This window comes from Pteropus medius, unplaced genomic scaffold, assembly GCF_902729225.1.
Source record: "Pteropus medius unplaced genomic scaffold, Ma_sr-lr_union100, whole genome shotgun sequence".
Taxonomy (NCBI): Eukaryota; Metazoa; Chordata; class Mammalia; order Chiroptera; family Pteropodidae; genus Pteropus; species Pteropus medius.
This window is the reverse complement of record NW_024353789.1, coordinates 524084-812441: the sequence shown is the minus strand read 5'-3', so window position 1 is coordinate 812441 and position 288358 is coordinate 524084. Positions and strand designations below refer to the sequence as shown.

The window sequence follows — 288358 nt, the reverse complement described above, 5'->3', positions numbered from 1 at the left end:
CTTGTTCACTCTGTTCCTGAGTACAGCGCACCTGTGGCCTTGTGTGGTGTGCAGTGTCCTCCTCCCCAGGGCTGTGAGTACGACTGGTAAACTGCTCTTGATCTGAGTTGTTCAGTGTTGGTGGGTGTTACCTATTCAACCATTTGCAGAACCCTAGGGCAAGAATCTTTCCTTCATCAATGAGGTGAAGGTAAGGCAATCAAAACAAAACATCATGAAGTTTTCCCATCTTTGGAGTAGCTGCGATCTGGAGAATGTTGTCTGTTACATATTAAAAAACAGTAGGGCTGTGACTAGTTTTGTACTTGGCAGAGAAGCACATTTCTGTGAAACCCGTAGACTTATTTTCCAGAGGAATTGAATTCAGGGCAGTGTATAAAGTTATCCTTGAAGATGGACTCTGAATTATGGCAAATTGTAAATTGTCATTGATCAGTTTCCTTTACTGAATCTTTCTTAATACCTGTCGTTGGTAGAAAGGATTTCATCATTCAAACACCTTCATACTATTTTACAAAGATGATTCAAGGTGGCTTTATTTGCCTAAAGTTGACAAAAGTATCTTTGAGGTCATGATGCCTTCCCTTTTGTGTGTTTTAGACGAATCTAGAACATGATGTTTATGAAAGACTCACCAACCTACAGGAAGGGATTATCCCAAAGAAAAAAGCAGCAACTGATGATGATCTACACCGAATAAATGAACTAATACAGGTTTGAATGAACCCTTTCCCATTGATCTTCCACTTTATGGAGTTGTTTACTGTAAAGTCTTACTTTTCCCTTGCCCTCTCTCATCCACTAATATCCACTATAGCAAAAACCTATTATTTACTTCAGCCTACATTACCAAGAAACACTAAAACATTTTTCTATGAAAGCATCAAAATGGCCTCAATCTAAAGATGAGAAGTTCTTTACAAGCCAGATTGTCCTCAAAATTACTGATTGATGATGTCATGTCTTTTGTTTCAGGGAAATATGCAGAGGTGTAAACTTGTGATGGATCAAATCAGTGAGGCCAGAGACTCCATGCTTAAAGTTTTAGATCATAAAGACCGAGTCCTGAAGCTTCTGAATAAGAACGGGACTGTCAAGAAGGTATCAAAATTGAAGCGAAAGGAAAAAGTCTAGATCCGGAAGAATCAGGACTTTGGAAAGAGAATTTATGAAGAATGATGGTGGGGGTGGGGGGAGGGTTTGGGTTATTTTCAAAGTGGAACATTGAAATAAAGGAAGTATTCCTTAATTCATATGTGAAAGCAGAGGGACCCATGGCACCCAGTGTCAAGATCAGAGCTGATTTAACACAGTGAATTCCATTCTTTCAGGCATATCCCTCTTAAACTTACTGTGTCATAAATTACTCCTGATACATCAGTGTCTACCAGTTGGAATCAGTAACAAATGATGGCTGGCATTTTTCAGCTTTCCGGTTTATAAACTATTTATCTGATGGATTCCTGTAGGACCCATACTGAGCCTGGACTGAAAGTATCCACTTGGACCATCTGTTATCTACACTGAAAGTCAAACCTCTCCCCTCATCCTGGTCAGCTATTATTCTGTCTAACCTTCAAATGCCCGAGCTGGCCTTTTACAGCAGTGCCATGGTACCCAGAGACCTGCCACATCTCACACTCTAAAGGGTTTGAACTATCAATTATTGTCATTTTTTAAGTACCATTTCAAAGTGAAATTATTATATTGTCTGTCCTGCGTGTGTCAGAGTTGGGTTTTTGTGGAGGTTCAGAGCAAACACCATAAATTTCTCTGATATTCTTGTTCTGAAGTACATCTTGGTTATCTGTACTTCTGTTGCTGGTGTGATGCTGTTAATCGTATGTGCCGCACATCTCCAAATGTTAATAAAGGACTCAAAGAGGTTTTGTACATGAGCAGTTTGTATCTTTTTATAAAATTAATATTATATCGAATGTCACTTGAGTGTTGACGCTACTGGAGTTTCTTAACACATTTGAAAGTCTACTCTGTTAAAGTTTGGTTATTCCACATAAAGAGTTCCACTTGTGTTGGTATTTTGAAGATGTCCTAATGGTGAAGTCTGTTAGCTCTTGGTTATCTTAAATACAAGACTATATTGTATCCCATTGCAGATATAAACTGGTCAAATTATAGGACAACTGAGGTTGCAGTTACAGGGGTCAGGTTCTCAGGAGGGTGGGTTTTCTTCACAGGGTCACTGTTGCTTCCTGTTAACTTCTGTTAAGGAGTGGTAAAGTAGCCCAGACTTACTTCCTTTGGGCCCAAGTGACCATATCTATCCCTTCTAGCTAGATATTCTCCTTCCAGCTTGACATGTATTTCCAGTTGCCAACTTAGGGCTGGAGTTCTTCTCTTTGCCGTGACCTGAACAGGTTTGAGACAGGGCGTCTGCTAATTCTGTCAGGGTCTTTGGAACCAATGCTCTGGCTCACCTGAGATAGCATTCCTCAAACTGGAATGGTAAATTATCTGGTATAGGATTGGAGGAGAAAGAAGCAAAGCAGGCTTTTGGCCTTCCTCTGGTTAGGACCCAGGCCTGCATAGCTTAGGCTAAAGAAGTCCTTGGAACAGTCGAGCTTCTTCACTATAGTGTTCCCTTGGCATATGGAGCCAATTTCTGATGTTTTACTAGTAAGGCACCAGTATAGTGTGACTGCTAGAATAGTGTTCCTTTGCCTCAGTTTCATCTGCGCATGTTGCCCCAGTGATCTCTTGGTGTACTGGTTAGTGAAGGACAGGATTCAGGTGTTTGGGATCCTGCATTACAGACCTGTTCTCTCTAAAAGTATCCCCTCTATTTAAACAAAACTTAAGTAATCCTGGTCAAAGGAACTTTGTCAGTGCAGGGTAGAATAATAGTGTTTTCAGTTGTCCTTCACCTTATGAGGACAGTACTATTAGAAGCTGGAGGAGGCAGAGGGAGATGGGTCTTGCCTACATGTACAGTGTTATTAAAAATAATTTTATTGAAAACTGGCACAATAAACATTTTAAACTACACAATTTGATAAGATTTGATATATACCCATGAAGCCATCACCACAATCAAGATAGTGAACGTATCAGACCCAAGTCTTTTTTTGGCTCTGTGATTTCTTATCTCACACCTTTCTTTACCTGCCTCCTTATCTCCAAGCAAATCTGCCCGTCATTCCAGCTTGCATGTTCTGTAATTTTATTTGAATGAAATCATTCAGTATATTCTTGAAGGGAAGGAATCTTGCTGCTTTTACTCAATGTAATGGAAATTTATGCTGAGATATATTCATGTTGCTTTTTTCAATAATTCATTGCTTTTTTATTGCTGATTAGCAGACATTCCATTGTGTGGATATTCCACAAGTTCATTCACCTGTAAAAAAGGCATTCTAGTTGTTAGTAGTTGGGGTTATTACAGAAACAACTGTTTTGCATGTTCCTTTGTATGGACGTATGCTTGCATGCAACTTTTTAATTTGGTTTTGTGCTTCGCAGTTCAGATACTGACTGGTCATTGGTTCAGAAAACTATCACATACTTAAGGATTAGAAAGAATTGAAAATCTATTTGAGGTAATACTTGGATTGTTTTCTGTTCTTTACAGTGAAAATAAACGGGAGGTGGTGTGGGGGGGAGGCGGCATGCAGGAAGTGTTAACCCATCTGCTTGGTCTAGAAAATCACATTATTTAAACTGATATTTCAAATATCACTAAATAGAAAATGCCTTATAGTATTTGTCAAAGTAATAAAATCACAATAACTTTTAGACTTTACAAGTTATTTAGAGGTTTTGTAGTCCAATCCACTCTGTGATGAAATGGGGTATTTTTCGTACTTTTTTTGTCAAATACAGGACAGATACACAAAATTACATGAACCAAATGTAGCTTCATAAATTTTTAAAATAACAACCTTGAAATTACCTCTCAGGGTAGGAAAAAGATCTTGGATGATGTCAACCAAAGATTGTCATTGCCAAGTCAATGTCAACAGGAGTCCCCAGTTTAGGGTGCAGTAATGGGGGAGACTTTATTCTGTGTAAATAACTCAATTGTGAAACAGCTCATGTGAGGAGGTTCTGGTGTCACAACTCAGCTCCAGCGAGACAGCCCCACTCACTCCGCTCCAGTGTTAACAGCTCCATTTAGGGAAATGGGGTCCAAAGGAAACTGACAGAGCACTCCATTGAGGCTGAGGTGAAGCTGGTTTATATAGAGAAGAGTGCCCACCAAGAGTCCTTGATCCCATTTCTACGCAAATGAGGACTATAGATCCTCAGCAGTGTTTAGCCCAAATAGCACCATCCTGATTGGTTGGAATGGAGCTGCTCTGATTGGTTGGCAACTATGCAAATGAGGATGTAGCTGCACAGCTCCAATTGCATAGGAAAGTCTCGGTCCTCTTGGTCAAATTCTGATCGTAGGAGCTCTCTTGTAAGGGTCAGCTCAGAGGGCAGGAGCACAGCGCAGGAAGCTTCGCAGCCCAGTCTGGGTTTTCCCTGAAGAGCAGCGTGTGTGAGGGACCTCAGCAAACAACATCTACTGGACTCTAGTTGTGAATTTGAGCCCAGTTATCCACAAAGTTTCCTTTTTGTCAAGTATATTCTTGGGGCCAACACTAGTAACCTCAGAAGCCCCACACCTGTTCCATCCCAATTACAACCCTCTACATCCCTCCAAAATAATCACTATCTTGAATTTAAAAATAATAATAACCAATTTGTTATAGTATAATTACATAAAGTAAAATACCCAAATCTTAATATAAAGTTTTGTAGAGACTCATGGACATGGACAACAGTTTAGTGGTTACCAGAAAGAAGTTGCGGGGAGAGGGAGTAGAAAAAGATAAAGGGGGTCAAATACATGGTAATGGAAGGAAATTTAGGTGGTGAACACACAATGCAATATAGAGATGATGTATTATGGAATTGTACATTCAAAACAATTTTAATAACCAATGTCAGCCCAATAAATTTATTTAAAAATAGATTTTAAAAAACATGCAGTTTTATGTGTTTCAACAAATATATACACCAATAGGTAACAACTGAATAAAGGTATTATAACCCCAGCAAGAATGCTCTTTTGTAGTCAGTACACCTCTGCCCCATACACCCTCAAGAGTAAACACTGATCTACTACTGTCTATTATCATAGATTTGTTTTGTGTGTTCTTGAACTTCATGTAAATGGAATCAATCATCCATACTTATTTGTGTGTGGCTTTTTTGCTCTACATAATTTGAAATTCATCCATTTGTTGTATATATCATAAGTTGTTTCTTTTTACTGGTATTCTGTGAATATGCGACTGTGTTTATCCATTTCCCAATTAAAAGACATTTTGCTTCCTTTTTTTTTTTTTACTATTATGAATAAAGCTGTTATAAACTTTGCATGCAAGTTGTTGTGTGGGAATAAATTTTAAAATCAGCTGGGTAAGAACCTAGGAGTGTGATTGCTGAATAATAAGGTAAAACTACGTTTAGATTTGTAAGAAACTGCCAAACTGTCTTCCAAGATGGCTGCAACACTTTACATTTCCTCCAGCAATGAATGAGAGTTCCTCTTGTTCCACATCCTCACCAGCATTTAGTATTGTCATTATTTTGTATTTAATTCATTCTAATAGATACGCAGTGTTATTTTATTGCTTTCATTGCAGTTCCCTAATATAACGTTAAGCATTTTTTCATATGCTCATTTGCTAATGTACTGTTTTTGATGAGGTATCTGTTCAGGTATTTGCCCAGGTTTTATTTTATTTTCTGATATGTATTTTGGAAATTTTTTTCACAGTCTGTGGCTTATCTTTCCATTTACTTAATAGTGGTTTTTGAAAAGCAGAAGTTTTTAACTTTAATAAAGTACATCAGTTTTTTCTTTCATGGATTGTGCTTTTGGATTATATCTAATGACACCTCACCAAACCTAAGATCTAGATTTTCTCATATGTGTCGTTATCTGAATTTTATTGTTTTGTATTTTACATTTAGGTCTATGATGATCCATTGTGAGGTAATTTTTGTGAAAGTTGTAAAACGTACGTAAAGATTTTTTTTTTTTGCATATGGATGTCCAGTTTCAGCACCATTTGTTTAAAAGACTATCCTTTCTCCATTAAATCGCCTTTGCTCCTTTGTCAGATCAGTTTTCTGTATTTGCGTGTCTCTATTTCTGGGCTCTCAATTCTGTTCTATTGATCAACTTATTTATTCGTTTGCCAGTACCACTCTGTTTTGATTACTGTAGATTTATAGCTAAGTCTTGAAGTTGAGTAGTATAAGTTCTCCAACTTAGTTCTTCACTATCATATTGGTTATCCTGGGTCTTCTGTCTTTTCATATTTCATATAACAGATTCATAATAGAATCTGTTAATATCTCCAAAATAGATCACTAGGATTTTGATTAGGATTACATAGAATGTATAGATCAAGTTGGGAAATAATTGACATCTTAATAATGTTGAGTGTTATAGTCCATGAACATGAACTATCTATTTAGTTCTTTGATGATTTTTTTGATCAGAGCTTTGTTCTTTTCCTTATATATATCTTGTACATATTTTATTAGATTTATACCTAAGTATTTCATGTTTTTGTTCTTTTGTAAATGGTACTGTGTTTTCAATTCAAATTTTAATTTTTCACTGATGGTACATGCGAAAGCAATAAATATATTCTGTTAACCTTATATGATGGGATGTTGCTATATTCACAGAAGTTTTTTGTTGTTGATTCTCTGGGGCTTTCTACATAAACACCTATGCCATCTGTTAACAAATACAGCTTTATTCCTTCTTTCCCTATCTGTATGGGATTTATTTCTTTTTCCTGTCTTACTGCACTGGCTAGAACTTCCAGTAAGATGTTGAATAGGAGTGGTAAAAGAACATACCCTTTCCTTGTTCCCCATCTTAGGGGTAAAGTATCCAGCTTCTCACCATTAAGTATGAGGTTAGCCATAGGGGATTTTGTAGATGTCCTTTATCAAGTCGAAGGTCTTCGCTATGTCTAGTTTGATCACAGAATGGATGGTGGATTTTGTCATATGCTTTTTCTGAATTACTGCTATGATCATGTGAGTTAAATTCTTTAGCTTGTTAATATGGCAGAATTCATTTATTATTATTATTATTATTATTATTATTATTATTATTATTATACCAGCTAGTCAAAACATACCTGGAATAAATCCCACTTGGTTACGGTATATTGTTATTTTTACACATTGTTAAATTCAATTTGCCAATATTCAGCTGCATGTATGTTTATGAGCAATATTGGTCCATGATTTCTTTTTTGTACTTGTCTGGTTTCACAGAATGAGTTAAGAAGTGTTCTCTGCTTCTATTTTCTGCAAGGAATTGTAGAGAATTGATATAATTTCTTCCTTAAATGTTTGGTCAAATTCAGCAGTGAAACATTTGGACCTGTTACTTCCTTTTTTGGAAATTTTTAAATTATTGACTCAATTTTTAAAATAGATATAGGCCTACTCAGATTGTCTATCTCTCCTTGTGTGAGCTTTCCTCTAAGTTATTAAATTTGTGTGCATGGAATTGTTTATAGTATTCCTTTATTATCCTTTTCATGTCCATAGATCAGTAGTAATAACCTTTCATTTATAAAAATATGTATTGAAATATAATTTAGATAAGATACAATTCACCTACTTGTACAATTCAATGACTTTCACTATATTCACAGAGTAATACATCTGTCACCACAGCCAATTTTAGAACATTTTCATTGCCCCCCAAACAAGCCCTGCACCCTGTAACTTTAGCTCCCAATTAGATATTTAATCCATTTTGAGTTAATTTTTGCATATTATATGTACTAGGGGGTCCAACTTTAAACTTACATATGGCTAGCCAGTTTTCTCAGGACAATGGAATATTATTCCAAAAAATTTCATTTTTTGCTCATTTCTAACTTCTAATTGCTTAATTTCATTTTTTGTTTCTGATATATTTCATTAATAATTTTTTTAATTGTAGTAAAAAATATATAACATAAAATGTGCCGTTTTGACCATGTTAAGTATACAATTTGGTGGCATCAATTACATTCACAATATTATGCAAGCATCACCATTATCTATTTCCAAAATGTTTTCATTACTTTTTTGTAACCATTGAGCAATAACTCATTCTCCCTACTCTAACCCCTGGTAAACTCATTTTCTATCTCTATGGATTTGCCTATTTTAGATACCTCATATAAATTGAACCAAGCATATTTGTCCTTTTATGTCTGGATTATCCTTTCACTTTGCATAAGCTTTCTAAGGTTCATCTAGGTTGTAGCATACATCAGAACTCCATTCCCTTTTATGTCTGAATAATATTCCATTGTCTGTATATATCACATTTTATTTTATCCCTTAATCAATGGACACTTGGATTGTTTTTATCTTTTGGCTATTGTAAATAATGCAGTAAAAAACAAACTGACATGCAGGTATCTGTTCAAGTTCCTGATTTCAGTTCCTTTGGATATATATCTAGGAGTGGAATTTCTAAGTGATGTAATAATTCTGTATTTAACTTTCTGAGGAATCATCATGCTATTACACTTGGCAGCTGTACAATTTTACATTGCTAAATATTTTATTATTTTCAAGGCTATTGTAAATGGAATTGTTTTTAAAATTTGCTTTTGACTTGTTAATTATAAATGTATAGAAATACAACTGAGTTCCTTGTAATGATTTTGTATCCTGCAGATTTGCTGAATTTACAAGCTTACTAGATTTTTTGTGGAATCATGGGCTTTTATACATATCAGATCATGTCATCTGTATACAAAGATAACTTCTTTCTTTCCAGTTTGTATGCCTCATTTCATGCCTAATCACTCTGGTTAGAACTATGTTGAATAGAAATGGTGAAAGCTAGCATTGTTGCCTTATCTCTGATCTTAGAGAAAAGCTTTCAGTCTTTCACCATTGAGTATGATGTTAACTGTGGGTTTTTTATATATGCTTTTTATCATGTTGAGGAATTTCCCTACTATTCCTGGCTTATTGAGTGTTTTTTTGTTTTTGTTTTTTTAAATGCCTACAGCACCTGGTATTCCAACGTGGTCTCCCATCCAAGTACTAACCAGGCCCATCCCTGCTTAGCTTCCAAGATCAGGTGAGATCGGGCACGTTTAGGGTGGCATGGCCATAGACTATTGAGTGTTTTTATGTCAACTTTTTTTTTCATGTGGAAGTATGCTCAATTTCATTCACAAGTGAAGAAATTCTAAGCAAACAATGAAATAGTCTTTTCATTTTTCAGATTGATAAAAATGCATATGTTTTCTAATATCCAGTGTAGGTAATACTGTGGGGAAATGTGATAAAACACATTAGGTGGAAATATAAAATTGAATGAGAGTTTTGGAGGAAGTTTGGCAATATTTATCAAAGTTTTCAATTTATATATATTTTGATTCAACAACTCTATCGCTAGAAAGTTACTTTTTAAATTTATTTTTTAAGGTAGCTGTATACATATTTTTATGTTGTTTTTTTCAAATGAGTTTTCTACATCAATTAGGATGATCATATAGTTTTATTCTTTCTATTGATATGATTTATTACATTGATTAATTTTAGTATGTTAAACCATTCTTCCATTCTAGGAATATATCACACTTGGTCATGTTATAGTCCTTTTGATATACTGCTCAATTTGGTTTGCTAGTATTTCACTGAGTATTTGCATCTATACATAAAGGACTTTATAGTTTCTTTCTTGTAGTACCTTTGTATAGATTTGTTATCAGGGTAATGTTGGCCTCATAGAGTGAGTTAGGAAGTCTTGCCTCTTCAGTTCATTGGAAGAGCTTGGGAATAATTGGTATGGATTCTTCTTTAAATGTTTGGTAGAATTCGCCTATGAATTCATCTGATTCTGTGATATTCTTTGTTATGAGGTTTTTCATTACTAATTCAATCTCCTTACCAATTATAGGTTATCTTAATTCAGGCTGCTATAACAATACAATAGACTGGGTGGCTTAAACAACAAACATTTATTTCTCACAGTTCTGGAGGCTGAGAAGTCCAAGATCAAGGTGCCAACATATCAATATCTGGTAAAACCATACTTCCTGGTTTTCAGATGACTGTCTTTTGTTGTATCCTCAGATAGGGGAGAGCAGAAAGAGAGAGCAAGCTCCTTTGTGTCTCTTCTTATAAGACACTAATCTCATTCATGACAATTCTTCCCTCATGACCTAATTACCTCTCAAATGAGCCACCTCCTAACACCATCACATTAAAGATTAGAATTTTAACATGAATTTGGGAGGGACATAAACATCCAGGTAATAGAATAAGTCTATTTAGATTTTCTTTTTGTGTGTGTGTCTTATTTTAATTAATCTTATTTGAAGGTCCTTATTTTGGAGCACTGCAAGGAATTTTATTATCTTTTTCTATTCCTTAAAGGTTTCCGCAAGTTTTGGCAAATTACATTATCCTCATGAATATGTTTCAGATTGACTCCAGATGCATCAGCAGATTCATCATCAATCCACCTCACCAGCACTTTATCTTTCTACAATATGTCGAAGCCAATAGCACACTGCAACTTGAGTAAATAGACAGGCCAAGGTTTAGAGGGCAGCTATTGGCTCATTCCAAATGATTGGAGTCTTGCATTAGGCATGCAAGCCCCTAACAATGTTGCAATCCAAATACATGTTCAATCTTGTAGGTTAAAATTTTACAAGATTGAAGTAGCAAAATATTAGCTATTTCAGGAATATAATAGTTATCAGAAATTGAATAGTCACTTAAAGACGTTTTCTAGAGCTTCTTCACTTTGTATTTGTGAACTATAAAAATCATTGTCGTTCCTGGCAAAGCTGAATATTCTCACACCATCTGTCAGCGCCAAGCTGATCAAGAAGGGAAGGCTTCGGTGGTGAGATGCCCAGTTGAAAGAATGCACGAGGAACCGACATGAGAATGAAACAATGGGCACCAACTTTATTGCAGGGAGTGCGTGCTTCTGTGCTAGGAGACCGCATGGGTTTTATATATGTCAGAGAACAATAGTGGTATTCTGCCACACATGTGTAATAAACAATAAACTGAGTCATACTTGTATTAAGTTAGGCTCAGGCGCCTTACTACATTAATGTAACATTTTAAAGCCGGAGTTCTGTCCCTAGCCACGAGCCTGGATCGTAGCCAGACCTGGGACCCACGCTCCATCCCTATAGGATTGTGGCACAGGATCTGGCCCAGAGGGCACTACTCAGGATCTACAAAAACAATATAAAGAACAACAGGGGGTGGTTCCATAGTGTAGTGGTTAGCACCTCTGCTTTACATGCAGAAGGTCCTGGGTTCGCAGCCCAGGTAGAGCCACAGACCATACCCCAGGTGCGCCAGGCCCCAGGTGCATGCTGCAAGCATGTGGGAGGAGATGCCCCACCTTCAGAGATCCAGTTCTTAAAAGGGAGATGGCAACATCCGTAGGTCAGGGGTGGAAGTGGGGGCGGGGTTGGGATTAAAGAGAGGGAAAAAAATAGAACAACAAAATACTACCAGGCTACAGGCTACAGGCTACAAGGGCTAGGACGGCTACAGTCCACCGCCAGGAGAACCCCAAGGAATTCCACCAAGTTGTCAAGGGGTCTTCTCCCAGGGCATGGGTGGCTTGGACTTGAACATCCATTTCCTGGAGAGCTGCCTATGCCTGCTTGGCATGATCAGGAATGTAGACACAGCATTCTACATGGAGTAGGGCACAGGTGCCGCCCTGGGCAGTAGTTAGGAGGTCAAGGACCATGTGGTTTTGCAGAATTACTTTCTGCATTTGTGTGGTTTCATCCATTAAAAGAGTTATAGCCTGACGTGTAGCATTCAATGCCTGTGCGGTGTGCTGGGCTAAAGCTTCTACCTGCAATTCTACATCTATTGATCCCCCCACCACCACCAAATGAATAAAGCCAGAGAGTAGAACCACCATGCTGCCCGTTTCTGCCAGTGCCAGCGATGATATATGGGATCCGAATTATAAGGCAATTGGGGAAAGGTAGATAAAATGCATCCAGCTAAATAGGGACGTCCCCAGGTACAATGGCTGGTCCAATAAGTGGGTAAGTAGGGCCAGCCATAGTGCCTGCAGACCCAGAGATACCCTGCAGGTAGCTAGCTGGTAGGCTCTATACCAGCATAACGTCGCCCAACCCATTGGACCTTGGAAATATTAGCAAGGGTGGTGTTAGCATACAGCTCGGAGGTAGACACCCCATGATACGGTTGGGCACAGATCTTACTTGCTCTATGCAGTGAGGGGCCTGCTCTTGCAATTCCACATGTTCTCCTGCCAGCCATTCCCACCCACTGGAAATGGCATAGCCTATGAAGGGTAGGGAGTTGCGACGATCACAGTGGAGCAGCGCTTCCACAGCCCACCATTGTTGGTTCCATTCAGGTGTGGTATTCCAGATGCTCAGTCATGTCCAGTTCTCAGCTGTAGCCGGAGTAATGTGCCACAGCAGTCCCTCTGCCACTTCCACTGGTAGTTCAGGACACACCCAGCAGCGGGAAACATTGTGGACAGCAGCAAACACGTGAGCCCAGGACATGACACTATTCCTGTTGTCAGCCTGGGCGATAGGATAGAGCAGACAAAGGGACCATTAGGGGCAAGTTCCGTCCTTCCAGGAGGATGCAGGCCACCTGCCCATCTTGAGATAGAAGGGTGGCCGAGAGAGAAGCTGCCCCTGGCCTATGGTACAAGACAGTTTCTCCGGGGGTAGCGGGCCAGAGGGTCTCCATTGGCATCACAGAATAGAGAGGAATGGGCCAGAGGCTAAGGACAAAACTCCCCATTAACAATGAACCCTCCGCCATCATCGGGAGTGACACAAGGGCGTGGGCCAAATGCAAATCCAGGGTTGTACCCGCAACCCATTGTGTAAGCCCTGTCCCCAGGTCTCCACCAGAGCCACTCACGGCTTCTGTTACCTGTATAATACAGGGCCACGACCAGGTGGCCTGTTTACCTGCTGCCAAAGGTTCTGGGACTGGCAGGAGCAGAACTCCCTGGTAGGCTCAGGGCAAGAACTGTTTAGCAGTGGTGCCCGGGCACACTTTGATAGCCCACAGCAAGCCTGCTACATCCCTGTCAAGGGAAGACAACCCCGTTCACCTGGGCTGCTCATTCAGAAGGTGTATAGCCTGTAGTGGGTTAGTGTACCAGTGGCAGCAGCCCAGACCCAAGGCGCATAGTTTTTTCCTTCAGCAAGCTGTTGAATTGTTCTACCATTCCAGCTGCCTGTGGGCGATAAGGAACATGTAATTGTCACCACACATCATTGGTGTGAGCCCAGGTCTGCACCTCTTGTCCAGTAAAATGAGTGCCTCTGTCAGTGGCGATTAATAAGGATCGGCCATAGGTTGCCGCGAGGTGCTCCAAAGAGGTCATAGTATGACGTTGATCAGTAGGTGCCACCAGCCATGCAAACCCTAGGCCGGTAGCAGTGTCCACACCTGTGAACTCATAGCGGTATCCCCGGTCTATGGGCAAAAGCCCTATGTAGTCCTCTTGCCATTCCTGGAGTGGCTTAGCCCCACGGGGCACTACTCCCAGGGTTCTTTTTACCTGCCATCTCTCTGGGTGCTGCTCAGCACACCAGGGGCATTGTGACACCGCAACTGGTGCTCGTGCACCAGGTCAGTGATAGCCCCATATCTTCGCTTACCTGTTCCATGGTACGGCCCTTACATGCCCCAGTTTCCATGGAGCCAGGGGCCAATGTCCACTGGAACCAGTGGTACATGGGCGGAGCGAACTCGTGCCAGCTCATCGACTGCATCATTGCCCAGGGCCTGTAAACAGCCGATGGCCAGGGACATGGTATATAGTGGCCCCCTGTTAAAGACCCCACTTCCAGAGGTCTTCCCACAACCCCTGGCCCCACAGGGGACGGTAGCCTATCATCCACTCCTGGGCAGCCCACCGAGGCAGCCACAGAGTTAGACCTCGAAACACAGCCCAGCTGTCAGTGCAGATGTGCATTGTGCCAGTTTCATTAATGAGGACCAACCACACAGTGCGAAGCTCCACCCATTGACTGCAGTGGCCAGCACTAGTCTCATACCAAAAGGTTTCTGTGGTTGGCTGTAACACCACGGCAGCCCATGTTGGGAGCTGCCCGTGGCATGAGCCATCTGTATACCAGGCATCTTCAGGGATGGGAGCCCGACCCTCTACAGAGGGACTCGGTACATCTCCTGTCTCAGCAGGTTCCACCAAGAGCTCTGCTTGAAACTGCACTGGTCTCAGTAGGGGGTGCAGTTGACCTGACAGGGGACTTGCAGAGAATTGTGCCCACTGCTCCAGGTACACCCCCCACTTGGTCAGTGTAGGGGTTTGTGCAATTCCCATATGGGGGTCTTCACTCAATACTGCAGCCACCCCTCCACAGGGTAAGTGGATTGCACAGTAATGGGATTGGGGCCAGTGATGGCCTCACTGGCAAGAAGGGTTGTATATATGGCAGTCAGTTGCTTCTCTATCAGAGAATACCGCGCTTCTACGCCTTTCCATAACTGGGACCAGAAGCCTGTCAGCACCTTCTGGGAAATGTGCTTCTGCCACAACCTCCATCCAAACCCTGCATCATTCAGCTGCACCATAAGCAGGAATGGGAGGGCTGAATCTACTACACATAGAGTCTGGGCTTGTGCTACAGCTTGCTTTGTAGCTTTAAAGGCCTCTTCTATCTCTGCGGTCCAATCCTATTGGGCACTCCATCGCACTAGACAGTGCAGGGTTTGCATCAAGGAGACTAAATGAGGAATTAACACTCTCCAAAACCCCAGCAGTCCCAAACAGGTTTGGAGCTGCTTCACGGTTTCGATTTGAGGATATGCCTGTATCTTATCAATCACTGCCTCTGACATTACTTTTGTCTTACCCAACCAGACAACACCCAAGAATTTGACAGAGAACCCAGGTCTCTGGATCTTGTCCTTGTTGACTGCCCAACCCCAGTTGGCTAGAGCTTCTCGCAAGATGATTGCTGCTGCTCTGGTTCTGTAATAGAATCAGAGGTTAGCATCATACCATTGATATAATGATACAAGTACATTGTGGGTGGTCGTTTCCATGTGGCTAAATCTCGAGCCATAAGACCATGCCACAAGGTACGGCTGTGCAGATAGCCTTGGGGAAGGACGAGAAATGTCCACTGTCGCCCTTCCCAGGTGAAGGCAAACTGTTCTTGACTTTCTGGGGCTATGGCAATAGAGAAAAAAGTCATTTGCCAAGTCCATCACATAAATGGTATCATCCAAGTTCATGTTACAACCAGTCAATGATGTCCGTGACATTCAGTCCTGCGGCATGCAGGGGCAGTGTAACCTTATTCAGCTCCCGATAGTCAACTGTCATGCACCAGGAGCCATCAAGCTTCTTCACTGGCCACAAGGGGGAGTTGTATGGGCTATGAGTAGAACGAATTACACCGGCTTCTTCCAGCTTCAGAATGGTGTGTCCTATTTCCTCATGGCCGCCTGGCAGGGGGTATTGCCTTGTATTCACTACCCAGCTAGCCTGGGGCAACACCAACGGGGAATAGCGTGGACGTCCTCAGAAAATAGTTTTCACCACCTGGATATGAAAGCAAAATTTACCAGCAGTGGTATTTACAGTCAAGCCTTGCAAAACATCAATTCCCAAAATGTACTCCTGTTTGGGAGATATGTACACTTGGTATGTCAGAGGAGGCAATCTGCCACTACCCAATGTCATAAAGATCTGCTATATGCGAATGATTTGGCCCCCATAGCCTTCTATGATTTCAGTGGGCCTGGAAAACTTGTCTGGAGTCCCATAAAGCAGGATGTTGTCAGCACCAGTGTCCACGAGGGCTAATATCCTCTGCACATTGCGAGGGGAACAATGTATAGTAAGTTCCACATGCCTCATCAGGTCAACCAGCTCCCCCACCAACCGGGTGTCCCCACCAAATCCCTAATCAGGTTGATAATCAGCCAGCCGCACCTCACGGGTTGTGGCTTTCCCAGGAATAAGAGTGAACTGCTGGTTACGGTGCAGCTGATTCCACAGTGCCACCAGCACTTCATTGGGTTGCTGCTCAATCTTTTCTGCAGAGACCCCTGCTGCAAGGAGATCAAACACATTTGCCAGGGGCTCGCTTTCACAGCTGATTGGGCATGGCACTGCCCCGCCCCCTCTTTGTGGCCACGCCTCCATCCATGCCTAGCTGGTTTGGGAGTGCAGGGAGTGGTATAGCACACACTTGGGTGGAAGGCTCCTTGCATTTCACTTCCACATCCCCGAGCTTTGCCATGGAAGACATTACCTTGTTGATCCGCCTATCCACGTAAGGGGCCAGCAGTGCTGCCATGGTGACAAAGGTACCTGATAGGCCAGAGGTCAAGATCAAGTCTTTCATAGGGTTGTAAATACCTCCTCATCGGGGCTAGTGTACTGGGCCCAAAACATCATCTATCGCATGCCCATTTCCCGAATTATCTGGACCAGCTCTAAGTACATGGTCCATCTGCTCACTGTCTCTAGCAGCTCCCCTTGGTGGCCCATACTGTCTGTGCAGCAGACATGAGCCAGTTAATGAGGGAGTGGTTGCCCTGTGCCGTCCCTGCCACATTCTGGAAGCGCTGCCTGAGGGTCAGTATCACCGTTATGGAGGCCAGCTGAGCCATCTCTTCCAGAGATAATTCAGTTCCTTCAGCCTCATCATCCCACAGCCACAGCAGCCACCCCGGAACTGTCTCCTGGGCTCTGCTGTACCTATTTCGTCAGGTCCTAGAGTTTGGCGGGGTGTCCTGGATCAAGGTGGTATGCTTTTTAGCTTAGGGGGTGCTGCCAGTTTGCCCTCCCTAGGGCCAACAGCTGCTCTACTTCAACCTGCTGCCATATCAACTGCCGTACCTGCCACGGTATCATTGGCAGGCTCTTAGACCGGGACAATGGCAGTGACCCTTCAGGGCCCTGCAGCATGCGTTCTGCTGCAGCCAGCCACCTTTCCAGCACTTCTTTCTGATGCTGCAATTGTTGCACCCGCAGAGCCTGGCCTGAACCTCCAGGATGGCCTGCCGCAGCACCGCCAGAAACATCCAGGCCACCCGACACACTGCCTCCCGGTGAGCATTGAGACATTCAACTCTAGCAACTCTAGGGCTTTCCGCATGTCCTCCAGACGTGGCTTCACTCCATCCCAATCCTCCGGGTTGCCCACGTAGCCAGATACTTGACCTTGGGATACCTCTAGGAGGCGGGGGCCACATGTCCTCCAACTGGGTATCCTCTGCCCGTGGACGGACCAGAGCGCTTGGGGCTGTACTCACCTCATCCTGCTGGGTACTCCACATGTCACCATGGAGCTTATCAAGAAGGGAAGGCTTCTGTGGTGAGACACAGTTGAAAGAATGCACGAGGAGCCGACATGAGAATGAAACAATGGGCACCAACTTTATTGCGGGGAGTGTGGAGAGTGTGCTTCTGCACTAGGGGACTGCATGGGCTTTATATATGTCAGAGAACAATAGTGGCATTCTGCCACACATGCATAATAAACAATAAGCTGAGTCATACTTGCATAAGTTGGGCGCAGGCGCCTTACTACATTAAAGTAACATTTTATATCCAGAGTTCTATTCCTAGCTGCAAGCCTGGATCACAGCCAGACCTGGGACCCACACTCCACCCCTACAGGGTTGCGGCACAGGATCTGGCCCGGAAGGCACTACCTGGGACCCACAGGTCAAAGAGATCTGTCCAAAGAAGAAATTCCAGGAGTATCTTGAGTAAAGATAATCATCGTTAATCCCACAACACGGAATATATCTTCAGGTTTCTTTTTTAAAAACTTCATGTTGTGCCCTGCATGACTTTGTAGATTTTCTGTGTTATTATTGACTCTAAAGATACACCTGTTGCAGAAACAGGAAGCAGTTCTAAGAGTTTTACTGTTAAGACACAGAAAAATACTTCATTGCAATCTTTATGCCATTTAATATGTTCTTCACTGAGAACTCCCATGTTCCCTAGAGATCCAGTATACACCAATGGACTTTATATTAAACACTGCATTTCTCTAGGGAAGGTGTCTTTCTGTGAGGAACATTGAAAAATTATTCAAAGTCTTTGGGACCCTCATGGTGGAAAGTGATCTAGTCTGATTGAAAATGCAAGGTAATGAGTCCAAAAAGATCACTATCTGGCTGGAAAGATTCATTCATCAAATGTTGTTCCCCAGCATCTAAGTTTTCACACTATTACACAAGTGCTGTGTTCTTTGAGATGAAAGCTGTTTTTAGTTTCTGTTCAGAGAGTCATACAGTTTGATCCTTACAGAGGAAGTTTCCTGTTGAAGAACAGGAATGTGTGGGCCTGGCCATAGCATTGTGTGAAATGCCTTCACTTGCCCCCACCCCAACGGCCTCAAAGCCACTCACTCACCTCCCATGGTAGCCTTTTCAATCCTCTATTTCTTTCTGAGTCAGTTATGGTAGAATATGTTTCTAAGAATTTGTCCATTTTATCTATATTAGGTTATCCAATTTTTTGGTGTACAACTATTCATAGTGTTACCTTATTCTCCTTTTTATTTCTGTAAAATTAGTAGTAATGTCCCTACATTCATTTCAGATTTTAGTAATTTGAACCTTCTCTCTTTTCTTCTTAGCCAACCTAGATAGATGTCAATTTTGTTGATCTTTTCAAAAAAACAACTCTTAATTTTGTTGATTTTTCTTTTTCTATTCTATTTCTCTCTCTCTCTGCTCTACTGTTATTATTTCCTTCTGCTAGCTTTTGGCTCAGTTTGCTTTTCATTTAGTCCCATAGATATACAATTAGGTTACTGATTTGAGGTGTTTTTTTCTTTTTTCAATATACACATATACAGCTATAAATTTCTTCATAATCACTGCTTTTGCTTTATCCCATAAGTTTTGCTGTGTTGTGTATTCCTTTTCATTTGTCTCAAAGTACTTTTTAATTTCCCTTGTTATTCTTCAATGACCCATTGTTGGTTAAGAATGTGTGTTTAATTTCCAAATATTTGAAAGTTTTTCAGTTTTCTTTCTGTTATTTCGTTTCATTCCATTGTGACTTAAAAAGATACTGGGCATGATTTTAATCTGTTTACATTTATTGAAATTTGTTTTGTGGACTAACACGTGGTCTATTCCAGAGACTGTTTCATAGGTACTCGAGAAGAATGTGCATTTTCCCGTTGATGATAAGTATTCTGTTTATGTCTGTTAGGTTTAATTTGTTCATAGTGTTGTTCAAGTTCTCCATTTCCTTATTCATCTTCTGTCTGGTTGTTCTCTATTGACAGTGGGTTACTGATGTCTGCAACTATTATCATAGAACTGCATATTTTTCCCATTGATTCTGTCAATTTCTGTTTCATATATTTTGGAGCTCTTTAGGTACAAATGTATTTATAATTGTTATATCTTCTTGCTGTATTGAAAGTGTGATCAGTATGAAATTTCCTTCTTTGTTTCTCCTAATCTTTTTTGTTTATTTAAAGTCTATGTCTGACAATAATATAGAAACCCCAGCTCTCTTTTGATTACTGTCTGCATCGAATATCTTTTTCCATCCTCTTACTTTCAATCTCTTTGTTAATTTATATCTAAAGTTAATTTCAGATAGCATATAGATGGATTCTGGATTGTTTTTAAATCCAGTCTGCTAATCTCTATCTTTTAAGAGAAGAGTTTAATCCACTTACATTTAATGTGATTACTGATAAAGGTTTTACTTCTGTCATTTAACTATTGGTTTTCTAGGTGTCTTCTGTTTTATGTTTCTCAGTTCCTCCATTACTGCCTATTTTGTAGTTAGTTGATATTGTAGTGTACTATTTTGATTCCCTATTGTTTCCTTTTCTGTATGTTTTTAAAGTTATTTTCTTAGGAGTTACCTAGAGTATTACAATTAACATTTGTAATTTACAATAATATGTTTTGAATAATATCAACTGAGTTCCAGTTGTATATACTCTGCTCCTATTCATCTCCTCCTTATGCTATTCTTGTCACAGATTACATAATTATGCATTGTATATCTATTATCATAGATTTATAATTACTTTATGCATTATTCTTTTAAATAATATAGGAAAATTGAGACAATATAAACCAAACCAAAAGTACAATAATATTGAAAATTATATAATTGTATTAATCAATGTTAACCCAATAAACAATAAAAAAAATTTGTTTAAGGGGAGGGAGAGACCAATTGGGAAAATCATTTTATGAACAATATAGATGTCTAACCAATGTACTGTATACTTGAAGCTAATTTAAATAAATTTATTTTTAAAAATTTTTAAATGAAAAATGTTACAATAATACTAGCTTTCATATTTACCTATAAAGTTACCTTTACTAGAGTTCTTTAATATTTTCTTATGTCTTTGAGTTACTGTCAAGCCTTCTTTATTTCCGCCTGAAGAATTTGTTTTAGAATTTCTTGTAGGGCAGGTATACTAGTAATGAACTTCCTCAGCTTTTGCTTATATGGAAATGTTTTAATCTTGCCTTCATTCTTGAAGGATAGTTTTGCTAAAAATAGAATTCTTGGGTGACAATTTTTATTTCAGCATTTTAAGAATTTTATTCCAGAGGGGAAAAAAAATGGAAAAAATGATAGAGGCTCTGTTCATTCCTCTGGCGACCAAATCAAAGTTGTGACAGAAACAAGGAGCAGCAGCAAGGAAAAATCACCTGGGATATAGATGAACAAGCCATACAACTAGGGAGAAATCCAAGAAAGCAATGGCAGAAGGTAGCATGAGGTGAGGACGCGGGGCTGCCCAGTCCCAAGTGGCTGAGTGGACTGGAGGCTGCGGTAGTGGCAGACGCCTCTTAAAGGGGCCACATCCATGAGCGGATTTTTGGGTGACAGATCTGCTCACTCTGAGCATCAGTGCCCGTTGGACTGAGAGCAGGGGGCACCAGGGACTTACAGAGAGACATTGTTGGAGTGAGGGCCTAGGCGAGACTTGCTCGGTACAGAAGTAAGTACAGGCAGTATCCATTGTTCCCTGTTGAGCCCTCCCCTATACCAGTGCTCCAGACACAGCACCACCATAGCTGTGATATCATCAAACTGGATAACACAGGTTTTTCCACCCAGGAGGATTCCCTGAAACCCTGCCTACCTCAATTCAGGCCCCACCCAAGCCATATCTAGGTTTATCCTCAGCGAGTCAGGTGTTCCTTGCTAAGTAAGACCCACACTGGTAGAGGCAGCCGTCCTCGGATTCTGGTGTGGCCTTTTGAGGAAATTATAAGCACAGCATCTGTGGATTGCTTGCTGAATCTTAACAGGTGGGCCCGGAGGGGCAGAAGCTTGAGCAAAATTTGGCCTGCAACTGAACCCCTCTCAGGACTGTGCCACTGGACACTTACTTCACAAATCCACACTAATAAGACCAGGAGACTTAGGAGCTTTGCTTAGTACATAGAATCAGACATGGAAAGGCAGCCAAAATGGGAAGACAAAGAAGCAGAAACCATATGACAGAAGAGAACACAAATCCAGATATAATGGAGTCAAGTAATCTAACAGATGCAGACTTCAAAACACTGGTTATAAAGATGCTCAATGAACTTTTGGGAAGTGTAGGGAACTCCAACAAAGAGATAAAAATGGAAATGGAAATTATAAAAGAGAACCAGTCTGAAATGGAGAACACATTATCTGAGATGAGAAGTATATTAATGGAATAAACAAAGGAATAAACAAAGTGAATAAAGAAAAGGATTAAACGCCCTATCTAGAGGATGGGAAAGCCAATCAGGACACTCAATCAGAATGGCAAGAAAAAAGATGCCAAGACAAAATAATTTTAAAAGGATATGGGATATTATTAAGGTTGCAAATTGTCATCTGATTGCCATAAGAAAATCAAGATGTTGAATAGCTGTTTGAAGAAACAATGATGGAAAACTTCTCTAACTTGGTGTAGGAAATGGACATAAAATCCCAAGAAGCTCAGAGAATTCCAGAAATCAGGGATCCAAAGAGGCTCACACCAAGACACATCATAATTAAAATGCCAAAGGTAAATACGAAGAAAGAATATTAAAAGCAACAAGAGAAAAACAGATAGTTATTTATAAAGGAGCACTCATAAAGCTGGCAGCTGATTTCTCAAAAGAAATTATGCAGGACGGAAGGGCTTAGCAAAACATATTCAACAGGATGAAGACCCAGGATCTACAACCAAGAATAATTTATCCAGCAAAGCTATCATTTAGAGTTGAAGGACAGATAAAGAGCTTCTCAGACAAAAATAAGCTAAAGGAATTTATCACCACTAAGCTAGTATTACAGGAAATGTTGGAGGGACTTCTTAAAGAAGAAAAAACATGTATCAAAAGCAGGAATAAAAAAATGGTGACAACTATATTCCTGTCAGTAAGTACCTTAAATGGAAAAGAATTAAGTGCTCCTACCAAAAGACAGAGTGGCTGAAAGGATAGGAAAACAAGACCCGTACATATGAAAAGGAAGGGGATGGAAAAAGATATTGCTTTGATGGACCTAGAAGTTATTTAAGTCAGGCAGAGAAAGATGCACACTATATGATTTCACTATATGCAGAATCTAAGGAATGAAAAGAAGAAATTAATAAAAAACAGACTCATAAATATAGTGGACAGTTTGGTGACAGACAGAGAGGAGGAGGGTTTGGAGGACTGGGAGAATTGGGTGAAGGGTTGAAAAAGTATAAATTAGTAGCTGATAGATGGTTATGGGGATGGAGAGCATGGCATAGGGAATGCAATTAGCATTAATACATTGGCTAGGTGGAGGTCAGGGGAGGGAGGGAGCAATTGAGGGGATCATTTTACTAACAATATATATGTGTAACCAAGTTACTGTATACTTGAAACTAATTAAAATTTTTTTTAAAAAAGGAAAATAAAAGAATGTTATTCCACTGCCTTTGGTCTTCATGGCCTCTGTAGAAATCTGCTGTTAACCTTATTGAAGACCCTTTATACAAGAGGAGTCATATCTCTCTTGCAGCTTTCAACATTCTCTTTGTCTTTGAATTTCAACAATTTGACTATAATATATCTTGATATAGATCTCTTTAAGTTTATCCTGTTTGGAGTTCTTTGAGCTTTTGGGATATGTATATTCATGTATTTCATCATATTTGGGAAGTTTTTGGCCATTATTTCTTCAAGTATTTTTCTGGTGTCTTTTTCCTCTTCTCCTTCTGATACTCTTATAATGCCTAGGTTGGTCTGCTTGATGGTGTCCCACAGGTCCCTTAGACTTTATTCACTTTTCTTTATTCTTTTTCTTTTCTGCTCCTCAGATTGGATAATTTTTTAATATCTGATCTTTAAGTTTACTAATCTTTTCTTTTATTTGCTCAGATCAACTGTTGGTTCCCTCTAGTGAGTTTTTTTTATACATATCAGTTATTGTAACTTTCAGCTCCAGAATTTCTTTTTGGTTACTTTTTATAATTTTCATCTCCTTATTGATATCTATTGATATTTTAAGACATCATCTCATGGATTTCCTTTAGTTCTTTGTCCATGATTTTCTTCATTTCATTAAACACATTTAAGATAGTTGATGTAACATCTGTGACTGATAATTCCAATATCTGGGCTTCCCAGATATAGTTTTTGTCAAATTTTTCATTTCCTGGGAATGGACCATGGGCATTCTGAGCATCATGTTGAGGTAACTCTGGAAATTTGATTCTCCCACTCATTAAGAATTGCAGGGTTTTGTTCATTGATGGCTAGGGCCATTTTTTTGTGGATTTTCCATACTATTACTGCAAAGTGTGTATTCTTTGTTGTGTGTGTTCACTGAAGTTTTCATTCTACTTTTTCTACAGTCAGCCACCTGACAAAAATTAAATATTTGGCTCCCGAAAGATATTTTTAAAAAATACATCCTGATTGTTGAAGTTCTCTCATGTCTGGGAGGCACTTCATCCCATAGGGTTTGAAACTATAGTCAACCTCCATGCCTGCCACTCACTGACTTAAAAAAAAAAAAAAAGCAGTCAGAAACTACAACTCTGAATTTTGAAAGAAAAAGTCCTTATTGCCCACTCTGGCTTTAGCACGCTACATCAGGAATGTGGGCTGCCATACCGATAGCTGTTTGTTCTGGAGTTGGGGAATAGGGACTGGTAGACCCCAATTTCACCAAAGCTAAAACTGACAAAATTTACCAGCCTCTTCATCACTCTTCTGGATGTTGCTAGTGTTCTACTATATCCAAATTACTAAGTAGTTGCATCATACAGTTCCTGCCAATTTGATTGTTGGTTCAGTGGAGGGATGGATTCCTGGAGCTTCCTACTTTGCTGTCTTTCCTGACATCACTATAGTGGATTTTTGTATATTGATCTTGTGTCCTGCAAACTAGCTAAATTTGTTTATCAGTTCTAATAGTTTTTCAATGGATTCCTTAGGATTTTTTACATATAAGATTATGTCATATGCAAAAAGATATAGTTTTTCCTTTTTTCTTTCTAGTCTGGACAATTTTTATTTTATTTTCTTGTTTAATTGTCCTATCTGTAACTTTCAGTAAATATTGAATAAATGTGGTGAGGAAGAACTTTCTTGTCTTGTTCTTATCTTAGGGGAAAAACATTTAGTCTTTCAACATTAAGTATGGTGTTAGATGCAGGTTTTTCATAGTTGCCCTTTATGAGATGAGTAAGTTTCCTTCTGTTTCTAATTTGTTTTTTATCATGAAAAGGAGTTGTTCTATACCTACAATATCAGAGCATATTGACAGTGGGTAGCATTCTATACTGTCTCTTTTAACCCTCAATTAAGTATTCTAGAAATAACTATATATTTAATGCTTACCACTATTCCTTGTGTCAGTGTCTCTCTAGTCATTTTGGTTGTCTGAAACTTATTCTACAATGGATTCTCAAGAAGGGCTCAGAGGTACAATATTCCTTAAGCTCTAGTATGTTAGTAATGGCTTGTCTACACATTTTATAGCTGAATGTCACTTTGACTGACTTTTAATAAAATTCTTTATTCACATATAGTTAAATTTCTTCTTTTACAAGGAAGAAATGGAAACTTTTCAAGGAAAGAGTATTTTTTTTGTCCAAACTAGCACACCAGTGTTGAAAAATCTCATTTATAAATTAACTTCTACCATTTTAATAGCATGTGATTGGTATTTTTAAAGCACTGAGAAATTTGTGAGTAGCAGGTTGCTGTGATTATTGCATTTAGCATGTAAACATCCCTGCTTTTTCTTCTCATTATGTCTATATTCTCATAGTTTTCCAAGCAGCATAACAAATTACCACAAACTTGGCAGGTCGAAACAAAAATATTTATTATTTCATAGTTTCCATGCTTTGGGAGATCAGCACAGCATAGCTGCAACTCTGATCAGGGTCTCACAAGTCTGTAATCATGGTACCAGCCAGGGCTGGGATTCCATTTGAGTCCTCTTCCAGGCTCACAGGGTTTTTTGCAGAATTAATTTCCGTTGAATTCATGGCTTGCATCTTTAAGCTGTGAAGGACTGTTTTTTTTTCTGATTTCACAACACCAAAGTAGCAATCAGAATAGTCTGACTTACTATGGCATTAGCTAGTTAAGCACAGTGTTCCTAGAAGTGAAATTAATAGGAAGTCTCCTAAATAATTACTTGATCTGTAAAAGCAGAAAAGTTCTAGGTCAGGTGACTAGAAGTCTAACTCAGATCATAAAAATAGAGAGTCACAGCTTCCAATCAATTCTCAGGCTTAAGCCAGTTAATAGACCGAGAACCTCTTGAATAAAGCAGAGTCTGATTCCTCTTAAAGAAGGACTCCAGTAAACTGCCAAGAAATTATACCATTAATCTTTCTTCCAGCCTTCTCTAAAGGGATTTATGGCCTTTTACCAGGATAAACTGAGGGAAAAGGAAATAATCACACCTTCTAGGGACTCCTGGACACTGGCTGTGAACAGGCACTGATTCCAGGAGACACAAATGTCATTGTAGCCCTCTAATCAGAGTAAGGGCTTATGGAAGTCAGGTAATCAAATGGTGTTTTAGCTCAGGTCCATCTCATCATTGGTTCAATGTATTCCCAAACTCATCCTGTGGGTATTTCCCCAGTTTCAGAATGCATAATTGGAATAGACATACTTAGCTGCTGGCAGAATCCCCACAGTGGTTTTCTGACCAATGGAGCGAGGGCTGTTGTGGTTGGAAAGGCCAATGGAAATCATTAGATCTGCCTCTATCTAGGAAAATAGTAAACCAAAAGCAAAACCACATTCCTGGAGCGACTGCAAAGATCAGTGCCACTGTCAAGGACTTGAAAGACGAAGGGGTGTTGATTCCCACCAAATCCCCTTTTGACTCTCCTGTTTGGCTTGTGCAGAAAACAGATGAGTCTTGGAGAATGAGAGTGGATTATACAACCTTAACAAATGGTGACTCCAAATGGAGCTGCTGTACAGATGTGTTTTCATTGCTTGAGCAAATTAACACATCCCTAGGTACCTGGTATGCAACTACTGATCTGGCAAATGCCTTTTTCTCTATACCTGTCCGTAAGGCTCACCAGAGTAGTTTATTTTCACCTGGCAGGCCAGCAATACACCTTCAGAGCTTTACCTCAGAGGTATATCAACTCTCCAGTAGAATGGGAGCATTTGAGATCTTGCTCCCGAGCATATGTCATTAGATGGGCTCAAACTCTTAAAAAGTTCTCTACAGGTTTGGATGTTTCTTACACCAACATTTACTTCCTGTAATCAGCAGGATTCTGAAGAAGCCCACCCAAGACCACCCTGCAGACCCAGACCTGGTTCTAGGTACAAGCAAGGACCCACTGTGCCTCACCAGCTTCCCGCTTTGCATCAGGTGAAGGTGGATTAGATATTTCTCAGAATTCTAAGCCTCCTTGCTTTAAGTAGTAGGTAATGACTTTATTTGAGCTGCTCATAGAAAATCCTCAAGCTGGATAAGAGTTAAGATAACCCAGGGAAAGGGGAAAAAATGAATTGTTGATATTAATTTCAGCTTTTTAATTGGATTGTTTACTGAAAGTTAGAACAAAATCTTTGCTGGTTAAATAAGAAAATGAACTCCATTTAGCTTCAGAATCAAAAGGACACTTGCTTCCCAAACCTGAATAGTCAATAGAGTGATGACAGTTGTTCAGATCCCTGAATCCAGGGGGGTGAAGATAGACACAAGGAGTCATCAAGTTTTGTAGCACAGGCGATCCTGGAGAAGCCAGCAAGAACCCCTGGAGAGAAGGGCGAGGCACCCTGGAATGAGTTTACCCTCAAGAGAGGGGCTTGTGACTTAGATAGCATCGCAGTTCCAATGGCATCTGGTAAGCTCTCACAGGCCTTTGCTTGGGTAATCTCAAGTGACTAAGAAAAGAATCTTTGTGGAGTTGCCTAGGAAAATTTTCCTCTAAGATGTAAAGCAGTCCTAGAAGATTTACCACTTTGAGCTTATTATGAGAGGTGCACAGGAAAGGCTGTTGTCCCTAGAATTTGTTCACATCTACAGATCTCAGAATTAACATGGATAATTGTGCCTCCAGGGCCAAGGCCCACCACAGTCAGCCTCTCACTTATAACTGAGATGCTAATATGAAGATCCTTTCATACTTTTAAATTAATCTTTTGTGCACACGATAAGAAAAAGCTGGATGTAATAATAGGCAGAATGACTGGAAAAAAAAACTATTAGAGACTGCCTCAGAAATTAAAAAGGCCTTCTCCTCTAAGCTAAAATGAAACTATGTAAAAGGATTTACAAGGAAAGAGAGAGAGAAAGAGAGAGAGAGAGACTGAATTTAGATAAATGGTTCAACCTATGATGTCATTTAAGTGTCAGCCCAATTCTTTGTGGTATTAAAATGTCTGTCCTGATGAGTTTGGAGAAACATGGCAGAGTGAGAGACGTCCCCAGATCTCTCCCCTTGAAACAACAATAAGCAGAACATCTAAAACTCACAAAAAAACACTCAAATTACACACCAGCATATCTGAGTGTGGGATCTGCAAATAAGAGCTACCACAGGTTATAACTCCAGAGAGTCAGGAGATACAGTGGGAGAAACAAAGAAGTGGCCTCTAGCAGCTGGAGCTCCCTGCCAGAGCAGGGAGAGGTGAGAGGGCACAGTAAATTCCCTGAACAGACCACCTGGGAGAGCTGTGAGCTCCACACAACTGGTGGCAGAGCTCAGTAATCAGGACAGAGAGCAGAGAAGCAGGGACAACAGAGAAATAACAGTTGATTTTTACCAGCCACGACTACAAAACTGAGACTGAGCTGCAGCCCAATCCCTCAACCCAGAGGGCCCCTCCCACAATACCCTCCCAGACCGATCACTGCAGAGCCCCAGGGGAATCTGAGCAAATGTTACCGAAACTGTCGCTAACACTGACAGGGACTGAGACTGAGGGTAGTGAGCATGACTAAACATCTTTTTTTTTTTTTTAAAAAAAGGCATTATTAGACTTTATATAAAGCAGAGATCCAAGAGGCTTAGAGGCCATCTATTGGAAACCAAAAGAAAAGTACCTTCTTTGCAACAGGCTAAAGAGAGACTTTTATATAATAAATCTCCTTTCTGGAATAAAAGCAGAACACACTTCCATTAATGCCCAGGTGGAGAAATAGTCCATTAAACACCATGAACAACCAAGGTGACAAGTCATCTCAGAAAGAAAGAGAAAAATCACAAGAAAATAAGCTTACAGACAGAAATATGTTACTTAAATGACAGAGAATATAGGACGATACTTCTGAAAAAACTCAGTGAGATCCAAAATGAGTCATATCAACAATTTCAGGAATTGAAAAAATAAATAGATGAGCAGAATGAGTTCCTTAGCAAGGAGATTGAAACTCTCAAAAAGAACCAAATAGATCTTCTGGAGATAAAACACACACACACACACACACACACACACACACAAACTGCAAAATTGAAAAAATGAAAAACAGCAAGCCTGGGAAATAGTGTCGACCAAATAGAGAAAAGGATCAGTGATATCAAAGACAGAATTCTATCAGAAGAAAGAAAGACAGAAATAAATCAGAAGAAAGAAGAGAGAAACCGAAGAATGAAAAATAATGAAAGAAATACAAGAACTAGCTGATACCATCAGAAGAGGAAACATAAAAATAATGGGCATTATCAAAGGCAAGGAAAAGGAGCAGGTACTAGAAAGCATTTTTAAACATATACTGGACAAGAATTTCCCAAATCTAAGAAATGAGCTGGAGCTTGGAATTCAAGAAGCCAAGAGAACACCCAATGATCTCAACCCAAAAGGCCTTTACTAAGACACATTGTATTAAAGTTACCAAAAATCAACGAAAAAGAGAATTCTCAGGGCAGCCAGAGAGAAGAAAATGGTAACTTATAAAGGAAAACCTATTAGGTTATCATCAGACTTCTTAGCACAAACCTTACAAGCCAGAAAGAAATGGCATCAAATATGCAAACTATTAAGTGAAAGGAACTACCAACCTAGAATAATGTATCCAGCTAAGCTCTCCTTTAGATATGAAGGAGAAATTAAGACCTTTGCAGACATACAAAAATTGAGGAAATTCTCCACTACAAGGTCTGCACTACGGGAAATACTGAAAGGAGTCAGCTCACCTAAAACAAAATGACAAAAAAAAAAAAAGTACAGAATTAGGAGTAAGGTGACTATCAGGCAAATAGAAGCAGAAGAGTGCAATACTTACTAAGAAGAGGGCATTATAAGCTTAAAATAATAATAAGAGAATTGCTATAGCAATATAGTAATGAACATTCAGCATACATAGGGACAAATTGAGACAATGATGACTGAAAAGAGAGGATTCAAATATTCAAATTCGCAAAGGGGAATGGAGATAAGGCACACTCAGAAGAAAATGGATGACTGTGTATATCTATATCTATCTCTATATCTACATATATATATGAATATACATATACATATATATGTATATACATATATACATATATCTACATATATATCTATATCTATCTCTATATCTACATATATCTACATATATTTAGATATTTATCTCTATATCTACATATATATACATATATATGTAGATATAGAGATACATATGTGTATATATATACACATATGTATATATGTAGATATAGAGATAGATATAGATATATATGTAGATATATGTAGATATAGATATAGATATACAGAGATATATAGATAGATATAGATATAGATAGATATAACCTTTACATATTTGTAATGGTAACCACACACTGAAGATTCAGAAATGAACTATATAACAAAACAAAAAGGACCAGAGGGAAAACCCACAAAACTGAGCCTAAATAAACAAAACAGAAACACAAGGACAAGGAAGCAATGGAAACACCAAGCTACCAGAAAGCAAAAGAAAAAATGGCTATAAGAAGACCTCATATTTCAATTATCACCCTAAATGAGAATGGACTGAGCTCACCAATAAAAGTCACAGAGTTGAAGAATGGATCAAAAACAAAACCCAACCAATACATGCCTCCAGGAGACACGTCTCAACTCCAAGGACAAATATAGACTTAAAGTAAAAAGGTGGAAAATGATATTTCAAGCAAATGGCATTCAGAGAAAAGCAGGAGTAGTGGTACTAATATAGGATGAAATAGACTTCAAAATAAAAAAGGTAAAAAATGATATTGAGGGACACTTTATAATGATAAAGGGAATCATGCACCAAGAAGACATATGCTCCCAATCAGGGAGCCCTGAAATATGTAAAGCAATTACTAACAGAACTAAAGAGAGAAACAGACCAAAACACTATCCTAGTATGGGACCTAAATCCCCCACTGTCAGATATGGACAGATCATCAAAACAGAAAATCAATAAGGAAATAACATCCTTAAATGACACATGACACATTAGACCAACTAGACATAATTGACATGTACAGAGCCTTCCATCCCAAAACAGCGGCTTATATATTCTTCTCTAGTGCACATGGAACATCCTCAAAGATTGACATACTGAGACGCAGAGATAGCCTCACAAATATAAGAGGGTTGAAATCATACCAACCATATTCTCTGATCATAATGTTTTGAAACTAGAGACCAACTGCAAAAAGAAAGCAGGAAGAACCACAAATACATGGAAATTAAACAACATACAACTGAAGAATAACTGGGTCAGAGATGAAATAGAATGATAGATCAAGAGATACATAAAAATGAATGATAATGATGGTACAACATGTCAAAACTTTTGGGACACAGCAAAAGTGGCCTACCTCCAAAAACAAGAACGAGCCTAAATAAACAACCTAACAATTCATCTGAAAAAATAAATAAATAAATAAATAAAGGAAGAACAAATGAAGCCTAAAGTCAGCAGAAGAAAAGAAATCATCAAAATTAGAGGAGAAATAAGTGACATTGAAAACAAAACAAAACAATAGAAAAAATAAATGCAATAAAGAGCTGGTTCTTTGAGAAGGTTAATAAAATTGACAAATCCCTAGCTAGACTCACTAAAACAAAAAAGAGAAAGGACACAGATAAACAAAATGAGGGATGAAAGAGAGGAAATTACAATAGAACAGACACCGCAGAAATACAAGAGATCATACAAGAATACTATGAAAAAAGTATATAACACCAACTTTAATCACCTACAAGAAATGGACCATTACTTAGAAAAATACAACCTTCCTAGACTGAATCAAGAAGATCGGGAAAATCTAAATAGACCAATCAGCAGTATGGAAATTGAAACAATCATCAAAAACTTACCAAAAAGTAAAACTCCAGGACCAGATGGCTTCACCAGTGAATTCTACCAAACATTCAAAGATTTAATATCTATTCTCTTCAAATGCTTCCAAAAAATCGAAGAGGAGGCAATACTTCCCAACTCATTTTATGAGGTCAATATTACTCTGATGCCAAAACCTAGTAAAGATAACAGACAAAAAAAAAAAAACTACATACAGACTGATGTCTTTTATGAACACAGATGCAAAAATTCTAAATAAGATACTAGCAAACCAAATACAGCAACATATTTAAAAGATTATACACTACAATCAAGTAGGCTTCATCTCAGGGGTACAGAGATGGTTCAACATATGCAAATCAATTAATGTGATACACCACATAAACAAATTAAAAAATAAGAATCATATGATCATATCAATAGATGCAGAAAAAGCTTTTGACAAGAAACAACATCTATTTATGATCAAAACATTTAACAAAATCGGTATAGAAGGAAAGTACCTTAATATAATAAAGGCCATATGTGACAAACCCTCAGCCAACATTATACTTAATGGTGAAAAACTAAAAGCCTTCCCTCTAACAGCAGGAACAAGGTAAGGCTGTCCACTATCGCCACTGTTATTCAAAATAACATTGGAGGTCCTAGTGAGTGCAATCAGGCAAGAGAAAGATATAAAAGGCATCCAAATAGGAAACGAAGAAGTCATATTGTCACTATTTGCGGATGACATGATTCTCCATATAGAAATCCCTAAAGACTCCACAAGAACACTACTAGAAACAATAAGCAAATACAATAAGTAAAGTTTCTGGATACAAAATCAATGTTCAAAAATCCATAGCGTTCCTATACTCTAATAATGAAGTGTCAGAAAAAGAAGTAGAAAAAATAATTCCTTTTGCAATTGCAACAAAAAGAATCAAATACCTAAAAATAAATCTAATTAACCATGTGAGGGACCTGTATAATGAAAACTATAAGACCCTATTAAAAGAAATTGAAGAAAATACAAAGAAATGGAAAGATATTCTGTGTTCTTGGATTGGAAGAATCAACATACTTAAAATGACTATATTAGCTAAAGCATTGATGAGGATTTAATGCAATCCCCATCAAGATCCCATCGGCTTTTTTTAAAAAGAAATGGAACAGAAAATCATCAGATTTGTATGGAAGCACAAAAGACCCCAAATTGCCAAAGCCATCCTGAGAAAAATGAACGAGGCTGGAGGCATCACTCCGCCTGACTTCAAATTATACTACATAGCGACAGTAATCGAAACAGCATGGTATTGGCAGCAAAACAGACACACGGACCAGTGGAACAGAATCAAGAGTCCAGAAGTAAACCCATACTTATACGGACAAATAGTTTTCGATAAAAAAGCTAAAAGCATACAGTAAAGAAAGGAAAGCCTCTTCAGTAAATAGTGCTGGGAAAACTGGAAAGCCGCATGCAAAAGAATGAAACTAGACTGCTGTCTATCACCACACACCAAAATTAACTCAGAATGGATTAAGGACCCAAATATGAGACCTGAAAAAATAAAAAGCATAGAAGAAAACATAGGAACTAAACTCGAGGACCTTGGACTTAAAGATTTTATGAATTTGACCTCAAAGGCAAGGGAAGTAAAAACAAAAATAAATGCATGGGACTACATGAAACTAAAAAGCTTCTGCGCAGCAAAAGAAACTGTTAACAAGGTAAAGAGACAACCATCCGAATGGGAAAATATATTTGCAAGCAACGCCTCCGATAAGGACCTAATATCCAAAATATACAAAGAATTCATATAACTCGGTGACAACCAAAAAACAAATGACCCAATCAAAAAATGGGCCGAAGACTTGAACAGGCACTTCCCCTAGAAAACATACAAATGGCTAACAAATATTTGAAAGGATGCTCAATATCGCTACCTATTAGGGAAACGCAAATCAAAACCACAATGAGATGCTATCTCACACCTGTTAGAATAGCTATAATCAACAGGACAAGTAATAACAAATGTTGGAGTGGATGTGGAGAAAAGGAACCCTCATATACTGCTGGTGGGACTGCAAATTGGTACAGCCACTACGGAAAACAGTATGGCGGTTTCTCAAAAAACTAAGAATTGATCTACCATATGATCCAGCAATCCCTCTACTGGGTATTTACTCCAGAGACTTGAAAACCCATATTCGAAAAGATATTTGCAAACTGATGTTCATAGCACCATTATTCACAATGGCCAGGACACAGAAGCAACCAAAGTGTCCTATGATAGATGATTGGCTAAAGAAGCTGTGGTACATATATACAATGGAATATTACTCAGCCATAAGAAGAGATGAAATAATGCCATTTGCAACAACATGATATTACATGATATCACTTATATGTGGGATATAAACCTAAAAACAATAAACAAGACAAATAAACAGAGAGTTATGGACATGGACTATAGACTAGTGGTTACTAGAAGGTAAAGGGTTCAGGAAGGATGGGGAGGTAGACAGAGTAAAGGGGGTCAAATATAGGGGGGTAAGGGAAGGGTGAAATGGGTAAAGGGGATCAAATATATGGTAGCTGAAAAAAACTGGACTTTGGGTGGTAAATACACAATAGAATATACAGATGTCAAATTATAATGTACACCTGAAAATTATATAATTGTATTACCAATGTTATGCCAATACTTTAAAAATAATTTAAAAATAAATAAATAAATAAAATTAAGTGGAAGCAAACATAAAAATGTACAAATTAGTATTTACAAAATAGTCATGGAGATATAAAGTAAAGCATAAGGAATATAGTCAATAATATTATAATAACTATGTTTAGTGTCAGAGGTGTACAAGAGTTATTGGGGTGATCACTTCACGAGTTATTTAGATGTCTAATCACTGTGTTGTATACATGAAACTAATATAATATTGTATGCCAACTATAATTGAAAAGTAAAAAATATTATTAAAAAATTATAAAATAAATAAATAAACAAACAAACAAACAAATAAATCCAGGGTCTTATTCCTAGCCACGAGCCTGGATCATAGCCAGACCTGGGACCAACCAGGCCTGGGACTCACAGAATATGAGAAATAATTTCAACTAAAATTCAAGTGCCTTCTACCTCAGTGAAATTTCTCTAGGAATCCAGTGGTGTCAGGCATGTTGAGATATTCCATTTAAGGTAAAAAATAAGTTGTTACATCTGGTCCTTCCTATAACCAAGAAAGAGGAACAGTACCCAGTGGGCCTCTTTGGATTTTAGAGACAACATACTCCTCATTTGGGTGTATTACTCTGACCCATTTACCAAGTGACCCAAAAGCTGCTAGTTTTGAGTGGGGCCCAGAACAAGAGAAGGCTCCGCAACATGTATGGGCTGCTGTGTAAGCTGCTCTGCCACTTGGGCCTTATGATCCTCAGATCCAATGATTCTTGAAGTGACAGTGGCAGATAGAGATGCTGTTTGTAGACCTTGGCAAGCCCCTATAGGTGAATCACATTGCAGTCCTTTAGGATTTTGGAGCAAGGCCCTGCTGTCCTCTGCGGATAATTACTCTTCTTTCGAGAAATAGCTCTTGGCCTACTATTGGGCCTTAGTAGACTGAATGCTTGACCATGGGCCACCAAGTTACCCTGAAACCTGAGCTGCCCATCATGAACTGGGTGTTATCTCATCTATCAAGCCATAAAGTTGAGTGTGCACAGAAACACTCCATCATCAAATGGTGGTGGTATATTTGTGGTTGGGCCTGGGCAGTCCCTGAAAGTACAAGTAAGTTATATGAAGAAGTGGCCCAAGTGCCCATGGTCCCCATTCCTGATACATTGCCTTCTCTCTCCCAGCCCTTAATTATGGCTTCATGAAGAGTTTCCTGGGATCAGTTAACAGAGAAAGACTCAGGCCTGGTTTATAGATGGCTCTGCATGATATGCAGGCACCACCTAAAAGTGGATAGCACCACAGACCCTCTGTGGAGCATCCCTAAAGGACGGTGGTTAATGTAAATCTTCCCAGCGTGCAGAACCTGGGACAGTGCACCTGCTCGCTCACTTGGCCAGAAGCAGATGGCCACATGCATAATTACATGCTAGCTCGTAGCTGTGGATAGTCATTTGGTTGGATGGTCAGGGACTTGGAAGCGACACGACTGGAAAAATTAATAGCAAGGAAATTTGGGGAAGAGGTATGTGAATAGACCACTCTGGGCAAAAAACGTGAACATGTTAATGTCCTATGTGAATGCTCATCAAAGGGTGACCTCAGCAGAGGAAAGTTTTAATAATCAAGGGGATAGGATGACCCATTCTGTGGATACCAGCCAGCTTCTTTTCCCAGCCAGCCCTGTCACCACCCAGCTCATGAATAATATGGCCATGGTGGTAGAGATGAAGGTTATACATAGGCTCAGCAATGTGGACTTCCACTCATCAAGGCCAACCTGACTACAGCCACTCCTGAGTGCTGTAGCAGAGACCAGCAGCAGAGACCAGCACTAAGCCCCCAATACAGCACCATTCCTGGGGAGATCATCCAGCTACCTGGGAGCAAGGTGATTACATTAGACTGCTTCTGTGTTGAAAGGGGCAGTATTTTGTCCTAGCTGGAATAGACATTTACTCTGGGTATGGATTTTGCCTTCTGTGTACGTAATGTTTCTGCCTTCTGTGTACGTAATGTTTCTGCCAAAACTACCATCCATAGAGTTAAAGCAGAGATCCCCAACCCCCAAGCCACAGACCAGTACCAGTCTGTGGCCTGTTAGAAACCAGGATGCATAGCAGGAGGTGGGCAGTGGGCAAGTGAGTGAAGCTTCATCTGTATTTGTAGCCGCTCCCCAGCACTAGCATCGCTGCCTCAGCTTCTCTGCAGATCTTTAGGCATTAGAGTCATAGGAGCACTGGTTCCTGGTGCCAAAAAGGTGGGGGACCACTGAGTTACAGAATGTCTCATCCACTATCATGGTATTCCATACAACATTGCTTCAGATCAAAGAATTCATTTCACCACAAGAAAAGTGCAGCAATGAGCCCATACTAAAGGTATTAACTAGCCTTACCATGTCTTCTACCATCCTGAAGTAGATGGCTTGATGGAATGGTAGAATGGCTTTTTGAAGACTAAATTACAGCACCAACTAGGTGGTAACACCTTGCAGGACTGAGGTAAGGTCCTTTGGAAACTGTATATGCTCTGAATCAGTGACCAATATATGATGCTGTTTCTTCTTAGCCTGGATTCATGAGTTCAGGAATCAAGTGATGAAAATGGAAGAGGTACCACTCACTGTTATCCCTAGTGACCTACTAGCAAATTTTTGCTTCCTATTCCTGTGACTATGCTCTGCTGGCCTAAAGGTCTTAGTTCCAAAAGGATGGAATGCTTCTACCAGGAGACACAACAATGATTCTATTGAGTTGAAAATCAAGACTGCCAGCCAGCCACTTTGTGTTCCTCATGCCTGTGAGGCAAGAAAGGGTATCACTGGATCATCGATCCTGTCTACCAAGAAATTGGACCGTTACTCCATGATGGAGGTAAGAGAGAATGTGTATGGAATACAGGAGATCTTTCAGGGTATCTCAGTATTGCCATGTCTTGTGATTAAGGTCAATAGAAAACTACAACGTCCCAACCCAGGCCAGACTAGGAATGGCCCAGACCCTTCAGAAATGAATAAGTCATCCTCCTACCTGGTAAAGAACCACAACCAGCTGAGGAGCTTCCTGAAGGCAAAGGGAATACAAAATGGGCAGTAGCAGAAGGTAGTTATAAATCTCATCTACAGAAACAAAGGCTGTAATTGTCACGAGTAGTTCCTCATTTTGTTATGAATATATATATATGTACACATATATTAAGCAAATATCTTTGTTTTCTTTCCTCATTTTTTTGTCACGTAACAAGATATATTGACTTTATATCAAGATACTTAAGTATTATTAATTTTACATCATATTATTTAAATTATGGGATATCAAGAGTAAATATCACTCAGTACTTCTTTTGGGAAAGGTGTTAGTGTACTTTTGGTTGTATGCAGGATAGTTGTAGGATGAATTATGTATGATTTTTTTAGTCTTTATTTGGAGATTAAGTATGGTTTAAGGAGATGTGTATAGGTGTCAGGTTGACAAGGGGTGGATTGTCATGATTAATTTTTTGTGTCAATTTGACCAGGCTAAGGGATGCCCAGATAGCTGGTAAAATAGTATTTCTGGTTATGTCTATGAGGGTATTTCTAGAAGAAATTATACCATTTGACTGAGTAGACTCAGTAAAGAGATCTGCCCTCACCAATGTGGGTAGACATCATCCAACCCAACGAGGGCCCAAACGGGACAGAAAGATTAAAGAAAGGCAAATTTCTCTCTCTTCTTGACCTGGGACATACATCTTCTCCTGCCTTTGGACATTGGGGTTTCTAATATTCAGGCCTTTGTACTCCAGAATGTACACCAGTGGTCCCCTGGTCCTCGGGCCTTCGACCGCAGACTGAATTACACCACCAGCTTTCCTGTTTCTTCAGCTTGCAGACAGCAGACTGTGGGACTTCTTGGCCTCCATAACCATGTGAGCAAGTTCCCATAAATACATATACATACACTCATACACACACACACACACGCGCGCACGTGCACGCGTGCGCGCACACACACACACACACACACACACATCTCCTATTGGTTCTGTTTCTCCGGATAATCCTAGTACAGCAGTCTCCAACCTCTTTGGCACCAAGCACTGGTGCTCCTATGAGAATCTAATGCTTGATGATCTGAAGTGGAGTTGAGGCGGTGATGCTAGCACTGGAGAGTGGCTGCAAATACATTCGAAGCTTCCGTCACTTGTCTGCCACTCACCTCCGGCAGTGCAGCCCTGTTTTTAACAGGCTAAGGACTGGTACTGGTCCATGGTCCAGGGATTGGGGACCCCTGCTCTAGTAGACACGATTTCCATGCTTCAAGAGCTCAGCACAGAATACCTGGAAGCCTTACAAGACTGCGATTATAGTCTCAGCCAAGGCTGGCTTATCGTCTGAGTCCTCTTCCAGGCTCACATACTTCTTGGAGGAATTCATTTCCTAATGAACTCATGGTGACTTGCTTTTAGAAACTCAAAGCAGTGGTTTGAGTTTTTGGTTTCCCATCTCTCCTTTCAGGACTGGCCTTTTTTTAAAGGCTCGCCTGATTAGATCAGGACCACACAGGATGATTCCCTTTTAAATAACTTAAAGTTGACTGATTAGGGACCCTAATTACATCTGCAAAATCCCTTCATCTTTGCCATATGGTGAAAACAAATCATGAAAGTGAAATCCCATTATATTCACAAGTTCCATTCATATTCAAGGTGTGGAGATTATAAGTTATGTACACCAAGGAGCAGGAATCTTGGAGACCAACTTAGAATTCTGCCTGCTACAAGAGTATTTAAGTGATTGTTTTTTAATTGTGTAACATAATTGTATTTTAGAAAACCTGCTACTTGCTTTTCTGATATTATCATCATGATGTCTTACATTTCAGATGTGAGCAAAGCCAGGAACAAATTTGAGGACAGAACAAAGCATGGTTTATACTTTCTGGCTCTTTTATTGTCAACTGTGTACATAAAAAAGAAAGGTAGCAATAGACAGCAGTATGTGCTAAGTGGTAAATCATAAGTATAAAATCAAAATGCTTTCAGGGTTTAGAGAAGAAAATCATCACAGGTAGGAGTGACAGAATGTGGTTAACAACAGAACTAGATCATGAAATTGAACTCAACAAATATTTATTAAGCCTTCCATGATACTTTGGGGGTAGAAAGATGAATCAGGCGGACTCTGCCTTCCAGGAATGTATAGTCTGATGGGAGAAGTAAACATTGAATGAAATGAATGTGGGCAGATTTAAAAATTTTTAGATTAGAAATAGAATATATATAAAGAAATTTCATAAGTTTTAAAGGATAAATAGGAATCTACCAGAGAGATGAGGTTTAAAATATCTTTGCAGAAAAAAAGAAAGAAATGGCTAGGCTGAAGGGCAACATGCAAAGGGAAAGAACAAATGAGATTGATGACAACGAAAATGAGCGGAGACCAAGTCCTGGGGTGTTGTATGCCCTGACTCATAATTTTGGCTTAATCATAACAGTCCTGAGAATTCTTTAAGGGGCTTGGTCAAGGAAGTGGAGGGCATGAAATGCACCAAGTAGGATTTTTTTCCTCACTTATTTAAGTAAACTTAGGTAAGTTAATTAACATTTCTAAGCCTTAATTGCCACATCTGTTAAATGGGGATAGTAGTTTCTATTTCCGAGGTGCCAATGAGATGATTAAATGGGATATTCTGTGTAAAGCCTTTAAGATAGTACCAAAAGGCCAATATTCAGACAGTGATGACAATTTAGCTAGTTTGATCAGAGATGATGAATATCTAGGACAGAAATTAGTAAAGTATTGAGACATGGGGGGAAAGGGTGATGGTGGTCAAAAGGTACAAACTTCTTATAAAGCAATAATTCCTGGGGTATAATATATAGCATAGTAACTATAGTTAACAATATTACGTTATATATTTGAAAGTCACTAAGAGAAATCTTAAGTTCTCATTACAAGAGAAAAAAACGTATAACTGTGAGATGATGGATGTTAACTAAACTTATTGTGGTGATCATTTCTCTATAAATACATATATCATATCATTATGTTATGTGCCTTAAACTAATACAATTTTTATATTTCAACTATATCTCAATAAAACTAGAAAAAAAGATTAGCAAAGTGTTACATTGCAGTGATGATAAGAAACAAAATAGTACAGTTTTCCCTGAAATGAACATAACTAAACTTCATATCAAAGAGACAGCTACAAGAAAAAAGTGATAGGAAATAATTGCCATAAAGATCCTACCTGGTTAAGTTTCTGAACTTTAAGGAGAAACAATTCTTCAAATATCCAGGCATAAAAAGCAGTCTCCATGCAAAGACAATTCAATGGGAAAAGAATATTCTTTTCAACAAATGATACTAGGGCAATCCTTACTGCATACTATATGCAAAATTGGATCAAAATGGCTCAACAACTTATAAGAGCTAAAATTATAAAACTCTTAGAGGAGAACATAGTACATTAAGTTAGGAAATAATTTCTTAGCTACAACATCAAATGCAGTTTACCAAATGCTGCCCTCTCATCCTGAGTCCACACACATGGAAGACTCTTCAAGCACCCAGCCAAGGAAGCAATAGTGATGGCTTCAGTGGAGGCAGACTGGGGAAGGGAAGGGATCCTATATTTTCTGTTGGTTCTTGTTAACAAAGGGTCAACATTTCCAAAACTTAGACTGGAACAAACAAAACAAGAAAAAAGACCAAGAGACTAAGAAAAAATTTGATAAGTTAGACTTTATCAAAATTTAAGACATTTGTGCCTCAAACAACATCATTATGAAAGTGAAAAGGCAATTCACAGAATGGGAGAATTTATTTGTAAATCTTGTGTCTGTAAGGGACTTGTAACCAGAATATTAAAGAACCCTTACAACTCAACAACAAGACAACCCAATTTTTAAAAAAATTTATTTATTTAAATTAGTTTCAGGTATACAGTACATTGGTTAGACATCTATATAGTTTGTAAAACAATCTCCCCAATTACTCCCTCCCTCCCCTGACCCTCCACCTAGCCAACTTATTAATGCTAACTGTATTCCTTATGCCATGTTCCCTATCCCCGTAACCATCCATCAGCTACTAATTTCTATTCTTAATTTCCACTCCTTCAACCCTTCACTCAATTCTCCCAGACCCCCAAATCCACCTCACCTCTGTCCATCACCAAATTGTCCACTATATCTGTGAGTCTGTTTTTTATTAGTTTGTTCTTTTTATTTCCTTTGATTCCACATATAAGTGAAATCATATAGTTTTATCTTTGTCTAACTTAAGTACCTTCTAGGTCCATCAAAGCAATATCTTTTTTCATCCCCTTCCTTTTCATATGTACGGGTCTTGTTTTCTTATCCTTTCAGTCACTCTATGTTTTGGTAGGAGCACTTAATTCTTTTCCATTTAAGGTACTTGTTGATAGGAATGTAGTTGTCGCCATTTTTTATTCCTGTTTTTGATACATTTTTTTTTTTCTTAAAGAAGTCCCTCCAACATTTCCTGTAATACTAGCTTAGTGGTGATAAATTCCTTTAGCTTATTTTTGTCTAGGAAGCTCTTTATCTGTCCTTCAACTCTATATGATAGCTTTGCTGGATAAATTATTCTTGGTTGTAGATCCTGGGTCTTCATCCTGTCAAATATGTTTTGCTAAGCCCTTCTGTCCTGCATAATTTCTTTTGAGAAATCAGCTGCCAGTCTTATGAGTGTTCCCTTTTAAGTAACTATCTTGCTGCTTTTAATATTCTTTCTTTGTATTTAACCTTTGGCATTTTAATTATGATGTGTCTTGGTGTGAGCCTCTTTGGATACCTGATTTCTGGAATTCTCTAACTTCCTGAGGTTTTATGTCCATTTCCTTCACCAAGTTAGGGAAGTTTTCCATCATTATTTTTATGTTTTTTTAATTATTTATTATTATTTATGCCTATAGCACCTGGTCTTCATAGGTAGTCTCCCATCCAAGTACTAACCAGGCCCGACCCTGCTTAGTTTCTGAGATCAGACATGGGGCTTGTTCAGGGTGGCATGGCCATAGACCATGGACCGTGGCTCCACTGGGGCGTGAACCCAGGACGTTCTGCATGTAAAGCAAACATGCTAACCACTACACTATGGAACCACGTCCCCATCATTATTTCTTCAAAAGGCTGTTCAACATCTTGATTTTCTTCAGGTACGCTGATCAGACGAATATTTAGAGCCTTAATAATGTCACATATGCTCCTTAAATTATTTTTATAATCTTGCCATCTTATCTCTTGCCATTCTGATTGTGTCAGCTTTCTCGTCCTCTAGATAGAACATTTGATTCTCTTTTTTATTTACTTTGTTTATTCCTTTGTTTATTCCATTAATATACTTCTCATCTCAGATAATGTGTTCTCCATTTCAGACTGGTTCCCTTTTATAATTTCCATTTCCATTTTTATCTCTTTGTTAGAGTTCCCTACACTTCCCAAAAGTTCATTGAGCATCTTTATAACCAGTGTTTTGAAGTCTGCATCTGTTAGATTACTTGACTCCATTATATCTGGATTTGTGTTCTCTTCTGTCATATAGTTTCTGCTTCTTTGTCTTCCCATTTTGGCTGCCTTTCCATGTCTGATTCTATGTACTAAGCAAAGCTCCTAAGTCTCCCGGTCTTATTAGTGTGGATTTGTGAAGTAGGTGTCCAGTGGCACAGTCCTGAGAGGGGTTCAGTTGCAGGCCAAATTTTGCTCAAGCTTCTGCCCCTCCGGGCCCACCTGTTAAGATTCAGCAAGCAATCCACAGATGCTGTGCTTATAATTTCCTCAAAAGGCCACACCAGAAACCGAGGCCAGCTGCCTCCAGTGTGAGTCTAGGCACTGCTCAGCAAAGAGTACCTGACTTGCTGAGGATACACTTTGATGTGGTTTGGGTGAGACTGCAAGTCGGGGAAGGAGTCAGGGAATCCTCTGGGCAGAGCAACCTGTGTTATCCAGTTTGATGATATCACAGCTATGGCGGTGCTGTGTCTGGCACACTGGTATGGGGGAGGGCTCAACAGGGAACAATAGATACTGCCAACACTTCTGTACCAAGCAAGTCTTGCCTAGGCCCTCACTCCGACAATGTCTCCCTGTAAGTTCCTGGTGCCCCCTGTGTGCGGCCAAATAGACACTGGTGCTCAGAGCGAGCAGGTCTGTCACTGCGAAAATCTGCTCATGGAAAATCTGCAGCCTCTAAAGGGCGTAAGGCACCTGCTGCTGCCGCAGCCTCCATCTCACTCAGCTGCCTGGGACCAGGTAGTCCTGCGTCTTCTCCCCATCCTACCTTCTGCTATTGCAGTTTGCTTTCTTGGATTTCTCCCTTTTTGTATGGCTTATTCTTCTAGATCCCAGGCAATTTTTCCTTGCTGCTGCTCCTTATTTCCATTACAACTCTGATTTGGTCGCCAGAGGGATGAACAGAGCCTCTATCATCTATGTCATTTTTTTTTATTGTTCGACAACCCAATTTTTTAATGGTCAAAGGATTTAAATAAACATTTATTCAAAGAAGATATATAATGACCAGTAAGCACATGGAAAATGATTAACATTAGTTATGCAAAGCAACAGATAATAAGATAACAGTTCACACTCATTAGAATTACTATAATAAGATATCAATAACAAATATTCACAATGTAGAAAATTGGAACCCTGACACAATGCAGATTAGAATGTAAAATGGTATAGACACTCTGGAAAACACTCTGGCAGTTTACCAAAATGTTAAACACAGTGTTACCATATGATCCAGCAATTCCACTCATGGATATATACCCCTTACAAATGTATGAAATGAAATGTATGTCCACATAAAAACTTGTATATAAATGTTGATAATAACATTATTCATAATAGACTAAAAGTGGAAACAACCCAAATATCTTTAACTGATGAATAGGTAAATAAAATATGATATGTCCATCCATACAGTGGAATATTATTCAACCATAAAATGGGATAAAGTACTGGAAGCATTTGAGATCTTACTTTCTGGCATATGTCATCAGTTTGACTCAAATAAACTAATAAACATTTTTTTTAATGGGATGAAGTATTGATTCATACTAAAACAGAGATGAACCTTGAAAACATTATGCTAAGTGAAAGAAGCCAGCCACAAAAGTCCAAATATTGCATGATTCTGACAGGGTAGTAAGTAGTAGATATGAGCCAGAGAGAGAGGGACAATGAAGGGTTAGCAAGAGCTTAAAACCAACTCAGAAGAAGAATGTATACGACAAGGTATCTAGTGGCTTCTGGAGCCTCCCTCCTTCTCTCAAGGTCAGAAGCCAGTTAGGCAAGCAAGATAACTAGTGGCATCTTCCTCACTCCCCATTGCCCCCATGCTCCCCTGCAGTCAGTTAACTGAAGATGACCATTATATGACCTTACTTGGTGGGATGGGGGTGGGGAGCATTCTACTGGCATGTGCAAAATTAGTTAATTGGGCATGTGCCTACCTTCAAAATCCTCACATCACAGGTGTATGACTTCCCATCTACTTACAAAACTCCTCAGTCCCCAGCTTGGAGAAGGAGAGTCTGAGAGAGGAGCAGGGAATTCCCTCCATTCGAGGTAAGAGAGACAGAAGGAGAACAAAGAAAGTCCATATAAACTCTGACCCTCAATTCCTTGGCACACTCGAATTTCTATCAAGCTGCTCCCTTGGACTTACTCCCAAGTGTGCTTTACTTTGCTTGCTTCACTTAGTAAAATCACTTCTGCTTGCTACTCTTTGTCCTCTCTGTCTTTCTTCTCTGAACATCAGCTCTCCACGCAAACCTTTTGTAGGAGATCCAAGGACTGAGCCCCGGACTTACACAATGCAGCCATCTAAGCACTGGTAACAATTTCACATACATATAATATCCAGAATAGTCAGATCCATAGATCAGTGTGTTACCAGTCCAAAGTCTGAGTGCCCGATGCTTTGAAAGGCCAAAAATCAAAATGTCAATGTTTGGAGTAAGGAAAAGTTTATTTATCAAGAAAGTGCCAACCAAGAAAATGGGAGATCTTATCTTCAAATCCATCTTAAGAAACTATAGAGTTTAGGCTTCTTTTTGTCAAGGGAAGGGAAAATGGGAGAGGCTATTGTTGTAAAAACTCAAGCCCCTTGCAGAATTCCTCTAATGATTAGCATGTCTAAAGCAGGAGCTCTTACTTAGCCTGAAAGCCATGGGACTGCGGCAGACTTGAACAAGATGGAGTCAGACCAAGCATTTCACTGTGTTAAAATTTCCCTCCTTTTTTATTCATTCCTCAATCTTAAGGGAAATAAGGCAATGAGCATTTCACTCTATTACAAATGGTTGACAGGAGCTAACAGGAGGAGAGAATGGGGAGTGACTGCTCATGGATAGGACTAGGGTTATGAAAAATGTTCTAAAATTAGATTATGGTAATGGAGATGAAAACTGAATCAAGTTAAATATAGAACCAATATTAAACAACAGGGGAAATATTGTGGAACTATGATCTGAAACAGAATTTAAATATTATAAACAAAGCAAGATTTAATTCTTTTTATTTCTCAGTAATATTTTATTGTATATATATATACCACTTCTTTATCCACTCATCTATCGATGAACACCTACCTTGCTTTCGTATCTTGGCTATTCTAAATAAGGCTGCAATGAACATAGGAATGCATATATCTTTTCGAGTTAGTGTATTCATTTTTTTCAGATAAATATCCAGAAGTAGAATTGCTGGGTCATATGACAGCTCTTTTCTTAGTTTTTTTGAGGAATCTCCACACTGTTTTTCATAGTGGCTGCATCAATTTACACTCCCATTTGCATTGCCCCGTTGATTAGTGATGTTGACCATCTTTTCATATGTCTGTTGGCCATTTGTCCTCTTTGGAGAAAAGTCTCTTTATATCCTGTGCCCAGTTTTTGATCAGATTGTTTATTTCTGTTATTGAGTTACATAAGTTTCTTACATATTTTGGATATTAACCCCTTATTGTATATATCATTTGTGAATATAGTCTCCCATTCAGTGGTTTGTTTTTTCATTTTGTTAATGGTTTCCTTCATTACGTAGAAGCTTTTTGGTTTGATGTAGTCCCATTTTTTATTTTTGCTTTTGTTTCCTTTGCTTGAGGGAACATATACAAAAAGATATTACTAAGATTGATGTCATACAGTTTACTACCTATGTTATCTTCTAGGAGTTTTATGCTTTCAGGTCTTACATTTAGGTCTTTAACCTACTTTGAGTTTATTTTTGTATATGGTGTAAGAAAGTGATCCAGTTTCATTTTTCTTTTTCTTATTTTTTTTGTCAATAGTATTTTTTACTTTTTAAATTATAGATGACATACAATATTATATTAGTTTCAGGTGTACAACACAGCGATTAGACATTTATATGATTTATGAAGTGATCACCTTGAGTACCCAGTACCCATATGACACCATACAGTTATTACAATACCACTAACTATATTCTCCATGCCATACTCTATATCCCATGACTATTTTGTAACTACCAATTTGTCCTCTTAATCCCTCCTACCTTCACACACCCTCCTTCACAATCCAGCATCCGTCAAAATGCACTCTGTATCTATGAGCTGGTTTCTGTTTTGTTTGTTCATCTATCCTGTTTTCTAGATTACACACATAAGTGAAATCATATGACATTTGTCTTTCTCTGTCTGACTTACTCCACTCAGCACAATCCAGCCATATTGTTGCAGGTGGCAAGATTTCGTTTTTTTTTTTGGCAGAATAATATTCCATTGTATATATGTACCCATTTTCTATCCATTCATTCACTAATGAACACCTAGGTTGACTCCATATCTTGGCTATTGTAAATAATGCAATAAACATATGGATGCACATATCCACTCAAAGTAGTGTTTTGGGCTTTAGATAAATACCCAGAAGTGGGATTACTGGATCCTTCTTTGTTTATTGCTACACCAGCTTTTTTTGTTTGTTTCTATTTTCATGAAATATCTTTTTCCATTCCTTTACTTTAGTCTGTGTGTGTCTTTCAATCTGAAGTGAGCCTATTGTAGGCAGCATATGTAAGGGTCATGTTTTCTTATCCATTCAGCCACCCTATCTTTTGATTGGAGCATTAAATCCATTTACATTTAAAGTAATTATTGTTAGATAAGGAGTTCTTTTTATTATTCATATTTTTTATCTTTTCATCTTCTTTTCTTAAAAAAGTTCCTTTAACGTTTCATGTAATACTGGCTTGGTGGTGATGAACTCCTTTAACATTTGTTTGTTTGTTTGTTTGTTTGTTTGTTTGTTTGTTTTGTCTGGGAAGCGCTTTGTCTGCAATTCTAAATGATAGCTTTGCTGGGTAGAGTAATCTTGGTTGTAGATCCTTGCTTTTCATCACTTTGAATATTTCTTGCCAATCCTTTCTGGTCTGCAAAATTTCTGTTGAGAAATCAGCTGAAAGTCTTATGAGAGCTCCCTTGTAAGTAACTAACTGCTTTTCTCTTGCTGCTTTTAAGAGTCTCTCTTTGTCTTTAACCTCTGGCATTTTAATTATGATGAGTCTTGGTGTGGGCCTCTTTGGGTTCATCATTTTGTTTAGTACTCTCTGGGCTCGTATGTCTATTTCTCTCACCAGGTTAGGAAAGTTTTCCATCATTATTTCTTCAAATAGGTTTTCAATCCCTGCTCTCTCTCTTCCCTTTATACCTCTAAGATGCAAATGTTGGTATGCTTGATGTTGTCCCAGAGACTCCTTAAACTATCCTCAATTTTTTGGATTCTTTTTTCTTGTTGCTGTTCTGATTGGGTGTTTTCTGATACTTTATCATCTAAATCACTGACCCAATTCATTGTTTCATTTAAGCTATTGTTGATTCTTTCTAATGTATTCTATTTTTATTACAATTATTGAGGTGACATTGGTTCTCTAATGTATTCTTTATTTAGTTACTGATTTTTTTTATTTCTGACTGGTTCTTTTTCATGTTTTCTATCTACATTTTTATGTTTCCTATCTCTTTGTTGAAGTTCCCACTGAGATCATTGCGTATCCTTATAACCAGTGTTTCGAATTCTACATCTGGTAGATTGCTTGTCTCCATTTTTTAAGATCTTCTGGTGCTTTGTTCTATTCTTTTATTTGAAATATGTTTCTTGGTATTCCCATTTTGGCTGCCTCCCTGTGTTTGTTTCTATGTATTAGGTAGGGCTACTATGTCTCCCAGTTTTAGTAGAGTGGCCTTATCTGGTAGGTGTCCTGTGGGGCCCAGTAGCACAGTCTTCCATGGCCACCTGAGCCAGGTGCTCCAGGTGTGTCCCTTGTGTGGTCGTATGTGCCCTCATGTTGTAATTGAGCTTTGGTTGTTGTTGTCAGAGGGATTGACCTTCAGGCTGGTTACGACTACAGTGAAGTAGCTGTTGTTCGGAGGCCAACCTTACGAAGCAGGATTTGCTTTAGCAGGGCTCTGGTGCCTACCCTGTCTGTCTTTTGGGTGTGTCTTTTGTTGAAGTGGTTGGGTGGTGCTCTGGTGTAGTCTGAAGCTGGCCACAAGGTGTGTTGGTTCTGGGGCCTCTCAGAAGGGGCTATCTTGAAGACAAAGTTTAGCCACTGCCTGTGCCCTGCCCAGAGCCACTTGGTATAAGCTACAAAGTGATCTGCAGATGGTTGCCACTTGTGCTGGGCTTGAAAGTGCCTGGGAGAGGCTAAGCTGTGAACCAAGGCTGGCTGCTGCTAGTCCCAAGCTTGGGACTGCTTAGCAGGTGTACATGGCAGGCCAAGGCCAGCAGCTGCTTGTTTAGGGTTTATGAACATTTGAGAAATTTTAGAAAAATCCACAGCATGAGCCAAGACAGGTCTTTTGTATGCAAAAGCCACTGGAATTGGCTTGGATGGGCCCACAAGTTGAGTGGGGCAGGGTCTCCAGGAATCACCAGGACAGGGTGACAACTGTTAGCTAGGCTGATGGAGACTCTGATACAGTGGCCACCTTCGTCTGCATACTGGGTGGGGAGAAGGCTCAACAAAGGAACACTCCTCCAACCCTTGTCTGAAGCCAGACAACTCAGTTCTTTCCAGTATGTCCCTGGCACCTTTCGAGCTGTTCCTCAGTGCTGGAGCTCAGAACAAGTGAGTTCATTGGGCGAGTAATTCTACGCTTGGTCCTTTAAGAGGAACTTCTGAGACTTCAGCAGTCCTCTGTCTCACTTAGCCACAATCTCCACTGATTTTAACAGCCAGAAGTTGTGGGGAATTCTCTTCCCTGCACTGGTGCTCCAGGCTGGGGACCCTGGTGTGAAGCTAGGTCCCCTTGCTCCTCAGGGGGGACATCCACAGCTGAGATATCCTTCTTGATTCTCAACCAGCACACATGAGTGTAGGGACAGCTCATATCATGTCTCCACCCTTCCTAGTTTTGAGGTGTCTTCTGTATATCCTTAGTCATCCTTGGGACTTCTGTTCAGCTAAACTTCAGGAGATTCTCATTGATGGTTGTTCTGTAGGTTAGTTGTTATTTTGATATGGTCATGAGAGGAGAAAAACATAGCACTTACCTCTCTCATATTTATTTTTGTATCTGTCCAGTTTTTCAAACACTACTTTTCAAAGAGACAGTCATTTCTCCCTTATATATTCTTGCTTCCTTTGATCATATAGGTGAGGATTTATTATGGGTCCTCTATTCTGTTGCAGTGATCTATGTGTCTGTTTTTATGCCAGTACCATACTGCTTTGATTATTATAACTTTGTGGTATACTTTGAGATCATGGGGCACAATACCTCCAACATTGTTCTTTCTAAAGATTGCTTTGGCTATTTGTGATCTTTCATGATTCCGTATAAATTTTAGGATTATTTTTTCTAGTTCTGAGAAGAATTCCATTGATATTTTGATAGGGAATGCATTTAATCTGTAGATTGCTTTGGGTAGTATAGACACTTTAACAATATTAATCCTTCCAATTTGTGAGAACATTATATCCTTCCATTTATTTGTATCCTCTTCAATTTCTTTCTTCAGTGTCATAGTTTTCAGAGTGCAGGCCTTATGCCTCCTTAGTTACATTTATTTCTAGGTATTTTATTCTTTTAGATGCAATTGTAAATGAAATTGTTTTTTTTTTTATTTCTTCTGTTGTTCATTATTAGAGTGTAGAAATGTGACAGATTTCTGTATATTAACTTTGTATCCTGCTACTTTACTCAATCCATTTATTAATTCTAATAATTTTTGGTGTAGTTTTCAGGGTATTTTATATATAGTATGTCATCTGCAAATAGTGGCAGTTTTCCTTTTCTTTCTTTTTCTTGTCTGATTGCTGTGGCTAGGACTTTCAATTCTATATTGAATAATAGTCATGAGACTGGGCATCCTTGTCTTATTCCTGATCTTAGAGGAAAAGCCTTCAGCTCTTCACCATTGAGCATGATGTTAGCTGTGGACTTGCCACATAAGGCCTTTATTGTGTGGAGATGAATTTCTTCTATAGCTACTTTGTTGAGAGTAAAATGGATGTTGGATAGTCTAAAATGCTTTTTCTGCATCTATTGAAACGGTCATATGATTTTTATCCTCAGTTTTGTGGCCGTTATGTATCACAGTAATTGCTTTGTAGATATTGAACCATCCTTGCATCCCTGGTATAAATCCCACATTATCATGGTGTTATAATCTTTTTAATGTGTTGCTGAATTTGGTATTTTGTTGAGATTTCTTGTATCTATGTTCATCAGAGATATTGGCCTGTCTCTTTTTTTTTTTTTTTTTTTTTTTTTTTTACTGTCTTTGTCTGATTTGAGTATTGAGGTAATGCCTCATTACCTTGGCCTCGTAGAATGAGTTTGAAAGTGTTCCTTCCTCACCAGTTTTTTGGAATAGTTTGACAAGCATGGGTATTAATTCCTCTTTTGATAATTGTTAGAATTCACCTGTGAAGCCATCTAGTCCTGAGCTTTTGTTTCTTGGGATATTTTTGATTACTGCTTCAATTTCATTGCTAGTTTGTTCAGATTTTATTTCTTTCTGGTTTAGTCTTCAAAGGTTACATGTTTCTAGAAATTTACCCATTTCTTCTAGGTCGTCCAGGTCGTTGGTATATGATTGTTCATAGTACTCACTAACAAATTTTTGTATTTCTGTGGTGTTGGAGGTAATCTCTTTTCTTTCATTTCTTTTTTTTTAAATTTTGGCTCATTGTCTTTTCTTGATGAGTCTGGCTAGTGGTTTTTCAGTTTCATTTATCCTTTCAAGGCACAAGCTTTTAGTTTCACTGATCTTTTAAATTTTTTTCTATTTCATTTATTTCTACTCTGATCTACATTATTTCCTTCTTTTTGCTTACTTTGGATTTTGTTTGTTCTTTCTCTAGTTCCTTTAGGTATAAAGGTAAATTGTTTTTTGGGGATTTTTCTTGTTTCTTGAAGTAGGCCTATATAGCTATGAAGTTCCCTCTTGCAACTGCTTTTGTTGCATCCCATAAATTTGAGGGAGTTATGTTTTTATTTTTATTTGTTTCAAGGTATTTTTGGATTTCCTGTTTGATTTCCTCTTTGATTCATTGGTTGTTTAGTAGCATGGTATTTAATCTCCACATGTTTGTGTTTTTTCCAATTTTCTATTTATAGTTAACTTCTGATAATTGATAAATTTTAGATATGAGAAAAAAACTACTTTTTCTTCCCCTCCTTCTGCCTTTTGATTTCGTTTATTATAAATATATTTAAGGTAATCTAGGTTATATTGTTCTCCAGGAACAAAGAACTCAAAAATTTCAATGGCTCAACAACATGAGCTATTCCTTGCTGTGTTACATATTTAACTCTAGTCACCATGAAATCCAGACAGACAGAGGTTCACCATCCTGAAGCTTCAATAGTGGGAATACCTGCCCTTACCATTAATACCCAGGGGAATAGATTGCTGGAAGGGGTTCACACAGGCAATAAAATGCTTTATCCCAGAAATGAGACTGTCACGTGGACACCCAGCTCTTTTGACAGCCCACATGACTCACAAAACACTGCCCTGTCCTAACTGTAAGAAGACAAGAAAGCATAATTTCTAATATCCTTAGCAGAAAGGGAGGACTGAATATGGGCAAGCTTTGGAAGTGTCGACCATGGCACATGGGACCAAGCCAGTCATATCTGTTTTCTCTGGACTTGAAGTATATCACTAAGATGCAAAAGGTCAGGAACAGTAGAGAATCTTATATCTGTAGGGACTGTAAAAAGGTCTTCCCTTTTTCTGGGGCACTAGAGCCAGCAGCTCTGTGTGCATGGGCTGAGCTTTGGGATCTTGTCCTCATTAGTGACAGCCTTACTGTTGTCACAGGACCTGTGGTGAGATACAGTTTTGACTTTGGTTCTCTCTGCACAGCCTGGAAACCAAGCTGCTTCACCAGCTCTTCAAAGAAGTCTACATCTTGCCATAAATTCTGTATTTCCTTAAAACAGCTGATGTGGACTTTTGTTGTTTAAAATTAAGTGCCATTGCTGATAGGTGATGGCTATGCATAGAGCAGTTAGGACCTCTAGGAAATTTGCCTGTTCCCATTAATTTGTTGTGCTAACGGATAGACTTATAATATGATAGAAAAACCAAATATGTGGGCTGGGCATAAGAGGTTTTACTTTCAGCCCCCTGCTGGCATCTGAGAATTGCCTGTTGATGTGGGAAAGCCTCCATACACATCTTGGAATTAGGTCCAGGCAATCCTATTTGGGCCCTATTTGGGAACACAAATATTCAAAGCAACATTATTCATAATATGTAGAAAGTGAAAGCAATCCAAATGTCCATCAACTGATAAATGGATAAATACAATATAATATATTAATATAATAACTATTATTCAACCATAAAAAGGAATGAAATACTGATACATAATATGGAAAGACCTTGAAAACATTATGCTAAGTGAGAGAAGCTGATCACAAAGACTGTATGTTGTATAATTCTATTCATATGAACTGTCCACAAGAGGTAAATCCATGGAGACAGAAAGTAGCTTAGTGGTTACCTGGGTCTGGGGGAAGGAAGGACAAGATGTTGCCCCTAACGGGTATTGGGGTTTCTTTTTAAGGTGTGGAAAATGTTCTAGAATCAACTGTGGGGATAGTTGTACAATGCTAAATATACTAATAACCACTAAATAATATACTTTAAAAGAGTGAATTTTGTGGTATGTGAATTATATCTCTATAAAATTGTTATTTTTTAAAGTATGCATAAAACAAACAGCTATTTTGCTTATATTTTTCCAAGCTTTATTGAAGTATAATAGATAACTAGCAGCTCACATTTACATTGTACAATTCAATGAGTTTTTTTTTTCAATTATAGTTGGCACACAATGATATATTAGTTTCAGTTACACAGCGTAGTATTTAGAGATCTATATAATTCACAAAGTGATCACCCCACTAAATCAGGCACCCTTCTTCTCCCTTACATACTTTTACAACATTGTTGACTATTTTCTTTATGCTACACTTTATACATCCACGACTATTTCATATCTATTTGTACTTCTTAATCCCTTTGCCTTTTTTCACCATCTCTCCAAACCCCTTACCATCTAGTAGCCCTCAAAATAGTCTCTGTATCTATGAGTTTGTTTCTGTTTTTATGGCTGTCATTGTTTATTTTGTTCTTTAGATTCCACATGTACGTGAAATAATGTGCTATTTGTTTTTCTCTATCTGACTTACTTCATTCAACACAATACCCTCTAGGTCCATTAAAGCAATATCTTTTTCCATCTCCTTCCTTTTAGTCTGTGTGTGTCTTTTATTCGGAAGTGAGTCTCTTCTAGGCAGCATATGTAGGGGTCTTGTTTTCTTATCCATTTGGCTTCCCTATCTTTTAGTTGAAGCACTTAATTCTTTTCCATTTAAGGTACTTATTGATAGGAATGTAGTTGTTACCATTTTTTATTCTTGTTTTTGATACATGTTTTTTCTTCTTAAAGAAGTCCCTCCAACATTTCCTGTAATACTGGCTTAGTGCTGATGAATTCCTTTAGCTTATTTTTGTCTGGGAATCTCTTTATTTGTCCTTCGACTCTAAATGATAGCTTTGTGGGATAAAGAATTCTTGATTATAGATTCTGAGTTTTCAACACTGAATATTTTTTGCCAAGCCCTTCTGTCCTGCAAAATTTCTTTTGAGAAATTGGCTGCCAGTCTTATGGATGCTCCTTTGTAGGTAACTAACTGCTTTTCTCTTGATGCTTTTAAGATTTTTTTGTGTTTAACTTTTTAATTATGTGACTTAGTGTGGGGTTCTTTGGGTTCATTTTTGAGGAGACTCTCCGAGCTTCCTGGGATTGTATGTCTATTTCCTTCACCAGGGTAGGGAAGTTTTCCATCATAATTTATTCAAATATTTATTTAACTTCTTGTTCTCCCTCTTCTGGTACCCCTACGACATAGATGTTGGTACCCTTAATTTTGTCTCATAGGGTCCTTAAATTATATTCTTGGTTACTTTTTTCTTGCCATTCTGATTGGGTGTTCTTGGCTTCCCCATCCTCTATATCGGTGTTTCGATTCTCTTCTTTCTCCACTCTGTTGATTTCCTTTAATATACTCTTCATCTCAGATAATACGTTCTTCATTTCTGATTGGTTCCCTTTTATAATTTCTATTTCCATTGTTATATTTTTTATCTCTTTGTTGAAGTTCTCACTGAATTTATCTACACTTCTTCTGAGTTCACTGAGTGTCATTATAACCAGTGTTTTGAACTCTGCATCTATTAGATTGCTTGACTCCATTATTCCTGGATCTCTATTCTGTTCTCTCTTATGGTTTCCACTTCTTTGTCTTCCCATTTTGGCTGCCTTTCTGTGTCTCTTTCTATGTGTTAAGCAAAGCTCCTAAGTCTCGGCCTTATTAGTGCGGCTTTGTGAAGTAGGTGTCCAGCAGCATAGTCCTGAGAGGCATTCAGCTGTAGGCCAAGTTTAGCTCCAGCCTGTGGCCCTCTGGGACCACCTGTTGATTCAGCAAGCCATCCACAGATGCTGTGCTTATAGTTGCCTCAAGAAGCCATGCCAGAAACCAAGGCCAGTTGCCACCAGCGTGAGTCTTGGAGCTGCTCAGCAAGTGGCATAGGACTCACCAAGGACACAACTGGACTTGGATTGGGTAGGACCACGAGTTGAGGGAGGTGAAGTCAGGGAATCTTCTGGGTGGAGCAATCTCTATTATCCAGTTAAATGAGGTCTCAACTATGGCGGTGCTATATCCACACACTGGGAGTGGGGAAGGCTCAACAGAGGAACAATGGATACCACTGACACCTCTGCCTGGGAGAAAGTCTCACCTCCTGTCTTCGATCTAATAACTCAGTGTTCCCCTGTAAGTCCTTGGTGACCCCCAAGCAGCTGACTTGCCACTGGTGCTCAGAGCGAGCAGGTCTGTCACTATGAAAGTCCACTCGCGGACTCGCCCCTTTAAGAGGCGTCTGCAGGACATGATTCCATGGTATAGTGGTGAGCACATCTGCTTTACATGCAGAAGGTCCTGAGTTCATGCTCCAGTAGAGCCACAGTCCATGGTGTATGGTCATGCCACCCTGAACAAGCCCGATGTCTGATCTTGGAAACTAAGCAGAGTCAGGCCTGGTTAGTACTTGTGTCTTCACCACCTCCTACCTCCAACTGTTTCAGGGTGATTTCTTATTTCTCTCCCTAGTTGTGGGGCTTCTGTTCATCTAGACTGCCAGGTGACTATGTTTGCTATTTGTTCTGTGTTTCCATCTCAACTTTGATGTGGTCTCAAGAGGGGAAGAGTGAAGCTTCTATCATCTATGCCATTTTTTTCGGGAACTCATATATATTTTTTTAAGGTTTGATTAAGTTTGTTATTCTCATTTTCAAATTTTGAAGGTGGTTGAATAGGAAAAAAAGAAATCAGCCTCTTGCTAGTAAGAAGTAAAATTTTGCTTTGGGGAATAACAGATTAAATTGAGCCTAGATCCTATTAAATTTATTCAGTGCTTCCACCTAGGTCTCCATCTGCTTGTCAAAGAAGCATTTTCCAAGTGAGAGCCTAAGCATGTTTACCTACCATAATGCTGATGGGGGGAAGAGTTGGCCACCACAATATGTACCTTTTTTGGGATATTGATTTTAAGCTGGTTATTTTTAAGAAACAAAAAACTCAGAAAGAACTTTTGAACTTCTCCCTTAACTGCCTAAAAGGAATTTTGATAGAGGACCTGCTCCAGAAAGGCTGCTAGCATCACAGATAACTATAGTTTAATGTGAACTAGTGTGCGATAAATAGGGAGGAACCTAGCAAAGGCCTATTTGATCAAAGTCTTCTCTGTGTCCTATTGTTAATAATAGCCCAGCAAATATTTGTTTACAAAACATTTGCTTTTCCAACTCCATATGAATTGCCTTCTTTAAAGTCTTAAGCCACATACCCCACCCCTTCTCCTTAGCTCAAGATGTCAAATAAGCCTCTACTGCCCCCATATTCTTATGGAACCCCTATATATACATACATAATAAATTTGGTCATTTTCTCCTATTAATCTGTCCCATGTCAATTTGATCATTAGACCAACCAGAAGAACTTAGAAGAGTAGAAAGAAAATTATTTTTTCTTCTTTGCAGTGTCCGGGTTTGGGACTCAGAAGTAACCTCAAAACCCTCTCTACTAATGCCCTATGATGTAAAGCTTTACAGATAACATAGAATAGAATGACTGAACTCTAGATTCCTGTACAGATCATCTGAGATTTCCTTCCTTGTCCCACCATCTCTGCCTTTGGATTTAGGAGTTAACCTGGAGGATCTAAACTCAAATGCAGCAATGCCCCTTTAATGTAACAAAGCTCTGATCACAAAAGCTCAACATGGCCAGGATGGTGTTTGGACAGAAGGTGCTGCTTTTTAGGAATGCTTCTAATTCATCGGAGTAACTGCTGGCCTGGTTGTTCTGAGACTGTGATAGTGCTCCTGATGCGAGTAGCAACTCTTGTGGCATGGTCAGGTCACTCTGTCTTTGGGGGCCTCAATTTCCTTGTCTGTAAAATGAAAATTTTGGGCTGAATAATTTCAAACTCTCGGATTACATTTCCTCCTACAATAGATACAGGTACATGTGGTTATGGTTAATAAAACCAATATTTAAACTGTGAGTTTCTTCTGTCTTTTTAAAAATATTTCCATTTCCTTATTGTAATAAAAATTAATATATATATTTAATTTATATGTATTAATTTATACGAGTAATATTTAATTTATTCTTATTAAAGGGGTTAAACACTTTCAAAATAGCATTGGCTCACAGGTCCAGTAAGAATGAGCTCCACTTGATGTGGGGAATCAACATTTGTCCCTTCTGCCTTCCAGGCGAGTCACAGGAAAGAGAGTAAACAAGAGCCTGCTTCCCTCTCCCTCTCCCTTCCATGTCTCCTCCTTCTCTCCAGAAGAAACCACTGTTAATAGTATGTATCCTTCCCATCTTTTTTTCCATAGAGTGACATGCAGCTAGCAAAGCATTTACAGACATATCACAGTGATTTTATACTGATGAAATAGGACCATGTAGGGACCTATTTTTCACTTCACATTTTTGTGTTTTCTTTGTCAGGAATAGAACTCTAGGTTCTTTTTCCCAGCCACATGATTTTCCTTATATGAATGCACCATAGTGATGAAATCAGGTGGTAAAAATTCTTTTTGCATCATAAACAATGTTGCACATCCTTGTATTTGTGTTTTTGTGCACATATGCATAGCTAGATATAGAGCTATGACAAAAGGCTTCTCTGCTGAGGAAACTGCTAACAGTGGCTTTGTATCCTTCCAGTCCAGGTTGTGGCATGCAGATAGATAAGCATACAGAGAAATACATATATACACAGAAATATATTAAAGTGTGTGTATTATAATAAAAGCAGGACTGAGGTTGGGGTTTTTTCTTTGCCCCCCTCCCCCCCTCTTTTTTCCTGTATAGAAAAGCTTGAACTTCTGAAGAAAAGTGGTCTGGGAGAAATTTTTATTATAAAAGTGCTAAGGAACTTTAGTAGGAGCAAGGATACCTGATACTAAATTTGAAGTTACTTTTGTTATACAATCCCTCAACATTCATATGTTGAAGCCCTAGTACTGTAAAATGTGACTATATTTGGAGAAAGGGACTTGAAAAAGGTGATTAAGTTAAAATGAGACCTTTAGGGTGTCCCTAATCTAATGTGACTGATGTCCTTATGAGAAGAGGAAATGTGGACACGCAAAGACTTCAGGGATGTGCTCACACAGAGAAAAGGCCATGTGAGGACACAGTGAGAAGGTATCATCTGCAAACCTAGGAAAGAGGCCTCAGAAGAAGCCAAGCCTATTGCTACCTTCATCTTGGATTCTAGCCTCCAGAAATGTGAGAAAATGAATTTCTGTTTAAGTCATCCAGTCAGTGGTATTCTGTAAAGGCAGTCCTAGCAAACTAATACACTTACGTTTTGTGATGTAAACCTCTTTCATCGCTACAAATGTCAGTAGACTCTGCTATATTATTCACAAAAGTCTCATATGAAGTTATATATTTTGTGGGGGGAGGGTGAGATGGTGTCACAGAAGGACTAAAGAAAGAAATCTATGTTCTATGCCTAAATTAGTGAGTGCCAGAGGGAGAAGGGCTGAAAGGAGATATTGAGGTACAGAGTTCCACAAAAGCAGCACCATGGGAACACTGACATGAGGGAAACATGTCACTGTCCTGGTCTGACCTCAACACCCTCATCCCCACACACACACCTCGCTCCTACCCTGTGAGAAATGCTGGAGTTACAGGGAGAAATAAGATTTTCATAATCATGTCTTGGTGTACCCTAATCTACGTAGCCAAATACCATGTAAATCTTAAAGGGTATTAGAATGTTCATTTTTCTTCTGTTTTTTCATGGAAATAGAAAATGGCTACATGGAAGAATTGTGGAAACAGCTGAGTACTTCAGATCCAACATATCATAAAATGATAATTGTCATGTGATTAATGAATTCCATTTGTCAATTTTAAAGAGAGCAAATGTATGAGGGAGGAGGAAGATCCACCTACCTACTTGCATTGAAGAGGGCAGAAATAGCAGGTCATAGCTCCAGAGCAAGAGGAAAAGAAAACTTAATTTGACTGGGATACACATAATCTCATGTTGCTCATATGCTTAAACACCCAGAGACCATTCACTTATGCTCATTTATCTCCTATCATGTTGTTCCTTCGACATGAAATATTCTTTATTCCTTCCTGTGTGTGTTTAAATGCTAAAAATCTTTCAAGCATTAGATAAAGTGCCATTCCTCCTACAGCATTGCTAGATTACCCCCAAGTTGTATGAATTACTTTTGCCCCTCGCTTCCTCTTTATTGGCTTTATAAGTCATTTTAGCACTTAATTAAACTTTTTACATATCCATTTTACCATTAATTTGTGAAAAGTTATTTCTTCATTCTTTAACAGCATATAGGGAAACTAATGAACATAATAGATGCTGAATAAATATTTGCTGAATAAAAACTGTTTGGATGCTTCAGTAGTGAATTTAAGGAAATAAGAACCTAAAAATCAAAAACATTTTAAATCTGAGCTAAAGATTCCATTGCGAATTATCTCATTTAAGTATTAGGATCCATGTCTGTAAGGATATCTCACCTTTGCACTTGGGACTACTCTGTCATTTCATTGTCTTATGTTAGGTTACAGAAGAGGAAATGGTTACTAAGAGTTGGAAACTTACCCCAGCTTATACAATATTTTAAGATTGTAACCCAGTAGTGCTTCTAAAATTTTACTTAGAAACTAACATCAGCTACTTCTCTATGAGAGATGCCAACATTACATACATTTATCAATGATGTTTCTTTGCATGCACTTAAGTCCAGTTCAACACTTGCTTTCTCGATGTCTACTCTTTACTGCATCCAGATATGAGGGATAAAAAGAATTATAAGACATGATATGGTCATCCTCAATAAACTGATAAAGTGAGAAGATGTGTCAGAAGCATGGGAAATTTTTAGACTAGTTGTGCAAGCAAATATAATCAATTAGATAATGAAAAATAAAATAATTGATAACAATGCTCCAGAATTGAAAGTTTATATCATTAAGGCATTTTTATGAAGCAGAAACAACCACAGGTGCAGCAAAAAGTAAATCAATTCAATAACAGCACTCAGTCATTAGTTACAATTTTGCCTGAGCTTTGGGCCAATTATGAACACTTCTTAAACTGGCCTGTTCTGGATTTTTATTGCCCTTGTTTAATTTTCGTTTTTCAGTTAAAGTTGACATTCAGTGTTATTTAATATTAGTTTCAGGTGTACAGCATAGTGATTAGATATTTATATAATTTACAGAGTGAAATATATGAATACACAGAAATATATCACAGTGTATATATATTACAAAAAGCAGGACTGAAGTTGGATTTTGAGAGATGCTACCAAATTACTTTCCCAAAAGGCTACATCACCACTCCCCACTTCTCCACAACCCCTCACTCTGGAAAGTGTCAATAGTTTTACATTTTACCATTCTAATGAAAAAAATCCTAGTTTTCATTTTTCTAATTATAAGTAGGATTCTCATTGTAGTATATGTTTATTAGCCATTTGCATAACTATGATATGCATTGCTTTTCATATTATGGCCAATTTTTCTTTTAGTTTTTTTTTTTACTTTTTCTTATTAATTTGCAATTAGTTTATAATCATTTTTGGATATTAACATTTCCACTACTAAGAATGTTGCAAATATTTTTCCCAGCATAAAACTTTTTTTAAGCTTTGTTTTCCTAACTATTTTACTACTTTCCTTTTGTTTACCATCACGTTAGCAAACATTTACTAATACTTTGATCGTCTCATTTCAAAAAAAAAAAACTAAGCTCCTAATTTGCCATCTTTTTTAAACACTAAGTTCTCTTATTCATGCAAGTTAGCATGGGTCTTGAAGTTAACCAAACAAGTTATTTCCCTAAAACATTCCGGAACATTTATCCTGAACTGCATATATGCACAGCCCCAGATGCCACTTCTTCTGAGTGGTTTTCTTTCCCCCTTTTTGATCAGGTCTAAGTTTTCTTGGGGTCACCAGTCCATAGGCCCTCCTCCTTTCAAAGAGCAGATCTGCAAAGACAGAATGCAGACTCTCAGATGTCACTTTGATGCAGGCAGCAAACCAAGCCCTGCACGGAGAGGAGAGGGTTTGTCCTTTTATTGCAGGATACTTGGACGGAGAGACAGGACACCAAAGCAATAAGCAGGAAGTAGCATTTATTGATGCCACCACCAGCTCAGAGGATTCACATCCAAAGGCTGAGCCCCGATCACAGCAGGCTTTCCTTTTTATATACATCTTATACTTCCTCATAGTTACAGACTTGCATGTTCTTTCTATATAAGGAAAGTGTATTTTGAATGATTGGTGGGCCATAAGGGGAACTGAATAATATTTAACTGTCCTAGGAAGCAGTTAGCTTGGGTCTCTCTACCACATTCCCCCTTTGATGCTTGGGCCCAAGATCGGGTCAGAGAGAATCATCTTCATCCTGTTCTTGGTCTAAGGACTGATATTTCCATACTGTATGACCTGACTACCTATCCTGATTCCCTCATTTATAGTCTCAGAGTTCACACTCAAGGATGAGCTTAGGAGAAACATAAACAGAGTCCTTAGGGATATATTGGCCATCTTGGTGGAGTGTCGCCGTCCTCGGGCTTCTGCCGCATGTGGATTGGTCAGCTTCTGGTGTGACCAAAGCAGAGCCAATGTTCTTTTGATCTGCAAGTCCAGTCAACGTATTCTTTCCGAGGGTTAGTCTGAGGGGCTCTGTGGAGTCTGAAATGCACTCCCAGTCTGTGGCTGCTGGCTTAAGCCTGTTATGGTGAACCAAGGCATTATCTCGGCAACCTTTACTGCAGTGGGGGTGGACAAGATAACAGTGAATGGGCCCCTCCAAAGAGGCTATTAAGGGTTGAACATTCCATTCCTTGACCCACACAGAATCCCCTGGCCTAAAGGAATGGGCCTCAGTAGTCAGACTAACTGGCAGCCTTTCCCTAACCCAGTGGTTGAGAACCTGCTGAGTAGTACCCAGGGCTTGTAACTGCTATCTCAGAGTAAATTATCCTATTTCCTTTAGGTCTTCTCATATTCCCTTGACAAGCAGAGTTGGTTGCCCATACAGGATCTCATAGAGGGAGAACTCAGTCTTCTTGGTTGGGGCCTACCTGATTCTCAATAGTGCCATAAGAAGGACTTCGTCCCAATGTAGATGTGTCTCCTGACATAGTTTTCTCAACTGAGTCTTAAGAGTCCTGTTCATGCATTCCACCCGTCTCAAACTCTGTGGTTGATAGGCAGTATGTAATTTCCATCTAATATTCAAATTTTTGGCTAGTAGTTGCACTATTTCTGCTACAAAGCCTGGTCTATTATCTGAGCCAATGGTATTTGGTAGGCCAAATCATGGAACAATTTCTTGGAAGAGCAGTCTGGCTATTTCTTGGGCCTTCTCAGTCCGAGTAGGGTAAACCTCTACCCAACCAAAATATGAGCACACAAAGACCAAGAGGTACTTGTAGCCCCGGGATCGGGGCATCTCAGTGAAGTCTACTTCCAGGTCCTCAAAGGGTGTTCCTCCCACACTCTGGACTCCCGGAAGGGCCCATGGCCCCTGTCATGGGTTGTTTCGAGTACATACCTCACATCATTCACACACTACTCAGGAGAGCCAGGAGATGTAGGGATACTGACTCAATGTGGTTTCAAGCACTGTTTGGCTAATGTGGATCCTCTGATGGAACTGTCTGACAAAGGCCGAGGCTAGGGCCTCAGGAATTGCTATTCGCCTGACTTCAAACTTCTATAATCCACTAGAGAGGTAAACCAGGCATCCTCATGCTGTGAATAGCACATACACCAAATGTCTGAACCTTCGATTCCCCTCATACTGAGCAGGATTACCATGGCAACAACCACATCATTCCGCCTGGGCGGGATTCTGACTTAGAGGCATTCAGTCATAATTCCACAGATGGTAGTTTTGCCCCATTGACTCCTCAGCCAAGAGATAGGCCACCGGGCAATGCCAAGTTCCCAACATTTGAGTCAGGACCCCAACTACAATGCCTTCCCGTTCATATACATAAGGGTTTGGAGAAGTTGGGCTGTTCCAAACCGGGTGCACTAGTGAATGTCTTCAAGACCTTTTGTTGTTCCTATTCCCACACTAGGGGCTATCGTTCACCCCACTTTGTGGCCTCATAAAGGGGTTTTGCCAATACAGAGAAGTTGGGTATCCAAATCCTACAGAACACTGCAGCACCTAGGAACTCCCGAACCTGGTGTCGGGTAGATGGAATGGGTATCAAGCAGACACCCTGTTTTCTTTCCAGGCCGAGTTGGTGCTGTTGCTGGGATATGTGGAAGCCAAGATATTTAACTTTCTCCTGACAGATTTGGGCTTTTTTCCTGGAAATCTTACAGCTGGCAATCTAGTCCAAGTTAGCTGGCCTTTGTCTCCATTCTCAGGATTTCCCCATTGGAAGGCGAAGATCAGCTGGCTCTGAGGGGCCAGGCATAAGCAGAAAAAGGCATCCTTAAGATCTAGACATGAGAAGCAGGTTGCGTCCACGGGCATGAGTCCCAGGAGGGTGTACAGGTTGGGAATAATTGGGCGCAGGGTGACAGTAGCCTGGTTCACAGCTCGCAGGTCATGGACTGGCCAATAATCATCAGTCCCTCATTTTTGGACTGGTAGGAGAGGTGTATTCCATGGTGACTGGCACAGCCAAAGGATTCCATACTTAATGAGGCCCTCCAGATGTTTATGGATTCCAATCTGTGCCTCATGAGTGATAAAATACTGTTTCTGATGTACGGGCTCTGTTCCTGGTATGAGCTCTACCAGTACTGGGGGAATATTCTGGGCTAGTCCAGGAGATTATCTTCAGCCCATACCCCAGATATTTTGAAGGGGAGCTCAGGTCCAGGTTATGGCCTTCCTATGAGACTGTAGAGGTGCCATTCTTCTCCCTGGGGAACTGTGAGCATCATGATCCTTGCTTCTGGTTTCCTCAGGGTTAGGGCTACTTGACCATGGGAGGTGAAGGTTATTTGGGCCTGCAAGTTTCCTAAGTCAGAGAGGTATAAGACTTGTGAATGACTTCATGGCCTCCCAGATTGCATCGTCGGGGCAGCAGGAAAGGATGACGAGACCAGTTGCCCACAGCCCCCACGATGGTGGCCTGTTTCTGTGAAAGGGGGCCTACGGGTTGAGTCACAGCAGAATGTTCTGCCCCCATATCTGCCATAAAGTCAGTGGGTAGACCCGCTACAGTCATTTGAACCATAGGCTCCTACGGGCCTAACAGAATGGAGCTTGGCCTGGCTTACTCTTCTCCATAATTTCCCAGGGCAGCCAGGCCAACAAAATCATCTTCTGGGGCCTCAGGTGGTCACCATGTCGGCTGGTACCATCCTTGGAACACTTGGCCTCTTCCTCTTGGGCCTGGAGTGGGCTGGTAACTGCCTAGCCATTGGGGGCACTTGTTTTTCTAGTGACGCTTTCGATGGCAATGAGCACACTGGTCCCACCCCAACCTCATTTCTGAGTGATGTGGTTCTTCCAGTTGCCTTCTCCTCTGGCCCTGGCCCTGGCCTGTCGGGGCACCTCTCCGGGAGTGTCCTAATCGTTCTACCAGGGTGGCGGCAAGCAAATCTACTTTCCTTCTCATTTTTTGGTCTGCCTCCCATTGGGCTTCTTGGTCTTGATTGACGAACATTTTCATTACCACCTCTAACAATTGACTGGCTTTCATACAAGCAAAGCCCTCCAATTTTTGCAGTTTGTGCCGGATGTCCCCCTGGGCCTGACCGACAAAAGCTGCATTAACCATCCTCTGGTTTTCAGCCACCTCTGGGTCAAAGGGGGTGTAAAGGCAAAACACCTCACACAGCCTCTCATAGAATTGGCTTGGGCTTTCCTCAGGTCCCTGGAGTACCTCCGAGGTCTTACTTATATTCATGGCTTTCTTCTCTCCTTCTTTTAGATCACTTAGGAGGGCCTCTTGATAGCAATCAAGCATCTGAAGTCCCCTGTCCTCACTGGGGTCCCATTAGGGGTCCTCTTCAGGGAACTGGTTTTGGGCATAGGCCTGAGCGTTTAAGGTCCCTGCGGGGGCATGTTCCTCTAGCCACTTTAAAGCAGGCTGGGTGACTCGCCGGCATTCCTCTGTATTGAAGAAGGTCAGGAAGAACTGGTGGCAATCAGCCCAGATGGGCTTATGCGTCTGGATGATAGACTGAAGTAGACACAAAGGTATGTCGGCCACCCTGAATGCAGCCATCCTGGTCACAGTATATGGGGTCTCATGTTTCACACAGGGGTAATTGGAGGGCCTCTCCTCTAGAGATTGATGCTTTTGGTCAGGTTTCAATCAGGCCATAGGGGGTCAGGACAGGAGGTGGCAGAGAATCTACCAGGGACAAAGAGAAGAGGGTGTTGGTGAATTTCAGGCTATTTTCTCACTTAGAAAGATTGGTTTCTTTTCTTTAGGTCGGCATTTGAAGGTTGCACTAGCCCAAGCCAACATTACTCTGCAATTCTCTCCTATACAGGCTCTCAACCAAGGGGGTCAGGTCAGGACCACAGCCTGCCAACTATCAATACAAGGGAATTGATCTGGATGGCCGGGATTCCCTACAATGACCTGATAGACCCTGGCTATGACTGCCTTGTCCAGGGGATCCTTCTGACAGCCACCCCACATCAAATGAGGGCCAGTCTTTCTCACAAAAAGTATGAAGTTCCTGGGAGATGAGCTTCATACTATAATCTCTTGAAAAGCCCTCCTTAAAATTCTTTATTATACATCCTAAGGGGGTTTGCTTACTCTCTTGTCCACCCATATTCCACCTGTTTGGTGATGATGCACATGAGTTCAGGTACTCACTTCACCCATCTCCGGCAGCTCCCCTCACAAGGATCTTTCAGGTGCCTCTTAGCAATTGGGGGTCTGTATAAACTCCAACTTGAATCACTGGAGTAGACTCCTCACGGAGATCCATTGTTACCACCCTAAACCCACAGATAAGAGCTCAACTCTCTTTGCGACAAGGCTGCATCTCATTCACACTCAGTCACTCGTCATTCAAACATCACCCTACGCCCAAATAAACCTGAAAGGTCATGGTTTTGTTTCCCTCCAGAGACTACTCGGATGACCTCAGGAGGTGATCAGACTCCTCTTCTGCCTCTTTAGGGACAGGTCAAATACCTGGACCTGGGTTCTCACCAGTCCATCCCGCGGTGCTCCTGCGCTAGTTCTTGTGCCTCACTGGGTTCCGTTGTGCTGTTGGAGCACCACCCTGGTCCACTGGAAGAGTCATTTTCCCCTGTGGACAGCAGGTCCACTGGCACCAGGTGGAGTTGCTTCTCCCAGTGTCCTGGGGGCCAAACCCCGATGACAAGGGAGGCGAAAACTCACCATCTCCGATCCCAGACGAGCCCCAGAAATGTTTCAGGGTACTTGGACAGAGAGACAGGACACCGAGGCAATAAGCAGGAAGTAGCGTTTATTGGTGCCAGCACCAGCTTAGCAGATTCACATCCAAAGGCTGAGCCCCCATCACAGCGGGGCTTTCTCTTTTATACACATCTTATACTTCTTCATAGTTATAGGCTTGCATGTTTTTCCTATAAAAGGAAAGTGTATTTTGATTGATTGGAGGGCCATAAGGGGAAATGAAAAACTTTCAACCATCCTAGGAAGTGGTTAGCTTGGGCCTCGCTACCACACTTTGGCGGAGAGTGTAGAAAGAATTCAACACACACAAAGTTAGAGTAAAAAGCAAAATTATTAGAAAAGGGGAAACACTCCACAGAGTGTGGTCTCCTCTCAGAGGCAGAGAGTGAGAGGGACCCTGAGTGTTCAAGGAATTCAGTTTATATACCCTTCTTTAGTTCCAGTTTCTTTTGATTTGTACCTACAGCGAGAAGGGGCAAGGGGAAGACTATGTAGCCTGAAAGGTGTGCTGGCAGTTCCCAGCCTTTACTCCATAGGTTCCCCATGGTTTTAGTCATAGGGGATGACTAAATTTTATTTATGTAGTGCAGCCACTTAAAGACTCTGTTGTTTCTGTTTCCCCTTCACGGGTGTGGGGAAATAGGTTATTAGCAATCCTAGTAGAAACCTTCCTTCGTTCTGAAGGTGTCCTCCTGGCCTGCCTGCAGGGCTGATTAGCACATTGCAGTCTCTGAATGTAGCTTGATTAACATTTTAGTTCTCTTGCTTCTTCCCTACATTAACTTTCTGCACAGCACATATGTCTGTCAGCTTAGATGTTTCTACTGGTCGTTGATCTTTGATGTATATAATCTCTGAGTGTATTATATGGACCTCATATACCTAGAAAACTATGATGTGTGGCCTTTTAGCCCTTGCAGGGCCAAGGTGATGTGAGAGAGATGAGGGGCTGTGGGAGATGATGCTCTTCCTCACCTCTGGTGGTTAAGTGAGTATGGAAATTGTTGAAGTAATGTGGATATGCCTGCCATTGTGTCTGTCTGATAGCAGGGCGTGAGTGAGTTGTGGCAATTATTACTGTGCATGTTAATATACATTTAAAATTACGTTTCCAGGCATTTAGTTGTATGACTTTATCTTTTAAAATTTACAGTACAGCTAGGAGGCATTTTGATCTGCATTGATATAATTTCCTGCTGAGTTTCCTAAAATGTCCAGGCTGAGATGTAGGCAGAAGAGGCCAGAATTGGCTCTTGTTGGCAGTTAATAGACAGGAAAAGCTTCCATAAAACATAAAATTGCCATTGGCTTAATTTTTTTAAGGTCACTCAAGAAGGCTGTATTTGGCACCACTGTCTTGACACAATAATTACCAGCAATAAGCTTAATGTGAAGGCATGGCAGTTGGAACTGCAAATGACTTCCTTGAAGGAAAATTGTAAACAGCCTATCTTGGAAAGTTTAACTTTCTAGAGCAACAATGCACACTTCAGCCAATAAATGCTTAGGGGTTAATGACCATTGTAGAATTTGTATTTAAAGCTGCCCGTTGATTATGCCTGAATAGCCAATATCCAGACTGCAGGAATGTTGGGGTCTTGCCACATCAAGCCTTCTCATTCATTACCATCATGCTTACGCTTACTGAGTTCTATTCTGTGTACAGGTAAACTGCAAGGTCAAAGCCCTTATACATGTTGTTTAATCTTGGCAACTCACCTGTTGGATGGGTATAAGAAAGTTGAGGTTCAGAGAGGTTAAGAGACCTGCTCATTTAGTGGAGAAGCCTAAATGCAAACCTCAAACCTGTGCACTTTTCTCCTTGTACTATTTTAATCTTTGTCATGAACTAATTTTTTTTTCCTCCCAGTTTAGTCATTTGCATATTTGAACAGCTTTTTATCTAATGACCAGAAGAAAATTGGCAGATAACTCTAACAAGTGTGTTCTGTGTACTAAAAACTGTCAGGTGCCTTAGGTTAACTTAAAATAAAAAAAAATTAAAAATTTAAAAAAGGTCTTTCAAAGTAAGAGGCAATAAGCGATTGCTTGAGATCAATAAGAATAGCTATTAGGAATGCACTGATTCAGGCAGAAGCCCAAATAGTGTTCTGATTAGGAGACAAAGGCAATGGGTATTTGGGAAGGGGAAGGGGAACAATTACATCAACAGAAAGAAGACATTTCTATTGGTGCAGATAAGCTAACATAGTGATGTTAATTCTAAACAATGTTTTCAGTTTTCAGCAGTAGTCATAATAACTGCTTTCTTATTATCTTTGCAAACAGTTATTTGGGAAACAAGGTTATCCTAGGCCCAGTTCAAAGGTTATTTTGCCCTATTTTAACATTTTAGGGACTTGAGACATAAGATGTGTAAGGCAGTTCCCCTGACATGACACCTCTGTCTCCATTTTAAAGTGAGTGGCTCCATTTATGTATTGTTTACAAGCTTCTTCCATGTTGTAGCATGTATCAGAATTTTATTCTATTTAAGGCTGAATAATATCCTACTTCGTGTATAGCAATGATTATTAATGACTTGTGGATGCAGTCAAGTCTGGCCTTAAAGTATTCGTTATTTCCCAGTGAACACACTCAGTAAAAGCCCTCAGAGACCTCTTCTCTGCTACCTGACGATGGATATAGAAAGATCGGCTTGGTATAACTCATGTTTTGAAGACCTAGGAGAGGAAACTCAATTAAAATACAATAACCTTCACTGTGGAAAAGCAAAATTAAAAATAAACTAACAACTCTTAATTATCATTGTGGTATAATAAAAAATATATATTTGGTCTCTGTCCCTTAAAACTCTTGGGATTTCTTGGGTGGTAAAAGTTATAAGAGCACCTTTGTTATTCATAGTAAGTCCCTTTCAACCATACTTGAGATTATGCTGATAACATGACTCTAGGTTTGCCCTTAGATAGCTTCAAGATGGGGGCTGGTTGTCAAATTTCCACATTAAAAAAAAAAAACATCTAAACCTGTAGAAAATTTTAATGAGCTTATTTGACAATTGCTGAGAAGCAAAATCTCAACAGGTTAAGAAAATGTTCCAGAGAATGGCAGTTTCGTAGCTTATTTTCTACATTAGAATCAAAGGAGACGTAAGGAGGGTTACATGAAATCCATTTGTCACCGCTGGGGTGGTGTGAAATCCAGCATAGCCCCAGTGGCGTGGGGGAGAAGAAGGAAGACGGTGGCATTGTGCATTGTCCCTTGGTTCTTCCCCACCAACATAGCAAAGAATTATAGGTCTGCGAGATTTAGAAAAGGTAAGATTTATTGAAAGTACATTTTAGAAGGAGACGGGCCATACTAGGGAAGGCTGCAGCTCTGTAGATAGAATTTAGGAGGTGAAGAGATAAGATAGTACTCCTCCCAAAAGCAGGAGCAGGTTTCCAGCCAGGAGAGCTGTAACACTGTAGAAATGGGAAAGTCTGTTTCTATTTGGGCCATGATGGGCCATGATGTGGTTACCTTGACTGACAGTTGGCTGCTATATAACTTTGCCTAGTGTGCGTGTGCGTACCCAGAACTCAGTCTATTATAATTAGATTCATGAACTTCCAGGCATACTCATGATATTATAATGATGGTATAAAGAGGCTGAAGTTATAGGCAGTACTTTCTGCACATGTGTTTGTAGCTGGTTTAGCCAGCAGCTTTTATGGCCTTTATGCTCTAGGATTTGGAGTAATTTATAACCCTAAAAGGGAGGTGTTTCTGGGAGGTCCTTAAGGAAGGTCATCAAAGGAAGTTTCTATGGTTACAGAGCTGGGCCTTTGCTCCTGCCACTTCTGCCTGACTATCTAACACATTGGTGGTAGATTAAGGGAGCGGGAGAAAGCAAAGAGGGAAAATCTCTGGGACTGGATAAAAAGTAAAATGGAGGGACACATACTTCTTTTACATTGGTGGGTATGAGAGAGTTAATAATATTTACAGCACAAGGGATTACTCTGACATTCCAAGGGTGTATTATCTTAGATGCAAAAAGACAATAGACAAGCTTACTTAAGGTACAAACTGACCCTTGTCAAGAAAGCTACAGGTTTAGGATGTGACTGCCTACCATGGCCTACTTTTAGTTAGGAATTTTTATGTTCAGACCATACTACGTGGTTAATTTCAGCCTCTGAGTTTGTAGGGCCCACCATGCTGGCCTTTCGTGAGCTTGTCAGGTTTATGATGTGGCCCCTTTTTCATCCACATAGAAGAACCAACCATGTAATTAGAAAGTTGGGAGTTTCAGCCCTCCCAATCTCTAGGAAGGATAGAGGGCTGGAAATTGAATTCAATCACCAATGGCCAATGAGTTAATCAATTATGCCTATATAATGGAATCTCTATTAAAACCCCTAAACAGCAGGGCTCAGAGACCTTCCTGGTTGGTGAATACATTTAAGGACTAGAGGTGAGTAGAGCACCTTGAGAGAGAGCATGGAAGCTCCTCCCCTTGTTCCTATGCATCTCTTCTATTTGGCTATTCTTGACTTGTATCCTTTATAATAAATCAGTAAACATAAGTAAAGTGTTTTCTTGAGTTCTATGAGTCATTCTAGTGAATTATTGAAACTGAGGAGGGAGCCATAGGAACCTCTGATGATCCATCAGAAGTATGGGTGGGCCCCTAGGACTTGCAGTTGGTTTCTGGAGTGCATGTAATCCTGTGGAACTGAATTCTTACAGTTGTGGGGTCTGACTCTAACTCTAATCAATTAGTACTGGAATTGAAATGAATTGGTGGACACTCAGTGGTGTCAGAGAAAATCTAAGAGTTGGTGCCAAAACCACAATACAGGCAATCCTTTTCTCTAGTTCCAAAAGGAGACATCTGTGGGAAAGGAGCTTGGTCAGGCAGGCCTGCTCAGTGTATCTGGTGCTTATTAGGCACTCAGAACCTGAAAAAGAAATGTTTATTTAAAATAAGTATTGCTGAAATGCTTTGCAACATGGGGACATCTAGGACACTCTAGTAAAAGTTATGGGACATTTACCTAAGATTCTAATTTGAAATCGTTATCTATGCTCTTCACATTGAAGTTAGTCCCACATGACAGGAGAAGCCATTCTAAGTACAATATAAAACCTGTATTAAAAAAAAAAATGCTGTTTGCTCAATTATTTGCAACCCTCTCCAAATCAGACACAAAAATCTTCATGCAAATTGTGTAGAGATAAACGTGCTAGCCAGAGAGATGATGGATGAATAAGGAAGACAAACTGTTCAAAAAGAGGCTGTTTCAGTTTGCTGTCTTGAGACAATGGTTTTCCAGTTAGAATAGTGACTGTCATCAAGGAAACAGGTTACCAATACAAAGGACATTTTCCACCTTAGGCCTCCTTTTCAGTGTCTTCTGGACAGGATATGAAATCTGAATCAATACATTCTGCAGGGGATTCTAACACCACCAAAGTCTTAGATACCCTGGCTTCTGGTATGGACTTGTGTCCCCCCAAAAATTCATATGTTGAAGCCCTATCCCCAGTGTGACTATATTTGAAGATAGGGTCTTTAGATGACTAAGGTTAAAAAAAGATCATAGGGTGGGGCCATAATCCTATAGAACTATGCCCTTATAAGAAGACTGCTACAGATTACTCTCCCCCCTGCACCTTTACTCCCTGCACCAGGTAAGAACACACCGAGAAGGGCCTAACTACAAGCCAGGAAGGAAGGGAGCTCTCTCACCAGGAACCAAATTGGCTGGCACCTTGATCTCAGACTTCCCAGCCTCTAGAACTGTAAGAAATAAATTTATATTGTTTATACCACCCAATTTTTGTGGTACTTTGTTATAGCAGGCTGATTCAGCTAAGATAATTCATGTGTTAGCTACAGAGAAGAGACCTTCATTCCAGACATGCAATCTATGGTGTGAAAAGCCAGGTATGTAGTTATCTTTGGAGTGAAGGCTGGGATCAATGGCTGGGAGGGGGCACAAAGGAGTTTCTGAAACACTGGTAATGTGCTGTATTATGTAATGTTCTGTGTAATGATTACACAGGTGTGTTCACTTTGTGACCTTGGGCTATATACTCAGGATTTGTGTACTTAGCTGTATGTACTTGCTACTTAAAAAATAAATGACAATATTCAAATAAAAAGTTCGAAGGTGATTGATTACCTCTTAGAGCTGTGAAAATTACGATGTTATATATGTAAGATTAACAATAATACAAACAGCAAAATAACCTTTGGACTGGGCCTAAAGAAACCTTGTGTCTCAAAACACTGTTTGCAAAGATAAGAAGAAAGCAGATATTACAACTACAGTGATGCAGGATAGGGCAAATTTCCCCGAGTTGGTGGGAGGAGACCAAGCCCTGCACTGAGAGAAGAAGAGGATCCTTTGGTGGAGAGTATATAAAGACTTCAACACACACGCCAAAGTCAGAGTCAAAAGGAAAGTTTATTAGAAAAGGGATAATACTCTACAAACAGTGTGGTCTCCTCTCAGAGGCAGAGAGTGAGGGACAGTGAGAGAGACAGAGTAAAGGCATTGAGAGGAACAGTGACCATAGAGAGAGATGAAGACAGAGAGAGTAAAGGCACTGAGGGGGACAGTGACAATAGAGACTAGGGGGAGAGAGAGAGAGCGCCAAGCCTGCACACTGAGAGGGACCCTAAGTGTTCCAGGAATTAAGCTTATATGTCATTCTTTAGTTCCCATTTCCTTTGATATGGACATACAGTGAGGAAGGGGAAGAGTATGTAGCTTGAAAAGGTAAGAATATGTAGAGTGAAAGGCCTGCTGGCAGTTCTCAGCCTTTAATCCATAGGTTCCCCCATGGTTTTAGCCATAGGAAATGACTCTTGGTTCTTGTTTCCCCTTCACAGGTGTAGAGAATGGGCTGTGAGCAATTCCAGCAGAAATCTTCCTTTGTTCTGAAGGTATCCTCCTAGCCTAGCGGCAGGGCTGATCAACATATTGCAATCTCCGAATGTAGCTTGATTAACGTTTTAATTCTCTTGCCTCCTTCCTATATTAACAGGGCTGATGACTATTGGACTGAAATTTAAAAACATTTAGAATTAACATTATTGTGTTATATTATCAGCAACAATAGAAATGCTTTCCTTCTATTGATGTAATTGTTACTCTTGCCTTTCTCATAAATACCCATTGCCTTTGTCAGAGTCAAAAGGAAGCATTATTTGGGCTCCTGCTTGAATCAATGCTTGCCAATGGCTTTTTTCATTGATCTCAAATAAACACTTGTTACTTCTCACTTTGAAAAACCTTCTTATTTTATTTTTTTAGTTTCTCTTAATTTTATTCTTTTTAAAAAAATAAAACCACATCTTTTATCGATACAGGTTAGAATGTTTCTAGGGTAATGAACCAGGCACTGACATTAGATTCTCAGTTGAAGGTCATTAGCACCCAAAAAGTTCTATTTTCAAATTAAGGATATTTTGCTGTTCTCTTGGGAAAATAACCAAAGGAAGGTCATTAAGCTTCACACATGCTTCTGAATTCATGTGTATTTTCACTTGTGATGGGCAGTGTGAGACATCGGTTCATAACAAGCAGAGATAAGCACATATATCGTCCATATCGGAAATCCTGTGCTCTTTCTTCTTTGACAGGGATGCTTCTGACAATAATCCTGGTGGTTTACTCTTATTTGAAGATCACCTTGATTATTTCATTATGGCCTTGAATGAAGTCCTGTTTTATTTTTGTTATTATTTATGCCTACAGCACCTGGTCTTCCTAGGTGGTTTCCCATCTAAGTACTAACCAGGCCTGACCTTGCTTAGCTTCCGAGATCAGACATAGAGCTCGTTCAGGATGGCATGGCCGTAGACCATGGACCATGGCTCCACTGGGGCACGAACCCAGGACGTTCTGCATGTAAAGCAGACATGGTAACCACTACGCTATGAAACCACATCCAAGTCCTGTTCTTAAAAGCTGCATTTCTAAGGCCACTTCTCCCCAATGACCCTCAGGGGCCTGAAGTGGAGGTCACAACCACGCCATGGGTGGGGATCAGGACAACTAAGGGTTGGAATAGACCTAAAGAGGACAGAATTTCCACTGACCTGGTCCACACAAAATTTACTCTGAAACTCGACACACCTCAAAAAGATTCAATGATTAAAAAGTGTGGGAAGGATAGGAGAAAGGAAACATGGCAGAGTGAGAGACGTCCCCAGATCTCTCCCCTTGAAACAACAATAAGCTGAACATCTAAAACTCAACAAAATACACCCAAACTGCACATCAGCACGTCTGAGCATGAGATCTGAGCATAAGAGCTACCACAGGTCAAGACTCCAGGTGTCGAGCTGACAAGACTCCAGGTGTCGACTGAGAGAAATAAAGAAGCTGCTCTTGTAGCCCCCAGAGCTCTATGGAGGGAGAGAGAGAGGGGAGAAGATGTGGCAACTTCCCTGAACAGCCTTGCCTGGGAGAGTTTGTAAGTTCCACGCAGCCAACGGAAGGGCCCAATCATTAGGACAGAAAGCAGAGAAGCGGATGGCAGAGAAACAACAGTTATTTTTACTGGCCACGGCTGCAAAACCGAGGCTGAGCAGCAGCCCCCAGCTCCCAATCCAGAGAGCCCCTCCCCCAATATCCTCCCAGACCAATCACCGCGGAGCCCCAGGGGAATCTAAGCAAACGCTATCAAAACTGGTTTGTCTCCTCAGACATCATCCACAGGACTCTGAGAAACTGTAGGAATATGCAGGTGCAGACTCAAGGCTTGGCTTCATCTCCAACATTGTGGAAAGGGACTGTACATCATGGGGCAGAGCCCTGTGCTCCCCTATACCATGTGGACAGAGCCTGGGAACAGTGATGTTTGGGGTACCAATGAGATTTTAATGCAATTTTAATAAAACTGTATTAAATCTATATAGTTTAATATCTTTATTATGTTGAGTCTTCCAATCCATGAACATAGTACATTTTTTCTTTTTTTAGATTTTTTCAGTTTTTATCAGCTTTATAGTTTTAGTTATACAAGCCCTTACATGTTTTTTAGATTCACATCTAAGTGTTTTTTGAGCAATCATAATGGTATATAATTTCGATTTCATCCTTCATTGCTAGGATATAGAAGTATGATTGATTTTTGTGTGTTGATCTTATATCCTGTGGTCTTGCTGAACTTATTAGTTCTAGAAGTTTTTGGTAGTTTCCTTGGGATACTCTATGTAGACAATTATGTTATCTGCATATAGGGACAGTTTTTTTTCTTTTTAATCTGTACTTCTTTTATTTCCTTTTCTTGTTATAGTGCACTGGTTAGAACTTCAAGCATTGTGTTGAATACATTCTTCATTTTTAAAAAAGAGAATTTTAAAAATTATTTTTTTATTTTTCCAAGGAATATTTTTTCTCCTAAACCATCTTTAGCATGTTTTTAAAAAATGTATCTGTAAAATGTTTATTGAGCATGTATTATATTAAACCTCTATCCTGAGAGCTAAGGAGAAATAACTCTAGTTCCAGAGGGATAAACAGACAAATAAATAAATAACAGCCCTCCTAGGGAGGAACCAGCACCCATGGAGGTGAGTACATGGTCTAGGTACAAGCACAATGGCTGCTCAAAGAACCCATGTTTCCTCCCTTCCTCCTCCCTGGGGTCTGGGCTAGGGGTGGTGGGAGATGGACATGGAAAGCGTGGAGTGGTCCCAGACTTTGCTGGCACTGGGAGCAATTCTTCCTCACAAGCACTGTGGATTATGTGGTTCTGGAGATACAAAAACCTCACTTCTTCAAGGTTCAAGTTGTGTAATTAAAGGAATGAATGAATACGGAATACGGAATGAATAATGAATACGGAAAACTCAGTTCTGATGAGAAATTTTAAGTCTTCTCTCTGAATAGGCAAAAGATAGAAATATATAGACATCTTATATCTAAATTGGGCAGCTGGCAGAGCTGAGCTATTGTCTTGTCACAGTGCTGAGTCAAAAATACCTCTGTGCTTAGAAGCTAGAAAAAGCATTCATTTCTAGCCAAAACAGGGAGTAGCAGGCCCAGTAGTGCATGTGCACATGTACACATTTGTCCTCTGCTGCCTTGCCATGAGCAGAGATGCTCTGTTCCCTTTTCCCTCCTGGGTCCTCCTTGCCTTTATCCCTGTACCATCTTCTTACAATTTTGTGAAGAAAGATGATCACTAGATTTCGATGTCTGGGCTCTCTGTCTAAAAATATGTGTGCCAGGGTTTTAAGACTCTAAAGCTTAAGTTTCAAGGAATTCTTAAATTCTAAATGCATTGTTTCTTTGTAAGTTAAAATCCTGAGAAGAAAATGTTCATGGCATGATTAGCCTTTGAAATTTACTCATTCACTCTTTTAGTCAGGCACATTTGTGCCCAGAGCTGTAGCTACATGGTATTTCACATCTCGACATGTTCAACATACCAGCTGCATAGCTTCAGCTGGAAACCTTCATGGATTCTGGTGGGCAGAGAACAACAGTGGGGTCAGTGAGCAAGGGTTCTTGATGCTTTCAGGCATACTCTGCTTTTTTTGCTTTGCCTTGGTGTCACCCTCCATAACTTAATGTTTTCTACTACTCTGTGTCCGTTCATTGATCTCCATTCAACATGGTTACTCCTGTTGTCCCTATGCAAGCCCCAAGCAAATGGTAATCTTCCTCAGCACAAATCAGTATCTGTGGATTCTCTCCAGCTTGTGGATTCTCTCCAGCTCCTTCCTTCTGGGTCCCCACATCATGCCTGCCCTCCTTTTGTGGTTAAATGTTAATTGTTTATTCAGTGTCATTGTTCCCCCCATAAAGGTCTTCTAACAGAACAGGGGGCGGGGGGCAGAAAGACAGTGGTCTTAAATTTCTCTTATTTGTTTCCATCCCTGAGAAAATTAAACTCATTTATGTTAAATCCTTAAGAAAGACTCTTAGAATGTGTCCCCCTTAGCTGGGGCTAAGAAAAAGTATATCGGACCTCTAGTTCTTTCCTTCCCCTGGTGTGTACCCAATTGCTGCAACTTTAGGAGCTGAAAGTGTAGGAGCTCAGCAAGCCCTAACATGCTAGATAGTTTAGGGATGGTGACAATTTCAGCATTATTGGGAGAAACTCCAAAATTTCTAAGGTTTCAATCAAGACCCTAAAGAGTTGCTAGGGGCATATTTTCAGAAAAACCAGAGGGCATCTTCCTATAATAAATCTTGAAGTAATGGCTGTGCTGTTATTTACCTATTTATGCTCAGGCCATGCCTACTCTTCTCAATTCTGCTGTGACACCTTGAATGGGAGTCTGCAAACTACTTTCCCAGACTCCTTTGCCAGCTGATTTCAAGTTCTGTCAATGGTAGACAATGGCGGATGACTGGAAGTTGGGAGGAAAGGCCTCTCCCCATTTTCAACTACTGTGGCACTCTCCAGTAACTGAAGGAAATTCCAGCTCCTCACTATTCTGAGCATCAGCCCAAGGGCACCCCTCAAAGGGCCAAGCACCACTTGTACAGCATCCTCTTAGAGATGTACAAGTCTCTCAGTCCAGCACCAGCCTGTAGTGGCCCATCCTTCCAGTTCCTGGGTTCTGGTAATGCTAGCCCTTCCCATGTGCTCTCCCAGCCCTAGAAGTGGTAGCTATAATTGCTAATTTTGGAGTTATCTCAATATCTACGTCATTGTTTTAGACTTCTAATATCTGTGTAACCAGTTCCTTGTATTAAATGCCTTTTGTTTGAAATGCCTAGTATGGTTTCCATTTCCTGGACCCTAATTGATATAGTACTTGGCACCAAGATTAAGAGTTATTTCCCACCTCCTGGAACATGTAAGCCAAAATTAATTTTAGACTGTAATAAACAACCAAAAGCACTTATTTGAGCAAAAAGAAGCTGCAATACAGGACAGATTCTGGTAGCAACCTAAATTGTGTTCCACTGAGACAAAGGGGAGGCCACCTTTTACAGTGAAAAGTTTCCACCCAGATCTTAATTAGGCCTGTTTTATGTAAATGAGGTATAAAATTGTGCAGTTCTGATAGGTCTCAGTACATTGGTAGAAAGATGAAACCAGGGTTTCTCTGCAGTGAGTTGACCCAGAGAACATAAACAAGCAGAGCGCAGTGCAGAAAGCCGAAGGTTTAGTCTGATGTTCTCTGTATACAGAGTATGTGAGAAGCCCTTGTCAGCAAATGGCTGTTAGGCTCTTATCATTCATAAAATGTGGGCCCTCAGCTGACCATGGGAGTCCACCTCAGCAGATAAATTCCTTCTCATGGTTTGCATCAAATGAATCTTTCTTCTTGGTGTCTATATCTCCCTCTTTTGATTGAAACCTGTCAGCAGACAGCACTGATGATAGATCAGGTTTGTCTCAGATGTGTTTCATCCTATGTTGATGCCAGAGTGATTTAGCTACCTGTTCTAGATCCTTCTAGTCCCTTGGTGGGATTCCAATGGTTGGACTATAACCAACTGAGAATCTAGGGCCATTTACCTTTAAGGGGTTCCTCAGGTACCTGTTAAACCTGGAAGGTTTCTGAGACAGATTTTGCCATGAGGTGTTGAATTATCAAGACTTTAGAATTATCAAGGCTTTAGCAAGACCTCTCAACATTGTCCTGTAAAAGGCTGGAATAAAAAAATGGAGCTGAAAAATAGGAACTGGCAATAATTCTGCAAATATTGGATAAATCAAGAGCAATTGGCAAGAGACAATCAGACTTACGAGACTTAATTAGCCTGTATTTTCTTGATCCAGATGTATATTCAAGCAATTCACGTATAGCAGAAAGAATTCGAATCATTTTAAATTAAAGATAATGACTTGGTGTATCATTTCTATACTTCATGCAACCATTACTCAAATCTTTATAGTTTTTAAAATTTTTCCAAATAGTTTTTAAGAAAAACAACATGTATCAGTAGAATATGAGAGTAAGTCATAATTTTAACGTAAGATATTCATTGAAAGAAAGATCATTTCTTCTATTCGATTAATTTAAAAATGTATGGAAAGAATGCACAATTTCAAAATACTGAAATATCTGTAGATAGAGAATAAAAAATTCCATTCTTCAGATTTTTAAATTTTACTTTATTATTAGTTTCAAGTATACAGTATATTGGTTAGACATTTATATAGTTTATAAAATGACCCCCCCTAATTGCTCTTTCTCACCTCTGGCTCTCCACCTAGCCATTACATTAATCATTCTTCAGACTTTTTTGAGGTTAGGAAGTATGGCTTCTATTTCATAGAAGTTTTAAGTCATATTTTATTGACATTCTGAGATGTCTTAAAACTTCTCTGTATGTTATGTTTTGGTCTTTGCTTATCTGTGTTCTTCTCTTCAGTTATCACTTCTCTGTCCATTTTATCCTTTATGGCTTCTGAAGAGACCCATTGGGCCTTTTATGAATTAATTATCTGGTATTTTTTTAAATGATAGATAATGAACTAGAAAAAATTTTATACCAGTCCAGGCTGAAGAAAATAAATTGAGAAGTACTGAGAAGAGTCAAAAATGACAATAAAAGTGTAGAGACATGATATTGATACAGCTTTTATTCTTCAAAAATTAAATTTTGGCTAAACTGTCGCTTTGAATATTGTGTTGTCATTCTGTTTTAGAGGTATTCTAGAGAAAGAAGCAAGAATGTGTGTGTGTGTGTGTGTGTGTGTGTGAATATGAGAATTTTCAGCTTGTTTGCCTTTGCTTTACATTTAAGTACTACAATAATTGATCACTTTAACAATTATAATGGTAAATGTTCTGGAGCATCTGATTAAGCATGTGATTCTACGATTTTTAAAAAAAAATTTTAATTAAATTTAGCTTTTTCTTCTTTAGTGTACATAATAGTGCCAAACTATTTTTTTAATTTTTATTTTTTCAATTATAGTTGACATACAATATTAGTTTCAGATGTACAACACAGTGATTAGACTTTATGTAACTTATTAAGTGATCACCCTGATAAATCCAGTACCCATCTGACACCGTAGTTATTACAATACTACTGACTATATTCCTCATGCTATATGCTACATCCCCATGACTATTTTGTAATACCAATTTGTAACTCTTAATGCCCTCTCCTTCACTCATCCCTTCACCCCTCCATCTGACAACCATCAAAATGCTCTCCATATCTATGAGCTTATTTTTGTTGTTTATCCTGTTCTCTAGATTCCGCATATGACATTTGTCTTTGTCTGACTTACCCCACTCAACACAATACCCCCTAAGTCCATCCATGTTGTTGCAGATAGCAAGGTTTCATTCTTTTCAATGGCTGAGTAATATTCCAGTGTGTGTGTGTGACCTCTTCATCCATTCGTCCATTAATGGAGACCCAGGATGCCTCCATATCTTGGCCACTGTAAATAATGCTGAAATGAACACATGGATTCACATGCCACTTCAAAGTAGTGTTTTGGGTTTCTTCAGATAAATACACAGAAGTGGGATAACTGGGTCCTTCTTTGTCTCTTTTTATAGCCTTTGTTTTAAAGTCTTTTTGTCTAGTATAAGTATTGCTACCCCAGCTCTGTTTTTGTTTGTTTCCATTTTCATGAAATATCTTTCTTCATCCCTTTACTTTTAGTCTGTGTGTGTCTTTTTATCTGAAGTGAGTCTCTTGTAGGCAGCATATGCAAGGCTCTTGTTTTTTTTATCCATTCAGCCACCCAATATTCTGATCAAAGCATTTACCCATTTACATTTAAAGTGACTGTTGAAAGATATGTAGTTGTTGCTATTTTATTATTCACATTTTTAATTTTTTTCTTTTTTCTTCTTCTTAAAGAAGTCCTTCTAACATTTCCTGTAATACTCACTTGATGATGAAAAACTTTTTGCTTGTTCTTGTCTGAGAAGCACTTTTTCTGTCCTTCAATTCTAAATGATAGTTTTGCCCGGTAATCTGGGTTGTAGGTCCTTGCTTTTCTTCATGTTGAATAATTCCTGCCAATCCCTTCTGGCCTAAAAAATTTCTGTTGAGAAATCAGCTGACAGTCTTATGGGAGCTCCCTTGTAGGTAACTAACTGCTTTTCTCTTGCTGCTTTTAAGATTATCCTTGTCTTTAACCTTTGGCATTTTAATTTTGATGAGTCTTGGTGTGGGCCTCTTGGGTTCATCTTGTTTGGGACTCTCTGCACTTCCTGGACTTGTATGTTTATTTCTTTCACCAGCTTAGGGAAGTTTTCAGTCATTATTTCTTGAAACGGGTTTTCAATTCTTTGCTCTCTCTCTTCTCCTCCTGGTATCCCTATGGCCAAATGTTGGTATGCTTGATGTTGTCCCAGAGGTCCTTTAAACTATCCTCATTTGGGGGGATTCTTTTTTCTTGTATCTGTTCTGATTGGGTATTTTCTGCTACCTTATCTTCTAAATCGCTGATTCAATCCTCTGCTTCATCTAATCTACTGTTAATTCCTCCTAAGGTATTCTTCTTTTCAATTATTGTATTCTTCATTTCTGCCTGGTTCTTTTTTATGTTTTCTATCTCCACTTTTAGGTTTCTATCTCTTTATTAAAGTTCTCACTGAGTTCATCTATTCTTCCCCTAAGTTCATTGAGCATCCTTATAACTAGTGTTTTGAACTCTGCATCTAGTAATTTACTTGTCTCCATTTTGTTTAGTTCTTTTTCTGGAGCTTTAGTCTCTTCTTTCACTTGGGACATATTTCTTTGTCCCACCATTTTGGCTGCCTCCTTGTGTTCGTTTCTATGTATTAGGTAGGGCTGCTGTATCTCCCAGTCTTAGTAGAATGGCTTTATATAGTAGGTATGCTGTAGGTCCCAATGACACAGTCTTCTCTGGTCACCTGAGCTGGGTGCTCCAGGTATGTTTCTTGTATGGGTTGTGTGCCTTCCTGCTATAGCTGAGCCTTGGTTGCTGTTTACTCGTCAATGGAAGGGACTGACCCTTGTGCTGATGATGGTTGTGATGACTAGCCATGACCAGTGGATGAGTTGTTGTGCAGGGGCTGACCCTGCAGAGCAGGATTTGCTTTAGCAGGGCTCTGGTGCCTGCCCATTCTGCTCTTTGGGTGTGTGACCCTGGGTGGTGCTCCAGCTCAGTCTGAAGCTGGCTACCCAAGTGCAGGCCAGGGCCTCCTAGGAGGGGCCCTGCCTAGGGCCACTTGGCATGAACCACCAAGCAATCCACAGGGGCCAACACCCATGCCAGGCTTGGAAGTGCCTCGAGAGGCCAAGCTGAAAACCGAGGCCAGCTGACGCTGGGTCTAGGGGCTGCTCAGCAAGACATGAGGGGCACGCTGAGGCCAGATGTTGCTTGTTTAGGTTGTGAACCTTTGAGATACTTTAAGAAAATATGCAGCATGAACCAAGACGGGCCATTTGTATGGAAAATCCATTGGAAGAGGCTTGAGTGGGCCTGCAAGTTGGGAGGGGTGGGGCTCTCAGGGTGACCATGCAGGGTGACCAGTGTTAGCTACATTGATGGACACTCAGATATGGCACCCACCTGGGTCTACCAGCACTTCTGTCTGGGAGAAAGCTGCCCATCCAGCCCTCGGCCTGAAGCCAGACAACTCAGTTCTTCCCCGTATGTCCCTGGCACCTTTCGAGCTGCTGCTCCAGTGCTGGAGCTCAGAGCAAATGAGTTTGTCACTAAGTCCACGTGCAGGCCCCTTAAGAACAATGTCTGCAACTCCTTCAGCCCATTGTCTCACTCTAACATAATCTCTGCTGGTTTTCACAATCAGAAGTTGTAGGGACTTCTTTTCCTGGCACTGGAACCCTGGGTTGGGGAATTCAGTGTGGGACCTCCGCATCCAAGATTTTTCTCCCGATTCTCAACCATCACATATGGATGTGAGACCAATCTGTTTTACATCTCTGCTCCTCCTACCAGTCTCAAGGTGGACTTTTCTTAGTGCTCCCAGTTGTGAGACTTCTGTTTAGCTAGACTTCGGGTGACTCCTAACGATGGTTATTCTGGAGTTCAGTTAGAATTCAGATATGGTTGTAAGAGGAGGCAAGCACAGCATTTACCTACTCCACCATCTTTAACAGAAGCTTTATAGGGAGTTTTAAGCACCTGGTTATATGGAACGTCAAGAGCTTGACAATGAAGTACATTAAACAAATTAGAACAAAGGTGAGTAAAACAATTTGCAATCCAGACCTTAAAATAGCCCTGATCCCATAGGGGAGACAGCTGAAAATATCAGAAAATTTAAACTCTAACTGGTTAGGAGTGCTCATAACAAAAATGGAATGTCTCTTAAGAGATTTTTCGTTTAAGAAGCTTGGTCATTTCTAATTCTACCTGGAGAGATGTATTTAACCAGATATAGCAAGAGGCATTAGCTATGGCACACACTCCTCCCTAGGCTAAAAATAAATAATCTAAGGCAACTCTGTTGCCGATGATGACTCAGCCAGGGGGTCTAAAGATATTTGTTGAGTTCTAATAGCTGTCAGTGGCTGAACAGGATATTCTGTTAACTGTTTAGGTAAGGTTTTTCATCACTATATCTAATTGAGCAGTGCCAAGGCCAGTCCATAAGCCTACACTTCTAAGGAAGTGGTTATTCCTATATTAAGCTCAAAACTCTACCTGCCATCATATGGGCATGATCTAGATTCAGCTACATATAAGAAAAGTCAAAACGAATACAACTTAAGGAAATCAGGAGCAAAACAAAACAGAAACAACAAAAAACCATAGCCTTACATACTTCTATAGATGGCATTTAAAATTATACAACTGAATTTATTTGCTATATACATAAACTAGTGTTAGAATTTAAAAAGTACCACTTCCATATACAGAAGCACTAGAATTACATTCAAGTTTATAAACAGACATAAGAATCTCTTTATCACACTACTAGGTGTTTGTGAAATTTTAATGGTTAGTAGAATAAAATCCTTATGAACACAGTACTAATGTATAGCAAACTATATCAATTAATCAAATAGCTCAAATTTATGAGTAAAAACCCAATATTCTTGAATTTTTAAGTATTTATCTCAGCTAAATACTACTTCATTAGAAGAGATATTTTAAATGTTCCATTCTTCAATATCTCATCATACTTTGAGAGGTAAAAAGGGAAGAATTCAATTTCTTTACCAAATTTGCCCATTTTCATGAATCTGATACAGTGTTATTATAGCATCTAGGCTAAGGCAGATACTCTAAAGTAGCCAATGAATTGAATTTCTAGATTCCAGAATATTGCTGATATTGTACAATAAGCCTGTCTTCCAGGAAGGCATGTCTCTAGTTGAAATATATTCCTGGATCAATGATTGAGAAGTTAAGACCAACTGCCAATGGAGACAGATTCTTCCCTAATTGACAGATAATAGTTTGCTCATTCTACCAAATTAAAATTTCTTGGTAAATAGGGCCAGGTGTCAGTCATTTATTCCCTGTATCCTCTAACAGCAGTCCCCAACCTTTTTGGCACCAGGGACTGGTGCTCCTATGAGAATCTAATGCCTGATGATCTGAGGTAGAGCTAAGGTGGTGATGCTAGTACTGGGGAGCAGCTGCAAATACAGATGAAGCTTCACTCGCCCAACGCTCACCTCCAGCTGTGCAGCCCGGTTCCTGGCAGGCCATGGGCCAGTACCAGTGTGCGGCTCAGGGGTTGGGGACCCCTGCTCTATAGTACCTACTAAAGTATTGTGGTCATGAGTACTACTTGATGGATGAGATCTGAAACAGGAGTTTTTTTTCTTTCTACCTCAAAGAAAACACTGATACATCATATGGCATACTTTAACTTCAATAACACAATTTACAGAATCGTTAACTTTTAAAATTACATTAAATGATATACACATTCATAAGTTTTTAAAAATGTGAGGCTTATTCTCTCTGATGGCACTTAAAAATTCATTTCAATTTTAAACAGTGGCATGAGGTATAAGACAAGGAACTCACAAAGGAAGTAATCTTCAAAATACTGAACTCTATTCAATATAACCAGACACAAGAAAAAGTAAGAAAAGTTACAGCCTTAAGCTGATAGACTGACTACTGTTGAGATATTACCTCTCTCTGAAGGAAATTTTCTTATATTTGAAATCATTCCTTTTCTTTTCAATTTAATGTTTTTAGAAGAGGACTACACATTCTAAATTTCATAAAGATCATCTATGATAGCTTTCCATAGCCATCAATTTTATCTTACCACGTTGCTTTAAATCACCTTAATTGAAATTCAGGCCCTTTCCACTTGAATAACTAATCAAATATCAATATAGAGGTTATGAAAATCCTAGCAAAATAAAAGGAATGATTCGCATTTAAAAGAATGTAATTTTATAAACTAGCAGTGTTTCATTCAACCAGGACATTCAAATTTGGCTTTATTGACTTGTTAGAAACAAAGAAAAATGCATATAGGTCCATAACAGGTCCTTGTACAAGGGCAATGCAAGGATAAGTTCTTTACAATGTGTCAGAGGATCTCTGTAATAAGGCAAGTTTGTACATTCCCCAATCTAGTCTTATAGGTTTTCCAGTAACGATTTCAAAAGGAGACAATACATGTTTACCAAAGAGAGATCTTAGGTTAAGCAATACTGTTACATCTTTTAATCTGCCCTGGCTTAAAGCCAGGTTTAGCCAATTGAGTTTTGACTATCTCATTGGTTTGAAATATAAAGCTAGAACTAAGGATGATAAATGCAATGGAATGCTGCAAGATTGCCAAATTTTGCATACCTGGTGTAGAATTTGTCTTGTAAAGTGGGTTATCTAATTGCTACAGGGCTCTATGGGGGATTTTTCAATCAGAGAAACTCTTTTCTTGAAGTATTTTAGTAACTACTGTGGCTGTAGCTCTTTGACATGGGAATGCTTCTATCCAGTGAGAATACATGCAAATCATCACTGGTCAGTTTTATCCTTGAAAAGGGGGGCAGGTGGATTAAAAATCTACTTTCCAAATCTCAAGTAACCCCAATTAGTTTCATTCCTTCCTTTCGTAAAGAGTGATTCCCTTACTTTAGTTATCTATCTAATCATGGTAACAATTAAAGACTTTACAAGCAATCACAGAAATTTAAATGGTTAGAAGCAAAATTTAGTTCATTTAAAATTAAGATTTGGTTTACCTAAGCAATTAAAGACCTAATGATGTGGAGTACAGGAAATGATTTTAATAAAACATAAAAGTTTTACTTTTCCTTTATAGTTTCCTATTAAGAACATACCAATAATACAAGGAAAACTTTGTCTTTTTAACAGAGAAAGACTCAAACTCTAATTTTGCATCAGCCTACTTTCGATATTCAAACTCACTGAATTAAATTCATTTTAATCTTAGCTTGACAACACATAAAATTCCTTTCTCAAGATTCCTTTTCCACATACCTTCTACAGCTATCCTAGTTGCCCTTAGTTTGTCTCTTCTTACCCAGAAACAACCAACCTATCTTAGGACAATTTCCCTCTAATTCCTTCAAAAATGCAGTTCCATACCTTATACCTTCTTATACCTTTTCTTCACTAATAGCACACATTATTTCCTTCCATATTAATTAGAATTCTTAACCCTTACAATTTTTAACTTCTAATGACAACTATAAGTAGTCAGCATTCTTTAGATTGGCAAATTTTTAAATCTATTTCGTAATCTCTAGAAACATAGGTGCTTTTACACACAAATATATTTCATAATTTTAAGAAACATATGCTTCCTCAACAAAGCACAAAACATTTTCATTAACAGATTCAAATTTATCTTTTAGTTTCTCTATAATAAGAAGCCAAAAGTAGATAAATGTAGACTTATTTAGCAATTAATGTTTCAGAATTTTCTTATTTGGCAATGATTTAGATATTCAATTACTTTAATGACTCATCATTTAACTGAATTTGGCAAAATTCTAAGGTTTGAGTTACCAAAATGTTTGGAAACTATTTGCTAAAAGATTCGCTTAGAAACTCTTATATCATTTATAACTAGTTAAATCATTTTTTTAAATGAATAAGTTGAATGTCTTATTATTAAACTGTCTTGTTTTCCTGCAAGGCTGTTGCTTCACTGTATAAAAATAGCACCAGCAAATAGAGTATATTGCAAAATTAAGACAGTATCGTTTGTCACCTGACACTGTCAAAACTAACAAAGACTTCTCCACTGCTAGTTATTTCTAGTGGAAAGATCATTAAGTATTATGACCCAAATCCAGAGGCAGATGTAAGCAAGCTACAATGTTATATAAGGTTTAAGATAATAATCTTAGCCTTGAAATACATAATTTTATAACTAGATTTTACCACAGATAATTTCAGGAATTCTGAATATAATAACTGTAGCTTAGCCTAAAATTTATAGGGTGTTGTGAAAAAGTTGCATATTGTGTTTATCTGCAATCAATATAACATTAAGGGACATTTTCTTCCAGCAGCATTGTTATAGACATTTTTTCCATGGGTGTTACTAAAAGTCACTATTTTAAATCTTCTATCACCACTAATTTAACATAACTATGCTAGATTAAGTTGTTTCATACTATTTTATTTAGGGAAGGTTCCGCAGTAGATTTTATATATTTCTCATATGCTCCTTTACTCATTAGTTCAGCTAGTTCTGAGGGGTTACTCAGGTCATCTTGATCACCCAACCATCTTCATAACAAGAGTTGATGACAAGTCCTGGATTTCTGCAAGAGCTTCATTAATTTCAGTTACTTCTCCTGATGGAGCAGCATAGAGTTCACTAGCAGTTTTCACACCTTCCAAAGCACCAAAATAATTTTATTTGTTCAACTTTTACCCAACTTCAGGCAGACTACAATAAACAACATCTCTCAAAGCTTCCTGTGCAAAATTGCTGATTCCCACTGTTTCAATACCATTTTCCGTTGTTATCCATTCATGTTTCTCTGTGAATTTAAGCACGGGTAGCAGATTTGGGCCAGTGGGCAGCGAACCAACAGCACCCGCCCTCAGGCCCCAGAACCACAGCAGTCAGGGAGGTGGTGGGTGTGCAGGCTGCTAGCTGCAGCCCATGTAACTCATAGGGTCAAGTTCGCAGAAGTGCATAAAGCATTTGTTTTTAACAATCATATTTAGATTACTCCTGAAGATTTTATGAGACTTGAAAGTGATTAGCTATTATCTTTATTTTTCTTGCTGACAAATCTTGTAATGGAAAAAATATGAGCTTATTTGACAAATAAACCTAGATTAAAAAAAAGCTATATGTCTGCATTTTCAGCTTTGATAACTGAAAGATGACCAACATTAAGCTAACTTTTATTTACTAAAGGCTAATCTTAAATCATGTGCACATGAAAAGAATGTGGGTTAATTTCTGTTATTTCTCCAATTTATATGAGCACTTTTTTGCTTAAGTCAATTGAATAAGACTCCTTTTTAACCTAATTTTAAAACTACAAATAAAATTTGGCAATACTATTGAGCAGTAGAAATCACAGACAAATACAGAGATCTCATAGCTTTCATTTTAAAACTCTAGCTTTTGTGTCTTAGGCACAATACAAAACTAAAAAGAAAAACTGGACCCAAATTATGTTTCTGGCAGGTGGACTAAATTAAGGTTTCACTCAGATAGCCAAAGCTTTTTGTGTGCTGTAAAAATTCCTTTAAAGCTGTTTTTAAGACCAAAGAATACATTCTATTATCTCTGAGAGGTCTGAGATCCTCTCCTTTAAGTGTGCCCTTTAAGATGGACTTATCAACAAACACAAAGAAAAATAGAAAGCAAATGTTCACAGTAAAGTTGGAAAGCTCAGAAAGTAAGAAAGAGACTTCAGAAGGCCTGAATTTAAAAGGAGCAGATTTTCCTAGAGGAAGACAGCGCCAGGGTGGAGCCTGAGTACAAGATGGTGGCTGCCACAGGTATGGAGACAAAGATAGGGGAGGTAAGAACAAGCCTCAGATGCCATTTTAGCTGTAAATCATCCCAGGTAATTTTTGTTCAAAGACCTAGCCAATTATAACTTTAACCTGGCTTACCCATTTGCACTCACCTGATGAAGGCATCCCTTTGGGTGCACCGTAAGTGTGGCTGTCCTCACAAACATTTATGACATGGTAGACTCTGAGCCTTATGGACAAGGTCCACCACCATGTGGACCAAGCCTGAAACTGGATGATGTCTCCCTTCCCTGGTCTGAAAAAACCATTTGGACCAAGCCTTAACCCAGATGAAGTGTCCCTTCTCCGAGGTGCTACGTATAGACAAGTGGAGACGAAAAAACTAAACTTGAATTGACGCAGGACAAAGAGAGGAGGAATACCCCCTCCCGCTCCAGGATATGGCTCTGGAATTTTTTCAGACCACCCAGTTTTAGCCCCGGCAAGGGAAGATAAGTCAAAACCGGTCTTTTACAGCTCAGAAGCCATCTTCGGCTAAGGCAAGACCTTTGGCTAATTATAATATCATTATAATCTCACCCACATTGCAAATACTGTGGCTCTCTTCATGCACCTAATGCCATGACAGTTCCAGAAACACATATACGAAAGAAAAAGTGGGAAACTGAGCTCATCACTACATTTCTGGGCTCCGAACAGAAGACAGGAATTGAGACATCCTCTCCCTTTCACCCATCCCCTTTCCTTCTTCCACTCTCTCCCTCTCTCTTTCCCCCTTTCTTTCTTCCTCTTTCCCTTCCTATCTCTCTCAAGCCCACACTCCCCACTTGAGTGTGTAATAAACCTTGCACTTTCCTGCTTGCTATTCTTCTTGCCCTTGAATTCCTTCTCACAGCATAAGACAAGAACCTGATCACCAGAGCTCTGAACTCTTCAGTAACATCTTCTCCAACTTGAAAACAAAAGGAGACAGAAATCTTTGAATCTAAGTCTCCCATTCAGATGAGTGAAAGCCAGCAAACAGAAGGAAAGAAGGAAAGAAAAGAAAAAGAAAAGAAAAGAAAAGAAAAGAAAAGAAAAGAAAAGAAAAGAAAAGAAAAAAAGAAAGAAAGAGAAAGAGAGAGAGAGAGAAAGAAAGAAAGAAAGAAAAAGAGAGAAAAGAAAGAAAGAAAATGAATGTTCAAATAAAGTCCAGAACCTCAACCAAGGAAGGAGGTTTGGATATGGGGGGACTAACCACAACAAACCAGACCTGCTGGAGTAGACGATAGGGAACAATGGTGTCTTACTGGTACCTTGCATGAATCCATGGTGGTGCCAGGGATCAGAAGACAGTCACTCTGGAATCCCATTGCTGCCATCATTACTATAAACCAAAATTAATTTTAGACTGTAATAAACAACAAAAATCATTTATTTGAGCAAAAAGGAGCTGCAGCCCAAGAGACAAAGATTCAGGTAGCATCCTAAATTGTTTTCCACTGAGACAAAGAAGAGGCTGCCTTTTATAGAGAAAGTTCCCACCCAGGTTCTCAATTAGGTCTATTTTATGTAAATGAGGTATCTAAATTGTACAGTTCTGATTGGACGGTGCAGGTCTCGATCCATTGGTAGAAAGATGAAACCAGGGTTTCCCTACAGTGGTTGACCAGCTGGCATAAACCAGTGGGACATAATGGGAGAAGCCAAGAGTTCAGTCTGAGGTTCTTCTTGATATACAGTGTACATGAGCAAATGGCTGCTAGGCTCTTATTATTCATAAAATGTGGGCCTTTGGCTGACAATGAGGAGTCCATCTCAGCAAATAATTCCTTCTTGTAGTTCACATCAAATGAATCTTTCTTCTTGGGGTCCACAAACACATGTGACTTTCTAATGCATCTAAGGTACTTGCCTTCTTCCTGCTCATTAAGTCCATTCAGTAAGATGTCACCAATGTAATGGATCAGTGCCATGTTCTGTGGAATGTCAGGAAGATTAAGTTCCCTGCAGGCAAGATTATGGCAGAGAGAAGGATAGATGAAATAACCCTGAGTGTAGACAAGTGAAGATGTATTGTTATCTCTGAAATATCTCCTTCCTGACTGAATCCTAACACAATAGCCATTTAAACCATTGCAATTTGAAGATGAACTAAACTGAGGTTGCAAAAAAATATGAGCTCTTGTAAAAAAAAAATCTTAAATCTCTTGACTCAGAAAAAGAAACAAGATTGTTTTAAAATAATGTTGGATAGACAAATTGTGGCATATTCATTCAATATGTATTGAATGGCATAGTAGTCTGTATAGTAAAGAAAAAAAATAAACTATAGCCACACATAATCAAAGAGATCAATTTCTGAGACATGATATTGAACAAAGAAACCATATTCAAAAGAATACATATTATATGACTCCATTTTTATGACATTCAAGAACAAGCAAAGATATTTCATGGTAACAGAAGTCAGAATAATGGTTATCTTTTGAAGGGGGATTAGTACCTGGGTGGAGGCACAAAGGGAGCTTTATGGTCTGCTGGAAATTTCTACATCCTAATTTGGACGGTGATTACATGTGTATACTAATGTAAGAATTCGTCAAGCTTAAGAATTGTGCTTTCTACATGTGTATGTTAAATGAAAAAGCAATACAAAATTCTTGGTACAGACTAGACATTAGGAGTATCTATAGAACAAAGGGATGTGTGACTTGAACTTTCCAACTTGGTTTCATTTATTTCACTGGTAATACTAGTAGAAGTTTAGAAACTTTTTTATATTTGTGCGAAAAGAACTGACTTCATCTAGAGCTAACCCATCATCTTAACTTCTGAGTGAATGAACCTGGACTTTGAACTCCTTCCCTTCCCCAGGGTGGACTCTGGAGTGTGTACAGAGCCTTCTGGCTAATGATGGAATTTCTAGAGGTACCTTGATGTTAGCTATCTTTTAGCTTACCTGGCACCAAAGCCCCCCAGTAACTGGTCCCTTTGCTTCTGCTAACCACCCACGCATTGCTTTACTAGCACTTAGGTTCATCTCTAAGGGAGAATAAAAGTGGGTTGTTTAGGTGGTGAAAGATGCAGATATCCAAATGTCCTGCTGCTGCTGGAGCGCCCTGTAGGAGGAGGGGGAGGGGAGAAGGTGCAGCGAGATCCCTGAACAGCCCTGCTTTGGAGGGCTGTGAACTCCACATGGCTGGCAACAGTGCCCAGTCATTAGCGCATAAAGCAGAAAAGCGGGAATGGCAGAGAAACAACACTTGATTTTTACCAGCCGAGGTTGCAAAACCGAGGCTAAGCCACAGGCCCCATCTCCTAACCCAGAGGGCTACTCCCCGCATACCCTCAGAAACCAAACACCGCAGAGCCCCAGGGGAATCTGAGCAAACGCTACCAAAACTGTCCCTAACACTGACAGAAACTGAGACTGAGGTTAGCGAGCGTGATTAAACATCAATAAGGGGAAAAAAAGACATTACTAATATTTTATATAAATCAGGGATCCAAAAGGCTTAGGTTTCCACCTACTGGAAACCAAAACAAAAACACCTTCTTTGCAACAAGCTAGGGACCATTACATAATAAATTTTTCTGGAAAAAAAAAAAATCAGAATACACTACCATTAATGCCCAGGCAGAGAAATAGTCCATTAAACACCAGGAACAACAAAGGTGACATGGCATCTCAGAAAGAAAGAGAAAAATTTCCAGAAAATAAGCTTACAGACATAGAAATATGCAACTTAAATGACAAAGAATTCAACATGGTACCTCTGAAAAAACTCAATGAATTTCAAAATTTCAGAAACTGGAAAAATAACTAGATGAGCAGAATGAGTTACTTAGCAAGGAGACTGAAACCCTCAAAAAGAACAGAAAAGAACTTCTGGAGATAAAAAAAAAACACACTGCAAGAGTTGAAAATGAAATATCAAGCTTGGGAAATAGAGTCGACCAAATGGAGGAAAGGATCAATGATATTGAAGACAGAAGTCTAAAAATAAATCAGAAAGAAGAAGAGAGACACTGAAGAATGAAAAATAATGAAAGAGAAATACAAGAACTAGCTGATACCATCAGAAGAGGAAACATAAGAATAATGGGCATTAATAAAGGTGAGGAAAAGGAGCAGAGACTAGAAAGCATTTTTAGACAAATAGTGGACAAGAATTTCCCAAATCTAAGGAATAAGCTGGAGCCTGGAATTCAAGAAGTCAACAGAACACCCAATGATCTCAACCCAAAAAGACCTTTACCAGGAAACATTGTATTAAAATTATCAAAAATCAACGACAAAGACAGAATTCTCAGGACAGCCAGGGAAAAGAAGACAGTACCCTATGAAGAAAAATCCATTAGATTATCATTGGACTTCTCAGCACAAACCTTACAAGCCAGAAAAGAGTGGAATCAAATATTTAAATGAAAGCAACTACCAGCCAAGAATAATGTATCCAGCTAAGCTCTACTTTTGATATGAATGAAAAATAAAAACCTTTACAGACATATAAAAATTGAGAGAATTCTCCATTATAAGGCCTGCACTATAGGAAATATCGAAAAGAGTCAGCACACCTAAAACAAAAAGACAAAAAAAAATACATAATTAGGAGTAATGTGACTAGCAGACTGATAGAAGCAGAGGAGGTGCAACCCATACTAGGAACAGAGCATTATAAGCTTAGACAATAAGAAGAGATTTGCTATAGCAAGATACTAATGAATGTTCAGCCTACATAGGGACAAATTGAGACAACAATGACTGAAAAGGGAAGGATTCAAAGAATCGAATTCGCAAAAGGGAATGGAGAAAATGAAGAAAATGGCCAACTGTCTATATGTAACTATCCTTAACATATTCATAATGGTAACCACACACAGAAGATTCAGAACCGTAGTATATAACATAAAACAAGAAGGACCAGAGGGAAAATCCACAAAAGCCAACCAAAATAAAGAAAACAGAAACACAAGGACAAGGAAGCAATGGCAACACCGAACTACAGGAAAGCAAAAGAAAAATGGCTATAAGAAGACCTCATACTTCAACAATCACTCTAAATGTAAATGGACTGAACTCACCAAGAAAAAGGCACAGAGTTGAAGAACGGATCAAAAAACAAAACCCAACCATATGCTGCCTCCAGGAGACACATCTCAGCTCCAAAGACAAATATAGACTCAAAGTGAAATGGTGGAAAATGATATTTTGAGCAAATGGCATTCAGAGAAAAGTGGGAGTAATGGTACTAATGTCAGATGAAATAGACTTCAAAATAAAAAAGGTAAAGAAAGATACTGAGGGATGCTTCATAATGATAAAGGGAATCATGCACCAGCAATACATAACACTTATTAATATCTACACTCCCAAACGGGGAGCCCTAAAATATGTAAAGCAATTACTAACAGAACTAAAGGGAAAAACAGACTGAAACACTATCGTTGTAGGAGACCTAATTACCCGACTGTCGGATATGGACAGATCATCCAAACTGAAAATCAATAAGGAAATAACATCCTTGATGACACATTAGACCAACTGGACATATTGACATATGCAAAGCCTTCCATTCCAAAACAGCTGCTTATACATTCTTCTCTAGTGCACATGGAACATTTTCAAGAATCAACCATGTACTGGGACACAGATAGAGCCTCAACAAATATAAGAGGGTTGAAATCATACTAACCATATTCTCTGATCATAATGCTTTGAAACTAGAGATCAACTGCAAAAGGAAATCAGGAAGAACCATAAATACACGGAGATTAAATAACATGCTACTGAAGAATAACTGGGTCAGGGAAGAAATGAAAAGAGAGATCAAGAGATACATAGAAAGGAATGATAACAATAATACAACATATCAAAACTTTTGAGACACGGCAAAAGCAGTCATAAGAGGAAAGTTCATATCATTACGGGGCTATCTCCAAAAACAAGAATGAGCCCAAATAAACAACCTAACGCTTCATCCAAAAAAGAAAACTAGAAAAGGAAGAACAAATGAGGCCCAAAGTCAGCAAACGGAAAGAAATAATCAAAATTAGAGCAGAAATAAATGAAATTGAAAACAAACAAACAAAAGAAAAAATAAATACAAAAAAGAGCTGGTTCTTTGAGAAGGTTAATAAAATTGACAAATCCCTGGCTAGACACACTAAAGAAAAAAGAGAAAGGACACAGACAAACAAAATGAGGGATGAAAGAGGGGAAATTATGACTGACATCGCAGAAATACAAAGGATCATACAAGAATACTATGAAAAAGTATACAATAACAAACTTACTAACCTAGAAGAAGTGGATTAGTACTTAGAAAAATACAACCTTCATAGACAGAATCAAGATCTAGAAAACCTAAATACACTGATCAGCAGTATGGAAATTGAAACAATCATCAAAAACCTACCAAAAGGTAAAACTCCAGGACCAGATGGCTTCACCAGTGAATTCTACCAAACATTCAAAAAAAGGTTTAATTCCTGTTCTCCTCAAATTCTTCCAAAAAATCGAAGAGGAGTCAATACTTCTCAACCCATTTAATGAAGCCAATATTATTCTGATGCCAAAACCTGGTAAAGACAACACAAAAAAAAGAAAACTACATACGGACCGATATCTCTCATGAACACAGATGCAAACATTCTAAATAAGATACTAGCAAACCAAATACACCAACGTATTAAAAAGATTGTACACCACGATCAAGTGGGCTTCATCCCAGGGGCACAGGGATGGTTCAACATACATGAATCAACTAATGGGATACACCACATAAACAAATTAAAAAATAAGAATCATGTGATCATATCAATAGATGCAGAAAAAGCCTTCAACAAGATACAGCACCCATTGATGATAAAAACACTTAACAAAATCAGCATAGAAGGAAAGTACCTTAACATAGTAAAGGCCATCAATGACAAACCTTCAGCCAACATTATACTTAATGGTGAAAAACTAAAAACCTTCCCTCTAACAGCAGGAACAAGGCAAGGCTGTCCACTATCGCCACTGTTATTCAATATACCAGTGGAGGTCCTAGCAAGTGCAATCAGACAAAAGAAAGATATAAAAGGCATCCAAATAGGAAACGAAGAAGTCAAACTATCACTATTTGTGAATGACATGATTCTCTATATAGAAAACCCTAAAGACTCCACAAGAACACTACTAGAAACAATAAGCATATACAATAAAGTTTCTGGATACAAAATCAACGTTCAAAAATCCATAGCATCCCTACACTCTAACAATGAAGTGTCAAAATAAGAAGTGAAAAGAATAATTCCTTTTGCAATTGCAACAAAAAGAATCAAATACCTAGGAATAAATCTAACGAAACATGTGAAGGACCTATATAATGAAAACTAGAAGACCTTATTAAAAGAAATCAAAAAAGATACAAAGAAATGGAAAGATATTTCTTTCCATTTGGATTGTTCTTGGATTAGAGGAATCAACATAGTTAAAATGACCATATTACCTAAAGCATTATAAAGATTTAATGCAATCCCCATCAAAATCCCATCAGCATTTTTTTAAAGAAATAGAATGAAAAATCATCAGATTTGTATGGAAGCACAAAAGACCCCGAATTGCCAAAGCCATCCTGAGAAAAAAGAATGAAGCTGGAAGCATCACTCTGCCTGACTTCAAATTATACTACAAAGTGACAGTAATCAAAATGGCATGGTATGGGCAGCAAAACAGACACACGAACTAGTGGAGCAGAATCAAAAGACCAGAAGTAAACCCATACTCATATGGGCAAATAATTTTTGATAAAAAAAAGCCAAAAACATACAGTGGAGAAAGGAAAGCCTCTTCAATAAATGGCGCTGGGAAAATTGGAAGGCCACCTGCAAAAGAATGAAACTAGACTGTTGTCTATCACCACACACCAAAATTAACTGAAAATGGATTAAAGACCTTAATATAAGACCAGAATCAATAAAATGCACAGAAGAAAACATAGGAACTAAACTCAAGGACCTTGGATTTAAAGAGGATTTTATGAATTTGACCTCAAAGGCAAGAGAAGTAAAAGCAAAAATAAATGCATGGGACTACTTGAAACTAAAAAGCTTCTGCACAGCAAAAGAAACTGTCAACAAGGTAAAGAGACAACCATCCAAATGGGAAAATGTATTTGCAAGCAATGCCTCTGATAAGGGCCTAATATTCAAAATATACAAAGAACTTATACAATTCAATAACACCAAAAAAGCAAACGATCCAATCAAAAAATAGGCAGAGGACCTGAACACACACTTCTCCCTAGAAGACATATAAATGGCCAACGTATATATGCGAAGATGCTCAATATCACTAGATGTTATAGAAATGCAAATTAAAACCAGAAGGATACCATCTCACACCTGTTAGAATAGCTATAATCAACAGGACAAATGCTGGAGAGGATGCAGAGAAAAAGGAACCCTCATACACTGCTGGTGGGCCTGCAAATTGGTACAGCCACTATGGAAAACAGTGTGGGGTTCCTCAAAAAATTAAGAATTGATCTACCATATGATCTAGCAATCCCTCTACTGGGTGTTTACCCCCAAAGACTTGAAAACCCATATCCAAAGGATATTTACACACCAATGTTCATAGCAGCATTATTCACAGTGGCCAGGACATGGAAGCAATCGAGTTGTATGTATGTACCACAGCTTCTTTAGCCAATCATCTATCCTACAAAGAAGGATAAAGAAGCTGTGGTACATATATACAATGGAATATTACTCAGCCATAAGAAGAGATGAAATACTGCCATTTGCAACAACATAGATGGACCTTGAAATAATCATGCTAAGCGAAATAAGCCAGGCAGAAAAAGTTGAAAATCACAAGTGAGATATAAATCTAAAAGCAACAAATGAACAGGACAAACAGAGACTCATGGACATAGATAATGAACTAGTATTTACCAGAGATGGAGGGGGGAGGTGGAAGGGGGGAGGTAGACGGGGAAAATAAATTTTAAATTATTTCTTCTTTTAAAAACAATAAATAATAAATAAATTAATTAAATGTCCTATTGCCCCTGGGGACCACATTTCTGTATGTAAATTCCCTATTAAACTCATTAACCAACATACTGGACTTGTCTGCCTCATTCTTGGTCTCTTGGCTCTTTCAGCATTTGGGGGCCACTTTACATATACGGCCCTTTCACCCAACGATGTTAAATTGTGTACCAAAGTGACATACACAGTTTAAAAACATATCTCAGAGTAATATAGTTTAACTCTACCATAAAAAAAATACTGAGTCTTATCAGTTTATTTAAACTACTTCATATTTCTGAAATATTCAACCCATGTACACATTTGTATATTCAGATAAAGATTTGTTTTATCAGATAAGTATTCATCATCCCTTTTAAGTACCCAACTGAACTTATTCTGTAGAGGATACAAAGGAGATAGGCACTACCTCTGGAGCTTAGAGTCTCTCTTTCTCTCCCTTCTGTGGAGACCAGAGCACAGATTCAGACTCTATCTCCTACCAAGACCAGACTCATGTCAATCTGGGAAGTGGGACAGATAAAATCTATTACCCATCAATATCTTCTTCTATGAAACCAATATATTAATATAGGTTGGCAAATGCCTTTATCATATCAATGCATTGCTTATCTGAGGTGCAAATCCAAAAGAATGTGTATGTCTGGTGTGCAGGCTAATTTCGCACTTAAAACTATACCCTAAAATTAATGAGGTTCACAGATATTGAGCATTTTTGACATGCTAATCCTATAACATTATATGTATACATTCATTTAAATTGTAACAATGCTGAGTTAGATACTGCTACAATGCTGAGTTAGATGATAAATTGAGTCATCGTCCTAGGTTCACAGATATTCAGAGTCAGGGCTAGAATTTAAACCCATGCAGTCTGATTCCAGAGTGCACTTTCTGGTGGGAATAATTAAGATCTAGTCTCTTACATTACACTGCTTGCTGACTTTCTTCTTCACTTACTCATTCAGGCTTCAAATAATTATTGTATGCCTACTATGTACCAGGTTCTGTATTATGTGTAGGAAATGAGAACATAAATAAGACGTAGCCTCTTCCATATTTATGGCATATATTGCCCTCAGTTTCTTCCTCCGATTCATGATTTCATTGTTTTATCTTTACATCAGTTCAGACTGTTGCTTGATGTTAAATGTGTCCAAATAACTTTCTAAAAATCCTGATCCTTTGCCTTTCAATATTAAATAAAAGCAGCAGCATCTAGGTCCTACTTCTTAATAAAATGCCTTTTTGATAGCACAAAGCAAGGTTTCTTTTTGTTTTAATTTGAGAGTGTTTCAAGTCCAACTTAGTTCCATCATTTATCTCCTGGCAGCTTGATAACCAGGGACCAATAACTCTCTTATCTGTGGGCTGTTTAATGATGATATAGTACTACCCTGGGAACAATAGACTAAGGCCCTTTTCCAGATGCCATGTTTTAATACTTTCGGCTGGAAAGAACTTCACTATGTGAAATTTATTATTTTAAGTCAGGATTCGGTCTTATTCAGAAAAAAAAAAAAAAATTGACCTCTGGAGTGCGGCCTCCTGCCTTTCTGGCACTAGGCCAGATAACCATCGAATTTGTAGTTTTTCAGACAGAAAGAAGTTAGAAATGGACACATATGGCTTCAAGAGCAGATAAGTGTGTCAAGATTGAGAGGAATTATAAAAACTGCAATAGAAATCGCTTTAAAAAAAAAAAGTCACCTCCTGTTGTACAAAGCACCCCAATCTCTTCCTTTCTCTGGTGTCCTTTGCCAGGTTCTCTTTGACAGCCCCAGGTCCAAGAGGCACCAGACACCAAGCACCTCTGGGTTTTGTGGGTTTGCCGCCTACAGGTAATTATGCTAAAAGTCTCCATAGGTAATTACGCTACAAGTCTGTAGTATTGATCTTATACTTTAGTACATTTTGCATTTTATATTAGATATTTTTCTTTGCTCCTTGAGGACAAACATGTTAAAGATTCCTTTGTGTATAAACAGAATAGCAAAACATAAAGCAGTCTGTGGGCTGGAGTCTGTGTTAACGAGACGGGCATAGCTTTAAACACAGCATGCACACGCTGCAAGGCCTACAGTTTGAAGTGGTTAGGGTGACAGAGCAGGGTGCAAAGAAGACTTAGTGCAACTTCATCCGTAATTAAAAATAAAAATGCTAAATCATCAACTCAAATTAAATAGCAAGTATGTAAAATTAAAATAATTTACTCTTAATTTTAGAAAATGTTTTGTTCTTTTTGAGGCCTTTGCTCTGCTAGCTCTGAGGACTGTGCTTAGTAGGTGTACTGAGTTATCCTCTACCGTGTGTAATTCCACTTAAGTCACTTCCAACCTAGGGATTCAAGGGGGTCAGGACAGAGAGGTGGACTAAGGATACCACCCAAAACTGGGTGTAATTTGCCCTTCCCGGTCCACGAAGCTGGCACTGTGGTTGGAAACCTGTGGGCCTGGCCGTGCTAGTGGGTCGGCTTAATTTAAAGGTGCTCTGAGCCGCCCTTTCCTGCTTTGGAAGGCTGTGGCTAGATCAGGTGAGGCAACGTGAGCCTGGGCGCTTGTGGAGAAAAGCCGTGAGCAGCTAAAGGTTGGCCCCTAACGTGGGACAGAACCAAGCAGCGAGGACCGGCATTTCGGTGGCCGCCGGCTTTGGGCGCCCTGGCCGCGTAGCGGACAACGCCGCCCGCCCACTCGGGCACGAACTACAACTCCCGGCGTGCACTGCACCGGCTGGCCTGACAGCGAGCGCCGTGCTCGACCCTCTCAGCCGCTTGCGGGCCCGCCAGCTTCTTATCGACCCTCGCTGCGCATCTCTCTCTATTCCGACTACCGGGGACTCGCCTCCACCAAAGCAAAGAAGCTTGCCAAATTCAATCCAGCGGTTCCAGCCAATAAAGTGTGCGGACTCAAGCCACGTGACAGTAGCGGGGCGGTGCTCGGGCGGTGCCCTGATCTCTATGGTTTTCGCGGCTTGCTTAGAGGGCGTGTGGTCCACTGGAGGACTCACTCTATCCTTCCATTACCTCACTGCCTCTGGTGGCTGCTGGGATACCGGAGGACTCGGGCCCCGGCTCGACTCAGTCCTCCAGCTGCTAGCGGAATACCTCCAGTTCTTCCTGCCACCGCCTGTCGCTTCCTCCTCCGTCCGCCCAGCCGGCCTTCCTCGCCTCGCCCCGCCCCGCCTTGCCCGCGCATCTGGCCTGCTCGCGGGCCCGCTTCTCTCGAGAGCCCCCACCCAGGCGCATGGCTCCATGAAGCAGGAGGAGAAGGCAGAGCGCGAGAGGTCCCGTCCGCCCCGGCTGCGCCTGGGCCAGGAGAGAAGGTGAGAAACTCAGGATGCACCTCCTCCGCCGGGCCCAACTCCCTCGGGCCGCCACCGCCGGGCCCACCGGGCCCCCTCTGCGGGTCGAGCGGAGCAGCCGGGGCGCGTACCCCTGGGGTCCGGGCAGCGTGGGGGAGGGGCTCCCGGGCGTCGGTGGGAGGAGGCGGCGGGCGGGCAAGGCCTGCGGGCCGCGTGTCCCAGCTGAGTGCGGAGGTTGGGAGGTGCTGCTGGGGAGGGAGCGGGCGGACGCCCGTGCCCTGGCCACTAGGCGAGGCTCCCGCTCCTTTCCGCACGCCCGCCACGAAACAGTCTCGGGTCCGCATAAAGTTTGGTGGTCTCCGGCGCCGCCTGGCGGCCCTTCCCCCGCCCCCTCCCCCGCCGGGTGTCTGGATTCCACCCCCGCGGCTTGGCCCTCGCTGCCCTACCCGTCGCTGGGTCGTGTCCCCAACTCCTCCCAGCTCTTCGTACTCTCCTTCCCACTCCTTTTTTTCTTACCTTTCCCTTTTCTTTTGGCCTACTTTTCCCGGCCTTTCCTTTCCCCACTCTGTCTTGTCCTTCTCTTGCTTCTCTTTTCACACGCACGCTTTCTTTTCCTCTGTTCTTTTTTGCCAACCTCAGCCTCCTTTCTTATCCACCTATTGCCTCAGTTTTCATTGTCTCTCCACCTTATACTCTTAGGATTTTATGCCTCTCTGCTTCCAGTCTGTGGAGTTTGCCCTTCATTCGCTGCCCTTTTCCATTCCGTGTCCTGATCTGAACTTCTCACTTTACCACACTCCTTTCCTCTTATCCCTGTGGGCCTATCCTCTTTCACTGCCCTCTTCTTGGATAGAGTGGGTGGGGCCTGGAGTCTCCTGTTTACTTCTTTGGGAATAGGTCAATTCTCTACTACTGGGGAGAGTGAGGAGAGTTAGCGAGAGATTATGAAGAGATTTGTGCAAGACTAAGAATAAAGATGAATTTACCAACAGTTATCTCCATCTGGAGTAACAGGATGGCCTGTCCTCAGGACCTTGGCCTGCTGTCCAGTAGTTCTTCAGCACCATCTTTGCAGAGAATTTGGGAATATGTTTGTATTCTGAAACCAGTGCAGAGTCTCGAAATGGTATATCTTGGCCTGAGAGCAAGTTTTGATCTAAAGTTGTGGTAGAGGAAGTTTTAATGTCTGTCTCATGTTCAGGTTCAATAAAACCTTTGATCCTCAGTGTCCTCTCTTGTAATGACGGCAAGGATGAGGTGATTCAGTGCGTGGGACTGCCATTGCCACCTTACATTTAGATTTTGAAGTAAGGAGAGCCTTTTCCTTAGCTTTTTTTTTTTTTTTTTTAAGAAATTGCTCTGTTGAGTTGTAGTTTTTCAAAAACCATCTCTTACCTCTGCACTACCTTGATTTTGTTCATTCACTGCACCTGCATTTCCATCTTAGGTACAGGAAGAAGGAATGGAATCGGAAGGAAGAAAATTCATTTCAGAGACAAAATAGCTCCCCTCCTCTGTTATAGCTGTTCCCCTGGCAGTACAAACTTTCTGCTTTCAGTGAGTATTAACTTGGACATACTTAGAATAGAATTTTGTTGCTTTTTTTTTTTTTTTTTTTTTTTGTCTTAGGCCTCTGTTAGGACTTTAAAATGTAGGTTTACTTTGTTGACATATATTTTTCTACTTCTATGAGGGGGTCCTAATGTTGATGAAGTTCCTTCCACTTGCTTCTAAAATAATTTAAATATGTGAAGATAATTTATTGTTTATAATCCCATTAGAGTGATGTAGATGGTGGTACAGCATTATACTTGCCCTCTATGTTTTAATACATAAGTCCGGCTCTGCCCTCTTCCCAAATTCTTTTTTTTAAGACAAACAAAGATCATAACTCAAAGGTTAATGCAGTTCCTATCAAAGTCAGTTATTGGGTCTCTTCCATGCAGTTATAATCTTCAGAGATTTTTGGAACATTTCGCCCTAAATCTGCTATGGTGATACTGTCATCTTGGAAATTGTTAACAAAGTTCTGGAAAATTTTTTACTACTGTTGTGTCCCTTGAGTTTATTAATAACACTCGTAAGAGAGTTTTTCAGAGTGCTTCACATCTTAATGGAGCCTCACAAACCCTTTGTGAGGGAGGCAGAGAACAAATATTTTCATTTTACAAATGGAAGAACTGAGGCCTAAAACAATCTGGCCCCTTGCCATAGGTCACATTAAGGGAGGGGATCTGAAAACAAAACAACGTTTGACTTCTATATTCATTTTTTCTTAAGTTGAAGTGAAAATGTATAGTCCTGTGCATTTTTCTAAAACTTTTTAAAAAGTAGTTATATGGGTATGTATCTATTTTTCAGAGAAAAATTTCACCTAGCAAGTGTTTTTGGGTATGTGTATGATGTATATGATGAGGTTTCAAAAATATAGAAATGATTATTTGAAATGATTATCAGAATGTTTGTGGGTTTTTCACCTGACTATTTTTAGAATAGTTCCATAGTAGGCCAGAATTACAGTTCAGGTGCAATTTCTCTACTCATATAATACAATAATTAAATTGAATTTTAGTTTAACTCTGTCACAAAGGAAACAATATGTTCTCTTCTTTATAAAGCTTGAATGGAATGGACATCCGGACACTAAGGAAATAAGAGAAGGAAATTCAGAGACCCTATTTTTCTTTGTCTCTTTCCTACCTCACAAATCTGTTTTCTTTGTTATAAGGTCATGCCCCATAAAAAACTGTTTTGAGACTTGTCTTAATAAAGTGAATCTAGATTTTTTTTAATATGGTTATTGTTTGAAAACAAACTACTTTGATACAGTAGTTCTGTTAATGCTAAGTATATATCAAGATTTCTATAATAGCATATTCAGTAAATTTGGCTTTTTAGTGTAAGCTTAAAAGAAGACCACGGTAGAATAGAACTGTAAACTCTAAGACAACCCAGTATTTTTTGGGGAGTGGGAGGGCATCCACAATGAAAAGAACAGTGGATTATTTGTTAGAAGCCATTGTTTTCAAAAGAGGAAAAGCGTTAAGGTCATTGAAGTAATAATCCCATGTTGTTAATATGATCTTTTAGACTACAAAGTAGTTCTTAATAGAATTTTATTACAAAGTCATTTATTTCTCTAGAAATGGTAAGAACTTAGAGGCATGTGCATTAAGGTCATTGAAGTAATAATCTCATGTTGTTAATATGATCTTTTAGACTACAAAGTAGTTCTTAATAGAATTTTATTACAAAGTCATTTATTTCTCTAGAAATGGTAAGAACTTAGAGGCATATGCATTAAGGTCATTGAAGTAATAATCCCATGTTGTTAGTATGATCTTTTAGACTACAAAGTAGTTCTTAATAGAATTTTATTACAAAGTCATTTATTTCTCTAGAAATGGTAAGAACTTAGAGGCATGTCATTTTTAGAAGCAACCCTACATTTATTAGTAGAGGTAATGGTAGTATTGGTAATAGCAGATGCTTTAATAAATAATAGTCACTAGATGCTTTTTATGTCTTAGTCATTGAATACTCACAAATAACCGTACATGGTAGCAGGAGCCCAAGTCCACAGAGATGTGACAGCCTGCATGAGTTTGCAAAGCCAATATGTGGCAAGTCAGAGTTGGGATTTGAGCCTAGGCTGCAATCCCAGAGCCTAGGCAAATCCCTCAGAAGATGGGAGCTGCTCTGGGAAGCTTGTTGTTTTCAGTGGAATTAGGAGCCTTGGAAGAGATCTCTCCCAGCGAAGGAAGAAGGTCCTCTGCCCAGTCAGCTACTTCAGTCAGGGCATCCTCACATCCTCCCTTCAATACCGGTCTCCATACTTTGTTTATAAATATCAGCAGTTTACAAGACATCATTTGTATTAACTCTTGAAATGATCAGTTGCCATCCAAGCACATAATGCTTCAGTGGGTAGTAGCTCTTAAAGTGCTCCATCACTTGAAAGAAAAAAATTTTTCTCAAATCAGTTGAGAAACTAGATATGGCTTGTTAAAGGAAAGCCTTGAGCAACCTAAAGTTAAATAGCACCTGAGGCAAAGTTCAGGACTTACCAGTTACTGGTGTGTTTTAGCAAAGGAGACAGCTACCAGCGTAAATCAAACCAAGAAGTTAATGAAGGGGATATTTGACCTAATTTTTTAGTGAATTGTCCACACTGGCTATCCATTTTGCTATGAATTAAACCATTCCCAGGTTTAGGCTGAACAGAGTTGACATAAGAGTAGATACATATAATTTACTTCAGCTTCTGACACTCCAAGGTTAGCACCTCACGATGGAACCGAATGTGCAAAGATTAGATTGTGCTGTAAACATTCTTTTTGTTAAAAAAAAAAAAAAAAAAAGGCAAACTTAAATGAAATTACTAGGAGATTTGCAGATAAGATTGTTAGTGTGTATATTATGTGCAAGGCACCGTGTTAGCTGTTGTGAAAGATAAAACACAAATGTGACACGATCTCTGAGACTAAAGGTGAGGATGATTTCATTGCTGGCTAGAATTTAAGTGGCAATGGAACATTGCTCAGCTTACCCCAGAAAGGGAGGAAGAGTTGCCATCTGGCCTTTGTTGAAGACCCTAAGGAATAATATTACATGTCAGGTAAAGGTGTAATTTTCAACACCAAGAACATACTTTATTTGACACTTGATAGGTTAGGAAGTCTAAAGTAAAGAGGTAAAACAGTAATTCCTTTTATTTCCTCCAGCTTTTTGTAGAAGTATGGCTTTGGCTCCATCTGGTGGAAATCCAGTTTTAACTAATTCATCCTCATTGATCTCAAGTGGACAGACAGCAGGAAAATGAGATCATTTCTGCTGGCTCTTAAAGTGGCCCTTGAGTTTACCTTTGAAAGAGTAACTAGCTGAAGGCTTTAGAGGGTCTCGGTGATATATGTGTCTATAAAACAAGGGTTTTTACACCTGACTTCCAGTTATTTTAGATAAACCAGCTTCACAGTAACCATTCAGTTACTTCTACTATGATCAGAGTATAATTGCTGGTAGTTTTTATGAGGTGTTGGGGGAGGGTGAGAAAAATTCCCACACCATTTTAGAAGACGTGTTGAGTATATCATTAGGAATATTTGTTTTTTGTTCGTCAGACAATAGGTGAGTCTTGTATTGAAATGCTGTTATCCTGAGGTGTCTTACACTGCGCTCTCAGCCAAGCTATTGGAGAAACAAGTGTCTCTGGCTGTTGTAAGCCAGTCCTGGAAGCAGAGTCTGAGACCACTTCCTTGTGAGATGCTGCTTTATTCTAATAGGGTTAGAAGAGTCTCTAACCTAAAGAAAGTTTTGATGAAAGTGGTGGATAGTGGTTGATGTTGTAAATAAAAAGTATTTACTACCAGCCTCATGATTTACTTCACATTCTTTACTGTTGTTCACTTAATATTTGCTTTATGCTGACAGATAAGTAAAATATCAGCCCCCTTCGAAATAATTCAGTGGAGGAGGGGAGATGGAGTGAGTAGGTAGGCTAGAGATGAAATAAGATTGCCCGTATGTTGAAAATTGTTAAAGCTGGGTATTGGGTTCATTATACTATTTCACTTTGTTTATGTTTGAAATTTTCCATCGACTTAAATTCATAGAATAAAGTTTTAAAGAAGTGCCTTCTAATATTTTTGGTGCGGAAAGTCTCTAACTCTGCCTTTGGTCACTAATTGAGAGTATTGATTGAATTGTTTGCATGGGATGGCCTCCCAAGAAATGCTTGGGCCTAAGGAGCCACAAGATTTGGGTTGGTTCTGTTGATTTCAAATCATAGTTTGGGAGGCTGGGGGGTAATTGTTAAATGTAATCAGTTGTGATCATCCCACTGCAGATCAGTGATTGTACGAGGTGTGAAGGCAGAATATGCAGACTTGACTTCTGCCTTGGCATGGTTTGAAAAACCCTTCTATTGCTCTGTTGTGGATTGTTTCACTGTCAGGTAGTTGATAACATTTGCTAAGGAACACCTGAATTACCACCATTATAATGTTTAGCTTTCCTTCAGGTATACTTTAGTGTAATGAGAATGAGGAAAGATTTTTTTTTTTAACCTTTGTGTTTCATCCCCTCTCCTTGTTTCTTTGAATTTTGGGGCTCTCCAGAGGCAGAGATTCCGGGTCCTGTTAAAACTCTAGCTCTCTAGAGATAGTTCTGCTGCTTCATTCAACATGTGTCCTAAACCCCCTGCCCAAAGTTATGTACAAGATAGAAAGTCAAAAGCTCAGGGGCCAGTGACATCCATTGTGAACTAAAATGATAATGTCAGGGTTACTGGTAATTGTTAGGGTGATGCCTGAGATTCTGGCTTTGAACTTAGGTTTTGATTTTTTTTTTTTTCTCCTCTATTTTTGTTGGCAAGATTCTGTAAACTATTAGGCTTGTTCTTAGTATACCCTTGAATGTAATTTGTTTTTCATCATGCACTTAGGAAAGGGACTGAATCCAATGGCTATTATTGGCAGGCCTTACTCTTCTTCGTGGCTTAGTGGGAAAACCCAGGCCTTGTACTCTGATGGATAGATTACAGTCCCAATCCTAACTCTGCCACTGAGTGGCAGTCTGGCTTTTGGCAGGTTATCTGGCTTATTAATATTAAGCCAGAGGTCCTGCCTCTGTAAAATGATGGTAACATCGTCTGCCTTGCTGAGTGGTTTTGAGGATTCTTTGAAACCCTACTTAGCACCTGTTCAGTGCAAGCAGTACTCTAAGCCCTGATTGAACAGTGAAGTCTTGGCCCTTGGGGAGTTCCATCCTAATGGGAGCAGTCAAGGCCCAAATATTGAGAGCATCTAAGTAAATTGACACTTACTATGCCAGACACTTTATTAAGCACTTTACATTTATTAAAAAAGTCATTTAATTCCAACAACCACATAAGGAAAGTCCTGTAGTTCTTGTGAAGAAACTGAGTCAGAGAGGTAATCCTTAAGCAGTCAGAATTTGAACCCAGGCCATTTGGCTCTGGAGGCAATATTTTCAACCAAGACATTCTGCTCCCTCTCTTAACAGTCTAAATAAGACACGTACATGCTCAGAAACATTCTAGTTTTTGGAGATTTTAATGTATCAAGTGCATAAGCCTTTCTCAAAAAGAAGCCCATGTTTCAAGCGAGACATTGAAGTGTACAAGCTACTATTTCTTGGCAACTGACAACTTTCATCTCACTAAGAATTGCCCCTACATACAAAACTGTGTATTTTGTTATGGATCAGCATATATCAAGAAGGTAAACAAATAGTATTTGATTTTTTTGTATTTCATTCAACTTAAAGTGACAGGTTGTTTTGTAGAAATAATGGCATCGCAAGCGGGTATATAAATATCTAATTTGATTTAAAGAGTTGTAGAATTTACAGCCAAAACTCTATGTTGTAGAGCAATGCCTAAAAAGGCAGTTATGTGCTGTGTGTTCAAATCATAGAGAAAATTTTAGGTAGGATAATACATATATAATTGAGGGAGAGGGCTAAAATTAGCCTGTCATGACGAGGAAAACAGTATACTTTTTGAAGTCAACAGAATTTTACAAACTTTACAATCGAATTTTACAATCAACTTTGAAATAATGGATCTAGATCTGATTCTGTTGATTATTGACACAGCAGAGAAAGGATTTTGGTAATGTTATAGCTATACATTTTTACCTTAGGCTTTTTAAGAAAAAAATTTTAGTAAAGATCCTTCCTCTCCTTCACATCATCGGATATGGGACACTGGTTTCCTGGCCCATCTGATGCCGCATTTTCTTAAACTGAGTGGCTCTGCATATGTCTGCTTTGCTAGGACAGAAATGGCTACCTCACAAAAGGACTGTGAAGCTTGGGTCATTTGTGTGAATAAAGGTTTCTACTAGGTTGTAGCATATCTTGAACGAGGTCTTGAAAAGATAGATGTATAGATATTGGAGTGATTTCAGAGAACCAAAGAAAATGAGTAAGGCATTGGAGAATGAGAGCAGTGACGGCAGGAAGGTGAGAGCCTTATGTTAGAAGGTGTGCTCTTTTCAGAATGGCAGCTAACTGCTTTTCATCTTCAGTAAGATCTGGGGCTGAAATTACAGAGATTTAGGTTAGCGATGAGGAAAATACAGAAAGAATGTGTTTAACAAGGAAAACGTAAAAGTTCTTCTGGGGTCCTTTAAAAATAGAGCAGTTCAATTTAGAGCCTCTAAAAGGGTAGAGAAAGCAACCTGATGAAGAGTCTGACAGGTCAGGTGGACTCTTCTAGTCAGTCTTGAAATGTCCTCATCAAGCTTTACAACGGCTGCCATTCCACCCTGTGTTCTGCCTGAGAGTCTTGGGCAAGAGAGAACGGTATTACCTGCCTCCATCCATGGTGATCATAGCTTTATGGAAAATAAATTATTCCCCTTTGGGAAAAGGTTGGGAGTTCTGCTCTGGAACTCAGGATCTCCTCTATCCCTGTTGGTCTGTGCCCCTTTGTGACCATGTGACCTGGATGAGCAAGAGAACTGATGACTTTTATCTCTCCATATAGACTCTTTGATTTTTGTTTTCTCCTTTTAACCAACTATTTGAATCAATGCTTACCTATTCATTCTCTTTTTGGTTAGGGTTCTGTAGCATTCCAGACCTCGAGCACTGAATCAGGATGGGAAAAAGACGTTGTGTTCCTCCACTCGAGCCCAAGTTGGCAGCAGGCTGTTGTGGGGTCAAGAAGCCCAAGTTATCTGGAAGTGGAACGCACACTCACGGGAACCAGTCCACAACTGTCCCCGGCTCTAGTTCAGGACCTCTTCAAAACCACCAGCATGTGGATGGCAGCAGTGGTCGGGAGAATGTGTCGGACTTAACTCTGGGACCTGGAAACTCTCCCATTACACGAATGAATCCCGCATCGGGAGCGCTGAGCCCTCTCCCCCGACCCAATGGAACTGCCAACACCACCAAGAATCTGGTGGTGACTGCAGAGATGTGCTGCTACTGCTTCGACGTTCTCTACTGTCACCTCTATGGCTTCCCACAGCCACGACTTCCTAGATTCACCAATGACCCCTAGTGAGTAAATCCTTCAGGATGGGAGAGTGAGAAAGGCATGATGGCATCGTTCCAGGGTCATTCTCCTCAGAGAGAGTGCTCCTTGTAAAAGCTTTAATGTGATTTGGGCAAAAGGTAATGGGAGTAGGATGATGAGAAATGTCCAACAATATCTAGAACGTTCACTGGATTCAGTAATGGAAGGGGGTTAGGTAATATTTGGAGGAGGTATAGGCTTGTGGTTAATTTTCTAGAAATTAAGAAAATTTTATCTTCGGCTCTTCTCTTGGTTTGTATGGGCATGAATAGGTCATTTAACCTCTCAAGTGTGGAGGTTACACCACCATCACACCATTGTAGACCCCAACAGTGTTGACGTCCAAGTGAATTGGGAGTTTTGAGGGCTAGGCTGGAGACTAAGAGCTTATTTAGTGGGAGCTGTGATGCTCTTAACAAGGGTGTTTTCACTTTGATCCTCAGCAGACCCGTGGTAATCCCCTAGGGCCACTGGCTGCCCATCAGAAATGTCAGAATGTGCCTTACTGTTTTTAGTTCAAGACTTTGTTGTTTGTCCCAAGCCCTCTCACGTGTCAGTGATATAAACAGGGAACATACATAAAGCATAAAGTAAAGAAACTCATGCCAGTGTTTGCTTCTTTCTCAGAATTGGAGGAAACTTAGAGCTCACTTTAAAGCGCACTGCTGCTTTTTGATTTTCGTTTTTAGGAATGCTTTTGGAGCACTCGTTGACCTAAGATTATTTATTCCCTAGCTGTTAATGCCACACTGGGGCATCGCATAGTCCCACTGGGCAGGGAATGGAGGGGCATGAAGGAAAAGTCTTTGCTCTTGAGAGACTTGTTGCATTGGCATATCACACCCACAAAGCTAAATAACGTGTGTGGCACACTGGACAGAAGTAGAGGGGAGGTTACTCCTGTGTGATTGTGTCAGGAGGAAATGTGGAGAAAATGTGCTAACTTTTCAGGGAAGTGTTGCCATGGGATACCATGGTCAGAAGAATCCTGACTGAGCAGATGGAGATTCTGAGCCTTGGTTGGAGTAGGATCAGGTGTGTCCCATAAAGGGAGAGGGACACAGGTTTGGAAGAGTGGGTGGTGGCCACAGCATTATCGGGAATGGGCTATATTTCCATCCTGCAGACAGTGGAATTCTTGAAGGGTTTTTAAGTAGGTGTTGAGACAGTAACTTTGGCTGGTGCTGTTCAGGTGTTTTGGTGCAAGGAAATGATAGGTGGGAGATCTGCTTTGTAACAATGATCCAAGAAGTACCTTTATCAATTAAGGTGCTTTTTAGAAGTGTTTAGCTCAGGGATCTAAGAGATAAGGACATAGGAGTATGGAGGAATCTCAGGAAGAGAGAACAGACTTGTAACCTAAAAAATCTGTCACTATCAATCTGATGTAGCCTAATGAAGCATTATTTTGGCATAGAAACAAAGTGGCAACATCTGCTAATAAGCAGCCCTCTTCAGTAGACGTTGTTTTTCTTTTTTGAACATTTATGAGCAGAAGGTATTTGAAGTTGCCAGGGGCAGAAATAATTAGGGGGAAAATGTGAGATTGTAGGGAATGCTTGCAGATAAGGAAGAGAAGGGTATACAGGCTCAATGTGTCTTCCTGAAGGATGGAACTAGGAAACTTGGACATTCAAAATGGAATAAAGAAGAAGAGAAAGATATGGAGAAATAAAAGGAAAAGTTCTGGGCAGAGGAGGAATATAGCACATACATGTGGTGCCTAAGCTTGTCAGTAAGGCACATAGGCAAGGCTACCCTGAGAGCCTTTCTTCATGCTGCCTTGTTGAGCTGTCCTCTCCATTTCCCTCCAGAGACTCCACCACTCCCCAAAAGGTACCTGGCAATTCAGAAAATCTTTTTGGGGAATAACGGAAATGAACAGGAAAAAAGCCAAGCTTTTGTTCTTATCCATGGTTGATTTGGGGCTAGAGCGTGCTTTGTGTTTTGCTTTTTAGTCCGCTCTTTGTGACATGGAAGACAGGGCGGGACAAGCGGCTTCGTGGCTGCATTGGGACCTTCTCAGCCATGAATCTTCATTCAGGACTCAGGGAATACACGTTAACCAGGTAATTAAACCAAGCATAAGATCTATATATAAATTGCCAATCGAATTTATCTACAGAATTGAAAACAGCTGCCTGACTTTGGCTCTTCTAAGTGATAAAGAATGAGTGTTCTCTTTTTGGTGATCGGGAAATGTGGGGGCTTTAATGTGGTGAGTCACTTATCAGTTCAGCTACAGACAGTTAATATCAAGTTTTTTAGCACATTAGTATTGACGGATAATAGATGTTCTCTGCATAGCTCAAGGATCATAAATATTTGGGCATATGATGTTGACTCCTAATTACTCCAGAGAGCCCCACTTATGTTTTCTTTCCCCTTCCAGTGCACTTAAGGACAGCCGATTTCCCCCACTGACCCGAGAGGAGCTGCCTAAACTTTCCTGCTCTGTCTCCCTCCTTACTAACTTTGAGGATGCCAGTGATTACCTGGACTGGGAGGTGAGAACAGCTGCATTTGGAACTCTGCGTCTCTCGTTGCATTTGGGTTCGGGTTAGTACATGGTAATGTATCTCCTTCATTGAGAGGGCATAAGAATGTGAAAGCTGAGTTTGGAAGCAGTTGTGGGCAACATAGGTGACAGAAAAGGTGCTGCAATATTATAAGCAGAAAATTGTGAAGGCTTTTTTTCCATTTTTTCTCAGTCCACTCTGGTCTACATCCTTCTTCCATGTCCAATAAATAATAGGATAAAGCAGAATATTCTAGATCCCTCTTGGTAAGCCCTTGAGTAAAAGTTGTTACTTAGAGTCATTTGTGAAGGGTTGTAAACCCAGATCAAACCCATGGCATGTTCATTTAATGGAATAGATTAAAGGTGGAATATTCAGGTTATCAGATGAACTGTTAAAAGAATTTATATAACCTTCATACTCTCTGAACTGGCGACATGTCGAATCACACCTTCCCTCAAGCTAAAGTTTCTTTGGCTTCTATACCTGAGAGAGAGTGTTAGTCGTGGAAAGCAAAAGGTTCTCCTTTTCTCAGACCTGGGTCAAGCCGGTCAGGGTACAATATCAGTTTATATGTGGATGGCTTAAGTTCCCTTAGAATGAGTAAATGCCATTTATTTGGTTGTGTTTTTCTGTAGGTAGGGGTCCATGGGATTCGAATTGAATTCATCAATGAAAAAGGCGTCAAACGTACAGCCACATATTTACCTGAGGTTGCTAAGGAACAAGGTGAGTTTGACAAATGGAATTGCAGTGAACTATACTGTTCACAGTGTTGCCAGTTAAAGAAAAGAAAAAGGAGTGTGTTGTCTTTCAGCCCAAAGGCAACTAAGAATGAGTGCCTTTCTTCTTCTTAATACCTATCAGAGTCTTATTCAATGATAAACTTCCCCAAAAGATGCAGAAGCTGGGGGGAAAAAAGGGTTAAAGATTTCTCTTACCTGCTTGTTATACTTACTTTCAGTGAATAGTTTTATTTCTTGGCCCCCAAAACTACAGTGATAATTGTAGCAAAATTTCACCAATTTACTTGACAATATTATGGAGTTCATTGTAAAGGAAAGTTGCCCATATCAATGGGTTTTGAACTTTTGGTCATGAATTATTAAACAGTGTTATATTTGAGAAAAGGCGAAACATAATTTCTCCTGTTTTTTAAAGAACTTTGTAGTTTAGAATGCTACATTAAAGGTAAGAAATGGGTCAAGCAGATTTTCTCTTTAAAAGAATATTTAAAAGAATACCTTTAAATGTTGCTTTTGCGTTTAACCCGATTTTTGTCTTTCTTGGAATTAGTCTTTTTTAAATTAATATGTGGAACACAGTATTTTTGGGGTGTGAACGTAGAATAAAGAGTAAAGTCCAGTTCAATATGTCAGCGAACTAATTATGTGGAGAGCTGCCTTATTGGTTTCCATCGTGGTTGTGCTTAAACCTTTTCAAAAGCAGTGTGGATGTAACATAAAAAGGAAGCCTTTTATCCATCTCTTTGAGATTACAAAGGTAACATTTCTGTGCAGGGTGGCACACCATAAGTATTTTCTAATACTGAAATGTTACAATAACTTAGGTAATCAGATTACTTTTGCTATTTGAAAATTGGTTAGGAAAATTTAAAAATTGGCACATACTGTAGTAATTTAGGGGCTTTTCTTTGGTTTTCAATATGATAATATTAGGTTTTATCTGTTAAAAATGCAAAAACAGCAGAACTATATGTGTGAACAACTTTCCCATCCTTCCTAAAGGAATAGCTTCATTCCCTACTATTATTTCTCTGTAATAGGACACAAGACTCCTAGAAATAATCAAAATGAAGAAAGGTCACACAAAGGAATGCAAGCTGCAGAATTTGAATTTTCTCTTCCCACAGACCAGCCCTGGTTAACAGCACTAGGCCAATAGGCCAGTCTAAGTTGGGACTGTGCTTGTTCTAGATTCTTATACTGGGATCACATCTGATAGGAAAGATGCCTATCAGGGGTGCCCAGGGACACAGCCATTATGGTGTGTCAGGCCATAATCTCATGTCTTCAAGATTTTCCTTGGACTTTCAGTAAGACTGACAACTCAGCACCCAGGGCTTCCTCTGCCCCTCCCTAACAGATTTAGCTACTTCTCTCACCATGTTAGAGTGTGTCCCACTATGTCATTGTACACTGACCTCAGTGTGTCTCTCTTCTCCTCAGACTGGGATCAGATCCAGACAATAGACTCCTTGCTCAGGAAAGGTGGCTTTAAGGCTCCGATTACCAGTGAATTCAGAAAAACGATCAAACTCACTAGGTAAGCCACTGTCTCATTTTCCTTGTCATTTTAATTTAGTCGGGGTTGGATAGAGGATACTTCCAATGCAAAGGGGAAGAAAAAAAATTACTACTGTTTCTAAACCACAGAAGTATGATGAGGTCGAGGCTCTGAGGAGACAATGGCAGCAAAGGCAGACTCCTCAGCATCCTGAGTGTCTTAACAGCTGAGCTGATAGCAGAGTAGGAGCAGGGCTTAGGCCACTAAGCAAGTCATGGGTGTCTGTGCTTGTTGGGAAGCTAAGGGGCAAGATTGAAGTCAGGAAAGAAGGCTCTTAGTGCAGAAGGCCAGAGTCAGTTGAAGCCACATGACATCAGGTGGCAGAGATACAAGTGGCATGTTAAAGGAATAGTCAGAAAATGCTTTTTAAAAAGAGTTACAAGGTAATACCTCTGCCTGTTTGGGGTGAATGCTTTGGGGAGGTTGCCTAGTGTGGTAGAATGCACATGGATTTGGGGTCTGAAACCCAGCTCCACCACCTTGCTGCATGACCTGGGTCAGTTATTCTGCCTCTCTGAGTGGAAAAAAAAATTTTCTTGTCTGTAAGAAATGAATGATAATGCCTTGGGGTTTTTGTAGGATGTGGTATGTTAATGTATAAGGAATTTCTAGACCAGGGTCAGGCAGTATTTTAGGTGGTCGGTAAACGTCAGTTCTCTTCCCATCCCTACTGAAATCAGAAACACTGAGAGGTTTAGTTTCTGTGGGCTTTTGTGGGCCTCTGGCCCCCTCATCTGTAAAATGCTGAATAATCATATAGTAACGTCACAGGTTTATTTGGAAGGTAACCCAGTGTTTTTGAAATGCTTTGGATTCCAAAAAATAATCTTCAAATACAAAGCATTATTATTATTATTATTATTATAATTTATTTGAACAGCCATTTCCCTGTCAAAATTCAGGAATAATCACCTTGCAGTGGAGGAGTGATTACAGTGGGAAAGAGATGGCTCTGGGTAAGGATTGTCACACCCAGCTCCTGTGGTCTGTAGTAGGCTCCATAGGTTTGTAACACCACATGCTTTGCATCGACTTGTGGCTCTTTCCAGAGCAAAGCCAAAGTGCTATGAATTCTGTTTCGATGACCCTGTGATACAATATGGCATATTCATCCAGGAATTAAGACCCATCCTATGTAGTCCCAGGATCCTTTAACCTGCTTCATGAGAATTTGAGCCAGAATTAGGTATCTGTGCCCTTTTGGTTATAAATAACTTGTTTATAGCTTTTTGCAAATTGAGGTTGTATTGCATTTCTGTCAATTTATCACATTTTAACCTGAAAGTAGATACGCAGTTTACCCTGGACATTGGAGCAGTCATCTTCCGATCTGCTACCCATGTAATTTGACCTTGAAATTCTTCATCCAGACCCCAGTAGCAGATGGCTTAAGAGCAGCCTGATGATAAGCATATGTAGTGTTTAAAGGTGGGATGTGCAGAAAATACATTCTCAGGGGTGATTGTGATTGTGCTTTTTCATCTTGTTCATTTGTAATAACAACATTGTTTCCTTGTGCTGTCTTTCATTTTCTGTAAGTAAGGTTGTTCTTGTTCTTCCATTTTATTCTTTCAAAAATGTGGAATAAGCTTTTGGTTTTCTCTGCTGAGTGACTTTACTAAATGAAGTGTTTGGAGTTTCTAATACTCTTCCCTGTTTCCTTACACAGGTACCGAAGTGAGAAGGTGACAATCAGTTATGCAGAATATATTGCTTCTCGACAACACTGTTTCCAGAATGGCACTCTTCATGCCCCGCCCCTCTACAATCATTACTCCTGACACACGGCTGCATGACCAGTCTCACCCCCCTGTGGCCACCAATGGCTATGACATCATTGGAGCAGATGCCTCCTCTTCCTGGTCCAGTTACTTCTATTACTGCACCATTTTATGATGCTAGCTTCCGTTGCCAAGTCTGCCTCCAGCTGACTTGAGGGGTGGGGGGGCACGGGGTTATACTGAATGAAACAGAACTTGAGGTGCCCAAGCCTTATCTCAGCCTTTCCTCGTCATGGGGTTCCGTTGGATTGGGGCTCCTCCATGACTGGTGAGAATTACTGTGTGAGTGCAGAAGACCTTTGGCATGCAGGTGTCACTGGTGATTTGCTGCCTGTGTGTTGGCCACACAGTGGAAGCTGGAATTGATGATTCCTGAAGGCTTACCCCACATACACCTCTGCAGCCTCCCCAGATCAAGTAGGTGTATTCCCCTGGCAGTCTGGGCAACGGAGACCAACAAGAAACATTTTTAGGTTGTTTTAAATTCCTTTTTTTAAACTTCCAGTTTATTGCATACCAAGAATTGATTACAACCTCCATGTTTCATAAGTGGACGCCATGTTAGGGGTGAACATGGGCACCGTGAGTCCTCTGAGGCTCCTGGACAGAGACCCACATCAAGACCGAAAGCCCTTTGGATGGCGTTGCAGATCTCATTGCTCAATTAGCTTTGACGGTTTTAATTCTCATTTCACTGTCAGTTGGATTTTTTGGCACTCTTCTTACATTGAGTCTCCTGGTATTGAACAGAGCTCTGTGGTGTAACCTGCTGAGGAATGAACTGGGATGTCCACAGGAGGTCCTGATGCCATCACTGCATGCAGTGTGAAAGGAGAGACCTCTTCCTTACCACCCGGCTACCTCACTCCTCTACTGGTAGCAGTGCCTATAGCTGGATCTAGGATCTCAGAAGACAGATGTTCGTGCAAGCACCTGGGCTGGGCTTTAAAAAGACATTGCCATAGAGAATTCAGGGTCTTCAAGCTGTTTTTCTTTTCAGGCATACATCCTAAGGGACCTTTAAGCAGAGGAGTTCCCTTTTTCTAGTTTGCCTATAAAGTGGGAAAACAGTTGATGATTCAGTCCTTTACAGGACTTTAGAACAAAGCGGTGTAAGTAATCAAGGTGAATCTTTATCTTGCCTAATATGCTGGGACTCTTCACCCCGCCAGGGCAAAGTTCCAAATAGCTCATGTTATTCTAGGTCATTCAGACTTTCATGTGGCATATTTCCCCTTCTCATGGTCGCTGACTCCAAACAGCTGTCAGCAAGTGTCTCCTCCCTCTTGCCTTTTCTTCACTCATTTGGTGGCAAAGTTCATAACAGTTGGGGACTTGGAAGATGCTTTGGAAACACTGTCACAGAGGCACTGCTGAAAGTATTAACAGGAAGAGGTGGCCAGTTGGAAGAAAAGATCCTAAGGGTGATATACTGGTTTTCAACAACATGCTTAGAGAACTCAAAGTGGATTGGGTGTCAATCTGGTGAATGCAATGTTTTGATTTAATTTATTTTTAAAAGTTTATGTGGTGATAGTGTGGCTTTCTAGAGTGGGCAAATATTCAAGTCAAAAGATCTTTTGAGTTTTCTGCCAAGAATGGGGGAGGGTGAAGCAGAGACACAGTCTAAGAAATGGCACATGTGCTGTTATAGGCACTGCTGTCTTGTTTCTTGGACAAGATGTCTAAGGGTGAGCAGATTTGCATGGCACCATCCTCTGTTCATGAGGATGTGGAATGTGGAAGGGAAATACGGGGCTCACATTCGGATGCCCAGGCCAGGCTGCATCACTCCATCTTATTTTGTGCTGCATTCTCACATCCTGCCACTTTTCCCTTGCAAAGTTAATGAGAAAAGCTATTGAAGATGAAGGGATTATTTCATGATTTCCTGCTGCTGAGAATAATGTCTTGTTACAAACGTGACGACAGTTACTCTTAGGTGCCATGGATTGATGTCAGGGTGGTCAGCTCTGGAAAACCACCCACCTTTAATTTGTACAACAGTATTGATACATAGGGCTACTCTCATTACTGTTCAAGTGTTCTATGTTAAAAGTTGTGTTTAATTTCTAAAGATTAAAAACAGCAAAAAAAATGGTGCTAAACTTTCACCCCTGAGCACGCTCAGTGAGACTGGTCATACAAGCATTTACAGTGCCATGCTCTTCAAGCCTATTTTTTCTTGTAGAAATGTTGCCCTGTTTGTCTTCCCCAATGTATAGTATGTTTTTTATTTTATTTTATTGAGGGTGGGATAGGATACCTGCCATTTAAGAAAATGAACAGGAAAATTAAAACCCACAAAATGGGGGGAAATAATCAGTGCACAAGAATTGGGCTGGTTGAGCCCGGCACCACACTGAAGTGGGCTCAGTGGTTTTGGAGTGAAGAAGCCTTACTCCCTGCACATTCCCTCATGCTCCCATATAAGTCCAGCAGTGGAGATGTTCATGGTCCTCTTGTCACGGGGACTCAGGAATCGACCAAGGAAAGTTATTTGCCTTGGTTGTGTAAGAAGTGGCACTGTTAGTGTCCATCCTAAATGGGTCTAGTCAGGAAGCAGTCAAATTGTATAGTCATGGTCACCTCGTGAAGATGTGTGGCGGGTGGCTCTCAGGAAAAATACTGTCTGGATCATGCGTGTGGCAGCTTTGCATAAGGAGATGACGGCTCCGAACTGGAACTGAACTTCCTTCCACGCACTTGACCAGTGCAGTGATGAGGGTGGCCAGTAAATCTGTGAGTGGCAGGTTTAAAGAGAGGGAATGTTTTCTGGTTGGTGTTCTTTGTCTTTGGGCTGCTCAAGCTGAACAGTAGGTGACCACTGTTTTCAAGGGGCCAGCCCAATTTGGCTGGTTTGGTTCAGAGTTTGTTTCATCCCTAGCTGTGAGTGCCTTTTGGTCTGGAAAGTTGGCTTGTCTCATAATTACCACAGCTAGGACATTCTCTGTAATTATGAATTGTCCTTGTTTTACATTAACTAAAAGAGAATGTCTTTGATCACTAGAATTTGTTGGTGTTGGATTGTTTCCACTGTGAGGTTCTTAAACTTTTTCACTTCATAATATTAAAGCAACTCATGTTAGAGACCCTTTCAACATGAAAGGTTTGTAGTTGAGACATAACGTATATTTTATTGTTCATAATAAAAATCATCTATACAAAAGTCCCAAGTGTTAATTTTAATATTTGCACAAGATCTGTTTTCCATGATGTGTTAATACCTACAATTTCACTAACTGTTGGTGTTATTTTCTTTTGAGATTCTGGAGCCTAAGGAGCTTGTGTTTTTGTTTGTTCGTTTATTTTATTCTTCCCTGAAGCAAGAGACTTTGTATGGCCTTCAGTGCAAAGACTTCAGACCAATTCTTCATATTACACTTGGTTGCCTCTTGGCTATATAACTTCTGAGTGCAAATCATTGAACTCTTTAACGAAGTATTGTAGAGAATAAATCATAATGGGTAAACAATGTTCTTTGTCCTGCCTTTTTTTTTTTTTTTTTGGAATAGTGGTATCTGTCATCTTATTTTTGAAGACAGCCCACTGGACTCTTCAGTCAGCCTGCATGTTTTGTGTGGTGTTCATGATCTCCAATAACCTTGCACTTTTGTAGTTGGTAGCAATGCCACTGGTTTTTAGAGCCAAGTTTCCTAAACCAGCTTCATGAACTCTTTAAAATTTGGACTTTTCTAGGAAGAAGGTTCATAGATCTCAGCTTTTCCAATGAAATTGGTCTTGCCCCAAAAGCTACAAACTAAAGAGAGAAGAAATGCTCAAATTTAAGATACTTGATGGCATTAATCCAACCAAACAAAGACTCTGGGACATTGGTGTGTTCTGACCTCAAAGAAAATGTTTATTGCTTTTGGGTGGCCCAGAAAGATGAGATGTGTTTGAAGAAAATGACAAGTAGTTTTTTAAACAAACATATTCTGGGATTGTCTTCAGTTTAAATTTTTATTCACAAGGATGTAATTTCTTAAGATACCAAGTTCTGAGGCCCTTACACTTGGCAGAACTCAAGCATATGGCCACAGATATACATGGCTTTCAGGGCTAGATGATAACTTTGGAAATTAACTATAAAAACTGGTTAAGCATACACTTCGGTGGTAATGGATGTGTAAGAGGAATTTTCTTAAAGAGAAATTAAGGTTCTAGAGTTTACTATCCCATGTTACCTGGTAATACCATCTGTTAGTATAGAATTCATACCACTGTTGGCAGGGGGTGGTAGTGGTGATACACTGTAACAAAATTTGCCATATTAACCATCCCTATATGAAATGTGAACTAAGCCATCAGGATAGAGATCAGTGATGCTAATTCCTGTGGGAGTGGGGGTGAAGAAGGTGCTGTAAAGCTGCTTCCAGATCAATCTGGATTGAATATCTGGCTTTTAAATAACTATTCACTGAGCTGGTTGAAGGACTTGACTCTAAACCAATACTGTACAAAGAATCCACAGTAGCTTCCTGAAGAAAGTAAAGCAAGTCCTGTCTTTTCTGAGTCCTTATTCTAAAATGAAGCTCTGACAAGGATTCTAGGGTCTCTCTCTTCTTGTTGCTTGTTTGATCTATTTCTATGTAGATTCTGTATGCTACAGCAAACTGAAAAACAAGTGACCCTTCCAGTTTCAAAACTTAGCTATTGATGGTGGACAGGGGGAAAATGAGAGAGGTCTCAAGCTCACCAAGTCAGTCACTCAAGTTCCTGTTGCCAGTCAAACCCCAACACCCTACCCCCAGTATGGCCATTCTGGTCCTCAACCAAAGAAGTAACCCAGGGTGCTGACATTTGAACCTTCATAGGCTGGTAGTCTGACAGGCTTGAGCTTAAATCTTGGTCCTGCCACTTATGAACCAGACAGGTAGTTATTACTCTGAGCTGAATTTCCTGCTTTGTGACAGGGCTGAATCTCCAAGGCAGCATGGTGAAAATGCTTTGCCCAGGCCCCAGCACATGTTGCAATGGCTGGATGGCTGTGACTATCTAGACTGTCATCAAGTGCTAGGTGTAGATGGGAACAACTGGGCCAGTGTGAACCCTCCAGAACCCTAAGCTACTCTGGGCACAGAAAAGAGATGGCATAATTGGTGTGCTCAGCCCCTCAAGTCAGGACAGGTTTCCTAAAAGAGGTGCGTGCTGAAGTAAGCTCAGCTTGACCTCAAGAAAGGAGGGCTTGTCAGAATCAGAGTAACATCACAGCACAATAGGGTGGATGAGCCCTCTCATGGCTCACTGCCTCATCACATTAGCATAGGCAGACAAGACTTAAAATCCAAGTCCAGGACTCCCAGGACAGCCTTCTGAAGGCTTTTGTACCCGAAGCTAAGGTTTGTTTGCAGAATCTCACACACACACACCCCCCATATACCCCATTCCTTTGTATCTCTAGAGACTATTAATAGGAAAAGGGAGAAAGTTACATATTTATCCCTTTGGTTTTATAGCACTTACCAGCAGATTCTAGCAGGTGGTGCCAAAGACTTTTAATTTGAGAGAATAGCTTAAATTGGAGATTCTGTACATTAACCTTGAGTATGTGGAAAACTGGGAAACATGTCATCATTCTATTTTAGAGGCAAAACACCTGGGTCCAGGTAGAAAACATGAGTGATTCAGCCTACTAGGGATTCTTTGAGAAGCACTCAAAAAGGTTATAAAAGGTAGAAATTCTTTTGACTGAAAAATGATATAGCAACATTAATGAAAAATATAGCAAACATTCTGTGTTTGTATAAGGTCTACGTAATTATTGTGACATTTAAGGAAGTTGAAATATGAATTTACCTTAAAGAGTGAATATTCTGCTTATGTACCCGACAATTTTGTTCATGTTACCCCTCTCCCATCTCTGACTACATATGAAGGAGCAGATTCCATGCTAGCCCCTGCACCTCAGAACCTCTTGTGACTCACCACCAACCAGAAGTGACCTCTTTCTATATTTTTCTATAGCACTTTCTTTGGACTTTCTCTCATACCACTTGGCATTTCTGTCTTTTATTATGGAAAATAGGTCTAGATCTTGCATCAACTACTTTCGGTGAGCTCCCAGTGTGGACAGGTCAACGACTGACTCTTTTTAATCCCAGAGCATTACACATAAGTGTTCACATTGGTTTCCTGAATGAAAATGTTGTGGACAAACCAACTTGTGAAATATCACCGCATGTATTATTTGTTATTCTCCTTTCTTCTCTATTCACCTATTGTCTACTGCTGTGTGTGCAGGAGATACCAAGTGTTGGATATCCAGCTAGCCCTTAGGCCAGCACACGGTAAGGTCCAGTAAGTAGCAGGTGCTCTTTAAAGGTCTGTTAGATAGATAGATGGAAGAAAGAGGTCTACACTGAGTTCCAAGGCCATTTCCCACACCCAGATTCCTTCCTCATTAGTACATCTGTCCATAGTTCTAATGAACTGTGTAGGAAAGCACTTTGAAACAGTAATAAACTCTGCCAGTACTATATAACATACTATTATTTTACCTGTGGACCAAACAGGGGCCGCATACTAAACCTGACAAGCTCAAGAGAGGCTGGCATGGTGGACCTTACAAACCCGAGAGACCAAAAGTAACCACACAGGATGGTCTAAACATAAAACTTCCTAACTCAAAGCAGGTCATGGTGGGTAGTCACATCCTACACCTGTAGCTTAACAAAGGTCAGTCTTTACTTTTGAAATTGTCCAGTCTTTGTGCATCTAAGATAACATATCTTTGAAACAGCAGAGTAATTTTCTTTTCCAGACCCCTCAAAGGCACTACCAAGGGCACTAGAGCACGAAACCACATTGTTACCACATGGTATGCCCATATACCATATGTACTATAAATGTTCACTATCCCAAACCAAGTAATGTAAAAGAAGTATGCTTCTGTTTTGCTTGTTATTCAATCCCAGAGATTTCTCCACTTTGCTTTCTCTCACTCTCTTAATCTACCACCAATGGATTTCATGTAACCCACCTTATTTCTATTCTTTTGATTCTAATGTATTAAGTAAGCTGTAAAACTGCCGTTCTCTGGAGCATTTTCTCAATTTGTTGAGATTCTCCTTTCTGGAAATTGTCTGACTCAAATAAACTTTTTTTAATATGAGCACCTGAACCCATTATACAGTACAATTCATACATGATATAAGGTGACAGCTGCTAGCAGATTACATTGGCATTCCTTTAGAGAAGATAATTGCTCAACAGATGTCTATCTGAATCAATTAATCAATCCAAATCAATTAATTGAGCCACAGCTCAGCTATAATGCTGTGACATTCTGACACCAGGAAAAAGGAACTACTTGAGCATTCTGTGCCATATCTTTGCCCATGCAGTTTTACATTGCTGAGTTTATCAAGGTCATTAGGTTCTTGACAGTAATCTTATCCAACACCCTTGGCCTCCCACAATGGATTTGAGAAAAGTTGGCTCTTTCCCTCTCATTTTTGTCTGATAGAGTGGGTGTAGTGAAATTAAAAATACATGTATTTCTGTGATATGAAATTAATTGAATAAGGGTATAGTAATTCATGAAAAGTATAAAATCTACTGCTGTGATTATGACCTTGGGGAATTAGGATATATTAATTAGCTATGAAAGCTGCCTTAAGAGTCTCAGAAAAATGGGATTTGAAAATGTATATAGGAATAAAGAAATATTTTAGAGATGGTGGTAGGGAATTACAGTAAAGGACGTAGACCTGAGTCTTCATAAATCATATGTGTCTAACCATTGAGCTGTACACCTGAAACTAATACAAAATTTAAAAAATAAATAAAAAGACACTGGATCTGAAAATAACATAAAAGAGAAGAAAAATCCATTGAACTAGAAATCAAATAAATTCATAAGACTTTTTCTGAGGTTGGATTTTTTTCATCAGCATACTCAATACATTTCCTCTGGAAATACACAAAGCAAAATAATTTTGTAAAAGTTATATTTATAAAACAAAGGAATACGAGGTACATATTCTTGTCTGGTAATATCTTAACTCATTTTTTAATGTGATACCAAAACATTGTTCCCTACTGAGCCAAGTAGTACACTATGATTTACTTTATAACCATCTGCTTTCCCTGAAATTGAAAATAGCATCAGTTTTTCTTTTTAGGCGAGGTAACCCTTGGTTGGCCTCACAGATTGCAAGGACCCTGTCAGTTTATAATCCCTTATTTTTTATTTTTTACACCTACAGGACCTGGTCTTCCTAGGTGGTCCCCCATCCAAGTACTAACCAGGCCCGACCCTACTTAGCTTCCGAGATCAAACGGATCGGGCTTGTTCAGGGTGGCGTGGCCTTAGATGTATCAGCTTTTCATTTGCTTACTTTTCTATGTATCATCCAAATGTTCCAACAGATGTGTTAAAGGCCTCCAATATCACTGTCCACGTGCTCAGTAGGTTCAGAATAATACACTACAAATCAATCAAAGTTTTTAAATGCTTAAGGCATTGGAAGAAATTCCACAGTGTTTTCGGAGTTACCTACCCATCAAGGGGAGTTCCCTGGTTTCTGTATCTCACCTGGTTCTTTCCTCCACCCTAGGATCAGGTGTCCTTATCCACAGTTCACAGGTGAGAAGGCTGAGGCTCAGAAAAGCCAAGTTACTGGCCCCAGGATTCGTGGCAAAGGGAGTAGTGGGGAAGAGCACGATTTCTCCCTAGCTGGTCGCAGCCTTCTCAGCCCGCTACAACGCTAGGCCCCGCCTACCCCGACGCTAGGCCCTTTCCCGAGCAGCATCCCGCGGCCCTGCGCTTCCGCTTCCGGTGTTCTGGATGGCCGTGCGGCTCCCTGCGATGGCGGCAGGCGGTAGCGACCTGCGGGCTGGCGACGTAGAGGAGGATGCCTCACAGCTCATCTTTCCCAAAGGTGGGGTCTGGGGCTGCCAGACGGTGCCGCCATTTTGCGTAGTCACCACAGGCCCGGCGTCGCACCGCGCCTCGTTTAAGGCCCGGCAGGCCCTCGGCGCCGCGGGAATCAGGGAGGAGGGCCTGCAGACCTGGGAGGGACCGGGCCGCTCCAGCTCCGTGCACGGAAAAGGGTGCTTGGCGCCCTCGCCGCACTGCCCTTGCGCGGCGCTGTCTCCCTGCTTCAGTAGTTTATTTTCTCTGAGAGACTGCGAAGTGCTGGAGAGATGGGTCAGAGATAAGCAAAGCGGCCACTAACGTGGTCAGTAAAATACTGATATAATAGAGAAAAGCGTCTAGCGTGGACTGAACTCAGCTTCCATTTGTGTAGAAGTGGCTGGGCGTTTTAAAGGAATAGGGAGGGGTGGTGAGCGGGCCTTAGAAGGATGTGAACAATTACAAAAAGTGGTAATGTGGGTGGGTCCATTTGAAACCCATTTGGGTGTATCGCCTGTAGCTTATGGAAGTTAGGTTCCTAACCTCCCTTAACCCGCCCTCTGTTGACTGGAACGAACAGTAAAATGTTTTGGCAGCTTTCAGTTTTCACAGGCAGGCGCTTTGAAAGAGCTAGGGTCATCCTAGGATTGCAGTCTTAAGCTGTTAGAAATCATGTTGGTGTTTTATTCAAGTTTTTATGGGCCAAAGTTGAGGCCTAGTCGAGAAGGGAGCTCAGAGGAGCCTGGCTAGAGTTTGCTTAAGGAGAGAATCTTTGTCAGATGGCCTCAACTAAAGCACATTTTCTGTCAGGGAATTTCCTCTGTGCAGTGTGATGTCCTTTATTTGTAATTTATAAACTCAAAATAAGCAGAAAGTTTAAGATCTTAAAATACCGTATCTTAGAGGTACTGAAAAACAAAGTAAATGGAAACCTTAACGATACTCTCCTGATTTAAAAATTATATCCACAATAAAGAGTGAAACTTCACACCCTTGCATCCAGTGGAAACTACTGTAAACAGTTTAATGCCTATCCTTCCAAACTAATTTTCTGCTTATTCATATATATATATACATATACACATATACTTTTTCTTTGCAAAAATGGAATTATGCTATAGAAATCACACAGCTTTTAAAAATTCTGATGCTATATTGTATAGAAATGTGCTATTTTAAAGGACTAGATAGTACTTAATGGTCCTACCATAATATAGTTTATATATTGATAGACATACAGGTTGCTTCCAGTTTTTTATTTCCTAGACTCAAATGCAAATATTTCACTGGATAACTTCACAGAAGTTTTTGGCATAATGGAAATATACATTTGTTTCTTTTTTAAGGTGTAATAACTAAGAAGGAGATGGTTTTTTTAATTTTATGATAAATTGAGTTCGTTTTTTGTATTTGGGTTTTGTCTAGGTACTACTTTTTATTTAGTTTTTTTTTTTTTACACTCCAAAAATACTTGTTTTGATAAAATCAGGCAACATCTGGTCTACATGAAAATTTGAGTCAGGTATAAGTAGATCGTAGATCCTATCAACTGATAGTGTGTCAGAGTTCTGAACATCTGTTATCTTTAACTTCTCAGCTCATGTAGGCATATAAAGTGTTATGTATTTTAGAATATATGTAGATCTATAGAAACAACAGTAAGTGCTTAAAAGATATGAAAAGCGTTCTCTGTAGAATGGACAGTAAACAAACATAATATTAATTGCAGGACTGAAAGAATGGAGACCACTGAAAGCTTTTGAGTACTTTTAGTGGTAATTTTCACAAGCATATTTGCTCACGTTGTCTTCATCTTGTGTTATAATTAATAGCAACTCTTGAAGAAATTAGTTACCTTTCTTCTCTAAAAAGGATTATATAATCCCAGTCACTCCCTTCCTCAACTAAAGAAATCCCCTAAATCATTTTGTACTAGAGAGAATAATGTACAGTATAAGAAAAGTACCTGAAATTGTCACTCATCATAAAACACCTACTAGTGGTTGCAGTTAAGAATCCTCAAGGAAATTCCTTGATAAAGTACTGGTCAAGGAATTGTTTTCCTTCTTACAGGAACAGGGATTAGTAAATTGTGGCAGTTGCTCTTAAAATACCTGCACAGAGGGAGAATAACCTGTAGATTCCCTAATCTATTTCCTTTTATTTTCTAAATAAATTATGTGTGTGTGTGTGTGTGTGAGAGAGAGAGAGATTACACTTAAAAAAGGTTGTGGTTAGCCATGAGGAAGAGTTCTTGGGTCCCTCTTCTCCATAGTTATAAAAAAAAAAAGAAGTGTTTGAAGTACCTCTTCCCTCCCCATCGATTGATTCTAAATCCTGGAAGTGCCTCCCCAGAGCTCTGTGATAGGTTGCAGGCACCACTCTCCTAGGTCCTCCAAGTCACAGTTTGGCTGCCCTGACTGTTCATTGGTTGAAAAGAGTGAGGGTGATGTGTAAATAGTACTTGGGCATTGCCCTCATTGGGGAATAGAGATGAGTGACTAGTCTCCTGGTGTCCTGAGTTCCATCTTATTATATTTCACAGGTAAATTTGTTTAGTACAGAATGGGAGGCATCTCTAACTTTTGGCAATTTTCTGGAAGCCTTAAAATCAACAAACTTGGAGGTGAACGTTATTAGTAACTCTTGTTTAGCCTCTTAATTTCCATTTTCTAAGGCTATATTAATGATGCAGCCTCAGAAGCTGAGACTGACCCACTGTTTAGCTGTTGATGCCTCCCCTGCCCCTATGTCACTTGTTGCTCTCACTTGATATTTGGGGTTATATGTCCTGATATTTAATGCTTTCTCCACTCTTTGCTCTGAGGCAGTAGTTTCTTTACCTGTACACTACTTTAGAGGTTTGGTTGGAATTAACTCTGAGGTTCATCTTGTTCAAACTGTGCTGACCTCAGGTAGAAAATAACTTTTGGTTGCCTATTATATTCAGTAATAGTGAGAACCTTTCAAATAAAAAGTTTCTTCCTACCCACTCCCTACACACTCGCTACACACACACACACACACACACACACACACACACACACACACACACACACACACACACACACACACACACACACACACACACACACACACACACACTCTGTTGTAAAAAGAGAGTGAAGCTCTCGCCACCTGGCCTGAGAAATACAAGGCATTTCTCTGATGGAGGTGTCTGTGATTTCCCCAATAGTAAACACAAACGTAAATGCCAAATTGCAAGTAATTTTGTTTTTTTCTCACTATTGCCTCTCTTCATCAATGTGGAATTAAACATGAATTCATGTTTATGAATGGTTTCTGCTCTGAGGGAACTCACTGATAAGGGAAAGGCAGATTAAAACCAACTCTAATACTTAGTATAAAGTATTAGGAACATAGACTCCTATAGGACTATGAAGGAGATATTGATTTTCCCAAGGAGATAATGGCATTTTTAACAATGTTATCCTAAAAGTATAGGGAAAGGCTGCCATATATTATGGAAAAGAGCCAAGGGTTTCTTTTTCTCTTTTAAACTTACTTTTTAAAAGTTGCTTATAAGTATTCTTTCTAGTCAAGAGGATTATTTTAAATGTATCAAGGGCAAGAGATTTGCATCATGGTAAATATTTGAATTAGGTTTAATCGATAAACTACCTTCGACTGTGAAATCTAGAGGGTAGGGGCTTCTAGATGCAAACCCAGTTCCTAGTACATAATAGGCAGTGACCTGGTGAATGAGTAAATAATAGATTTGTGCAGGTACAAAAATAGAACTTGGGGTACATTATTACTATGTGTTTCCAAACACTTGGCCCTCTCCAATATTAATAATTGTTAAAATTGAGAGTATATTCACAAATAATATATCCGATAAGGGGTTGATATGCAAAATATATAAGGAAAACATATAACTCAATAACAAGACAATAAACAAGCCTATCAAAAAATGAGTGGAAGACATGAAAAGACATTTCTCCAAAGAAGGTACACACAGATGGCCAACAGACATGAAAAGATGATCAACATCACTAATCAGGGAAATGCAAATCAAAATTACAATGAGTTATCACCTCACACCTATCAGAATGGCTATTATCAGTCAACAAATAACAGTTGTTGGCAAGGATGTTGAGAAAAGGAAACCCTTGTGCACTGTTGGTTGGAATGCAAATTGGTGCAGCCACGATGGAAAATAGTATGGAGGTTCCTCAAAAAACTAAAACGATCTACCATACGACTCAGCAATTCCAATTCTGGGTATTTATCTGAAGAAAGCAAAAACATTAATTCGAAAAGACATGTGCACCCCTGTGTTCACTACAGCGCGATTTACAATAGCCAAGATCTGGAAGCAACCTAGGTGTCTATCAATAAATGAATAAAGAAGATGTGGTGTGTGTGTATATGTGCATACACACAAGGGAATATTATGCAGCAATAAAGTGAAATCTTGCCATTTGCAATAACGTGGATAGGTCTAGAGGGCATTATGCTACGTGAAATAAAGACAAATACCATTTGATTTCACTTATGTGTGGAATCTAATAAACAAATGAACAAACAAAAACAGACTCAGAAACAAAGACCAAAGAGATGGTTGCCAGAGGGAAGAGGGATGGGGGGTTAAGTGAAAAGGATGAAGGGGAGTATAGTCAATATTACAGTAAGTTTGCACAGTGACCGATGACTATTAGAATTAGTGGATGATCACATTGTATAAAAATGTTGAATTCCTATATTGTATACCTGAAACTAATATAACTAATATTGTATACCAACTAGAAGTTTTTAAAAAGTCAAAAGAAATTGAGAGTATAGTATTAGTATTATGGAAGTAAAAGATTATTAGCTTATATGAGCGAGGGAAAAATAATTGTTTGTTATGTTCCATTTTGAAATGGAACATAATTAGGATAATGATGTGTCATTATTTAATAGCATGTCTACGTCAGGTTCTTTGATGTCAGAAACTCTAGCCCAAATGAACTAAATTTTAGAATCTCAAGAACTCTACTGTGACTTGTGATACACAAGTCTGGGTGAAGGTAAAGTGGGATATGAAGCCCCTGGATTTCTTCAGGGACAGAGACTTGCTGTTAGTCTCAAAGGCAAAAATCAACATTTAGCAGTTGACTTATGAAGGAATATTTTCATCTGACATTTATGCTTCTCATAAATAGAGTTTGAAACAGCTGAGACACTTCTAAATTCAGAAGTTCATATGCTTCTGGAGCATCGAAAGCAGCAGAATGAAAGTGCAGAGGATGAACAGGAACTTTCTGAGGTCTTCATGAAAACTTTAAACTACACAGCCCGTTTCAGTCGTTTCAAAAACAGAGAGACCATTGCAAGTGTGCGTAGGTGAGTGCTAAAAGAAAGTTTTTATTTATTCATATTATTGGACATCTTTGGGCAGAATGTTGTTTCCTCCCTGTCCCCCATATCTTCTATAGGATTATTGTATGTACAATAATTTTTTGGGTCAAAAATCTAAAAATTTAAAAGGCCAGTTTTCTTTCTAGTTGCCTTCTCTCATACCCCAAAACCCAGTTAGCTCCTTGCAAAGTAACTACTCTTAGCAGTTTATTGTTATCCCTTCACATCTTTTCTACTCATTCATTCACAAATATATTCATCCCTATAAAAAACACATAGCATTGTTTTGTAGATTTTTTAAAAATAAAGTGGGCTTATTTATGAATTATTCACCTGAAATGCCTTAGAGATCTTTATAAATTAATAAATACATTTCAAAGGAGACTGGGCAAAATGAAGTAGATGATAAAAGCTTCATTCTTCCAACCAAATGAAAGTTGAGATGGAAACACGGAGCAAACAGCAAGCAGGGTTGCCTTGGATCTAGATGAACAGAAGCCCTACAGCTAGGGAGAGAAATAAGAAATCACCCTGCAACAATTGAAGGTAGGAGGGGGTAAAGATGCGAGGCTACAGGTTCCCGAGCAGCTGAATAGGACAGAGGCTATGGCAGCTACAGACTCTAGTTAAAGGGGCCTTGTCTGCGACCAAACTTTCCTGGTGACTGACTTGCTCTCTCTGAGTACCAGCACTGGGTTGGCTGCTTGGGCGACACCAAGGACTTACAGGGGGATGCTGAGTTGTCAGAGTGAGGGGCAGAGGCAAGACTTTCTCCCAGGTGGTATCCATTGTTCCCTGTTGAGCCCTCCCCGCTCCCAGTGTGCGAATGCAGCACCACCATTGCAGAGATGTCGTCAAACTGGATGACAGAAGTTGCTCTATCCAGAAGATTCCCTGAAACTCCACCTCTTCCAACTTGTGGTCCTACCCAATTCACATCCACTTGTTCCTCGGTGAGTCCTGTACCACTTGCTGAGCAGCTCTAAGACTCATGCTGGTGGCAGCTGACCTCGGTTTCTGGCGTGGCTTCTTGAGGCAACTGTAAGCACAGTATCTGTGGATTGCATGCTGAATCTAACAGGTGGTCCCAGAGCGGCACAGCCTGGGGCTAAACTTGGCCTGCAGAAGAACCCCTCTCAGGATGGTGCTGTTGGACACTTAATACACAAAGCCATGCTAATAAGACCAGGAGACTTAGGAACTTTGCTGAGCACACAGAAACAGACACAGAAAGGCAGCCAAAATGGGAAGACAGAGAAGTAGAGACCATATAAAAGAACAGAACATAATAACATAGATCAAGGAAAAATGGAGTCATGAATCTCACAGATGCAGAGTTTAAAACACTGGTTATAAAGATGCTCAATGAAATTATGAGAAGTGTAGATGAACTCAGAACTTTAAAAAAGAGATTGAAAACATAAAAATGGAAATGGAAATTATAAAAGAGAACCAGTCAGAAATGAAGAATACATTATCAGAGATGAAGAGTATATTAGAAGGAGTCAACAGAATGGATGAAGAAGAGAATCAACCACCAATACAGAGGATGGGGAAATCAAGGACACCCAATCAGAATGTCAAGAAAAAAGAAGCCAAGACTATAATAATAATTTAAGGAGCCTATGGGACAAAATTAAGTGTAACAACATCTGTGTCATAGGAGTACCTGAAGAGGGAGAACAAGAAGTTGAAAATACATTTAAAGAAATAATGATGGAAAACTTCCCTAACCTGGTGAAGGAAATAGACATACAACCCCAGGAAGTTCAGAGAGTCCCCCAAAAAATGAACCGAAAGAGGCCCACACCAAGACATATAATTAAAATGCCAAAGGTTAAATACAAAGAGAGAACCTTAAAAGCAGCAACAGAAAAGCAGTTACCTACAAAGGAGCATCCATAAGACTGCCAGCTAATTTCTCAAAAGAAAGTTTGCAGGACAGAAGTGCTTTGTCACAAAATATTCAAAGTGTTGAAAACTCGGGATCTACAACCAAGAATACTTTTTCCAGCAAACCTATCATTTAGAGTTAAAGAACACATAAAGAGCTTCCCAGACAAAAATAAGCTCAATAACAACAACAAAAAACCGATCCAATAAAAAAAAAATGATCAGAGAACCTGAATAGACACTTCTCCCAAGAACACATACAAATAGCCAACAAACATGAAAAGATGCTCAACATCTGAAAACCACTTTGAGATACCATCTCACACCTGTTAGAATAGCTATAATGAACAGGTCAAGTAATAAATGTTGGAGAGGATGCAGAGAAAAAGGAACCCTCATACACTGCTGGCATGCAAATTGGCACAGCCATTATGGAAAACAATATGGAAGTTCCTCAAAAAATTAAGAATTGATGGACCATATGATCCAGCAATCCCTCTACTGGGTATTTACCCAAAGGACTTAAACTCATATCCTAAAAGATATTTGCACACCGATGTTCATAGCATTATTCACAGTGGCCAGGACATGGAACAACCGAAGTGTCCTACAATAGGTGATTGGATAAAGAAGCAGTGATACATATATACAATGGAATATTACTCAGCCATAAGAAGAGATGAAATACTGCCATTTGTGACAACATGGATGGACCTTGAGATAATCATGCTAAGTGAAATAAGCCTGACAGAAAAAGTTGAAAATCACATGATATCACTTCTATGTGGAATATAAACCCATATGTAAACAAACATGACAAACAAACAGAGACTCATGGACATGGATAATAGACTAGTGGTTACCAGAAGGTAGTGGGGGAGGGATGAGGAGGGAGGTAGATGGGGTAAAAGGAGTCAAATAAGTGGTGCCAGAAAGAAATCTAACTATGGGAGGTGAATGCAAAATGCAATATATATAAGCCTTACTGTTAAGTTATATACCTGAAATATATGGGATTTCGTTAACCAATGTCACCATTAAAAATAAATGAATGGAGTTTTTCGGAAAACATGGCAGAGTGAGAGATGTCCTCAGATCTCTCCCCTTGAAACAACAATAAGTTGAACATCTAAAACTGAACAAAAAACACCCAAACTGCACACCAGCACGTCTGAGCATGGGATCTGTGCATAAAAACTACCAAAGGTCAGAACCCCAGGTGTCGGGGGTAGACTGAGAGAAATAAAGAAGCTGCCTCCCACAGCTGCCAGAGCTCCCTGCAGGAGGAGGGGCTGGGGAAGAGGTGTGGAGACTTCCCTGAACAACCCTGCCTGGAAGTGCTGGGACTTCTTCGCAGACGGCAGCAGAGTCCAGTCATCAGGGCAGAAAGCAGAGAAACGGGACGGAGCTGCAGAGAAACAACAGTTGATTTTTATCGGCCACAGTTGCAAAACTGAGGTAGAGCCACAGCCCCCAGCTCCCAACCCAGAGGGCCCCTCCCCCCATTCCCTCCAAGACTAATCACCGCAGAGCCCCAGGGGAATCTAAGCAAATGTTACCAAAACCGATTGCTAACACTGACAGGAACTGAAACTGAGAGTAGCTAGTATGATTAAATTTCTAAAAGAAAATAAAAGAAAAAAAATTATTTAGGCTTTATATAAAGCAAGGATCCAAGAAATTTAGACGCCACCTACTGGAAACAAGAAAAGCGCCTTCTTTGTAGCAGGCTAAAGAGAGACCTTTATGTAATATCTTTCTGGAAAAACAGCAGAATACACTTCCATTAATGCCCAGATGGAGATAGTCCATTAAACACCATGAACAACCAAGGTGACAAGGCATCTGAGAAAGAGAGAGAAAAATCTCCAGAAAATAGGCTTACAGACATAGCAATATGCAACTTAAATGACAGAGAATTCAGGATGGTACTTCTGAAAAAACTCAATGAGATCCTATGTGAGTCATATCAACAATTTCAGGAATTGAAAAAACAACTAGATGAGCAGAGCAAATAGATTGAAACCCTCAAGAATGGATCTTCAGGAGATAACACACTGCAAGAGATGAAAAATGAAATAGCAAGCTTGGGAAATACAGTAGACCAAATGAAGGAAAAGATCAGTGATATCGAAGACAGAAATCTAGAAATGCATCAGAAGGAAGAAGAGAGAAACTGAAGAATGAAAAATAATGAAAGAGAAATACAAGAACTAGCTGATACCATCAGGAGAGGAAACATAAGAATAATAGGCATTATCAAAGGTGAGTGAAAGGAACAGGGACTAGAAGCATTTTCAGACAAATAGTGGACAAGAATTTCCTAAATCTAAGGAATGAGCTGGAGCTTGGAATTCAAGAAGCAAAAAGAACACCCAATGATCTCAACCCAAAAGGCCTTTACTAAGACACATTGTATTAAAGTTATCAAAAATCAGTGACAAAGATAGAATTCTCAAGGCAGCCAGGGAGAAGAAAACAGTAACTGATAAAGGAAAACCCATTAGATTATCATTGGACTTCTCAGCGCAAAACTTACAAGTCAGAAAGGAATGGAATCAAATATTTAAACTATTAAGTGAAAGAAACTACCAGCCTAGAATAATTTATCCAGTTAAGCTCCCCTTTAGATACAAAAGAGAAATAAAGACGGTTACAGACATGCAAAAATTGAGGGAATTCTCCACTAAAGACTTGCACTACAGGAAATGCTGAAGCTGACGGTCAGCTCACCTAAAACCAAATAACAACAACAAAAAAATACACGATTAGGAGTAAAGTGACTATCCAGGAAATAGAAGCAGAGGAGTGCAATCTTTACTAAGAATAGGGCATTACAAGCTTAAATAATAAGAGATCTGCTATAGCAATACTAATGAACATTCAGCATACATAAGAACAAATTGAAACAACAATGACAGAAAAGGGGAGGATTCAAAGATGCAAATTCGCAAAGGGGAATGGAGATAAGTCACGCGCAGAAGAAAATGTACGACTATATGTGTATATATAACTATCCTTTTCATATTCATAATGGTAACCACATACCAAAGATTCAGAGCTGAAGTATATAACATAAAACGAGAACTAGAGGCAAAACCCACAAAAGCCAACCAAAATAAAGGAAACAAAAACAAAAAGACAAAGAAGCAATGGCAACACCAAGCTACCAGAAAGCAAAAGAAAAATGACTATAAGACCTTACATTTTAATAATCACTCTCAATGGAAATGGACTGAACTCACCAATAAAAAGGCACAGAGTTACAGAATGGATCAGAAAACAAAACCCAACCAAGCGCTGCCTCCAGGAGACACATCTCAATTCCGAAGACAAATATAGACTCAAAGTGAAAGGATGGAAAATGATTTTTCAAGCAAATGGCATTCAGAGAAAAGCAGGAGTAATGGTATTAATGTCAGATGAAATAGACTTCAAAATAAAAAAGGTAAAGATACTGAGGGACACTTCATAACGATAAAGGGAATCATGCACCAGCAATACATAACACTTATTAATATCTATGCTCCCAAATGGGGAGCCCTAAAATATGTAAAGCAATTACTAACAGAACTAAAGGGAAAACAGACTGAAACACTTAATTACCTGACTGTCAGATATGGACAGATCATCCAAACTGAAAATCAATAAGAAAATAACATCCCTGATGACACATTAGACCAACTGGACGTATTGACATATGCAAAGCCTTCCATTCCAAAACAGCTGCTTATACATTCTTCTCTAGTGCACATGGAACATTTTCAAGAATCAGCCATGTACTGGGACACAGATAGAGGCTCAACAAATATAAGAGGGTTGAAATCATACTAACCATATTCTCTGATCATAATGCTTTGAAACTAGAGATCAACTGCAAAAGGAAATCAGGAAGAACCACAAATACATGGAGATTAAATAACATGCTACTGAAGAATAATTGGGTCAGGGAAGAAATGAAAAGAGAGATCAAGAGATACATAGAAACGAATGATAACGATAATACAACATATCAAAACTTTTGGGACACGGCAAAAGCAGTCATAAGAGGAAAGTTCATATCATTACGGGGCTATCTCCAAAAACAAGAATGAGCCCAAATAAATAACCTAACGCTTCATCCAAAAAAAACTAGAAAAGGAAGAACAAATGAGGCCCAAAGTCAGCAAACGGAAAGAAATAATCAAAATTAGAGCAGAAATAAATGAAATTGAAAACAAACAAAAGAAAAAATAAATACAAAAAAGAGCTGGTTCTTTGAGAAGGTTAATAAAATTGACAAATCCCTGGCTAGACACACTAAAGAAAAAAGAGAAAGGACACAGACAAACAAAATGAGGGATGAAAGAGGGGAAATTATGACTGACATCGCAGAAATACAAAGGATCATACAAGAATACTATGAAAAAGTATACAATAACAAACTTACTAACCTAGAAGAAGTGGATTAGTACTTAGAAAAATACAACCTTCATAGACAGAATCAAGAAGATCTGGGAAATGTAAATACACTGATCAGCAGTATGGAAATCGAAACAATCATCAAAAACCTACCAAAAAGTAAAACTCCAGGACCAGATGGCTTCACCAGTGAATTCTACCAAACATTCAAAAAAAGGTTTAATTCTGTTCTCCTCAAATTCTTCCAAAAAATCAAAGAGGAGTCAATACTTCCCAACTCATTTTATGAAGCCAATATTAATCTGATGCCCAAACCTGGTAAAGATAACACAAAAAATAGAAAACTACATACAGACCAGTATCTCTCATTCTAAATAAGATACTAGCGAACCAATTACACCAACGTATTAAAAAGATTGTACACCACGATCAAGTGGACTTCATCGTAGGGTCACAGGGATAGTTCAACATACGCAAATCAATTAATGTGATACACCACATAAACAAATTAAAAAATAAGAATCGTGATCATATCAATAGATGCAGAAAAAGCCTTCAACAAGATATAGCACCCATTGATAATAAAAAACACTTAATAAAATCAGCATAGAAGGAAAGTACTTTAACATAGTAAAGGCCATCAATGACAAACCCTCAGCCAACATTATACTTAATGGTGAAAAACTAAAATCCTTCCCTCTAACAGCAGGAACAAGGCAAGGCTGTCCACTATCGCCACTGTTATTCAATATACCAGTGGAGGTCCTAGCAAGTGCAATCAGACAAGAGAAAGATATAAAAGGCATCCAAATAGGAAACGAAGAAGTCGTACTGTCACTATTTGCAGATGACATGATTCTCTATATAGAAAACTCTAAAAACTCCACAAGAACACTGCTAGAAACAATAAGCAAATACAGTAAAGTTTCTGGATACAAAATCAACGTTCAAAAATCCATAGCGTCCCTACACTCTAACAATGAAGTGTCAAAATAAGAAGTGGAAAAAATAATTCCTTTTGCAATTGCCGCAAAAAGAATCAAATACCTAGGAATAAATCTAATGAAACATGTGAAGGACCTATATAATGAAAACTAGACCCTATTAAAAGAAATCGAAGAAGATACAAAGAATGGATCAGAAGAATCAACATAGTTAAAATGACCATATTACCTAAAGCATTATAGAGATTTAATGCAATCCCCATCAAAATCCCATTGGCATTTTTAAAGAAAATAGAACAAAAAAATCGTCAGATTTGTATGGAAGCACCAAAGACCTTGAAGTGCCAAAGCCATCCTGAGAAAAAAGAATGAGGCTGGAGGCATCTCTCTGCCTGACTTCAAATTATACTACAAAGCAGCAGTAATCAAAATGGCATGGTATTGGCAGCAAAACAGACACATGGACCAGTGGAACAGAATCAAAAGACCAGAAGTAAACTCATATTTATATGGGCAAGTAATTTTCAACAAAAAAGCCAAAACATTCAGTGGAGAAAGGAAAACCTCTTCAATAAATGGTGCTGGGAAAACAGGAAGGCCACCTGCAAAAGAATGAAACTAGACTGTTGTCTATCACCACACACCAAAATTAACTGAAAATGGATTAAAGACCTGAATATAAGACCAGAATCAATAAAATGTGTAGAAGAAAACATAGGAATGAAACTCAAGAACCTTGGACTTAAAGGGGATTTTATGAATTTGACCTCAAAAGCAAGGGAAGTAAACACAAAAATAAATGAATGGGACTACATCAAACTAAAAAGCTTCTGCACAGCAAAAGAAACTGTCGCAAGGTAAAGAGACAGCCATCCGAATGGGAATATATATTTGCAAGCAATGCGTCAGATAAGGGCCTAATATTGAAAATATACAAAGAACTCATATGACTCAATAACAACAAAAAAACAAATGATCCAATAAAAAATGGGCAGAGGATCTGCACAGACACTTCTTTCTAGAGGACATACAGATGTCAGATGTCCAACAAATATATAAAAAGATGCTCAACCTTGCTAGCTATTAGGGAAATGCAAATCAAAACCACAATGAGATACCATCTCATACCTGTTAGAATAGCTATAATCAACAGGACATGTAATAACAAATCTTGTAGATGATGCGGAGAAAAAGTAACCCTCATACACTACTGGTGGGACCACAAATTTGTACAGCCACTATGGAAAACAGTATGGAGGTTCCTCAAAAAACTAAGAATTGAGCTACCATATGATCCAGCAATCTCTCTACTGGGTATTTACCCCAAGGACTTAAACACATATCCGAAAAGTGATTTGCACACCAATGTTTAAAGCAGCATTGTTCACAGTGGCCAGAAAGCAACCAAAGTGTCCTAAGGTAGATGATTGGCTAAAGAAGCTGTGATACATATATACAATGGAATATTACTCAGCCATAAGAATAGATGAAATACTGCCATTTGCAACAATGTGGACAGACCTCAAGATAATCATGCTAAGTAAAATAAGCCAGACAGAAAATGTTGAAACTACATGCTATCACTTATATGTGGGATATAAACCTAAAAGCACCAAATGAACAGGACAAACAAAGAGAGACTCAGGGACATGGAGAATGGACTAGTGGTTACCAGAGAGTAGAGGGTCGGGGAGGAGGTGAGCAGTAGATGGGGTAAAGGGAGTCAAATATAGGAGGTAAGGGTAGTGTGGAGTGGATAAAGGGGATCAAACATATGGTAGCTGAAGGAAATTGGACTTTAGGTGGTAATTACACAATAGAATATATAGATGTCAAATTATAATGTACAATTGAAAATTATGTAAATATTAACCAATGATACCCCAATAAACTTAATTTAAAAAAACCTTTTTTTAAATAAAGAAGTCCCTCCATTTCCTGTAAAAAAAAATGATAATTAAAATCAATGAATGAATGAATAAAGAATGGAAATAACTAATCTATCAACAAGTACCTCAAATGGAAAAGAATTAAGTGCTCTAACCAAAAGATAGGGAGGCTGAATGGATAAGAAAAAAAGACCCCTACATATGCTTACAATAGACTCACTTCAGATTAAAAGACACACACAGACTACAAGGAAGGGGATGGAAAAAGATACTGCCTTGATGGGCCTAGAGGGTGTTGCACTGAATGAAATGGGTTGGATAGAGAAAGACAAATACCGCATGATTTCACATGTGGAATTTAAATAATAACAAAAATGGAAGCAGACTTATAGATACAGAGAATATTTCGAGGGCTACTAGACAAAAGGGAGGGTTAGGGGTATGGTGGAAAAGGGCAAAAGGATTAAGAAGTACAAATGGATAGATACAAAATAGTCATAGAGATAGAAAGTGTGGCATAAGAAAAATAGTCAACAGTGTTGTAAAAAATATGTAAGGGGAAAGGGGTACTAGATTTAGTGGAGTGATCACTTTGTGAGTTGTGTGATCTCTGATCACTATGCTGTACAACTGAAACTAATATATTGTATGCCAACTATAATTGCAAAAAACCTCATTGAATTGTACAATGTAAATATGAACGGCATATATCGAACATTTATTCTGGATCTTTATTTTACCTTTCAAAATCAAAAGGTGACTAGCTTTTAGCATTTTTTTCTAAGACTGCTTCTCAAACTGGGTTGGATGTAACCTGGGAAACCGTGACATGCTGGGGCATAGAGGAGGCCACAGCAAAAACAGCACATCTTCCTGAGTATTAATTTTACTTGATGGTAGGTGATTTAAAACGTTTCAACATTAAAGCAAATAGATACCAGCATATTATGGAATAAAACAAAAAATATATATGAATTCTTGAATTAAATTATGAGACTTAAAACCTTGCAGTTGCAGAAAGTCATTTGAGCCTATGCCCCCAAGTCATCTAGGGATACTTGTTTGCTCTACTTTGGTGAAAATGTTTGAGAAATACTGTCCTAAGGAAAAGCAGATGTTCTTCAGAGAACTATTTATTACAGCCAAAGGTAAAAAAGCAACCTGAACATTCAACAATAATTAAATACATTGCAGTGAATCCATTTGATAAACTACTATAGTGTCATTAAAATCTGTGATAGAAAATAAAACTGAAAGATGTTCACAAATGTTAAGTATGAAGAAAATGAAGATGATAAAACTATATTTGAGTATAGTGTCTGTTCTGACAAGTTTGTATGTATGCACGGAGAAAATAATGGAAGGAACTATGCAGAGCTTCCATACAAAACTAAACTATTGGACTTAAAAGATGACTTGAATAAATGAAGGTACAATTATACATTCATGAATGAAAGGTCTTTATATTATAAAAATGTCGGTTTGCCCCAAATTAATGTATACATTTATTGCCATTCTAAATCTTCAAGGGAATGGGGAGCTGAATGAAATTATCTTAAATTTGTAAGAATTGTCAGAAAGAAAATTTTAAAAGAAAAATGAGGAATTTGCCCTACAAGATGTTAAAATATATTAAAAAGTGACAGTAATTAACAGTAATTAAAATAGTAACACTTTGGCATGAGAATAGACAGTCGATCATTGGAGCAGAATAGATAATTCAGGAACAGATTCAAATACAAATTTATATAATTTTATTTGAGTCATATATAGTAAAGCTGGCACTGTAAGTTAGTAGGGAAATATTTTAAAACAAAATTGGAACTCTATATGTTATACCAAAATAAATTCCTAAGAAATTAAGGATTTGAATAAACTATGATGTATAAAAGTGCTGTGATAACATGAGTGACTATGTATATTATCTTGACCATGGTTAGCAAGACTTTAAATGTGGGGAAACTTGGTTGACTCTACTTGAATGTAAGCTTTGTGAAGGCAGGGACTTAGCCATATTCATCACTGTGTCAGTCTCATTGTAAGCACTAAATAATTAGTTGAATAAGTAAATGAATTTGTATAAATATCTTTAAACTTTCCTATATCAAATAAAATGCCATATGTAAAATGTAAATATGAATAAACTGGGAAAGGATTAATATCCTTAGATAACACCCAGTTTATAAAAATGGACTTAGTCTCTAATGGCTTGATTTGTATCAGAAATTCAAATGGCTATTTAATTTATGTGAAATAATATTCATCTTCAAGGAAGTCAAAGAAACAGTAAAATAACTAAGCAGATTTAAAAAAATTAAAAAGAATGGGAAACTTTAATGTAACAAATAGGGGAGATGGGCACTGTCATTTATTGCTGGTGGAACTATATATTGCTAAAGCCATTTTTTAATTATTTTTAAAATTGTTTATTAGATACCATTTTCCTTTTAATTTAAAACTTACTTAGTATGAATAGTTACCTTACTTTTAAATTTCATTTGCACCAAATTCAAAAATATGCAATTTGATTTGATTTATTATTACTGGGTAAAATTTTCCTCAATAATAGAGGAAACTGGGCTGGATTCCCCCAGATGTACACTGGTTATTGGGAAAAGCTGCTGAGCTGAAGTGTGTCTGCATGGAATCTGACATTGGATAGATATGTATGGTGGCCAAAACTAATCCACCCAAAAATATCTTCCATCTAAACCCTACATTGATTCTTCATGTTCTAGTAGTAACAAAAAAGTGCTAGTGCTCAAAATATAAAAATAATGAACTTCTTTCAAACACCAAAGTGAAAATTTAGCAGGACCTTTTTAAGTTAATGGCAAATAACATTGTTATATTTCTTAATTAAAACGTCTCTTTTATTTGTCTTTTATTTCTTTGGCCTCAATGTTACTTATGGCAAAAAAATGTAATTTTATAAAAATTGTATAAATATAACTTGTGGAAATTATATGCTTGGCTTAAATTTTATGATTGCTTTAAAATACTCCCAAATAAAACATTCACAGATTTCCTTGGAAATCATAGATAACAGAATGACCTCTTAATTTTACATCTTGTTTAAAGACGCTTTGAACAAGTACTTTATTAGTGCTACTCCAAGTAACTGAATTACTATAATTAGTTTTCCATTGATCTATCTAGCAATCTTGCTGAATTTATAGTTTCCATAGTTGTGTGTATATGTGCTTATGTATGTGTTGGGGGGAGGTTTATAAATCCACTTACAGTTTTCTACATAAAAGATCATGTCATTTGTGAATAAAGGCAACTTCTTCCTTCTCAGTCTGGATGCATTTTATTTCTTTTTTGGTAAAGACATTTTAGGGCATGTCTCAAAAGCCTTTCCGACAGTCATGTCTTTTGGGTAATTCTGCTTCCAGGAATTTATTTTTAGAACACAGTTATGGATCAAGTGGACAGAGAAGTATGAATTCATAATGTTGTTCAAAAAGCATTATTTAAAATGGCAAATAATTGGAAACCCTGAAATGTTTAGCAAAAGGAAATTTGATATATAAATTATGGCACAAACTTTCAGTGGAACGCGCTGTTCAAGATAGGGTTATGTGTGTACTAACATGTAAAACAGCTACTGTATTGTGGAATGAAAAAAAGCCAGTTACAGAATAATATTTGTTATGATTCTTGTTGTTTTAAAAATGTTAATATAAAGAGAGGAGAGAAGGGGATCTCCATGAAAATGTTAATACTGGTTATTTCTGGATAGGATTTCAGGTCATTGTCACCTTATTGATATGTTTTGGTATTGTTTCTAAATGAGCATGTGTTTATTTTACAAGAGTCCCTCCACATACATATATTACATTATGAACCTCTTCCCATGTAACTAGGTTTGCTTTCTTTTCTTTACAAAATGAAAATAGCTTTATTGAGTGACAAAGAGGTACAAAGCAGAATGGGTAAGTTTATATTCTAAAACATAGAAAAATGTTTGGAATGGTATACAAAGATGGTAATGTTGATTTTGTTTAGGTGGTAATATGGGTAGCTTTTTTTCTGTATTTTCTAAATTTTGTACATTAACTACTGTGCTTATAATAGGGTGATAAACAGAGTGTTTCGTTTCGGAACAGATAATTAAGATCCTCTCTGAAACCACATTTACCATAAATGAGCTCTATTTTAAGAGGCAAAGTAATGAAAATCCAAGGTATGATTTGTATTAATAGTGTTCTTTTATGCAGCTTGAACTAGAAGTACATCTAAAATAAGATGCAGTTTATACATATATTTGTATAAAGTAAGGTATGCTTGTATTTATTTATCGATTGATAAATTTAAAAGAATTTCCTCCACGTCAAATACCCAATATATTGGAACATCTAACGTCCTGTGTTTGACATAAAATTAATAGCAAAGGAAGCAAGAAAGAGTGGTAGGAAGAGCAAAGAGCAACAAAATAAATTCCTAGGGGAAACGTTGTATAGTCCTTGAGGCATATGGTGATTTTTCAAAAGTTACATTAAGGGTTCTGTGCCTGAATGTGCTCTCTTCACTTACTTTGTCTCTGCCTGATTTTGTTGTAACTTCCCATTTCCCAGCTGATTTGAAAGTGAGATTTTGCAGCCATCCTAACTATAATAGAAAGATTATAAGTGCTTTACTTTTTCTCTTCATTGCTATATTTAATCCCCTTTTTCTAGTCACTTTTTGAATTATTTGTTTTGTTTTGATTTCTTCCGTACAATCAGCTTGTTGCTTCAGAAGAAGCTTCATAAATTCGAGTTGGCCTGTTTGGCCAACCTTTGCCCAGAGACTGCTGAGGAATCCAAGGCTCTGATCCCAAGGTTAGTTACCAGTTATGTTAAGTTCTGTATGTATTGGATATATTCCTACAAGTAGAATTACTGTGTCTAAAAGATGTACGCATTTGAAATCTGCGTAGATAGCAACATTGAATGAGAGTGCCTTTTTTGACAGTGTGAAATGAAGGTTCAATAGCACAGCAACTGTTAGCAAAAATGGGGAGCAGCAGAAATTCTTATATATTGATGGTAGGGGTGCAAATTAATATAGTCACTTTGGAGAGCAATTTGGCTATATCTAGTAAAGTTAAAAATGACTATACCTCGTGACCTAAAAATCCGTTCTGGATACATGTCCTAAGAGCCACTCATAATTTAAAAGGCAACATGTATTTCAGTGTTCATTGATGCCTTGTTAGTGATAACAGAAACTGACAACAGTTTGTCAGTCAGCAGAGACTGAATAAATCATTATATGATCATATGGTGTTTATTATATAGCAGTGAAAAAATTAATGGACTAAAACAACATGGAGTAATGTTAATAAATACTGAAGTGAATTTTGAGCAAAAAAATTGCAGAAAGATACATACCACAGTGTGATGTCATTTTTTACATTGCTCCATATTGCTTTTAGATACCTATACATACAGTAAGCATAAAAATGATAAATACCCAATTTCAGATTATGGTTACTTCTGGGGAAGGGAGGGGAAGTGATTGAGATGAGGGTATATACACAGAGGCATTAATTTGTTCTTGTTATGTTTATTAAAGAAATCTAAATCAAGTAGTGATAACTGTTAGGGTTAACTTATTTTCTATACCTTTTATATGTTTAAAATACTTCATAATGTTTTTAAAAGGAAAGTCAGGAAAATGCAGTTGAAAGGTAAGAGTGTCATTGTTTAGGAATAAATGGAGAGATGGGCAAGTGGTGTTCAAATATCAGCATGTATTAAAGAAAAGTGTAGGGAACATTGTCAGTCGCTAAAACACATTTCTTTTGGTTTTCTTTTCATAGCCTGGAGGGACGGTTTGAAGATGAGGAGTTACAGCAGATTCTTGATGATATCCAGACCAAGCGCAGCTTTCAATATTAATCTCCTAACATTACTCTGCTGCTAAGAGAACCGCATCTCCAGCAGAGCACTACTGTTCCCCAGGATCTGGGGCTGACTTGAACAGAAATTCTGTTGCAGAAGACAGTTGGTCTTTTGGATACAACAGCCTAGCTTGGTCTTGGTTTAGGTTACTGTTTCAAACTTAACTGTTGGACCATGATGACCCTGTAATTTTGGAGAGGGCTCATAGGGGCCGCCTGTTGCTTCCTGAGCTTGCCTTTAGAAGAGTGAGGTGGGTTGATGTCCATGTAAGCTACGCCATTGACTACCTCATACTATGGTTCAAAAATACTTTAACAGCTAAACATTCTAGCTTTGATTTTTCTGAAAGGAAGTATGCCTGTTTTTTTCACACTTTGAGGATTTTTCTTTGGAGTACTTATTGGCTGCAAATGAATTCATGATCCAAGGAAAAGTTTGAGGAAAGAACAAAGTTGGCTTTAAAGGTCAAGATAGTTTTATATCAGCTGCTGACTAAGGCAAAAATAAAATATTCTTGTCTTTATAAATTCTTTCAGTTTCTCATATGACATGGTTTCTCAGTCACCAATATTCTTGATCAGTATTTAAAGGAGATGATAATTATTCCTCAGTTTTAAAAATTGAAGGAAATAATCTTTTCATCCTTGGGCAACTTCACTTTAAGACTCATCAGTGTTCTCAGTTGGGAAATGTGAATGATAATAGTATCTATTCCATAGGTATTTTGAGAAAATCTTATGAGAAAATGATTAAAAACAGCCTATTGGTGTCTGGCATACATTATGTCCCAATAAATGTTAGATATTATTATTAGGCTCAGTAGATGAGCACGTATACATAGGTGATAAATCAGCTTCATAGAAATTAGTGCAAGAATTTGGTAGCATATCAACTGATATTGGTATGAGACAAAACAAAAATTGCTTACTCCTTAAGTCTGCAGAATTCTTTTAAGAAAAGTAGTTACATGTGCAGGTTGGCACCAAGCAGTAGAATAGAATAGACGTGGAAGACAGACCTGAGTTATAATCCAGGTGTGTGTGCTATCTTGCAAGAGCAGTGCAGTGCCACCATCTTCACTGGTGTGCCCACCTGTACATGCCAGGAGTCTGAGCTATATGAGAGTGTGGAAGTATGTAAAGAACCTGGCATACAATTAGGCACAAATAAATGGTAGTAAGATGATTAGAAGCAGATTTTTTAAAATAACTCGTACTAGGGAATTACTTGTAAAAGCAACCTCATGCTCTGTTCTGGATTCAAAGCCTAGTGAACACATTCTGCTGGATAGCAGCTCACTGTTTAATCATCAGGAGACCCTGCAAAATCTTTAATCATCTGTGAAATATTGTTTGGCTCATTTCACTTTGCATGGCACTTAATAGGTACTTATTAGTAAATGAATTAAAACACATTTTCAGAAGGGTCAATGTGGAGCTGCAGGGAAAGCAAGAATACCTGAAATAATAAAATTGGAGGAGAGGGTTGAGGTGGTAGAGAAACAGCTCAGAAGACACCAAGGAATTTGGAAAAGACAAGGCAAAGCTGTCCAACAGAACTTTCTGCAAGGAAGAAATAATCTATATCTGGACTGTCCAATATGGTAGCTGCTAGCCACATGTAGGTATCAAGCACTTGAGGCTAGTATGACAGAGGAACTAAATTTAAAATTTTATTTTTAATTAGTCAGATATACCTAGTAACTACTATATTGGACAGCACATCTATTAGTTCCCAAGACAAATGTCCTGCAGACCATTGAAATCTAAAAGGATTTCAGCAAGATTAACAGCATTCACAAAAGCAGCAGTAATAATAGGGGACCATTAATCCAAATTTGGTCCCCAAATTTCTGAAGTCTGAAGTATATCATTTTCTATACATCATTGAGTCTAATTTTTCTAATATAAGTTCTATTTTTAAAAATGTGCCTCTTCTCTGCTGATGCTCATAGACAAAATTATGAAACCTGTTTTAAGAAAACATCTGGAAATAGCAAAAAGGTAAATACTTCATCTTTTGATAAGAACCTTGCTTAATTTTGCCTTTTCTGTAGGCTGGTAACTTTTATGTTGAATGTAAAAACCCCAAGATTTATCATCTTTTAAGGCTTCAGTATTCATATTTTGTAATTCTAATAAATGTGGTCCAGGCACAGGATATTACCAGATTAATGGACTGATGTCCTTTTAAATTCAGACTAGCCTCTATCTCCTGAGCCATATCAACACCAGCCTGTGGCCACACATCCTAAATATATTGTCTTTGTTAATAGAGAACTTAACAGTTCTCCATCTTCAAAGCAACCGAAGTTGTGAGATATTTGGAAAACAATATTTTCTAAATAGTGATGGAAGAAATAAAAAAAGATGGAAAGACTCTATTATGTAAAAATTAACTGTAGAATCACTAAAAGCAATCAACAGCCTGATAGAATTTATAGCAGAGAGCACAGGCAATAGGTGTAAATGTTTATTATATAAAGAACTTTCAAAAATATTAAGACCCCAATTTAAAAACTGTCAAAGGATACAGACATAAATTACATCCGGTTTCCAAGTTAATGGGTAAAAGTTGACCATAGTTTTCAAAGTTAATGGGTAAAAGTTGACCATAGTTTTCAAAGATTTCAAGTGAGGTGATATTTTTCTTATAAAAATTGTACAAAAAATGAGCGTGTTGCCATTTAATGAGCAATTTCTTTGTGTCAGGTGCTGTTCTGTACACATGAGGATACAGAAACAAGTCAGGATGTGAGCTGTCAAGAGTCCACCTTTCACTGAGAGGACAGCCCTTCAAGTTCCTGGCTTTATTTAGGGGCTAAGCCTCAGTGGGGCAAATAAAACATACTTCTTGTTTACCATGTTAACTGTTTCTTTTTCCAGTCTTCCACTGGAGTTGAGCAAGTATTGCCTTTGTCTTCCTTGTACTCTTTTAGAAGTGATACCTTCTATATGTTTTTAGAAGTTACCCTTAAATTTGAACACTCAATTGTCTCAATGAAGTCTTACCCTCTTAGGTAATACAAAGGACCATGGGATGCTTTAATTTTAATCAAATGTCATTCCCCCAAATCTCCCCGCCTTTCTTGCTATTTTTATCCAGGACTTTAGTTCAATTACCCTCAACAAACACATACACACGTTAGTTGTTTTATAGTCAATGCATAGATTTACCCACATTTTTACCAACTTATTTGCTCAGTGTTGCTGTCTGCACCCCTCCTTCCTCCTGGATTCAGTTTTCTTTTTCACAAAGATTTTCCTTTGGTAGTTTTTTTAATCGGGTGTAAAGGGAAACATTCTTAGCCTTTCTTTGGCCAAATATGTGTTTCACCCTCATTTTGAATAGTAATTGCAGAATTCCATATTCTACATAGGTGTTAACTTCCTAGAGTACTTTGAAAATACTATTATTCCATTGCCTTGTGACCTTTATTATTGCTGGTAAGAATTCTGACAGTCTTAATCCTGTTCCTTTGTAAATAATCTGTTGTTTCTAATTGTTTTTGTGATTTTCTTGTTTTTTGTGTTTTACAATTTCACTACAAGGTGGTGAGTGATGGATTCATTTTTATTTGGGGGGAAATTTGTGCTACTTCTGTGTGTGAATTCATGTCTATGATTTGGGACAGTTCTTAGTCATTGTCACTTTACTGCCGTTTCTTTGCCATTGTTGCTCTTCTTTATTGACTTTTATTAGATCTATAATTGACTTTCTTATTCTCTCTATATCTTCAGCTTCTCATATTTTTCATCTCTTTATCTCTCAATGCTATATTTCGAATGAGTTTCTCAAATCTATTTAATCACTAATTTCCTCTTCAGCTATGCCTAATCTGCTCTTTAATGTGTCCAGATTTTTTTCACAGCTTTATTGGGATATAATTTACATACCAAAAGTTCACTCATTTAAAGTGTACAAATTAATGGTCTTTAGTGTGTTTGCTAAATACACCATCACAACAATTTAAGTTTAGAATGTTTCATCACTCCAAAAGGAAACCTCACACCTGTTAACAGTCACTTCCCATCCCGTTTCCCTTGTTTCCATACCCCAGCCCTATCCAGTGAGTACTCCCGACCAATAACTACAGTTTTCTATTTCATGATTTTCAATTCAGTGTTTTCCAAATTAACCTTTTTTTTTTTCCCAGTATCATCATGGTTTCTTTTATAATTTTAAATATTTTTTATATTCTTTTTCATACTGGTTATCTCAACTTTTTGGTGTATGTTCTTCATTGGCTTTGTAATTATTTTGATCTTTCACAGAAATTGCTTTTACTGTGGAAATGTGCCTGCATTGTAGAATTATTTCTACAGAGAGGTTTGCATTTCTCCCAAATCTGTAGTGTCAATGGCCTGGGCCTATTTCTTATTATAATTGGTCAGCTTAGGGATTCCTACACTATATGAGCAGTGTGAATTTTAATGCAAACCCACGCATGGCACAGGTTTCAGATTTGATTTCTCAGAGGAGGTTTTTTTTTTTTTTAACTCAGAGCCATGGATAGTGACAAGCGTCCTTGTCTTCCTGGGCCTGTGAGCAGAGCCCACCTTTCACTGAGGGGACAGCCCTTCAAGTTCCTGGCTTTACTTAGGGGCTAATCACTAATTTCCTGTGTTCTCAGCCCTTGAACCCAACCTGGAGGATAAATCAAAATGCTTGCCAGACAGACCTGATATTACTACCTCTCGGACTCTAATCAAGGTTGCTGTGGCATCACTTTGAACTTGACCACTGTGGCTTTCAGTTCTCAATCTGTTTCTTGCCCCTGGAAGAAACAAATTTCCCTTGGTCTCCTGAAAGTTCAATTATACATTAGCTCTTTTTTGTTTTGGTGGTAGTGGGGTTCCCCTCCAGGCACATTGTCCAGGTTCTTGATGTCTCAAACAAAGAATTGAGCAAGACACTGAAATACAGCAGAAAAGAAAAGCTTTATTAGAAGCGATAGTACACTTGTAGATGTGGAAGCTGTCCTGAACAAGAGAAGATTGGCTCAAAGGCCTGGTAACAAAGCCTTTGGAGTTTTTATCCCTACTTGCTGTGGGTGGTTACTTTTCTTAGAGAAGTGGGCTTCCTTGGTTGACAACTAAGATTGACAGGACTCGGTGATTCATCATTTGCTTTCTGTGCATATTCATTCCCAGAATTAAGTCTTATAATTATGTTAATGAACTTCTGGGTATATGCTTCATATTACAATGCTGATAAACTGAAGGTCATTGGGGTCCTTATTGCGCAGGTGTGTGTGACTGGCTGAAACTAGTACCCAATTTTCTGCTCACTTGTTTCTATGAGTTAACTTTTAGCCCCAAAATGCCTTCTATCTTGCTTAATTATGGGCAACCCCTTCTAGAATAGGATGACCTCGATGTATTTGCAGGTGGACTTGAAACCCCTTAACTAACTTTCCTGCCTCTTTTCTAAGAGCCATAAACCCCCTTATTAGTATGGATGTTGAGGGACGGGAGGTCTCTTCTGTATCTGTTTCCTGCTGAGAATGACCTAAGTCCCTACCTATTGGGGTTTCATGGAGCTCTTTCCCTCTCTGCCTTAGTCAAGGCAGGGTCTTCAGTTTCCTGCTGAAGTGCCAGTCTCTAGACAAGGAAAGGAAGATATGAACTTGTTATTTAAATCATATATATTCTTTATTGATTTGCCTATTAAGCGAGTAAAGGAAAACAGGCTTGGTTAATATATTTCTTAAAGAATAAAAAGACCTTTGGGCTAAAAGTCCCCTCCCCTCTCAGACTCTAAGGGCCCTGACTGGCCTATAGCCATTTCTGCTAACAATGGACCAGTGATCCTTATCAGTAGCCAGAGGACTTGAAACACCAGTTTCAGGTAAATTAAGGGGATTTGAGGGAGGGCCTTTTCTCAAAGAAAGGAAGAAAGAAAGGACTCAACCAGGTTTACTAAAAAGATTAAGAACTCTGCAAGTGATGTCCTATTTCATTTCCTGCTAAAAGATTAAGAATTTTACAAGTGATGTTCCATATTGGTGGTGGCGGTGATGGTGGTAATGGTGGTAACAGGCATATTCTATCAATACAGTATTTCTAGGTTTTTGTGTCTTAAGGGGCTTCATCTGCAATGATGCTCCAGACAGCACGCTGGCATGTGAATACATACATAGTGAAATAATTTCATATCCCATCTGTCCCACAGTTCTGCCACAATGAACTTCTCGAAGTTCCTGAAACCAACCAGTGCTGCCTGTCTTGAGCAGAACATGCTGCTCTCCCTGTTTAGAATGTCCTTCCCTCTTCTCTACTTGATAGATGCTTTCTAATCCTTTGAGACTCTGCTTAGTCTTTCCTCTGTCTAAAGTTTAAACTTCCTGCAGATTTATTTCCTTATGCTCTCCACTTGTATCTCAGCTACATTCCACATGGCATTCACTAGTTGGATAAATATATACTGAATGCCTAATAGCTCTCTAAAACACTGTCCCAGGCTCCAAGGATACAGGGATGAGCAAGGCCAACAAGATCCTTTCTTTCTGGAGTTTACAGTCTAGTAAGGGGAGATAATAAAGTAAACAAGATAATTTCCAGTAAGTGATGACTGCATGAAGAAAGGTAATTAAAAAAAATTGACCAAAAGAACTACTTCAGCTTGGCTGCTCTGAGGAGATCTGAATGATGAATGAGCAACAGCCCTGTGAAGTCTGGGGTTGAACCCGCAGGGCAGAGAATGTGAAGTGTAATTTCCCTAAGGCGGGAAAGAGTTTGGGAGAAACAGAAAGGGAAAGTGGGCCCGGAGGTCTCCACTAAGCCGAGAGGTGGGCTAGGAGCAAAGACAGTGTTTTAGTAAGAAAGAAGGCAGAGAATTTGAACACAGGGCATGCATGTAGACTAGTAGATTAGGTCCTGCAAAGACAGGCGTCACTTGTCTTTAACTATAGATAGCCCTTGTGTCTAGTGGGCCTAACTGTCCTTTATCCGCAGAGCATACGCTCATTTTATCAAATATCTGTGTCACCAAGCTTTAGTATGGAACATTTCATAATCTTGACAGTGCTGTCGTAATAAACATGTTGTTACCGGAAAATGCAGTTTGAGATTAGAGAAGGTATGAAATAGTCATTTTGGAGAATGGGAGGTTGAATGAACATGGGACATGTAGTCAGATTGTCTGGAGAGGCCTGAGGCTATCTATATGAGTCTATTAAGGTGCTAGAAACCCAACAAAAGTACAGAAAGGAGGACTTATTGAAAGGGCAATGTATTCATTGAAAGAAAATTGAATTTCCAAACTTTAGGAAGGGCAGGCATGCAGGAATAATTGGAACCAGGCACTCAAATGCCATGTGTCTTTTCTTAGTCTCCACTTGTCTCTATACTAACTCATTACTGTCTACCTTCTTCCATAGAGCAATGAATAGGCTTCTGACTGCTCCTAGGTTTCATTATCTTGACATCCTGCCACCTGAGGGACTGGTGCAGGTTCTCTTTGGACCCAGATTCTGAAATTCCAGAGAAGTACTTTGAATAGTCTGGTTTGTGTCAGAAACCCGCTGTTCTGCAGGTTCAGGGTACCGAAGCTTCCAGCTGCACACTTCTGGCAGCTGGAAGAATATGCGATGAGCCGTCAGCAGATGCAACATAGCTTTATCCAGGCATAGCAAGACACAGCAAGGCACAGGCACAGCTCCAGCTCCCCACGGCCTGCACAAGTGGGGCTGTTCTTATAACAAGGTGCACAATAGTGGCTTAAGGCCAAGTACTACAATCATTCACAATCTACAGGTTGTATAGGATGCTGTATCTAAGGTCACCTGGGATGCTGTAGCTAAGGCAGCCCAGAAAACGCACAGCTTGCTGGGAGGGAACCTGACTGCATTGATTTTGTTTGTCAGTCCCCTCACCCAACACTCCACCCCTTCAGGGTTCCTCCTTTACCTAGCTGTGGGTTTTGTTGATGGCCATGACAATAGGGCCAACCCTTGTACCCACATCCCACAGCAACAGTATAGGGAGCAACAGCATGTAACCAAGACACAGGCCCTTACCCCAAGGACAGCAAGGACTCATCACCATGTCAAGGAGAGGTTGGCCTAATATGCCTGTAGAGTTAGTTGTTGGATGGGCCGTATCTCTTGGTTCAGACCTCTTAAGGCTTGGGTAATATTTTTCTTATTGTCTGGGATGTATACACAGCATTGGGTGTGGAGGATCACACAGGTTCCTCCTTGAAACTGCGTTAGGATGTCTAAAGCCATCTGGTTCTGCAGCACTACCTTTCTTATTTGGTCCTTTATTATTTCATCAGTGAGCAGACTCAAGTCAGTATGGGTCAGATTCAGAGCCCAAGCTGTGTGGGCAGCCCAAACCGTGATTTGTGTTTCAAACTACAATGTCATCTGCAGCAGGCAGGAAAATGGCCAAGGGATAAAACTAACGAGGTGTCCGCATCACGCAAGCACAGTGGGCATAATAAGCATCTCAATTGCTCGGCGGTTTGGGCAAAGTCTTCCACACTTGGGCAGGGAGATCTAGCCATCCCCAGGTACAGCGTCTGGTCCACCCAACCTATGACCACCCAAGGTTCCCACACACCCAGAGACTACTGGGGGGTAGAGGGAAAGTGGGGACCAGCCCCTGATGTTTCATTTCTGTCTACCAGTGTGTGGGGGAAGTAACAACTATTACATTGGCACACAACGGCCGAGGCAACTAGCCCAGAGGGTAAGTACCATTGGCCCTCTCAGTACAATAGGGGACCATTCCCTTTATCTCAACTCCCTCACTATTAACCACTTCCACCCAGTGTACCATCCATCATCTGGTCCATGCGTGTTCAGATTGAAGATAGCCTGTCGCATTCCCAGCTTGCGGACTGGACACCTCAGTTGCCATGGTCCTGCCGCCCCTCTTCAACATCTCCCAGGGTGGCCTTTGCCATAGTTACTTCATGGATATGCCGCCCAACATAGGGGGCCAAGATCGCTACCAAGAACCCAAAAGAAGAGGATGGTGCAGTCCCCAGGCCTAAGTCCCTCATTCCATAGGTGAACCGTCCATCATCTGGTCCATGCATGTTCAAATTGAAGATAGACTGTCGCATTCCCAGCTCGCAGACGATTTGCACCAACTGGCGTATGATTGCCATTTACTCACTGTGTCTGGTAGTTCTCCTGGGTCATCCCAGACAGTTCATATAGCAGTGGTTATCCACTCCATTAGGGTGTGATTACTCTGCCCATGGGCCAGCTGACAACTGTAGGTGTTGCCATAGGGAGGGGTATACCATAATGGAGATCAGCCTCTCCATTATATCCGGGGAGCAAACTATGCTGTCTGCCCCTTCCTCCCACAAATGCAACAGCTATGCTGGTAGAGGCTTCCCTGATCTCTGCCAGCATTGCTCCCCCAACTCCCTTAACTCAGGAAGGATGTAGGGGGTGTTGGGGGTATATTCTGTCATGGTGAGGCCTCCAGCCTGTACTCCCTCCAGTCCCAGGGGCTGTTCATGTTTCACCTTCTGGTGCATAATAGGCTGGGCTTGCACTTGCCTAGTGTCTTCTACAGGCTCCTCTTCCACCTCCAGTGTCTTGTGCTGAGTCACAGGACAGCTCATCCTCTAACTGCTACAAATGGGCCTCCAGAGCCTCCTCTTTTGTATGCAATTCATGGACCTGTGCAGCTTCTTGCAAGGCTTTGTCCATGTTGTGTTTCAGTGCAGTTAGCAACAGCCAACCTATGCGGCCAATGGCAACTCTGGCCCTTTCAGGTGGTTGTCCCTCCAGGAAGCAGAGTCCCTTCTCAATACTGGCCAGGGAGCCATCTACCTCTTCCCACTCCTCAGGGGAAGTTCAAGTCACAAGACCTGTGGCAATGGGATACCACGTACTGTGTGGGGGCCACATCCCTTCCTCCTCCTTCTCTGGGGTGGAGGATCCCCTTACCTGGCAATCCTGCCGACTATGCCAATTGTTCTGCAGGTTCAGAGTACTGAAGCTTGGGGTGTGCAGCTCTGGCAGCTGGAAGAATATGTGAGGAGCCATCAGCAGATGCAACATAGCTTTTTCCAGGCATAGCAGAATACAGCAAGGCACAGGCAAATGGGCCTCCAGAGCCTCCATTTGCCAGCCTGCATGGGCAGGGCTGTTCTTATAACAAGGTGTACGATAGTGGCTTAAGGCCAGTACTATAATCAATCACAATCTACAGGTTGTATAGGACGCTGTATCTAAGGTTACATAGGACACTGTATCTAAGGTCACCTGGGACGCTGTAGCTAAGGCCCTCCTGGAAACCACATGGCTTGCTAGGAGGGAGCCTGACTGCATCCATTTTGTTTATCAGTCCCCTCACCCAACACCCACTCCTGGAAGTGGTCATAGAGATGAGAGCTATACAAACATTGCAGCTCCTCAAGGAAGCACGTAGTTGGAGAGGCATGCAGGTGGAAGTGGTGTTCCTAGATGAGGGAAGAAGTTCTTGGCAGGATTTTATAAATGAAAGCATCCCCCTCAAATGGGTCACGTACCATAAAACCTAGTGATTCCATTTCTGAAAATTATCTTGTACACCAAATATCCTGAATACAGAAAAAGCCTTACTTCCAGAGCTGATTCTTACTCTTTTTTCAATAAAGAAATAGCGTAGTATATCATGGTCAATTGTTCATGGAATATTACTCACCTATTAAAAAGGTGAGCTTTTCTTAGGAGCTAAATGGTTTACAACCAGAATATTCTGATTAGGCTAAACCTTGAAGGCATTGTGCTAAGTGAAATAAGTTAGAAAAAGACATGATCTTTTTCTGCATGATCTCAGTTATATGTGGAATCTAAAAGAATCAAACTCCTAGAAACAGAGAACAAATTGCTGGTTATCAGAGGTGGGGAATTGAGGGAAAGGGGAAAATGGGTGAAAGTGGTCAAAAGGTACAAATTTCCAGTTATAAGTCCTGAGGGGTGTAATATACAGCATGGTGACTTTGGTTAATACTGTACTATATATTTCAAAGTTGCTAAGCAAGTAGATCTTAAAAGTTCACACCACTGGAAAAAATTATACAATGTTATATGCCAATTATATCTGGAATACATATAAAACTATATAGATTATATAAAAAATATAAACTGGAAAAATATATAAAACTTAAAATTTTTTTGATTTGACAAAGTAAAAATTAAATATTTGAATAAACAGACACACACACACACACAAAAAGAAGTAAGCATTTATACTACCTAAAGGGACATTTGAGAACTGAACTTGCCTTCTATTCCAGGTCAATTTACTTCAGTTTGGACAGAAAAGTGCCAAATACCCACCTGTCCTTCCCCTTACAGACATACGAATTCTGCATGCTCATCTCTGCTGACCAGGCTAGGGATGGGCTCCCCTGGGTAGACAGGAGCAATTGGCCTCAGTTACAGCAAAGCCTCCCAAGAAAGGGTCAGCATATTTTCAACACTTCCTCTTATGGTGCCAGACAGCTGTTGTTCCTCCAAGTTACACACTTCCCTTTTACAGCAAATTCACAGCTGGGGAAACCACAGCTCTTCCTCTAGAATTCATAGCTTTCAATATCTGTTATTTGCATTTCAGGATCAAATGAAGAGGAATGCCTCTGTGAAGGGGAAAAATGAACCCATTAGCAATATGTTCTGTTCTTGATAGATAAAAATGGTCTGGTTTAAATCATCATTATCATCATCATTGTTATCATTGCCACCATCTCTTCTTACCTCCTTATATAAGATTGCACAGAATCAGTTTTTGACAAAACTGGGATTCTTCTCAAAGAAGTCAGAACTTACTTTTTCAGAAACTTGTTTCTGCCATTTTCTAATTCTCAATAAGCAGGAGTGGTTCTCAAAACATTTAACAACATAGGGGCCATTGGCCTTAGTACTACTGTCAGGCATTAACTCTCTAATTGTCAGATCATAGTGAGGTCCTGGGGAACTATAGTGATCAGAGGTTCCTTAGGGAAATATTTCAACATTTTAGTAACTGATATGACCCGGCCCTGGGGGTACTTCCCAGCTGAATCTCTCCTCTTTCTCTTTCTCTCTCTCATACACACACACACACACACACATATACACGCACACACACAAGTGCAGGTCTTGTAACTCCCAGGTGTATTTGCATTCAAAATAGAGAAGGAGTGAGGGCAGACTGCCACTGAGCCCAGATGTTTGTGGCTAGGCACTGTTAAATGTTTTATATATCTTATTGAAACCTCACCACAACCCTTGGGAATTTTTAAAAACATTCTAAGACAGGTCCTTATGTTTTTTGCCCTCTGATGCTCTTATAACCTCAATATCTAATAATTCATTCAGCATCTTTTATTGAGTACAAGGAGAGCAACATGAAAAGGTTCTAGCTTTCTTGAAGCCTACATTCTAGTAGAGAGAGATAGAAAAGAAAAAGCAACTAAGAAGATTAACCTGAGAACATGTGCTGTATTAGATATGGCGCTTGGGGATGGCTTCTTTGAGGACCTGCTTTGTGAGCTGCCAAGGATAGGACAATCTAGGGGTAAATAAGGAGTTACAGATCACGAGAAAGGATTCTGAATGTAAAGATATGTGTGGGGTAAAGGGTATGGATAAGGAGAAAACAAGCTCAAGTGGTTATAATCTAGTAAATAGAGGGAACACTAGCAGGAGCTGAGATTGCAATGTAATTGATTTTACACTGTGAACATTGGGAAGCTAGCTGAAGGTTTTAAGTAAGACAGAAATAAAATCTGATTTTTATTTTAAATAGGTCATTGTTGGATGTAATGTAGAAAATGGATTGAAGTTGAGTGGAAGGAGAAACTGAGATGAAAAAAAGAAAGCAGAGAGAACAGTTAGGCAACTGCAATAGTTCAAGCAAACATGGCTTAGACTAGGGCAAGGGTCAACAAACTTTCTGTAAATGGTAAGAGAATATTTAAGGCTTTGTGGGTTACATATGCTCTCCATCACATACTTTTAGGGTTTTTTTTAAACAAAATCCTTAAAAATGTAAAGCTATTCTTAACTAGACTGCAGGCATAGTCTGTCTACCTCTGGACTAGAATGATAGCAGTAGAGATGAGATATGGTCTGTTTGCAATTTATTTTTAAAACTGAGCCATATTATTCCATTTTACCAAGGAATAAATTGAAACTCAAAAAAATCAATAATATGCGGTCAGTAAATTACAGAGGTAATACATAAACTCCAGAAAAGATTTGAACCCAGGACTATGTGACTAATGGGATTCCTGGTGATAGAAAAGTATTTAGGACATGAATCGGATGAAGCTTTAATAATTGGTGGCATTGGTGTACGCGCAAAGTCAGGGGCAAATCCTGGGCTGGGGACTGAATTTGTTAGGTGCCCCCAATATTCTATAAACAAGCATTTCAATGGAGACAATGGAGGCTAACATTGGTTTACCAGTGACAAAACCAGAACTTGGACCCAGGCCCATTAACATGGGTTCCTGTGTTCTTTTTTTCCCCTAGCATGTTTTGTAGGCAAATCTGTAGATGTGTACGCAGTACTCTAACTTGAGTTTGTGTTTCCTTGAAACATCAGAACTGTATATTTAAAGAAGCTATATGTATTGTTTTCTTTGATCTTTAATGCAGATACTTTAGTTGATAACTGGGTTGAGCAGGCTTGCTTTCTCTGCCTCCCAAAGATAGGGAGAACTCTGAATTATCTAGAGCCTAAAAGAACAAGATCTCTACAAAGAGTCTAATCCAGTGGGATGTGATATTTGGAGCTGTGTTTATATGTATAAAGAACAAACAAGGATGGTGTTTACAGCATGTTGCATTAGCAAAAGATTAAAAGTACCCTAAAGGCCATCAGCAGAGGACTCATTAACAAAATGATTGTTCAACCATACAACAGAAAATGGAGAAGCTGTTAAAAAGACTAAGGATATGGCTATATGTGGACTGAGAAGAAAAAGTGCCAAGATATAGTGCCATGAGAGAAGCAAGATAAGTTTCCATGGTATCCTACTTGTATAGGGAAAAGAAGTACACATATACAATAGTTTCATATATGTGTCTTTGGAAGGACACACAAGAAACTAGTAACTATAGCTGCATCCAGAGAAGTGACAGGGCAAGAGAATGATTATTTTTTCAGTTTTCCCTTTTGTAATTTGAATTTTGTGCCATTTGCATGTATTACCCATTCTCCCCAAATTCAATCTCCTATTAAAGAAAATTTCAAATATACACAAAAATAGCATAGCATTATGAACTCCCATTTACCTATCACCTAAGCAATTTGTTTCATCTATCTCCATCTTCCCTCCCTTTCCCCCTTAACGAGATTCAACCATTTTTTTCTTGAATAAGCATTCCTTAGATTGTTGAAAATTCTTAATTTCCCAAGTCCTAAAAAATGGAAAAGGTTGATTTTGACAAATTTTTGCCAGTGTTTTTTTTGCTTTTATAGAGGAGTCTTTTTGGATGTCCTTATTAACCATTAATACTGATGTCCTTGGCTGAAATCTTTTAAAGCAAATGCTAGATATTACATCATTTAACCAACAAATATTTCAGAATCTAATGGAAAAAAATTTTAATTTTAATCACATATCATTACATGTAAAAAACCATTTATTTATTTATTTATTTATTTATTTATTTATTTATTTATTTATTTAATGGTGACATTGGTTAATGAAATCTAGTAAGTTTTAGCTGTACACTTTAACAGTAAGGCATATATATTTTTACACTGTGTGTTCACCTCCCATAGTTAGATTTCTTTCTGCCACCATATATTTGACCCCCTTTACCCCATTTACGTCCCCCCTCCCCCTACCCCTACCCTCTGGTAACCACTAGTCTATTGTCCATGACATGAGTCTCTGAAAAACTGCCATTTTTATTGGGACAAAAAAAGGGGGAGGTGGGACGTAAGCAACTGTCTGTAAGCAACTAAGCCAAAGAAGGGATATATGCAGATTTTGCAGCAAAAGAAGCAAAAGAGACACAGGCAAGCTATCACTCAAAGGCCTGTCTCCCCAGGTGTCTAAGGAGTACAGATTATACAGGTCATGGAAACTAAGGGAGTTGGGTTTGTGGGTGCTATTGATTGGACGATTGGAGGAAGATGAGGTAATTGATCATTGTGTTTGGTTCTGGAATCAGCCATGGCCTCATCCTTTCTGGTTGTTCTGTCTTAATTAGCCTGAGGCTGAAACACATCTAAAGCCAAGTAAGTCACAATGTTATTAGAGAAAAAACTATATTAAAAAAAAATGAAGTTTGTGTGAGGTTACACCAATGCCTATCCCTATTTTCTCAAAAATGTCTTTCCTCCCTCCCCTTTTTTTCCCGCTTCTTTAATCCCTCTCCCCTGCTCCACTTTCACCCTTGACCCATGGATGTCACCGTATCCCCTTAAGGACTGGATCTCTGAAGTTGGGGCGTCTCCACCCACACGCTCCAGACGCACACTCAAGGCCTGGGGCACCCGGGGTATGGTCTGTGGCTCTACTTGGGGTGCGAACCCAGGACCTTCTGTGTGTAAAGCAGACTGCTAGCTACTGCACTATGGAGCCACCCACCTCTCTTCCTTTCTTCATCACTTTATCCAATTCAGGATCCAAAGAAGTGTTACCCATTGCATTTGGCTGATATGTGTCTTAAGTCTGTAATCTATAAGTTAATCTATAATGGTTCCATGCCTCTATTTCTTAATAACTTTAAAACAGTGAATCACTTGCATAAAATTTTATAGAAGTAGAATATGGCTGTTTGCATATTTGTAGTGTATCTCCTAATCAATTTAAAAAATCAGTTAAAAAAAATTTCCCTGGCAGGACCCACAAGATTAGAGGTGTAAAGAGCACATGATTAGATTGGTGATTTTGATAGGTGTATACAGTACAAAATTTTTAAGATGACATTTTATGACGATTTTGATAAGCACCTATGATTAGATTGACCCTTTAATTTAGCACATTTTAAGGATTTTCAAAGATCAAGACACTTTAATATGCTTGAATACCTTTCCTACCATTCTGAGATAGTTGTGTCTCGGAAAGGACTTCCTGCTTGTCACTTTTCTACCTTACTTTTAGAACCCAACTTAAGAGTGGATTCCTTAGGGTTACCTTCCTGACCCCACTCCCTTCTTCAGCCCATGAAAATCCTACCTGCTACCCTAGCTTTCCTTCAGGGTTCCTGCCATCCTACACTTATCACATGGACATGGAATTGTCTCATACTACAAGGAACTCCTTAAAATTTGGTTTATTCTGTGCCCAGAAGTTAGAGGAAATGAAGGGCAGTAACTATTTGTTGCATGAATAAGTTGACTGAGTTGAAGGTTCTTTCATACCATCCATCCATGCTCTTCTCAATCCCGCCTCCATCATATTCTTTTAGGGGATATACACACTCATATATCCTAGTATTAAAAACTAGACAGCAGGCACCAAATGGAGTCATGTATGCTAAGCCCCACATCACCAAACTGAGACTTAATTACAGTTTTGACTCTCCCAAAAATGAAATCATAAATGGGTCAATTAGAAATTGCCTAATCAGCACTAGTAAGGTAATTCGCTTGATAGACCCCTACTACCTTCTTAAGGATGGTGACGTTGCCATAACCAGTCTTTTTTATCTGTGTAACTTTCTTGTTCCTGCTGCCTTCTTCCTATAAAAGTCTTTCATTTTGTACAGCTCTTGGGGGAGCTCTTTTTCTATCTGCTAGATTGGATGCTGCTCAATTTATGAATCATTGAATAAAGCCAATATCTTTAAAATTTACTCAGTTGAACTTTGTGTTTTAATACTAGCCTGGAGTAAAAAAACTCTTGCTTTCTCAAATCTTTGCTTTTTGCTCCCAAGTTTATCATAATCCCTGCCTTCCGGGAATTGAGGGAATGAAGACTAAATTCCTAACATCTGAGTAGTTCAGGGTTCTAATACTTATTAATAATGCCCAGTAGCTTCCAAATCTAGTCCAAAGTGGAGAAGTGGAAAAATCTCCCAAGTGATGTGTGATGTTAAGCAATGGACAAGAAATTAGATATTGTAATTGGTAACCAAGAGACATATCTAATAATAAATAATTTAACACGCAATGTCAGTAACCTATTACTGCTTTTTAAATTTTTGTTACTGCTTAAAAAAAAACAAAACTTTTCAACTCTTGGTGATTACAAAAGCAAAACACATGTATTTGAGGAAAAGAGTCATTCTTAATCCCACCATTTTATTTATTTAGCTATTTCTCATTACATACACACGCACACATTTACATTTGTTCATATTGATGTCCCACTAAAATTAGATCATAAGCATTTCTGATGTCATCATAAAAAGTTTGTACTGTATGCTCTGTAATGTCTGTGTAGTGTTCTGTTGTATGATGTGCTATTATTTAACCATTTTCTGGTGTTGGACATTTAAGTTGCTTCCATTTATTTGCTATCATCAATACTACCTCCGTGACAGGTTTGTACACAAATCTTTTTCACCCTTTACTTAGACAATTCTTAAGGTAGATTTTTATAAGGATTAGAGTCAAAACTAATAAATATTTTTAAGAATCTTGATTCATAGTGCCAAATTACTTTCCAAAAGTTAGAAGACAACATACTTGTTTTAAAGTTGTATTCTGTACTTCACATAGATAGAATCTTTCAGCGTTCTCTTTTGTGCCTGATTTAACAATATGTGTGATAATCATCTAGGTTGTTGCATTTATCAGTAATTATTTCCTATTGCTGTGTAGAAGTTCATTGTATAACCACAATTTACCTGTACAACTACTCATGGATATTTGGATTATTGGTGTTTGGCTGCTATAAATATTCTAGTACAAACCTTTGGTGGATGTATTACTCTTGGAGTGGAATTGCTGAATCGCAAGATCAGGACAGCTCCTGTATACACTGTGGAAGTTTTCCAAAGTGGTTCTATCGTAGGGCTCTGTTCTTGGTCTCTTGACTCTTAAGTGAGGGAAGGAAATAACCTAGAGGCACGAATCACTTAGGGTAATGCGTATACTCCAACTGTGTGCTTCATTCGGCTAGGAACGTCCATTTAAATTCTCAAAATACTGTCAGGTAGGTGCCACCATTTCACGCATGAATAAATAGACTTAGTAAGGTCAACTGTCTTGTTCACAATTTGACTCTTCGTAGGCTTGATTGCATACCTTAATGTATTGCTGCACTGCCCCTAACAAATTATTAGCGCACAATGTGAAGAAAATCAGAACGGCGAAACTCCCTCCACTCATCCCGGATACCGAAGCAGAGTCGGCATCCTATCCGTGAGAACAAAGGAAGCAATCAGCTCCGCCGCGTGGGCATCCGGCCTGCTCCCTGCCCCTCACCTATGCACATGCGCAGTTTGAGCCCTCCGGAGCCTGGCGGCTCACGCTCGCGTGACGTAAAGCCGTACGGCAGTGCGTGGTGACGTAAGGGCGTGCTCGGTGGCTCACCGGGGAAGATGGCGGCTGCTCCTTTGGAGGAGCGGGATTGAGAGGGGCGGAGGGAGGAAGCCCATAGAAGAGACATTCCCGGCAGAGAAGACGAACATTTCACTCGCCATTTAGTAGGTTCTCTGCTCAGCGCCAGAGGGTGAGTGCGGTGGCCGCCCGGGACCGCTAGCTTGCAGCAGGTGACGGCACTTTCCGCCATTTTCAAGCTCGGCCGTTGCGTGCTTAGGGGGCCTGGAGGGGCGCCTGGGAACAGGATGAAAAAGCTGGGATGGGCAACGTCGGATAGGTGCTTTGAGGCAGGTTGGAGCCGTAGGAGACGGGGCTGGAGGCTTGAGGCCGACCGGGAAAGGAGAGTATGGTAGGCTTAAGTTCCTGACTTGTGACTGGAGGCGAGAAGAAGACGGTAGGCCACGGATAAGAGTGAAGTTTGGAGGAAGGAAGTGCAATAAACTGAGATTTGGAGCGAGAGTGGAAGGGGTTTGGCTAAGAGTTGAACTGAGTGGGGCTTGGAGTGGTTGGTTTAAGGGGTCACGGGAAATTAATGAGAAACCTGTGAGACAGCAGAAGGTGCAGCCTAGAAATCGCGGCTTGAAATCGGTATTTTTAACAGGAATAAGTCCATAGCTTGACAAGTAAAAACACTGTTCTTTTGGAATAGTTAAATTCCTATTTTATTTGTTTTGGATCATGCTCACTACAAGAGTCTCTTTAAAAACTCCCTCCATATCTCCGATTTCAAGTTGACTTTTGGCAACTAGATATTTAGGATCTTAAAATTGTTTTAAAAAAAGAAAAAGAAAACAAATGTTGGTACTTGGTTGTAACCCTTGTGATTAGTGGCCCATTCATAGAAAAAAGAAGGAGGCGAGTCTATAGAGAATTCCGTAATTGGGTCTGTTTAAATCAAATCAGAAATCTACGGGTTACTTACAGAAAGCCTGTCAAGAATATTTTGAAGTACTTCCTGCGTAGGTGACATTAAGTTAACTGTTCAGGGTAAAGACTGAACAAAAAAAGTCTCTGTTAAAAGGAATATCTCTTGGGAGCGCTGAATTGACTTTTAAGTACACTCTGGAGATCTAGTTGCACGCTCTATTTTTTCCTTGTGAACGTGATGCAGTGGTATATCTGTTTAATTCATAAAGAACTTTTAGAGACTGTTAGAGAAAAGAAACATTGTTCTTCTGGTGGCATTTTTCTTTCCCATATCTTAATTACATTTAACACTGATATTTTATTACCATACTTTTGCACTTTTTAATTGGTCTTGCCTAGAAGAAGGTAAAAATATTGTATCGATTTGAGTTTGTGCTTCGGGTCGAAATTCCATATTTAGCCTATTGAAACAATGTACAATTTATCTTTCTATAGTCGTGGGAACAATTTTGGTAGAAAGTTGGCTTTACATCACAGTGCTTTAGAAAAAAATAAGTCTTTAGCAATGAAGTCGATGGCTTAACTTGCATTGTTTGGTTGGTGAAAAATGTTGTTATTTTTATTTTTAATGTACAGCACCTGGTATTCATAAGTGGTCTATCCAAGTACTAACCAGGCCCGACCCTGCTTAGCTTCTGAGATCAGACGAGATGGGGCACGTTGAGGGTGGCATGGCCGTAGACTTGAAAAATATTAAAATGACAGATTTTGCCATCACAGTTTTAACTTGACCTAAGGCTTTAATAACTTTTACTAACCACTTAAGGTGCTTATTCAGAACTCTCTTTGCTAAGTAATAAGTCCACACACTTTTCACATTACTTTTGGAAAATCATTATAGGATTATTGCTAAAGTTTGAACTGTTTTGTATTTAAGAATAAGAAAGTATGGTCACAGTAAAGCTTTATAACTATAACAAATACACTGACAAAGATACTAAAGTATTTCACTTGTGAAGATATTTATGTAATTCTTTTGAGATTGCTTAGGAAAATTTAAGACTTTATGAGTGTTTTTAGAATTAGAATTAATTAGTTGGAGCCTGCAGATTAGAAATCTTCATGATCAAAGTATGTTTAATGTCAGAAACTTGTTTAAGCATTCAGTGGACAAAGCTAGGAAATATGTTTTCAGAAATGATCAGTTCGTATTGATATTTTAAATTCCAAGTGAAAGCTAACATTATCATTGGAATTTCCTACAAAGAAAATGGATTCAAATTTACAATGCCATTATTATAAACCTTAGTGAGTGCAGTTGATTTCTTTTCAGTCCTTTTTGTCCCTCCTTAGAACGTATCCCACTCAAGATGAACTGTTAGAGAATTGTGCTCAAAAGTTACTTGAAATAACAACTTTCTTTTCTGTTTGTAATCAATTTGATTACTTTTGATTATCAAGTTTGACTTTTTGTGTTCATTTCTTGGGTGCTTTTTAAATTCTTGATTTAATTTTTTAATGTTATTTTACATGGTTTAAAATTTAATTCTATATTGAAATTAAGTCTTCTTTTTGACTCTAAGCTCTTCACTCGCATTCTCACTCACCCAATGTATGTGTATGCTTACTTTTCCTTTCTTACAAAAGTGGCATAGTGTAAAAACTTGTGACCCTTTTTTTGTTAAAAATATTTTACCATCTTAACCATTTTTAAGGATACAGTTCAATAGTGCTAAGTATATTCACATAGCTGTGCCACAGATCTGAGAACTTTTTTCATCTTGCAAAACTGAAACTCATACACCTATTGAACAGCTAGCTCTCTTCCTCTCCCAGCCCTGGCAATCACTATTGTGCTTTGTTTCTATGAGTTTAAGACACCTTGTCTGATGGGAATCATGCAGTATTTGTCTTTTTTGTGACTGGCTTATTTCATGTAGCAAAAATGACCTCAAGGTTCACCCATGTTGTAGCATGAGATGAGATTTCCTTCCTTTTTACAAAAGAATGATGTTCTGTTGTATGTATGTACCACATTTTGTTGATCCATGGGTGAATGGATACTTGGATTGCTTTTACCTCTTGGCTGTTGTGAGTAGAGCTGCTGTGAATTTAGGTATGCAGATATCTCTTTGAGACCTGCTTTTAATTTTTTTTTTTTTTTTTGGATGTACACTCAGAATTGGAATTACCGGATCATAATGGTAGTTTTGTTTTTAATTTTTTGAGGAAATGTCATCCTGTTTTCCATAGTGTTTGCACCATTTTACAGTCTGGCTAACAATACAAAAGGTTTCCAGTTTCTCCACATCCTCACCAACACTTGATATTTTGTTTTTTAATAGTAGCCATTGTAATGGGTTTGAGGTGATACCTCATTGTGGTTTCAGTTTGTATTTCTCTGATGTTTAAGGATGTTGAGCATTTTTTCATGTTTGTTGCCATTTATATGTCATGTTTGGATAAATATCTATTCACATCCTTTGCCCATACCCAAATTTAGTTGGGCTATTAGGATTTTTTTTTTTTTTTGTCGTTGAGTTGTAGGAGTTTTCTTTTCGTGTGTGTGTGTGTGTGTGTGTGTGTGTGTGTGTGTGTGTGTGTGTGTTCTGGTTATTAACCCTATCGGATAATATGATTTGCAAATATTTTCTCCCCTTCTGTAGGTTGCCTTTTTACTCCGCTGATTATGTCCTTTTCTGCACAGGTTTTTAAGTTTGATGTAGTCTCATTTGTGTGTATGAGGCCCTTTTTATCCTCCTAACACTATATCCAAGGAGTCATTCAATATCAATTTAGGAACCTCCCTCCCCCGCCCCCCCAACTTGTGATAATGTGATTTGTAATAAGAAATATATATTTTTGGTCTTTGTTCTGTTTCTGGCACAGATTTCCTAAAACTCTTGACATTTCCTAAGTGATTAGAGTGATAAAGGTGCCTTGATATTCATAACAAACCCCTTGCGACCACACCTGAGTTTATGTTAATGAGATGACTTTTGAAAAGCACCTAAGGATGGGGGCTGGTTGCCAGGAAAACCAACCCTGTGATTAGGGTGTTGGAATTTTTAGTTCTACTTCTTGGACCTCCGGAGAGGAGAGGAGAGGGACCAGAGGTTGAATCAGTTGCCACTGGCCAATGATTTAATTGCTCTGGTATTGAAGGCTCCATAAAAAAACCAAAAGACAGGGTTCAGAGAGATTCTGGGTTTGTGATTGCTTGGAGATTGGGAGAGTGGTGAGCTCAGAGAATATGGAACTGCTGAGCCCCTTCCCACATACCTTGCCCTATGTATCTCTTCTATCTGGCTGTTCCTAAATTATATCCTTTTATAATAAACTGGTAATCCAGTAAGTAAATATTTGCATTATTTTCACTCTTTAGTTATTATGAATAAAGCTGCTTTGAACGTTGGTGTACAAGTTTATCTCTGGATGTAATGCTTTCAGTTCTCTTGGGAATATATGTAGGAGTGGAATTGCTAGGTATTATGGTAATTCTAGGTTTAGGACTTAAGGAAATTCCAGACTTTTCCCAAGAGACTATATCATTTTACATTTCCACCAGCAGTGTATGAGGGTTCCAGTTTCTCCACATTTTCACCAACACTTGTTATGTCCCTTTTTTTGATTATAGCCATCCTAGTGGATGTGAAGTGTTACAACTCATTGTGATTTTGATAGGCATTTTCCTAGTGACTAATGATGCTGAGCATCATTTCATGTGCTTAATGGCCATTCGTATATCTTCTTTAGAAAAATAACGATTTAAATACTTTGTCCATTTAAAGAACTGGATTGTCTTTTTATTATTGAGTTGTAAGAGGTCTTTATATATTCTACATGCAAGTCCCTTATCAGATACATGACTTGCAGAAATTTTCTTTCACTCTGTGGATGTCTTTTTACTCTCTTTATGTTATTAAAGCACAGAAGTGTCTAATTTTGATGATGTCCAGTTTATTTTTTTATTTTGTTGATTGTTTTTGATATCCTATCTTAAGAAGGCTTTGCCTAACTCAAGGCCATGAATATATATATTTGCTGTATTTAATGCAGTTAGTTGTTGGTCAAGCAATTGATTTTCCCAACCAAGAGTGTGGATTGTTGTCCATTGGTATAAATATGAATTTGAGTTTGATTTTGTGGTTAGAAATCTGTAAGCTTTATTTCATCCATGTAGCATGTGTTAAAGTTTCCTTTTTAAGGCTGCATAATACTTCATTAAATACACCACATTTTCTTTACCCATTTATCCATTGATAAACATTTGAGTTGTTCTTCATCTTTTAACTCTTGTGAATAATGTTACTATGAGCATGGATGTACAAATATCTGTTCATGTACTTGCTTTCAGTTCTTTGGATATATACCAAGAAACCTGTAGCATTTTGTACGTGCTTTTATAGTCTTTTGCCCTGTTGTGTTATAAATGTTTGTATGTCTTAAGATTTAAGCAAAGGCATGTGGTAGGGAAGCATGAGAAATAATAAAATTGATTCAGTGATTAACAGCCTTTCAAAACAGCACCAGACCCAGATGGGTTCATTGATCAATTCTATCAAACATTTCAGAAAGAAATTATACCAGTTCTCTACAATCTCTTTCAGAAAATAGAAGTAGAGGGAATACTTCCTAATTCATTCTTGAGGCCAGCATTACCCTAATACCAAAACCAGACAAAAGACATTACAGGAGGAAAACCATAGATCAATATCTCTTGAGCATAAATGCAGAAATCCTCAATAAAATTTACCAAATTTAATCTAACAATGAATAAAAAGAATTATACACATTATGACCAAGTGTGATTTATTTCAGCTATGCAGGACTGGTTCTGCATTCAATATTGAATTGATGCAATTAATCTATCACATCAACAGGCTAAAAAAATCATACAGTTGTATCAATAAATGCAAAAAAAGCATTTGAAAATTGAATATCCATTCGTGATAAAAATGCTCAGCAAACTAGACGTAGAAGGGAACTTCTCCAGGTTCATATAGAACATCTCCAGAATACCCCTACAGCTTATATACTTAATAGTGAGAAACTAAATACTGAGATCAAGAACAAGGCAGGGATGTCCATGTTCACCACTCCTTTTCAGCATTGTCCAGGGAACCATAGCTAATGCAGTAAGGCAAGAAAAGATAATAAAAGGTATATAGTTTGGGAAGGTAGAACTTAAACTGTTTTTGTTCACAGATGATGTGATTGTCTATGTAGAAAATCTCAAGAATCAAAAAACTAAAAAATTCCTTTTATTCAGATAAGTATTATTAATATCTTTAAGTGGATGGTTACTGGAGAACAGATTATTCTTGTAATTCTAAGGTATTATCCTAAGGTATTAAACATTTTAGATATACAGAAAAATTGAAAGTTTATACCATATACTTGCTTCCTAGATTGAACATTTGTTCTAATTTTGCTTTATTTTTTTTCTTTGTTTACTAGGGCTGCTATAGCAAAATAACCACACATTGAGTGGCTTAAACAAGACCTGTCTTACAATTCTAAAGGTTAGGTGTCTGAGATCAAGGTGTCAGCAGGGCTTTGTTCCCTCTAAATGCTAGGAAAGGGTCTGTTCCACGTCTCTCTTCTAGTTTCTGGTAGTTCCTTGGCGTTTGACAGCATAACCCCAATATTTACGTGTGTCCAGATTTTCCCTTTTTGTAAGGATACCAATTCTACTGAATTACGGGCCCACCCTACTCTAGTATGACTTCATCTTCACTAAAGACATCTCCAGTGATCCTATTTCCCAATAAGGTACTGCAGTTTAGGATTTAAACACATGAATTGTGAGGGGATGTAATTCAACTCAGTGTATTCTGTCTCTACATACATACATATTTTGTGGCCATTTGAGAGTAATTGCAGACGTCATGACACATAATGCTTAAGCATGCAATATCTGCATACAATATCACATCTAAGAAAATTAGTTTTCTAATATGTAATATCTAATATATAATATCTGGTCCATATTCAAACAGTCTTTGATAGCTGCTTTTTCAAACCAGGACCTATTCAAGGTTCATATGTTACATCTGATGGTTTCCTTGGTTTTACTAGAGCAGTCTTCCTGATTTTTTTTACACAAACTTCTTTCTTCTTTCTTTTTCTTTGTTGTCTGTCAGTCAGTCAGTCATTCAGTCTGTCAGTGTCTTTCACAGAAGTATCTCAGTTGTAAATCAAGCCTCTATTCTCTGCCAACCTGATGTAGGACTGGTTAAAACCACCATTTGCTTCCTCTGTCCAAGAGTCTTAATGCAGAAGACATGTCTCTTGATGGACAGTTAAGAGGACAACTGTTACATTGTCTCTGTTAATAGTTGTTCTGGAGGATGGACTGCATCTCTGTGTCTCAAGGGTTGTCCTCCCACCACAAAATGTTTATTTTGTAAATGTGACACATCGTATATTTTAAGTTAGACTATCCTGAATATACCCCTTCAATTTGGTGAAAATTCTCTTAGGTCATTTCTTGTGATACAGAAACAAAAACTATTGTGAGCAAATATTGTTTGTTGGATCTTTCCACTACATAGTTACTATTTTTCCTTTGTAGTTAGTAAGTATCTTGGAGGAGATACTTTGAAACTATATAAATATACTGTTTCTTCTCAAACTTTTACTCATTATTTAGCAGCCATTGGTGGAGCCTGTCTGCAGCAAGTACTACCTGGTGTTCATTGGTGATTTTCTGTTGGCATGTGTTTTAACAAGTTCTCTTAAAATTTTCATGTGTGCCAGGCAGTATGTAAGTCATTGGGAGTATAAAGATTTAAAACATTTAGTTCTTGCTTACAAGGAATTTATAGTATAGATGGAAAGACAGATGTAGTTTTTACCATTGTAATATACGCTTTTCTAGAATTATATATAGTATACTTTGGAAAAGCAAAGACTGCTTAATAAATTCAGCATAATAAATAAGCATAAATTTACAGAAATAATTGGTATAAGACTATGCCAACAAAGGTTGTGAAAATACAGTAATATACCACTTAATGGACAGGTAAATGTCCTGAGAAATGTGTACTTAAGCCGATTTCACCATTGCGTGAAATCATAAGAGTGCACTTACACAAACCTAGATGCTATAACCTACTATACATCTACGCTACAAACCTATACAGCATATTACTGCACAAGACATGAAATTAAATCAAGCACAAGAGAAAATGATGCAATCAAGAGACACAGTAAACACAAGATATATGGGGCTGCTGCCTGCATAACACATACTGTTGTACAGCAAACTTTGTTGTAATAAGGAGGAAGAATACACTTTAAAATAATGGTAAAAAAATGTAGAATAAGTAAATATGTAAACTAGTAACATAATCATTTATTATTATCAAGTGTTATGTACTGTACATAATTGTACAATACTTTTAGAGGACTGGCAGCTCAGTAGGTTTGTTTACACCAGCATCACCACAAACATCCGAGTAATGCATTGCACTATGTATGACGTTATGATGGCTACAGCCTCACTAGGTTGGAGGAACTTTTTAGCTCCATTATAACCTTATGAGATCACTGTCTTTATGTAGCCCAACATTGACTGAAATGTTATGCTGCACATGATTGTATTTGACAAAGCTAGAGATTTTAGAAGAATACTTTTAAAGAAAAACACCACTCATCTCTTTATAAAAGTAAACCATATCTGTTTTGGACAACTTGTAAAAATCTAAGGTATAAAGAAAACAGCAAGATTTTACCAGAATTCTTTTTATGTGTTCCTTCTCATTTTTTGGTTTGTGCTTGAAAGTATTCAGTTCTTTTAAAATAACAGTAATTTTTATTTTACAATCTGATTTTTCCACTTAACTTTAGATCATGTACAATTCGTTTAAAATAGTTCACATTTTAATGATTATATAACGTTTCATGATATAGATATGCAGAAGAAATTTAGTCATTCTCTGATTCCATATGCTTTTGAACTGAACTGAACTGAAAGATTTTTTTCAAGAAACAATTTCTTTTTATTGCCTACATAGATCTCTATTAAGTCATAGACTGTTTTTTTTTTCTGAAATTTACAAATATATAAAGGGGCTTCTGGAAATCACAGCCAGTTGTAACGTTGTTTAGAAATAGCAAAAGTTTTCTTGAATGTCAAATACAAAATTGTCATAATCATTCTTTGCTTAACAAATTTTAAGTATTGAGTGATATTAATGGTTCTTAGTCTTGTTCCTTCATTTTGGAGATTAAGCAAACAAAGACCCAGAGGTGTCAAAAATTTCTCCAAGGTAGAGAAGGAAGTTACCAGAACCCTATTCAGAGTCCTAGCTTCCCTAATTCATTGTTCTTTGCACTCTGATGATATTGTACCCTATTCCTCCAAGGTTTAGGGATTCTTTGAGGGATTATGAATAGTATTAGAGTGGTACAACTTTGCTATATGTCTTGAATTTGCTTCTTAGATGCAGGAGATTTAAAAGAGAATATCCTTACACTGTGTGTACCATCCAATTCTATTATTTTCCTTTGTGAATAGTTAGTGCTAACAACTCCAGTTTATTCTTGTTATTCATGGTAGTAATGTTCTATAAAGTTGTTGCAAACACTGAACTAGCAAATACTGAACTATTGCTCCTAGGGGAAATATAGGGTTAAATTCCTGGGAGCATCTGCAGACAATATTTGTATCAGCCAGTCAAAACATAACCTTGTTTAATCTATGTTATTGTTTAAAGATACCTTATTTAATGTCTATTAATTCATTAACAATGAGCTCATGGCCAACAGCAATAGTTGCAACTCATGCCTGAACCAATTCCTGAACCAAGCCTATCTAACCATATCTTCTCCATATGGCATTTCTAGACTTCTTGTGCTTAGGAACATTGGACAGCACTTGAACTTAACATTTGGATGCCATTTTAAGCAGCGAAATCATCAACAAAAGAACAGATATTTAAAAAACATAATAGATTGCAAAAGGACACTTGTTTACAGTGTAGGTTTGTATAGACAGTTGTTTTGTTAACTTGTTTTCTCTGTATTTGAACTGGAGCATAGTTCTAGAGACCTAACAAAATTTTAAATATTCGTGATTAAAAAATGTAATTCTCTTTGCCTGACAGGTGTAGTTTTGTTGTAAAGATTGAACTCATCAGAGCCTTTGGCATAAAAAGTTCCCATTGTATAGATTACTCCCCTTGTACTGATACCAAGGAGCCTCTAAATTATTAGTAGATTGCAATTTGGGGATAGAAAGTATTCCTTAAGCACATGTGAAAGGACAGCTTTTTTCTTTTTCTTTTTTTGAGAGTTGTCTTTTATTTCACATTAAGTTAATTTTTGTTAGACTTGCGCCTTATTTATTTTAAATAATGTAATGATGAAGCTAACGTCAGTTCTCCAGGAATATTATATTGGGTTGATTTCTCCATTTGGAGGGGCCTATCACATACACATGTGACATGTATGTTGTCTTTCAGTCTTACGGAGCTTCCAGCTAAAAACTATCCCAGGTTTTTGGTAAAAAACTTAATTCGTCATAGAATAAGCAACTGAATTTATATTTGTCTCATTTATAAATTAATACTATCTTGTCATTAAAGGAAATTGGATAGGACCCCTATTGCTCTAGAAAGATTGTACATGTACTATATACTTGAATGGAAAAATAGTCTTAAGAACAAAATTCTGAATTCTGACTTCTATTTTCCAAATCGAGTGAGGGAGAAATTTTACAATGTTTTAAGTTGAGTTTTTTTTTTTAATTGAGTTTTTAGTTATCAACTCATTAAATGTTACCTGTGGAACAAATTTAATTCGGGCATATGCATATGTGTTTATAGCATACCACTGCCCTGCTTTGTTTGTTTGTTTAATCACAACCAGGGTAACCAACCAAAGTAGTTTTATTTATTCATTTATCTTTAGATCCATAGAACTTTATATTTTCTAAGGTAAATTTCATCAAGTGAAGGCATAGCTTGGTCATTTTCATCAGTGAATTTGGAAAGTTGGAAATGGATCACACTTTTAGTATTGGTTACATCTCTTGTGAATAATTTGTAATAATATCTTAAATTGCTAACACACTTTGCAGTTGTAAAAGTTTTTTTCTGTAATAGTTATTTAGACATAAGTGTAAGTCAGTAGTGAGTTCTCAAAGATCGGAACTATTTTCATAATAATACTGAGATATTATGAGGCCTTTTTACTCTTTTTTTTTTAATTGACATTTGTGCTTATGATACAAAAGCAATAATGGATAAAACTCCTGATTCCTTAGCGTGATTCAAGGCAGTGGCACCAAACTGTACTAGTAGTAATTATATGTTTACTACCACCTCACACTTGTAGTTAAAAAAAAAGAAAAGCCAATTTCACATAAGAATGTCTTTGATGAAGCAGCAAAAATAACTAAATGTCAACCCTTGAGTATTTATATATATATATATATATATATATATATGTATATATAAAATTAAAATTTTTTTTAAAAACATAGGGTGCATCCCTGTAAAATTCATCTCTTGAATCCCTAATGTGATGAGATTTGGAGATGTAGCTTTGGGAGATAATTAGGTTTAGATGAGGTCATGAGGTGGGTCCTTGTGATAGAATTAGTGTCCTTTTAAGAATGGACACCAGAGAACTTGCTGTCTCTTTCTGCCATATGGAGACACAACAAAAAGGTGACCATCTGCAAGCCAAGAAGAGATCTTTCACTCTGTGTTGGCATTCTGATCTTAGATTTTCACCATCCAGAACTGAGAAAATAAATTTCTATTATTTGAGCCTCTTTGTTTGTGATAGTTATGGCAGCCCGAGCAGGCTAATATTTAGTGTAATGAAATGGGAGGTGTGGATGAAGCACTTTTGCTACTTACAGAAGTAGGGCAGTTCTCTTGATGGGAAATTATGTAATGATAGTATTCACTTTTTTTTCATGGAACTCATTTTTTTGAGTTGAAATGGTGACAGACTGTTCAAAGAGAGAGGTGGAAAGAGGTTAGAGAGGCAGGACCCCAAGTTAACATATCAGGAATGAAAGACGGGCTATCATTACAGATCTTACAAACATTAAAATGATAATAAAGGATACTATGAATAAGTCTATGTCCCAAAATTTGATAAGTTGAGTGAAATCGATTAATTCCTTCAAAGACACAAACTGCCAAAACTCACTTAAGAAGCAATAGATAACCTGAATAGTCCTATATCTTTTAAAGAAACCAAATTCATAGTTAAACTCCTTCCAACAAAGGAAACTTTAGGTTCTAATGGTTTCACAGGTGAATTCTGTCAAACATTTGAAGAAATGGGAAGTGTGGATAAAGCATGTTTGCTACTTATAATGTCTACCCATCCTCTTCCAGGAAGTATTAGAAGGAACATTTCCCAATTCATATGAGGCTTGATATAAAACCAGATAAAGATACTACAGGAAAACTACACCAGTATCCCTTGTGAATACAGACGTAAAAGTCACAACAAAATTTTAGTAATTCAAACTGCAATATATAAAAAGGATGACACATCATGACCAAATAGAATTTATTCTTGGAATGCATGGCTGTTCAACATTTGAAAATCAGGGTAATTAATAGACTAAGAAAAACAATGTGATTATCTATGTAGATGGAGAATAAGCATTTGACAAAATTCTTCATACTTTCATGATAAAAATTCTTATAAACCTAGGAATAGAAGAGATTTTCTTTTGCTTGATAAAGGGCATCTACAAACATCTGTAGCTAATGTCATACATAATAGTGAATACTTACTAGTGAAGGACTAAATCTTTCCTAAGGTTAAGAACAGTGCAGCAAGACAAGAACAAGAAATAAAAGGGCTTTTGGAACAGAAAGGAAGAAATAAAATGACCCCTATTTGCAGATTACATGATTGCAGAAAACCTCAAGGAATCTAGAAAGTTTCCAGAACTAGTGAGTTTAACAAGGTTGTAGGATATATGGACAATGTGTAAAAATTGTATTTCTATATACTAACCAACTGGACAACTGGAAATGGAAATCAGTAAAAAGCAGTACCATTTAGCACCAAAAATAGGTATAAATTTGTCAAAATGTATACAGGAAAGCTACAAAACACTGATGAAAAAAATCAAAGAAGGCTTATGTAATTGTAGAGAATTATCTGCTTGTGATTGTGAAGACTCGGTATTGCTTAGATGTCATGTCTCTTCAAATTGACCCACCCAGATCAGAATTTCAGCAACATTTTTTCTTGTAGATAGTGATAAACTGCTTTTTAAAATTATGAGATGACAAAGGAACAAGTTGCTAAAACACTTTTGGTAAAGAACAATATAGTTGGAGAATCTCATCTGAAATCTAGCTGATTTCAAGACTTTCTGTAAGGTTACAGTAATCAAGGTACTGAGGTAGACCCCCACAAAATATAATCAGTTGATTTTGACGAAGGTGTAAAGGTGACTCAGTAGAAAAAGTCTTTTTTTCCAACATATGGTGTCAGAATAATTGGACATCATATGAGGAAAAAAAGGAGAGAATCTCAACGTATCTATAATACTTAATGTAGAAATGAACTCAGAATACATCATATATCTAAATTTTACATGTGACACAGTAAAATTGGCAGAAGACAACACAGGAGAAAAATCTTTGTAACTTTGGCTGAGATAAGGATTTCTTAGATAAGATCAAAAACACAAATTAATAAGTAGGATTTCATTGTACTTAAAACTTCTCTTTGAAAGGTACAATGAAGAGATGGGGGTGGCTTCATTGCGTAGTGGTTAGCACATCTGCTTTACACACAGGTCCTGGGTTTGTGCCCCAAGTGGAGCTGCGGACCGTACCCTGGGTGCACCAGGCCCCCCAAGTGTGCCAGTGTTCCAGGCCCTGGGTGTACACCGCGAACATGTGGGAGGAGACATCACACCTTCAGAGATCCAGTTCTTAAGGGGAAATGGCAACCATCCATAGGTCAGGGGTGGAAATTAGGGGTGAGAATTAAAGAGTGGGGGAAAAAAGGTACAATGAAGAGAAAGAAAAGAAGTGGCAGACTGAGGGAAAATATTTGCAAATCACATATATGACAAAGAATTTGTATGTAGATTACAGAAGGACTCTCAAAACTCAACAATAAGAAAACAACCCAATAGAAAAATAGGCAAAGATTGAAAGAGAAGCTTTGCTGGAGAAAGATATATTGGTGGTAAATAAACACCTGAAAAGATTCTCTACATCGTTAGTGAAATGCAAATTAAAACCACAATGAGGTACTACCATTCACTTATTAGAATAACTAAGACACAAAACAAACAACTCTTCCTTCACTCTAGCTGACAATACCAAGTATTGGTGAGGGTGTAGAGCAACTGGAACTTTGATACTTTGCTGGTGGGAATGTAAATGGTACAGCCTTTTTGAAAAGATTGGCAATTTCCCGCTAGTTAAACTTATATGACTCAGCAGTTTCAATCCTAGATATTTATCCAAGAAAAATGAAAGCGTATGTTCACACACACAAAAACTACACATGATTATTTATAGCAGTTTTGTTCAAATTGCCAGGTACTGCAAACAATCTAAATGTCCTTGAATTGGTGAATGCATAAACAAACTAACATCCATAGAATTCATCTAAAAAAAAAAAGATTTCTTGATACTTGCAATAACATTGATGAATCTCAGAAGTATTATGCTAAATAAGAAATGCCAGAATCAAAACGATACAGAAGGTATGATTCTATACATATGGCATTCTGGAAGAGGCAAAAGCAAGAGTGATGGGAAACATTGTTACTGAACCACCCCCAAAATTCAGGTTTGTGTACATGAAGCGCTAGTAAGCTAAACACTGAGGCACCGGTGCTTGAAGATAGAGAAAAGTTTATTTAATTTGGCCAAAGCAAGAGGATGGAAGAGCAAGATTGCTCAAACCTGTCTTCCCCGCAAAAGCAAAGTAGGGAGTTTTTACGCGGCTAGGGAGTAAGGGAGGGGGAGTTTCAGGAAACTGTGGGAAATGTCTATGTCTTTTCAGTCACAGATAACATTTTGTGCAACCAGACTTCTGGACATCAACAGTTGGTCACAACTTTCTTAAAGGCATCTATTCTTTCTGCAAAACAAATTCATAAATTCTCTTTGTTACCCTGAAGTTGTCTACTGCTGCTTGACAAAGAGGCACCACATCAGTAACATACCTAAATTATGAGAACAAGGGGTTCCAGGCAAGAAGCAAGTGGTTACCATATGCAAGCTAACAAAGACCTAAATCATTTTGTGCTAAACTAGCTACATTTTTCTCTTCTCTCAGAGTTTATTTTACTCTTAAACATTTCTCCTGGAACTTGCTTTACAGGCAGGCCTTCAGCATATGACTAACGTACTTTCTTAATCTTTGACTATAAGCTATGTGACAACCAAAGCAATTGAAACATTTAGTTAAAGCCTATTACCTATATCTCTGGACTCTACGATCTAATACCTAAACATGTTTATTGTAGACTATCAATTTCAATTAAGATCAGTGGTCGTCGGGGCCAGGAGTAGTGGTAGGAGATTGCTAACAGAGGGCCAGTTTGAAGGAATATATGGGGATAATAGCACCGTTCTGCATCTTGATTGTGCTTGTTCCATAATTCTGTACATTTGTCAAAGCTTAAAAATGTATACCAAGAAGTGCATTTTATTGCATAAAACTTTAAAAATAAATCAAGAATATGAACGACAGACCTCAGACTGGGAAAATAAATGTTTGCAGAAGATGTATCTGATAAAGGTCTACAATATACAAAGAACTCTTAAAATTTAATAATAAGAAAATGAAAAATTAAAATATGGGCAAAAGATCTGAACAGATACATCACCAAAGAAGATATACAGGTGTCAAGTAAGCATATGGAAAGATGCTCAAGTCATACATCATTTGAGAATTGCAAATTAAAACAGTGGGATAACACTGCACACCTGTTAGGTTTTCTAAAATCCCAGACACTGACACCACCAAATGCTGATGAGGATATGGAACAAGAACTCACATTCATTGTTGATGGGAATGCAGAAATGGAATAGCCACTTTGGACAATTTGTCATTTTCTTAAAAAACTAAGCATACTTTTACCAGTGGATCTAGCAGTCATGCTCTTTGGTAATTACTCAAATGAATTGAAAACATGTCCATACAGAAACCTGTACATGAATATTTATAGTAGCTTTATTCATTATTACCAAAACTTAGAAGCAACCAAGATGTTCTTCTGTAGGTGAATGGATAAACAGACGGTGGAATTATATTCAACACTAAAAAGAAATGAACTATCAAATCAAAGACACGGAGAGACCTTAAATACAAATTACTGAGTGAAAGAAGCTAATCTGAATACATTTGTCAAAATCCGTAAGATGTACAATACCAAGAGGGAGCCCTCATGTACGCTGTGGGCTTTGAGTGATAATGATGCATCAGTGTTAGTACAATGACTTTAACAAATGTACCACTCTGATACTGGATGTTGTGGGGGGAGGGAGTGTATGCTGTACTTTCTCAGTTTTGCTGTGGACCTAAAACTGCTTTAAAAAAAAGTCTGTATAAAAATGCTAAATTTAAAAGAAGAGATTGACCAGCTTTAGTATTCAGATGAGTATATGGCAACTGTTCTTCTGTAACATCAATATAGGTAAACTGTTGCTTCAAGGAAAACATTCATATTTGTTGTCGGTGATAAAAATTAAGTTTTGGAAAACTTTTGCCTGCCATGTGAAATTGAATTTCCCAATAATTAATAGTTTTTATAATAAGACCAATGGTGATTTTAATAAAAATGATTATTTTTTTATATGAAATGCGACATTTAGATATGTATAATTCTGTGGAACCAGTGTTTTCCAAATGATTAATGCATAATGTTGTAATCATGCTTGGGTGAAAGTTCCAAGGTGCCATATAAACCAGTGCCTTTAAATGTGACAGAGTTCAAAAAGCTTATTGATGTGATTTCAGGTGATACATTATAGTTAATATTTAATAAACTATGACTTGTCAAATTTTCTTGGAATATCAGAGAATATTACATTATCTGAGGTTATTAAAATACTCTTTTTCCATATATATATCTTCGTGGGTCCAGATATTTTTCATATACTTCAACCCAAAAATAACATTGCAACAGATTAAATGCAGAAGTATACATGCGAATCCATCTGTTTTCAATTAAGCTAGACATTAAAGATATTTATAAAAATATAAAAAACAATGTCACTCTTCTCACTAGTTGTTGGGGAAGGGGAAACCGTTATATTGTTTATCATTTTAAAGTGAATTAAATACTTTGTATGTTTCTGTTTTAATTTCTGATGTGCAAGTATCTATAGATATAAATACCACAGTAAACAAATTTGGGGGAATCCTCAATTTTTAAGCATAAAGGGGTCCTGAAATAAAAAGTTTAAGAACTTGCTGTTGTAAGGAAACTTTCACAAGTAAGCCACCCAAGTTATAGTCCAGTGGTTCCCAAATTTTGCTGTACTTCATTACTACCAGGGAACTTTGAAAAATCTCTGCTGCCCAGTTAATATCCCCATACCATTAAATCAGAGTGAATATGAGAACCTTAAAGGCTGGCTTTGGGGACTACTGGCCTCAGCTCATACTTGAAACTTTGAATTCTTTATTCTTAATTTGGGGGGTCACTTTATGTTTACCTTATCTAGAAAATGTGACATAGTTTTTGTTTACTTTTGCATAGGTGAATTCAGCAATCCAGGGAGAATTAGTTTGCCCAGTTTTAAATGCTTTAAATATTTGATAGATTAATGTATAATTCAGTTTAAAAACCAGTGTAAAAATGGGAAAATCCTCTTGATTTGTATGCTAACAAGAGAAACTACACCCAGTAACCATTGACTTTATCTCTTTTGAGAACAGTTAGTTGATGGTACAGGTTTCTTTATCCCAGAATCACACTGTTGAAATAATAGAGTTGTTACTTTCTAATTAAGTAGACAGCCGGATTTGTGGTTATATATGCAATAAATATTAAAGTTAGTGTTTGAAATGGTACAGAAAACTAAATGTAAAAAGCCCAAGTACAGTGTCAAGTAACATGTATTAAACTGGACAGTGCAGTGTCTACTAAAATGTTTCAGTAACCTTATAGCTAAGTATACACTAGTAGCTGTTTACTGCAAGTTATGAAAAATTATGCAGCTAAGTCTGTGGCTGAAAGCTATAATAGTTGGAAAACGCCTACATTGGGAGTTAAGATTGATCTTTAATGTCAACTGTAGTCATCAACAAATTTATAGTAGCAGTTTTAAAATGCTTGCCTTTAGTTGACTATTCCATGTGTGTGTTCTCGACGTGGGTGGTTTGATCTTATCAATTAGCAAATTGCTGATGTTAACTTTTTAAATTGATTTCTTTTTGAGATAATTTTATATTCAACACATTTGTAAGAAATAATACAGAGGGATCCCGTGTACCTTAGTTTCTTCCATTGGTAACAACTTGCAGAACACAATATCACAAGCTGGATATTGACATTGATATAATCTACAGATTTTATTTAGATTTCTTGAGTTTTACTTATACTGATTTGTGTGTGTGTGTCTGCAGTTTCATTGATATGTATATGCATGTGTAGCCACCACCATAGTCAAGATACTTAACAGTTCATCACTATAAGGATTCCTCTTTTATAATCACACCTTCACCCCCATCCCTAACTCCTGGCAATCACTGATCTGTTCTCCATTTGTCATTTTGTTTTTTTCAACAATGTCATGTAAGTGGAGGCATAGAGTATGTAATCTTTTGGATAGGTTTGTATACCACAGTGAAGATATAGAATCATGTGAACTTTTAAAAATTACCTATTTAAACAGCTGCCTTCTTGTTCATTCTTGTATAATTTCTCCTGATTTGTTCAGGATTCACATTTATTAAAGATTGGACAATGAAGAAAAAGAGAACATGTTGATCATTTTGTTATTGGCCTTGTTTACTACTCATGTAGATCCCCTCAAAGTTCTGTGACAGATTAGGTATCAAGTCTCTTTTAGGGGAGATTATCCATCCCAGGACCCACTGGTCTGGAGATACACGATCTAAAATAGAGGTTCCCAGGCTGAGGTTCTGACCTTGAGGACCAGACACATCCGTGTTAATGAGAATAGGGATCTTAAAACCATTTATTGTTTTTTTTTTAAAAGCCCTACTGCAATTGTGTTCGCTATCCTGGCTATTTAATGCATTAATAATTTGCCTTTGGTTAGAATTCATCTCATTTGGCAAAACAAGCTTTCTTGTGCTGATCAGCTGTGATTAGTGGTTGACACAGTAAGGATTGTTGAGTTTGATAATTGGACCATACTTGGGTGCCATAGAGACTGTAGCCAGGCACAGTACCCACACTAAACAGATGTTATCTGTGAACTTCTTTGACTATGGATACACAGTGGCAGCAGGAATTAACTGTTTATAAACGGAAGATGCATGGATAGGAAACCTTGGTTTTCATTTAATGGTTTGTTAATATTAAGCCATTTGTTTCCATTTTTGACAGATTATCAGGAAGAAAATAATTTTTTTTACATTGTGATCCAGCATACACACATGTACAACTGAAACAAGTTTCACAAAAGCAGTTTTTTACTTAAAAATGTACAATCAATATATTCTATTTTTTAAATTTATGCTGGTTATACCAGTCACTTTGATATCGGGAACCACCAATAGGGTATGACTTCCTGTTTAAAGAAGAAACATTACCTTAGGCCCACTCCTGACCCTTTAGGTCATAGGAATTTTTTTGATGTAGAGCCTCAGTTCTACTCTCCTGAATTGTAGTTTAGAGATCTTTTATTCCATTATATGAAGCATTTGGTAAATTCATTTTGGATTGAATTTGTAGGATTAGTCAAGTTTTAGCAAGGATATGGTCCTATAAAAATATCTTTCACCTGTGTTGTAGTTGGAGCTCAGCTATGATTAATAGAGTCAGAAATGTTTGGGGAAAGATTATCTTGGATTATGTTTGGTTGGGGAAGAGATAATGCTGGCTATAGTATGCTGAGTGAATGAGATTGTGTCACTTATTTTGTTTCTTTCCTCACAGTGTCTTTTCCTCCCGCCTTTTCCTATCCTATCTCAAACTTTTTTTTTGCTTTCTTTCTTTTAGGCGAGGCAACCCTTGGTTGACCTCAAAGATTACAAGGACCTTGTCATTTTACAATCCCTTATTTTTTTATTTTTTACTCTATAGCACCTGATCTTCCTAGGTGGTCTCCCATCCAAGTACTAACCAGGCCCGACCCTGCTTAGCTTCCAAGATCAGATGATTTAGGGCTTGTTCAGGGTGGCATAGCTGTAGACCTATCTCAGATTTCTTAAGGCTGCATTATGCTATAAGCATTCTATCATGTATCCCTATTGCCTATATAACAGTCCTGGCAGACAGGCGTAGTAGATTGTCAATGTAGTAGTAGATTCTCATAGTGCTTTCTTTTTGAGCTCTTCTGATAAACTCGTCAGTCTTTTGAAAGCAGACTTTGTGTGCGTCTTTCTGTCTTTAGTGCCTGTCAAGTAAAGTAATTAATGCTCATTGATTAACTCTTGAGATGAATTGCATTTCTTATTGTACTTCTTTATGCCACTGGGATTTTTCAGCTATTTCAACAGCTAAGTGTGTGTTTATTCATAGCCTGTATCTGGTAACTGCCACAGTGATTTTGGTAGTGCCTGCTCATTATCTCTTAATTTTTCTGTATAATTTCCAGTTTGTCTTACTTCCCTTATGAATTCTATCCTGTTCATTCTGCTATTCATTGTTACTCCAGTTTTTGAGGTTTTGTTGGTACTTGTCCACGGTTTTTATTACTTTAGAGGTTTAGGTTCAGTAAAATGAATTATTGTTTTAAAGAACAATTCTACAATGTGAAATTTCTAATGACTTTTTTTAAAGAAAAACATGGCTTTTTTTCTATCCACTTCAAATATAATTTTGGGACTATAACATGGCTAAGATTATAAAAAATTATTTTGTGATAGTTGGGACAAGAAGCAGAATTACAATGATACGGATTTGTGCACGCAAACATTGGAGAAATAAGTCTGGATATTTTATTTTGTTATATAGACCAGTCACTACATAGGCTAAAGGAATAATATATTTCATGCAAAATAATATTTTTAGGAAAAAGAATCTTGGAAGTAATCTATGTTAACGTCATTATCCAGGTTGAGAAAACAGATGCGGAGTTGAGTGTCTTGCCTAATTTGGGGGAGTAGTTGAAAGCTTGAAGGCTAAGGATATACTGCAAAGTTTTATGAACCCAGGAGTCTCTGTATTTGCCAAAAAAGAGGAACGAGGACCAAATGCCACAAAGTATGAAATTAGAAGTGATTTACAGTGAATCAGAAAAATATGCTGTGCCTGATGTGTGGGGGATAGGCACTTGATAAAATTGTGCTCAAAACATCAAAGGCATGTGTGTACAAGAAAGACATGATTAATTCAGTGTTTCAGGTGGACTTTTTTCTTTAGCAATTTGGTTCTATCGTTAGTATATATTTAATAACCATAGGCAAATTACTTGTCCTTTGCTACTTCAGTTTCTCTCTTGTCCCTCCTCCTACTCCCTCTGTCTCCATCACCCTCTATACCAGATATGAGATGAATATGCTTTGGAGACAATCGTGACTTCTAGTTTAAATCATGGTGTGCAAGTGAATGCTGCAGTGTGTAGAAATCACAGTAATTATTTTTTTTAAGAAGGGTAGAGCTCTTATTTCTTTTTTTGCATTTGGTTACATAGAGTTCCTTGAAGTATAGTCCTGAGTGAAGCCTGAAAGATAGTTTTAATGACTAGAGTGATGGTTCTTTCTGTCTGAATCACTGATATTTCAACCTCATGTATTGAATTTTCTGCTGTCCTCAGAGAAAGCTATTACATAATTGCTGAAGAATCTTTTTGCAACCCATGTTGAAGGACAGTCAGAAGGTCCAGGTATTTTGCTCTGACTCTGCCACGAAAATAATTAGCTAGGGCTGCCTTATTAACACAGTACCATAGACTTAGAGGCTTAAACAACAGAAATTTATTTTCTCAGTTTTGGAGTCCAAGATTAAGGTGTGAGCAGGGTTGATTTTTTTCTGAGGCCCCTCTACTTTGACTTGTAGATGACTGTCTTTCCCTGTGTTTTCACATGGCCTTCCTTCTGTGTCTTAATCTCCTCTTAAAAGTATACCAGTCATTAGGATTAGAGCCCTGTCTCCAAATACAGTCACATTCTGAGGTCCTGGAGGTTAAAACTTCAACATATGAATTTGTGGGGGGGACATAATTTAGTTCATAACAGCTACTATGAGACTCTGTTTTTACTTGGGGCAAGTAATAACACTTTGCAGGAAGTGAAACTGAAGTGTGTAAGACATAGGTGAAGACCGGTCACTATTGTGAGGAATTTTGTTTTTGTTTTATTTTAGGTCTGGGTCTTGATTTAGAACATAATTGTACTTCTAATTTTCTTTTTCTTCATGTTGGACCTTTATATCTGGATCACAAAGTAGCACTTCACCATTGGTCTTTTTTCAGAACAGATTTTATTCAAAGAATTTGTAAATGAGAAGATATTTTCTCCCATCCTCTAAGGGAGTATATTTTTTTCTCTCTTTAACGTGTGAATTATTCATGAGTGTTAGTAACAACATATTGTTTTGCATTCGACTTCAGTCATTTTTCTCATATTTGTACAGTAGATCCTTGATTTGGCTCTTGGGTAGTGCTCTGTAGCCGTGTACCCAGTACCCAACTTCACTACCATCAAGTTTCTGTTAATATTTCATCTACCTTCCATCTAAAAAACTTTTTCAGTGGATTAGATTCTTGAATTGAGGTAAAAGTCACATAACAAAATTTTCTGTTTTAACTATTTGGAAGTGTCCAATTCAGCGCTACTGAATACATTCACAGTGTTTGTAGCCACCACCCACCACCACCTTTATCTAGTTCCAAAACATTTTCACCACCCCCAAAGGAAACCTCATTCCTATTAAGCAATATTATTCTTTCCTCCCTTCCTCATGCCAACTACTAATCTGCTTTCTGTTTCTGTGAACCTGTTCTGGATTTTTCATATAAATGGAGTCATATGATATGAGACCTTTTATGTTTGGCTTCTTTCACTTATATAATGTTTTTAAGATTTATCCATGTTGAATGAATCAGTACTTCATTCCTTTTTTGGCTGAATAATTTTTAAGCCTCCTTTGATATTACTATTAGAAACTAGAATGTTAGGATAATCTTATTCTAATAAAATTAGAAATTCGATGATTGTAAAATGAAAAAATAGTAATTTAAAAATACACTTTTCATACATCCTTTTAGAATTACTGGCCTTGACATCTGAATTGAAGCCATTAGTTGAAATCTGGATGCTGAAACTTAGTTGCATGGGATAGCTGAGCAAACAGATACCCTCACCAACCTTGAGTCAAATGCTTACATTCTAATTGAATTCACACACAGCCCTAAGAGAATGTTTCTCATCTTATTACTGATTAACATTTGTCAGGAACCTCTGAGATTGCTCCAGACTAGTGGAAATAATACATATTAAATGCACATTTTATCACACTGTTTATTTTTGGTATTGTGAAAGTCGGGACTTTTACCACCACTCCCCCACCTCTACACTCCTACCCCTAACATTTCACCCCCTACCCTCTTTTTCCCCTTCTTTCCTCCTTCTGTCCCTGTTATTATTAAATGGTTTCAGGGAAGACAAGTCACAAGGATTAATGAAGTAGCACTAAGCATTTTTTTTCCAGGTTTTTAATTTAGTGTCTTGAATGAAGAAAGCAAATATTAAAAACATAGAAAAATAATGGCAAGTACAGTCTTTCCTGCTTTTAAAACAAAAATGTGGAAATGCTTTTTTTTTTTTTAATATGCAGAGGTAGAATTTATTAACCATATGCTAGTGCATACACTCTCCAAATAATGTTTTGATACTAATAATGATTACATTGTGTAACTGAGAAAGCATTATGGTCATAGATTTATTTTCTGAATTCTATGTATGTGAAATCCAAAAGTGAATAATCCATGTTATGTAAAAAAACCCACCTGATATAACAAACAGGAAGCTCAGCTTTAAAAATTACAAATGACCGACCTTCTAAAACCATGGGTGCTCACTGCTATATATTCTTTTATAGAATACTTTTACATTGAGAAATTAACCATAAATTTTGTTGAAGTATATCCACCATCCCATGCAGAGAATGATTACAGATGAACCTATTCCTAACCTTTTTTATGTGGTTTTCATTGTCTGATTTAGAAAATATGCTTAAAATGTATTTGTAAATCATGCATATTTGTATTATTGGAATGTAACTTTAATTGGAGAGCATTAACATTGAAAAACTACAAGCTCAACAGTTTTTCTGTTCAGATATTAGCTTAATGTTGCTTAAATAAATATGTAACTACACATACTGAGAAATTAGTTTCTGTGGTAGTTACTTGGAGCCTGAAATTAGATATACATACTTTTAGTATTGTGTGAAATAGGATAGTTTATTTCTCTTTCTACACTATTCTTAGGAAATTTAAAAGGACAAAAGTTAAGTTTAAAAATTTTTTAGTGACTTTTGTATAAAATGGGGGTCTTACAATAAACTTAAAATGATTATTATCAAACACTTCATTTTAAAAATGTGAACAGTTCTCAGTGATTCTCCCTCAGTGATTCCTCCCTCCTCCCCATTCACCCACTCTACACACACACACACACACACACACTGGGCCACACAGACACACACTCCCCCCACACACACTTTCTCTGGCCTAACAAACCTACTCACCCCAAGCTGTTAGGAATTGTGGTTTTTTTCTTCCATGAGACTGAATTTTACAACAAATGCTTTTATTAGCAATTACTCTATGAATTGGCTTTTTTTCAAATGCTTAAACTGATCTCTGCCATTAAATCTAATAGTTCATTTTGTAAATAACTTGGCCAAAAGCTAGAAATGATGCATATTAGGAAAAAATATATAAAAATGTTCATTTACAAATGTTTTCAGTGCTGACATTTGTAGTGAAAGTACTTTTTCTCTACTCTAGGGTCCTAGAAATAAAACATCACCATGGCTACAGAAATCGGTTCTCCTCCTCGTTTTTTCCATATGCCAAGGTTCCAACACCAGGCACCTCGACAACTGTTTTATAAGCGACCTGATTTTGCACAGCAGCAAGCAATGCAGCAACTTACCTTTGATGGAAAACGAATGAGAAAAGCAGTAAACCGAAAAACTATAGACTATAATCCGTCTGTAATTAAGTATTTAGAGGTAAGTCCAGTTCATCTGCTTCAGGTGACCAAACTTTGGTATTTTAAAAAGGGGAAAGTTTTAAAAATGCAGGATAATAAATATATCTGTGCTTCTTGAATTCGTGGGATTTCAGATGAGGCTAATCACCAGTACTTTTTTTTTTTAATCTCTGCATGAATCATCTTCACAAAAATTATTACAGTTAGACTCTAGTTTAGAAATAGGCTTTGTTCTAAAGGTTCACAACAAGCCTCAGAAGAGGATACTTTACTCCCTAGGACAGTCTTAAAATACTTGTTAAACATAGTGTATGTGAAATGTTAAAAGATTCCCGACGTAGGACCATTTCCATGAGAACATGTTTATAGAAGAGCGACTTTGCATGTCCAGGACACTGGTGCTAGGAACAAGGGACTCCCCAAATACCTGGTAGTAGTAGGTAGCTTTTATTGTTAGGGAAAAGGGGTCTGCTTGAGAGTTGAGCACCTACCATAGCCCTACAGAGTGAAAGCAACTCTGAGATGGCAAATAAAGGTAGAGTAGGAGTTTGCCTAAACAAACCTTTATCAGCTCAGCATTTTTCCCTTTTGAGTTCTTTGTTTACTTGTCTTCACCTAGGAATTAGCCTCTGTGATTTGCTTTTCATCAGTAATTCTTATTATTTTAACTGGATTTTGATCTTCTCTGGTTTCCTATGAAGAAAAATGGTCTTTTTTTCATTACCTGAGATGTGTTGTTGAAGACCTATTAGTATATTGGGCATGATTAGTATGTTGTGGGCACATAGGAGAAAAAGATTAAGTGGTAAAGACAGATCTAGGCTTTTCCATGTATTTCATTTGGAAAACTAGACTAGGAAAGTTTGAGAGGAATTAAGAAAATCAAGGGCAAGATATGAAGAATTGTTTAGTGCTGAGGATTTTGAAAGAATTGGGAATGTCTCTGTACCCCTTACCTTTTTCCTTTTATTAAGGTATATATGGTCAGTGAGATTGTGTCGGGGTCAACAGCAGCATCGTGGATGATTGGTTGGGAATAATGTGAGTAAAGAGAAGAGGGAAGTTCTAAACAATGTCAGTAGGATAAGAGACCAACTATTATGTATGTTTTAAGACATAACAAAAGTTTTAATTCTGTTTTTTCCCCATGTAATAACAGCTTACATTTTGTTAATATTTACTTTAGTTTCATGTTGAATGCAATTAGACCATATATCAATTGATTCATTAATTTATTTTTAACAGAATAGAATATGGCAAAGAGACCAGAGAGATATGCGGGCAATTCAGCCTGATGCAGGTTATTATAATGACGTAAGTATAAGATATGTCGTACTAGCTTACTATACAACCTCTTTGCTTGGACATTTGAACATAAAAATATGTGATTTGAAATTCAAACATGGATATTTATCTTTACATTTTTATAATTAAAATATTCCTAAAGAGATAATGTATCTGTGTAAACCATGGGTTATTTTTTTATCTCAACTTAAATTTTCCTTTTAATCTAATGATGGGTGAACTTTTGATTTGTGGCTTAAAGCAACAGCGTCCAACAAAAGATAGCACTGCCTCAAAGTCTGTGTAACAGGAAAGTTAATTTTAAATTTAACTTACTGTGAACATGTTTAATCATGTTATTTTTGAGATATAATTAGGGGAATGTACTTGATTTTGTTGTTTGTTTAGTAATAATTGGCATTTAACTTTACTGTTTGTCAGTTTTCTTAATTAATATAGATGAATTGTAATTATTATAGTTTTTTGAAAGTCCTATGTAGTCCTGAATTTGTCTTTCAATGTTGAAATAGTAACTTTGCCATTTGCCATGTTTCTAGTTTATGCCCTATGCATAATCAGGAGTTCTTAAAATGCTTTTTTTTTTTTTTTTAACAGCTCGTCCCACCTATAGGGATGTTGAATAATCCTATGAATGCAGTAACAACAAAATTTGTTCGAACATCAACAAATAAAGTAAAGTGTCCTGTGTTTGTTGTTAGAGTAAGTATTCTGTTGGATATTTTTAGAAAAATTAATCCTGAATTAGTCTGCAAATATATTTAACAGAATAAAGAAAATTAAACATTATTTTAAATGTATAACTGGGATAAAAATCAGTGTATTGCTAATAGTTTTATTCTCAAATACTCATCCACTATATCCACATTTTAGTAAGATATTACTTTTGGATTGTTTTCTTCATGTTGCAATTTTCATAGAATTCCTTCTGAGCTGGCCATAGTTGTATATTTTGACATGTCTCAGACTTCCTTTTGAATAGGAATACTTTTGTTGCTGTTTAGAAAGCAGCATCTCAAGGTATATGAAAAGGTGTTATTAGGAAGGAAAATACCTGAGAAGAGCTGAAGACCAGTGGTAGACCATCACTGTCAGTCCCACGAAGGTACATAGTAGGTATTCAAAACATTTTCACTGAAATTTTAAAAATATACTTTTGAAATAGTACATGGATGTGGTTCAAAATATTGAAATTTGAAGGAGTTTTTAGTAAAAAGCTCCATCTCTGTCTCCCAGGCATCCAGTTAATAGTCCTATAGGTAATAATATAATCATCTTTTTTGTGATTTGTTAAACAGTGCACATATCGGGTCCAGAAATGTCAGATAGCTAATAGTAAAAGTTGAGCAAATAAAAATTTAAAAAACAATGGGACAGAGAAAAGATAGTAATAGCAAACACTGTGGAAAATGAGCAAAATTAGCGCTCTGATATTAGGGAGTGTGATAGACAGCATAGAGAACTCAGAAGGGCTGGAAGAGATGCTGGTTTGAGCTCCATAAAGATGTTGCAGTCAGTCCGAGGCCTCCTTTTTGCTTTAGAGGCCTAAAGCAATAGAAACATCAATAAAGAAACACTTATTTCAGTGTCTTTTGTGTTAGTAGAACCAACCAGTGTGTAGGATAATTTCATTTGCCATGGAATTTGGTAAAGGGGGGGTATGATGTGCAGCTAATCTTAATATCCTCTTAACACAGAAAACCTTTTTTGAAATGAATAAAATCTGAGCATTCTATATCCTATATCTTAAATGGGTAAATTTCTTTTTTACCTCAAGCTAATAAAGTTTTAAGAGAAATTTGCACATAGTAGAAGTATAGTCCAAATTACAGGGTATTAAGACAAAAACTGGGTCCTGTGTCTACAGTTTGGTTGACTGTTGTATTCACTGGGTTGAGATGCATAGCAGAAAACAAACTGGGAAAGTAGGAGGATTTTATTCATAATAAAAATCATAATCTGCAGGTAAGCGATGAAAAGCCAGACTGTCATCTATATCTGTGTAATTTACCAAATAGTCTTCATTTAATGTAAATTATTCTGCTGTTTCTATAAGCACACTTGAAGTTTTCAACTCTTTGTCACAGGTTTTATTTTGGAAAATAGGATTGTTGTATTGATATTTCATGTATTTATATCTTCTGGGGAAAATGAGTGTGTAATCTATCATAGAGACTTTTGAAAATAAAAAGAAAAATACGATGTGTTTTGAGTTGCTACACATGCTACAGGTTCCCTTCAATATGAAAATCGTGACATTAAAATATTGGTATAGTGTTAGGAAACTATTATATATTTTTTTTTCCTGAGAGATCAACGTAAGACTTGTTACTATTCGATACTGTGAATGGAGGAGACCTTTAATAATAACCTTGATATCCTTAAATGTGTACTTACTGTTATGCTGTGTTTTCATAAAACACTGGTAACTTTTCTGCCTGAATTGGTCCATTAGTTTTTATAATAAATGAAATCCTTCAGTCTTTGAGATTTTCTCGTGACTGGACATCTTACTTATGTTAGTCTGCCATGCATCTTAGGAAAATGTGGCCTATGCAGATTTTGTTTTGAAATACTCTTTAGAGTGTGTAGGTCTTTGTAACTTAGCAAGGTATTCATAATGCACATACTATTTTTAATTTAGTTAATAATGTAAAGTGTAAGAGTTTTCCCTGTACTGTTAATAAGTTCTTTTTGACAAAGTACTTGCTTATAAATGTGAGCTACACTTAAGTGAAAGTTAGTATTGTCTACTCAATGTTGATTATTGGATATTTTATAAATAAAGACTTTGTGTGTTTTAAAAATGAAGGTTGAGAATTTGTGGACTTGTATAACCTGTCTTTTTTTCTTCTCCAGTGGACTCCAGAAGGAAGACGGTTGGTCACTGGAGCTTCTAGTGGAGAGTTTACTTTGTGGAATGGACTCACTTTCAATTTTGAAACAATATTACAGGTAACAGTAATCTTCAGATGGTAGCTTCTTTCTGTGGTACAGTGAAGAACTTAAGACATAGTAGCTTTATTGGTATTTTAAACTTACAGTTGAACAAATCATTGTTGTGAGTTAATATATGCTCTAAAGCCTTTCATCATATATTCTTGCATATAATGTTTACATATGTTTTATGTTTTTACAGGCTCACGATAGCCCAGTGAGGGCCATGACTTGGTCACATAATGACATGTGGATGTTGACAGCAGACCACGGAGGATATGTGAAATATTGGCAGTCGAACATGAACAACGTCAAGATGTTCCAGGCACATAAGGAGGCGATTAGAGAGGCCAGGTTTATACACAATATACCATTTTCTGTAGTCCCTATTGTCATGGTTAAATTATTCTCTGAGTGTATTCTGGGTGCAGAAATGCATGGGCTCTGTCAGAATCTGGGAAACTTTCTGCACTCTATAAACACAATATTTTTCTTTGTTTTCACACATTCACCATTTTTCTGGCACCTTTCTGAAGTAGTGTTGTCCTGGTATCAGCCTTTACAATATGTTAGAGATGTATTGTCTGCCGCATTTTGCACTGGTTTTCTCTTTTCATTTATGGTTAATAATGTGTATACGTTATTCCTTTTTATTACCTACTGTGTAAGACAAGAATATTTCATTCCAAATAAAGAATTCAGTCTTTAATTATACAACTGAATAAAATCTAAAGCCTACCGAAAACACTTTCAGAGTTCACACAAAATACAAGAAAAAAAAGTTTAAGGGAAGACCTGGTTGGCTTGGTTATGCCACGACTTCAAAGGAAAGTATAGTAGGTCTAAAAAACTCTCACAAGTAACTCTGGATGTGGCAAACGTTTATGGATTAATGTATGGGTTCTACAAGCTTTGAAACTGTAAGCAGATTATTGTCAAGAAGACTCTAGGACTTTCTTTTGATTCACTGTTGATAACATCAGTTATGTAAATGTATAATAAGTGGAGTTTAAAATATTTTCAGTTGTATACTTTTGCATATCAATGAGATATGTATAGTAAAACTGGAAAACAAAAGTTTGAAAAACAAGCCTGAAGAATTGCTGCAGCCTCAGAATAAAGCTAAGCAGCATTCTTTATGGTTGTGCCACCCATGTGTGGTAGGAGGTTGACATCTTTATAGAAACATCATCCCTGGCAGTCACCATTTCTACTTTCAGAATCTTAACAAAAGTTGTTTGAAAAACATGTTTCTGCAAAGACTGTGCTGGAGTGTCCTGCCCATACATTGTTTTCACAGTTGGTCCTTTCTTAGTCATAGGATTTTAAAGTTAAAGGGAGTTCCTAGAGTTAGATAAGAAACCTGATGGTCTTTCACCATAGGGAGGAAAATAATGGCTCTCTCCTTTGCAGCAGATTCTTAGGCTTTAAACACAAATCTAAATGTCCCTACATTAAAGTTTTCATCAAAAGGTGCAACATTTATGGAATAGCTTGCCAGGAAGGTGTAAGTTTTCCATAGGCCTTTTGAATAAATGAGAAACATCATATGTAGGAACATTTAGTAGCCAGTCTTTTAACTTGCTCAAATTTCTTCAGTATATCATTTCACAAAGAGGCAGAAGCTGATGCGAACTTTTTGAGCAGTATTCCCATGTGATTTAAAATATGTTTACAGGAATATTGCAAAAACAGAATTCATTTAGTTTCTACACTTAAATCAGCTCCATGTTTTCTCTTGTTGCGTAGGAAATATTGTACTGTGGGGAGCATGGATAGCATTAGTAGTAGTAATAATACACTTGTAAAGTGCTCTGAATAGTGATGATTGAAAATAAGAAGCAACTGCTCTATTCTTCCTTTGATGAGATGGAATTGTTAGCTGACAACATTCTCTTTAAGGCGTCTTCACTGTTGGATACTTCCCTCTTCTGTTTATAACGCAGCACACTGTTTTTATTTTTCCCTGTCTGAGAAGCACAGATAATCTGTTAAATGCTGACTTCTTTCCCCTGCTGTGTGTCTTCATGTAACAGTTTCTCACCCACGGATAATAAATTTGCTACATGCTCTGATGACGGCACTGTTAGAATCTGGGACTTTCTTCGTTGCCATGAGGAAAGAATTCTCCGAGGTATGTGTACTAACAGTACTGATTGGAATATTTAAATAGGGAAAGCATTTGTGGTTAAATCATCACAATACCACAATGCCAACTTACATCTCCATTCAATTTTCTTAACATAGACACCATCTTAGTCAGGCCTTCAACGAAACCCAAACTCTCTGGTTCATAATCATTTTGTAGGTTTTTACTACTAATATAATCTTTGAATTCTTTGAGCTATAATTAAATACAGGTATTCTTCTTCCCTTTCCCCCAAATTACTTGCTTATCTGTATGCATCTTTTAGGGCTATATTCCTTTTCTTGTCTTGCACCCAGGACACCTTTCTTCAATACACTGACACTATTATTTAGATAACTCACATTCTTCTAGCAGTTTTTTAACGATGTGAATTAACTGAGATATTAATAGCTATACTTCTTAGTATTGCTATTTCTGAAAGCTGGTGGTTTTTCAGTGTATGACATTTGTACTCTATGGCCCATTTGTTACTAAACTTTGGAGGGATTCCTTGTTTATTTTTATTGATTTCATAGTTTAATGTCTGTGAATTGCTCCATATTACAGAAGAAATCTATATTTTTACTTGGATTAGCTTAGTTTTAGACTTTGTAAATTGGGGCTCTTGAAATACCAACAGCAACACCATTTATGTGGATTCAGTGGTAGGTAGAGTTAGGAAATTATTGTTTTATATATGCAATACAAACATTGAAACAAACTTTTACACTTCTAATGAAATCTTATTAGTTTATTATTAACTAGGAAGGTAGTTTTCTCCAGTGCTTAATTTGAAACTGTACTGATTGAACCAAGAGTACATTCTACTCCATACTCTTGATTTCAGTATGCCATAAAAGTTACAGCTTCATCTGACACATAAATGCAGGGTGGAAGTATGGGTGCTACAGATATTGGGTGTCAAGAAATTCATACTCAGAATTTCCTTTTCTGTTGAAGAATCAGCAGAGTTGTCTTGGTTGAATTATAAGTTTCTTAAAGCTTTTTAGAACTTTATTTGCAGCATATAGTGTTGATGCTTTCTAGACGAGAAAATAAATGCTCTTGATATTTAACCCATACTTCAAGCTAGTATTTCTTTTAATCACATTTGCTTAAACATCCTCGCCTTGTACATTTTGTGTGGATTCATCCATAGTACTGTATTCTAATACCTATCATATTGAAGGAGTCTATGCATTATGAAGGTCATAATATTGTACAACTTCAGAACTAGATGTAGTCTTTGAAATCATCTAATCTGAGTTTTATGGGTGAGTACCATGATGTAGACATCTTAAATGATACGTTCAGTGTAAAATTAATTCAGAGCCAGGACTAGAATCATATCACTTGACTCCTAGCCACTGCTACACTAAGGTGAATCTTTCTTCACTATCAGTAGAAGTCTTAGCTGTTAAACAGAAATAAGATAAACAACTTTTTCTAGGCTTTGAAATCCTAAGAAATATAGAGGAAATAATAATTTTATTTATTAAAAGCAATTCTATCAAAAACAATTTTACAGTGGGCTAGGACTATAATAACTGTGAAGTTGGATATAAAACCACTATGTATCTTGGATTAAAAAAAAATCTGTATAATATTTTCAGTCCCAAGATAAAATGAAGTGTTACTAAATTTTGGTAATGAAACTTTATAAATAGTGCTTAAGAACTTTTTCTCGGAAATTGAGAATGTGAGATATTAACTAGCAGTTAAATATTTTCAAATTTGAGTCCAAGTGAATTTGGATTGAGTTAAGTGGATGCTGAATCATTACGTGGCCTGCCTATAACAAAAAATACACCAATATTATAATATATTGATTAAAAGTTGAATTTTAATTTTTGTATGGAGTTCTTTAAGTTTTTACTATGGAAATTGCAAACGTGCAAAAGTATAATGAACTTCCATTATACTTTTAGGATTTATGTTCTAGCTTATGCATGTTTTTTGCTTTAAAAATATTTCACTTCCTTTATAGTTATGATTTTTTCTTAGTATCTAAGTGAGTATATGACTATTTTAAGCCAAATTAATTATACCACCCACACGGTAGTTCTAATAGCAGATGTGGTATAATAGACAAGTTATTAAACTCCAATTATCCATTTTATGTCATTCCTTCTTTTTCTAAATTTTCTGAATTTTAGAGATGAGTATAAAATAATGAAACCAATGTTGTTATAATTTTCCTGTCCTTCACTTGGTGGGTTGAGGATGAGGGTATAGTGGAACTCCACAATGTCAAACGAATAGGGATAGGACCTTCCAACCTCTGAAATGTCAGTTGCCGTATATGAAGGAATGACGTTCATGTATCCCACGTATACTGTAACATTGAGCAGATAAGCATGTCTGCAGCATGTTAATGTTGTACATCAGACCATCACTTGGGATGAGTATTAAGAAAGTCCAAGAACATTTTAATTAAAGGAGAGCTTTGTGATCATGTGATCTCTTTATCAAAAACCTTTTCAACATCATTCCTAAAAACCAGTCTTCTGTTCACAAACACTTTTAGTGATAGAGTATTCACGACCTCACACAATTCCCTTTTCCAATTTTAGATAGCTCTAATTTTCAGAAAGTTCTTTCCTTATATCACAGATCTGCTTTCTTACAACTTGTTCTGCCTTCTGGAACATGAAAAATTAAGCTTGTACTCTCTTCTACATGGCAGCCCTTTGAATATTTAAAGATAGCTGGTGTGTCTTTTCAATGTAGTCTTTCAGCTGTAAGCACATAGGATCCCTGTGCATGCCAGAAGCCATACTACCATACTGTCAAGTGCAGGATTTATAGTTGCTTTTTGTGTTCCTCCTGAGGTTGTTCTTATGCTTCTTAAAAAAGGAATAAGTTACACAAGAGAAAGTAATCTGTATTTTTAAGATTATAATGAGCATAGATCTATTGTCAGGAGACTTCCTACTCAAAAAGTCATGATGATTGGTCCATAGGTAGGAAAAACACACTTATTGAATATAGTGTAGCATTGAGAAGAACCATGTATATGTCTACCCATATGCAAGTTGTTATAATTTATACACATGTACCCTTTTCTAGTATGAATTACAGCACTCAACATTTGGACTGGGATTAAAATAACATTTAAGTGCCAGGAGTACATGCACCTCTAGATCACTGATGTTTATGTATTTGACTCCAAGTGAAATAAACCCATTAAAATCAATTTATTTAATTAGCACATGTTATACATGCTACCATACCATAGGTAGAAGAAGGCTTTTACAAGTTATGACTCCTAAATTCATGCTTCTTAAAGTTTAGTAGGAAATGTAAAATATTTTCACAAATTTAAGACTTTGGATAACAAGAGGAGTCATGATAGTTTTACAGGTGTAGTTTTATCAGTGTAGAGTTAGAAGCAGATCACTTATGGCTAGTTCAAATGTAAATGAGGAGGGTTGAAAATATGGAATCAGTAAGAACACCCAAGTTAATTTTGGTGAGAAATGTAATACTCTAAAAAAATTCAGTCTCCAAGTTTTAGCATACTTGAATTTTGTTTTACCTTCATGATTTTAACAACAGTACCTTGCATATTATACTTACTATGTATCAGCCATGTTCTAAGTACTTTATTTAATCTTTCTAGTAGTCCTATGAGATAAATGTTTGTTTCACATTTTACAGATGAGTAACCAAGGTAAAAAAAAGTTAAGTACACCTTCCCAAGGTCATATATCTTATAAGAGGAGGTGGAGCTAAGATTTGAACCCAGGTTGTTTGGCTCCATAGTTCATTCATACTCTCAGCCACTATGTTAACTGCCTCTTTTATATTTTAAAAGTAACAGCAGCATGGGTGTCTGATAATCAACAATGTTTTCCTGATCTATGATGACAGAATAGTAGAGTGTGTTTAGAAGAGGAGAATATATTTCTCCTCTGGGGAATATATTTTTAGAAGAGGGTGTGGGTAGAGGGCTCATTTAGGTACTCAAGTTCATTTTACTATTCTTCTTTAAAATTATTCATACAGGTTATAGGTTTTCAGTGTATGACATTTAACAAAAATTTAATCACAATGAGTAGTTCAAACTGCAAATGGGTTATAAGGTACATACTAGGTTATACAAATAGAACACGGACATAAGACGTTAGACTTATTCAGGAGGTTAAGATCTGTTTTCAGTTTTCAAATATAGCACTCATGGAGAGGAAATGAACCCCTGAGTACATAAGAGCTTAAGAAAAAGAACATTATTAGTACTTTTGATAAGCCCCTGTATATCCTTTCCTGGTTGCATATGATTGTGGTTTTTAATAAATGAGATCAACTCCCTCTGCAAAGATCTTTTGATTGAGCAGTGTGTGTTTGAACCATGTGAGGACATGTTTACAAAGTCTAACTTCCCAAAGTCTGTGATGCTTTTTATTGGAAATAATTTAACTTACTAAAGTAAAATTGGCAAACTACGTAGTTTATGAAAGGACCTAAGTTATTGTTTTACAAAACATTCCATAAAATCTTCTCTATTCTCTCCAAGATGAAAACCAGAAACATTCAGCTTTCTTTAAAATAGCCTATAACAGAATAACTCCTTCCAGCAACATGGTATGTTTTAAAATTAAAAGCACTTCACGCTCATCTCATTTAATCAACCAGCCAACCATGTGGACCCATTTTACATAGGGGCACCTATTTTCTCTCTGGGGAATATATTTTGAGGAAGAGTTTATTTAAGGCTCTTTTCCCTCTGCTCTCCTAAAAAGAGTGGGTTATAGTAGGTTCTCCTGTGTAAATAATTATCTGAGCATATTATGAGAGGGAAAATGACTTACTATTTACTTCTAAAGTCCATTATTTGAAGAAATTAGTGTAGTAAGGTCCTGAAATACTCATTTTATATGCTGCATTCACATTTTTATAGGTAGATTTTTATATTGGGCTTTCCTCTTTTTATCTCTATACTTGTTTTAAGTATTGTATGTAATATGGCAAAACTTGTTGAAAAAAGATTTGTGGCTTTTTTGGAATGGCAGAGCTGCACACTGCTGTAGTCATGTTCAGTTTTGAGTCAAGAACAATTCCCAGACACTCTTTATATAAGGATTGCAGTTTTTTGACAGTAACAGATTATTGTGATTAATAATTTAGGCAGCTGATTTTCAGAAAGAGCGTTTGTTAAATATAATTGTTTGCTTAATTTATTTTGAGTGAGACTTAAATTTCCATTTGCTGTTCTATTGTAGAGCTTCCCAGCTGATCAGTCTTTGATAGTTTTTAAAGTTAAAATTCAGAGCTTTGGAAAGATGATAAAATTTGATAAATATATAATAGGCTTTTGCTTGTTAGTGGGTAGGTCCTTTAATAAAAGTGTATGATTAAAACATGGTATCATCAAAAGGGAAGTTAAGTACACAACAGATTTTTTTTGGCACTTTTTCCCTTTACTTTTTTATGATATATCAGAAAACCATTTCGAAGTTTGATTTAAATCATATTTCAGGAATTTCTAAGAAGTACCTATAATTCTGTGATCACTTCAGTTGTAAAAAGACCAGAATTAGAATTTCTGTTTAAAGGAAGAAATGGTAATTTCTAGGTCATTTATCCTTCTCTACAATTGCTTTCTTAATTTCTCCTCAAAGCAGAATGAAGTCTCTTAAAGCCAATCTGCTGAGCCCTCTCTGTGTTTTTTTACCCTTGAATATACTTCAATATAGTTCTCTTAGAACTTTACCTTGTACATGTAACTTGGATTAGCACTGTGAATTCTATCTGTATTAACTTGCCGATGTTTTTAAATAATGTGTTTCTAGGGAACACCAGGAAGGGGGGCCTGTGGTGCCTTTGGGCAGGGATTGTAGAGCTCCTCCACAGCCCAGTGCTCTGCTTTATTATAGCCCTCCCCTGACTACTGCATGCCCCTTGTCTGTAGTTCTGAACTGGCAAAAGTACTGATGTCACGTAAAGTTCCAGTGTACGATACATAGCTTAAAAAGTAGCTAAGATGTTGCTGCTTTGGGACTGTGTACATATTTTTATGTATTTTTCTCCTTTTTAAGTAATCTATTCCAAAGTCGAACCTTGAGCATTCTCTACATCTAGCATCACCATCTCCCTTTGCCTGTCAAAAGTTGTGGGAAATTCCCACTCAATTTCCAGGTTTGTTTTTCAAAGGTAGAAATTATACATATTCTGCCACATTAAAACAATTAGGAGATATTGAGAGAAATCAACATGAATGCAGAACCAAGGAGTACAAAGGTGAGTTCTAGAAACTCCATGCCAGGGATCTCAATATTTTGTTTCTAACAGAAATTTTTATATATCATTAAATGAAAGTAATCTGTGATGCCAGCAGTCATCAAAGGTTAAGCAGGAGTTCTTGGTCCTGTTAAGCCTAATGAATGCTTTTTCTAATGATCGTTTGTAATGTCTGCTCTTCTGAAATGAATTTTATTGATAATTACTGCTGTACATAAAACTTTAAAAGGTGCCAGTGCACACGCATACAGGCTCAGAGAATAAAAATCTTTACAAAATGCTCATTAAGGGACATTACTGCTTCCATCTGAGAACCAGTATTTGGAATAAGTCATGTTAAAACAACCCTATATTTATAGAATTACTGGAAGGGGTCAAGGAGACTGTAGCCAAACTATAGGCAATCTTTTGAACTAATCTTTGGATCATGGTAGAGAATCATGGCATTATAACTGCATGATTGAAAGGTCATTTTCAAAGTAAATTCGTTGGATGTTTGTTACCTTTGAGGCAAGTATTCAGAGTGTTGTAGGACCTTTACCTGGCTTCTGTTCTTTTTAACATTTTGTATTAATCAAGATGGCTTGCCTTGCACATTTATAGGTGATTCAAGACTACAAATTCTCCAGATGTCAGGATTCAAGATAATATTAAGATGTTTATGAGTAGAAAATATGTAAAATTTTAAATAGAAATAAATGTAAAGTTCTCTACTTAGGTTTCAACCTCAATCTGGAGTTTATTAGATTGATTTATGAGAGTTCATATAAAAAATGATGGTGGGTTTTAGATGATGAGTATGAATTCTTGAGGTCTCATGCCCTCCCCCACTTAGTAAAAATGGATGTTTAGAATGGTGGCATTTAATTATAGAAGGAAGATGATCAGAATGGAGAAGGATCTGGAAATCATGAGAAGAGTAAAGGGAAGTTTAATTTGCAGTTTGGATGAGGGACACTTAAGTTTAGTCATTTTTGTGTATATAAAGGACTTTGTATGAAAGAATTGGATTAATTGTATATGAGTTTCATTGTATATAGGAATAGGGAGGGTATAGATAGAACATTGTATCTGGATTTAATTACAGAAGTTTGTTCCTGTAGAAAGATAAGAGAATGGGCTGTTGTGTGTGAGCTTTAGGCTTCCCTTTGCTGAAATTGTGCCATGGTTAGTTTGTCAACTGTCAGGCAAACTGTAGAAGATATTCCCTTTTCAGACGAACGGTTTGATTTAATAATAATTAACCTAGATTAAGTTGTCTGTTAGCTGTAGTTTTATGTTTTAGGGCAGACTTAAAAATCTGAAAGTCGAACATGTGGACACATTACAAAAGGTTAAGTGGATAGGATATATTATTACCAACTTCTCCAAAGTTTTTTTTTATTGAGACAAGATCATTTTATTATAACCCTGTTGTTTGAAGTAGTGAAAAGAGCCTCAAAACCACCATAATCTTTTAAAAAATATTTTAAAATATTTATACTTTTAAGTTATACACAGTATATACAGTAAAGTACAGAAATATTAATATACAATATGATGTGTTTTCATATTTTACACCCTTGTCACTACCATTTAGATCAAGGTACAGAATGTTTTCAACAGTCTAAAGATTCCTTCATGCCTATTTCTCACCTAAGCCTTTTATTAGATAGTTTAGACTTTCAAAAATACTTTCATTATTTTTTTCTTTTCTCTACTGTTCTTCAAGTTTATTTTGTTGTTTTGTGTTTTTATCACCTCACTTTCCTTTGTGTAGAGCTGTCTTAATTTCCTTTCATTGATTTGCCTTGGTGCTCTTTTGAAAATAATCTTACTTTTTTCTAATTAGCTTCATTTACTAGTTTTCTGCTTTTAAAAGCAACACAACAAAAGTCAATATATAAAGAAATAGTATTACTTATTATTACAGTCATGGGTAGCTGGGAGCTGGTTGTTAGTCACAATTTTAGCTCTTAGCAGCCAGCCATATGACACTGGGACAAGTCACATTACTGTATAAAGGGGATTAATAATTTACTGACCTTACTGAGTTGTGAGAATTAGTTTGGTTAATATGTGAGAAGCATTTAACTAGTACCGTAAAGAGCATTCAATCAATGTCAGCTAGTATTGTCATTTTCAAAGCTAATTTTAGAGCTGTTTCCTTATATTTGGCCTTTTTAAGGACAAAAATGGTTATTTCAGAAATATATTTTACTTTTTCATTTAAATATTTTTCATCCATTGTCATTAGTTATTACATGTAGCGTATAAATAATGACCACTTGTTTAAACAAAGTTGTCATGATTTTCTAATGTTTTCCAATGTAAAAAATTCAGCACTTAGAATTGACCTTTATGAGATCTCATATGGAGGCATTTAAAGATTTAATTTTAATTGTTAGGTGAATCAAATGTTCAGTGATTTCCCTTTGTGGTCAGGGTACTGTGCTTAGTTCTTTTGCTGATATAATTCATAAGACATGGCCCCTTAAACAGCATTTCCAATAATTCCCTAGTTCTTTAATTTTTTTCAGATATGGCCAGGTATCATGGTGAACAGGAATGCTGAATACACTGAAAATCAATAGTCTTCACAGCTCATCACACTACAGCACACTGGTCTAGGCTTTGTCATAAGGATAGCATTTATTTTTCGCTGGGGATAAAGAACAGTTTTTTTCCTATTAACCAAATTTAGTCATAATAATAAATTTCTAACTCCATTTAGTAATAAAGTTGCATGGGCTAGTGATAGCTCTGGCAAAATGTCATTTCTCTTTGTCATCTTTGATGAGTAACGTAACCAGCAGTAAGTTAGGGCTCTTGGGGAAAGTGTATTCTATGTAATTTTTGTCAAAATAGACAAGACTTAAATATAGCCATCTAATGTTACCTGTTTGAGCCTTGTAAAAACCCTCTGTCCCCATCCCATCAAATTGGCCAGCTGACAGCAGACTGGGTGGGTGTAACCTAACCTGTTCTATTGCCAAGGTTTTGGTGGAGTTTGTTGCAGGCTGGAAGCTAAAACCCTTCGGTAGGATGTAGCAGATACAGGCTTGACTGATGAAATGATTGTGAGGGGCTGTTAGTAATTAAAGAGCATGGTAAGTTTAGTAATTTCAAAACTTAAACTATCCTTCTTTCTTAAGGTCATATGGAACAGTGCCCAGTTTTAATGTTCTTTATGTAGGCCCTAAATGTTAAATACTTCAAAGTTATGTGTTAATATATTTTTTAAAAATTTATTTATTTATTTTTTAAATTTTTAACACCTACAGTGCTTGGTCTTCCTATGTGGTCTCCCATCCAAGTACTAACCAGGCCCAACCCTGCTTAGCTTCTGAGATCAGACGAGATTGGGCACGTTCGAGGTGGCATGGCCGTAGACGTGTTAATAATATTTTATGTATTTCTTTTTAATGGTCAAATCAGATCATTTAGTTTTCAGAAATTTATGGTAACTATCCATTTGTATTCTTTTTAACTACATTATCAATCTGTTTTTTGAGAACATTTTTAGTTTTACAGATTTAATATTTTAAATGTGCCAGTGTGAATTACTGAGGGTCTTTTGGGTAAAAATAAAATGTTTGTTAAAACAAAAATCTTTCAAGAATATTTGCTAGGCATTTTATTTGGTTTATTAAATTCTAGCAGAGAAATCATTAAATCAGCTACCATGAAATACTTTAAATTTTTGAATTAACTTTTAACTGTGGTTGTTTTTTTTTATATTTCCTTTATATATTTGTTAAAAAACAAAACAAAACAAAAACATCTGGCCTCCCACAGTGGGGAAGGAAATATGAAGACAGTTCTGATTTAGGAACTGAATATTAGAGAGTAAAGGCCATGAGATGATATGGTATTTGAAAGACTCAGAATGGTAGAGGGAGTTTCAGTCTTGGAGAAGACGTGCCAAGGACTGTGATCATGTAAATGATAAGATTTGGCAGTTATTGAGGTCTAGGCTAAAAAGATTTGACAGCATTGTGATAATTTTCTTCATCATGAATTAAACGTGCAAAAATTCACCAGGCAATAAATCTATATTTCTTTAAAAATTTAGAAGATATTTACAGAGGATATCAGATTGCTTGGAAAGGCCAGGCTTTTTATTGGATTACTTCTAATGCCCTAATGCAAATACAGGTGAAAGACTGTAAAACCTATTATAAAATGTAACATATTAATATTTAGCCTATTTTTTCCTAAAATATTAATACCTCATTCACTACATGGACTCAGGGTGACCCGAGACTTCCTTTTCATACTGTAAGTTACACCGACATTACTTGGTATAATATCTGTTGTCTTTGAAGAAGTTTTTAAATGTTAAAAAACTGGTTTTCGTTATTATCCTTAAGTCATGATTTTGATGCGTGATGCATCATATCTGGTACAAGATGCATGATGGCATCAGAAGCTGTTTAAATCATTGCTCCTTCTACTTGCTGAGTAACCAATTTTCATGATCCATGAAACTTAAGTGTAATGCCTGTCTAACAAGAGAAATCAGATTGTAATACATGCAACACTTTATGTGCTACAAAGATAGAGGGCAGTGGTGATGAAATGTTTTCTCTCTCAACCAAACATCATACATGCAAGTCCCTTAATAAATGGTGTACCTTTGAGGACAGTGACTTACATGTTTGAGATCTCAGACTGAAGCTCCAAACTTAATCTCCCAGGGCCAGGAAAGACACAATACGCACTTGGAAAACTGGCATATCCTTACCCTGTGTCTACATTCCCTAGATGTTAAAATCTTCCAGTTTTATCTGGAAGGTAGGTAATGGGTCATTTTTTTCCCAAAGGTTTTTTTTTTTTAAGCTGATTTCATAGTTGACAGTTAAAAAGGTATTTTTGCCTTTCGTTTGGGGAAGAAAGGGGCTTCTTTTTTATTATGACTCCCCTCAAGTTCTTCACAACTTCTAGTTTTTAACTTTTGTGGTAAATGTATAGTTATAGATTAGTGTTAAAAAAAATATATTTTATGTATAGTTATAGATTAGTGTTAAAGTAGATTTTTTGACAAAATGCTCATTGTAGTGTCTGTAGTAGATTTGTTTGTATTGTAGAAACTTGTTTGCTCTAAGTTGACATTCTTGGTTTTTCTACCTCTATCCGGATGTGGTTAATATTTCAAAAATAACATTCAGCTGCAATATGAGATTTTGCACAATAAAAATATCTTTCCATGATAGAGTACATATGAAAATTTTGTTTCATTTCCTTCTCACAGCTAACCTATTATCCAGATTTTCTAGTATTTATTGTTTAAAAAAAAAACAACAACAGAAAAACCTCTTCCACCTTTTCCTTATACCTTTGGCTTTATTATTGTTATTTTCTGAAGTCTTTGTTTTAAAGAACTGAATCTGGGTATAGTCCATATACTTGAGCAAGCCTTTGATTGAAATGACTCTTGATGAACTCCTGCTCAGTCTAATCAACTTGGCTAGATAGGCTTTTCCTGTGCCCTAACAATTTCAGTGTGACTCTCAGTAATGCTTTCTTACTTTTCAACACATTTTAAGCATAGTCTTGACATTAAATGAAAAATGGAAGAAATCGTATACCAAAGTCATCCAAAACTGCCCTCTCCGTGAATTGTGAGATGTGTATTAATAAACTGTGTATCATAGTCATTTATAACCTTGGAACATTTAGTATTATTTTTATTCCACTATTAATTAGTATTCATAAGTGTCAGTACCCTTTAGTCACTTGTAGGATTTATTACTTGCTGCAGTAAAGAACACAGACCATAAGGAACCATGGGGTATCTCATATCTCAGTAAGAGGGTGTTATAAAGATTGTGTTATAGGATTTGGGCTTTGGGTAGTATGTGGAGAGTTCAGAAAGTGAGGGCTGTTGCTCATATAGCATAACAGCTGTTTAGTATTTTGTGAGTTATGCAGTGACCTTGTTTTTTGTCTTGCTTCTGCATGGTCTCAGAATGGCTTAATTTGAAATAGCTGTATAGTGAAATTGTCCAAAAAGAGCAATGTGGTTTAGCTATAAATGTCAGATCAGTTTGTAATAACTTTGAGACTTAGCTTTGAACATCAGATTAGTTCTCAGAAGTCAGGGGCAGCTCCACCCTCAAAAGCATTTAAATCCAACTAGCATTTTCACTGTAGGAACCAGCTGGGGGAGGTCAGGATTTAGTAGCAATGACATAGTGGGCATGTCGCTGGAACAAATTGCAGCGATACTGACAATTATGTTTTTACAAAACAGGGCAATTGGGAAGCAGTTGCACAGTCCAGTTTTCAGCTGACTAGAAGTAGTTAGTGGGTAAACTATGAAATTTTTTTTTTTTTTTTTTGAAGTAAGATGAGCGAGTTTTCCTGCATTAATATCTCTGGAGGATCCTAGGGTTTATCTTAGTGAATTTAGTGTCTAGGAATTAGTTTTTAGTGTTTCAGGAGTTGTTTTTTTTACATCTGTTAAGAGTCAGCTGTTCATTTTCTTTATTGTCTGTGTTAATACAAAGCAGCAAATATGAAAGGGATTTTAGAGGTTTTAAAGATTTATGAACTGTTATAGCCTTTACAATTAAAAATTATAAAAATTGTAAACTTATGTACTCTCAGGTTGACCCTGAGGCAAAAAGGGACCATGTTTTCAGACCTCCACTCTCCAACTTAGGCATATGCGTCAAAGATCACTGAAAAGAAATTTGTATGTATTCATTTATTCAAATAATTTCTGTGTACTATGTGCCAGACTAGGTGCCAGGCCCTAGGTATGGGGAGGAGGTCAGTCATTGCTTTCTTCATGATCTTCATGATGGCTGAAGATTTTTGATTTAAAAGCGTCACTTAAAGGTATCTTAATGTCACGTATGTTCTAAAATAAGCACTGCATTGTTATATAGAAGAGTATCTCTGATTAATGAGGTAGTTTTTATAGTTTTTGTAATTTTAAAATTGATAACTGTAAAATCATATTTTTGGAGCATCTGCTCATGCATATCTGGAGATAATCTTTAAATGTGGAGATCTTCAGAGCAAAAATTTCTCAGTAAACTGCAAGATAGGTTCTTTCTGTTATATTTTCACCTTAAATAATAAATTGTGGGTATTTTTCTTAATACTAATTTTTTTTTATCATTTGGTAAAAAGTGAGTAAGTTTTAAAACTAGAAAAGTTGAGTTTATAGTTAAGACTTAACCGTGAACACATTTGGGTAGTGTCACATGATTAGAGAATTCAAAATGTCTAGTGCCATTAGGTAAGACACATTGTAGGCAAACCAGTCTCTTCATGTGTGGTACTACTAATAGTTCTGCCATTGGTTCGTAAAATTTTCCTATAGAAATAAAGAATGTAATCATGTTTTGTCATTTAAATCTTCATAGCCTCATGATAGCTTGAGAATCTCGAAAACCTTAAAGGGTTTAGATTGTAGAACTTTACCATCTTGGTGTTTTTTATAGAGCAGTGCTAGCATTAGAATATTATTGATTTGGACCAAACTAAGGATAACTTTTCAGAATAAGGTTTTTCTCCTAAAGACCATTCCACACAGAAAAATGTGTTCATATTAGATTTTATAAACACCTTATAATGAACTATGATTTAAGTTTTATTTAGTAAGTACAGTATATATTTTTGCATGAGAAAGGCATTCCAGAGTTACCACAGATTGCTAGGGAACTTATTATGTAACCATTTTTATCTGTTTCTAAATGACGTATAGATGCCAAAATGTATTTTGATATAATTTAGGCACATAGGTTTGTGGCACATGCTCTTGGGTAAAGTGCCTAGATAAGGTTTTGCAGTTTGAAACTAAATCTATCTGGGCAGCAACCCACTTTCATAATCCCCTCAAAATTCACTCAGTATTATTTATTATAACATTAGATTTGCATTTATGTCTTTATAACCACTCACCAGAAGGATTGATGTAGAATAGTACCAGTTTACTATGTCTTTTCAGAGTCAACGATGAGTGCAAATCTGTTTGTAATGTCATTTTTTTCCCCTATTAAAAAGTGTGGAGTAAATTTCATGTTGTGAATTGTTCCCTTTAAATTTTAATGATAGCAGAATATAATGCAGTTTCTATTTACAATGGTTAAGTGACAGTGAAGGAGAAATTATTAATATTATTGAACATCTCCACCTGCTCTAAAATTCATGGTACAGACATAGTTTCTACTTGGTGCAGTCTTTGTTTTTCCTCTAGGATGCTATAAATATTACTCATCTGAGTCAGCTGGTCTGACTCTGAATCCCAACTCTGCCACTGGGCAAAGTCAGTCTTTCTCAGTTGTGTTTCCTCCTCTGTAACATGGAGCTAATGATACCTACCTCACAGGGTTGTTGTGAGGGTGAGAGTCACAGCAGTACACAGAAGAAGGCACTTCTCATGTTACAGGCATGAAGTAAATGTTGCTTAAGTCATACGTGGCAGAAAAGACACTAAAAAGCATGGAGGGTATAAAGAAAGTAACATATTTAAGTTGACTTAAGAGGCAGTTGGAATTGATTAGGAAGGTATAAAGGATTTAAGAGGAGCTTTTTTACTAGATCAAGAATTGGAATGGGATTTTATGATTACCTTATTTTTAGTAGTGATTCTTGGGTTTAGAAGTATCGTTGATAAAATTAATTGTATTGAAGCTATGTTTAAATAACATATCGAAATGGAACTATGACTTATTTTTAAAACCTTACTTAAAGTAAGGCTTCATACTTTACTTCCACAGTCATCTCAGAACCACATTACCTTAAGGCAATATTTCAGTCCCACCATTCCCCCATACACTATCCTCAAAGTTCTGTTTTTTTTTTCCTTTGTTCGATTGCTTGGTTGTTTGTTTTTTGAATAGATAACATATTTGAATCTTTCCTGAGAACCACTAGCTGTTTTGTTGAGTTCTAATTAGGTAAATTCATATTTGATGAGTATAAGATACACTGAATTATTCTGTAGACATAGCAGAATAGTCTTTCCATTGCTACAATATCTTGAAAAAATACAAAGGCCAAAAAAATGAAACATGTTTATGGTGTGAATTGTTTATTTGGGCATTTTAATAGACATTTTTAATTAGATCAAAATTAAATACTCTTTTGTTAGGTTTATGTAAGTCCTCAATTCTATTTTTCATCAGTCTTTGATTTTCTCCTTTTATTGTCTTTTTCTGAAAACGAGTAGTGAAAGGAAAATCATTCTTCAAGTACAGTTAAAGTTGAGAAGCCTTCACTCTGCCACATTACTTCGATTTTGTGTTCAGTGTGATGGCTGAAGATGAGAAAGACCAGAAACTGAGAACTTCCTTGTCCCAAAAGCCCTAACGTCGCAGTGCTCTCACAGATAGTCATTGTTGCTGCAGATATTCTCTCTCTGGGAAATGTCGATGGCACAATTTAGTGATTTATGTGTGGGTTGACTGGAAAAGAAATGTATAAACTGTGGTCATACACATACACAAATGTGTTCTTCAGAATACAACCATGCAAACGAAGCCCACTATCAGAATGTTTTATGAAGTGTTTCCATTAGTTAAAATGGATTTACTTTGATCTTTCCACATCTTGTTGTCCTGTCACCAGGAAGATGGCAGATGGTGAATAAAAACGCATGCTGGAGGCATTAACAATTAATGACCTATATGGGGATGTCACTTATACCTTGACTTTATTAGCAGCACCATTCCGTAAGCAAACAAGCTGAAGACCAAATGCAACATTAAGATCCATTTTTTCATCAGTCATGCAGGGCGTCAAGTATATTCTCTGTCGCATGGAGAGAATTGTAAGGTCTGGATTCACGCGTTTCACTCTGTGCAATATGGAAGGCTGAGATCTGTGGTGCAACAGTGTTTGGGGGGAATGGAGGGGTGGAAAGGTAAGGAAAGAATTGGATGAGATTAATGTTGAAGTAACATTAGATTTTGGCTTTTACAAAGGTAATAAACATTTACAAAAAGTTCAAACAATTAGAAATAAAAAGTCAGTGTCTTTTCTTTTTCACCAGTCTCACATTCAGAGATCATCACTGTTAATAATTCGGTGTGTATGTTCCTACAATTCTTAGGCGTATACAAAATGATTTTTGAAAGAACTACACGGAATGGCATTTATGCTACATATGTTATTTTGCTATTTGTCTCTCATGACACAATATATCATGGTCATCTTTCCTTATCATTACTACCCCAGACTTTTTGAGGTTACTGCTCTGTAACATTCTTTAGCATGTGTCTACCGAAACTTACTTAACGATTCTCATTGGTAAACATTTAGGATTTGCAAGAAGTTTTTGCTAAGACATAGTTGTGCACTAAGCTTCTTTGTACCTTTATATTTGTTACCACTCATGTAAATTTTCCTTTAGGATAGACTCCTAACGATAAACTCAATGGATCAAAGATTATGAATATTTAAACTTTTGGAAGATACTTCTGAGTTATCCTCACCGTCCTGTAGTCATTAATGATAAAGTTTAAGAATGTTGTTGTGGTCTAGCCAAAAATTAGAAATAATATAGGATTTAACGTTTTAGGAAATTACTACCATTTAAAAATGTAACATTTTTTTGAAATTATAAATAATATGCACTCATGGTAAATTCTTTTCTCAACACCATACAGAGATGGAATTTGAAATGTAGAAATTGGCCAGTTTTTCACCACTCCCCAGACATCATCTTTTTAGCCTAATTTAAAAAAATTTATTCTTGTGGTTACCATCAGAATTTAAAATAATTTAACATAATATTTCTTGGTATATCTCTCTGCCACAGTGTCTCTGTACTTTCATGAAAGATGAGGAATTTCATGTATCTACACCACCATTGTCCCTTCTACCTCCCAGGCTTTGTTAGTGAATTGTGCTGATGGTTCTTTATAGGTTTAAATGTTCTTAGTCCTTTATTTCGGGGGCTGCCAACGTCAAGGCAACATACATTGACTCACCATTATGTTACATAAGGAAATCTATGCCTCTCAATGTCTATCTCTCCCTTAAACATCGTTTTAGATTTTTTTAACTTTAAAATTCTAAAAAATAAAAACCGATAAGTTGTATCGGTACTAGTAATGATACTACTGATTGCAGAGCCAAATAGTATAATTGGATTTATTATAATAAACCCTCTGGCAGTTAAAAGTTTTTCTTGAAGAATGTCAAGATCCAATGAGATTGTTATCTTCAATCTGCCCTCTAAATTGTTGAAAATAATGCCACGATTTTTAATTTTGTAATTATAGTGAGTGAATTTTGTTTTTATTTTTGAAGACATACATTCTTTACTAAGTTCTTCGATGTCTGCACTTACTTGGACTAATCGTATTCTTACTGCAGTTATACTGCGATTTCTTTGCCTTCCCGTCTTAAGGCCACTCTTTTTTTCCAGTTTAATTGAAAACACGTTTTCAAAATAATGTTTCAGAATATTTTTGCAGTGCTCAGGAGGTAAATTTCAAAATTCTTATGTCTGGAATTTGCCACCATACTCAACTCATAGTTTATCTGGGTAGAGAATTCTTGGTTTGAAATGCTTTCCCCTCAGACTTTTGAAAGCCTCCACTGTCTTCTATCAGTTTTGCTGAGAAGTCAGATGCTGTTCGGAGTCTCATAATTTTGTATGCAACCTGGTTTTCCTCTAGGAACATGTTTTATTTAAATGATCTCTTTTTCTCTGAACTTTTTTTTTTAACTGTGAATATGGATGTATTATAAACTTCATCTTTCTTGGTTCACTTTAACTTAGAATCTCAAATCTATTCCATTCAAAGGATTTTTTTTTTTTTTTGGATTATCATTTCCCATCTTTGCTTGTCTTATGGAACTCTTAATATGTAAATGTTGGGCCTTTTGGTACCTACCTTGTATTATGTTTTCTTTCACATTTTCTATTTCTGTATTCTTAAGTATTGGGAGATTTTTTCTATTTTATCTTTCAAAATACTATCTTCAGTCATGCCCAATCAGCCCTTCTAATGAAATTTTTATTTTATCAACTGTGTAATTTCCAAGATCTAGTGGTTCTCTGGTCTTTTCATTTTTTATAGTGGCCTGTTTTGTTGTTTGTTTTAAATGACTCTACCCTTTAAAACTTTTAGCAAAATTGAGGTGTTTGTGTATTTGGTTTGGTTTAGTCTATTCTTGTTTTCTCTAGAATCTTTTAATCTGTTTCTTTATGCTGGCTGGTCTTTCTCTTCTCTTTGATTTTTCTCAAATGTCCAAGGATCCTTGGTTGGCCAAATATTTGAATGAAGATTTGTTCTGGTTAGCATAAGTAGCTGTCTTGCATTTCTTTTGCAGTGAAGTCCACTTATCCAAAAGGCTCCTCCCCTGAATAGTAGACCTCACTGTGGACTTGGCCATGTGTGTGTGTGTGTGAGAGAGAGAGAGTGTGTGTGTGTGTGTGTGTGTGTGTGTGTGTGTGTGTGTGTGTGTGTAATAGTGAGTGAATGGGGAAAGACACTGTTGGAGTAAATGGGAACTGCCACAATTGCCAAAGTAAATGGATAGCATTCTGAGGTGGAGTGCTTAGTTCATATCACTCTTTGGTGGCCCTACCTTTCTTTCTCCTCTCTCATCCTCCCTATTTCCCCTTCCCTCTCCTGTCTCTTCTCCCTCCTGTTTATTGTTTTCTCTCCCCTCCCTTCTCCTTTCCTCCTTCAAGTCATAGTGTGACATTGCCACAAGTTTGAGCTGCTTTCCTTTCCAGCCTTAAATCCTGTTCTAGAGTTTCTTCTCAGACTTCCTTTGCTTAGTTTAGAAGCAGTTGTCTGGCTTTAGCTCAAGGCAGTTACTCTATATAAATGGGAAGTCAGGAGGGGCCTAGACAAGTTGCTGTGTGGAGAGTTCTGTAATTACCCTCATTACAGCATCACAGCTGTTATCACTGAGCTGTGACTGAGCCTAGTGTCTTTTTAAGGCCCTAATAGCCTTCTGTGTATTTTGAGTTTTATTTTTCTGTTCTGGTTTATTCTCAGTATGAGCCTATCTATTTTTGGAGAATGCCCACATTTGGGTTGAAGTTTTTTGAATTTTCATTAAATTTATGGTCACTATCAGTTTTGGGAAACAAGTGCGCACCCACTGTAATCATTTGACAGTAATTTAGGGAGGGACATACATCATTTCACCTAGTACTAAAATCATGATTTATTCCAATACACAATTCCTTTCTTACATTAGTGACCTTGAAACAATTTCCCTTACTTCCTTCTTAGTATTCTTCCTACTTTCTCCATTGCTTAAGGTAATCCATGGCACTATTGGATTTAGAGGTAAGTGATCAAGTAAAATAACTGAAAGACAAGTTAAACCTCATATTTTTTCTGTAGGATTATTTTGTACCCCTAGAAATGAATAAATATTTTTAAAATTGAGAAAATTTGGAGAGAATCATCAGACATTTACTCCATAAATGAAAAAGGAAGTGATTGGTATGTCAGTATTGGAGACTGTATTTTAATGTGGTAAAATCAATAGTTACATCAAAAGTATTTTTTTTCATAGTTACTTAAAACATAGTCAAAACAAAGGCAGTGATGGCCCCCTTTTTTAGGTTTTCTAGTTCTGAGAGATGTATGGCACTAGATCAAGTCTAATATTTGGGTTAGATGTTGATAATTAGAACCCAATGTTCTTTTCTCAGGGGTCATTTGAAAACTGAAATTAAAGTCTTTAGAAGTTTCACTTTGGGCAAATACTCTTAAATTGAGCCATTTTCTGCTTTCTCGTATTCTGTTCATAGTAGTAACAGCTTTTGCTGGATAACTAACTCTATGGAAATATCTCTCCCCATGATGAGCTTTTTCAGGGCAGAAATTGGATCGAATAAGAGCTTTTATTGACCATTCAGAATGTGTGCTAGGCATGATGCGAAGTGCTTTATTTAATTCCTGAAGCAACCCAATTGTTGAGTAGTCTTCATTTACACATGAAACTATTAAGACATAGATAGCATGGGTTAATAAGTACATTACATAACGCTATAACTGGTAAGTGACACCTGAGGTTTAAACAGATCAGGTTTACTCCAAATTTACTCTTAGCCATTGTATAGCATGGGAGCACTAAACATGGTACTTACATGAATTATATTTAACATGTCCCTTTCCTTGATTTCAAATAAATAAAAGTATTTTTGACATTGTACCTGTGCTCCTATTGGAGAAAGCTGATTTCATCTATTGGTTATTTCTTCCTATGGGAAGGAAGTGTAGCAGATTGTGGAAATGAGAATTTTTGTGATTCACTCTTGGTGTACTGCTCATTGAGGAGGGTAAAATAAAACATTGATTTGCTTTCCTTAAGAACATAATTGTGATTTTTAATACTATGTGTAATTTTTCTCTCTGGGCTTTTCATCATTTATTCATTCATTCATTCAGTAAAGTACAAGAAGAGTTAGATTTTTAAAACCACAAGGAAATGCTGGCATTCTTCATAATATTAATTTGAACTGGTTTGGATTTTCACATTTCCTAATAAGCATCACTTGATTTTCACATTTCTAGAATGGTAAAGCTTTTTTTTTCTTTCTGAAGTCTGAGCAAAATTTTAAAAAATTATTGTGTTTTCATTTCATGCTTGCTTTTATAATGAGTCTTTGGCTGGTTAGAGAATTCTAGCTTCAACATTTTTTCCCCACTTTAGTTCTGTCAAGATTTTGTACGCTGTTGTCTTGTAGCTAGAGTGTTGATGAAAAGTTTTATGATAGTTTGGAATGTCCCTCAATTGGGATTTATCTGATGTTTTTCTCATGATTTGGTTTGGTTTTTATGGGATTTGGGGAGGAAGATCAAAGAGGGTAATGTGCCATTTTCATCACATCAGAGGAAGGTGTTTATATTATTAATATGACTTGATGATGACCTTGATCACCAGTTGAGTCAGTGTTTATTGGAGTTCTCCACTGTAAGGCTACTTTTTCCCTCTTTTCATACTATAGTCTTTGGAAGGAAGTCATGATGCACGGCCCACACTTAAGAGATGGGAACTTGCGTTCCGCATCCTCGAGGGTGAAGTAACTACATAAGTTATTTGGAATTTTCATACATTAAAGATTTAGTTCTTCTCCCCCTCTTATTTATTTATTCAATTATTTTAATCACTTTGGACTAATGGGTATTTATTTTGTTGGAATATGTTTTTACTGTAATGGAAACTAGGTAACTAGGAAACCTCAACTGAGATTTTCTGTTATCTTATTTCTTTGAAACAGAAATGGAAATAATTATCAGGATCCTATTGGAATGTAATGTCATCTCAGGTTACTCCTTTATAGAAAAAAATTCTTACTAATAGCTAGAAATTACATAGCCTTTTGAGATCATATGATAGACACCCACTCCTAAGCAATATTTTGGAGTTCACATAACCTTGTTCTGATACAGGTAAGTTTCCATAACTTTGCTGTTGTTGCTGTCCTTCCTTTCCAAGTGGTAAGCAGTAGTAGATGGTCAGAACTCTAAGGAGCCACATTTACCAACAACGTGCAACTATATCCAAGAAGATAACTGTTTAAAGTAAGAGATTCAGAGTGCAGTTGATGCTGTGCATGGCTATGATTACTATCATAATCTTTGGTCAGGATTATTCATTGCTTTTATGTATCTTCCAACTTTAAAAATCTGTAACAGTAGTAAGGTAATGGCTATGTGTGGAGCTAGAGGTAAGGTAGAGTAATTGGGGGGATCATTTCATAAACTATATAAATGACCAACCATTGTACTGTATACTTGAAACTAATTAAAAAAAAAACAAAAAACCTGTGCTTAATTGGCCACTTGAGGGTGAACCAGTTTATTTTGTTTTACCTTGTTTTCAGAAGAAAGATCTACCCTAAAAGTGCCTTAAAGTGTCATTTAAAACATCTCGTCTTCCTTTTTTGGTTCTGCTTTATTCAGGGTTTCAGTCATGGCATCACTTCCTTGTTGGCCAAGGTATCTGTTGGCACTAATTACTCTACTATTAATGCTGTATAGGTACTGCTCTTTCTGAGAGTCTTGGTATTGGCGGACTCCCATCATTCTTTTAAAAGTTTTTTTGATTTTTACATATTCTAGTTTTTCAAGTGATGAATCTGTTGCTTTTCTTGATCCTTTAGAAGAATGTTATACTGTCTGTGTATTACTATTGAATGGTGAATGTGTGCAGAAATGTTTACTAGAGAACCTTTTGACTGTCTGATCACACATACACACCCCAGTGCACCCTCTCTTATAAAAAACTTTGCTGCTGGTTTTTGCATTGTGTGTGGGACACCAGGTATCTCCCATCCCAGACAGATGACAGAAGTGCTTTGTGATATTGGTCATTAATATCAAGCAATTGGAGGGCACAACAGCAATGAAGTTCAAGTAATATTTGGTTATTGCATTCTTTCCCTTTAAACTTCTTTGATGAATATTCTCCAAAATAGTCTTGTGGCGTGTGGTGAAAGTGGTGTGTGCGTGTGTGTGTGTGTGTGTGTGTGTGTTGTAGTACATTTTTTTAAAAAGCCAACAAAAGGGAATTTGCTGGTTGGCACAAAACATGCTGCAGTTGCTTCTTTCTGGTTATTGTAACTGAAGAATATAGAGGATTGACTTACATGTTATACACTTATAGGCAGTGTTTTGGGGGAAAAAAAATAAAGATTTTCCCATTATATCAGTTTTCCCCCGATTGTTTTTCTCCCTTTCATAAGCCTCAAGATTTTTCTAAATACAATCTTTAAGATTGACTCAAGTGGAAATTGTGCTTTTCTCTGTTTATGCCCTTCTCCCACATTATTGTATAAGTTGAACAGCAGTCTGACACATAAGTTTCAGCAAAACTTATGCATCTGTTTGTTTTTATTGGACTCATAAATTGTATATATAGTCGTATATTCCTAAAAACTTTCTCACTTTGATGCCAGAAGTAGTTACATGGCATTAATTATATGAGATGTATGCTTAATTTTTTCAGTTTTTAGCTTAACAATTTCTTTTAGGTCAGCTTTTGTTGGTCTTCCATGTAAATACATAATACAAATAAATAGAAATGATTTTCCTTGCATATGCAAATTAAATGTATGACTTAGGTAGTAGGAGACTGTCAAATTTATGATATATCTGCCTCCTTATTCCATTTGAGTTTTTATGTTTGTATATTAGGTGCTTTTCTGACACCATGCATTTCACAATTTTTTATAAGTCAATAAACAATTTTATGCTGTCAAATTCTTACATTTTGCCATACTTCTGATTTTTTTTTTTTAAAAAGAAGTACACATTACAGTTAACGTGTCCCTCTTTAATGCCCTTCCTCTCCTTCCTCAGAGGTGTCCACTCCTGAATTTAGGTTCTTCATTTCCAGACAACATAAACTAGTATTTCAAAATTTTCCAGATTGGTCTTCTGAGGGATTTGGAAGTACTCTGAGAAAAAAAGCTCATGATTAAATTCTCACCTATTGATTTGTAATGTATATTAAAAGCACTGGAGGCTCTGAGACATGGAAAGAAACTTGTCAGTTTAAGAAATTTAGCAATGCCCAACTTTTGACCATAGAATTCTTTCCCCATGATTCTGTGTACTCTTTCCAGAATTTTCCATTTAATTTTATAGTTTTTTTTTTTTGCTAATGTAACTTTCTCGATTTAGTTAACAAAGATACTGATAGTAATCACTTCTAGTTGATGTTTGTTGGATAAAGTTTAAAATCATTTACAAAAAAGGAAGGCAAAACGCTAATAAATTGCATATTCATTGACCAGCGTATAAGTTACTTATGCTTCATAATTTTTTAAAGTCTTGAGTTCGCTGACCTACTGAAGTGTCTATCTGTGGACCATGGCTACATATACCCTAAACTCATCTGTTAACATTTTATATTCTTGGGGCTGGAAGTAGCCTGAGTTTGTTATTAATGTTCGATACATTTTCTTGAATAACAGTTAATGTTGTACAAGATGCTACTTGAATTCTTTGTTTGCTTTTTTTCTTCCTGTATTAGAAAATTTTGGTGCTTTTTGTAATTTATGTATAAAAGAAACTTTTTTTTAAGATTTGTTCCTATAATGGTCTGATCCAGGAAAAATAAAATGGGAAAATGGACACTATTGCTGACCTTCGAATAAAAACTACATATTGGTTTTAAGACTGTTCACCGAGCCTTGGGGTCAAATGCATTGTTCTAAGGCAGGCTGTGTACCTGTATGGGATGACAGATCCCTTGGCATCTGGTGAGGTTGTGGCGGAGAGGTGAAGTTCTCAAAAAATGCTTGGGCACAAAGTTTACATACAATTTCACAGAAGCCAGGGAGCCTCCTCCTTATAAGGAAAGAGTTCAGAAACAACCCTTTTCCCTTACTGGCTTCTATCTTTCCTTGCACTACACTTTATGGTTCTGAGAGAGAAAGGAAATAATCAAGAAGGAACACTCCACTTTCTACAAAAGTAAGTCTAGAACCGTTAACCATATATCTAAAGACTAACCCATTTATCCTGTTATTCTTAGAATTTTAGGGTTTATTAAGGAATCAACATTGTATTTTTAGGATCTCCTTTAAAAAACATGAAGTTTTTTTTTTTATTAGTTAGAAAACATTTTTTTTTTTTTTGCATTCTGCACCTTGCTATTATTTCAGGCATAGTTTTGTAACATTTTTTAAAAAAGATTTTTCTGTTTTACTTTGTGGGGAAAGTTCTCTAAAACCTGCATTAATTGTTTTAATTTCAGTCTTTATTCAGAAACGTTTTTATTCTAAGTGTTAATTTTCTTTAAAGTTCTTGTACCTGGACTGTGTGATTGTACAAATACTTCCTCAGTGTTCAGCCCTCATTTTGATCACATATTTTAGAGATTGAGCACCCATAATAGGAGCCCAATATATGTTGTGCACACTTATTTTGAATTAATAAACGAGTGAAAGAGGACATAAATGAACATGTGAAAGAATGATCAAGTGGAATAAGTAAAATTGTTTACCTTCCCTCCGGTATAAATTCTAAAGCACAATTAATGACTGCTTTTTGCAAATAATTATTATGAAGTAATGTGTTAAACAATTCTGGTATGTCAGACAGGTTAATCCACAAAGCAATGCCACCTGTCTCCAAGAGATGCAAATTCTGTTAACTTTCATTTTGCTAGGACCCCCTGAAGAAATGTTTAGCTAGCTAAGGAATGATGCAAAATTAATTGCCCTTGAGGCTTAACCTCTAAAAGTTACCCACTATGGTTAGATTAATTTGGAATTTCTTTGAGTGGAGTTAAGTCATAGTCGCCACACTACTTTATTTTTACTGGACCCTGATCTTCAAAATCAATCTGATTACTTCTCAGATGGTTGAAAGTACTTAGTTATATAATTTTTAGATTTTATTCCTAATGTTTTCCTTATATAGTTCTCAGGTGAAAAGATATACCAAAATTTGTCTTCTAAAACCTCCTCAGTTACATTTGAGGAAGCGAAAGTTGATTGATGAGTGAAACAAAACAAAAGGAGCTAATCTGCTACTTCATTTGGATGTTATATATTTAGTGAGGTGAAGGGAAGATTGGAATGGGAAGAAATCAAGCTACCTCTGGCCACTGATTTAACCCTTTTAGGCCTCAGTTTTCTCTTATGTAACAATTACAGGCCAGTATAATTTTGCAGGTTTTCTCTAGCTCTAGTGTCTATTGAAGATAATTTTTTTGTTATTGCTGTTTATTGCGTAACTGCAATACTGAATAAAAGTAATGTGATTATGAGAATTTAAGGAGAAACTTTCTTTAAAATGACTAGTTGAAATCAGTCTTGTCTAATAGGGCTTTTTGTGATAATGGAAATATGCTGTATCTCTGCTGTCCTGTATACTAACCACTAGTCACATGTGGCTGTTGAGCACCTGAAAGATTGCTGAGGAATCTCATTTTTAACTTAAAGTAGGTTTAAATAGCCACATATGGCTAATAGCTACTGTATTGGACAGTGCAAGTTAAATTCTTAACTGTAAGTATTCAAAGAAAATTCCAAACATAGATTTACTGTGACATTCTTGTTCTTTAGTGATTTGCAAGTGGACTCTTAATTTTAGAATTTGGCAGTTGAAACTGCAAGTCTCAATGTTGAAATCTTTCTTTAAGCATATTCTCTGTTTCTAATTGCAGTCAAGTATGGATTAGGTACTATGACCTTCTCCCAAAGATCCCGGAGTCTTTACCTGGTAACCAAGGGCCTGTGTCTCTGGCTTCTTTAAGCTCTGCCATCCTGCTGAGGATTGTATGTGTTTACTAGTCAACTTGTAGACTACTGTCAGTCCCACACAGGGCTTCATCTTGTTTCTGTGGTAGGGTTTGTAGGATCTGGAACAGGTTTGGTGTTGAGGGCTTTGTCTTCATATTTTTTACAAGCTTGATTCTGAAAGGTTTAATTAGATACCACTTTAAACAATACTTGGTCTTTCATTGGTAAGAAGTTTTTAGTCCTAAAATCTTGAGCCATTAGCAAGATGTTTTTAATGACCATGTTATAGTCACTAGGTCATAAAAATAATTGTCACTTGAATGAATTTTTCATTAAGTGTATTAATTATTTCAGCATTGCAAATACTATATTCTTGGACTTTCCGTGTTTGGGCATGACAAAGAACTTTGATTTTATCCTGAAATTCTGAACCTTTGAAGTGATAAAAATGAGTGTAGAGGCATTCTTAGGGTTAGTTAAGGGTTGAAATTGATAAGCCATGTGTTAGGGACTTAATCATTTTTCTGTGAGATAATAATTTATATAAGTTAAGTTTTTATATATGGCATGCAGTTCACAAAACCCATAGTATCCTTGAAACTTAATTCAGCCATACTGAGTCTGAGAGCTATCAATGATAAAATGCATATCCCACTGAGGCTCTGAAGCACATCTTCCTGGGACCATATACACTGGCTGTTTCTTTCTTGGCAGAGGTACAAATTGATATCAGTCATTCTCATGAATTTTGAATAGAGGGAAACCAAAGACAGTTTCCATCGAATAAAAAAATAAAAGCGCATGTTAAAAATAAAAACTTGAAGCAGAACAGAAGAATAAATGCCCACACCATTTCTTCTTCCTAAAAAACTTACCAGCTTAATTAGCATTTCTTTTTTGAATGTCCATTATTGAGGTTTAATTTACATATGGTTACATTTGCCCTTTTTTAGGTGTACATTTCTATGAGTTTTGACAAATATATACACCATAATCAAGATAACATTTCAGTCTCTTCAAAAAGTCTCTTTTCTCTGCTTCATTTTTTTGTAACCACCACCATAATCAAGATATGGAACATTTTATCACCCCAGAAAGTTTCCTCTTTCTGCCTCAGTTTTAACAGGTGTATTGAATTCACCTATATGGATTTACCTTAATTTTCCTAAATCACCTTCCATTAATTGATCTTTAGGTCATTTCCAGTCTTGCAATTCAAACAAGGTGTAATAAATATTTTTGTACATAAATCTTGGTGTGTAAATTCCTAGCAAAGGAGTTACAGAATGAAAGACTATGAACATTTAACATTTTGGTAGATGTGGCCATATGGACTCCCCAAAAAGTTGTACTAATTTACTTTCCAACCAATTGTGAAATGAGGGTGTCTATTACTGTTATTAACACTGGGTGTCACCAAATTTAATTTTTGCTAATTTAATAGAGAAAATATTACTTAGCAAAACAAACTGCATTTAGTGGTATTTTTTTCTCATTTAAAAAGTATATCGAAAAGTTCACACATACACAAAAAATATGACCCATGTTATTTATGGTTAAAACCACAATATACCAGAGGAAATGTGAACAGCAAAACTTGACCTTTGTTTCCACTATTCCAATATAATTTTCGTTCCCTGCTTATCTGTATCTACATTTTTGTAAATATGAATGTACATTTTCATCATCCTCATACCATATGCACAGTTCATGGAGATATTATTTCATTTGCTTTTCAAAAGTTCATTTCCTGAGTTTTTTTTGTTCCCAGAATCTTCATCTTCTCCTTTTTGGCTATGGTACAGTTAGTTCTTTTAATCATTCCACTTTTAAAATTTGTTTTTACTTTTTCACAATTATGAACAAGGCTTCAAATAGCATCTTTTAAATATGTTTTTAAAAATCCTTTTAAATTACTCCCTTAAGCTAAGTTTCTTCTAGTCTGATTTTTCTGCATCTAAATATATCAACATTGACATGAGAGGGCAAAATTTTATCATTTCAAATCGTTTTTGTCACCTCATTGGGAATTCCTTAGCTTTTTTTCTCTGAAGAAGGAAGCAGTTGATGTGCTTCTATGCCAGCTTAATTTATTTTTCCTTTTCCATTTTTTTCATTTTTTTCATTTTTAAAAAATTTCTTTTTAATTGTAATTGACATAAAATATGAGTTTCAGGTGTACAACATATGATCACTATATCTTATGAAGTGATCACTCCAATAAGTCTAGTACCCACCTGGCACTACACATAGTTATTACGATACTGACTTTATTCTCTGTGCTGTACATTACATCCTCATGGTTATTTTTATAACTAGTAGTATGTACTTCTTGATCCCCTTTACTTTTTCACCTGTCTCCTTATCCCCTCCCATCTGGTGACTTTCAGTTTGTTCTCTGTACCTATGAGTTTTTTCTGTTTTGTTAATTTACTTTGCTTTTTAGATTCCATATATAAGTGAAACCATACAGTATTTGTTTTTCTCTGTCTGACATTTCTTTTAGCAATAATTTTATAATACCCTCTAGGTCCATCCAGCCTCTTTTATTTTTTAATAAAATTATAAAAATATTATATGCTACTTGTAAAGATTTCATACCCACTTTCCAGAGGTAATTAATCCACTGTTAGTTGGTAAATTAAATTTTTTAAATTGATTTTTTTCTCAATAGATTGTTTTTATGTTTCAATATTTAAAAATTACCAAACAGTATATAGTGAAGGGTCCTTCAGTGAGTCTTTATGCATTATAGAAGCGAATGGGAAGGTACATGTTTTCTTTTCCTCCTGTAACTCTTTTCACATCTAATAAGGAAGTATAGAATAGGTGTTAAGAGCAGTAGCTCAGAGGCCAGCTCTTTGCATTCAGATGTCTGCTCTATCACACATCAGCTCTATGATTGTGGGCAATTTATTTAATCTGTATGTACTTTGTAGTATTCATATGTAAGATGATGAGTCAGTACATATACTTTGCTTAGAATAGTACCATATATAAGAAGTATATGTGTTTGTTAGTAGTATTTTTATTATTAAGAATAATGACTAATAAAATATCCAAGAATCAGCATCAATCAATTTGATTTATATTAGTGACATATATGGATATGGGTAAATTTTATTTAACAGAAAAGGATGGATGGGATTCATGACCTGCTTGAATTCTTAAATACATTTTGGAAAACTTCAAAAAAAATTAAAACAGCTAAAAAGTATTTTGTTCCTTTTTTAAGGATTGATAGTTTTTATGTTTTTGCATATACTTCTTTAAACAGATATACTTTCTTCATGTAACAGAAGTGTTCCAGAGGGTAGAGAGGGCTACTAAGAATATAAACTTTTTTCCGCAGTGCATCATATTTTAAAAGTGCTTTCTCATGTGTTTTCCACTCAAATTTGGTTAAAATATATATGTATAATATTTAATTTTAGGTGATAATGGTCCATAAGTTTTTAAATTCCCTGGCCATATCTTTTTAGGATCAAATCCTTAATTGCATCCGAAGTTATTAAGGCAAGCAGAGAGCTGGGGGACTGAATTGTATTTTTATTCAGTTTGTCCATTGTAAGTTCTTTTTTTTTAAATAAAAAATCAAAACAAAAACCAGACCTCTCTTCCCATTTCCCAGCTTCATATCCCCACTACAAAATAATGTATGTTCATTGTAGGCAATATAAAAATGGAAAATAGAAATAAGAATCACCTTAATACCACTACTCAGCTTAATATTATTTCTGTTAACAGTTTGGTATCTAGACTTCTTGCCCTTTTTCCCTGTCTGTATGGATGTTCACACACAGTCACTCATGTTACTAGTTTGTTTGCCTTTTACAATGGTGTCATCAAGAATGTTGTACATACTGGTGTTTTTTAAAATAAACTTAGTATTATGAATGTTTTAATAACATAATTAAATTATCTCTGTTATCATTTGTAATAGGTGCATCATATTCCATTGAGCACATATGCCATACTGAAATTTATTTTGCAATATATTTGTTTCCTATTCAAGGGCATTTAAAAATAAGCTGTATCAGTAAACATACTTCTAGACAAAACTTTTTGGACATCCATCATTTTCTTACGGTAAATTCTGAGACATGGGGTTATAGAGTTGTAGGATATGTACTTTTTCATGCTTTCGATACACATTGCCAATCTGTTCTTCAGAGAATTGGTATCTCCTTACATGCTTGCCAGCATGGAGTATTGTCTTTAGATATAAGTCCATGCCTGTTTGAGATGCGAATTACTCCCCTTCTGAATTGGTGCAAATTCACTTTCTGATGCCTCTAGAACCATCTCTTCCTTCTTTTCTACTTCCCTATTTTTCTATTCTATATCCTTCTCCTTCCCACCTTAAACTTCATTAGAAGCTTCGTTTGATCCATGTCAGAGAAGGAGCTGTTTCAAATGCTCTTTACCTCACTTTTAACCTGCTTCTTTGTGCACTTTGCTGTAAAAAATATTCTTGGGGCTCTTTTTGTACAGCACCCAATTTTTCAAAGATCATTTCTTCAGTTTTACAGATTCTGATTTTCACTTTTATGATTTTTAGTAACAATCTACTGCATTTGTGATGTGACCGCCTGTTCTAACACTGTAGTTAGGAGAACTGTCTCTGGGATCCTGTAGGCCAGGTTCAGATCCCAGCTCCTGTTCTTGTTGACTAGCTTTGGAATGTAGGACATGTCTTTCTATTTTTTCACTTGTGAAATAGAGATAATGTAATACTTTCCTCAGGATTTTGTGATACTTACAACAGGTGATGCAAGTGCTCAATATATTGCCTAGCATATAGTAATTCCTCAATAGGGTATCTTTTATTATCATCTCATCTGACGTGTGAATGGAACAGGGATTATTTTTATCATTCTGCATTTGAGTAAATGGGATCAGAAAGATGGAATACTTTTCCTGTCACCACATCTAGGAAGAATGGTGTCTGAGCCTGAATTTAGGACGTACGACTACTGCAAAGTGGGAAAACTAAAGTGAATGACAAGAATCTTGCCTAATAGGATAATACAGGAACAACATGAAAAGTTCAGAAAACTTCATATACAGTGGCTTGACAGATGTAGCTCCAAAAAGCCTTGACTAGCCTATCAACAAGTAGGTGAGAAGATGAGCTTAGTTTCAGAAGAAGAGTGGTCCCTGTGCATGTTAGCATAGAAAGAGGTGGCTGTATATCCATAAGACTTCCAGGCACAAAGACCAAAAAGTCTTTTTTAAAAGTTTAAGATGACTGAGCACCAGGATTAAAACATTTAATAGATTTCTCTACTGTGGTTTAAGTTAGAATGGAGTCTTGCTTTAAATATATATGACTGATTAGGTTTTTATCTTAACTTGTTTCCGACAGGGCATGGTGCCGATGTGAAATGTGTAGACTGGCATCCAACAAAAGGCTTAGTTGTTTCAGGAAGTAAAGATAGTCAACAGCCAATCAAGTTCTGGGATCCCAAGACTGGGCAGAGTCTTGCAACACTGTAAGTGATAGGAACTGCATCTTGGTTCCTAAACAAAGGGAAACAAAACTACCTGTATCCTTTAACTTTTATCTTTCTCTCCTCTCATGTATTACTGAAAAAGTAATGTAGACAACAGATGGACTTGTATCTAGCCTTTTTATTAATTAAATATGATTTACCTCAGAATTTCTAATGAAATAAGACTTGATTTTTGTTCTGCCACATATATCTAAACTTAATTTGGGTATTGTGGAGGTAGTTGGGTGGGGAGGAATATGAGGAGGAGGTATTTATTACCATTCTGACATACTGTCTCTCCTCTAATACATTTTGGTACCTTTCTCCACTATTTCTATTTAAAGAGAAGTTTTTCCTCTATTTTTGAATTAGTTCTCATTTTTTGTCTCAGGTACTTAAAATTTTCTCTTTGAACATTCGCAGTGATATGAATATGTTGTTAACATGTTGTTAACATTCTTTTGACCAAGTATCTGTATCCTGGTCCTTCTGATTGAGAAGTGAGCCATATCCAGACTGAGCTGGTTGGAGCAAGGCTGCCTTGTTGCACACCTCCAATGACTACAACCAGCTCGAATGCCTTGGGAACAGTGTTCCTTGAAGATGAGCACTGTGCAGGCCTCGGCTTTTGCAAATATCTTTAGTTCAAATTAATCCTCAGACTATCCTGTGCCCTTTTTAAAAAATGCTTTGTCTTAATGAGAGGAGCTTCATTGAATTTTAAAATTTTAATGAGCTTTATTGAATAATAATTTATGTGTTCAGGTACTTCACAGATAAACTTTTCTATTCAGTTGAAGCTTTGCTACTATTTTAACTAGTTAAAAAAAGTAATGATTAGATAATGGACAATATTTCTTTTTTTGACCTACTTCTTTCAAATATACTTTTAACTGTGGTCCTGTAATGTTACTTTATCTTTTATTACTTCTAGGCTAAGCCTCCTGCCATCTTGACCCAAGTGCTTTTCAACAGAAATGGGCATTATATTGATTTAGACGTGTTTTGAATTCTGACAGATTATTTTCTTGGTACTTTGTTTCTAGTCATGCCCATAAAAACACAGTGATGGAAGTGAAATTAAATCTCAATGGCAATTGGCTACTCACAGCATCACGTGACCATCTTTGTAAACTTTTTGACATCCGAAACTTGAAAGAAGAGCTTCAGGTCTTCCGAGGTCATAAGAAAGAAGCCACAGGTCAGTGCCCGTCAGATGTACTTCTCATTCTGACTATTGCCTGTAGCTTTCTGAGGTCCTAATAATTTTGTCTTTCCCCATGTTTTTGTTTTACAGCTGTGGCCTGGCATCCTGTACATGAAGGACTTTTTGCCAGTGGAGGGTCTGATGGCTCTTTGTTATTTTGGCATGTTGGGTATGTAACACTTATTATGTAAATAGGGTATATATTTTGTGAAGAGAGCATCTGAAAGTGTAAAAGATGATAATGTATTTTTTTCTGAGTGTTCATGTGTCAGAGACTTCCTACAGCTTTCAATTCTGGGAACCCAGCTTGGAATAGAAAACTTGACACCTTTATTTTTGGATATAGAAGTCATTAAGAGTGAATAAAACAGATTTTCTTGTTTCTTATTGGTGAAATCATTCTTGAAGCACTTTCTCCTCTGAAGTGCTCTTTGGGTAAAAGAATATATTACTGATAACAAATCAGTACTCCTGTAACATGTGGAATTGACCAGATTCAAAGTAATAGGCTTTGATGCCTTTGTGTTGCACTAAAATAAAACGTCTTTTTTTTTTTTTTTTTTGGTAACTTTTGTGAAAAAGACATCTTTCTGTGGTGCTATTACAGGGTAGAAAAGGAAGTGGGTGGGATGGAGATGGCCCACGAAGGAATGATCTGGAGTCTGGCTTGGCACCCTCTTGGACATATTCTCTGCTCAGGCTCGAATGATCATACTAGGTAAGCTTTATATAAAAATAACAAGGAATTACTGTATTCATGGAACAGAAGGAAATAAATGGATACATTTTTTTATCAATAGATTGATGTATTAATTTGTATTCCATATTATTCTTAGGAACATTTTTGTGGCAGTTTATAAATACATATATTACAAGAAGGAGGTTGGGTATTGAATATGACTTTTTAATTTAAATTTTGTTTTGCTTTCTGGTATAAAAAAGTCTTTCTCCTTTTTAAATTTAAGTAGACTGCTTAGTACTGTTAAGTGCTCAGAGATACATTGAAACCATGCTCCTCCCTTCCCGATTCAATTACTTTTATTTTGACAGCAAATTCTGGACACGAAACCGACCAGGTGATAAAATGCGAGATCGTTATAATCTAAACCTATTACCAGGAATGTCTGAAGATGGAGTAGAATATGGTGAGGCTCTTGCACATTTTTCCTTCTCTGAAATCTGATTTTCTGTTATAAAAATGTTAGTATCGAGAAGATTTTACAAAACAAATTTTAGTTTTATCATTTACTGATTTGTAAATCGCCAGTGATAGGTTTCATTTTTATAAAAGTGTTAATTTTATTAGGCTGCTACATTTATAAAATTTCTATTGACAATGGATGTATTTCTATTTATAGATGATCTTGAACCTAATAGCCTAGCAGTAATTCCAGGGATGGGAATACCAGAACAATTAAAATTAGCTATGGAACAAGAGCAGTTGGGTAAGAGAAGTTGTACCTCTAAATTTATTTTTATAAAATTTTTGTATATCTAATTTCTTCATGATATTATTTTGAAAATGCCGAAATGATTTACATTGAGAAATGTTGATATAAGTGATGTAAGCTGCATAATGTTTATATCTGTTCTTCCAAAAATGTGTTCATTGATGAAGTAGCCACTTTATTTCGTTTCTTGACTAACTACTTATTTTTATGATTATAGGAAAAGATGAATCAAGTGAAATTGAAATGACAATTCCAGGTTTAGATTGGGGAATGGAAGAGGTGATGCAAAAGGATCAGAAAAAAGTACCTCAGAAGAAAGTTCCTTATGCAAAACCTATTCCTGCCCAGTTCCAACAGGTGAGTAACTAAAGTGGCCCCACCTCATCCATATGCTGAGAGATTCTGCTTGCTGAGTCTAATTGAAGTTCAGAAATATATTTCTCTGGATTAACTCATCTGCTGAAGGTATTTCTGTACTGTAGACTCTTTTGTGGAATATTTTCCCCATATTTTATGCATTCTTAGACATAGTTCCCATATGCTACTTTGCAGTTAGTGCTGAGTTTGTCTTGAGTCATTTCTAGATCTTTTATTCTCAGCTGCTTACTATCATCCATGCTGTCAAAGAAAGGAGAAAAAAAAGACATAGAGCAGAGAGAGTATGTTGACTCTCTTCTACATTGTTTGTCTGTCTTCTGGCTGCTTTATTTGTCCCTTAACATGAAGTGTGTGTACCCTTTGGAAGAGGCAGTCAAGTTTCACATTCTTAATAACACACAGGATCTTAACAACTTCTATCAATTTAGTAATTTCTGCCTTGTAATGTGTTTGCCTAATTCCATTCCTGTGTCACTAAGAATTAACATTCGAAATAAAGAAAATACACCAGGTGACTGACTTGTGTTTACCAAGTTGGAACGAACCAATAATGTTATAGAATGGTTTTCTCATTCTATCATTATAATTTACACACTTAGGGTATATTTTAATATTCTCTTTTTTCCCAAGGCTTGGATGCAGAATAAAGTTCCAATTCCTGCCCCAAACGAGGTACTGAATGACAGAAAAGAGGACATTAAATTGGAAGAGAAGAAAAAAACACAAGCAGAAATTGAGCAAGAAATGGCCACGTTACAGTATACTAACCCACAGCTTCTTGAGGTATATGTGAAGCTCTCTAGGGGGATTCAAGATGATCTAAGAAAGTAGTGATAACATTTTTTTATTGATAATACTCATAAGGAGAAGGGATGGGACCCTGAGATGGGTCTGATGAGCACCACCATTTCTTATTGCTATGTTAGGAAGCTAGTTTTTAACCACATCATTCAAGCACTGAATAGACATAAGTTTAACATGTATTTTTAATGGGAAAGATAAAGCCAACATTGTTTAAATATGGATTCACTTATTTATTCACAGATAAGAGAATTTTTTTTTCTGTCAGCTCTAGAGCAGGTGGTTTGTTCTTATTTTTCCTACCTTTGACAGCTACCAAGAATGATAAAACACCAGTAAATTATTGAGCTTTCCTTAATCAAAATGGATATAAATAATCCTGACTGCTGTTTCCCTGCACTTAAAAAGAGGCTGTCTTGAGTAAGTGTGGAAGCTTGAGAACCCTCAGAATTATCTGAATATTATATGGATGCTAGTTACTGTTGGGACATTAAGAGGTTGATGCCTCATGTTTGTCTTGAAGCTCCCCAACAAAATTAGTGACAGCAGTGTTGTCATCTAGGGCTGTGGCATATTTATAAATATGCTTATTCCTTCTTTCTTTCTTTCTTTCTTTCTAGCAACTTAAAATTGAAAGACTTGCACAGAAACAGGCTGAGCAAATTCAGCCTCCTCCTTCATCTGGCACCCCTCTTCTTGGACCCCAGCCCTTTCCAGGACAAGGTCCAATGTCTCAGATTCCTCAAGGTTTTCAACAGCCCCATCCATCTCAGCAGATGCCGATGAACATGGCTCAAATGGGGCCTCCAGGTCCACAGGGACAGTTTAGACCCCCTGGACCTCAGGGACAAATGGGACCACAAGGTCCTCCACTGCATCAGGGAGGTGGGGGGCCACAAGGATTTATGGGACCACAAGGGCCTCAAGGCCCACCCCAGGGGTTGCCAAGGCCTCAGGACATACATGGGCCACAAGGTATGCAAAGGCATCCTGGACCTCATGGCCCTTTGGGACCTCAAGGACCGCCTGGACCACAGGGTAATTCTGGTCCTCAAGGTCATATGGGCCCTCAGGGTCCACCTGGCCCACAGGGTCACATAGGCCCTCAAGGCCCACCTGGTCCCCAGGGTCACATGGGCCCTCAGGGGCCTCCTGGTACTCAAGGTATGCAGGGACCACCTGGTCCCAGAGGAATGCAAGGACCTCCTCATCCTCATGGGATACAAGGCGGGCCAGGGTCTCAAGGGATCCAAGGCCCCGTGTCTCAGGGACCTCTGATGGGATTGAATCCAAGAGGAATGCAGGGTCCTCCAGGCCCTCGAGAGAATCAGGGTCCTGCTCCCCAAGGGATGATGATGGGCCACCCACCTCAAGAGATGAGAGGACCTCACCCTCCAAGTGGACTACTGGGACATGGCCCTCAGGAAATGAGAGGTCCTCAGGAGATGCGAGGCATGCAGGGGCCTCCACCCCAAGGATCAATGATGGGCCCTCCCCAGGAATTGCGAGGGCCTCCAGGCTCACAAGGTCAGCAGGGGCCGCCCCAGGGCTCTTTGGGACCTCCACCCCAGGGTGGCATGCAAGGGCCCCCTGGACCTCAGGGACAGCAGAACCCGGCAAGAGGGCCACATCCATCTCAAGGGCCAATACCATTCCAGCAGCAGAAAACAGCTCTGCTAGGTGATGGGCCCCGGGCCCCCTTCAATCAGGTATTATTTATTTCCAATTTGTAGGCATTACAGAGTGGGAAAGTACACTGAGGTGCCACTTCCAAATGCTGTGAACACTAGTCTCAGCTGGTCTAAATGTCTCTCAGGTGATGATAATGACTTGAGAATAGCATCACAACTGAAGAAGAAAGTCACAATAATTAGAGTATTAAATATATCTCAATGATTCTTTACTTCTCAACCTATGTTTTTTAATAGATGTTCTTCCAGAAAAGATTAACTCTCAATTGAATATAACCATGCCCTGGGGAGGAAGCATGGGTGGCTCTGAGTCTGTTATACTCTTTTCTGGGCCCTTTGCAGCATAGTGTTTCAGGGGCCTGCCAGCAACAGAGCTACCTCCTATCTTCCTGCCAGCTCTACTTTTTAAGGTAGCACGGGGTATTTAACTCTCAAATATACTGTAGACCATGATCGCACTATTTTTATTTCAGTGAATGCTTTTAGAGATCTCTCAGTCCAGAATTATGCATTCTCAGATGGCAGTCCTTTGGATGAAATTCTGTTCAAGTTGTTTTCAGCTCAGTTATAAAAATATTTACAGGAGGGAGTATTTCTGTAGAAAATTTTTTAGCCCTTTTTAGATGATTCTGTTTTTGTAATCCAAGTTTTATTACCCATTTGCTGAGCTTGAGAGGTACTTGAGCTGTGGTGTGAGGAGAGTTCAGGTTATTTGAGGTGAATTTAAAAAATACTACATGAGCATAGGTGGACTTGACACTGTTCAGCTCTGTGGTTTTCATGTTCTTGTGAATTTCATTATCTAGAAGCATTGTTTGGGTATGAACAACTGCATTTGTCTCCTTGAAGTCACCAAAAGTGACTGAGTGAGCGAGCTAATCTTGACTCCCTGGGTCTTTACTGAGGGTACTCCATTCACTTGGAGAGGTCATACTGCAGATGCTGTGTACAGAAAACACAATCTGTTAACACCTCTGAGAATTTGTAATGTGTAGATGACCATTGGATTTACGGAACTGAAATAACTAGTTAAATAAGTAGATTATATGGTACTTTTTTGTAGATCTTCCAGAACTTAAAAATGTCATAACAATGAAGAATCTGATGGCATTTGAGTTTATTTCCAGAATTCGTTGCACACTTTTCAGAGTTTAAGATGAATTTAATAAACCTAGGTTTACCATCCTGAATTGCTCCAAAACTTGAAGTATTATATATTAATACAAAGTGTATTTGTGTTATTAATATTTGCTTAACCTTATGGCAGTGAATTAACAGTTTTCATTTTGGAGGATAAAAATATGAACTTTAGCTACTGCATTATGACTGAAATTACAAATGTCAGATTCAAGAGGACAAGTCTGAGTTTCTGGGACAATTTAATAAGAATTTTTATTCTATCATGTTGTAAACAATTTTTTTATGTGAAAAGCATAATGGCTCTAAAGATTTAATTGACATATAGAAATATGAGTAGAATGAGTGTGAAGGTTTTATCCATTATAGGGCATTTCAAATCTCAGAAATTGCCTGATGAAAATCTTTGCTCTTATTTCTTATATGCTGAAATGTGACTTTCTTCACTCTGACCAGACCGATTAACGCATTGGTTTAATTTATTTGCTTTCAAGTCTTAAATTAACAGCGTGAAAGATGTTGATAAGAGCCTTGCCTTCCTTGGGTAAAAGGGACAGGAAACAAGAGTATAGAAAGTACAGATATTATGTTATTGGTGGTCCTTTATAACTGCAGTGCTGTACCTCTTATCAAGGCTGCTCTTTCATATAGCTAGTTTAGAAAATGAAAACTGTACTTTTTATGTGAAGGAATTACTATATACATTTGTTTGTTTGTTTATTTGTCAGACCTGATTCAAATTCACTGGACAGTGTGAGGAATCAGAATTTAGACATAGCTAGATAAAAATACAGAATATGAGGACTAGGGACAAGCTGGGGTTCCAGAGCAAGAAAAGTAAGAGTATCAGGGCAGCAGATTTGTGTTAGAAGCTGCAAGAACCTAATGAATCCAGCAAGATCCCAAGTGGCTCAACTGGGAATATGCAGTTAGAGTGCGAGGACAGGGGAGATTAGAAGGTGGAGAAAGAGGTAAGTGAAAGGAGAAAGCCAGTGTGAACACCTTGCTCATCAGAAACCCAGCCCTTTCTTTATCTCCTGCTCCCTTCCTTTTTAAACCCAGCCCTTACCTCTTGCCAAGGCGGGTAATTTTCTGTAGCTGGAAAGAAGTCATGGATGCAAGAGTACAGTTAATACAGATCTCCAGGTCTTTCCTTTTACCAGAAGTCTTCCTGCAGAGTGTTGTTGTTAGTTATTATGTTAAGATTTCATTGAGGTTCTTGCTTGGCATTACAAGTAAAGATGTGGCTTTAAATAAAACCTACCAGCAGGTTTAAAATATGTTTCCTTTTGTTATGATAAGAGAAGTATCTTCTTTCCCCCAATTTAAGGACAGTTTTCCTATAACGTCACTAATATTTACTGCTGAAGGCTTTGGGGCAACCTAGTGTTTTTATATGGTCACATTATAATAAAATTGCTATTCATGAAGCACAAGCCTATGATTTCACACCCCCACTTTAAAAACATCTTTTCAGGAAGGACAGAACGCAGGCCCCCCACCCCTGATCCCAGGCCTAGGACAGCAGGGAGCACAAGGTCGCATCCCCCCTCTTAACCCTGGACAAGGACCTGGCCCTAACAAAGGTAAATATCTGCTTGGTTGGATATGAGGTTGTATTTTACCACCTTTGGGTAAATCATACAATAAATAGTTTTATTGGTAAGTAATTGATAGAATGGTCATTTGTACCTCTAGAATAAATGAGAGCACTGTCATTTCAGATAATAGCTTTGTCTTATGTTGTTTTCATTCATAGATTTGCTTTAGTTAGCCAAAAACGCTGCCTGGAGAAATTAAGCTCCTCACGACCAGAAGCTGTCAGTGAGACCAGTGGGACAGCCCGTAGCACCAGAGCCTGGGCCACAGGTGGCATTGTCCGTCTGCTGGGAATGGGAGTGGTGCCTGGGCTCATCCAGTGCAAGAGCATGTTTTAGCATCCAGAGAGCTGAACTGTTTCAGTTTAATTTTTTTAATGATAAAGAATTCAGATTTTAACGCTTTTTAATATCACACTCCTCTTCCCTCCAATCATGTCATGTATTGAATTCTTTAGCTGTTTACTTTGTTCTGCACCACTTGAAAAGAAAAGAGCAATACACTGAAATGTTGTTCTTCAGGTTGTTGCTGTGGAAAGCACAGAGATGAGAATTGTCTGTATTCAGATGTGAAGCTATTTGGAAGTTAATCCCAAGAGTTGAAAGAGCACATTGAGGGAGCCAGACTCCCCTGTTCCCTATTTATGCTCTCATACATCTGCATGAAGCATTGGAGTAAAGTGGGCAGCAGGCTGTTGGGTGGAAAGTTAGAGGATAGGACTGTGAGGGAGTGTATGTGGAAGGAAATTAGGAGATGGAGTTGTTATCTTCAGTGGGAGGACGTAAACCAGAGACCAATGAGTACTTTGGAGATTACACTGGAAAAAACTTCACTCCTTTTAATTTTTAATTGCCTAAGCCCACAGCACTCTGTGGTACATGTTCTTGCCCCCGGTTTTCAAGTTAAGAACAGTCCTTGTCAGCATTTACAGCCCAAGGACTTTGGGAATTTAAAGCCTAGTCTTGAATTTATGTGAATTATTAAAGATAGGAAAGGAAGGGATAAAGGAATTAGGAAAATGTTTATTTTAGTCCCATCCTATGGAAGTGATGGCCAGCAGAGAAAAAGAAAAAGCAAGCATCAAGAACCAATCTTTGGAGTTTGAGGATCCTAAGAAAAGAAGAGTCTTTTACCTATAAGGTATAGCCATCGATGAGAGCCTGTCTCTCTTCACCTCCCCTACCCTGTGTCTGTCTCCACCCATTTCTCTCTCCTCCTCATTCTTCCCCTTTTTTCTTTCTTTCTCTCTCCCTCCTCACCCCATTTCTCCCTCTTTTTCTTCATCTCTTTTCCTCCCATGGACCAAAGGGAGAAGAGAAGAGCCAAGAAAGGGTCCTGTTATCTCCTACTGGATTAACCAGTTCTCCTGCCATATCCCTTCTGATTTGCAGTGGTAGGTTTCTTCCCCTGCAGGAACAGAGAGCTTTTAAACAGGTAGAGGTAATTGGAGGATTAATATTCATAGGTCCAAGTGGAATATGTTCAGCTTCCTCAGGTCAAAGATCTGCTGTGTCTAAGGTCACACCAAATTCAGACAACGTAATGCCAGGGAGAAGCCATTAACTGCAGCAGCACACTGAAAAGTGAGGGGACCTGTCTACCATAAGAAACAGATCTAGGATATTTGCAAACTGACTGAACGAAGAGGTGACTCAGAAGGTGCTTTCCTCAGCATGGAGAGGACTGGTTTAATGGAGGAAAGAGGGAGAACCCTTCTAATGGTATATTTTTATGCTGAGATTTCCAAGTTTTTTAAAATACATGTTTGAATAATGAGGAGGGATTGAAATGGCTAAGAGAAATGAACAGACACAAAAGGACATTGAAAGGGTAAGAGTTATGGCTGACGGTGGTACGAGGAAACGAAATTCGTCTTTATGGCCAGAGAAAAGAATAAAAGGCATGAGCTGGGCAAGTGGAGGAATTTCATTTTAAAACTTAGTTGTTTTAGAGACAAGAGTAACCCTTTGCTATCTGATTTTCAGACATATTTAAATTGTATGTTGACAGAAAATAGGTATTCATTTGTAATGACTGCAATAGTTCAATAGCCAGGAAAACAGAGCCCTTCAAAGTTAAGAAGTGAACTAAGTTAATCATTACAGATTTAATTGGTTTCTCTAGATTTTTATTCAGTACTTTGAATATATGTTTGAATATTTTTAAAAATCTTCATTGGGTTTCCAAACACTGCAAAGAATGGTAATAATAATGGATGAGGAATAACATTCATAGAAAGAGGCAGAAAAACTGTTCATGTAAACCTTGAAACTGAAGTACAGCGGGGCTTCGTAGTCACCAGACAGTTATGAGAGAAGCTAGCTCATGGTTCCGTGTGCCTTACAGAAAAGTTTGTTAAGGATCAAAGTGTGAGTTAAATCAAATTAAATGAACTATAGAGGTTAAAGGAGTGACATCATAGATGGTGGCAGCATAGCTCTGTACCCTGTAATGGGCTTTGTAGGCCTTTATAAGTGTGGAGGTGACTTTGCTTGGCTTCCTGGCCTGCAGCATGAATTTTCTGTTGTCTCCTTCCTGGGTATGGAGCAGGTGGGCCAGAATGAAGTCACTGAAAGACTGGGGGCAGGGAGGAAAGCTCATTCTTACCTATGTTCTTTAAATTAATCCTCACAGTAGAGGAATATACTAGAAGGTGGGTATTGCTAATCTCATTTGAGATTAGTAATTTGCCCTAGGTCGAGTTCCTTAACTATTAAATGATGAAGTTGAAATCTTCACCACACACCCTTGTTCTTTCCATTATATGGTACGTTAACTATTAAATGATGAAGTTGAAATCTTCACCACACACCCTTGTTCTTTCCATTATATGGTACGTTAACTATTAAATGATGAAGTTGAAATCTTCACCACACACCCTTGTTCTTTCCATTATATGGTACGTTAGGGACATTTGTTATCTAAGTATTCTGAGAAGCAAGAAGAGAAAACATTCTAAATAAAAGAATGCATTCTGAAACATTATGATGCTAAAAATCAGACCTGTGTTGCTAGGATTGCTGGAAGACATGGTAAAATCAGCTTTGTTTTCTGTAGGTGACTCACGGGGCCCTCCAAACCATCACATGGGCCCGATGTCAGAGAGGCGTCATGAGCAGAGCAGTGGCCCCGAGCATGGTGCGGACAGGGGGCCTTACCGTGGCGGCCAGGACTGCAGGGGTCCCCCTGATAGGCGCGGCCCTCACCCTGACTTCCCTGATGACTTCAGCAGACCAGATGACTTCCACCCTGACAAGCGCTTTGGCCACCGATTACGTGAATTTGAGGGGCGAGGAGGACCTTTACCACAAGAAGAGAAGTGGAGGCGGGGGGGCCCCGGGCCTCCGTTTCCCCCTGATCACAGGGAGTTCAGTGAGGGGGATGGCCGGGGTGCAGGCCGGGGCCCTCCAGGGGTGTGGGAAGGCCGCAGACCTGGAGATGAGCGATTTCCCCGGGATCCTGAGGACCCCCGTTTTCGAGGGCGCAGAGAAGAAAGGTGGGGCAGATGCACTGTGGGTCCATTTCTTCCTGGGAGCTTTTTACTTGTTTTTTCCCGTAAAAGTCTCTTTCCTCTTGCTTGGGAAGAAAATACTAGACTGATTTACTAGTTCTACCCTCTCTATGTTTTGCATATAGAGTTAAAAAATAATTATGCTTTTTAATCTTTATGTAGTCCTTTTGTCTTTACAATTTAGAAAAAAAATTTTGCATATTTTTTGCTTGTTTTAAAGAGATGGGAGGATCCATATACTATAAAGTTTCTTGGATCTGATCAGAAATCTCATATGTTCTTTTGATTAGAATGAAATATGAAACTTATCTAGATAGTAATAAAGGAAGTATTAAATAGTTTTTGTGAAATTGCCTAAAGATGTTAACAAAATCAAATCAAACTGAAAACAATCTTGCTGTTAAACTTAACTTAGGTCGAGATCAGTCTCGAATACTCAGCTTGCTTGGAGTTAAAAAGGAATAGAAGAAGTATGGAGGAAAAATAAGAATTAGTGAAATCTCAAGTGAGACTCTGAATAATCAATGATGCTGATAATTGAGTATTTACCGTGTGCACACTCATACTAGATATTACCTCATCTAATATTACAGTGAATTGTGAGATCGGTGTTATTGTCAGCATTTTACATATAAGGGGTCACGCCGAGAATCAGCAGTTTCGTGACCTTCAAAAGTCTCACATGCCCATGCCGTTCAATACCCCTGCCTTTACTCCTTCAGTCATCCCTCCTAAGTCTTTTCTCATTGCATTTTTTACTAGTGTTGCTAGTAGGTGATTGAGTTATGGTTGGCAAATCTCATCCTCACGGGATGTGTGAAAGATTGGCTGATTGAAGGGCTGTGGAGGGTGAAATAGAGAGAGGGTTAAGGAAAGCAGCTGTCAGAGTGAGCTTTTTAAAACAAAAAGATTGAAGGGCTCCCAGTTTTCTTAAGGGTCTCTCTTAATGATAACCAAGTATTCCGTCTTTAAAATGGCTTTTTATGTCTGCAAGTGCCTCATTTCCAACAGCTTTGACACCAGCAACTTTCATCGATTTCTTGAAACTGCATCTTGTACAAAGTTTCAGATTTTACTAAGTTTCAATTTGTATTATATTTCATCTTTCAGTGACAAACTCATAGCCTAAAGTCTTGTGCTTTTTACAACTCTGTGCTGCTCTTCAAATAAGACAAACGTGTTCTTGTTTCCATTGTGCTTGCTGTTTCCTCTGCCTAGAATACAGTTTCCCAGTTAGATCTCTCCTGTTATACTCAGTTCCTTTACTCTGCTTCATATTTCTTCATAGCAGTTAGCACTGTGTGACGTTAAGTATTTATTTCTTTATTACCTATATCTCCCAGAAGTATGACAGCTTCTCAAAGGCAAGGGCTTTGTTTATCCACCACTGTGTCCTCAGGACTTAGAGCAGTAGTGGTAACACAGTAACCACTCAGTAACTTGAAAAATTGAATCTGTTATATGGGGAGAGGTATTTTAGAAGGGTCAGTTCATCAGGAGATATACTAGTTACCTCAGGCTGTCATAACAAAATATCATAGACTGGGTAGCTTAAAGAACAGAAATCTATTTTCTCATAGTTCTGGATGCTAGAAGTCTCAAATCAAGATCTAGCAGAGTAGGTTTCTAGTGCGACTTCTCTTCCTGGTTTGCAGACAGCCACCTTCTCCCTATATTCTCACATGGATGGGAGAGAGTGAACAAACTCTCCCTGGTGTCTCTTCTAAGGGCACAAATCCCATCACAGAGGCCCTACCACCATGACCCCCTCTAACCCTAATTACCTCTCAAAGGCCCATCTCCAAATATCACATTCAACATACGAATTTTGAGGGGGATACAGACATTTAGTCCACAACAGGTATTGCTTTCTAATTAGGGCAAATTATATTCTCTCTGTCCTTTTGTAACTAAGGCAGTCAGTCATATAGTGGATGCTTGGACAAAAGAAGAGTCCTGCTGTGTTTGGGGATTCTTCCCTGCATCTGACTCAGTGCCGTTTGCTTTTCTTCTTCCCTCTCCGCTCACCTCCTCTTGGCCAATTCCACCCTTACCTTACGTTGTTATTTCAGCCAGTGTGCTGGTCACACCCCTTTTGCTTGTAGGAGCATTATTCATAAGTTTCCTCAGGACCAAGAAAGTTATTGAAAAGATAGCTGGGGTGGTGGAGTGGAAAAGGGAAAGCTCTTTTTACAGTAAAATATCAAGAGATAAACATAGGAATGATAGATAATTAGTTCTTTTATAAGCAGTCAGTGTCATAATTGATTCAGGCACGGATCATCAGTGGATGTAAAACCGTTGGGTAAAAAATTGTGGGGTAACGAAGGTATAAGTAGTTTGGCCACAAATGTTAATCTGAATCTAATCATGAGGAAACAGAGAAATCAAATTGTGGTACATTTTATAAAACACCTGGATGGACCCAAAAATGTCAAAGTCATGAAAGAGAAAATATAGGAGGGGAACTGTTCTAGATAAAAGTAGACCAGAGAGACATGACCATGAATAACAATGTGTGGTCATGATTGAAACCCACATTTAAAAACAGTTGTAAAGGACATTTTGAGAACAACTGGAAAAAGTTGAATGAGCCTATGTATTAAATATTACATCTTATTTAGAGTGGTAATAGTATTATTATGTAGGAGAAACTCCTGTTCTTAGAAGAAACATACTGAAGTATTTAAGGATGAATCATGTTGGCCGCTGATTTTAAAATAGTTTACAAAATGAATTTGTAAATATGTTAAGAAACAAAGCACATGCGGCAAAATCTTAAGAACTAATTAATCTAGGTGAAGGATGTATAGGCTTGTTCTGTTTCAACTCTAAGTTTGAAAATTTTCAAAATAAAATGGAGTAAGAGATAACTGAATGGAGACTCAAGAAAAAGCAGCAGGCCTGTTCTGAGAGGAAGCCACAGGAAGGTGGCTCATGCACACTGGTCCCATACGCTTGACACCTTTTGACCCTTTCTCCACTTCCCATAGCCTCTCCCGGTGTGCCCATGCACCTTTCCTGCTTGCAGGCCTTTTGTTCTCCTTCCCTACAGGCTTCTGCATTGCTGGTACTCCCTCATAATGCCTCGGCTTCAGCAATACTCTTAATTCCCCAGTTTCAGAATTCCTGAGAGTTGGTGAAACTGTCTGCCAGCCAGGGCACCAGGCTGCCCATAAGCCAGATGCCTACCTATACAGACCAGTCAGTTGTACAGCGGGGATTGTGTTGGTGAAATTAGTGGCCACTCCTGCGGAGAGACTTTGGGCCTGGGCAAATGGCAGAACAGATGCCCCAAAACTAGTCTAGTACAGTTGGCAGGCATGGATCTATACCTCCCTTTTTTCTGATTGTATAAGTATTAAAAGTTCATTATAAAGACGTAAACGATAATGAAAAGTATTTGGGGGCAGTAGTAAAGAGTCTAGGTTGGGGTGGGGCTGTGGTCAGAACTGGCTGAGTTCAAATTTGAACACTTATTTGTGTACTTGAATAAATGTCCTAACCTCTCTGTGCCTCAGTGTACTCATGGGTAGAATAATCATAGTAGCAGCTTCATATGGTTGTGAGGATGAAATGGAATAAATATTTCTTGTAAAGCACTTGGCATGATATAAGCACTTAAAAAATGCTCACTGCTATTATTATTAAAAGCCTAAAAGAACATCAAAATGATCCTACATTCTGATATGTTTACTTTCTGCCTGTTTTTGCTTGTAATATTGGGATCGTAAAATGTGTACTTTAAAAAATACATAATTTTACTCAGTTTTTCTCCGGTTGAATGTTGGGTCATATTTTGTCGTATAATGATGTTTCTTTGAAATGTGAGCTGAGAGCTGTAAGGTGTTCCATTAGGTGGACATTCTGGTGTTTTGTCCTGACAGCTTCAGAAGGGGAGCCCCACCAAGACATGAGGGACGTGCTCCCCCAAGAGGAAGGGATGGTTTTCCTGGTCCTGAAGACTTTGGTCCAGAGGAGAGTTTTGATGCGGCTGATGAAGCTGCCCGAGGAAGAGATCTCCGGGGACGAGGCCGGGGTGCCCCACGAGGTGAGCGTGCGCTGAGGAAACTGGCTCTCAGAAGGCCAGGGGTGGAGAGGTAGGTGGTTGAAGATATACCTGAAATAGTCTGTGAGTGTGATGTCGTTTTGTTCCATTGTGTAGGGGGAAGGAAGGGTTTACTTCCCACTCCTGATGAGTTCCCTCGCTTTGAAGGAGGACGGAAACCAGAGTCCTGGGATGGAAATAGAGAGCCCGGTAAGGAAGAATTGCCCGTGGCTTATGGTAACTTGAGACCAGCAGTTCACAAGGGTGTGGTCAGAGGATCTCTGGGATCTCAGGCTCTTTTTTCCAACTCACAGCTCCATGGTAGGCTAGATTGTCTTCATATCCTTCAATCAACAGCATTCTATCACAGGAGATTGAAAGCAGAAACAAATGAGACAATCCAGCTTTCATCTATTGAACCAGACATTAAAGGAATTTGTCTAAATATAAAACAATAGCATTCTTTTCACTAAATTGTTTTGCTTTTAGAAAATGTAGTTAAATGATTCAATATTTTCTCAGCCTTAATTGCTAACATGGCAAATATTATTAGATATAATTCTCATAAATGGAATCCCTTTGGGGTTCAGTAATTTTCAAGAGTATAAAGATGTCCTGAGACTAAAAAGTTTGAGATCCACTTTTCTGGACCATATTTTCTTCTTATTTTAGGAGGTATGTTGATTTCTAATCTTGACCTTTTTTGTGTACTGATGTGACTTATACCTGGTGGGTATTCAGCGAATGTTTCTTGCATGAATGAGTGTTGGTTCTCAAGTTGCTAATTATTCTTAACAGTATAATTTCTCTCTTCTGTTGGTCATGCTGTACTTTAATATAATGAGATAGATTCTTAGCCTTGTCGATCTGTGTTTCTGTTTCAGGGCCAGGTCATGAACATTTCCGTGATGCTCCCCGCCCTGATCATCCCCCTCACGACGGTCATTCCCCGGCCAGCAGAGAACGTTCTTCTTCTCTTCAAGGCATGGACATGGCATCCCTGCCACCCCGAAAACGCCCCTGGCATGATGGGCCAGGGACCTCTGAGCACAGAGAAATGGAAGCCCCAGGGGTTCCTTCTGAGGATCGAGGAGGCAAAGGTAAGTGGAGGCCAGTAATTGTATTTCCTGGAGCCGTGGAAGTCACAGCCCTGCCAGGAAGGCTACAGGGGCCATCAGAGGCCTCATCTCCAGGCCAGCCCCACCACAGGATATGCCTGTTCCATCTGTCCCCTGCCAGGGTACCGAGAGTCCTTTCTCCAGTCTACCTCTAGGGCTTAGGTTTTGGAAAGGCACGTGTTCCCAAATGTGGTACAAATGAAGTTAGCTTGGGCTCACCGCACAGCCAGTTGTAGCTCTCTCAGGGGACTGCAAGCTCAGCTTCTGTACAACTCTCCTCTTGCTTTCAAAGAATTTCTGCTTTGTTCCAGTTCAGCTATTTGTCAGGGTGCCTAGCACTGTCTCTGCTGATGGTGCTTTTCTGTGAGACTCCTGCTCTAACTGGCAAGTGTGCTCTCCACCGATGGCTACTCTGAGCCCTGGAGGGTGTCCTCAGTGGCCAAAGGAATTATCCTCTCCCAGGTGCTGGGGTTTTTTAGCCTGAGCCCGGAAGGAACACTGCTTGTGCCCATAGTCACAAAGACTTTGGGGAACATGATCTGGAAGGGGTTGTGTTCGGGGTGGGGTGGGCAGCAGATTGAAACTTTGGATCTTTATTTTAGAGGCAGCACTAACTTTTAGCCAAGGGCAGTAAGCACCAAGTGCTAACTACAATTCTGGTCTCAGTTTAGGCTGGGCTATTGCATATGTGGTGTGTTCTGGAGGCTGCTGGAAAGATTGCCTGTGTGCCCCAACTTGTGCTCCACTCCCCAGTTAACCTGCCACCATGACAGAGTTCTGGCCTTTGTTCTTGATAGTTCTTTGGTTCTTCTCAGAGCAAAACTCTCATAAATTACCTCATGTCACCAGTAGATCTCCCCACCCACACATTTTGTTACTGGTCTGTATGGGTACTCAGAACACCTTTGTAGGCCCTGGCCAAGGTCACATGGCTAGTGTGGAAATGATGCCCTAGCTGATAACTTCTCTGCCCAGGCACCTCCTGTGGGCTGATGCTGTGCTTTGTCAGAAGCCAAAATTATTCCTTTGCCTAGCTTTCCTAACCCCTTTGTCTTAACTGGATTCAATTCCATTTAAAAGTTTAAGACAGAAGTTGTCAATAATCTTCTGATAGGATCTCATAAGAAAATTTAAAAGTTGGAATGTTAATACCTAAAGGTTTGTGTGTCTAAGTCTGGAACAAATAAAACTATCCCTGGGAGAAATCATTCTAAAAGCTAGTGTTTTTCTTTTTATGCTTTTGCTTTACAGGAAATATTTTATTTCACTATTTAAAAGATCAAAAGTGCTACATAATTATGGGATAATCATAGTAAACACTTATCCTGGTTCACACTTGTAGTTCACATCATCACAGTTGCCTCCAAAGTTAAGTCAGTGCTTTTCAGACCTCACCCCAGAATACCCCTGGTGGCATAGGAGGCTGAAGTTATACTTCCTATAGAGACATGGCCCAGCGTGTCTGTGACACCCAGAAGATGCTCCATGTTTCTCAATTTACCATTGTCTCTGTCACAGCCCTTGAGGAACATGTGTCTAGTTGATGCAGAGAGGCATCAAGCCTGGATGGGAAAGAGACAGTGGTCAAGAAGAGGGTGAAGGCATAACTTTTAACGCTCTAAATATGAATGTCTTCCAAACTGTTTTTAAAGAGAATCAGAAGTATTGTCATCAGAGTAAAAGTTTGTACCAGGAGTCTGGTATAGAAGTCACATGTGAAATCAATGTTTCATTTCAGGCCGAGGGGGCCCAGGACCTTCCCAAAGAGTGCCAAAATCCGGGCGTTCCAGCTCCTTGGATGGAGATCACCACGATGGATACCACAGAGATGAACCTTTTGGGGGCCCTCCAGGCAGTGGTACCCCTTCTAGGGGGGTCCGGAGTGGCAGTAACTGGGGTAGAGGGAGTAACATGAACTCTGGCCCACCAAGGCGAGGAGCTTCAAGGGGTGGTGGAAGGGGTCGGTAGAAGTTGGGGTTGAGTACCTCTCAGCCTTTCTGGACAGTATTTAAGAACTTCTTGTGGACTTATTAAGAGAAACAAAAGGAAGCCTGCAGCACGTAGCCCTGAACTCTTTTTCTGGAGCAGCTGAATCCCAGGAGCCCCTGAGGTCTTCAAGATGAAGAGACTGCTGCTGGCTACCTAGAGCAGCTGGATTTGTTTTGTCCTGTCCATCCTCACTGCCCTAATTCCCACATTGTTTTGTGAAGATAAAAGCTGGAATCTTTTTTTTAAGCGTCATGAGACAAGGAGCCCCTCCACAAATTTAAGTTCATGTCCAATTGGAATTGTTTCTATATGTACAGTTTGTCAGAGAAAAAACATTAAGTTGTTTTTGTATGAATACAGAGTGTGATTTACGCAAGAATTAACAGAAAACAACTAGTTGTGAAGTGCTTACCTTAAGGAAACCCTTTGCGTCGTTTCCATTGCATCGTCTGCTGAGGGGCATATAATTAGTGGTTATACTTGTGAGCATACTTGATGAGAATCCCTAAGTCATCTAAATTAATTTTCATCCGTGAACTTTTTGTTTTTAAACAAATTCTCATCCAGCCATTGTTAAACTTATTTTTGTAATGAGAAATAACTTAAAACTATAACACAGTTTAAAGTAAGTTCAAAGCCTTAGATGTGTAGATGGAAAATTAGACTCTGAAGAAAAAAATTCTGTTTATCCAAATAAGGGTTCTCCCTTGAGTGCATCTGCTAGTAATCAATCACATCTTATATTTAATTGCCTTGTTTCTGAAGAGGAATTTGATGTAAGCCAGGAATTAACTACAGGTACCCTTTGATTACTGTAAATCATTTCACAAATTGTTTAAGTTGAAAAGGAACAAACCAAAATATCTAAAACAATTTTGCAAAACCTAATTCTTTTACTTCCATACTAGTTATTTGGAAATAACAATGTTTAAGGCATAGGATAGGCTCTAACAAAGTAAGCCAGGAATTTCTTGTCGACAAATTCCCTTAGTTTTAAATATAACATTAGGCCATTTGGAGTGGGTGCCAAAAGTTAAGTTTGTGGTAACTCCATGATACTTTCCATACTAATCCTTACTTTGTTTTTGTAAGAAAGCTTTTATTTAAAGGGCAGCCCCAACATCTCATTACATCATCAGCTTCAGTTTTGCATTAGACAAGTTTGCTTGCCAAGTTAATGGTGCTTGTCTCAGTAGTTGCTGAGAAAAGGGATACTGACATAGTTGGACAGTATATAAAAACGTTAACTGGTTCTCTATTAATGTAAACAATGACAAAAGCTGTTATTTGTTCAGAATGAAAAAATGGCAACCACTCACATTGCATTTTAGGATATTAGGGTATTAGAACCTGGACAATTATTCAGCTATGTGAATAATTTTCAATTTATTTTGAAATTAAAAACATTTATCAGCACCTCACTGTAAATATGATTAGGAGGCTCAAGATTACTTTAGGTTTGTGGATATTCTTTATTTGCTCTCCACTGGTATAGCTTAAAAAGAAGTTGTAATCAAATTCTGAGAAGCCGAAACGGGATCCAGAGACCAAACCCCTATCGAGATTAGGCTCCGTTTTCTGAGATTCATGTGGTAGACATTTATCATCTTAACATTTTAGGCTTTAATTTTACAACACAGTACCTCAGTAAGCAGATAACCAGATCACATTTTGAGAATGAATTCACTTAGAAAAACCTGAAATCTATATATTATGAAATACTTAGGATATATATATATATATATATATATATATATATATATATATATAGGCATTTTAAAACACCGCCGTCAAAATACAAAATATTGTGCTTTGAATTTTATAAAAACTTGACTTTCAGCATATGAATTCTTGAGAAAACGTTGGGAAAATAATTTTTAGAACTAATAGCATCAACATAAGAATGTGATAAAAACTGTAAAGTCATCAGCTGTGAAAATTCTAGAGAAATATAGAACAGATTTAACTAGGGGGTAGAAGAGCAGGCAATGGCACAAGTTTTCCAGTTGAAAAAAAAAAATACTCCCTGAAAAACTGCATCTGCTCTTACAAACACCCGCTTGGTTGTTCCTCTTGAGGTGGGTAACCCTCAGAGAACACTGTGGAAGAGGCACGTGAAGTAGCCTGTAAGACCACAGTGGATGTCAGTCACTTTAGTGTCACTTGATGAGGCAGGGCTTAGGACACTCATCAGGACCTAAGATTAAAAATTTTGAGGCTGGATGATAAGGCAATGTTCTACTGCTGCCTGACACACTTGTTTAGGCAACACTGGAATCCAGCCCCAGAAAAAATTTCAAACTGTTAAATCCAATGCACAGAAAAGTGGTTTTTAACCTTAGGTGAACATGGAATCATCTGGAGAGCTCTAAAGAAAAATATTCATACCTGGGTCCCAGCCCTTAGAGATTCAGATGGAACTGATCTGAGGTTTGGCTCTTCAAGTAATTCTGATGTAATATGAGAACCACAGAAATAGAATTTTAAAATTATATTTTATTTTCTAGTTAATATATAGCTAGTGACAAAACCTGTAGTTTTTGGACTCATAAGAATATTAAGCCCACACTTTCTGCCAATAAAGTAAGGTGTGCAATAAAATCACAGACAAGTACTGAACCTAAGAGGAGGAAAATCGGCAATTAGATATGAAAAGCATCTTACATTTGCATTAGGATTGGCCTATAAAATCTAAATTAATTTAAAAAATCATACAGTTAGTAATTACACTATTAGACCTTTTAGAAATCCATGGTTCCCATCAAACAGATAGGAACTCCGGATGCAGAATTATCTTCCTTTCTCCCTAGGGTCTCCTAGCCCACTTCTGCCCGGGGACCTCTCAAAGCACTTACATGCACCTTACTGGATACCATATTTCTTTGGGCAGGGCATGCTCTTTTTGGTCCATCGCTTTTGTCCATACAGAACCAATTTTCCTTCTAAGGCACCGTAATTATAATTTCAGTAAAAACCTGAGGTAAACTGTTTTAACTAAAGTACTTTTTAAAAATCCGGTGGCTAAACTTTTAACCCGATACCCGTATGGCTGCACTCACACTGAAGAATGAGGGAAAATCATTTCCAAGAGCCAAAGGGAAAAAGAAAAAATAAGCTTATCATAGATAAACTACAATCTACAACCGGATTTTTAAAAATAAGAGGTAAACACGAAATCTGAGAAAAGTCACAAGGGCAGCTAATTAAATCCGATTTTTTTTTTTTTACTGAGCTCAAAGTAAGACGCACAAGCAATGTCATAAATGTTTAGAGCATATCACCAACTCAAACGACCTAATCTCGTTTGCAGTGCACAAGCTGCCGAGTACATAACATGTACTCGGAATTGAGGATCTTCCGAAATTGCTTTTGTCTTTTTTATAACAACCGCTCCCAGTTTACAGACTCGCTGGCACAGTAAAGGAGTCCCGGGCCTGTGCGGTATGGGAAGCTGCAGTCCTTGGTTCGGCGAGCGCTGGCCCCTCGTCTCACGCGACAGCGCGTCCCAGTCGCTGACCTCGCGTCCTTCGCTGGCGCCGCGTCCCCAGGCTTCTCAGACGGGCAGCACCTTGGCGAGGCCCGCGCCGGGGCTCAGGTGCCCGAGGGCTAGGCGTAGCGCGGTGTTCGTGCCTGGCGGCAGCCAGCCAAACAACACGGTCAACAGCGCGGCCACCTGCGCGCAGGCGCCCAGCGCCGTGAGCAACGTGCTGCGCAGGCCCAGAGCCGCGTACAGCGTAGTGCCCAGCGCCACCACGTACAGCAGCGCGGGCCGCGACGGCGCCTCTTCACCGCGCAGCAGACGCCCGCACGCCGCGCCGCCCCGCAGCAGTGTCCCGCCTGCCAGCGCCAGCGCCGAGCCCAGCGACCAGAGCAGCGCGAACTTGCGGGCGCGCAGCAGTAGTGCAGGCGCGTAGAGTGCGGCCAGGCCAAAGCAGAGCGTGGCCAGCAGCAGACACACGCCGCTCGCCGCCAGCTGCTGCGTGCGTGTCACGCTCGGCAAGCACGCCGCACGCGTCACCGGCTCTTCGGTGCTCCGCGCCCACGTCCAGCGCATGCCCGCGCGGCCCGGCCACGCCCCTGCCGGCCCGTTCCCCGCCTTGGGCTCCTCCGCCTCTCCCGCGGCAAGTAGCGGCACAGCGGCCGCCGCTGGCCCCCCCGCTTTTCCCTGTGCCAGGTACTCCTGCAGCTGGCGGTGGAGGTCTGCCATCTTGGACCAAGGGGCTGCGAGAAGGGAGAGCTGCCGCCCACTTCCGGCTCTTCTGGGCCGCGCTGTTGGTCGGTTGTGGAGGAAGGGGCGGGGCCTGAGGCTGGCGCCGAAGAGGCGGGAGTATCCCTGCCCTTCTGTCTTCGCAGCACCCATGCAGCTGCGAAAGGCTACATAAGGGGCTCTGATGGAATGTTGGTATCTTATTTTTTTAATTTAAACTTTAGTATCTAATTGGCTTTATTAAACAGTTTATGAATCAGCAGTAGCTCATCTAGCAGAAAGGTGCGCCCTAAGTGTATGTAGCTTGACTTTATGGATGTCACTGCCCTGGTTGTGATGCGCTGAAGTTTTACAAGATGTTACGATCCATGGGTCGCTGTATTATTTCTCCAAACTGTATACCAATCTATAATTATCAATAAATTTAATTTTTGAAAAAGTTCAGACTTGCAACTTAAGGTTGGGGAGGCTAACAGTGATACAGTTAACACTCCACTCTCACCAATTTGCTTTCTTCTGTTCCCCGTTTGAACAAAAACCTGGTAATATTCTTGACTCCTTCAAACCCCATGTTCAAGACTTATTGGTAGTGCTCTTGTCATATATTTTTGGTTCACCTTTCCTGGGCTCCAAATTCATTTTCAGATCACTGATAATCTCATCCATACAGTCACCATCAGAACTGAAGTGGTTCTAACATGCCCTGCTCTTAGAGGCGTGTTGAGACATCCTGCAATTACTCACATAAGTCATACCCCTCCACAACTCTGCCAGGGCTTCTGTCCCTCTGGTTTCTGCCTGGCTAATAACTACTGACATTCAGATCAAGCCGCATCTCCTGCTACTTAATAGTATCCAGCTTAGGTTCACTCCCTCTGAGTGCTAACCTTTCTTAGTTGTGAAAGTTTGTTTAAGGCTGTGCCAGCAACTCAAACAGGGTCTCTTTTCCTAGGATCTGAAAGGTTGCTGCAGGGGCAAAACAAACGGGTATTGACCAAATGAACACAGCTGTCAATTTCAGCGCAGTAAAGTTGCCTGAAAGGCATTGTGGGTGCTTCTAAAACTGATGTTTGAAAAACCTACTTTGCTAGACGTTATAAACTCCTTTTAAATATAATGGCAAGTCCTTTTGTAATGTAAGGTGTGGTACAGATGAGTTATACAGCAGTCTACTCTTGTACAGGTCTGACTTATTTGCCCCAAAAGATCATTTCTTCCCTACTCTCCTTTGTATTTGGGATGGGTGGCAGTGCTAATTTCTGCAGGCTGTTTCTCATAATCCTCTGTTGCTTGGCTTGCTAGGCACTTGGGGAAAGAAACCAGGGTATTTTCCCCATCTGTTTCTTTTGGCTGTACTACAGCTCCCCTCATGACCTTGGTACTGGCTTCCTATGGGTGACCCTAGCCAATGGGCTGATAACAATTCTTTTTCCTCTATCCCTGGAATAGGTAGGCATTCATGGCTTTCTGCTGTTGTCATCTGTTTGGCTCCTCCACCTTTCTATTAACCTGTGTAACCAATTTCCCCCATTAAATTTCTTCTAATATTTTCTGCTTTCCTGTTTGGATCCTGACAGATACTATTTCTTTTCAAAATAAATTCGAAATTGTTATCTTTGTCAACGTGAATAAAGAGGTAAAGTGAGACAAGCTCAAATGACCAGAAAGTGAGTTTATTTGGGAAAAGCAGAGGAATCACAATTCTGGAAACGCAAACTGTAACAAGCTGATGAGACTCTAATGAGAGTTTGGGGAGAATATAAACAAGGAATGCAAAGAGTGAAGAAGTCTAGGTACTACTAGACTACTAACCAGAGTCCAAGTAGTAAATTCATTGGCTTGAGGATGGAGAGAGATTTTTGACAGATGTTCATTGGTAGGAACTAAGTTTCGTTCTTAAATCAGAGATTTACCAGAAATTAGTTTATTGGTTAAGTTTTGTTTTCCTGAGGATGTATGAAAGCAGGGGTCCCCAACCCCTAGGCCTCAAACCAGTATCGGTCCTATTAGAAACTGGGCCATACAGCAGCAGGTGAGTGGCAGGCAAGTGAGCTTCATCTGCATTTGCTGCCACTCCCCAGCGCTAGCATCACTACCTCAGCTCCATTTCAGAACATCAGGCATTAGATTCTCATGGGAGCACCAGTACCTGGTGCCAAAAAGGTTGGGGACCTCCGTGTGAAAGTCTCCATTTCATATCCTCTGGTTTCACTTTAGATCGAAATCCTTTCACACATGATAATAATAGTGATCATTTGATCACTTACCATGAGAAAAATCACTAAGATGGCTATTACAAAAAAAGATAGTTTTAGCCAGATGTGGAGAAATTGAAATTATAAGATGGTACAGCTGCTATGGAAAACAGTATGGTGGCTCCTAAAAAAAAAAAATACCATCTGACCCAGTAATTCCATTTCTAGGGAAAACTGAAATACTGAGAAGTTAAATAACGTAGAAAGGTCACTTAAAATTTTGGTGATATGGCAGGGCTAGAAGTTGTGAGTTTTGGTATTTAACTTTGTGAGCTTCTTATATAACGAGGCCTTCCCTGGGAATAGTTTTCTGTAATGCTAGAAATCTCTGATTTGTTTCCTGCACTGATTGAAGGACATCATAAAACACTTCCTTGACCTACCACCCACCTCCAGCTACTGCAGCAAATTCATTCACAGAGTCTGTAAATTCGATGTCTCTACTTGCCTCCGATTCTCCCTTTAACTCATTTATCCTGTCATGCCAGCAAAATTGTTCATGACAAAGTCACCAAATACTTCCGTTGCCAAGTCCAGTGAAAATTTTAGTCTTCGTGTTACTGGTTCTGGGGACTCCTGGAACTCCTGGACCTCGGTTCTTTGTGTCCGGTTGGCAAAGACTTGAAGGCAGACTCCCAGGAGTTTGTAAGCAAGCTAGTTTCATTGAAAGCGAAAGTGCGCTTCTGAGATGAGACAAGAGGCTGCCAAGAGCGGTTAGCCTTGAAGCTCACTTACTCTCAGAAGGGAGAGCAGGCTGCCAAAAGCCATCAGTCCTGAAGTATAGGCAAAAGTACACTCAGATGGGAGAGCGAGCGGGCAGGCTCAAGAGAGAGCTGCCGCGTTGTCCATTGTGAGTTTGAGAATTTTGTCCATTAATCTAACTGAGGGGTGGAATATTCGTGAATTTGGGTTGCCCCTTCATGGAGAGGTGTTTTTTTCCTAGAATCAGGGAGACACCCTCTCTTCTTGCCATATTTGGGCTTTTCGGAAATGTCATGGCGTCAGGTGCCTGATGGGTACAGCCTTAACTGCAATGCTGATTTATTAAATGATCATATAATGAAGCAAAGATGAATTTTAGGTCACACCCACTGTCCTGCACATGCCTATGTTGGGGACTTTCCCTATCCCCTTTATTTTCTGCCTTAGCGGGAAGTTTTAAACCACAAAACTGCTTCACTAACTCAAAGCTATTGTTCAAAGCTGTTTTTCATTTTAGTGGTTCTGGGAAGGGGTCCTGATGTAACTCCTACCTCAGTTGTCCTCCTTAAACTTCCAGTATCCCACACATTTGTTCACTCTCTTCTTCAATTCAACATGTGCCTTTCAGGACAGCACCCAGCACCAGTCGCATCTCCTTTATTTGCTCTTTTTCCTCCTGATCCCTAAATGTTGGAGTGTCCCCAAGACATCTCTTCTTTTTTCTTGGCATGGTAAAAAATAATATAAATAGAGCCACTTTAAATTGGAGTTGGAGCTTCCATCCCAGAGGAACTGCCTTGCTTGTCTTACTCTTCAAACCTTCGGAATGTTAAAAAGGCAAAATAACTTTTGGATTGGGCCTAAAGCAACATTGTATCCCAAAGAACTGTATGCAAACATAACAAGAAAGCAGATATGACTACCAGATTGAAAATTAAAAACATTCTTTAGCATTAGCACCACTATAGAAATGCCTTCCTTCTACCTGATGCAGGATGGGGTGAATCTCCCTGAATGGGGACTTAAGCCCTACACCCTCTGAGAGCAGATCCTTGACTGCGCACAGCAAAGAATTCAAGCATGAGCCAGATTTGGGACAAAAGGAAAATTTATCAGAGAAGGAATAACACTCCACAGAGAGACGTGCGCTCCCCACCCCACCCCTGCCAGAGAAAATGAGAATCCCTGCATTCCAGGAATTCAATTTAAATGTGATTCTTAGTTTCTATGAATTAGAGCTAAAAGTTCCTGCTTTCATTTCATAATAGAGGTTTGCAGTGTTAAAGACATGTTAGTAACTTCAGCCTCTGTTCTATAGGTTCCTCATAGTCTGGCTGTAGGGAATGATTGGTTGATTTATTTTGTGTAGGGTACAGCTTAAAAGACTGTTTTCCCGTTTTCTTTCATGGTATGGGTATGTAGCATTAAAGGTATGGGTAAATAGTTTGTTATATAATCTCAGCAGGAATCTTCCTTTGTTCTGTATGTTCCCAGTGGTCTGGCAGCACATTGCAGGCTCTGAATACAACTTGGTTTAATATTTAGTCAATATGTGTACTTCTCATGTATCTTTCCTATATCATATTGATGTAATTGTTCCTCTTCCCTTTGTCATTAAAACCCCTTGTTTCTGTGTAACCGTTTGGGGGGAGGGGGCGGGTTTCAGCATCTGCATGGGAGGGCAGGTAATGATGCAGAAATGCGATCATCATTTTTCCTCAGTTCTTTTCCACCCTGTACAAGGAAGAGGTATGCATGGAGCGGATTTTAGGCCCACATCCCCCAACTTCAGGAGAAAATGAGAGAAGCGATGAGAGGAGAGATCATAGAGCCTCCAGCATAGAGAGCTGAAGCCTGTGGAACTTAATGGGAGATCAGAATGCAAGTCATGGCACCAAAATCTATTACTGTTTGAGGGTGATTTGAACTCCGGTGTCGCCCCAGCTGCATGGGGTGGGTGGTAATGATGCAGAAGTGCAATCATTTTTCCTTGGTTCTTCCCCACTGGTGCTGCAAAGAATCATAGGTCAGTGAGATTTAGAAAAAGATTTATTAAAGGTATATTTTAGAAGGAAATGGGCCATGCTAAGGAAGGCTGCAGCCCTGTGGAATTTGGGAGGTGAAAAGATAAAAGAAATAAAAGACCGGGTATGCCCCAAGGGAGGGATGGGTTTTCAGCCAAGAGAACTGTAACAGCACAGAAGTGGGAAGGTCTGTATAATATTTGGACCATGATGAGTGGTTACAAAGGCATTCCTAGGTGATTGGCACATGAGGTCATTTTGATTGACACTTGGCTGCTATATAACTATGCCTAGTACGCGTGTGCTTAACCAGAATTCAGTCTGTTATAATTAGATTCATGAACTTCTGGGCATAAACATAGTATTATAATAATGGTATAATGAGGCTGAGGTTGTGGGCAGGTTAGAGTGGTACTTTCTGCACTTGTGTATGTGGCCAGATTAAACCAGCTATAGGTTATCTCCCTCCCGTTTTTTTGTTTTTTGTTTTTTTTGTTTTGTTTTTTTATTTATTTTTTTTGTCTACTGGAATGCTGGAGAGATTTTTTTTAACTACCAATGGGGTTTCTCTGGGAGGTCTCTAGGCTGGGCCTCTATTCCTTTGTTCCCCTGTCACCCATGTTTGATTAGCTACCTAACATTTGCCTTTGAATTGGAACAGTATTTGGGTTTCTGCCTGAATCTGTGCTTCCCAAGTAGCCATTCTTTTGGATCTCAAATAAATGCTTGTTAAATCTCACTTTGGCTTTAATTTTTAAGTTAACATATCTGCTGTTAGCAGTGGGATGTAAAGTGTCCTCACCTTCATGAACTTGCATCTCTTGGAGCTGGGTATGGTACCTTTATTTGAGATTTGAAGGGGTTTTCCCCTCAAAGTGCATGTGGGGGTGATTGCCTTGGGGATGGTTGTCCTAGTGCCAGAGTTCGTTACCACATAATAGATTCCCCCTTTTCCCCCCACAAGCCCTGTTCAGGAAGGAACCTTCACTTATGGAGCTTACTACTGCATGATAAAGTATCTTTTTAAAGTTTTTCTTCATGAGGACTTTTCACAGCTCTCATACTTGTAAAGAAGTATCCTGGGAGTGGGGTGAGCAGCTCATAGGGATTTTTTCCTGGTGGGCGAGCATTCATTTGGTTGCATGCTTTTTTGTTTCCTTGTCTCTGTTTTTCTTTATTGTGTTTGTTATGTTGTCATAAGAAAGATTTCATAGGGGAGGACAAAGGCATAAATCCTATAAAATTGACTAATTTGCAGATCTCAACAGAGCAGTGGCTATGTGTAAACAAATTCCCTGGGCTGTCAATTAACATCTTTTTTGTCTTTTTGTCTGGCTATGACAGCTTTCTAGGAGAATTTATTAATAACATGGGGCCTCCACTCTCCAAAAGTTCCTCAAAAATGGCCTTTCCTCAGAAATTAATTAGTTATATGTACAAACATTTTGGTTATTCCTCTTGAGGTTTTTAAATAAAATATACCAACTTAACCAAAATAATTTAAAACTCTAATGGCTGTTCAGGAAAACCTTTAAGTTCATTTGAAAGCACCTGCCCCTGCCCCGCACCCCTGTCACCCACCTTCTTAAAAAAGAGGAATCTAGACCTCTCAGGGACAATGGGATGCATTCTTTGATTGATAAGCAGACGCTTTTAAAAGACAAAATGACTTCTCTAAAAAGATCCTAAAAGTATGAGTAGATACTTTAAAATTTCTCACTGTTAGTCCCTTTTGAAACCTGACAAGATATTTCAAATAATTTAATAACTATATAATCAGGAATTTGAAAAAATTAAAAGTTTGAGAAGATTTTTTAAAGCCTCCCAAGTTCCTCTTGAAGGTCATCAGGAATGTAAACAGCCCACAATTCCTGAGACTAAACCAACCAAAGGAAAAAAATGGGAAAGAAAAGCCTTTTAAAAACACAAGTGCCTAAAAAGTTTCCCTTGCCTAAGCAGTGCCCCTAGCCTAGTTAAAAATTGTCATGGACAATTTTAAAAGCTTTCTCTAAAAATAATAAAAGCCTTAGCTATCTGAGTGAATAAACAACTTATTCTGTTACAAATTAGTGGGGTTTTGCCTTAATGAACCTATGTCATGTCTGAAATTAAAAAAATAAAACACAACTATCAGGTCTCTGGTTGCATCTGTGTGTGATATATACATACGTATACATATCTATGTGTCTGTCTACCTCTGGAGGATATTAATAAACTGGTTTATAAAGAATTCTGTTTTATTGGCTTAAAGGAATTAAGCACTTAAATAAATTAAGAAATGTAACAGAAACTAACCCAAATGTTTTTCAGATTCTGAAAACATTGCTATTAAAGCTAATTAAAATAGGCATGTCTTTAAAATGATCAGTATTAAGTATAAGACTTTATTTTACCTAAGCTTACAAATTTGTCAGTAAAAATGACTTAGAATGTTGGCTGAGTTGGTCTAACGTCTCATGAAATTTTCATGGGTAACCTAAACATAATTATTGATGTGGGTCCCAGGCGTGGCTGGTCCAAGGTCTGGCTGTGATCCAGGCTGGCAGCTGGGAATAGGACCAGTCAGGGCTGCATTCCAAAGGTTGATCAGGGGTGCTTTCAAGGAAAGATCTTCTTCAAAAGGGGGAAACTGTAACATAGTATAAACGGAGCCACTTTAAAATGGAGCTGGAGCTTTCATCCCAGAAGATCTGCCTTACATGTCTTAATTCTCAAACCTTTGGAAGGTTAAAATGAGCAAAATAATCTTCAAACTGGGTCTAAAGCAACATCGTATTCCAAAGAGCTGTTTGCAAAGATAACAGGAAAGATATTAATATTAGAAACATTCTTGAGAACTAGTGCCATTATGTTAGCTTATCTGCACCAACAGAAATGCCTTCCTTCCTATTGATGTAATCGTTCCCCTTGCCCTTCTCAAAAACCCCTTGCCTTTGTCTCCTAATCAGAACAGTATTTGGGTTTCTGCCTGAATCAGTGATTCCAGAATAGCTCATCTTACTGATCTCAAATAAATGCTTATTGCCTTTGACTTTGGTCTTTTCTTTTTAGGTTAACAGCACTTATTTCCTCACTCGCCCATCCATCCCTATGTCCTTAAGAACTGTCTATATGCAGACTCTCCAGCAGATCACTCCTCTCATTTCTCTACTGGATATCTAACAAGTACCTTAAAATGACAGGTAAAACAAACTTTTTGTCCCCAATTTATCCTCCTCACCCCCTAAAAACATATAACTACTCCCCTCTTTCTCCCTCATCTCAATAAATCACATACCATCAGCAAGTCCTGCCATCTCTGCCTTGGAAATATATCCGAGACCAGATCACTTCTCTTTCACTGCTGACTCCCCATCCAAGCCCACCAGTGCCCACCTAGATTCTATCTTGGTGCCCATTTTGGTCCACGCCTTCTTCCCAACTGTTCACACAGTGGCCAGATGGACCCTTTTACATGTAAGTCAGGTTATGTCACTTCCTCTAATGCTTCTTATCTCACAGATAAAGCTGACGTTCTTATGTAGCCCATGGGGTCCTGCAGGGCCCAACCCCTAGTACCCCTACCTCCTCTCCTAGCACTCTCTTCTCATTCTGACATGATGACCTCTAGGTTGTTTCCGGGAATGTTAAACTTGTTCCCACCTCAGTATTTTTTTTCTTGCTCTCAGCCTAGAACATTTCTCCCCACACCTTATCCCCAAATAGCTTTATAGCTTATCCCTCTGTTCAGGTATCTGTTTGAATGTCCCTTTTTAGAGTATTATTCTCTGACCACCCTGAAATAGCATCTCTCATCACTCCCTACCCCTTTACACTTACAAATAAAATTAAATGTAATATAATTATTTTCTTGGTTGTATAATACATTGGAAGGTAATCAAATATACAAATCCTGAACCATTATTCTGAGCATAATATTGCAGTGGATGGTGGTGTGGATTGAGATGCAAAGAAGCAAGCATCTCAAACAAATGCAGAGATCACTGGACGTTTGTTATTTTGTTTTTAAATTAAATCCTTGTTTTGTGTTCTCTACAGTAGTAGATGGCTTTGCTACACACAGTGAGAAGCATGGTTGCTGGCAGCATCTGAGCTTTAGGTTTCACTGTGTCAGCAGCCAGACAGGGACTGACCTCAAGCCCTTGTAGGCATCAGATCCACAAGTCCTGGGAGGGGACACATTGTCCAGTGTGAGTCAGTTGCTAGTCACATGCTCAGATGCTGGGGTGCTGAGGGTTCACAGCATTAGGAGATGGGGGTGTCCAGGGACCTCTGCTGATGCCTGTGTCTTCCCTTCCCACTGTGGTAGGATCTTAGCATGTCTATGGGCAGATGCCAGCTCCCAGCTCCTCAAGGGGAAAGGGGCTGCATCAAGCCTTTAATTTTACTGAGCACTTTCAACTTGACCTAAGGAAGCACTCGGTACCCTACTCACCGAATTCTCTCTCTACCCCATGGGAGACTTTCTCCCTAAGGCCAGTCAGTCTCAGGTGTTATCCATACTTTTCTGAGGTGTTTTTCAAGGGACATCTCTTTCTTTTCCCTGTATGCTATGGCCATCCCTGCTCAGCCAGGTCCTCTGGCACCTGGCCTGCCTCTGAAATGCCCAGCTTGCTCTTCCTTCAGTGTGGTAGGTCTGCTAGCATGCACTTTATCTTTGCAGAAGATATCTATTCATGTCCTCTTTTGCCTAACATTCTTCAATGGTTCCCCACTTCCTAAAGATTAAATTCCAAATTCCCCATCTGCACTCTAGGCCCCTTTAGACCTTGACTGCTCTCACTGCTGCTCTGTGGGGCTCCCTTGGGGGCTAGCCTGGCAGTGGCCCCAGTAGAGTGGAGACTCCCCTTTTCTGCGGCTCCACTAATGCTGGCCTTGTCCTGGGGTTAACCCCCCACATCTGCCCTCCTCTGCCCTCAGGAGGCCTGTTACCATGTACAGCCTCTCCAACCTCGGAGTCAACACTTCATGGTCCATACAGCCCAACAGTCTCCAGTTCACTGACTGGTAACATCTCCAAAATGCCTTGAGGAGTTTCTTTTTTCAGTTTTAAAAAACAATACCTAACTGCTTACATGTGTATGATCTTCTCAAATCTTATTTCTTTGCATCCGTGCTTTCTGCCCCCAATATTCTGCCTTAATCGTGTTGAATTTTCTGGGCTGCATATCATCACCAGATCACTATTCAAGGCTGAGAGCCTGACCCTGCTGACGTTCCCCAGGTAGGGTGGCAAAGACTTGTCAATCAAATGACTCCTCCCATTCCATCCGGTGGTGGGCAGGGGGTGGGGAGGGGGGGCGTGCAGCAGAGCCTCAGATGCCTGCGGTCCCATAGGATTTTTTCTGTAATGGTGGAAATGCTCCAGACCTGCGCTATCCAATTTTTTAACCACTAGCTACAAGTATAGTTTTAAGCACCTGGAACGTGGCTGGTGAGACTGAGGAATGGAATTTTAAATTTTTATTAATTTATTATTTATAATGAATTATATTTATAATATAATTTACACACATATATAAACATAATATTGCTTTATAATTTATTATAACACATAATTATATAAGCATTATCATATTTGTAATAGCTACATGTGGCTGGTGGCTCCTATATTGGACAGCACAGCTTGGAGTGTGCTGGAAACATGGGGGTGTGGGGGTGCATTTGATTATCACCATGACCGGGAGTACTACCGACGTTTGGTTCATGGTGCTTGCAATGGCAGGCAGTGGTGAAGGTGGAGCATCTGTCCTAGGATGGCTTGTTTCCACCTTAAGGGGGCTCTGGCTGAGCAGTCAGATCTGAAAGCACTGTTTTCTCTGCTTAGCTCTGCAGACCCTGGCTGCCTCCCCCAGCACAAGGGCTGCTTTAATGGGGGCCCTCCCCCTGAGATGTCTCCTTAAGCTTTCCAGGGAAACTGAAGAAACAGGCTATCACACAGGAGTTCCTTCACTGTGTAACTGACAGACCCATATAGGATTTCTCATTGTTTAACAAGGCTTTGTGGTATCCTGCTTGCTTAGCTTAGGATGTCCCTGTGCTGTTTTCTGTGAGTGGCCGGCCCTTGGTTACCACTGCCTTCATTGGGTAGACTTGTGGTAGCAAGGTGGGCACTGCCCACTCCCAAAGGAGGACTGAGGGGAAAACACACAAGCTAAATTGGAGGGCCTTTCTGTGGGCCAGACTCTGAAAATAGCTAACCTTGTGTGCTAAGCTGCTGCTGCTGCTGCTGCTGCTGCTGCTGCTGCTGCTGCTGCTGCTGCTGCTTCTCCTCCTTCTTCTCTTTCTCCTCGTCGTCCTCCTCGTCGTCCTCCTCCTCGTCGTCGTCGTCGTCGTCGTCCTCCTCCTCCTCCTCCTCTTTCTCCTTCTCCTTCCTCTTCTCCTTCCCCTTCCTCTTCCTCTCCTCCTCCTCCTCCTCCTTCTTCTTTAAAAAGATTCACCAGTAACTTTTATTTACCACTAACAGTTTGGTCTAACTACAGTCCTGTGAGGGCTCAGAAGGTCAAAGGTCATGTTGCTGGTTTAACCCACACTTCTCCTGCCGCCCAGCATTCCCAAAGACTGGATCTTGGGGGTCATTGTGCACTCAGGGTATTGCTGTAGAGCTTGATGGGGTGGGAGTCCAAAAAAGGACCCAGACCTGGAGCTCGGTGACCAGGTTGTGTCTTATGCTCAGAGAAAGAATTCAATGACAAGACGAACAGCAAGCAGGAAAGTGCAAGATTTATTAAAGTATAAGTTCACACTTGAGAGGGAAGTGTAGGCAAACTCAGAGAGAGTGGCCGGGTTATGTCTGGATTCTGGGATTTTGTTTTCTTTGGGGCAGGGCCAGGCCTGGAGGTGTGATACTGATGTAGCCAGGGTGTCTCCTCCCAGTGGGCGGGGAGCTTGGTTTTCTGCTCTGTCTTTTCTAATTTGGTGTTTCCAGAGCTGCCACTGTGTCAGGTACATAATGGGAGCCGTGGTATTTGCAATGCAGATTATATAATTATATCACAATTTACAATGCAGATGATATTATAATGATATTACGATTAGCCAAGGCTGAACAAAGGATAAGGGAACAATACCGGAGCTCCTGTAGTATCCTGGAAGGGAGGGGACATCCCAAGGCCATTTATCCTGCCTTCCAGTTTTGGTTCTCTCATGCCAAGTCTCACATTCAGAGTGAAAACAGGGCGAGGGCTGAGTAAAGAACAGCAGAAGAATTCCAGAAGCATACCCGGGAGAGGAGGGGGAACGTCCCCAGGCTATCTATCCTGCCTCAAGGGCAGAAAGCAGGGCCTGGTCACCTGGAAGGCGCCCATGGCCCTTCCCCTGTCCTGACCTGGTAGGCACAGAGGGAGCAGGGTGTTTCATATGGGGCCTGAGAGCACAGGATGTGGGGGACCAGGAAGGAAGTCTCCAGCCAACAGGAAGTGGGAGCAGAAGACATGACTGCATGGCCAACACTGGGGTGGCCCAACTGAGACAACCCCAGAGCACAGAGCTGGAAGAATCTTGAAGGCCAAAGAATGGCCCAGACAGGAGCAAAGGAGCATTGGGCAGGAGTCTGCATGCCTAGTGCCTGAAGCCAGGTGAGTGAGAGTACCACTCAGCAGCTACTTAAGGAGCCCTTGTCTTTCCACTGCAGGAGTCTTGGGAATGGGATTCATAGTGTTTATGTATGTTCCAGAATTTTCTAAGATAGTAGATTTAGTGCATGAATGTGTGTCTTTAGAACAATTAATTCAATTTGTCTCAGTGTTTCTATGCTCTTAGTAGGCTCTTCTGGTATATGGGCTATAATCTCTGTAACCTCATTATCATCCAATTAATAGTTATTGTGAAATCCTGAAGTTTTCCTTGAAATAAGAAGTAAATACACAAAACCTCTACATTTACATTTTTAGTCTAAAACTTACTATTTTAGAATTAATATTTTATTTTAAAGTAAACAAAATGTATTTACACTATTTTTTATATTTTAAGATGGATTTTTGGCTTAAAATAGAAGACTTGCTTTCTCAACCCACAGTTGCATCATCTACATCTAAAGATGCTGGAAAAAAAGATGAAATTGACACGTCATAGAGTTTCTTGACTTATGGATGAGAAGAATCAACTCCATAGAATTGGGTAAAACTATAAATTGGCAATGAAAATATGACAAAAGCTATCTTTCCCTCAGCTTTATTGATATTGACCACACTGACCACATCTGAGCCCTGCGCTCCTAGAAAGTAGTGACAGTTGAAAAATTCCCTACACGTTTATGTTCTGGGAAAGGACCTCCCTGCTCTCATGTATTCTGAGAGAGGGCACACCTCCACCCCTCATCTCGCATGTCCCTTTGTCCACTGGCCTCTATAAAACCCCAGACCCCTTCCTCTTCTCTGAGAAGGTTCTCATAATGAATGTTTTCCCTAGTGGAATAGCCTGAGTAAAACCATCCCCTTAATCATCGGTGCATTTTGTCGTTGACAATTTTGGTGCTGTGACTTGTATAGGAGCAAAGCTGGTGTCTGATTCTTGCTTATTCCACCTGTATGATGGGCCTCTCTATTGCTGATTGGTGATCTGGGTCCAATGATGTGTCTGACTCCTGGTCCTGTGCTTTGTATTGTGTCCACCATTTACACAGTAAGGATTCTATTTTGATTCCTTTTGTGTACTCACTTGATTTCTGGTGCTGACTTCTTTTGGTTTCATGGACTGACCATTTGGATTATAGAGATCTTGTTTTTGTTGGGTAAACGATGACAGGGAATCTTGTTTTGTTTGTTATTCTTTTCTATATGTCTTCTTTGAGCTCAACTCAATTAAGAATTCCTATTCACTGAGAAGAGAACAGCTCTTTGATGTGGACCAGTGAACTCTGTTAATCTGTCTTTATTGACCAGGGCTGAAATTTTACAATTGAAACTATTAGCCCTTTATCTGTGTCTGTCTGTATGTTGATGTCTCTGGGGTTCAGAAAGGACTTTGCCCTCATGTAATATGTGTTTTATTTTCCTACCTCTGATGGTATTGCCAAATTCAATCATAAAATCTCTTGAATTAAAGGAGCTCCATTATAATTGGTTTAGGGGTAAATGAGTTCCTTGAACAAGTGGAATATTCCTAAAATCCCCCAAAGTTAAAGAGCTTCTAATACTCTCAAAGGGCAAAAAGAAAAAAAAAAAAAACTCTTGTAGAAACTGACTATTTAGGCAAATGAGACTAGATTAAATTTTAAAACTAGCTTACTGTTTTTGGTTTAATAAAAACAGCTATTTCCTCTGAGCATTAAGCATAATACAAGCTTACATTTTTATTCTACTTGTGTATATTCTTAAACTTATAAAGGTTTAGTGATCAAATAAGCTAGCATTACATATACTGTTTAAGATTATGAAACATGTATGTTTATATTTAACCAAATAAAATAATTATTTTGATAAACTTTATTTTAACAGTAATTCTGTTTCCTAGTATGGCTTTTTGAAGATAATTGCCAAGATGTTTAGGTGACTTAAACTCTTGGACTGATACTACATTAAGTTAATTAATGGCTATTCATTTGATACCTAGATCATCTCCAAGTCACAGAATACCAAAACATTTGTTACTAAGTGCAATTTAAATGTTATGTTCTTATGGCTTCTTATTTTTGTTTGGTGCAAAGGGCTATGTCTTTGGATCTGTAATGAACATGCTCGTTTCCTCCAGTGTGGCTGTAGAAAGCTGTGTTGTGTGTATTCAAGAGCTCTGCCGGTCTGTAGTACAGTGCTGGTGCACAATAGACAGTGCACAGGTGTCCGCCCTCAGTTATCTCTGTGAACTAGAAGTCAATTACTTTGGTTAACATTGTCATTGATAAGTGGTTTAGACTATACTTAGCAGAAATAGTTTTGGAGAAACAACTAAGTATTTCTATTTTTCAATGAAAAGAGTAGTTTTGTCCTAAAGAAGTGGTTTTTGAGTCTCCATCCCCCTTCTATACCCTTCAGGCTTATCGAGGACCCCAAAGAGCTTTTTCTGTGGTTGTAACTATTGGTATTCACTGTATTGGAAATTGAAACTGAGAAAACTTTTAAATGCTTACTTATTGCTTCATTTATGATAGCAACAATGAACACATTGCATGTTAATAAAATCTTAGTAATTTGAAATTAGTTCTGACCTTGTAGACCCCTGTGCTGTGGTCTGAATATGTCTTCCTAAAATTCACATTGTGGAGGAGAGACTATTCCATGATGTGATTACTGCTGGACCTGCCAGCTAGATCCGGGACAGAACAGACTGCTTGCCGAAAAATCCCCTTACAGACTGTCTTATCGACACATCCCTTATGCCCTACTGACTGCTGGCTTGTGCTGGTTCCTGGAACAGACCATTGTCCCACCCCAGGCAAGCACGTAAAATATTTACCCCTTTTCTGGGGCAGGTCATGCCCCAGTACCCCTATCCATCCTACGCTGTCCTTTATAACCCCTTAGTACCTGCCATGTGGCAGGGAGGATGCCATGTCATGTCTCTCACCTCTGAGATGAGCGTCATATGTAAGTTCTCTTAATAAACTATAATGTAATGCTGGAGTTTTCAGCACCTTTCTTGGTCTTCTGGCCCTGGGAAACTTTACATAACATATATATGAAATCCTAACCTCCAAAGATGATGATATTAGCAGGAGGGCCTTTGGGTGGTACTTAAATCATAAATGGGACTAATGCTCTTATAAAACAGACTCTAGTGATATCTCTTGCCCCTTTTGCCATGTAAGTGTACAAGAAGTTTGAGCCCTTGAAGAGGGCCCTTGCCCAACCATGCTGGCACCCTGATCTTGGACTTCCAGACTTTAGAACTGTGAGAAATACATTTCCATTGTTTATAAGCCATTCAGTCTGTGATATCTTATTGTGGCAGCTTGAATAAACTAAGAAGTCCACAGATTGCTCTAAAGTGTGAATTTGTCCCAGAATATGAAAGAGTACAATGAAAGACACAATTTGGAAATGAATTTTATGATCCTTGGTTTATAATACCTCAGTTTGAAAAGGTAAGATCTTAGCAAAGTTTGCTCAATTTGATGGGCTTGTTTTGTTGGTTTACTGTTTACTTCCTTCACTTACAACATTAAAGATTATTTATTTTGTTATTTAATCTATCTAGACAACAAAAATTCTGTATCTTACCAGAGTAGCCTTCCAGGGACTTTATTATGTCTTTTAGTATTTAGAGAAAATTTCTCACTTAGGAATAAGCTAACATTCTTTACAGTCATGTTAACTTCCATATTTATTTTTAAAAAATGTTTTAATGTTCTATCATCATTTTGAAATGAATAGCCAAATATTGTTTCTTGGGTACTCATGATTTGATTCCTATTTTAAGTATTCAAATCTGGTAACTGATTTTTGCCTTCCCAATATTGAGTGCTGAAAATAATAAAATAAAATTTCTGAAGTCTTGCCTGCAATGTCATATTTGAGAATGTGTTACATCAGAATTCTTTTTACACCTAAAACTGTCTTTAAATTTCCCAGAGAATCCCTGGAAAATCACAAAGCATTTGTTCTTATCTATTCTTTTTTGAAAATAGGGTTAATTATGTGTATAATTATTTTGTCTAAATATTTTTGGATTGATTTTATTATCTTATTTTGCATGCTGCAGAAACCATCAAATTTCCTTGTCAGTTGCCCTCTTGTCTAATAATGAACTCTCATCTAATCTTTCATTTTGAAAGTTATGGATATCTAAGGAACTCCTTTCTCTTTTCTTTTATCTGAAACTCATAATTTAGTAGACTATGATTATGTAAACAGAAATAAACCATTTATATACTATCTTATTCTTCCTATCTGACCCCTCCAAAATTTAGAAACTCTTATTGAATAGTCTTCTTTTCATAGCAATGTAAGTAATGGTCATACAACCAATAAGAATCTGTTGTCCTTATTAATGTGAAATAATTGAAAATATTGGTTGTAGAAATGAAGCTTTGCCTGGAATATTGTATTTGAGAATGATGATCATTTAATCAGATATGAGCAGACATTTAAGGAGCTAAGGTTGATTTTATGAAGCCAATGCTTACAAAACCCTCCTTGGAATGCTGGTCTGGTTTCTGACTTACAGTTCTCCCAGCCTTACAGTTGAGCAAGGAAGGTCACTTCCTGGCAGGCTCAGGAAACTCAGGATATTTTGGGAACATTGAGAAGAGAGGAACTCATCCAAGTCTATATATATTGTAAGTGAGATCAAGTGGCAAGTTCTTTGCTTGGTTTCCTAGACTGTACAAGTACAGTCTGAGGTTCCTTGTGAAAACTCCCAGCAAAGCAATCTTAGGAAGATTTGTGGTAAATGACCATTCTGGCTACACCTATGAAAATAACCAGGCCAAATTTAATAAGACCAGCCTTATTTTGGGGTCAAAACTAATATTTCTTTGAGATTATTATTATTATTATTATTAAGTTTATCAGGGTGACTTAGTTAATAAAATTATATAGATTTCAAGGGTACAATTCAGTAATACATCATCTGTATATTGCATTGTGTGTTCACCATTTAAAGTCCAATCTCCTTCCATCACTATATGTTTGACTCCCTTTACCCTTTTTTACCTCCCTCTATCCCCTTTCCTTCTAGTAACCATTAAACTTGTCTGTGTCTATGAGCTTTTCTTTGCTTGTCTTATTCATTTGTTGCTTTCGGTTTTATATCCCACATATAAGTGAAATCATATGGTTCTCAAATTTTTCTGTCTGACTTATTTTGCTTAGCATGATAATCTCAAGATCCATCCATGTTGTCACAAATGGCAGTATTTCACCTTTTCTTATGGCTGAGTAATATTACATTGTGTATATATATGTACCACATATTCTTTATCCAATCATCTATCGTAGGACACTTCAGTTGCTTCCATGTCTTGGCCACTGTGAATAATACTGCAATGGACATCGGGTGCATATATCTTTACAGATAAATGTTTTCAAATATTTTGGGTAGATACCCGGAAGAGGAATTGCTGGGTCATATGGTCATTCTATTCTTAATTTTTTGAAGACCCTCCATACTGTTTTCCATAGAGTCGGTACCAATTTACATTCCCACCAGCAGTGTATGAGGGTTTCTTTCCCCGCCACAAGCTCTCCAACAGCTGTTTTACTTGTCCCGTTGATAACAGCCATTCTAACAAGTATGAGGTGGTATCTCATTGTGGTTTTGATTTGCATTTCCCTAATAACTAGTGAAGTTGAGCATCTTTTCATATGTCTGTTGGTCATTTGTATGTCTTCTTTAGAAAAAGTGTCTGTTTAGGTCCTCTGCCCATTTTTAACTCATTTCTCACTTGCCCTGAGAATACTTGCCAGTGGCGCTTGCGGCTGTAGTGTTTATCCAAAGATAACTCACAGATTATAGTCTTAACCTTACCTCCAAAGTTTGTCACAAAATATCTCACTTTTATTATGATTTTTGCATCACTCTAACATAACAATAGTCTTTGGAAACAAATGACATCATTCTATTTATAGCATTCTGTTTTTATGGTATTTCCATTTACAAAATATAGTAATTCTCAATCATTGAAAATGTCAATCCTAGAAAAGGTAGCATTCCTACACGTGATGTTAACATTGTTCTCAAACAGTTGTTAGCCAAAGATTCATTTGGTGAATCTGATTTATGTATACATTTCTGTTATGTTAGGATTAGACACAAGTTCTGTTTAGAAATAACTCCAACAGCACTTTTTATATTTTATTTTCACATTGAAAACCAGTCAGATTTGCTTCAGTCTCAAAGAACATGTTTATGTAAAATTAAATTAATGCTAGCAGCGAGCTGCACTTTTTTTACTAAATGAGAAATGAGTTAAATTGTATTGTTTATTTTTTCGTTGTTGATTAATATGAGTTCTTTATATATTTTAGATATTAGCCCCTTATCAGAGGCATTGTTTACAAACATCTTCTCTTTTTTGGTTGGTTGCCTTTGTTTTGTTGATGATTTCTTTTGCTATGCAGAAGGTATTTTTTGTTTGGTACAGTTTCATTCATTTATTTTTGCTCTTACTTCCCTTGCATTTGAGGTCAAATTCATAAAATCCTCTTTAGATCCAAAGCCCATGAGTAAGTACCTATGTTTTTTTCTATGCGATTTATTGTTTCAGGTCTTATATTCAGGTCTGTGATCCATTTTGAGTTAATTTTGGTGTATGGTAACAGCAAGCTAGTTTCATTCTTTCACACGTGGCTTTCCAATTTTCCCAGCACCATTTATTGAAGAGGCCCTCTTTCCCCATGGGATATTTTTGGCTTTTTTGGTGAAAATTGTTTGCCCATATATATGTGGGTTTATTTCTGGGCTCTCAATTCTGTTTCTTTGGTCTGTGTCTATTATTCTGCCAATACCATATTGTTTTGATTATTGTCACTTTGTAGTGTAATTTGAAGTCAGGCAATGTGATACCTCTGGCTTGATTCTTTTTTGTCAGCATTGTTTTGGCTATTTGGGTTTTTTTGTGATTACATATAAATCTGATTATTTTTTGTTCTATTTCTTTAAAAAATGCCATTGGGATTTTGATGGGGATTTTATTAAATCTTTGAGTAATATGGCCATTTTAACTATATTGGTTTTTACAATCCATGAACACAGAATATCTTTCCATTTCTTTGTGTCTTCTTCAATTTCTTTTAATAATGCCTTGTAGTTTTCAGTATATAGGTCCTTCACATGCTTTAAGTTTATTCCTAGATTTTTCATTCTTTTTATTGCAATTGCAACAGGAATTTTTTTTTTCATTTCCTGAAATTTCATCGTTAATGTATAGGAACGCCATGGATTTTTGTACATTGATTTTGTATCCTGCAACTTTACTGTATTTGCTTATTGTTTCTAATAGTTTTTGATGGAGTTTTTAAGGTTTTTATGTAGAGAATTATGTAATCACCAAAAAGTGACAATTTGACTTCTTCATTCCCAAGTTGGATGCTTTTTATTTCTTTCTCTTGCCTGATTGCTCTAGCTAGGACTTCCAATACTATATTGAATAACAGTAGTGAAAGTGGGTAACCTTGTCTTGTTCCTTATCTTAGAGAAAAGGGTTTCAGTTTTTCATCATTAGGTATGATATTGCCTGAGGGTTTATTGTATATGGCCTTTATTGTGTTGTGATACTTTCCTTCTATACCCATTTTATTAGGTATTTTGATCATACATGGATGCTGTATCTTGTCAAATACTTTTTCTGCATCTATTGATGTGATCACATGATTTTTATCCTTTATTTAGTTTATGCGGTGTATCACATTGATCAATTTGTGTATGTTGAACCATCCTTGTGACCCTGGAATGAATCCCACTTGATTCTGATGTATAATCTTTTAAATGTATTGTATTCGATTTGCTAATATTTTGTTTAGGATTTTTGTATCTATATTCATCAGAGATATTGGTATGTAGTTTTATTTTTGTGTGTTTTTTTTTTTTTTACCAGGTTTTGGTATCAGGGTAATGTTGGCTTCATAAAATGAATTAGGAGATATTGCCTCTTTTTCAATTTTTTGGAAGAGTTTGAGAAGGATTGATATTAAATCATTTTTGAATGATTGGTAGAATTCACTAGTGAAGCCATCTGGTTCTGGACTTTTACTTTTGGGGAAGTTTTTGATGATCGTTTCAATTTTCTTATTGTTGATTGGTCTATTCAGATTTTCCAGTTCTTGATTCAGTCTAGAAAGGTTGTATATTTCTAAGAACTTGTCCATTTCTTCTAGATTATTGAATTTGGTGGCATATAATCTTTCATAGTATTCTTGTATGATCCTTTGTATTTCTGTGTTATCTGTTGTGACTTCTCTTTCATTTTTTATTTTGTTTACTTGTATCTTTTCTCTTTTTACCTTAGAGAGTCTAGTCAGGGGTTTGCCCATTTTATTGCAAAGAACCAGCTCTTTATTGCATTAATTTTTCCTATTGTCTTTTTGTTTTCAATTTTATTAAATCTGCTCTAATTTTTATTATTTCCTTCCTTCTGCTGACTTTAGGTATCATTTGTTCTTCTATTTCTAATTCTTTCAGATGTAATGTTAGGTTGTTTATCTGGCATTTTTCTTGTTTCTTGAGATAATAGGCCTGTAATGATATGAACTTTCTTCTATTACCACTTTTGCACGAAAGTTTCCATATGTTGTATTTTCATTCTCATTCATTTCTATGTATCTCTTGATATCTCCTTTCAGTTCTTCTCTAACCCATTCCTTAGCAGTGTGTTGTTTAATCTCCACATATTTATGGTTTTCCCCGTTTTTGTTATTGTTGTTGTTTGTTTGTTTGTTTTTTGCAATCAATCTCCAGTTTCAAAGAATTGTGGTTGGAGAATATGCTTGGCATGAGTTCAGTATTCTTAAATTTGTTGAGGCTAGTTTTGTGACCTGACATATGGTCTATCCTTGAGAATGTTTCATGTGACATAGAAAAGAATGTATAACCTGGTGTTTTGGGATGAAAGGCTCAAGAAATGTCGATTATGTCCAATTGGTCTAATGTGTCATTTAAGGTTGATATTTTCTTATTGGTTTTCTGTTTGGATGACCTATTCATAGCTGTCAATGAGGTATTTAGGTTTCCTACTATAATTGTGTTTTTGTCAGTTTCTCCCTTTAGTTCTGTTAGTAGTTGCTGTATATATTTTGGTGCTCCCTGATTGATAGCATATATATTGACAACAGTTATATCTTCTTGTTGTATTGTCTCCTTCATCATTATGAAGTATCTATCTTTGTCTTGTTTCTTTTTTAATCTTGAAGTCTATTTCATCAGATATAAGTACAGCTACAGCATTTCTCTGGACGCTCTTTGCTTGGAGTATTGTTTTCCATCCTTTCACTTTGAGTCTATATTTGTCTTTATAGCTGAGATGTTTCTCTTGAAGGCAGCATATGAATGGGTTTTGTTTTTAATCCGATCTGCTGCTGTTTTTTTTTTTTTTTTTTTTTTTTAATGAGTTCAGCTTATTTACATTTAGGGTGATTATTGATAATACGAGGTTTTCCTATACCCATTTTATTTTTTGTTTTCTGGTAACTCAGTTTCTCCATTATTTCTTTGCCCTTGGTTTTCTGTTTGTTATTTTAGTTTGGTGGTATTCTATAATTTTTCTCCCTTGTTCTCTCTTTTTTTATGTTATGTGTCTCAATTCTGGATTTTGTGTGTGTGTGGTAATCATTAAGTTTATGTTAAAGAAGTTTCATATATACAGTAGTCCTTTTTCTTCTGCGTGCATCTTATCTTTATTCCTCTTTGTAAACTCAGACCTTTACCCTCTTCCCTTTTCTGTTTTTGTTGCCTCAAATTATCTCTATTTATACTGTAAGTTCATTTCTGAGTTGAAGTAGCTATTGTTTTCTCTTTCTAAATGTTTTTACCGCCTTTACCATTATGTAATATTTAAGTCTATAATACCCTATTTGTAAAAGGGTTGCATTTTCCTATTTTTGTTTGTCTGTTAGTTATCTTACTCATAGTTTTGTTTCTTTGTTGTTGTTGTTCGAGGTAGAATAACCTCTTCCGTATTTCCTTTAATGCAGGCCTGTGGTGGAAAATTCCCTTAGATTCCAAATGTCTGAAAAGGTATTTATTTCTCCTTCATATCTAAAGGAGAACTTTACTGGATACATTATTCTTGGCTGGTAATTTCTCTCTTTCAGTAGTTTTAGTATTTGATTCCACACTCACCTAGCTTGTAGAGTTTCTGCTGAAAAATCTTATGCTAATCTAATGAGTTTTCCTTTATTGGTTACTGTCTTTGTTTTCCTGGCTGCCTTGAGAATTTTCTATCATTAGTTTTTGACAATTTAAATATAATGTGCCTTGGAGAAGGCCTTTTGGGGTTGAGATAATTAGGTGTTCTGTTTGCTTCTTGGATTCGAGAATCCAGTTCCTTCTACATGTTTGGGAAGTTTTCATTGACTATTAGTTTGAATATACTCTCTATTCCCTTCTTCCCCTCTTCTCCTTTTGGTATACTCATTAATCTTATATTGCTCTTTCTAATGGTGTCAGATAGTTCTTGTAGAGTTCTTTATTTTTTTTCACTCTCAAGTCTCTCTCTTCTATCTGTGTCATGTCCAGATTTCTGCCTTCAATATCACTAATTATTTCCTCTATCTGGCCAGCTTTATTTCCTAAGCTTGCTATTTTATTCATCTCTTTTATTGAGTTCTTTAGCTCTAGAAGTTCTATGTGGTTATTTTTTAAAGTTTTAATCTCCTTGGTAAAGTATTCCTGTTATTCCTGTTGATTTTATTTCTGAGTTCATTGAACCTTTGATCAGAATTTTTTTGCATCTCGTTGAGTTTTTTTAGAAGTGCAATCTTGAATTCTCTGTTATTTAAATTGCTTATTTATATATCTTTAAGTCTACTTTTGGAGATTTTTCTTTTTTTCTGAGATGCCTCATCGCCTTGGTTGTTCATGGTGTTTGATGGTGTTGTGGCCTGTATAGAATAGACCAAACCAAGTATGCTCTCAAAGGCTGTTTATTAGCCGGCGGCTGTCCTGTACAAAGGAGCAGCCCTGAAATGCCAAGATACAAGGTTTTTAAGCCCTAAATCCCATTCTTCATTCTATCTTAAACACAAAGGTCTATTTTTCTCTTATTCGCTACCTGTCAACCCACTGGTCAGGTGTGCAAACAGGGAGTAGAGAAGCAGAAAGCTTGTTGTTAGATTGTTATGTTCCTATGGGTGATTGCCTATGTTCCCATGGGCAATAGCCAGTATTCCCATGGGCGATGGCCAAACAGTAATTCTCAGTTTATATACAATTGATTATTTTTCATGCCACGCAAGCAAGCAGGGTTACACAGGCTAAAATTGGCAGTTAGCGTATGAGCTCATTGTTACAAGTTTCATGATTAACAGAATGCGGTTAGGGGTTCCAGAAATTAGGCCTAAGGTATAGACTTCCTTTGTCCAGTTTCAGGTTTTAATTATCTTTTAACCCTTTCACATTTCAGCAGGCTGTCACAATGGATTATTTCTCTGCCTAGACGTTAATGGGAATGTACTCTGCATTTTTTTAAAATTTATTATCTCTTTAAAATGTTAATAAGAAGAGGTTTATCTTTCCTTTGTTTTCCAGTAGATGGCACAAAAGTCTCCTGCACTGCCCAGGCCTCCCTGATCTCTGCTGTGAGGCAAAAAAAAAAAAGAGGCTATTATTACTAGGGAGGTGTGTATCTTCTGTGTAACCAGGTCACCTTGGTCCCAGGGCTCTATCCCCATGGTAGAATGTGATGGGCAATGGGGTTCTGAGCCCCTGAAGTCCCAGTGTTGCTCCAATGGCCAGATGCAGTATTGTGCTGCCTGAGATGTTCCAGTGCCTCTGCCAGGATCAGCCTAGATGGGTGGGATGCGGTAGGTGGGAGGCGCTGCTGGTGTGCCTGTGGCTTTTTTCCTCCCAATAATGGCAGCTACCAGGCTTCAGCTGCCTTGCCCTGTATCTTCACCCCTGCCACTAGGACCAGCTGCAGTATGTGTCTCCTCAGTTCCAGGGACTGCAGACTCCCTGTTGTGTAGCCTGACACTCACTGCTGCAGTTTCCCCTGGGGCTTGCAGCTAGCTCTGGGAGGGTGAAGGGAGGTGAGCTCTGAGAGGGTGGGGGGAGGCAGCCAGGCCCCAGTTGTCTGCCTGGCAATAGCGGCTGGTAGGTGTTACACCTCTGTCATGCTTGTCACACCTCTGTATTCTGTCTCTGCCCTGATTATTAGATTCCACCACAGTATATGCTAATCACTCAGGAAGGAATGCTCTGGGCTTCAGAGAGTGCATGCCACAACCTGATTCCCCCTCTCCCCAAGTCCTGCAGGGAGCTTTGGCTACATCTGAGCAGCCATCTCTGCTCTTCTTCCTTTCTTCTCCCCTTGCTTGCCTGATTTGCCCACCTTCAGATGCTTTGATGTGCTGATGTCTCAGAAACGTTTGAGTGTTAGGCTGGGAATTTTCTGTTGGATTATAGCTGTCCAACTTGTTGTAGTCTCAAGGGAAGCGATCAAGGGGATCTATCATGCTGCCATGCTTCTGATGTCCTGCTGAGATTATTTTTTTTTTTTATCAAAAGCTGGGAGACTGAAGGAAAACAATTGTGTTTCAGTGGAAAACAATGTATAATTCATAGTAAGTTCTTGTAGGTTATTAAATTCTAGTACTGTTCATTGTCTTGGGCCACTTTGCTCCTCTTTGCAAACTGCCGGTAACTGATTGAGATGCTAAATCTGTCTTGTCTGGTAAAGATTTAATTGACTCCTCCTCACTGTGGAAGAATTAACTTTGGTACCTACCTGTACATTGGGCTTGATCCTGCTACCTTGCTCAAATTGTCAATTCTTACTAAGTTTTCAATTCTTCCGGTTTCCATTAACATCTGGGCATAACCATGCAAATGGACATCTCTGATTATTCTCCCTCCTTCCTGACTTGGTATCACCAAGACTAAAGCCTGATCGTCCAAATCCCTATCAAGTCTCTAGGTTGTTTGGGGAAGTCCTGTGAGCTGAAGCTTGATAATTTGTTGTTGTAAAACTGGAAGTCCTCACCACTGCAGCAGACACTTCATGAGCCAGATTTCCGTGGACAAGCATGTGAAAGTCTTGAATTACATGTGCCCTTATATGAGGGGCAACTAAGACATTCCCAAGAACATTGAGATCTAGCTTGGGGGTTTTAAGAAACTCAATAAGCATGCCACTGCATAACTGAAAAATTTTCCTCCACCAACTTCTTGGAATCTACTGGACTAGATACTTTCAGGATTCATCTCTTGGCTCTTTACTTTAATACAAGCTTTTATATTAATATTTCCTTTTTTAATTTAAACATCTCTCTTTTAAGCTTTCTGATCTCCAGGACCCTAAAACAACTGATATTTGCCATTACCTTCCAGCAGATGGTTCAACTGGTTTTACAGAAACAACACTAATAAAAATCTCTGAGATACACTTTCTTAGACTCTGCTTCACTCCTCAGGAGAATCATGATTGCTTCTGGGTTGTTCAACAACTTATATTTGTTGGGAATAACCACATTTAATCTTATTTGATATATAGAACATTTTCAAATAATATTGTGCCAGTTGAGTTACTTTATCACTTTAAGACCAATAATTTAGACTTAAAAAAGGAATTTAAAAATTTAAATAATTTAACATTTAAATAATTTGAAATACAAAATTTGTTTCTCACAGCTTTTAAAATTAAATATGAAAAAAATTAGAACATTTTACAAGGTAAGTTATTGGGCAGACTTTACTAGGGATGTACATACAATAGCTAAGAGATCAATCAAGCCTTATGTATATGACACTGGTAGGTGAAAAGTCAGTAAAAGAAAGCACAGAGATTAATCTATTTGTAGAATGATGGAGTGAAAGATGTGGTGGACTCTTTCCCCATCAAAGCAACCATTTAACTGGAGAAATTTATTTTTTAAAAAAAGAGTCTCTGGAAATTGTCCCAAAGGCATATGGCAGGTAGAGAAATGTTCATTCAAGAAAAAATATTATCAATAGGAAATTGGTAACAACTGAGCTACAACTTGTTCTCTCCCCTGTCATCTTCATCTTACAGAAAATCTACTCCACGCATTCTGTTTGGTGCAGCCAAGAAGTAGAGGGTATCCCCCACTTCTAATCCAGCTGTAATTTGAGCAGGATGAGAATACCGGAACCTCAATCCCAGCCACCACCCAGCTTGCTCATAGGGGAATATTCCACACCAGGAGGGGCAAGCCAAGAAGACCAGGATCTACTATCACCCCAGTGTCAATTTTTAGACAAGCATCATTCTGGGTGGGATAAGTGGTTTGCTGTCCCCAAACCTAGACATATACAGTGGTGCAGCAATTCTGTCCAAGGAATTAGGCCATAATGACTAAGAGTTCCTAGCTCTGTCTGAAAGGAATTGACTTTATTTGGAACAGTGGGTTGAAAATTTCATGTGTAAAGGTGTTGTTGAAAACAATGGAGATTTTGGTTGAGAGCAATTAACAGAGTGCTCATAGCTCCATGATCTTAATAGAAACAAGCAAAATGGCAGAGCGATCAGAAGTTTAATAGAGACAACCAGGGAAAAAGACTGTTAAACAGAGCCCTTCTTGGATCACAGTCAACAATGGGTTCTGGAAGTCTGTATATAAGCATTAGGCTTCACTCTTCAGGAGCAATCACAGCAGGACATAGGGCAGACTTGGAAATATTCTCTAGCTACACAAAGACCCATAAACACAGGGCAGAAACTCCACTGGCACAAGGGCCTTAACCACAATATTTGACCAAATACTGGTTGAGCAATAAGCTACTCTGATGCAGGAGCAACACTTAGGAAGCCAGGCTTTAACATAAAAGCACACATATTACCAGGAGTCTGGAAGACTGTGTGTGTATCCAAGGTTAAACATTGTTAAGAGAGATCAGAGGGTGAAAATCCAAGCTATGGGTCTCTGGTTAAACACAGGTATTAAAAAAAAGAGAAAAGAAAAAAAAGAAAAGAACTAAACTCAGACTATGATAGCAGCGTCCAAGCCACAAACACATCCAATGATAAAGAATAAAAACATATAACTTTCCAAGGGCATTTAAGCACATCTTTTGACAAATGGCTTATGCAGACCCGCAGGTGACCCCTAGGTAGCCAGGATAAAAGATAAAAGGAAGACAACATCTGAGTAGGGATATCAGAAACTGCACACTGCAGAGGAAATAGACTTCACAGATATAGATCACAAGTCACTAAACAGATCTATAAATGACCAAGCAAACAACAACATCAACTCCTGGAGGATGGAGGAAATTTGTATTCAGAGTTGCTACAATATATCTAAAATGTCCAATTCACAACAAAAACAATTGGAAACACTCAAAGAAAAAAAGTATGACCCATACATAGGAACAAAAGCAGTCAATACAAACTGCTTTTGAGAGGACTCAGATGTTGGACATAGTAGAGAAATACTTCGAAGCACCCATTATAAATATTCTAGGAGAACTAAAGGAAACCATATTTAAAAAAATTAAAGAAAGACTTGAAGACAATGTCTAATCAGAAAGAGAATATCAATAAAGAGATACAAATTATAAAGAAGAACCAAACAAAAATTCTGGAGATGAAAAGTACAACGACCTAAATTAAGAATTCACTTAGAGTTTCAACAGTAGATCTGAGTTTCCCGAAGAAAGATTCAGTGAACTTGAAGACAGATCAATAGACATAATGCAATCTGAAAGGGAGAGGAGAATAAAAATGATTAGCGCCTTAGAGAACTATTAGACATCATTTAGTGCGCCAACATATGCGTGATGGAGAGAACAGAGAGAAAGGGGCATAAAAATTATTAAGAATTATGGCTTAAAATTTCCCAAATTTTATGAAAAACGTTATATATTGAAGAATAATGAACTTAAAGTAGGATAAACACAAAAAGATCCACACCGAGACCTATCATAGTCATGACATTGAAAGCCAAAGAAAAAGAGAAAAATCTTAAAAGCAGCAAAAGGAAAACATTTCATCACATATAATAAAAGTTCATTGGGGTTGGCAGCTGACATATTTTCAAAAACAATGGAGGCCAGGAGACAGTATGACATATTCAAATTGCTTAAAGTAAAAAACTGTAAACCAATCTAGCAAAATCGCCTTTAAAAATATTTTATATTAGTTTTAGGTATACAGTACAATGGTTAGACATTTGTTTAATTTATGAAATGATCCCTCTGATTACTCTAGCACCCATCTGGCTCTACACACAGCCATTACAATAATATTGACTATATTCCCTATGCTGTACTCTACGTTTCTATAATTGGCAAAACTGCCTTTAAAAAAATAAAGAGATTTTAAAATAAAGGGAAACTGAGAGAATTCATTGCTAGCAGGACTGACTGACAAAAAACACTAAAAAGAGTTCTTCAGATCAAAAGCAAATGACGCCAGATAGTAATTCAAATTCACATGAAAAACAAACTGTTGGTAAATGAAGATATTTATGAAAAAACAGCATAAATGCATATTTGTTCTTCCTACTCTTAATCTATTTCAAAAATAATTACCTAAGGCATAAGTATAATTGTATTGTAGAATTTTCATTTATAGAAACATAATATGTATGTGTCATTATTTTTTCAAAATGCTATTTGACAATAACAGCACAAAGCAGGTAGGTGGAAACAAAATTGTTAGGTCCAGGAGGGCCCTATGCCTATCCCCATAGTGTGGGAACTAGACTCCTCCCTTACCTTTGTGTGGAGCCGGACCTTGCAATGTCCAGGTTGACAACACTACATGCTCACCTCCCATTTCATTGTACTTTCCTCCCTTCTCCATCAATTTACCTGCCAGAAATACTCGCACCAAAAAAGCCCACCTCAAGCCCCATATAAGTTTCAGGTCCCCTTGCATTCAGGGCTAATGCCATCTTCAGCTCAGCTCAGCTGTCACTCTGCTACAATAAACCTTGCTTAACCCCTTTGGCCTTGTGTGTTCCTCCTTGGGTGAACTTAATAAAGATGTTTTGGAGTGAGGTAATGACACTAGATGATAACTGAAATCCACAAGAAGAAAGAGAACCAAAAATGCTAAATTAGAAGGTTAATATAACAAATTCTATAAATATTTAATTGCTCTACTTTTTTTCTCACAGTCTTTAAAAGACAAGATTATGTAATAATTATTACAATGTATTATTGGGTTTATAATAGATATGGATGTCATATATATAACAATAATAATGGGAAAAGGGAGGAGATATCTATAGACCACTTCATCCAACAACAGCAGAATACACATTCTTCTCCTGGACACATGAAACATTCTCCAGGATATATCATATGCTAAGCCATTAAAACAATCCTCAATAAATCTAAGATAATTGCTATCAAAGTATGTTCTCTGACCACGATGAAATGAAATTAAAAACCAATACTAGATAAACAAATACAATAAAGTTGCAGGATACAAAATCAATATACATTTTGGATTTCTATATACTAACAATGAAATATCAGAAAGAGAAATGAAGAAAACAATCCCATTTACAATTGCAAGAAAAATAATAAAATACCTAGGAATAAACTTAAAGGAGGCGAAGGACTTGTTTGCTAAAAACTGCAAGACATTGTTAAAATAAATTGAAAAGGACACAAGAAATGAAAAGATATTCTGTGTTCATGGATTGAAAAAGTTAACATTGTTCAAATGTCCATATTGCCCAAAGCAATCTACAAATTTAATGCAATTCCTATTAAAATTCCAATGGCATTTCTCACAGAAATAGAACAAAAACAAATCCTCAAATTTGTATGGAACCACAAAAAACCCCAAAGAGCCAAAGCAATCCTGAGAAAAAAGAACAAAGCCAGAAGTAGCACACTCCCTCACTTCAAACTGTACTACAAAGCTACAATAATCAAAACAGCATTGGATTGGCAGAAAAACAGACATACAGAACAATGGAACAGAATTGAGAGCCCAGAAATAAACCCACAGATATATGGGCAACTAATTTTTTTGAGGTTTTTTTTTCAATTATAGTTGATATTCAGCATTATTTTATATTAGTTTCAGGTGTACAGCATAGTGGTTAGACATTTACATAATTTACGAAGTGGTCCTCCCGATTAGCCTAGTACTCTACATTGCCTGGCACTATACATAGTTATTAGAATATTATTGACTATATTTCCTATGCTGTACTTTACATCTCCGTGACTATTTTGTAACTACTAATTTGTACCTCTTAATTCCTTCACCCAGCCCCCAAAATCGCCTCTCATCTGGCAACTGTTAGTTTGTTCTCTGTATCTATGAGTCTGTTTCTGTTTTGTTCATTTGTTTATTTTATTCTTTATTCTACATATATGTAAGATCATATAGTATTTGTCTTTCTCTGTCTGACTTATTTCAGTTAGTATAATACATTCTAGGCCCATCATGTTGTTGCAAATGGTAAGATTTCATTTTTTATGGCCAAGTAATATTCCATTGTGTAAATGTGCCACTTCTTTACCCAGTCGTCTATTGGTGAGAAATTAGGTTGCTTCCATATATTGGATATAGTAAGTAACACTACGGTTAACATGGGGTACATATATCTTTTGAATTAGTGTTTTGGATTTCTTAGGATAGATACTCAGAAGTGGAATTGCTGGGTTATGAGGTAGTTCTATTTTTTAATTTTTTGAGAAACCATGATAACTGTTTTCCATTGAGGATGCACTAATTTGTAATCCCACTATCTGTGCGTGAGGGGTCCCTAATCTCCACTTCTTGACCAACACTTGTTGTTTTTTGATTTATTGATGATAGACATTCTAACAGGTATGAGGTGATATCTCATTGTTGTTTTAATTTGCATTTTTCTAATGATTAGTGACATTGAGCATCTTTTTCTATGTCTGTTGGCCACCTGTATGTCTTCTTTGGAGAAATATCTATTCAGGTCCTCTGCTTATTTTTTAATTGGATTGCTTGGGATTTTTTAAAAGTTTGTTATGTTTTAGGTGTTGAGTTGTATGAGTTCTTCATAAATTTTGTATATCAACCCCTTATCAGATGTATCATTGACTAATATATTCTACCATTCACCAATGGTTTTCTTGGCTGTGCAAAAGGTTTTAGTTTGATGTAATCCCATTTGCTTATTTTTTTTCTTTTGTTTTCTTTCCCTGGGGAGATATCTCAGAAAAAAATATTACTTAGAGCAATATTAGAGAGTTTACTGCCTATGTTTTATGTTTTTCTAGGAGTTTTATGGTTTTTGTCTTACATTTAAGTCTTTAATAAATTTTGAGTTTATTCTTGTATATGGTGTAAGACAGTGGTCCAGTTTCATTTTTTTTTTTGCATGTATCAGCCCAATTTTCCCAACACCATCTATTGAATAGATTGTCTTTACTCCATGGTATATTCTTGCTTCCTTTGTCAAGAATGTCCATTTTTGATTAATAGACCATAGAGGTGTGGGTTTATTTCTGGGCTCTCTATTCTGTTCCATTGATCTATGTGTCTGTTTTTATGCCAGTACCATGCTGTTGTTTTGATTACTGTAGCCTTATAGTAGCCTTATAGTTTGATATCAGGTAGCATGGTACTTTTAATTTTGTTCTTCTTTCTCAAGATTGCTGTAGATGTTCAGATTCTTTTGTGATTTCATATAAATTTTAGGATTATTTGTTCTAGTTCTGTGAAAAACATCATTGGTATTTTGATAGGGATTGCATTGAATCTATAGATTCCTTTGAATAGTATGGATATTCTAATAACATTAATTCTTCTGATCCATGACCATGGTATATGCTTCCATTTATTTGTTTCTTCTTCAGTTTCTTTCTTCAATGTCTTATAACTTTCTGAGTATCAGTCTTTTACCTCCTAAGTTAAATTTATTTTTTCATGCAATTATAAATGTGATTGCTTTCTTAATTTCTCATTCTGATAGTTCAATATGGTATATTAAAATGCAATTGATTTCTTTTTTAATCGATTTCTGAATATTAATTTTGTATCTTGCTACTTTACAGAATTTATCAGTTCTAAAATAATTTTTTTGATGGAATCTTTAAGGTTCTTTCTATATAGTATACTGTTGTGTGCAAATAATGACAATTTTACTTCTTCCTTTTCAATTTGAATGCCTTTTTTTTTTCTTGTCTGATTGCTGTGGCTAGGACTTCCAATACTATGTAGAATTGAAGTGGTGAAAATGGACATCCTTGTCTTATTCCTATCTTAAGAAAATGCTTTTGGCTTCTCCCTGTTGAATATGATGTTAGCTATGGGCTTGCCATATATGGCCTTTTTCATATTGAGGTTTGTTCCCTCTAGTTCCACTTTAGTGAGGTTTTTTTTTCATCATAAATGGATGCTGGATTTTGTAAAACTCTTTTCCTGCATCTATTGATTAATTATATTTTTATTTTTATTTTTGTTTCCTGTGGTATATCGCATTAATTGGTTTTCAGATAGTGAACCAAACTTGCATTCCAGGAATAAATCCTATTTGATCATGGTGTATAATCTTTTTAATGTATTGCCAAATTCATTTCGCTAATATTTTATTGAGGACCTTTGCACCTATGTTCATCAGGGATATTGGCCTATTATTTTTCTTTTGTAATGTCTTTGTTTTTTGGAATTGGGTTAATGGTGGCCTCATAAAATGAGCTTGGGTGCCTACTTTCCTCTTGAACTTTTTGGAATAGTTTGAGATGGATAGGTGTTTTTGTGTTTTTCTTTTTTTTTTTACGTTTTCAGCTTTCTTTTTATTTAATTAAATTAATTAATTTATATTATGATGACATTGGTTAAAGAAATCCAGTTGTTTCAAGTGTACAATACAACAGTAACGCTTCTATGTATTGCATTGTGTGTTCACTGCCCACAGTTAGATTTCTTTCTGTCCGCACATATTTGACCCCTTTTACCACATCTGCCTCTCTTCTCCCCGCTCCTCTCACCCTCTGGTAACCACTAGTCTATTGTCCATGTCCATGAGTCTCTGTTTGTTTGTCCTGTTTGTTTGTTGCTTTTAGGTTTATATCCCACACGTAAGTAACATATTGTGGTTTTTAACTTTTTCTGTCTGGCTTATTTCGCTTAGCATGATTATCTCAAGGTCCATCCATGTTGTAGCAAATGGCAGTATTTCATCTTTTCTTATGACTGAGTATTATGTACCATTTTATATATGTACCACAGCTTCTTTATCCAGTCACCTATCGTAGGACACTTTGGTTGCTTCCATGTCCTGGCTACTGTGAATAATGCTGCTATGAACATCAATGTGCAAATATCTTTTTGGATATGGGTTTTCAAGTCTTTGGGGTAAATACCCAATAGAAGGATTGCTGAATCAATTCTTAGTTTTTTGAGATGAAGCTTTAGGTTATTTGGACTCATTTTTGTTTTTTTTGAGATAGGCCTGTAATGATATGAACTTTCCTCTTATTATTGCTTTGCAGTGTCCTCAAAGTTTTGATTGTTGTACTATTTTTATCATTTGTTTATATGTATCTCTTGATCTCTCTTTTTATTTCTTCTCTGTCCCAGTTATTCTTCAGGAGTATGTTGTTTAAACTCCATATATTTGTGGTTCTTCCTGATTTCTTTTTACAGTTGATCTCCAGCTTCAAAGCATTATGATCAGAGAATATGGTTGGTATGATTTCAACCCTCTTATATGTGCTTAGGCTATCTCTGTGTCCCAGTATGTGGTCAATCCTTGAGAATGTTTCATGTGCACTAGAGAAGTATGTATAAGCACATGATTTGGGATAGAAGGCTCTGTAAATGTCAATTATGTCCAATTGGTCTAATGTGTCATTTAAGAATGTTATTTCCTTATTGATTTTCTGTTTGGATGATCTGTCCATATCCAACAGTGGGGTATTTAGGTCCCCTACTACGATAGTGTTTTGGTCTGTTTCTCCCTTTAGTTCTGTTAGTAATTGTTTTATATATTTCGGGGCCCTTTTTGAGAGCATAGATATTAATAAGTGTTATGTCTTCTTGGTGCATGATTCCCTTTATCATTATGAAGTGTCCCTCAGTATCTTTCTTTTCCTTTTTATTTTGAAGTCTATTTTGTTCAATATTAGCACTACCACTCCCGCTTTTCTCTGACTGCCATTTGCTTGAAATATCATTCCCCACCCTTTCGCTTTGAGTATATATTTGTCTTTGGAGCTGAGAAGTGTCTCTTGGAGGCAGCATATGGTTGGATTTTGTTTTTTGATCCATTCTGCAACTCTGTACCTTTTTATTGATGAGTTCAGTCCATTTACATTTAGGGTGATTATTGGAATATGAGGTCTTCTTATAGCCATTTTATCTTTTGCTTTCTGGTAGCTCGATGTTTCCATTACTTCCTTGTCCTTGTGTTTCTGTTTTCTTTATTTTGATTGGTTTTTGTGAGTTTTACCTCTGGTTCTTCTAGTTTTATGTTATATACTTCAGCTCTGAATCTTTGGTATGTGGTTGCCATTACGAATATGGAAAGGATAGTTATATATATACAGTAATGCATTTTCTTCTGCGCATGCTTTATCTCCATTCCCCTTTGCAAATTTGGATCTTTGAATCCTCCTCTTTTTAGTCATTGTTGTCTCAATTTGTCCCTATGCATGCTGAACATTCATTGCTATCTTGTTATAACAATTACTTCTTATTATTTAAGCTATAATGCCCTGCTCTTAGTAAGGGTTGCACTCCTCTGCTTCTATTTGCCTGATAGTCACTTACCTCCTAATTATGCATTTTTTTGTCATTTTGTTTTAGGTGAATTGACCCCTTTCAGTATTTCTTGTAGGGCAGGCCTTGTAGTGGAGAATTCCCTCAATTTTTGTATGTCTTGAAAGGTCTTAATTTCTCCTTCATATCTAAAGGAGAGCTTAGCTGGATACCTTATTCTAGGCTAGTAGTTCCTTTCACTTAATAGTTTAAATATTTGATTCTGGCTTGTAATGTTTGTGCTGAGAAATCCAATGATAATCTAATGGGTTTACCTTTATAAGTTACCGTTTTTTTCTCCCTGGCTGCCTTGAGAATTCTATCTTTGTCATTGATTTTTGATAACTTTAATACAATGTGTCTTGGTAGAGGCCTTTTTGGGTTGAGATAATTGGGTGTTCTGTTGACTTCTTGAATTCCAAGCTCCAGCTCATTCCTTAGATTTGGGAAATTCTCATCAACTATTTGTCTGAAAATGCTTTCTAATCCCTGCTCCTTTTCCTCCTCTTTGAGAATGCCCATTATTCTTATGACTTTTTTCCTGATGGTATCAACTAGTTTCCATATTTCTCTTTTTTAATTTTTCATTCTTCAGTCTCCCTCTTCTGATTTATTTCTCAATTTTTGTCTTCGATATCACTGATAGTTTTCTCCATTTGGTCGACTCTATTTATCAAGCTTGATATTTCATTTTTTATCTCTTTTTGTGTGTTCTTCATCTCCAGAAATTGTATTTGGCTCTTTTTGAGGGTTTCAATCTCCTTGCTAATAAACTCATTCTGTTGATCTAGTTGTTTTTTCAGTTCCTGAAATTGTCAATATGACTCATTTTGGATCTCACTGAATTTTTCAGAAGTACTATCCTGAATTTTCTGTCATTTAAATCACATATTTCTATGTCTTTAAGGTTATTTTCTGGAGATTTTTCTCTTTCTTTCTGAGCTGCCTTGTCACCTTGGTTGTTCATAGTGTTTAATGGACTATTTCTCTGCCTGGGCATTAATGGAAGTGTAGTCTGCCTTTTTTTTTTTCCCCTCCAGAAAGAATATTTATTATG

General features: G+C 38.1%; 6 protein-coding genes, 2 long non-coding RNA genes, 1 other non-coding gene and 6 pseudogenes across 24 annotated transcripts in view; 4 read left to right on the top strand and 11 right to left on the bottom strand.

The window, feature by feature from the left end:
- SAP130 (Sin3A associated protein 130) overlaps positions 1-1898 on the top strand; it is a 69601-nt gene extending 67703 nt beyond the window's left edge. For all 8 annotated transcript variants that reach the window (XM_039851269.1, XM_039851267.1, XM_039851266.1 and 5 more), the window contains exons 20-21: positions 601-714; positions 976-1898. In XM_039851269.1, the coding sequence (XP_039707203.1) occupies positions 601-714; positions 976-1134 (273 nt within the window). In that variant the 3' untranslated portion in view covers positions 1135-1898. The remainder of the gene's footprint in view (positions 1-600; positions 715-975) is intronic.
- Positions 1899-9052: 7154 nt separating this feature from the next.
- On the bottom strand, positions 9053-9171 carry LOC120593449 (uncharacterized; annotated as a pseudogene).
- A 1211-nt stretch (positions 9172-10382) lies between these two features.
- Positions 10383-18233, bottom strand: LOC120593436 (archaemetzincin-2-like; annotated as a pseudogene).
- A 24147-nt stretch (positions 18234-42380) lies between these two features.
- LOC120593455 (uncharacterized) lies at positions 42381-42496 on the bottom strand (annotated as a pseudogene).
- A 33145-nt stretch (positions 42497-75641) lies between these two features.
- On the bottom strand, positions 75642-75839 carry LOC120593456 (small nucleolar RNA SNORA73 family). Its single transcript, XR_005650372.1, has one exon. It is a non-coding gene; the product is annotated as a small nucleolar RNA SNORA73 family (small nucleolar RNA).
- Positions 75840-84678: 8839 nt separating this feature from the next.
- On the bottom strand, positions 84679-91161 carry LOC120593445 (uncharacterized). The gene is made up of 2 exons (XR_005650371.1): positions 91089-91161; positions 84679-88685 (listed from the first exon to the last, which is right to left on the bottom strand). It is a non-coding gene; the product is annotated as an uncharacterized LOC120593445 (long non-coding RNA).
- Positions 91162-91189: 28 nt separating this feature from the next.
- Positions 91190-103562, bottom strand: LOC120593435 (uncharacterized). Its single transcript, XM_039851262.1, has 3 exons — positions 103551-103562; positions 101843-102562; positions 91190-91779 (listed from the first exon to the last, which is right to left on the bottom strand). The coding sequence occupies exons 1-2, from the start codon at positions 103560-103562 to the stop codon at positions 101912-101914; spliced, it is 663 nt and encodes a 220-aa protein (XP_039707196.1). The 3' UTR covers positions 91190-91779; positions 101843-101911.
- On the top strand, positions 101995-121251 carry AMMECR1L (AMMECR1 like). 3 transcript variants are annotated; one of them, XM_039851276.1, is made up of 8 exons: positions 101995-102141; positions 103568-103677; positions 110709-111153; positions 113128-113238; positions 113562-113676; positions 114327-114417; positions 115878-115974; positions 117665-121251. In XM_039851276.1, the coding sequence occupies exons 3-8, from the start codon at positions 110747-110749 to the stop codon at positions 117774-117776; spliced, it is 933 nt and encodes a 310-aa protein (XP_039707210.1). In that variant the 5' UTR covers positions 101995-102141; positions 103568-103677; positions 110709-110746; the 3' UTR covers positions 117777-121251. The 3 variants fall into 3 exon arrangements, with proteins under 3 accessions (XP_039707210.1, XP_039707211.1, XP_039707212.1); XM_039851277.1 differs by having other exon boundaries at positions 102004-102141; positions 110704-111153; XM_039851278.1 differs by lacking the exon at positions 103568-103677 and having other exon boundaries at positions 102008-102141.
- A 4726-nt stretch (positions 121252-125977) lies between these two features.
- On the bottom strand, positions 125978-126095 carry LOC120593451 (uncharacterized; annotated as a pseudogene).
- A 414-nt stretch (positions 126096-126509) lies between these two features.
- POLR2D (RNA polymerase II subunit D) lies at positions 126510-150947 on the top strand. Of its 5 annotated transcripts, XR_005650369.1 has the most exons (6): positions 126510-126661; positions 131805-131985; positions 145858-145953; positions 146937-147268; positions 148973-149021; positions 149730-150947. XR_005650369.1 is itself a non-coding variant. In XM_039851280.1 (4 exons), exons 1-4 carry the CDS (start codon positions 126568-126570, stop codon positions 147013-147015), a joined length of 450 nt encoding a protein of 149 aa, XP_039707214.1. In that variant the 5' UTR covers positions 126510-126567; the 3' UTR covers positions 147016-149887. The 5 variants fall into 5 exon arrangements, 1 of the variants encoding a protein (XP_039707214.1); XR_005650368.1 differs by lacking the exon at positions 148973-149021; XR_005650367.1 differs by having other exon boundaries at positions 148973-150947.
- A 1758-nt stretch (positions 150948-152705) lies between these two features.
- On the bottom strand, positions 152706-165344 carry LOC120593444 (uncharacterized). Its single transcript, XR_005650370.1, has 3 exons — positions 164834-165344; positions 158312-158610; positions 152706-157009 (listed from the first exon to the last, which is right to left on the bottom strand). It is a non-coding gene; the product is annotated as an uncharacterized LOC120593444 (long non-coding RNA).
- A 74-nt stretch (positions 165345-165418) lies between these two features.
- On the top strand, positions 165419-248250 carry WDR33 (WD repeat domain 33). Of its 3 annotated transcripts, none has more exons than XM_039851274.1 (22): positions 165419-165634; positions 190445-190671; positions 191898-191966; positions 192552-192656; positions 194814-194909; positions 195094-195245; positions 196928-197025; positions 228801-228927; positions 229974-230128; positions 230225-230303; positions 230742-230852; positions 231185-231279; positions 231493-231579; positions 231803-231942; positions 232594-232746; positions 233385-234473; positions 237070-237178; positions 240249-240687; positions 244590-244753; positions 244868-244960; positions 245635-245850; positions 247607-247836. In XM_039851274.1, exons 2-22 carry the CDS (start codon positions 190468-190470, stop codon positions 247834-247836), a joined length of 4011 nt encoding a protein of 1336 aa, XP_039707208.1. In that variant the 5' UTR covers positions 165419-165634; positions 190445-190467. The 3 variants fall into 3 exon arrangements, with proteins under 3 accessions (XP_039707208.1, XP_039707207.1, XP_039707209.1); XM_039851273.1 differs by having other exon boundaries at positions 165420-165594; positions 247607-248250; XM_039851275.1 differs by lacking the exons at positions 228801-228927; positions 229974-230128; positions 230225-230303; ... (10 more) ...; positions 245635-245850; positions 247607-247836 and adding an exon at positions 212824-214932 and having other exon boundaries at positions 165424-165594.
- Positions 185563-185681, bottom strand: LOC120593460 (uncharacterized; annotated as a pseudogene).
- Positions 206514-206632, bottom strand: LOC120593450 (uncharacterized; annotated as a pseudogene).
- A 2083-nt stretch (positions 248251-250333) lies between the features above and the next one.
- On the bottom strand, positions 250334-252135 carry SFT2D3 (SFT2 domain containing 3). Its single transcript, XM_039851279.1, has one exon. The coding sequence runs from the start codon at positions 252062-252064 to the stop codon at positions 251411-251413; it is 654 nt and encodes a 217-aa protein (XP_039707213.1). The 5' UTR covers positions 252065-252135; the 3' UTR covers positions 250334-251410.
- Between the last annotated feature and the right edge of the window lie 36223 nt (positions 252136-288358).

Coding starts and splice junctions, on each gene's coding strand:
- AMMECR1L (XM_039851276.1), top strand. CDS start 110,747: ATGGGAAAAAGACGTTGTGTTCCTCCACTCGAGCCCAAGTTGGCAGCA. Junction 113,677..114,326: donor GTGATTACCTGGACTGGGAG/GTGAGAACAGCT, acceptor GTTTTTCTGTAG/GTAGGGGTCCATGGGATTCG. Junction 114,418..115,877: donor TGAGGTTGCTAAGGAACAAG/GTGAGTTTGACA, acceptor TCTTCTCCTCAG/ACTGGGATCAGATCCAGACA.
- POLR2D (XM_039851280.1), top strand. CDS start 126,568: ATGGCCGTGCGGCTCCCTGCGATGGCGGCAGGCGGTAGCGACCTGCGG. Junction 131,986..145,857: donor ACCATTGCAAGTGTGCGTAG/GTGAGTGCTAAA, acceptor CCGTACAATCAG/CTTGTTGCTTCAGAAGAAGC. Junction 145,954..146,936: donor TCCAAGGCTCTGATCCCAAG/GTTAGTTACCAG, acceptor TTCTTTTCATAG/CCTGGAGGGACGGTTTGAAG.
- WDR33 (XM_039851273.1), top strand. CDS start 190,468: ATGGCTACAGAAATCGGTTCTCCTCCTCGTTTTTTCCATATGCCAAGG. Junction 197,026..228,800: donor TGAGGAAAGAATTCTCCGAG/GTATGTGTACTA, acceptor TGTTTCCGACAG/GGCATGGTGCCGATGTGAAA. Junction 228,928..229,973: donor GGGCAGAGTCTTGCAACACT/GTAAGTGATAGG, acceptor CTTTGTTTCTAG/TCATGCCCATAAAAACACAG.
- SFT2D3 (XM_039851279.1), bottom strand. CDS start 252,064: ATGGCAGACCTCCACCGCCAGCTGCAGGAGTACCTGGCACAGGGAAAA.